The sequence below is a fragment of the Hermetia illucens genome, chromosome 4 (assembly GCF_905115235.1).
Source record: "Hermetia illucens chromosome 4, iHerIll2.2.curated.20191125, whole genome shotgun sequence".
NCBI classification, from domain to species: domain Eukaryota; kingdom Metazoa; phylum Arthropoda; class Insecta; order Diptera; family Stratiomyidae; genus Hermetia; species Hermetia illucens.
Genome location: NC_051852.1, coordinates 139,699,935 through 139,988,292, shown reverse-complemented (window position 1 = coordinate 139,988,292; position 288,358 = coordinate 139,699,935). Strand labels below are relative to the sequence as shown.

At 41.6% G+C, this 288,358-nt stretch overlaps 14 protein-coding genes and 1 long non-coding RNA gene across 28 annotated transcripts; 8 read left to right on the top strand and 7 right to left on the bottom strand.

Annotated features, from left to right (window-relative positions):
• Positions 1-8,965: 8,965 nt before the first annotated feature.
• Positions 8,966-18,995, bottom strand: LOC119654416 (calumenin-B). 2 transcript variants are annotated; one of them, XM_038059804.1, is made up of 5 exons: positions 18,838-18,995; positions 18,138-18,376; positions 10,028-10,187; positions 9,609-9,967; positions 8,966-9,546 (listed from the first exon to the last, which is right to left on the bottom strand). In XM_038059804.1, exons 1-5 carry the CDS (start codon positions 18,838-18,840, stop codon positions 9,321-9,323), a joined length of 987 nt encoding a protein of 328 aa, XP_037915732.1. In that variant the 5' UTR covers positions 18,841-18,995; the 3' UTR covers positions 8,966-9,320. The 2 variants fall into 2 exon arrangements, with proteins under 2 accessions (XP_037915732.1, XP_037915733.1); XM_038059805.1 differs by lacking the exon at positions 18,838-18,995 and adding an exon at positions 18,490-18,646.
• A 179-nt stretch (positions 18,996-19,174) lies between these two features.
• Positions 19,175-24,528, top strand: LOC119654417 (60S ribosomal protein L21). The gene is made up of 3 exons (XM_038059807.1): positions 19,175-19,332; positions 19,556-19,706; positions 24,143-24,528. The coding sequence occupies exons 2-3, from the start codon at positions 19,578-19,580 to the stop codon at positions 24,491-24,493; spliced, it is 480 nt and encodes a 159-aa protein (XP_037915735.1). The 5' UTR covers positions 19,175-19,332; positions 19,556-19,577; the 3' UTR covers positions 24,494-24,528.
• Positions 24,529-26,746: 2,218 nt separating this feature from the next.
• LOC119656025 (UPF0488 protein CG14286) lies at positions 26,747-27,755 on the bottom strand. Its single transcript, XM_038062290.1, has 3 exons — positions 27,525-27,755; positions 27,317-27,451; positions 26,747-27,089 (listed from the first exon to the last, which is right to left on the bottom strand). Exons 1-3 carry the CDS (start codon positions 27,703-27,705, stop codon positions 26,812-26,814), a joined length of 594 nt encoding a protein of 197 aa, XP_037918218.1. The 5' UTR covers positions 27,706-27,755; the 3' UTR covers positions 26,747-26,811.
• A 183-nt stretch (positions 27,756-27,938) lies between these two features.
• On the top strand, positions 27,939-28,954 carry LOC119656026. Its single transcript, XR_005249980.1, has 2 exons — positions 27,939-28,271; positions 28,355-28,954. It is a non-coding gene; the product is annotated as an uncharacterized LOC119656026 (long non-coding RNA).
• Positions 28,955-35,887: 6,933 nt separating this feature from the next.
• On the bottom strand, positions 35,888-56,750 carry LOC119654461. The gene is made up of 3 exons (XM_038059875.1): positions 56,559-56,750; positions 56,342-56,494; positions 35,888-36,874 (listed from the first exon to the last, which is right to left on the bottom strand). The coding sequence occupies exons 2-3, from the start codon at positions 56,354-56,356 to the stop codon at positions 36,041-36,043; spliced, it is 849 nt and encodes a 282-aa protein (XP_037915803.1). The 5' UTR covers positions 56,357-56,494; positions 56,559-56,750; the 3' UTR covers positions 35,888-36,040.
• LOC119654462 lies at positions 40,555-41,882 on the top strand. The gene is made up of 5 exons (XM_038059876.1): positions 40,555-40,849; positions 40,916-41,074; positions 41,278-41,442; positions 41,525-41,695; positions 41,759-41,882. Exons 1-5 carry the CDS (start codon positions 40,813-40,815, stop codon positions 41,788-41,790), a joined length of 564 nt encoding a protein of 187 aa, XP_037915804.1. The 5' UTR covers positions 40,555-40,812; the 3' UTR covers positions 41,791-41,882.
• LOC119654463 lies at positions 46,445-48,661 on the top strand. Its single transcript, XM_038059877.1, has 5 exons — positions 46,445-46,668; positions 46,727-46,885; positions 47,491-47,655; positions 47,727-47,897; positions 47,951-48,661. Exons 1-5 carry the CDS (start codon positions 46,632-46,634, stop codon positions 47,980-47,982), a joined length of 564 nt encoding a protein of 187 aa, XP_037915805.1. The 5' UTR covers positions 46,445-46,631; the 3' UTR covers positions 47,983-48,661.
• A 5-nt stretch (positions 56,751-56,755) lies between the features above and the next one.
• On the top strand, positions 56,756-66,663 carry LOC119654460 (beta-1,4-N-acetylgalactosaminyltransferase bre-4). 2 transcript variants are annotated; one of them, XM_038059874.1, is made up of 7 exons: positions 56,756-56,909; positions 57,195-57,362; positions 57,449-57,813; positions 64,725-65,148; positions 65,223-65,345; positions 65,947-65,954; positions 66,055-66,147. In XM_038059874.1, exons 2-7 carry the CDS (start codon positions 57,232-57,234, stop codon positions 66,057-66,059), a joined length of 1,056 nt encoding a protein of 351 aa, XP_037915802.1. In that variant the 5' UTR covers positions 56,756-56,909; positions 57,195-57,231; the 3' UTR covers positions 66,060-66,147. The 2 variants fall into 2 exon arrangements, with proteins under 2 accessions (XP_037915802.1, XP_037915801.1); XM_038059873.1 differs by lacking the exon at positions 65,947-65,954 and adding an exon at positions 66,220-66,663 and having other exon boundaries at positions 56,757-56,909; positions 66,055-66,150.
• A 6,148-nt stretch (positions 66,664-72,811) lies between these two features.
• On the bottom strand, positions 72,812-95,603 carry LOC119654551 (polyadenylate-binding protein-interacting protein 1). 4 transcript variants are annotated; one of them, XM_038059996.1, is made up of 9 exons: positions 95,031-95,603; positions 75,020-75,402; positions 74,787-74,957; positions 74,512-74,724; positions 74,337-74,444; positions 74,111-74,270; positions 73,916-74,051; positions 73,674-73,823; positions 72,812-73,566 (listed from the first exon to the last, which is right to left on the bottom strand). In XM_038059996.1, the coding sequence occupies exons 1-8, from the start codon at positions 95,122-95,124 to the stop codon at positions 73,706-73,708; spliced, it is 1,383 nt and encodes a 460-aa protein (XP_037915924.1). In that variant the 5' UTR covers positions 95,125-95,603; the 3' UTR covers positions 72,812-73,566; positions 73,674-73,705. The 4 variants fall into 4 exon arrangements, with proteins under 4 accessions (XP_037915924.1, XP_037915925.1, XP_037915926.1 ...); XM_038059997.1 differs by having other exon boundaries at positions 72,812-73,823; positions 74,787-74,954; positions 95,031-95,601; XM_038059998.1 differs by lacking the exon at positions 95,031-95,603 and adding an exon at positions 83,050-83,148 and having other exon boundaries at positions 72,812-73,823.
• A 577-nt stretch (positions 95,604-96,180) lies between these two features.
• LOC119654720 (stAR-related lipid transfer protein 7, mitochondrial) lies at positions 96,181-109,286 on the top strand. Of its 4 annotated transcripts, none has more exons than XR_005249840.1 (8): positions 96,181-96,681; positions 101,996-102,326; positions 102,389-102,555; positions 102,614-102,800; positions 102,858-103,018; positions 103,086-103,164; positions 103,586-103,792; positions 103,862-104,067. XR_005249840.1 is itself a non-coding variant. In XM_038060242.1 (8 exons), the coding sequence occupies exons 1-7, from the start codon at positions 96,448-96,450 to the stop codon at positions 104,461-104,463; spliced, it is 1,185 nt and encodes a 394-aa protein (XP_037916170.1). In that variant the 5' UTR covers positions 96,182-96,447; the 3' UTR covers positions 104,464-104,495; positions 109,061-109,197. The 4 variants fall into 4 exon arrangements, 3 of the variants coding, with proteins under 3 accessions (XP_037916170.1, XP_037916169.1, XP_037916168.1); XM_038060242.1 differs by lacking the exons at positions 103,586-103,792; positions 103,862-104,067 and adding exons at positions 104,438-104,495; positions 109,061-109,197 and having other exon boundaries at positions 96,182-96,681; XM_038060241.1 differs by lacking the exons at positions 103,586-103,792; positions 103,862-104,067 and adding exons at positions 104,435-104,495; positions 109,061-109,197 and having other exon boundaries at positions 96,182-96,681.
• A 4,060-nt stretch (positions 109,287-113,346) lies between these two features.
• Positions 113,347-120,662, bottom strand: LOC119655594 (eukaryotic translation initiation factor 2 subunit 1). The gene is made up of 7 exons (XM_038061549.1): positions 120,494-120,662; positions 120,297-120,357; positions 120,050-120,245; positions 119,696-119,924; positions 113,815-114,047; positions 113,636-113,751; positions 113,347-113,572 (listed from the first exon to the last, which is right to left on the bottom strand). Exons 2-7 carry the CDS (start codon positions 120,336-120,338, stop codon positions 113,390-113,392), a joined length of 999 nt encoding a protein of 332 aa, XP_037917477.1. The 5' UTR covers positions 120,339-120,357; positions 120,494-120,662; the 3' UTR covers positions 113,347-113,389.
• Positions 120,663-132,820: 12,158 nt separating this feature from the next.
• Positions 132,821-170,931, bottom strand: LOC119654228 (histone-lysine N-methyltransferase 2C-like). Of its 3 annotated transcripts, XM_038059450.1 has the most exons (25): positions 170,518-170,931; positions 164,138-164,594; positions 163,860-164,078; positions 163,560-163,803; positions 163,091-163,495; positions 162,843-163,033; positions 160,624-162,782; positions 160,419-160,558; positions 160,052-160,329; positions 159,806-159,987; positions 159,540-159,751; positions 152,169-152,289; positions 147,379-148,381; positions 146,736-147,218; positions 146,482-146,674; positions 146,124-146,408; positions 145,838-146,067; positions 140,874-145,775; positions 135,756-135,964; positions 135,046-135,497; positions 134,498-134,962; positions 133,849-134,438; positions 133,656-133,785; positions 133,399-133,581; positions 132,821-133,289 (listed from the first exon to the last, which is right to left on the bottom strand). In XM_038059450.1, exons 1-25 carry the CDS (start codon positions 170,621-170,623, stop codon positions 133,197-133,199), a joined length of 13,932 nt encoding a protein of 4,643 aa, XP_037915378.1. In that variant the 5' UTR covers positions 170,624-170,931; the 3' UTR covers positions 132,821-133,196. The 3 variants fall into 3 exon arrangements, with proteins under 3 accessions (XP_037915378.1, XP_037915376.1, XP_037915377.1); XM_038059448.1 differs by having other exon boundaries at positions 135,046-135,964; XM_038059449.1 differs by having other exon boundaries at positions 135,046-135,964; positions 159,549-159,751.
• A 128-nt stretch (positions 170,932-171,059) lies between these two features.
• On the top strand, positions 171,060-172,223 carry LOC119654229 (cytosolic Fe-S cluster assembly factor NUBP1 homolog). The gene is made up of 2 exons (XM_038059451.1): positions 171,060-171,530; positions 171,584-172,223. Exons 1-2 carry the CDS (start codon positions 171,173-171,175, stop codon positions 172,168-172,170), a joined length of 945 nt encoding a protein of 314 aa, XP_037915379.1. The 5' UTR covers positions 171,060-171,172; the 3' UTR covers positions 172,171-172,223.
• A 7,144-nt stretch (positions 172,224-179,367) lies between these two features.
• LOC119654232 (protein chiffon) lies at positions 179,368-195,590 on the bottom strand. Of its 3 annotated transcripts, XM_038059455.1 has the most exons (5): positions 194,786-195,590; positions 194,479-194,594; positions 183,802-183,969; positions 181,844-183,737; positions 179,368-181,775 (listed from the first exon to the last, which is right to left on the bottom strand). In XM_038059455.1, the coding sequence occupies exons 1-5, from the start codon at positions 194,835-194,837 to the stop codon at positions 180,073-180,075; spliced, it is 3,933 nt and encodes a 1,310-aa protein (XP_037915383.1). In that variant the 5' UTR covers positions 194,838-195,590; the 3' UTR covers positions 179,368-180,072. The 3 variants fall into 3 exon arrangements, with proteins under 3 accessions (XP_037915383.1, XP_037915384.1, XP_037915385.1); XM_038059456.1 differs by lacking the exon at positions 194,479-194,594 and having other exon boundaries at positions 194,595-195,589; XM_038059457.1 differs by lacking the exons at positions 194,479-194,594; positions 194,786-195,590 and adding an exon at positions 193,474-194,471.
• A 6,881-nt stretch (positions 195,591-202,471) lies between these two features.
• Positions 202,472-254,084, top strand: LOC119654767 (6-phosphofructo-2-kinase/fructose-2,6-bisphosphatase). 2 transcript variants are annotated; one of them, XM_038060307.1, is made up of 9 exons: positions 202,472-202,848; positions 251,575-251,703; positions 251,771-251,934; positions 252,029-252,163; positions 252,226-252,483; positions 252,545-252,763; positions 252,886-253,120; positions 253,182-253,309; positions 253,376-254,084. In XM_038060307.1, the coding sequence occupies exons 1-9, from the start codon at positions 202,659-202,661 to the stop codon at positions 253,421-253,423; spliced, it is 1,506 nt and encodes a 501-aa protein (XP_037916235.1). In that variant the 5' UTR covers positions 202,472-202,658; the 3' UTR covers positions 253,424-254,084. The 2 variants fall into 2 exon arrangements, with proteins under 2 accessions (XP_037916235.1, XP_037916236.1); XM_038060308.1 differs by lacking the exon at positions 202,472-202,848 and adding an exon at positions 237,291-237,435.
• The last annotated feature ends 34,274 nt before the right edge of the window (positions 254,085-288,358 follow it).

The following is a 288,358-nucleotide window of genomic DNA, read 5'->3' as shown; positions in this document are numbered from 1 at the left end:
GTTTTTCGATCTCGTTGCCCCGGGTAAGAATTCGGTTTGGTTATGATGAAAATGAAACTGAAAGTCGGTCAACGAAAATTAAATGTCCTGTACTCCACAAAAGACCCACACATTTCGTAGATATATTTTTGGTTTTGGAAACGACGAATGTCCTTCTTCTCAAGAACCATCTTATGATTTTCTCCAATGAATCCTCTGCTGCCCTTGATCCTTTATCACTCACTAGATAGCTCCCGATAATGGTCTCAAAAATTAGAATCTTTTACGCTGTTTTTTCGGACTTTACGCATTCAGTCATGGCGTTGGGTTGTACCTTGAGGGTCGTATGCAGGAATATCAAGTCCAAGAGAAAATTATTCGCGCCTCCTCACTGAAATTGCATAATTACAATAATTCAATTTTATTAAAATTTCTCCATTCCGGACCCCCGAGGTAACTCTGACCTCGAAGGAATCCCCCCTTTCTCCTCCCGAGGACCTAAGCCCACCTTCGATGTACAATAGTTACGAAAGGAATCCACATATACAGTTCCTAAAATTATCCTAGCGCTACACTTACCGCATATGAGTAGATGCTAAGCGGTCTAGTTTTGAATGAGGAAAGAAATGGCCCGAAAATTATATCGATTGATTCTAACATGCGGGCTTTTGAGTGGGACAGACGAGCCACGCGCCTAATTCTGCTTGAACCATTCACAAAAATGGGCGTAGTACTCTAGCCTATATCAGCACAATCTAATTCTACGTCCTTCATGCTCCGAAGGGACACAAATACTCCCTATAACCACAGTGTATCATAAGGAATTGTGTCAAATGGTAATCCATTTCTCCGTGACGTATACAAGGATGGATTTCACTACCGCTGCGTTAAGTACACCTCTAGTATTGGACATCATCCTTGCTAGAGATGAACTAGCCTTTGCTGCTTTTTCTTACACATGGTCCAAGTTCCCTTTCAAGTTCAATATGGCATCGATCATCACCCTTAGGTAGTAGGCAGGTTTCCCAGGTCTAGTTTAACCATTCGTAACCAAGATTTGATAGCATGAAAAAAATCACTTTCATAAAATGCCATGTATTCGGCGTACTTTGCAACTACAACCGTCGGCAGATCGAAAACCAACCGACGCTGCATCCTCAATTATACATTATGTTCCACAGCAGGAGCGTTAATATGGAACCTTCGCCGCTGTTAATGCGTTGAGTGGCATTCAGTTCGGTGCCACCAGCCAAAAACACAAATATACAAATTTTTCGACGCCTTCGATATTCTGACCCATTAATGCCGATAAGGAGGGGGCGGTGACCCGTTAGTTATTAGTCTTTATCTTCAGTCCAACTTTACTTGCCCCCTTTTTCCGGAATCATTTTGCCAAGGTCCATGACTCGGTAAGAGAGCAAACAGATGCCATAAACGCAGTCGAGGGATATAAGGAATTCCCCCGATCACCAATAGCAAAAAGAAATCATATCGATGACATGATGTAACCCTGGCAGAATTCGCGTTAGACATCAAATTCCTCTAAGATTTTACCTTGGTGCAGCGCCTAACATTTTGCGCCATCACTCTGATAATAGCTACAAGTTTTTCTGGAATGCCTTTCTTGCGTAGGGCACGCCAGATACACTCCCTGCCCGCGTTATCGAAAGCCTTCTTGAAATTGATGAAGAGCAAGTGTAGCAAAGATCTAAACTCCGTGCACTGTTCAAAATGATCCGTAGGGTGTTGATGTGGTCAACGATCCAAAGCAGAAACTAGCCTACTCTCTGTCGGTCAATCTTTCGCGATGTTGTTTGATGAATTCCAAGATTATTTTAGCTATTATCTTTAGAATTGCAGAAAGCACTTAGATACTCTTCCAATTGTCACACTCAAAACGGATGCCCTTCTTTGCAAGCTTGTCGATTATCTCCTTCTTCCACTTCCTGGGAAAGGCCTCGGATTTCTATATAAAAGGAAGTATCCGATTTGCAAAAACCTTAGGTGCAGCAATAAATAACTCTACGGGGAGGCCATCGAAGCCAGCGGCTTTACTCCGTTTGAATGCATTGATTCCCGAGATGATTTTTTTTTCCTAGGATCCAGTCCATATTCGCATGTTACGATGACTAGCCATTTCATCGACAATAGGCGAAAATGCATCGGTTTATAACCGTGTTTCCATCTCTTCAGGTGCTCGTCATCGTGGATGAGAGGTCGACGATTAACGTTCTTCACGTCGACCACCAAAAGATTTGCGACCACAAGCAAGTTTTTTCGTGATGTGGTATCATCATCATCATCATCAACGGCGCAACAACCGGTATCCGGTCTAGGCCTGCCTTAATAAGGAACTCCAGACATCCCGGTTTTGCGCCGAGGTCCACCAATTCGATATCCCTAAAAGCTGTCTGGCGTCCTGGCCCACGCCATCGCTCCATCTTAGGCAGGGTCTGCCTCGTCTTCTTTTCCTACCATAGATATTGCCCTTATAGACTTTCCGGGTGGGATCATCTTCATCCATACGGATTAAGTGACCCGCCCACCGTAACCTATTGAGCCGGATTTTATCCACAACCGGACGGTCATGGTATCGCTCATAGATTTCGTCATTGTGTAGGCTACGGAATCGTCCATCCTCATGTAGGGGGCCAAAAATTCTTCGGAGGATTCTTCTCTCGAACGCGGCCAAGAGTTCGCAATTTTTCTTGCTAAGAACCCAAGTTTCCGAGGAATACATGAGGACTGGCAAGATCATAGTCTTGTACAGTAAGAGCTTTGACCCTATGGTGAGACGTTTCGAGCGGAACAGTCTTTGTAAGCTGAAGTAGGCTCTGTTGGCTGACAACAACCGTGCGCGGATTTCATCATCGTAGTTGTTATCGGTTGTGATTTTCGACCCTAGATAGGAGAAATTGTCAACGGTCTCAAAGTTGTATTCCCCTATCCTTATTCTTGTTCGTGTTTGTGTTTGACCAGTGCGGTTTGATGTTGTTGGTTGATTCGTCTTCGGTGCTGACGTTGCCACCATGTATTTTGTCTTGCCTTCATTGATGTGCAGCCCAAGATCTCGCGCCGCCTGCTCGATCTGGATGAAGGCAGTTTGAACGTCTCGAGTGGTTCTTCCCATGATGTCGATATCGTCAGCATAGGCCAGTAGTTGGGTGGACTTGAAGAGGATCGTACCTCTTGCATTCACCTCAGCATCCCGGATCACCTTCTCGAGGGCCAGGTTAAAGAGGACGCATGATAGCGCATCCCCTTGTCGTAGACCGTTGTTGATGTCGAATGGTCTTGAGAGTGATCCTGCTGCTTTTATCTGGCCTCGCACATTGGTCAGGGTCAGCCTAGTCAGTCTTATTAATTTCGTCGGGATACCGAATTCCCTCATGGCCGTGTACAGTTTTACCCTGGCTATGCTATCATAGGCGGCTTTAAAGTCGATGAACAGATGGTGCAACTGTTGTCCATATTCCAACAGTTTTTCCATCGCCTGCCGCAGAGAGAAAATCTGATCTGTTGCTGATTTGCCTGGAGTGAAGCCTCTTTGGTATGGGCCAATGATGTTCTGGGCGTATGGGGCTATCCGGCCTAGCAAGATAGTGGAGAATATCTTATAGATGGTACTCAGCAACGTGATACCTCTATAATTGCTGCACTGTGTGATATCTCCCTTTTTATGTATGAGACAGATTATGCCTCGCTGCCAATCGTCAGGCATTGATTCGCTGTCCCATACCTTGAGCACAAGTTGATGAACCACTTGGTGTAACTGGTCGCCTCCATATTTAACCAATTCGGCTGTAATTCCATCGGCTCCTGGCGACTTATGATTTTTTAGCCGATGAATTGCACGGACTGTTTCTCCTAAACTTGGTGGTGGCAGTATTTGTCCGTCGTCTTCAGTTGGCGGGACCTCCAACTCGCCGATGTTCTGGTTGTTCAGTAGCTCATCAAAGTACTCAACCCATCGCTCTAATATGCCCATTCTGTCGGAAATCAGATTTCCCTCTTTGTCTCGGCAGGATGAGCATCGAGGTGTATAAGGCTTCATCCTGCTGACTTGTTGGTAAAACTTCCGCGCCTGGTGCGGTTGCTCCCTGTACTTTTCTAGTTCACAGACTTGTTGGTTCTCCCAGGCTTCCTTTTTCCGTCTGTGAAGTCGCTTCTCCGCTCGACGGAGTTCGTGATAAGTCTCTGCGCGTGCCCGCGTTCTTTGAGAATGCAACATTACTCGGTATGCGGCATTCTTCCGTTCCGTTGCTAGCTTACATTCATCGTCAAACCAGCCGTTCCGACTCCTTTTGCGGCTGGGGCCAAGTATATTTGTGGCCGTATCCATGATAACGTTCTTCAGGTGGTTGTGAAGATCATTAGTTGATACTTCATCTCCAGGTCCTCTGTTGACTGCGGTTATTGCGGCATCCATTTCCCTCTTATAGGTGTCGCGGAGGGTTGTGTTGTGGATGGCTTCAGTGTTCACTCTCACCTGATTGTCAGAGGGGATTCTAGGTGGTATTGTTATTCGAGCTCGGAGCACCATGCCAACGAGATAGTGATCCGAGTCTATATTGGCCCCCCTATATGTTCTGACATTCATCAAAGCTGAGAGGTGGCGGCGTTCGATCAACACGTGGTCAATTTGGTTGAAAGTGGTCCCGTCTGGAGAGGCCCACGTATGTTTGTGGACCGCTTTCCGCGCAAACCAGGTACTTCCAACAACCATTTCGTGTGACCCTGCTAATTGAATAGTCCGCAGTCCGTTATCATTTGTTTTTTCGTGTAAGCTATGGGAGCCAACGTATCGCCTGAATACGGGCTCCTTCCCTACTTGGCTGTTAAAATCCCCAAGTATGATTTTGATATCATATCTGGGACAGGCTTCGAGGGTTCTTTCTACTGCCTCGTAGAAGGTATCCTTCTCCGACTCTGCAGTCTCCTCTGTAGGGGCGTGAACGTTTATGAGGCTTATATTTCTAAATTTGCCTCGCAAGCGCAGAGTGCATAGCCGTTCGCTTATACTTTCAAAGCCGATAACAGCAGGTTTCATTTTTTGGCTGACTAAGAAACCTACTCCGAGCACATGGTTTACTGGATGGCCGCTATAATATATGGTGTAGTGGCTCTTCTCCAGGAAACCGGTCCCTGTCCATCGCATCTCTTGCAACGCTGTTACATCAGCCCTATATTGGGACAGGGTATCGGCTAGCTGCTTATCAGCTTCATATCTGTACAGGGAGCGCACGTTCCATGAGAAAATGCGCAAATCGTTGTTCCTTTGTCGTTGCCGGGTCCGTCGTTTTAATATCCGTCCTATCCGAGGCTCCTGTTGTGGCTTCGTAACGGTTGTTTTCCGTGTAGGGTTGTCAGCCCTACCCAACCCCCAACCTGGAGGACCAGTTGGTACAATTTGTCCCGTTTTTAGGCGCGGGAGACTCGCCTTCATCCTTCTCCGTCTGCAGCTTTTCGTCAAGAAAGAGCTCCCAGCGGTCACCACGTGGAGGTGGAGATAGGGTTTGGTAGTAGAGCTGTTGGTGTTGGTTCAGCAGGCATTTCCCAGGTTTTATGCTCCATCGTGGGTACCAATCCACGTTTCGCCCCGGGACCTATACTACCCTTTGACCACCGTGATGTGGTATACACTTCTGAAATCAATCATCAAATATCTTCCGCTTTCCTGGCCAGCGCAATAACAAATTTTCTTTTCTCATGGCGCACGCTACGATGAACCTCTCGAGACTTCGGTATCAGATTTTGAGCGCGCCATGCCCGTCATCACTCGCTGCGGGCAATAAAACTTTCAATCCCTTCTTTTCACAGTTAGCCAGACCTTATGAAGCCCCTTTAGGAAGTAGTCGATGACTCGCGTAACATCCGAGAGCATTTTTGATGGCGGGCCAATGCTCATCGATATTCTCAGGCAGGTTACTCTGCCGCTCGATCAGCAAGATAGCTTTATCACTGTCCAGCGACAGCTGGATCATAAAAGCGGTCGATATTGAACTTGGGGGTCACAGCTTTCTAACCCTGCAAGGCTTGTCGAATGCAACACACAGCGCTTACCAAAAGCCAACGCTTTCCGAGCCAGATCCAAGACCATTGGTATCGCGTCGACCCTAAAATGGGCTCGTCGAAACCCATACTGTCAATCCGATCGACCTGCTAGCTCATTGTAAGTAGTCTGTTGCATACCACTTTCTACATAATCTTCTCCATAGTGCCTGAAAGGCAGATAGGGCGATATAAAAAAGGCGGTGGTTTTAGGGTCTCGTAGATTGTTAGGTACTTTGTCGGCAGGCCGGAGGCTTTTGTGAAGGACAAATTTTCCGCAACAGTCGAAACCAAAATATTCTTGAACTATACGATCACAGGAGAAGACGTTCAGATTACTCAATGGGCTACGGAAGCATAAAATTCTGTAGTGTCCATAAAGCTGCTTCTCCCCAGTATCCAACCCAACCACAGGTGAGCTCAAACGAAGAAAAAAAAGAAACCCCTTCAAACGGATATATGAAGATGCTGATATAGAAGAAGGCAACGAGAGCGATTTTTTTTTATCACAAAAAGCCAAAATACACGCGGCGTTCCAATGCAACGAGCGCGGAATACCTCTAGTTAGCGAAGAATATATGGGAGAATTCTCGGCAATAAGACTCCAGATTTGGATGGTATTCCAAACCTTTGAAGCTGGCAGCAAGAATTAGGCCCGGATTATATCCACAACCAGGTGGTGGCATTGGTCATAGATTTTGTCGTTATGTAGGCTACGGAACCATCCATCCTCATGTAGGGGGCCAAACATTTTCTGACGATTCTTCTCTTGAACGCCGCCAAGAGTTCGCAGTTTTTTGCTAAGATCCCAGGTCCCCGGACAATACATAAGGGTTGGCAAGATCATAGTCTTGTACAGTAAGAGCTTTGACCCTATGGTAAGACATTTCGAGCGAATCAGTTTTTGTAAGCTGAAATAGGATCTGTTGGCTGCCAACAATCGTGTACGGATTTCATCTTATAGATCGTACTCAGCAACATGATACCTCTATAATTGCTATACTGCGTGATATCTCCCTTTTTATGTATGGCTGTCCTCGTTGCCAGATGTCAGGCATTGATTCACTGTCCCACACCTTGAGCATATTTGATGAACCTCTTGGTGTAGTTGATTGCCTCCATATTTAACCAATTCGGCTGTAATTCTATTGGCTACTGGCGATATATTTTATAAGGCGATGAATTGTACGGGCTGTTTATTCTATGCTTGGTGGTGCCAGTATTTGTCCGTCGTCTCAGTTGGCCGGACCTCCAACTGGCCAATATTTTGGTTGTTGAACAGTTCATCAAAATACTCAATCCATCGCTCCAATATAACCATTCTGTTGGAAATCAGATTTCCCTCTTTGTCTCGGCAGGATGATTATCGAGGTGTTTAAGGGTTCATCCTGCTGACTTGTTGGTAAGACTTCCGCGTCTGGTGCGGTTGCTCCCTGTACTATTTGAGTGCACAGACCTATTGGTTCTCCCAGGCTTCCTTTTTCCGTCTGTAAAGTCGCTTCTTCGCTCAACGGAGTTTGTGATAAGTCTCTACGCATGCCCGCGTTCAAAAGTGGAGCCAAGTAGTTGCGGTTGTGAAGATCAATTGTTGAGGCTTCATTTCCAGGACATCTGTTAGCTACGGTTATTGCTGCATCCATTTCCCCCTTATAGGTGTTACGGAGGGCTTTGTTGTGGATGGCTTCAGTATTCACTCTCACCTGATTGTCAGAAGGATTTTAGGTGGTGTAATTAGAGCCCGGGGCACTATGCCAAAAAGATAGTGATCCGAGCCTAGCACGTAGGCATCTGGCACTGAAGAAGGGGACAATTTGTTCCTGAAATATCGGTATTTGTCAAATAAAAACCACTAATAACATGGGAGACGGTGTTCCGTTTCCATTCCTTGACCTTTTCACTAGAAACACCGTGAACACATATTAGCCATAATAGTGTTAACGCAAGACTATTGCATTGCGCTTACACAGCGACAAACACACGTAACATGGACCAACTGACTTAGACTAGAGTCTTTTTTGAGTGATAATGCCTCATAAATGGGAGTAACACGTGGAAACTGTCTTTCGCTGTTATTCGAAAGCTTGAAGCCTTTATGAATATATATCTGTGTCGTGCCAACAGGGTACTCTAGCCCTTTATCGGCGGACGCGCCAGACACCCGCAGACGTGACGATCAGAAGGCGGAAGTGGATAGATCACTCGTTAAAGAAGAACGACAACTCCATTGCTGCCATGCAATAGAATCCGGAGTGGAGGAATGCACGCTTCTCGGGAAACTTAAACACATTTCAGCAAACCGTCAACGATGGCGCACATGTTTCTATTCAGGGGTAACTGGCAACGATATACTTCTTGGTATGAGGTATGTTTCTAGCTATAAGGGCAGGAAAAACTGGGGGCAATGACGATTCTACCAGGAAATTAAGTCTGATATTTGCGAAATTCTACCTCTGCTATAATTCCAGTAGTTTCAAGTTGAATTCTAATTACCTAATCCCGGTCTAGCCCAAGGAGCACTACATTAAAACCATTTTAAACCAATAGTGACTTTCCCAACATTAGTCTCGGAAAACTCAATCATTTGTTGACTACTACAACTTGCCACATGTGCGTACTTCTAGATCCTGCAAAATTCACATTTCCACATTTCCTGAAGCACGATGATGAAAAAGTATAGAGGATAAGACTAAACACTTTTTCCAATAAAAAATCGAGGACGCCATGTTCAAATTCTTGTCAGATTGCTGGAATTCAAAAGATACGGCCAAATTTAGGTACGTGCAGCGGAACTTCTTTTACTTGTTTGATGATCGTGTTCTTTATTTCCCAAAAACAGGCCCACTCAATTTTCTCCCAGGAAGGTCATAACGCCATCTGTTTACCATAAGTAAAAGAAGCAAGAGCAAAACACATTCAAATAATTAAAAAAACACAATTTGCTAATCTTATTATAAGTCATGTTTTAGTAGAAAAAATACAAAAACAAAATTTGTTCATAGCTTTGGCACATTATAATACAAGATAACTCTTTTTTTGCGAATAAAGCAAGTACATTCATGAATTTGAGTATTTATAAAACATTTTTAATGAATTTGCTTATGTGTATCTAAGTAGTTCTAGTGTTTTTTAATAAAACGTTGTTTTGAAGTGAAAAGGAGGAACACATTTGAACATGCTTAAAAGAACAGTGAGAAATTACAATGAGATTCTTAAAAAACATATTATCAATTTATATTAGTAGATTTATGTCATAAGAAACTGGTTTTAGGTTTCCCTCTTAAACTTTAACGTTAAAACTCATCATGTCGTGTCAAAGCTTCCCCAAAGTCAGTAGCTTGGGATCCAACGAACAGATCGTACTTATCTAGAATTTCTTCTTTGGTGAGTTTCTCGTCGGAATTAGAGTCAGCTTCGTAGATCAAATGCCTTGCTTCTGCTTCAGCATGGTCAAAGTCTTTTGGATGAATCCATTCACTGACTTCATCCCGGTCCAGGTATCCGTCGCCGTCTTTATCTCTGCAAAGAGGGGAAATAACCGACATATTAAAAGTATTGGTGCCAAGTTGATTATTATTTACCGATATTGTGCAAATACACCGCGTTCATTCTTCACCCATTCAGGCTCTTCATCTTCTGGGTCGCTACTTCTGTACATGTCACCAATGTATTCATTGACTGACACCTTTCCATCATTATCTTTGTCGATGTCTTCGATAGTTTCAGAAAGCACAACATCTCGCATTTGCGGCATTTCTTCTGGATGTAAAAAGGCAGCGAATTCTTCTTTACTCAAATTATCATCTCCATTCTTGTCAGCCACGCTCCACCGACGTCGATCGCGGGTCAACATTGATTTATATGAGAATCCGTGGTCTTCCTTTTCCAAGTCGCTTGGATCCATCTCATCCATGAAACCGTATACAGCTTTTCGGTAGGTCTGCGGAAGGGAGTGGAAGATAAATTGATTTGCCATTGATTACTAGCTGGAGGTACTCACCTCCCAGTTTATTGTGTCACTATTGTTTGGGTTGTGCTGACGCCACTGGCGATTCACATCATCATCGATGTACCGGCGTTGTGTGAACTGAATCCAGGCTTTTAGCTCACTCATATCGACAAAACCATCTTTATCTGTGTCAATTTTATCAACAATTACACTGTTGAAAAAAAAATAAAGAAAAATTCGTTGTTATTATGATGATCGGTTTCAAATAGCAAACGGGCTACAACAACATTACAAAGCACTTTATGTAATCTGATACATCAACGCTAAAAAAGATTCCATGTCGGAATTTCAGTTCACTAGTCCAGCATACAGAATATTGCACTGTTTTAAATTTATTGGTAGGGACAAAATTTGTGAACAAACTCGTCAAGATCAATGCCAGCATTTTGGGGAAAACAAATTTGTTCTATACAAAAAGTCGGAAACCGGAAGCTCGGCGCATCAGGGATGAAAGTTTTCGTTGATTTTTTATGTAAGCATATTTGACTACACGACGCTTCTAGTGTATATATGTTGATATACTCGGGATTCAATTTGATGTGATACTGGCATTTTCTCTTAAGGAGTAGCCATTTGATGCGACTATAAATTTGTTAATAATAGGATTTCCACCAAGCTTCCCATTAAAGCCTATATTACAGCAAAATGCTACGAGCCTAGGATGAGCATAAGCCCCCTTATGCGCAGTAAATTTTCAAAATATAATAATGCCAATAATGCAACTAATGTCAAAACCAATGTTTGTTTCAAAAAGTACAGGGTGCGGCAGCATAACTTCCTTTTTTCAAAACTCAATAAAAACTATTGTATGCATCGGAAAATATTTATTTATTTTTTATAATGTAGGTACATGTCTAAAGTTTTCATTTACATTGTTTTGAAGATCAAATCTGTTAGGTGACGTCCCCCATTCCAAATCGCCTCTAATTGAGATAAGACGCTCTGGAAAGTGTTCCCTCAAAACAGTCATCGATGCTCTTGAAGTGTGTGCTGTTGCACCGTCTTGTTGGAACCAAGTGTCCCCCAAATCCAAATTTTCTAGCCGTGGGAAAAAAATCTGTAGCATGTTTACATACCGGTCCGAATTCACTGTCACTGTAACCTCATTTTCCTCAAAAAGCCAGGGACCAATAATTCCAGCTGAGGAAATTGCACACCACACTGTGACTTTGGGTGAATGCAAAGGCTTTTGATGCAATTCTCGTGGGTTTGTGTCAGCCCAGTAGCGCATGTTTTGTTTGTCAGCCGACCCACACAAATGAAAATGGGCTTCATCGCTAAAAAAACAATAGCACCCTCGGGAACGACATCAAGAAGAAGCTCACACGCGTTCATCCGAGAATTGAAGTCACGTTCTGAAAGTTCCTGCACTATCGCCATCTTATAGGGATGAAAATGAAGAACATCACGAAGAATTCTTCTCACAGAACGATCGGATAGTTCAAGGGCAGATGCGTGTTTGCACGCAGAACGCCGTGGCGATCGCAACATTGGCACTCTCACTGCTTCAATGTTCTCAGGTGATTTAACGGGCCGAGGGACTCCAGGTCTTCCTTTTGTCGCACTTTCAGTTTGTCTGAATGTAGTGACCCATGTGACAATTGATTTGCGGTCTGGGACGGGAGCTAACGAAGCTAAATTAAAGCGATTCCGAAATGCACGCTGTGTTGCAATAACCGAACATCCGCTTGAAAAGTAAACCTCAACGGCAAAGGCACGCTCCTCACTATTCCAACCCATGATGGCGACTGAACCGTGTCGGGACAAAACTTTACAGTATCCCCTCTTGAACGAGACCACTAGCGCTCCGCTATGACATCAACTAACTGAGTGGCACGCATTTTAAAAAAAGAAGTTATGCTGCCGCACCCTGTACTAATCGAGGCCTTTCGTTTAATACCCCACATAGCTACATTTGGTGCAAACAATTTTTGCATCCCCCTTTTACGTATAATTGGACCCCTCCCCATCAAATGTTGAACGGGCAGTAATATAAAATTGGCAACCAAATTTCGTGAGAATCTGTACAATCATTTGAGAAAAGTGCGTGCGACAGACAGAGTGTGAACCGATTTGAATAAGGTTTTTCAACAAAACCTTAAAAACTGAGGCACATTCAACTTCATCAGTAAATGGCTAATATACAAGCCAAACAATGGCATTCCGATAGACTACCTATTACTTTTAATGGAGGAGATTTTCGAAAAACCCTCTTCACCAAAGCGGGGAGCTGATAACATCGGTTAGCATAGTTTTAGAGAAGATGTTATCACCTCCAATTGACGGGATGATTGCGTTTCATCAAAGTTACATGCAGTTGAATTTAAAAAAGAAGTTCGAGACCTTTTCAGCTACACTCTAAAATGGTGTTGTAAAATTAATGTGAAAAAGCACCATCTTATCACCATCTCCTTTTACTTTCTTTTAACACAGATTTTCAAAAAAAAAAATTGGCAAAACACTTGGACACATTTTGCTGACAACAAAGTTCTAGGGACAAACTTTGTTCTAAATTAAATTTTTTTTAATATGGTCTAGAATCTAAGCGCAGACAACGCTCAAAGGTCACAGAGATCGCAATGGTTTTTTTTTTGGAAAAAAAAACAAAGAGAAGTCTTCGCCGCAACTTATGCGGGCTTGTATCGAATGGGGAATGATCCCTCAATCAAAATTTCTAAAGAATGCGCTCCCTATATTGGAGGAAATTGGAAGCAGTTGGTATCCGAGGGAGGGTATCCTTTGTATTAGTATTGACGTCGGATTTACTAATGTTCTACCATTCTCGAGAGTTGGCTCGGGAAACCGGAGGCTAGACATTTCAGATGTAAAAGGTTTTCGTGTTTCCTTATGTGAGGAATGATGAGTGCATGACAGTTCCGTGTGTACATAGTTAAAAATACAATCGCCCTCTACTTTTTAAAAAGCCATTTACACAAATAATTTGGTCTGGAAAGCACTGTATTGACAGCAATTAACCTCATACGCTTCACAATAGGAGCTCAATATTATTAACAAATGTGAAGAAAACTACCTACAACAGACATAAACAGATCGGCAAACCGGAAACTGGACGCAGGTATGAAAGTTTTTGTGTATTTCTTTTATAAAAACATTTCATTGGACATTTGTAGCACGTTATATATGCATATATTATGTGAGAATATCCACTTTCGCGTTATATTGACATTCAAAGTCTTGAACTGGCACAGAAGTGGCAACTTTGACTTGAACTCTGTTAATGATAGTGCGAGTTCCACCAAACTTGGTAGGATCATACTCTACATTAGAGACTACATTGCTGCATTCTTCTAGGATGAACTTAAAATGGGTTTTACAGTCTTCTTACGTCATTTGAACAGATATCGATATGGGAGCCTAGATACCATATGGTGGCAGATTTTTTGGTGGGGTGATTTCTAAGAATGGGTCTGTAAAAGAAATGGTCATGTCAAAATGTCAAAACTAACATCGTCTCCGGAAAGTACTAGCCGAGACTTTCGTTTGATTCGCCACATGAAAATATTTGGTGAAAGAAAACTGTACGTCCCCCTTTTGTATGTATAGGAACCTCCCCCCCCCCTTAAATTCGACGTAGAATGATGTAACTCATTATATACGTGAGCGTTCACAGTTACAATGGTAGTATGTTTGTAACAATAGGAGGAGTAATAGTTATTTAAATATCCCGGATCGATGCTGCCAATGATGAAATGTTTTATGAAATTACTGCACGTATCAGAGCAACTAGGATGAAAAGACTGCCGGTGTTTTGCTTTGATGCTCCCCTGGCCATATTCGTCAATGCTTCAGACATTGCCGTAGGTGGTGTTCTTCACCAAATCTGGCAGCCGTAGAGTTTCTTCTCCAAACAGCTGAATCCCGCTCAACGGGAATTAGCCGCGTACCTTGCAATTAAATACGTCCGATATTTCCTTAAAGACAGGCCGGTTACAGTGTTCACGGACCATAAGCCACTCACTTTTGCTTTAAAACAAAACCCGAACAAAGCGCCCCCTCGCCAACTTCGGCCCAGACTACAAAGCATGTGAGGAAAGACGTAGGGGTGTTCCCTCGGTCCACCAAGCATTTCCACACAATCCACCTCGACATCATGGGCCCTTAGCGAGACTCGCATGGTTTCAGGTACTGCCCACAATCATCGATAGGTTCAAGCCGTGGCCTGTGGCGATACCTCTAAAAGACATTACTGCACAATCTTGTACTGAGGCCTTCTATCGAGAATGGGTTAAACCCTTTGGTGTACCGGCAATTATAAGCACTATTCAGGGAATGCATTTTGGTAGGTAGGGTAGGAAGGTATCAGTGGCCGCCTGAGGAGCCCAATTAGCGCTGTGGTGCGCCGTTTTGATGCCACAAACTTTTAAGACCGTGAATGGTGTTATGAGAGCAGAGAGGGGGGGGGGGCTCGGATCTTCAGAGCCAGCCCGTAGCATTCACGAAGGAAAGCAGCTCTCTCACCCTGCAGCCAGAGATCTCTCTGAGGACCCCAAAGAATGGTTTGCCCAGTGTCCGTAGCCTGAGTCTAGCTAGAGTTGGACAATCGCAGAGAAAGTGCATCAGAGTTTCACTTCCTTCTTCGCAGCTTCGGCAATGCGAATTGTAGGATATGTCGAGCCTGGGGGCATGGTTCCTTATGAGCCAGTGCCGCGTGCAGACCGCCGTAATCTTGAATGCATTTGCACGCGTCTGGCACAGAAGCTCTCGTGATCGAGTTATATTATAAGCGGGTCAAATCCTCCTTGATTTGGCACAGCTCGTAATTCTTCGCCATTAAGGCCCGCGGCTGCCAGGTAGTGCGAGTAGACTCCGCCAACGAAACACCGACTGAATTCACTCAAGGGCTACCAAGAGCAGAGCCTCGCCTGGCCAATCCGTCAGCCCAGAGGAGAGTGACTTTGAGCGTGTCGCCCAGAAGGTTCAGCGCGTCTCTGCACTGCCCTACCAGCCTGGAAGATGTCGCCGCTGAGTACAAGGCCTTGGTGGCCGCTTGGCTGTCGGTCAGAATGGCTATGTTACGGTTAGGGCTCGAATCTCGCTCCAGCCAACCGACAGACTTCCAATATCGCCAGTACTTCCGTTTGGAATACACTGGCGAAACCTGGCAGATCATATGACTTGGATAAACTGTGTGTATTCGAGAAAACCCCCGCGCCGACTCCACAGGCCATCTTTCATTCATCGGTAAAGAATACTGAGTCATAACCCTGCAACACGCCGCCGGTCTTCCACTTTGCCCTGGTTGGAAAGTCCGCAGCAAAATTTCTCGTGAAGTTCAGCTTGCGTGTGGCATAGTCCGTGGGGAATGCTCAGATTTCCCGAGGTACTTCGTCTAGGATATTACCATGGTCGTAGGACTTCGCTGCCCAGCATCCGGACTCACGTAGTCTAACGGCACTGCACACTACTGTGGAGGTCTAAGGAGGAGGAGATGCAGGAGTTTATTGGGAGCATCTGCCGGACAGGACTGCAGAGCCCCAGTAGCACCTGCACACGCGGTTCTTTGAATGCTATTAAGCGTCATCCTATTGTATTTTTTGCTCGAAGCCTGCCATACAATAGAGCGGTACGTTAGGATCGGACGCACTAGAGCGGTGTACATACAAAGAACCATCCTCGGCCGGAGACCCCATTTCTTTACAAAGGTTCTCTTGCAGGCATAGAAGGCTATACAGGCCTTCTTAACCCTCAGTTCTATGTCCAATCTCCAATTTAGCTTTGGATCCAGTATTGCATCCAGATATTGTACATTAGAGGAAAGAACCAATCTTTGTTCATTTAGGTCTCCTTGCCTTGGTGGTGAATAGCATCAGTTCGGTTTTGGTTGGATTTATGTCGAATCTCCATCTTGCAGCCCACAGGCATACCTTTCGCAACGCTCCTCCTATGATGCCGCTCATGATGGACGCAAACATCCCTGACACTAATATCACCAAGTCGTCGGCATAGGCCACCACCTTCACCCCGCTGCAGTTTGAATTCTCCCTTTTCTCAGAGTTGGGCAAACTCCTTGGGACAACCGCGTAGCACCCACAGCCCAATGAGAAGCTCGAAAGGTAGCACAGGACACTGAAGGTCGCGATGATGACCCAAGACAACCCTTCTTGGTCGCAAGTCCTGCCACTCTTTCTACTTGGCCTCCCGCGGAGCTGGTATACGGAGAGTACCTGACATTTTCCAGGGACCTTCTACTCGGCATCAGGTCGGGTCTCAACACTACCGGTTTGTTGTGTCTGCTCAGGGACGCAATGCCGAAGTTGAAGCCGCCACCATCCGCCAACCACACGAAAATCATGCCTGACATGCCCAGGAATCTCCAATCCTGCACGCATGTCCTAATTACGACGGACGCCTCTCAAAGACCACTGCAGACACCTTCCTTAGGAGGGCCCCTTCGAAGTCCTCGCTATTATGGCATGGCCAAGAGGGTCTCCTTGGCTTGACTAAGCTTTGGTTTTAGCTGGGAGTGGACTGTTGTGGCGGAGCGAGCAACTTGCGTGTTTCAATTTCAAATCGTCCATGTAAATGTTGAAGTTAAAATTCTGAATTCAATTAGAGTCCTCTGAAATAAAGTGAATGATTCGAAGCGAAGGAAGGAAGAGGGTTGCATATGAGTAAGAAAAGAACATAGACAGAAACTTTCACGCAGGTATCTTTAGCGTGTTGAACAATTTTGAATACATCTAGCGATGCTGGATCGTCAATAACTGCGTCCACTCCACCGTCGCTACCACCGGAAGCGAACCAAGATTTCTCGAAATTACTCCGTAGATTCCTCGTCAAATTGTACATATACATACGTGGGCTTTATATTGAAATGCTGGATATAAAAAAAAAGTATTCTAAAATAGAATTAAGCCTACTTTGGATTTTTTGTTGTTGTTATTTTTTAAGCGAATTCAATGTAAACCGATAAGAAAGTGACTATGAGTAAGAAAGTGATAAAAGTCGACACCCTCATAAGCACGTTAGAAAATTCTGGATGCATCAATCGCGTCTTCACCATCAGGAGGGAAGCATTTTCTCTTAAAATTAGTTCATAGATTTTCGCAATTTTACTATTGACGATTACCTAATAAAGAAAAGCAGGAAAGGAAGCATAAAAGAATAAAAAAGGTAAAGGGCAGAAGTCATTTTGAAGATCAGAACTGCTCGGGCTCTTTTCGCTCGACAGCTATGTTAAGATATTCCCTTTCTACGGTTTCAACTACAAAACACTGATGAGCAAATATAGCCTCTAAAGATACTAAATTACGCCTTTAATTATATATTCTTTCAAATGGAATAGATTTTGTTCCTAAAACCGGACCCTCCAGAGGTCATAGTAAAAAATTGATTTGTTTCTCGTTCGTACGATCTCAAATGCGATTGGCCCGATAAACAAAATTAATAGCTCTTAAAATATTCGTATAAGAACTATGTGTACGAGCTCGAAAGCATGTAGATGATACTCCATTATTTTTAAACATCAAAATGCTTTCCTAAGTAACGGAAATACAAATGAATGCATTTCGGCATTTTTGAAATTTTAATCAACCGAGTCACATCAAAATGTAAATAAATGGAATTAGACACCAGAAACAGGTTTATTAGATAATTATCATCGAAAAAAGAATTTAGAATCTTCGAGAAACAAACGATGGATCACGATCTAAATTCAAAACAAAGTAGCATATTTAGCGGGTATTGACCGGTCCCATCGCTGAAATAATGCGCCCAGATATGTTTCAACTCAAAACCGTAACAATTCTTGTGTGATACAAACCCCACGTTGCATTCATCGCGATCCCAATGAATTCATCACTGAACCTCGCAAGATGCGATCATGGAGCCCATAGGAGAAGTGCATGCTGCAACATCATTTAAGAATTTCAAATCGCGCGCATAATTTCCAGTTAATTTCTAATTATTTAATTTAGAACTTCCTCCGTGTTTTGAATTTATGCCACTAAAGCCGAAGCTTGCAATGCAACACTTGCGAATTTATTAAATTCGCTTTGTGCACTGTCAGCATTTCAGAGAAGGCATTGGAGTGGCGGCTGTACGTTTACAGGAATTGAAATTAACAACTTGAAGCACTTACCCCAAACGCCTTCGACTTTCTTCAGGCGGTAACTGATCAAATGTCTTGGACTCGTCCTCCCCCAAAAACGCTTCATGATCGTATTGCACGTTGTGATGGTCGTCGTCATAGTGGCGCACATTTGCACTGTCGTGTTCGGGTGGTCTCTTCTCATCTGGCTTTGGAATGGCAAGAACGGCGGTGGATGAAACCACGAAAAGAAGGAACCAACTCAGGCACTGATTAGACATTGTGGAAATCTGGAAGAAATAATTGGAAACGATGGATGGATCAGACATTAGTTACCACACGCCCGTTTTCTAGAAATTGTTAAGATAAATTAGAACTAGAACACTACACTTGGGACACTCACGTCCTAGCGGGAACACAGACGATAATGAACTGACGTGTCTTGCAGCACTGACTTCAGCTCAACCAGTGACCAGATTCGGAGATTGCTAAGAATACTTTAAAGTCGGAAGTGGAATCATTTCGAATTGGACCCAAGAATAACAATTTGCTGATAAGTTCTGGAGATAAGGAGAGTGGGTCGTTGCTTCTAGCTTTGAAGGACCGTTTATTCTAGATATTTCGCTGCGATAGCGACTATCTGAGTACCTCGAGTACCACAACTCGGACCATATCAGGACTCACTCGTTCAGAAACCTCGCTAGGATGCAAAGTCCATTAAAAGCTAATTAATTACAAGCAAATTACTTACCATACACAACACAATATTGGAAATCTAAGTAAACTTGCACATGTACTGAACAACGCTTAACTGACACCGCCAAAATATTATTTTTAGTTCATGTCTCGCCGAAAACTTCCAACTATCACAATTCCAGCTCACCAATTCACCTCATATAAACAAAATCAAGTGCAGTGTTGTGCTGTCAGATTTTTGAATGCGCACAGAGGCCCTCAAAATGAGACTAAGGAATTATTTAAATGAGTTGAAACGATCAATTTTAAGAAAAAATGAGATATTTTCAAAGAAGTTAATTTAATAATATCGAGGTTGAAATAATAAATCCTTAAAATCGCACAATATTTCGAAAATTACGACTGTGGAAACATTTTGAGACTTCAGAGGGAAATTCAAAATTCCCTTTATTTAATTTGCATCAATTCACGATAGCAAATGTCATTTTTCCATTGTGATCGGCCTTCTATCGGCGACATTTCCTTTTCAAAATCTACTCTTCGCGTGCGTGTACGTATTGTTGGTAATTTTTACAAATTCACTAATGTTAATGATGAGATGAGATCCCAATTTGATTTAAAATGAAATTAGTTGATGTTAGAAAATAATTGAAGTGAAAAATATCAGAATTTTCCGTGCATATTAGTCTCAAAATTACTTTCTTTGCCGCACGTGGAATTGAAGGTTATGCAAAATGTCATCTAATGGAGCTCTTGGTTGTTTCTCATTGCAGGATTACCGAGTAAGAAGCAAAAATGACCAACTCAAAGGGTTATCGTCGCGGTACCAGGGATATGTTCTCGCGCCCATTCAAAAAGCGCGGAACCATCCCATTGTCGACATACATGAAAGTGTACAAAACTGGAGACATTGTTGACATCAAGGTGGGTACAGAATTTGGTTATATACTCAGTGCTGGGAATATTGTAGCTTATTAGTACCTCAAAGTGATTAATTGATTAATGTAACCTGGAGAAGGTGGCTGAAAACTAAAAAGAAGTGAATTTATACAAGTAAAAGGAATAAGCATGGAAAGTGTTTTCCATAGAGATGGGGCTGCTTAAGCCAACCTGGAATAATCTCAACCGGCGGATGTTAACAGGATTTTAATGTAGTAAAAGGAAACTGCTATTCGTAAGAGTTGATTTTTTTGCGAATAATGCTTGCTTAATATTTGTGCAGTTCTAAAGTGTGGATATGGTCTTATGTTGGGAAATTATAGAACGCAAAACCTGTTGGTTCCATGCACTAGGGTCAAACGACGTTATTGTCGTTCTACTTGGGGAAAAAAGAGAATTTTGAGGGGATCATAACTACTTCAGGCTCCGGATCATTCGCATTTCTCATTTGTCGTTGAATATGTAGTGTCCTAGTAAGCAATACGGTTAGAGAAACTGGTGTTGATTAGCAAGGGCAACTATATGGGCAGCTGAGTATGCATTGTTGGGATAAAGAAATAAGACCACAACAAAATCAACATAGAATTGGACGATGGATACAGATCAGCTTTCATCATCAACGGCGCAACAAACGCTATCCAGTCTAAACCTAAATTCGGTATCTCTAAAATCTGTCTCCAATCTGATCCTAAGGTTTATTACCTCTTTTTCTAACATAAATGTTGCCCTTATAAACTTTCGGGGCTGGATCATCTTCACCCATAAGGATTAGGTGACCCGTCCATCGCAACCTATTATTTTTATTCACAACCAGTCGGTTGTGGTATCGCTCATCAAATTCACCCTATGATGAGACGTTTGGAACGGAACAGTTTTTATAAACTCAAATTGATTTTATTATCTGCTAACAACCGTGCGCGGATTTCGTCATCATAGCAGCTATACGGAGAATTGTCCGACATGAATTCAACGCAAATAGACCGAGCACAACACGCAATACTATAAAGTGATTCCGCTTCAAAGACGTTGGATCATCTAATTTCTGGCTGTACAAACAGGTGTAATGCTGTATGTAAGGCGATCCATCAAAACGTTGCATACAGGACTGGGCTGATCACGGGAACATATATACCGGTATAAGTCGCAAGCAGTATTATACATAGTATAGCCATAACTTCTGTCAGATAAACAAATCTTTATTTCTCACGAAGTAATAAACCAAATCAATCGAAAAGTACACAATTAGAAAAGGGAAGCAGAGCTTTCAAACAAAAAAGTTTTTCAAAATGGCCGCCGTTAGCAGCTTTACAGGCCCGAAGTCTGTGAGGCCATGCACGGTATAAGGTGGCATTTCGATGTAATTTCGATCGCAGGCAGTCTCCTCTAACTTAGCCCAAAGGCTGTAGTCCAGAGGATTCAAATCTGCTCTGCCTGAGGCCCATCCATCCGCAGTTATAAAGTCAGGTACATGCGTGCCAATCACTGCTTTATCTTGACTTTGGGAGCGGGGGTCGAGTCCTGCTGGAAGCGCACCACGTTAGGGGAAGATGCCCAAAACTTATATTTTACCTGCTTCATGGTCTTCGCGGCGAAATAAAGGAGTCTTGGCGCGGTAATGGTGATTGCTCCCCATACAGTTCCAGATAGGCAGATGCTCAATGGTTTTTATAATGCATTACTCATCAAACTTCTCACCCATACGTCTTTTCACAAAGCGATTTGTCAGTCAACACTATTTGAGTATTGAGTAGAAAAATTATAATCAATGATTTTAAATTCTATGCCGAATGATGAATATTCGTTAGCGAACGCAAGTCTCAATTTCTTCATTTGGTTTGTTTTTTTAACGCCTGTATTGAAAGCCGACATCCTTCAAGCAACTTCGCTTTATTGAGCTCCCTCAAAGGTGCGCTATGGTTCGCAGTAGCAATTGCCTCAATTTTACGTTCTGTCCTAAACGAGATCTTTTTTTTTCGTCTACAATTTGACCGTCATTTTCTTGGAGATCTGGACTACTACATATGGTGAAACCTCCAGAAGAGAAATTTCTCTTATTGGGTGATATCCCGTCCTTGAAGTGGAGTGGAGTGGAGAAATGCATGTGGGAAACAAAACTTTATTAAAATCGATTCAATTTCTGTCTGTTACACCCGAATTACTCGGAAAAGGCTGGCTGTAATAATTGTCCCAAAGTTTAGTGAGTACATGTGGTCTGGTCTCAATTAGCATGAATATGATCTTATTTCTGACATTGGGGGAAATATGTGCCCCAAAAAGTAAAACAGGTCTCGTTCTCAGAACCTATCCAACCGAACAATCTATACAAAATCTCCATGTGGATTTACTTCTTCCAAGTGCAACATTTGGCACTACAAATGAATTGTGATTGGAATCATTTTCTTGCAAGTGTATCCACTTTTTCATTATCTTCAATACCTTTGTCTTGTTGCTTCAATTTAGTTCTGTTAGGACTTGAGGTTTGGCCGACTTAATCATACCAAGTAATGTAATAGCTTTTAAAGCTGGCTGACAAAGAAAATGTTGATTTTAACACGCATGTGCTTCCTTCGTAGATTCTCCCTGCCTCCCAAAAATTTATCGCACACTTATTCCTAATATACATTGGTGTGTTTGCTTAGTGGTTCCTAGGTACCATGTTTCAAACTCCCTTCATATATCTCTCGATTTGATATGAGCAGTAATATATACCTTGTATGAATTTTATACCCATGACTTACATACGATTCTTCTTGCGGTAGAGTGCTACTAGGTATTCTGGCCCATTTCCTTCAGTCATCCTTCCCACTAAAATCATTAACTCCTTACAGATAAATTATTGGTATATCGCATTTAGTAAGTGTGTACAATCTGATCTTGTTAGATGACGCACCACATATTACTTGACCTCCTACTGCCCCAAGTCAGGTCACATTTCCGTCCAATAGACACATCCAGATATACGGCTCCAATGAGTCGGCTAATTACTGCTGTTGTGACTTGACTAACTTTCTTATCTCTGATTTTTCAATTCTTTGAATGCAATTTATTCCGCCTTCGTCCCATAACGAATAACGCTCAACTCCTCGGTCTTGAGCTCGATATTTCGAGCTTATCTCCGAGTATTCGTTTAGTACAATTGCCATTTTTAGATAGAGGAGCACTTTCCTGAACGTTTCCCTGGACATCATTAGCCCGTATGTTTCGCCTTCAGGGCTCTTGGCCCCGGAGTCTTTTAAAACGAGTTTTTACGTTGGTGTCATTGCATAAAATTTTACTACATTTATCATTTTAAAAACAGAAATGATATTTCCATTGTCAAAAAAAAAACATCTAAGTCATTGTGATCCTCGTACAATTTAGAGAAAGTCGAACAAGAAATTACTTCCATGTCAAACCGACTTTAACGTTAAAAATTTTAACAGAAAACTTCAACCACCTTTTCGTATCTAGGTGAATCCGAACGAAATAAAGTAAAGAAAAGTGAACTGCGTCATCTTTTACAGAGACACGTGCCCGTCAAAGATCTTCCTTAAAGTGCCGAGGATCCGTCCAATGCTCAAATTATGGAAAATTCAGTAATAAGATCATTCCACAATCCGGATAAGACAGGGGACTACACTAAAGAGAAAAATGTGGAGATAGACCAGAAATACTGCACTTAGTCAAGCATAGCAACATTCATTCAGTTCATGTCTACCCCGCAAAAACATTACAGAAGCCAATCAAAAACCAATAGGGAGGAACATTTTTGGGTTTCGAAATGCATTGAACTTCGAAAAACAACTTTGTTATTTTTGTATTTAAATTTTACGACACGAAGCAATCCGATTGCCAGTGTTTCCAAGAGATCTACAAAGATATCGACTTGAACAATTTTAGGACAAGAAAAATATTAACTGAAACACAAACTGGGCAATGTCGTGCTTTGATTTATTAACAAACTAGATATCAGATCCAGTGTTAATCCAATTTGTCAAATATCTACAGTTTATTAAAAGGAATTGGGAAATTAACCTCTAAATCGAACAACTGGCCCAAATCTCAGCAAAATTTCGAATATCCCATGTAATCATTTACTGCTCTGCTGCAAAAAGCATCTATTTGATAGCGAAGAAAGCGCCCACTTTTTGGAATTTGTCGACAAAAGTGGGGCGGCATCTAAAGAGTCCCCTTTGCCCTAAAGTGAAGTCGGATAATTGGATTTAAAACCTTTATAGAAATTAGCTTCTTCGTCTTTTTACACACAGTCATAATTGAGTTATGGAACGTTTTTAGCCACTGTTCAAAGTATGAAAAAGAATGGGAAATATTTAATTTATTTTTCTTCGACTTTAGTGAGTTTATTGTGATTTAAACCCTGAAAGCATTTATAGCAAAACGAAATAGACAGCAATTACTAACATTCATTTCTTCTTTTCCAGGGCAACGGTGCTGTACAAAAGGGTATGCCATACAAGGCCTACCACGGCAAAACTGGTCGCATCTACAATGTTACCCCACATGCTGTTGGTATCATTGTAAACAAACGTGTGCGTGGCCGTATCATTCCCAAGAGAATTAATGTTCGCATTGAACACATTAAACACTCAAAGTGCCGTGAAGATTTCTTGCGACGTGTCAAGGAGAACGAACGCAAACTCAAGGAAGCCAAGGAAAAGGGTATTAGAGTGAACTTGAAACGTGAACCTGCACCACCACGCAAAGAACACTTTGTTCGTAGAATTGGTAATCCAATTGCATTGGCACCAATCCCATACGAGTTCGTCGCTTAAAGTGTTTTAAGATAAATAAAATTTTTATTGTAAAACCATGGTATTTTTGTTTAGTTGTATATTGAGAAAATAAGGGAAGCACAACAATTTCCAACCATGCATCCATTGCGTGGATGATTATGAAATTTTTGGGAAAAGAAGTCTTTTTATTCATTTTTATTTTAAAAAATTGTTAATTTGTGTTAAAAAATCGAGACTTCATGTCACTTAATCCGTATAGATGAGGATGATCCAGTCCAAAATGTCTTGAAGGGAAATATCTATTGTATAAAAAGAAGACGAGGCAGACCCTAGCTGAGATGGAACGATGGCGTAGGCCAGGACGCCAGTCAGCTTTTATGGACATCGAATTGGTGGACCTTGGCGCAAAACCGGGATGTCTGGAGTTCCTTATTAAGGCAGGCCTAGACCGGATACCGGTTGTTCAATGGTAGTAGCAAACTGAGAAAGGGCTACCTTTTACTCGATTTAGACCTGTGCAAGAGCGGCGACCGAAGGCGGGAGGAGTGAAGAGGCTGGGCATGTATTGTGGAGCCTAATTGGTAGAAGGAGGGCCCTTTATTTTGGGGGAGAAGTTAATGATTACAGATATCACATTGTACAGGCTAATTAATGTTGATTGTCTTAATCTAGACTAGGTAAAAAAAAATAATGAAAAGTGATCTACACCTGCGCGGAGATTGACTGCCGGAACATTGGCCCTACGCGGTTAGCCTCTGTGAAAGTCCGGGGAGGAGCTTTGATAAAAGAAGGCGATGATGGAGGGAGGGGAGGTGTGATGAGGTGAGAGCCAGCCCTGAAATGTAGTACCTCTGCTCGGGTAACAATGTATTTTTTATCAGCGGGTTAGGTAGGGACAGCTAGTCACAGTCTGACGCGCGACAGCTTGATCATGAGCAGAATTATGGGGCAAACCCCGGAGAGAGTTTTTGTGAAATTTTAGGTTTGGCCTTCTGTATTTGGTCGTGCATTTCCTGAGTATCGTCGTTTCGAAGCTTTGGAGGGCTTCTGCTACGTTCGGTGACATGGTAGCCCACGCTGGGAAACCATAGGTCAGGATTGGACGAATAAGAGTTTTGTATAAAGGGTTTTGGTGGCAGGGAACAGGGCCCGGGATGAGATTAGGTTTTTTAAGGCAGTTGAGGCCTTAGAAGCATTGGCAAAAGCAGATCTCACGTGAGGGTTGCATTTAGGTTTGTTGTTGAGGGAGATTCTCAGGTATTTAATGTTCGGCTTGAGCGTGTAGTTGACGATGCGTAAATGCAGGTTTTTGCTTTCTGGCACTGTGCCACTGGCGCACGTCCCGCAAATAACCTCAGACTTAAGGGAATTAACAGTGAGTGCCCACGGGTTAAAATAAACGATGACCCTATTGGTTAGGAGTTTGAGAGAGAGAAGCTAGTGAAGGCTTGAGACCGCTCGCATATAGGATGGTGTCATTAGCGAAGAGGATCCCTCCTGATGCGGGAGGACCATTTTCGTTGGGGGAAGAGGGCGGGTGAGGGGCTGCCCGAGTTGCCGTTGGCGTGGGGGATAAGTTTAAGGGAAGCAGGGGAATATTTTGGAGGAAGATGTTAAAAAGTTTGGGCCTAGAATAGATCTCTGAGGGACTGCTGAGTTTACCAGGAAGTCGATGGAGCGACGTCCATCGAATCGCACGTGGCAAGTTCTGTTGGACATGAAGTCTCCGAAGATGCTGAATAACGGGAGGGGACAATTGGACTGAGTTAGTTTGTAGAGCAATCCCTGTTTCGAAACTGAATCAAATGCCTTTTCGAGGTGTAAGGCGCAGGCTACGGTACAATGCCTATTTTCCAGGTGATTGAGGATATGGTCTTGCAGATACAAGATTGCCTGCTCGATGGATCTGAACTTTTCGAAGCCGAATTGATTAAGTGGAATGATAGGGGAGTAGTGTCTAATGAGGTGACTTAGTAGAGAATGAGTTGAAGGCTTGCATGGGAAAATCCAAAATCACATAAGTGATAATCTTCATTCTATGTTTGGATTTTTTAAGCTAAATTCACAAAAGTATTTGTACTGCGGGAACATAGCTGTCTCTTGATTAGTACAATGTGGCTATTACCATCATTCGATGCTTACTGTATTGAATTTCTCAGTCAGTTTGAATAATTTGAATTCAGGAGAATCAGTTAGTGTCTTCCGCCTTTGGCTTGTGATTCTTCAGAAGGGTCTAATCCTTCTTTCTTTTTCGTGATAAAGTATACATTTCCAGAAACAAACAATTTCGAATTACTTTTCATATAAATTTCTTTTGGTATACAAAACAAATCACAAAGTACAATGTCCAAAAAAAACTAACTTAAACCACCTTTTTCTTCTTCATTAATATTAAATGCAAATCGAAAAGTATTTCCCGATGGAACATATTGAAATTTTTCTGCAGGTTCTGCTTGAATGGATTTTCCATTTTCTTCCTCTTTTTTCGAGGTAGAGTCCGTAATATCCAATTTGTCGATCTGATCCACAGCAAAATCGAATTTGAAATCACTTCCAGGCGTTGCAAATGCAGACTTTTTGACGAAATGCGATTTCTTACTAGGTTTGGCCGTAGTAAATTTAAACTGATTGGCAGCTGGAATGAAAGGAGTGGTGAAATACAAAAGTAACGAACAAGATGTATGAATTAGCAGGAAAAATCGGTAATTATTGCAAATATTATTTTTAAAGTGAAGCTTGATGGCTTCTTTTTTGCTAATACAGTTGGTAGCTTAGTGGCTACTATCACTAGTTTAGCAACAATTGCCAAATTTTGAATTTACTGGCGTTGCAACAAAAAAGAAATTAGACTCCTAGCCTTACCTATTGAATGCTTTTTCTCTTCCTTTTTCATTTTCTCCCGATAGTCCCCAAGGAGCTGCTGCATTAGTTGCCGTTTCTTGATGAACACTTCCTTGGGGCTTTTCAAAGTTTTGATTGCCTTATCGATCCTTTCAGCTAATAAAACAGTATCCCAATATTATTGATAAACATTTAAGCAAGAATTTTGTTTTCCTCATATTTTGCATACCTTCGCGTTCACTGAGTTTACCCGACTGCAGCGAATTCTGGAGTTGCTGTATACACCAACAAAGCTCCAAATCGAAATTTGAATTTTCTATAGTGGCCGGCATCGGCTTTACCGGCTTTTTGGCACCACCTTTCATTTTACTCATCACTTTAACTTTTTTCTTTACAACCAGGGAAGACATTCTTCATAGACTGGCATAACCTTGCAAGCCAGACGTGATGTTTATTTGGTGACAGTAATTAAGGGGGGCAATATATATGAGATTGACTGTAAGATGGAATAGTGTTGTCTTTGCTAGGGGCCTAAGCGTAAGCCTAACCCATCCTTGAGCCTAGAGTGAATAGTTCACAATGAATATTTTGGTTGGAAACTTCGGTGATTAGAGAGAATTACTAAGAACTAAGGAGGTGGATTTTTACTCAAATTGAGTTAGTACATTCAGTGATATATCGCAAGGACCCTTGTTACATTTGATGGTAACGAAATAACCATATTCTTGTGACTTTATCTGACATTAAATTGACTTAGCCTGTATCTTGACTTAAAAGTACTTTAAAGGGAACATTTCTTCCATTGCATAGTGGGAAGGGGAAAGAGATTCTGGCGCATTTTTTTTTTGTGATAGCAACTATTGGTGTATTATTGTTTGTTGTTATGAAGGTATCAAATATGTCAAGTTGGTCTTTGGTTAGCTGCAGCCCAGAAAAAATAACTGCGAGAAAAGCTTTATAAGGAGTTATTGTGATGGTAGGCAAAATTAGATTATACCTCGTCAAGTCAACTATTTTCAATTAGAGTCCTAAACCGTTCAAATTTTCTATTTCTCCCAGTGTTACGGTGTCGGGTTACTTCGAAGCGGATTGCGTGAATAATTTACTATCTGTGAAGGGGAATATGGATGCGAATGTGTACATCGATATTTTAACAAAAAATATCTATATCAAACCAGGGATCTGAAACATAAAGCGTGAAAAACACGTATTTGGATATTGTTCAATTGTTCAAAGGTAGATGACACCCCATCACAATCAGCGAATTGCAATATTTTTGAGAATTTGTGGGATTACGCCAACGATAGCCTTCACGAACGTTCCGTTTTGAGTAAAAAGCACTTGATGTAGTAACTTCAGAAAGAATTGAAAAATCCAGCCAAATATGTCCAGTGTCTGATCGAATCGGTGTCACGATGAGTGGAGGCTTAATACGAAGTTAAAGATCTTCATACGAAGTATTAATTAGTCATTTTTTAAGTTTTTACGATTTTTTGGCTATGTTCGGATTTCAAATTTTGCCTACAAAAATACAGTATTATTTTTTGTAATTCGCACTCATTAACTGTTTTGTGTTATCCTTTTTCGTTACTTTTCTTCGAATTGTATCCAACAGGCTGTACGTTACGTTCTTGTAAAATAAAAACTAATTACATACAATTGCTTTTACCATCTTTTCTGGACACTTATGTAGGTATTTCTCATGATAGTGTTCGGATTTCAATTTTGCTGTAGACGTATGAACATTTATTTGAAGTATTATATTTCTTATGTTCGGATAGCTGAGTGGTTAGAACACAAGGTTGTCATACAGTAGGTCATGGTTCAAATCTCACTGATGGCAGTGAGATTTGTATCGTGGTTTGACGTCGGATACCAGTCGACTCAGCTGTGAATGAGTACCTGAGTCAAATCAGGGTAATAATCTCGGGCGAGCGCAATGCTGACCACATTGCCTCCCACAGTGTACTGTGGTGTACCGTTACGGTCTTGAATGAAGTGCTCTAACACACTTCAAGACCCTGATCCAATATGGATTGTTGCGCCAACGATTATTATTATTAACATATTTCCGGTGTTTAAAAAAATGCGCTAACCTTTTGTTACGATAAGACTTCAGTATGGCATCACCTTAGTATCAACAGTCACCAAGGCTGTCAACCAACCAAACTCCCCTAACAGGTTTGCCAGTCGTGAACACTGACTGCCCGAGATAGTATATGGAACCGTACGACACGTGTTGGAGCTTACCCGAATGCTAACAATTCGATGAGATGAGGGCCGCGTTTATTGGTTCTCCAATATTATCTGCCAGGATCCAGAGATTTTGTGATGTGCCTCGACTCAGGAATCAACAAAACTATACCCACCAGGGGTAAACTACTCTAAGAAAGACGTGAAGTTTCAAAGTAGATTGATACCACCAAAGATTTCAATCCCAAAGGAGCTAAACTGTCAATCACCCTAATAAGGGAGCGGATTAAATTATAAAAACAGCTCTGAGCTGACTCTGACATCTACGCGACGAGTGGCTCCCGTGTTCCTTTCCTCTTCATGGGGGACCAGATGATATGGTGGCCCTGCGGCGACGGACTCCAATCTAAACGTTCGCCCCCTGCCGCTTTCAACATAATGGAGGAGGGACCCTGGATAAATAGGAGGACTGGCGCTTTAATGGGAACGTTAAAGCACAAACAACTTAATTTTTACGCGTGGCTATGATTTCTATAATATAATTCATTGATATGTGGAAAAATACACATATAAGATGCAAAAAAGTACCTACAGGAATCTTTTTTTTCATACGCCTTACCTATCTTAATTTAGTTAATTCAAAATACATTATTTAATGTTTATGCGAGCGCGACTAGGTTTTAACAAATTTCGCTCCTTCCTTACGTTGATATATGATAAAATTTTACTTAACTGAATTCATATATAAATGTAGTCGACTGCGACTTTGTTCAGATAATTGTGGCTTATCATAATAAGTGTAGTTTCATGAATAAGTTAGTTTAATTTTACATCATGATAGTGGAATTCTCAAATATGCTATGGCATCGGCGTCTAAACAGCCTATATGCATAAAATTCTTAAATTTATTCTCCTTTCTCCCACTAGAAGATTTCTCAGTTTGTGTTTTCATATTTGTAAATTCTTATATACCTTAAATATAGGCATACATTTCTTACTGGCCTATGCTGACGATATCGACATCATGGGAAGAACGACCCGAGCCGTACAAACTGCCTTCATCCAGATTGAGCAGGCGGCGCGAGATCTTGGGCTGCACATCAATGAAGGCAAGACGAAATATATGGTGGCAATGTCAGCACCAAAAACCAACCAACCAACAACATCAAACCACACTGGTCAAACGGGAAGAATAAAGCTAGGAGACTACAATTTTGAGACCAATTTCTTCTATCTAGGGTCGAAAATCACAACCGATAACACCTACGACGATGAAATCCGCGCACGATTGTTGGCAGCCAACAGAGCCTCTTTCAGCTTACAAAAACTGTTCCGGTCGAAACGTCTCACCATAGGGTCAAAGCTCTTACTGTACAAGACTATGATCTTGCCAGTCCTCATGTATTCCTCGGAAACTTGGGTTCTTAGCAAGAAAAATTGCGAACTCTTGGCCGCGTTCGAGAGAAGAATCCTCGGAAGAATTTTTGGCCCCCTACATGAGGATGGACGATTCTGTAGCCTACATAACGACGAAATCAATGAGCGATACCATGACTGTCCAGTTGTGGATAAAATCCGGCACAATAGGTTGCGGTGGGCGGGTCATTTAATCCGTATGGATGAGGATGATCCAGCCTGGAAAGTCTATAAGGGCAATATCTATGGTAGAAAAAGAAGACGAGGCAGACCCTGCCAGAGATGGAGCGATGGCGTAGGTCAGGACGCCAGACAGCTTTTAGGGATATCGAACTGGTGGACCTCGGTGCAAAACCGGGATGTCTCTTATTAAGGCAGGCCTTGACCGGATACCGGTTGTTGTGCCGTTGATGATGGTGATACATTTCTTAAATCTATTCTTTTTTTCCTGTTAGAAGGTTATAAGATTTCTATTTTTGTATAATTTTTTTATTCTTATGATCATTAAATGTATTAAATGTTAATAAAAAGAAAACATACGCTGAATCTCAAGAAAATAGATGACATTACACTAGAATTCTACGGGCTAATGAATTTTTTTGTGAGACAATCACTATGTAAATTACGTCCAGCGAAATTAATATTCTCTGCGATGTGTTCGTCTAATTGTTATCCGGGATGCGGGAGAAATTTTATATATAAAAAAATTTCACAAATTTATACGTTCTGACATGCGGCCCGTTTTATTCGAAAACAAATTCACATTTACTCAAATTATAAACAGAAACGACACCACACATCATTCAGCACTACATCCGTTTTTTTCTTTTCTCCTCCACTTCCTCCAAGAACTGAATTCAACAGCCATGTAGCGTGGCAAAGCAGAGTAGGGCAGTCACAACGATAAATTTCTCTTCCGTGGCCGAAGCTTGAAAATTGAAATTTCAACTTTGAATTAATGATAATCTATAATTGAATTTCTTTCCTTCACTTTCAAGCTCCAATAAATAATTGCTTATGGTCAACGTAAAATCAAAATAAAAATGCCGGGCATGGAGTAAAATATATTCAGACTTCTTAATTACGGACTTACGAGAAAACAGCTGAGAGAATCGCACATAGAAAATGTTCCGCGGATTCCGCTTCATCATTACAGTAGAGGCACGTATCATCTTGTACAGTTCCTAATCTGAACATATGTCCAGCTAATTATGACCAGTCAAAATGACCACAATATCTCTGTAAGTTTTCTTCTTTGCGACAGGATAAACTTTGCAGTATATTTATTTGGTCTGACAGGAAAAGTTTAGTGTGTTTAGCAGCATTTAGGCTCTGCCATCTGTCATTACGGAAAGGTTGTTCAAAGTCTCTGAAGGCAGGCCTAGCCAACGCTACTGATACTCCAGTTGCTGGTTCCAGCACCGGGATGGGAGAAATTGAACTCTCTGTTGCCAAGGCATCCGAGATTTCATTTCCCTCTACACCACAGTGACCAGCTACCTAGAGTAGTTTCACCGTATTCCATCTAGAAATACATTCTACATTTCTACATTCCTGAATGATTTTCGAAGTGACGCGCCTGCCCTTCAACCGCTCGTCAATCAGGTTGCTGTCCTTAGGATTGGATACACTTCTGATTGAAAAGCCGTTGCATATTGCCCCAAATGTAAAGCCCACTTCTCATTTTTACTCGAGAGGTACGAGTAGACTTCGGCTCGAGAACCCTGTTCTGTATATCCTGCTACGCGTTTATCTGGCACTTCCCAGTTTACTCTACGTTCCAGGATAACTTATATTTTCCATACTCCATAGATCTGGATCCCGAGAATCGATAGGCATTGTAAAAACTTGATTCAGTTCTCCCAATGCTCTGTACTCTCACATCCGTTGTTTCCCCATAGATCTAAGCGAAAAAGTCCTGATTTACTCGCACTGTAGTGCTTTGTATAAATATGTATACACAAAGGCTGCAAATTGGGCAATGCATCTAGAGTTGCGCCATATGTTGTGCTCATGACAATGCAAGTTGCAAATTCCTATATACTGTTCCGTGTATTGCAAAATTTTGATCGATCAGCATATTTAACAGAAGTGGCGATAACATACTTCCTTGGGGTCTGTCATTGACACCATACGCTTTGGCAACATCACAATGTGTTTGGAAATATTTGTGCTTTGTGCTAGGAAAACTCATGAGAACCATATTCCCGGCAATGCGAGAGGTCGATATAAGATAAATCAGGAATCACGATAGCATCTCGTAAGACAAAAAAGCCATCCGCATTCAAAGAGTCAAGGAGCATTAAACAGGAAAATCTATGGAGCTCAATTGATATACAATTCTTCCCAACATCTGCTCAATTGATATACAAATTGAGCAGAAGTTGGGACGATTCAATCGACGCCAGCACTACATAACTTCTACATGTAAAACGCTGAGGAATGTGACTACTGAACTGAAAAGATTTAAAGAGATATATCCGGGAAGAAAGAGAAATTTGGGGTAGAAAACAAAACAAAATGGTATACACATTGGGCATTGGTTTCCTATGTTCCTTTAACAGCAGTAAAAGGTAAAATTTCTGATCCCAAATGAGATTTTATAGAAGCGGTGTAGCTCTCCAAGTTCAAGTCTATTTTTGGTAGTCGCTTTTTAAGGTTTTGTGTAAACACAAAACCTTATTAAAATCGGTTTACCGTCTGTCTGTCTGTCTGTCCGTCTGTCTGTCTGTCTGTCCGTCACACGAATTTTTCTCGGAGACGGTTATAGCGATTGACACCAAATTTGGTAGAAAGGTGGGAACTGTGAACGCTCACGCATAGAGTGAATTACATCCTTTTACGTCGAATTTAAGGGGGGGTCCCCATACATGCAAAAGGGGGGTGTAAATTTTTTTTTCATCAAATATAGTCATGTGGGGTATCAAATTAAAGGTCTCGGTTAGTACTTTTCAAAGCCGATCTTAGTTTTGACATTCGTTGGAAGGGTGGGGAGCGCGGGGGTTGAAATTGATCACTTCTTTAAGGGGGCCATTCTCAGAAACTACCCAACCCAAAAATCTGAAAAAAATCAGGAGGCTGCCACTATATGGTGCCTGGGCTCCGAAATACCTTCCATGCCGATATCTGTTTAAATAAAGTTAATAATAGTATATTCCTACAATTTTTTGTAATTGGTTAGGTACCCCCCTTAAGTTCATCCTAGTACCATGAAATTTTGTAGTGATATAGGCTATAATATAGAGCATGATCTTACCAAGTTTGGTGGAAATTGCACTATTACTAACAAAGTTATAATACCTCAAATTTGTTGCTTCTTTGAAAATTGAAGACTATGAATGTCAATATCATCCGAAAGTGGATCCTCTCACATAATATATGGATATATTATTAGGTTGTTGCAAATGAAATGTCGGATATTTGAGTAAAATTTCAAAAAACTATAACTTTTATGAAAATTAATTTTATTAGTCAAAATAAGAACCAGCAGCTTCAATGCACTTCTCCCAACGAGATACAAGGGCATTTATTCCAGTTTCGTAAAAGTCTGGGTTTCTAGAGCTAAGAAATTCTTCAAAGGCACTTTTGACAGCTACTTCATTGCTGAATTGTTTCCCCACCAAAAAGTGATCCAAATGCTTAAAAAAGTGGTAGTCGGTTGGCGAGAGGTCGGGTGAATATGGTGGATGAGGAAGAGTCTCATATCGTAATTCATTTAATTTTTGGACCGTCATTCTGGAAACATGAGGTCGGGCGTTATCATGGAGCAGTATCACTCCATCTCTGTTGACCAATCTAGGCCGCTGAACACGTAATTTCTCGTGCATTTCATCAAGTTGGGCACAATATTTCTCTGCATTAATTGTTTCACCACGCTCCAAAAACGAATAATGAATAATTCCAGATGCAGACCACCAAACAGTTACCATTACCTTCTTCGGGTGAAGGCTCGGTTTTGGCATGTGTTGTGGAGGCTGATCGGCATCTAGCCATTGCGCTGATCTGCGACGGTTGTCGTACAATATCCACTTTTCATCGCATGTCACTATTCTGCGCAAAAAGGGATTGTTCCTGTTGCGGTTGAGTAGAGAACTGGATATTTCCATTCGCAACGCCATGTTTTGCTCGTTGAGTTCATGCGGAACCCACTTATCAAGCTTCTTCACCTTTCCAAACTGTTGTAAGTGCCGAGATACTGTCGAATAGTGTACGCCTATTTTCTCTGCAATGTCACGAATCGATGATCGGGGATCAGATTCCACTATCAAACGCAACTCGTCGTTGTCGATCGATGGTCCTGGGTGTCCACGAGGTTCACTTTGGAGGGTCATGTCGCCTGATCGGAATTTTTCGAACCACCGCTGTGTCGTTCGTTCGTTTGCTGCGTCAGCTCCAAATGCTCTGCAAATGTTTCTGGTTGCCTCCGCTGCGTTGTGAACAAGTTTAAATTCATATAGAAAAAGTAGACGTTTTTGACTCCCTTCCATGCTTTTTTCTTTGAGTTTTACTTGGAACTTCAATGACGATTGAAACTGAAATGACTCCTTGATCGAACGAACGACTATTTATACTCAATTATCCCATACCACCAGAGTCACCTTGCGGCAGTTTTAAACATTAAAATCATAACTAACTTCACTTCATTGAAAAATCCGACATTTCATTTGCAACAACCTAATACGTGCTACGTACTAAGAAATACACAAAACCTTTCGTACCTGAAGCGTCCAGCTTCCGGTTTCCCGACTTGTTTGGAATTGCCGATAGTGCTGCTTCCTGTGATCCTATATTTGTTGCTTGAGTCCTCTGATGTCTGTAGTTACGATGGATGATTTCGGAATGTATTCCTCCATCTGAAAACATTTCTTGAATAACTCGTTGAATTCAAGGTCCAAACAAAGAGAGCAAAACGGGCAAAGAGTCGTAAACTAGATAAGCCGTATCGAGGAGCATTCATATTCACCGCACAATTAAAAAAAATCCTTGCCAGGAAAAACTGAAATTCTGTATAATTTATTTCATATAATTTATATATCTAAATTCACACACGAACAATGTGTGTTGTGGAAAATTAAAACTTATACGTTATTTACAACTTAAACATATTTCGATACAGACCTAAGAGTTGTATATACATTATTGCAAACTTTGAATCGTTCTTAGAATGTCCAACGGCCGATTCAATACTCTCGGCTTTACAGTCTTCTTTTCATCCACATTTAATATGTTTGTCACTTTTATTTCCTTTTCAACTTTTACCGTCTTGCTCTTCGTCGTTTTCGTTTTTTTATGTTTTGCTGTTATGAAATCGAGGTATCGGGAGATTGTTGCAGTTGTCGTCTCATCCTTAGTATTGTCTTTAGTTGTAGTTTGTGCATTGTGATATTCGAATTTCAATTCTTTGATTGGTTCCTCTTGCTTTATTTGTTTCACGTTCCCGAACTCCCTTTTCACTTCAGTTGTCTTCGGGAGACCAACATAAGTTGGCGGTTGATCTTGAATTACTTTAGTTGGTTTCATATCATCAGGTCCTTTTGAAACCTCTGTAATCTCTAATCCTTTCAGATCAATCGAATTTCCGTTATGTTCTTCGTTTGTATTGAATATTTTAGAAAAGTCAAATTCAATTTCAGGACATGCTTCTGTCTTCGATAATTCTTTGTTTCCAAGGGTTTCATTTAGTAGTAACTCGGATGGAAATGTGTCGTTAAATACTTCGACGCCGGAGTTGCTTTGTGGATTTCCTATGCTCTGATTTTGACTTGGTTCTAAGAATTGGGGAGAATCCTTTTTCAAAAACTTCGGGGTCGATATTGAACCATCTCTAACGTCCTTATATTTGAAATTTTTGAATGGGAAGAGACACGTGGAGCTTTCACATTTCAATACCATTTCATTCATACTTATGTACATGAATTTCAAATGATAGGTTTCGTTCCGTTGTTCACATTTGGGACACACAGCACCTTCCTGCAAAGAAGAATAAGAACCGGTTAGTTAATAATATCAAATGAACCAGTTAGAAAAAGAAGAGTTTTCGCAAATTCGTAATTTTCGTAAAGGAAGAAGTAAACTCCGTCATGTTATTTATATGGAGGGCGGTTTGAGACAATGTACTTTGTGCTATCCTCAGTAAAACAAAAATAAAGTGCTGAGATCAGGGACAGGCCGACCAAGAAAATACATTATTGTGTTGTGATCCTAAGCCTCGACGAAATGCTAGAGCGTTTACCTCACTTGATGCAGCAGAACGGACGCCGGTCTTGTCGAGAAATTGGTAAGGGCTCTTGTCGCATGAACGGCGTCAAGACGTAAGTAAATTAGTCCGAGCAAAATAAATACGTGCTGCACACTAAACATTCGCATGACTCAGAAGAGTCCTTCGGAAAAGACGTATTGATGTCTGCGCTCTATAAGAAATCCAATGGTCTGGTGTCAAAAGCTGAGACAGACGACGGGAACCCGGCAAAAATGGCTATAAATTTCTCTATTTTGGTAGTCCACACACTGAATATGGTGTTTGCATTGCTATCTCTAACGGTTTCCGTGATATCATTACAGAAGTCGATCGATTTGATGACCGGATGATGAAGCTTACCATTATATCGCACCATTCATTTCTTCACTGCATACGCACCCCAGACAGGTCGACCTGATGCCGAGAAAGATGCCTTCTGGCAACTTCTCGATACAAAGATCTATAACATGCCTGGTGATGACTATATGGTCATTGCGGGTGACCTTAATGGACATGTGAATGAAAAGGCAGGCTGCAACAGATGCTATGTGACGAGCGGATAGTCGATTTGCGCACACTCATGGGCTTATACTTGTGAACACATGGTTCATCAACCGATTCTCATTTTCTTACATTTGATAATGGAAACAGTAAAACGCATTTCAACTATTTCCTCATAAGTCGCCGACATTTTACCACCGCCACTGACTGCAAAGCCGTTCTCTATGAGATCATCGCATCTCAACATCGGCCGTTGATTGCTGTCTTGCGAATTAACCCAACGATAAAATAGCGTGAGGAACGCATTGGTCCGCCGCGTATTAAATGACGACAATTTTGTGAGAAAAAGGAAGAACACGATTACCAACCATTATGAATGTAGACAAATCGTGGAAACAAATTAAAAACATGATTCACAAAGCAGCCTATGCAACCGTTGGGATCATTAAGCCAGGCAAGCGGTTCATCAACCGAGATGCGTTAATGACAAGAACGGTACTTTGCTTACCGATCGACAAGCTACGATGGATAGATGGCAAAAATATTTCGAGCAGATTTCAACAGAAGAAATTGTTCATCTTCCACTTCCGGTTGCTGTCCCATACCATGAAGATTTTTGAATCCATTCTTGACAATGCTATCAGCCAATGGAGATATACGTTGTGAAATTGCTTTACGCATTAGCACAACCTGAATGAAGTAGTGTTCCACAACTGATACTTTTTGTGATCGACATATCAACGAACGTCTCAAACCTAAAATTTACCGCAATGTTGTCCGGCCTGTCGCTCTCTATGGTTCTGAGTGTTAACCGACTATAAAAGACAATGAACGGCGTCTCGCAGTAATGGAGACGAATATGTTGCGTTGGACTAGTGGTGTAACATACGTCGAACACATCCGGAATGAGGATATTCGCGATCGATATGGGGTTGCACCATATGTGAGAAAATTGTAAATATCAGTTTCTCGCATTCGATTCCCGAAACTTTCCGAGAAGCTTGCACTATTGCTTAGCTCTAGAGCGACTCACTCGTCGGTTACTCTGGAACAATGGATTTCATTGCATGGCAAGCGGGTCCCTTCTGTTTGCTTTTGTAGGTCGCGCAGCAAGAAAAATTTTTCACTGCTGAACGACGATCGGATTAAGGAAATGGCTCATGTAAAAGTTTCGGGCTTTGCGCTTCGATGAGCAGGCACAGCCGCGACACGAGAACAAAAAGAAAGGTCTATCAAATGATGTCTTTCGAAGCTAATGTCAGCGCGTCTTTTGCTATACACACAACACTCCTAAATCTACTGCTGATCGCGACGTAATCCGCTTTCCGACATTTGGAAGCAAATGGGGTGAGGATCTCAATGCCACACACTATCTCTCATTAATCCAGAGAGTATGATTGTGGTTGGTGCAAGGCAAGGGTCTAAAGCAAAAATCAGCCAAATTCTTGCCGATCAGGTTTTAAAGGGGTTTTTCATCAGTTTCAGGATTATTTTAGCTATTATTTTGCAACTACAGGGAACAAACCAATACACTTCAATTGTCACGCTCAAAACAGAGGCCTTTCTTCCATTCATCCCCAGGATTTTTAGATAAATGAAAGCACTGCAGGGCCTGCAAAGAACAGTTCCGCCGGGGAATCTTTAGGGCCAGCGTTTGATCTGCTTGATTGCGTTGATGGCGGAGATGGTTTAATTTCTGTTTGCAGGAGCAATACGTCTCCGCATGTTAAGGTGATCAATGAGGAGAAATTGTTGGATGAGAATAATAATAATAATAATCGTTGGCGCAACAATCCATATTGGATCAAGGCCTTGAAGTGTGTTAGAGCACTTCATTCAAGACCGTAACGGTACACCACAGTACACTGTGGGAGGCAATGTGGTCAACATTGCGCTCGCCCGAGATTATTACCCTGATTTGACTCAGGTACTCATTCACAGCTGAGTCGACTGGTGTCCGACATCCAATCACGATAACAAATTCCTCTGCCCCCAGCGAGATTTGAACCGCGACCTTCCGCTACGACAGCCCAGCGCTCTAACCACTTGAGCCATCCGGACACTGGATGGTGGTGGATGAGAAGCTTAGCATTAATATCCTGCACAAGGCCCCCGAAAAATTGATAATCACATGCTAGCTTTCGCGATGCCATATAAGAGTATTGTACTGAAATCATTCTTATTGCGGCAGATACTGATTTCTTGATAAACGCAAATGAAATTCTTTTATCTACCCAACACAGCACTACTAGGTACTTTGTGTATAGTATCTATCTAGCATTAGGGCATCACGTTCGCCACACTCGCATCGTCATTCAATTTGTTACGTTCATCATGTTGAACTTAGGGAACCGAGAATTTCCGCCTCTGCGAGCACATGCATGCATGCTTAAGAAGTGCAATAGCACAAGAGGGAGAAGAGGACTCTCCACATCTTACTTCAATTAGAATGCCCAACCCATATCGCTGAAATTATCACTCAATTAGGAGAAAGCGAGCATTCTGAGGGCACTCTATACGTTTATCGAGGAGCGTGGACACATCCCAAAAACCTACAACAACTTTCATATTCTATTTTTTTGAGAATTGCGGGGTCCTAAGTCCGCATCAACTTGATGCCGGACCGGACCAAATGGGGAGCAACTTACTCCCTCTTCTTTTGGTCCCCGGGCCCCTTTTAGGACCCCGCAATTCTCAAAAAAAGTATTTTCAGCTCTGACCAAGCTTTGGTTACTAGTATGGCCGGATTTGAGCTCAATATAATTCGTAGTCATATTGTGTTCTGCGAATTATATAAAGGAGCAATTACCATTTGCGAGCCGCTTCGGTCACGCTGCTCCCAGGGCAGAGGTGAGGCAGCATCTGACGTTTTGCCTCTGCCCTGGTAAGAAACCGTAAAGCTGTCATCGCCTAATATTCCATATTTTGTTTAAGTTATCATCAATTTTCTTGAGTATATTTGTCTTCAACATATATTTTTCATCGAACAAATAACCCATTATACGCCAAACAACTGGCTAAAATTGAGTGCAAATAATCTCACAGTTGGTTTTCGAATGTGAGCATTCTTGTTTAATTTCAACTAATACACGACAGTCGCAGTTCCGCAACAGAAGTATATATAAGTCCAAGCTGACAGCCTTGACTTGGTATTCGTCGTTAATTAAATATGTTAGTCAGGATCGTTTATTTTGGCTTCCTTTTGGGTATACATACAATAGTTCATCTGTAGATTTGGCTAATACAAACTGAATAACTTATTTTCTTTTAAGGGGCCACTTTTGCAAAGAGTTACAATCCTCCCTCATTAAATTGTGGACGTCAGCAATGTCGTGATGACGGTGAAGTTATTTGTGGTAAACTAGAAGATAACTATAAGTTATTTACTGGCAGTTGTGCAGTATTGGCGCATTACTGTGACACAGGAGAACGTGAGTATAACTATATGAATAATAGAGTACACATTCATATATAAAGTGAATTTTATGACACTATAATTGATAATGGTTGGGAGTTAACAGCTCATTGTTAATGAGTCTAAATAACTTGCTAGCTACATATTATAGACATAACTTTCTGTTTTTAAAATTATACTTTTCTAAGTTACCATTCTATCCACCACCAATTATCATAGAATATACGATCATACCTTATGATCAATGCCCACCGCAAGCATTTAACGTCCCACGATCGTGTCCAGAGCAAGAGGATTATGTTTGTGCAACAGCAGATAATCAAACATATCGGGTCTTCAAAAATTATTGCGAGTACAACAATTTTTTGATGGTCTTACGAAGAGGTAATTTCCGTCATATTCTAATTTTTATGCACTCCCTATACTGAAATATAACCAATTTCAAATTCAAATTATTGAAAAACAGTTTATTGGACTGTAACGTTGGATCATTGTATTGGTTTACCGGATATGCCGAGTGGAATTTGTTCCTCTCTCACAGCCACGGGGGGAGAAGTTTGCGCTTTCGATGGAACCATATATACACTTTTCCCTAGCGTGTCGGCTTTAAATCAAGAGAAATGTTTCAACAACGAACGTAAGTTGAAGTTAATACATATATTTTGTAAGCACCTCTGATTTTCCTACTTTTTATTCTTAGGTTGGCAAAGAGTGTCCCTCATCTATTGCTAAAGAGTGTCAATCAAAGAAAATCCAGAAAATGAGAAGATTTGTTATTATTCTTATTACAAATAAAAATTATATTTCTCATTGATTTTAATCAATAAGTTATTTGAATATTTTAATATGTAATCTGCCCGAAAAAAAATTGAAGTTACGTTCATGCTATTCATGCTATAAATCCCAGAGCGACCCTCGGCAGATCTAACAGAGTAATTAGGTTTAATTGTATAGTACAGTCAGCAACGAAGTCATTAATAATAATAATAATAATAACCCTTGGCGCAACAATCCATATTGGATCAGGGCCTTGAAGTGTGTTAGAGCACTTCACTTGCGCTCGCCAGAGATTATTACCCTAATTTGACTCAGGTACTCATTCACAGCTGAGTTAACTAGTATCCAACGACAAATCATGATACAAATCCCACTGCCACCAGTGAGATTTGAACAGCAACCTTCCGTACGATAGTATTGTGCTCTAACCACTCAGCTATCCGGAAGTCATTCCTTTCCCTTAAAGTATAATATTATCGACTGTTTTCAAGAATTCTACACAATTAAGTCATTGGTATCTGACCTAGGCGCTGTGTTCTTCACGAAGAATTATATTGAACTAAAACGCGAAGACGGAAAGTTATAAAAAATTATTTTTGCGTAAATTTCTCAAACAATACATACCACGAAATTGAAATCCTTCAATATTATCGGATAAACTTATTTTCCTCAAAAGTGCGAATATCGAACCGAACTCTACTTAAAAATCTATATTAAATCAAGTTTCTTAAGTTCTGAGGCTGGTATTTTCCTTACAATATATGATGAGAGGGGGTAGATCTCCCTGAGCCTGGATTTTTCTCGGGGCCAGGAGTAGAAATTTCTATCGCAAAAAGAAATATCACGGAGGGCGTCGCATAATTTTCACCCCGGGCCCACATTTTTGCTCAAGCTAGGCTTTTAGGATTCTCAGTCGCCAGAGTCAGTTACCATGTTGAAGATGAGCATATTACAATTTCACAGATCACTTCAACTTCGAGCTAGATCGATATCCGGTACACAGTGTTCAAATTGACAAGATACTATCAAAGGAATTTATTGCGGCTGAGGACCATCGGATGCGAAGATACAAAATTATTTAACTGCACAAGTAAACTTATGGGAAAGTACACTTCGGAAGAAAACCCCCAAAATTGTGTACAATGGATTACCTTATCTGAATAGAAATATTAATTATATGATACAAACAACCGGGGGGATTTGCATGAAGTATATGCAAATTAGAAGTTCTAAATTTATTTACTGTTGGGATAAACATAGGCAATTTCTGGACATCATCAACTCCTGCAATGTTGGTTGGATTTTCACTCGAGTTCATGTAGAATTTCTAGCTCCGATGAGAGTATTCAGATCCGAATTTACTCTAGCATTATTGCATGAAAGTTAGAATGATATAGGAGGTTTCAACTATTAAACCGTCTTACACTAAGTTCCTGTAGTACATGACATTTCAATATTCACATTGTATCTATAAGAAGAAACAAGTCGGAATGTCAAAACTAACACCGAGTTCAGAAAACAATAACCGAGACCTTTCTTTTGATACCCCACATGAATTTATTTGGTGAAAAAAAATTTGCACATCCCTTTTGCATGTATGGGGACCCCTCTTAAATACGACGTAGAATAATGTAACTCACTGTGTGCGTTAGCGTCCACAGTTCCCATTTTTCCAGCAAGTTTGGTGTCGACCGCAATAAAAATACGTGTGAAAAACAAACGGAGAGACAAATAGTAAACCGATTTTAATAAGGTATTGTTTTACACAAAAACCTTTGTTGGCAGCAATAGACTCCCCGTCTTATTTTCATTAATGGCGGAAGTCATTTCTATGGTACCATCTAATAAAACTCTTAAAGACCATTTTTCAACCAAATTCAAACAGATTGGAAAGCCTGCGCTATGGTTTGTGACGTCACAACTCGAGCCAAGAAAATTCAATACCCTGGCAACTGGCAGTTATTCATAAAAATATAAAACTGTCAAAATTAATTTCCCGCTTGAAATGCCAAGGATGTCGATGGAATATTGTTTCTTGCTTTGCTGCACAAATAACTCCACAAAAACCCAGGAGAAAGCTTTTTTGGCTGTTCCAAAAGGAGATTTTCGGAAGAAGTGGATCACCATCGTCGGACAGAATCCAGTTTCTTTGGAATCAAATTTGAATTGTGAGAATCACTTCAATGTGAGTTTAAATTTTTTAAACTATAACTCCAATCTTAATTGATTATATACGATTGCGTTAGAATTTTTTCAATTCAAATCAAGCCCAGTTAAAGATGTCACAATTTGCTATATAGCTTGTTACCATTACTACCGAAACGTAAATTAAAGGATTATCCATTAATGCATCAATTTTCCACTTTCCTGTTAAAAACTGATTATTTGAAAAGTAATAAGTAACAAACACTAAATCGGATACTGTCAAGTAGATAAGATTCAAATTGGTCGCTCGATAACGTCACATGCCAATCACCGCGTTTTCTTTTCTGTCTTGTAAGAATTCAGTTTTCAAACCATTATATAATTATAATGTTAATGTAAATGAGCCTTCCGCATCGGTTTTTTTAACGGATATGATAATTGGGCAGGTCAATAGTAGTTGTAGTTCGGCGTTAAAAAAACATATAGTCATTTTATAACGTGGAAAGTCTATTATCCTTATTGACTAAATACCGTATTTCGGGAATTGGCTGTTCCTTTCCTCAATGTTTTGTCCCACGGAGGAAGGGAAAATTGATTCCGAAATACGGTATCTGTTATTAATTTCTACTGAAGACTAATTTCGGATTCTAGCAAAAAATATAAAGCGCAAACCATAACACTGGATTTTTTTACTCAGCCTCCTTTGACGAATCACTATCCGAGTTGGCTAAACGTCAGCATCTTGACCTCATTACCCCAGCATCAAGTACCGGCTATGCTATAAATATTTGGGTGCACCTTTGTGTTGCTCCCGTTACTGTTGACCATTTCATTGGTACTTTTCCCCTTTTAGCCGAGAATTCGAATTCACTCAAAATATTCCCTGGTTGTCATGAAAGATGACTAAGGAATAGTAATTCGTGGGTTAGCAGCTTGCAAATTCCGAAGCTAACACGCTACCACAATATTGATCACGCCTTAATCAGGTACGAAGTTTGCTCCTAAGACTGTTGACCATCGAACACAGTGAACGATTAATTTTTGAAATGTCACGCCAGGTAGTGGAATCGACTCTCCCAAGATGGCCGACGAGTGGGTCGTCCCAAGAGTACTTGGCGCAGAACAGTAGAGAAGAAATGCCGGCATCTCAGGAAATCGTGGAAGAAGCTGAAACGCATTTCAGGTAACCCAGAACGATAGCGCGTACGTGTGGTTGACGAACTATACCCCAAAAAGGGGCAAATGGCAACCATATATTATCATGAAAGATTACATCAGGTACGAACTTGGCAGCTAAGGGTTTTGGCCGTCAACACGAGGGTATTCAAATGCTTACTTTTTTCAGCTTGAATTAGATAATGAGATTGTAGAGAGTACTCTTCTTTCTCTTTCAGTACTCTGCTTAGCGGTATCAGCTGTGAATCCATAGTTAGACTGACGATGACAGCTACCGCAAGACATGCTTTCGTTACAGGAGAGAGAATTCTGACTGTGAGGTTCCTATCCAGATTAACGAGGATCGCAGTTGTACAGTGCTACACACCAAGAGGATTTTTCTATTAAGAATTCTACGTAGCTGAGTAAAGACTTCTTAAAGGTGACATTGTTACCATGATGGATAATCTGAATGACAACGTGGCTTCTCTACTCATCACTTGCACCCCGTTAAGTGTGATGATAATAGAACTGAAACAATAACAAAAACAATGAATATTAAAGCAGCAAAATTGTTGTTCTAAATGTATATGATGTATATTATATATAAATCACAATATGATTCTCTAATCTAATAGTAGCCATGAATCATTTTAGAGGAATCCATCCCCTGTGCAGGACACTTTAGGTAAATTGTCTGCTTATTAGCCGCATTATTATGCTGAGAAATTTCTTAAAATCTTTCTGCTGATTTCGAGAAATTCCACAGTGATCAAGGGAAGGGTATAGGGGGTCATTGAGGCCAACAGAGTTATTGAAGCCATACTCACGATATAATCTATAAATGTTATTTCACGCTAGAATATATAAAGTTACTGTCCTACTTACAATCCATTATGATTAATTTGCCATTTTCGGAGTGAGTTCAATAGCCAATCTTTTACGGGAAAAAAGAAGAGGTTTCTTTATTTGGGTATAATTAAGAGAATCATTTTTTCTCTTCTTCAGGGAAGCAAGGAAGGAAAACCTGATTCCAGAAATACGACTTTTGTTTCTTTTTTCTTTTCATTTAAACTCTAATGCAAACACGCAAAATTTAGAAGAATGGTGCAAGGAGAAGTAAGTTCTAGTTTGGGCAGAAAGGTTAGAAGTTAAATATTATAACTGAGAGGTTTATTCCAAATATAAGAGGTAATCTAGTGTAATGATTTTTCATTTAATACTACCGAAAATTAGAATCAATGTTATGTAGTCGTAATATGTAACTATGAATTAGCAGAGACAAATATTTGGGTAAATTGACTCAACAAAGTCAACAAGAAAGTTTGTTTAAAATGCTCCTATTCAATGCAACTTATACCAGAATTGTCTGTTAAAGTTTATTAGCTTTGTGGTAAGTACATTATCAATTTCAAATAATCTCAGTCTGTAACTTCCACAAATGTATCGCAAAGCAGTATATAAAAGGCTCAACATTTTTCAACAATTCGTTCAATATGGTGGGCCGAATCATTTATTTAGTCATGTTTTTAAGTATGTGTTTACATTTCAAATTTGGGGCGAATACTTTTAAATAAATTACTTTTTTGAGGCTTTTCATTTGGGAAAAAAAATTGCTCAGTGCCGTGGAATTGCCATCGTCAACAATGCCGTGATGATGGTGAAGTAATTTGTGCCAAAAGTGGAGAAGAATACAAACTATTTACCGGTAGTTGTGCCCTGTTGGCCCATTACTGCGAAACGAAAGAAGGTAAGTATAAGATAGGCATAACATAAATATGTAATTAAGCCGAAATTTTACAGGGGTTTGCACTTATTATAATCACATTCGATAAAGTTTAGTATAAAGAAAACTTTTTTTGTTGGAAATTTATTTCGAAAGTAAGTGCAGTGATTCCGGAGTAACGTGAATTTGTTTGGTCCAAATAATGAAAAAATAGCAAACTGTACTCCAAGTCGTGAGATTACCTTACTAATTGATCGCACAAATTATCGTCCAATAATCCTCATGACGTTTTCATCGAAAAAATTGGCGAATGAAATCGATTTTCCTTGCCAAAAATCCCTTTTTGGAAGTTCAATAAAAATAAAAAATTTGAATAGCTAAAACATATAATCTTTTGTTATATTCAATATCAAAATTATGTCCATATGCATATTATTAAATCATAAATGAGGTTATTAATTTGGAGTTCTTTTTCGCTAGTATAATTTATTTTATTTGCATATACCGATATTTCGGGAACCACTTGTTGTACTAGCGAAAAAACAAAAACCGTCTTCTTATTACAAATAATTTAATCGCTAGAAAGACCATAAGATCACACTTAGACGAGTTATTCATTTCTTTTTCAGTTTATGTGCCTATCCCTTATGAACAATGTCCTCCAGAAGCATTTAATGCGCCGTATCTATGCCCAAGGGAAGACGACTATATTTGCGCAACAGCCGATGATAAAATATATCAAGTTTTTAAAAATCACTGTGCATACCTGAACTTTTTGAAAACATCTAGAAAACGTATAATAATTTCACCCATATTTAGATTATTCTCTGACTGTATTAATAAATTTTTTTTCCTCTTTAAATAGTTTATTGGATCGTTAACTTAGAACACTGCATCGGTTTGCCAGATATGCCGAGCTCAGTTTGTTCATCGATTCATACTATCCCTAAAAGGATTTGTGCTTTCAATGGAATAAAATATCAACTTTTCCACAGTATCTCGGCTTTAAATCAAAAAAAATGTAGAAAGGATGGGAGTAAGTATTCTCTTCTATATTGAAAGTAAGTGTTTCAATTTTCTAATTTCCAGACTGGAGAAGAACATCAATAATATACTGTTAAGATGAAAGTAATAAAAATCAAAATAATCTACGACTTCAGTAAAGAAAATACATTCCATATATATTTTTCTTCAATCTAAATTATTGGCATGTGTTTAGGACTAGTGAAAATGAGTTACTTCTGGTATAACAGTCTCAATATTATTGAAGCTTGTATAAGGGGGATTTTCAGGCGGCGCATCTTTTTGTGGCAAATCTGATTTTAGATTTTCCAGGCCATATTTTTGTTGATGAAAATGTAAGGGATGGAACTCAAGAAAGTGAAAAACACAAAAATATGATTATGAACTGATCAAACTGATACATATGATGTTGGTAACAGCAAAGTTGATAACCTATTCCCGAAGTGCCTTCCTAGTCGAAGAAAAAAATAAATTGAACAAGCCCATATTTTTACAACTTAAATCATATCGCATTTATGTAGAATAGACACAAACAAACAGAACAACATGTAGCGCCTGGGACTAGCTAGCTTCTCATTATATTCTGCATCACGAACAGTTCTTGCAGAGCAAAGAATATAGACCAACAGTTTTTATTTTTCAAAGTAGCCTCACATAATTACGTACCTATAAAAATCCGAGATAGAATTTCTTTACTATACGGAAAGGAAAAAGTTGAAACGGGCGTACTTCAAGGCAATTTAATTATCTAGAAGTCTTTTCATACCGGCCATTGAATATTCATCATCGTCAAGAACTTATGTACCTAAAAATTTTCCAAATCGAATCAAAGGATCTACACCTGCTCAACTTTCATTAATTTTTCATTGTCACATTTGTCTTACTTTATCAAACCACACCTTTGAAGGACAACCTACAATGCCTACGTCTCTTCTAAATGCATGTCTTTGTCAGATCAGTACGAAAAACTTTCGACCTCCTAAGGTCATTAAAACCACCCAGCGTTGAACTGTCGAAATAAAAACTTCGTATGGAGGAAAACTTGTTAGCACTGATGAAGGGAACAAGTGGTTCCCGAAATATCGGTATTTACAAAAATAAAAATATCAACACTAGCGAAAATACAAGGTTTTTATTATTTCAAATAATTAATCGCTGGAAACACCGCGTAATTACACTCAGAAGAATTCAGTTTATACCACGAGCGATGTCATATTGCGATGTTCGACCTAAGGCGATTCGGAGTCTTACAAGCTTGCTCTGGGAAGTTTACCATATCTACGACATTCACTTCACCGTCACCAAAGAATTGTCTCGAAACATTAATCAACTATGACCAAATCGACCGAAACTTTCGCAATCAATCCCATCACAATTGTGCCCGCACATCGGCTTGTCAATCCATGGTACATCAATAACCACAAAAATCGAAATAAATCCATCACAGCGAAACGATCAAGTAACTCCAGATTGAAACAAACCAACAACCATATTTGTTATATACTGCAACTATACAAATTGAGACCTATTTCCCGAAGTGCAACAGAGCGTAAGTTGATGGCTGATGTCTGTCCAGTTAGACTAATTAAAAAGAAAAGGGTATTATGGTATGCCTTTGATTGCCATGTCTAATACCCGGATAGCGTCGGGATCCAGTGGCGACACCTACGGCTCCTCCGAGCCCTCGACAACAGCTATGTTTGTGCTTGCCGCGTGATTATCTCATCGGCCCTCTCGATGTTTTGTCTCTGCCGTTGTTTCAGCTCGCTGAGGTCTAGCTCTGTTTGGCTTCTCGGCTCGACCCGTTTTCCCGGAGCAGATGTAGTATTAGCCGCTCCAGCAACCGCCACAACTTTCGGTCTCTTCTGGATCGCCACTCCTTCTTGCCACTTACCAATGGGATCTGTCCAAATATGGGGTGTCAAGCTTGGCACTAAGTCAAGCTGATCATCGATCTTGGACGAAGTCCGTCCGTCGCCTCTTCGAGAGTTGTAGTCATTGACCGCATAGGCATCGGCCCTGATTTCGAAGTTAATAAAACTGTAGTTTACCTAGAAGATTGCCCGACTCCTATTTGGGGATCGCCCTAGCCGGCTACCCGTCTTCTCCCAGTTGGAACCCATAGTGGCGCTCATGCTGAACGGAATGCTTACAGTACTTAGATCAATAAATCACTAGTTATACTTTTAAAACGAAAGTCTCTTTATGCCTTGACAGACACCACGACAATGTTTAGTGAAAACACTTAGAAGTTCACTTTCGTAGTTTTTTGTAATAATGGACGAAATATAACTATAAGTCCGGCTAATTAAAGCATAAGAGGTCCATCGAACCAAAATGTAATAATAACCCTCGGTTCGGGGCTTTTCCTAATTAATAGGAATGAAGCCAGTAGAGCTCTAATTTTAAACTTAATGATTAAAATACGCTTGAAGCGTGTCTAGCTTCACACTAAGAAAGGTACTCTCTTTATCCTCGACTCGACTCTTATACAATTTTTCTATTTACTAGAATCGGCAAAAATTCATTATTGTCCATTTTGCAAATGTATGAAAAGCCCAGATATCAATCTTTGATATTAATAAAAAAACCATTCTATCAATATGCATGAAGTACATAGAAATATAAAAACATGTGCACAACGATTACTCGAAGTGCATATCACCGCACATGGTAGGCGTGCGAGGTTTTATATCCCGAGCGATGCAGTACAGAAGATTCGTTCTTTCCCTATGATGGCTTGCATCGGGATATTACTTCTTCTATTGCTACTCCTGCTATCCCCAAATACTCGAGAAAGGGGCTAATCTCAAGTCTGCAAGGGGCTCATCTGAATTAGTGCTTGCCACGAAGTTTCTCTGGAGGTTATCTGGCACCGTGAGAATCGCGATGGCCCTTTGAGAGCAAAGCTTACAGGAGAATTCCTGGGGTGTATGTTCTCGACCCAGTGCGGTTGGCACCCTTATGTAAGTTTCATGATGGTGATGATTATTATGCCCACATCGGAGGCAGAATTCCTTGTGGCCTCAAGCGTAAATTTGCGCTATACAACTCGTGTGCCGTACTCCTGAGTTGCGGTAAAGGCTTGTATCCACCAGTATGAGTAGCATTAACATTAGGAGGCGACAGTTCTTTTTGACTCTTTGATTGGCTCAAAGGTCCCGCTGCGAGGAACTTAAACCGAGTTAATCGAGATATGAACTAGCACAAACTCTTCGCTTTTTTGGCATAGCACAGTCCTTGCTGCGTACTAGGTAAACCCTTGAGACGAATGCAAGTGTTCTCTTGTCGACCACTTCAGTGGTCAGGACAGTGCGGTTCGAGTCCCAAGAGCATTCTCTAAAAGGAATTAAATTAGCGGATATAACCTGCATGCATCGATATTTTCCTTAGTGAAAACACATCGCTAGCCCTTTGATTTGGTTGGATTGTTTTTGGCCCTGGCTCTATAGCACCAGCGTCGGTCGCGATGGTTGTATATTAACTTCTCGATGAATGGTTGGGTTCGCCTCTTTGCTGTTTCGCTGCTGTAGGTTTATCGCTTGCATAGTATCAAAGGTGATGATAATGAAACTGAAACAAAGCCCTATTGAAACCGAAATAGGAAAACAATAACAATTCCAAAAAGAAATTGTGTGGAGGGTGTATACTTTATAAAGGAGAAAAAAAACACATATATAGATGTGAGACTTACATCAATAAGCTCGTGTCTACGAGGGCACGCATTTCCACAATAAAGATTTCAGTTCCATTCTGAACAGATGTTCCTAACCTAGGTGATCTAGAAAGCATGTAGCATCATGGGAATGTGAGGCTTTAGGGTCCTCTTCAAAATGAAGGTTCTGATTACTTATTTACGATATTGTGTTGTAGAGATTTGCACGCAATTCCATCTGTTGCACATCATTCTCCGTTTCAAGCAATACCTAGTGATATTATAAGGAGACGTTCAGGTGTCTTGCAAATTTTTATGACAGCTAAGTAGCTCAGTTGCCAGCACATCATTTAACGAGAGCATCCGGGACACCTCTTTCGAATTTACTAACTAACGTCTACCATTTATGACATGGATTTGAATCTGTATAAGGTAGTTCGCGCATTTCAGCGGTGTGCTCTAGACAATACGGAGTACAGGAGTAACCAAGCCAAACGTGAGTCCTTATCCTCTCCTCATTTTATGTTGATGACTTCCCCGTAGTTCTTAAGACAGAGTCGCCAGCAAGGCAGATTTATTGTTCGAACTAACGATGGACCCTGTCAGCATTGGCTTGAGCAAATATGGTTCAATGCTAATGGTAGTTTAGGCAAACTCAACCGTCTTTACAATCAATGATGATCAGGCATGGTTTATGGTCACATCGTAATTACCAACGGCTTCCCCGGACCAGGGAACAGGTATGCTCTGCCGTCACCTAGAGTCGTACCGAAGGCAACGAGGGTTACGATAATTTTTGTTTCATTGCGAAATGTACACAGCGAAAATTCAAGACTTTTCTTGACGAACGTTCTCTGCCTACTATGGTCCGATTTCCAAGTCGGATTTGACTGATTTCAAAGGTGGAGCTGATGCAAAGGCTCATCTCTCTTGCGAATTGGTATTATGTGGGGCGATCGAAAATTGCGCTCTCTCCTTTAAGCGTTGATGGGAAAGCCCAGTTTTGTTTATTTTATTAAAGGGCAAATGTAAGCATAGCAGCAACTTCCCCAGGGAAGCTTGAGGTGAAGGTCCGTCCTTGCAGTATCAACCAATACTATTAGGCTACCAATCATTGCTACCTACCGACCTATGGACATGCTACCATCTACCTAGCGAAACAGTAGTCAGATTTAAGAATTGATTCAAGTTCTCAGTCGTGCTCACCTTGTAGAAGAAAGGACAATGTCTGCAGCAGAGATTCAAGCATTCTCTAACAACATTGCCTGGTTCGAATTTGCTTCTTTTTTTAATCCATATATAGATGAACAAGATTTACTTGCATTGGAGGATGAGTTTCACTCTACCAGATGGGCTGAACTAGTATTAAATCCATATGATTTTTAGCTAACCCTAACCTTCAGAAGACACGTTTACAAATTTGACAGCTGTCGGATGCCTAAAAACGGGACAAATTGTATCAACTGGTCCTCCAAGCGGTTGGATAGAGTTGATAACCCTTACCTCTCAACTTTGATGAATGTCAGAACATATAAGGGGGCCAGTATAGACCCGGATCACTATCTCGTTGGCCTAGTGCTCCGGGCTCGAATTACAACCTTGCCTACAATCCCCTCTGACAATCAGCCGGGACTGAATAGTGAAGCCATTCACAACATAGTCCTGCGTAACACCTATAAAACGGAAATGGATGCCACAATAACCGCAGCTAACAGATGTTCTAGGGATGAAACATCAACAAATGATCTTCACAACCACCTGAAGGGCGTTATCATTGTAATTGCGAATGTAAGTTAGCAACGGAACGGAAGAATGCCGCATACTTAATAATGTTGCATTTTCAAAGAACGCGGGAACGCGCAAAGACTTATCACGAACTAGGTCGAGCGGAGAAGCAACTTCACAGACGGAAAAAGGAAGCCTGGGAGAACCAACAGGTCTGTAAACTCAAAAAGTACAAAGAGCAACCGCACCAAGCACGGAAATTTTACTAACAAGTCAGCAGAATGAAACCTTATAAACCTCCGTACTCATCCTGCCGAGACAAAGAGGGAAATCTGATTTCCGACAGAATTGGCATATTGGAGCGATGGGTTTACACCTTTGATGAGCTACTGAACACCGGTGAGTTAGAGGTCCCGCCAACTGAAGACGACGGACAAATACTACCACCACCAAGTATAGGAGAAACAGTCCGTGGAATTCATTGGCTTAAAAATTATAAGTCGCCAGGAACCAATGGAATTACACCCGAATTATTTAAATATGGAGGCGACCAGTTACACCAAGTGGTTCATTAACTTGTGCTCAAAGTGTGGGACAGCGAATCAATGCCTGACGATTGGCAACGAGGCATTATCTGTCTCATACATAAAAAGGGAGATATCACACAGTGCAGCAATTATAGAGGTATCACGTTGCTGGGTAGCATCTATAAGATATTCTCCGCTATCTTGCTAGGCCGGATAGACTCATACGCCCAGAACATCATTGGCCCATACCAAAGAGGTTTCACTCCAAGCAAATCAACAACAGATCAGATTTTCTCTCTGCGGCAAGCGATGGAAAAACTGTTGAAATATGGACACCAGTTGCACCATCTATTTATTCATCGACTTTAAAGCCGCCTATGATAGCATAGCCAGGGTAAAACTGTACACGGCCATGAGAGAATTCGGTATCCCTTAGGAAATTGATAAGACTGACTAGGCTGACCCTCACCAATGTGCGAGGCCATATAAAAGCAGCAGGATCACTCTCAAAACCATTCGACATCAACAACGGTCTACGACAAGGAGATGCCCTATCATGCGTCTTCTTTAACCTGGCCTTCGAGAAAGTGATCCGTGATGCTAAGGTAAATGCCAGGGGGAAGATCCTCCAAACGTCCACATCATGGGAAAAACCATCCGAGACGTACAAACTGCCTTTATCCAGATCGAGCAGGCGGCGCGAGATCTTGGGCTGCACATCAATGTAGGCAAGACAAAGTATATGGTGGCAATGTTAGCACCGAAAACCAACCAACCAACAACATCAAACCGCACTGGCCAAACGGGAAGAATAAAGATAGGAGAATACAACTTTGAGACCGGTGATATGATAATTTCTCCTATCTAGGGTCGAAAATCACAACCGATAACAGCTACGATGATGAAATCCGCGCACGGTTATTGTCAGCCAACAGAGCCTATTTCAGCTTAGAAAAACTGTTCCGCTCGAAACGTCTCACCAAAGGGTCAAAGGTCTTACGGTACAAGACAATGGTCAACAGATTGCGGTGGGCAGGTCACCTAATCCGTATGGATGAGAATGATCCAGCCCGGAAAGTCTATAAGGGCAATATCTATGGTAGAAAAAGAAGACGAGGCAGACGCTGCCTGAGATGGAGTAGGTCAGGACGTCAGATAGTTTTTAGGGATATCGAATTGGTGGACCTCGGTGCAAAACCGGGGTTCCTTACTAAAGGAGGCCTAGATCGGATACCGGTTGTTGCGCCGTTGGTGATGGTGATGTTGGACTATAAGTTTTGTTAGTTTGAAGAAAATGGATAAAAAGGAATTTCGTGTGTTAATAAAGATTTTTGGCGAAAAAAATACTGTTGAAATTAATCCTTGGATTGATAAAAATTATTCGGACTTTGCATTAGGAAAACCAACCGTTAGGAAGTGGTTTGTTAAATTTAAACGAGGCGAAATGAGCACCGAGGACGATGCATACGATGAATACCCCAAATAGGTTGTTACCCACGAAAACATCAAAAAAGCCCACAAAATAATTTTGGGTGACTGCAAAGTGAACTTGATCGAGATAGCTGAAGCTCTAAAGATATCAAAGGAACGCGTAGTGTTTGAAGCTCTTCCTCCATTAGAAAAACTCGAATTTATGCGTCCATATGTGATAATGGATAAAACATGGTTCCATTATTTCACAACAGATCTAAAACGATCATCATCTGAGTAGATTGAGTGCAGTCCTGTTGGATGAAAAGGCTATGGCATCCATAATTTAGGATGCACTTGGTATAATATTCATCGACTATCTTGAAAAGGGGAAAACCATCAACATCAACAGCGATTATTACATAGCAGTACTGGAGCGTTTGAAGGTTAAAATCGCGGAAAACATTTGAAGAAGAAGGAAGTGCTGTTTCATCAAGACAATGCACCGTGCAATGAAAATGATGGAAAAATTACTTGAATTTGGCTTTGAATTGCTTCCGCATTCGCCGTATTCTCTAGATCTAGTACCCAGCATATTTTTCCTGTTCCTAGGCCTCTTGAGGTCTGCTCGCTAGAAAGAAATCAAATGAAAAGGCAATAGCCGAAACTCGAATCCTATTTTGAGGATAAAATCGTACAGCAAAGAATGGTATCGAAGAATTATTTGACCGTTTATATCTGAGGGTTTTGAGAGGGAACACCAACTTCGGCCTTGCCGGTAATTTTTTCCTTTGGATTCCTTTCGTCCTTTTAGCTAATATATAGTCAGCATTTCTGTACATAGCCGGCTAAAGGATAATTGTCCTTAGAGAGTAAGCAGATCGACGGAGTGTAGTAAAACTACTAGAGCAAATAACATGACCTTGTAAACCACACTATGTTCCGTCCGTTAAAGCAGCTGTTAATATTCTTACAAGGTATCGAGCTGAACTGCGATTATTAAATCCTTTTTTTCCAGATAATTTGCTAATATTGAGCATCTTCCCACCAAAACATACCTAACCTTCAATTACACAAACGGGATCTAAACGTAAATGATTTTTCATATGTTCCTACAAACAATCCGCTTTTTATCATTACCTGATTTCGATCCATTTGGAGAATATGGTCGGGGCTGCTCCATAAATGAATAAATCCGTCAGTATATTCGCATCAAACTCTACCTGAATTCGAAGTAATACCGGAGCCTCTAGAGGTTAACATTCCGCCATGTAGGTAAACACTTCCTATAATCTGTAAAAAGATTAATGTCAGCACTCACAATTTCCCGCTAATCACATAACCACTGATGCCTTACAGTTAAAGTCATTTCTCGCGATAGACAACCACTTTTTCGGGAATCGACTCAAAAGTCCACGAGCAAACAAAAATATTTACAAAACTGAAGTCTCAGACACGACAGTTCCCCTCGCTTTCTATTCACAATCAATAAACAGCTTTTCTTTGCAAATATGCTGCGCATCTTAATAACCATTCGCTACGTGAATATTCAAGGAAGAAGAAGAGGTTTATTAGGGCAAGTGTCAATTTTTGCAAACGAAGGGGAAGAGTTTAGCTTTCCTGTTGTCTTGTAATGTGATCGACCGGATATTATGTTCGAATTTTACTGTGATTTAATTATAGGCAGTTTCACTCTTTCTCAATAAACGTAAGTACACGAAGTGGTAGCAATTTTGGTGCCGAAAGTGCAGTTCGCAAAACTAGAGCAACGAACGACAACGCATCGCAGTTAATCTGCATAGTAAACAACGGGACGGGGGAGCTATTGAGATAAGAAACATCCAGTGGATGCTGTTATCTAATAAGATAGCATCTGATATAGGATGAGTGGGAACTAGAAGTGATTCTATTGCTGGCAATTGACGCATTTTGGGAAATATTTACAGTTTACTTAGCGACCGAAAGCTCTACAAATAGAATTGGATCGTTTCAGACTTGGGCAAAAATACTCGACGACTCTCTATGGACACATGGCAGGTTGCAGTAAGGCGCACGCTTTCAAGGCTGCGCTCTTCGTTTGCTTTTTATTACTCTTGTTGAACATACTGAACTCGCATCTCGATGCTCGCTCCAAAGAATCGTTTTCGTTCTCACATTCGAGGTAAGTTGGAATTTTTCCTTATGCGTTTTTATCGATTGCAATTGCTTTACATAATTAACGACTATCGACATTCCATCTTTTTATAGCCATCACTGGCCGAAAGGAGCGAGGATCGGGTCGGCCTCATCGCCGCAAAGTCACAACAACTCGAACAATATTTATACATTAGTATGGAACGCAGATAATACCTCGTTGAGGAACATTACATTCCATTCGCCACTAATTAGCAGTCAAGCGAACAATGGCATTTTATTGATAGATAGTTCAGATTTTAAGAGAAAATTCCATAATCATAAATTAAACCCACAAAATCAAACGCAGCTAATGAATGCCACAAAACATACAACGACAAGCCCCGAGGCCGTGGAAGTGACCACAAAATCGGGCCTGATTGATATGGTTATGACCACATTAGGATTTAAAATGTGCCCTTTAGTGCCACCAAATCTGGGTAAGTTTTCGTTATATTTCATTTTCTGCTCGGTTCATATACTTATGGCCGTGGGTAGAGACGATGTTGTTCAAATGACTCAATTTTATTTACCGAAACAGTCATTAAGTGGGGTTTATATATTTACACCATTTGTTTAAAAGTGTGATGATTCTTCAAGATGAACGGTTAGCCCGTAGTTATTTATAACGTTCCGTTTATCAGCCGCGATAAATGTGGTGCTCTCCCGTGGAAACTGGATACTTCTGCATTATCTTAAATGTACTCGTAAATGGAATTTGTCAGTGTTTCGAGAGTGCTCAGGTCGTTGGCAATATAATTTAGGGATTTTTTGAATACTGACGAATTTTAAATTCAACTCGGAATGAATCTTGAATTATATCTCAGCCAGGAACGTACAATTTTTATGATTGAGTTCAATTGCACAATTGAGTCGTTGGCTAACTAATTTTTGGGCTTTGTTGTTTTTAATTGGAATTGTCGTTCTCCCTTGCGTTTCGCTTTTAGTTTGGGGACCAAAAAATTTGCTGAAAGGATCAGTCTGCTTATTATCATCATCAACGGCGCAGCAACCGGTATCCGGTGTAGGCCTCCCTTAATAAGGAGCTCCAGACATCTCGGTTTTGCGCCGAGGTTCATCATTTTGATATGCCTAAAAGCTGTCTGGCGTCCTGACCTACGCCATCGCTCCATCTCAGACTTCTTTTTCTACCATAGATATTGCCCTTATAGACTTTCCGGGTGGGATCATCCTCATCCATACGGATTAAGTGACTCGCCCACCGTAACCTATTGAGCCGGATTTAATCCACAACCTGACGGTCATGGTATCGCTCATAGATTTCGTCGTTATGCAGGCTACGGAATCGTCCATCCTCATGTAGGTGCGGGAGCCAAAAATTCTTCGGAGGATTCTTCTCTCGAACGCGGCCAAGAGTTCGCAATTCTTCTTGCTAAGAACCCAAGCCTCCGAAGAATACATGAACACTGGCAAGATCTTGTATAGTAAGAGCTTTGACCCTATGGTGAGCCGTTCGAGCGGAACAGTTTTTGTAAGCTGAAATACGGTTTGTTGGCTGCCAACAACCGTGCGCGGATTTCATCAACGTAGCTGTTATTCGTTGTGATTTTTGACCCAAGATAGGAGAAATTATCAACGGTCTCAAAGTGGTAGTCTCCTATCTTTATTCTTCCCATTTTCGATTTTGGTTGGTTGGTTGGTTTTCGATGCTGACGTTGCCACCATATATTTTGTCTTGCCTTCATTGCATAGGCCAGTAGTTGGGTGGACTTAAAGAGGATCGTACCTCTTGCATTTACCTCAGCATCACGGATCACTTTCTCATGGGTTAAAGAGGACGTATGATAGGGCATTCCCTTGTCGTAGACCGTTTTTGATGTCGAATGGTCTTGAGAGTGATCCTGCTGCTTTTATCTGGCCTCGCACATTGGTCAGGGTCAGCCTAGTCAGTCTTATTAATTTCGTCGGGATACCGAATTCTACCATGGCCGTGTACAGTTTTACCCTGGCTATGCTATCATAGGCGGCTTTGAAGTCGATGAATAGATGGTGCAACTGTTGTCCATATTCCAACAGTTTTTCCATCGCTTGCCGCAGAGAGAAAATCTGATCTGTTGCTGATTTACCTGGAGTGAAGCCTCTTTGGTATGGATCAATGATGTTCTGAACGTATGGGACTATCCGGCCTAGGAAGATAGCGGAGAATATCTTATAGATGGTACTCAGCAACGTGATACCTCTATAATTGCTGAACTGCTTGATATCTTCCTTTTTATGTATGAGACAGATAATGCCTCTTTGCCAATCGTCGGTCATTGATTCGCTGTCCCATACCTTGAGCACAAGTTGATGAACCACTTGGTGTAACTGGTCGCCTCCATATTTAACTAATTCGGCTGTAATTCCACCGGCTCCTGACGACTTATGATTTTTAAGCCGATGAATTGCACGGACAGTTTCTCCTATACTTGGTGTGGTAGTAGCATTTGTCCGTCGTCTTCAATTGGCGGGACCTCCAATTCGCTGATATTCTGGTTGTTCAGTAGCTCATCAAAGCACTCAACCCATCGCTCCAATAAGCCCATTCTGTATAAGGCTTCATCCTGCTGACTTGTTGGTAAATTTTCCGCGCCTGGTGCGGTTGCTCCCTGTACTTTTCTAGTTCACAGACTTGTTGGTTTTCCCAGGTTTCCTTTTTCCGTCTGTGAAATCGCTTCTCCGCTCTACGGATAAGTCTTTGCGCGTGCCCGCGTTCTTTGAGAAAGTAACATTACTCGGTATGCAGCATTCTTCCGTTACGTAGCTAGCTTACATTCGTCGTTAAACCAGCCGTCCCGACTTTTTTTTCCGGCTGGGGCCAAGTATCTTTGTGTCCGTATCAATGATAACGTTCTTCAGGTGATTGTGAAGATCATTTGTTGATGCTTCATCTCCAGGACCTCTATTGACTGCGGTTATTGCGGCATCCATTTCCCTTTTATAAGTGTCGCGGAGGGCTGTGTTGTGGATGGCTTCAGTATTCACTTTCACCTGATTGTCAGAGAGGATTCTGGGTGGTGTTGTTATTCGAGCTTGGAGCTCCACGCCAACGAGATAGTGATCCGAGTCTATATTGGCCCCCCTATATGTTTTGACATTCATCAAGGCAGAGAGGTGGCGGCGTTCAATCAGCACTTGTTCAATTTGGTTGAAAGTGGTCCCGTCTGGAGAGGCCCACGTATGTTTGTGAACCGCTTCCCGCGCAAACCAGGTACTTCCAAAAACCATTTCGTGCAATACTGCTATCTGAATAATGCGCAGTCCGTTATCATTGCTATGGGCTATGGGAGCTGACGTATCGCTTGAATACGGGCTCCTTCCTTACTTGGCTGTTGAAATCTCCAAGTATGGTTTTGATATCATACTTGGGACAGGCTTCGAGGGTCCGCTCAACTGCCTCGTAGAAGGTATCCTTCTCCGACTTTGCAGTCTCCTCTGTAGGGGCGTGAACGTTAATGAAGCTTATATTCCTAAATTTGCCTCGCAAGCGCAAAGTGCATAGCCGTTCGCTTATATTTTCAAAGCCGATAACAGCAGCTTTCATTTTTTGGCTGACTAAGAAGCCTATTCCGAGCACATGGTTTACTGAATGGCCGCTATAATATATGGTGTAGCGGCTTTTCTCCAGGAAACCGATCCCTGTTCGTCGCATCTCTTGCAACGCTGTTACATCAGCCTTATTTTGGGATAGGGTAACGGCTAGCTGCTCAGCAACATTCAGTCTGTACAGGGAGCGCACGTTCCATGAGGAAATGCGCAAATCATTAATCCGTTGTCGGGATCGTCGTTGTAAGATCCATCCTGTCCGAGGCTCCTTTTGTGGCTTCGTAACTTCGGTTTTCCGTGTAGGATTGTCAGTCCTACCCAACCCCCAACCTGGAGGACCAGTTAGTACATTTTGTCCCGTTTTTAGGCTCGGGAGACTCGTCTTCATCCTTCTCCGTCTGCAGTTTTTCATAAAGAAAGAACTTCCAGCGATCACCACGTGGAGGTGGAGATAGGGTTTGGTTCAGCAGATTCAGCGGGCTTTTCCCAGGTTTTATGCTCCATCGTGGGTACCAATCCATGTTTCGCCCTGGAACCTATACTATCCTTTGACCACCTGCCTATGGTAAGAGACAATCCAAAGGGAAGGAAATTTCAAATTTCTCTCGGACAAGAACGGACTCAGCTATCAACACAGACGGGCGCTGATTGGTTTGGCAGGCTCCTCGATAACATGGGTTCCCTGATTGTTGAATTCTTCCAGCCTGAGTACCGGTCGTACATTCCGGGTTTGATATAATGTAAAATGGTGTGACGGCTTGGACTGCTGTTCTCCTTCCCGCGACACTGTGTTTTGTATTCTGGTAACCTTAGCGTCAATAGAAGCAGACAAGATTTTGACTACAATATTCCGGGAAAAAAGTGAAATGCTACGTTTCAGTGGGAACTTTGATATAGAGGTCAATGACACATTTCATAAGCAACTGGCTGCTGTACGGGAAAGACTTCCCTTTTGACGGGATCCTCTATTTTTTTCCGAACAAAAAGGTTCTTTAATAAAAATATCAGTACCAAATTGGTTTTATCTCGGGTACACTTTAAGTTATCAGCCAGATACCTAAAACAGATAAAAGTCGGAAATTTCAGAAATCCAAAGTTTTTTTTTCATAGAGTACAGGATGATTGTGAAGATTTCGTCACGGTAGCCTTATAGGTGGAGTTTTCATTGGTTTTCCTTTTGTATCCTCCTCTACTGAGTACATCGGTTAGTAACTTGCGAATCATGGCAGAACAATTTGCGGAATTTAAATTTCTGACCCACAGCATTCCGCCGTAGTAGCTATAGTCTGAGCCTTATGGCAATGTAAAATGTCGCATGCTCACATCAAAGTGAAACCACTACAAAACGGAGTCTGACAGGGCTACTACTATACAATTTTCCTTGATATCGGTGTCGTTCGTCACGCTGCCTTGGCGAGGTAATAAGAGAGCTTTAATAGTCTATGGGATCTTCTTTCAAACATTGACTTACTAATGAAAACTGCGCCAAGGAAACCCTTGTCGAATTCCTAGGCCCATGTCTACCTACAACCATATGTGCGGATCGCCGCGCGTGAGTTTCAACGATTGCAGTGACAAAATCGAATTCCGGGATATCGGAAGAATCGAAACTTCAGCGCCTTTATCAACCAGGTAGTTGCGCCGGCTGAAGAGGTGGTAAATTATGAGGCGACACGGTGCTGCATTTCCGGTAGCTGCCAGAGGTCTCGACAAGTCTAGTTTTTTTGATGAGAAAGTACAGGGGCTGCTTAATTTCGTGGCACCAGAATGCCCAAGTACTTGTCAAAGGTCCTGATCACTTACTACACAAACGCTATTTTCGGGAGGTGGATCTAGATCGAAATCTGCTCCTACTTACCGAACGCAAACCGACTGCCTCTGTCAATTTAGAAACAGTAGATGCTAACTCTGCCACCTTTCCAACCTGCGCTAAAACGGCGGTGCCCGTATTGCCACGGCAGTTGGTGAGGGATTCGCCTCCATTCTATCAGTGGACGTGTTGAGGGGAAACGAAAATAATAGGTAAAAACCAAACTGAAACGAAACGAAAACGGGTGATATTCTAGGCTGTCGTACGGACGGTAGCGGTTCAAATCTCACTGATGGCGGTGGGATTTATATGTCACCCGACGTCGGATACCTGTCGACTCAGTTGTGAGTACCTGAGTTAAATCCAATTAGGATAATAATTACAGACGAGCGCAATGTTTACCACATTGCCTCCTACTGTAACCCTGAAGTTTACCGTTACGGTATTGAATGAAGTGCTCTAACACATTTCAAGCCTCTGATCCAATTGGATTGTCGCGCCAACGATTTTTTTTTTGTTTTAATAAGTTAGCAGTTGTTATAGTAGCAGTAGTTGTTGTAGTAGCAGTAGTTGAATTGTGTTTGGGTAAATAAAATGTAAAAAAAAATATTCGACGGGTTCTTTCTCTTGTATCCTTTTGTTGTTGGGGAGTCGTATCCGATGTCGTCTACTTGGACCTGGCAGTGGTTCGGCTGTTCCGAGTTTTCTTTTCAATTGGTTTTCGCCATAAATTCGATCAATTTTAATCACTAGAATCGACGAAACATTTGCTGCAGTTCTTTTGCATTATTTATTAACGCCAAAATAAAAACCGACACTTCAGTTGCCCGTTTTGCGTAAAACAAAACCTTATTAAAGTCGATTCACTGTTTGTCACACGCCAAAACCGGGTGTACAAACGAAATTGTGAGTGACATAAATTTACGTGAAGTTTAAAGGGGGCTCCCCATATATGCAACGGGGTATGTAATTTTTTTTTCATATTAGTTTTGACGTAAACTGTAAAGGAGTCGAAATGTTCATACCTAACACGAGACAAGGCTCATTTTCGGAAACTACCCCATCCAAAAATTAAAAAAAAAATAAGTTTATATAAAATCTAGGCCTCAAAACATGTCCCATTTCGATATCTCCTCAAATAAACTTACTCATTGATTGAAAACTCCATTTAAGTTCATACTGCGTGTACTAATTCTGCATAATACTGTCAAGTTTCGTGAAAATCCAGCTATTAGTATCAAAGTTATAGCATTTCGAATTTGTCAATTTCACGCGAATTTACTGCATATTAAGCCAGGCAAATGCTGACGTCATAATTAACGAAAATAATTGACATTCCAGTGTAATATTAAAGTTCCATTCATGAAGAATCCACTTCACCCTGGCGTTTTTTCGTATCATTCTAGCACCACGCAACAATTTAGTCTATAATATAGAGCACAATCCTGCCAAGTTTGGTGGAAATCGCACTATTACTAACAAAGTTATAATAGGTCAAAGTTGCTACTTCTTTGCAAACTCAAGACTTTCAATGTCAATATCACCCGAAAGTGGATATTATCATATCATATATGCATCTATTACGTGTTATGTACTAATGGGACAAATGCACACTCAAATGTCTTTATAAAAGAGATACACAAAACCTTTCATACCTGAAGCTGTTGTAGGTTAAGTTCTTCACATTTGCTAATAATATAAAACTCCGAATGTGAAGCATATAGTATGAGGTTAACTATTATCAGTGCTTTCCACCAAATTATTTATTTAAATGGCTTTCTAAAAAATAGCGCGCAATGGAATTTTTAACTATGTACGTATCGCTCCTCACATAAGGAAACAGAAAACCTTTTATACCTGAAGCGTCAAGCTACCGGTTTCCCGACTTGTTTATATAGTAATATTCTTGCAGATTCATTATCGTAAATGCAGCTGCAGCTATGCTTTCTACTCATACCATTGTTCCAAAATATATATTTTTTGTCATCGTTCCAGATGGACCAATTGAAGTCAATACAACATCAGAACAAATGGAAATAATCGAACAACGCTACCAAAATATTCTTCTTCCTGGCGGCTGGTATCGTCCCAAAGAGTGTAGGGCACGCGATCGTGTCGCCATAATTGTGCCATTTCGTGATCGTTACGCACACTTGCCAATATTTTTGAAAAACCTCCATCCGTTTTTAATGAAACAGCAAATTGAATATGGCATTTTCATAGTTGAGCAAACCAATGGTAAACTGTTCAATCGTGCTGCTTTGATGAACGTTGGCTTCCTGGAGGCTTCAAAGCTCTTCGCCTGGGATTGCTTTGTATTCCATGATGTCGACTTATTACCTTTAGATGATCGAAATTTATATACATGCCCGGATCAACCGCGTCATATGTCAGTTGCGATTGATATATTTGGGTATAAGTAAGTAAAATTCTTTGGATAGTGTGCTACTGTGATTTTGCAATAAATTTAATTGAAAAAATGGCTTCTTGCAGGCTTCCATATAGTTCTATATTTGGTGGGGTTTCAGCTATGACAAAAAGCCAATTTAATGCTGTGAATGGCTTTTCGAATTCGTTTTGGGGTTGGGGAGGTGAAGATGACGATATGTCGAACAGGTAAATGGAAATACAGTTTAACTTCAAATATACGGCTATAGGTTCATTAAGAGACAATCGATAATGTCTAAATTTTACAAGTAATATTATTTTGCTTTATTGCCAGAACTGGTGATATTTGAAAAGGCTATAAATTATAGATTATTATTGCCTCTTTGTAGTATTTTTTCTTTATTTTTAATTTTGTTCGCTGTAATATCCCTATTACACATAGTTTGATATGAAAATCGTATTTGAACTTTCAACCTTTTAAGGCAAAAAATTTAAATGTAATGCACTGTTTTAGAGCAAAATATTGGTTTTACTAGTGGTTCTTGATTCAACACACGATGTCATCGAAGTTAATCGTATGTTCTTGGGTTTAGTTTCCATTTGCATTCAACTTTTATTAACATTGCTTAATTTTAAAGTTGTGTAGGTAATTTTCCGTAGCATACAAAATTATGCCGCAACAATGAGCAAGCGGTCATTAACATACATGTTTCAAAAATATCCTCTGATAATAACAAGTTTTGTTTCGTTAACCCTATTTCTCTGTTTTTGCTGGTGTCCCTACTAACATATATTTTCATGTATTCCTTTTTTGTTTCTTTTTTCGTAGCTCTGCATGTAGGTAGTCCTCCATTTTGGTTCCACAATTGGTTTCCTTACTAACAGACAATGCAACCAAAATTCCTTCCACATTTACTGAAAACTGTTTGAATTCTAGATTAAAACATGCTGGCTTCCATATATCACGATATCCAGTAAATATAGCGAGATACATGATGTTGAATCATCAAAAAGAGAAAGCCAATCCAAAACGGTTAGTTGTTAACTGAAATTCATCAATGACTTTATAATCTCTACTTTGGCAAACTTTTTACTATTGCAGATATGAAAATCTTGCCAATGGTTCAAAAAAATTTAGGACTGATGGCTTAAATTCCGTTAAATACGACGTTTATAGTTCGAAAAAGTATAAACTTTTCACCTGGTTCCTTGTAGAATTAAAAATGCCCGAACATAGATGATGATATGATGATGGCGATGATATTATGAACAATTCTTATTGCAATGTATGAATCTCTATAAATCTCCAATATACAATAGATTATGCTTTCCATTTTTTGTCTTGAGTTCTTTCAATATTTGATTGAACTTCGTGTTTCTGGAATTACTATAGTTAATTTTATTGTATTTATCTGATATTCCATTGTCGATTAGACAAGTTAAAAAACAGTTAGTAGTGGAGTCTACGAGCAAATATTTTAAAACCATGAGTTTTAGATATGATATTGTTAAAATAATAATTTGATTTTCTAGATTTTTACTAAAATTGGTATTTTATTTATCGGAGTCATATTATAAGCTTAGATTGTTTCAGGATTCGGCACTTACAATTTAGGATTTGCGTTCAACAAGTCAGATGCCCACATTTACATACATACTCGCTGCTACACCTGCAAATTCGTCTTGATTAAAATTTTAAATTTACATTTCTCAGAGATAAAAATGTAAGTTTTCGCCAAGAAACCGATGCTTTGATATTCAAAAACGGATTGCAAACCAACAAAGTGTGGGCGGGGGGTGACAAAGTGAAATCAGTTTGTGCATGCGCTTACGAATGAATTGTATGCAAGGCGACATGCGCATTTATTTTTATTACAGAAGATACCGATGGATTGTTGTGTACGTCTATATTTTTCCGGTGCCTACTTGTGTGTGTGTGGTGGGGGAGAAGCTACAACTTCTGAGCACTCAGGCCGTGTTGGCCCATTGTACTCGCCACCTCCGTCCAACGGAATATTCCGAACTCGTTAACGTATCGCAGGATTTCCGTTAGTCGTATCAAAAATCTGATGTCTAATGCGTCCATAGGCGGGGCATGCACATAGGAAATGCTCCGTGGATTTCGCTTCCTCATTACAAGAAGGACACATATCATCTTGAATAATTCCTATTCTGAACATATGCCCAGCTAGTGAATTATGGCCTGCATGGAAAATTTGGTGTGTTGAGCAGCATTTAGGCTCTGCCACCTGTCATTGTGGGAAGCTTGTTCCCGGTTTTTGAAAACAGACTTAGCCAATGCTACTGATACTCCAATTGCTGGTTTTGATCCCGGCGTATGGGGGATTGACCCCTCTTTCGCTAAAGCATTCGAGATTTCATTTTCCTCTACGCCACAGTGACCAGGTACCCAGAGTAGTTCCACCGTATTGAATCTAGAGATAGAATTCAAACGGTTTCTGCATTCCTGAACGATTTTCGAGGTGATCAAAGGACTACTCAACGCCCTCAATGCAGATTGTGGTGCGCCTGCCCTTCAATCGCGGGTCAATCACCCAGTTTGCCGCCTTCGGCTTGAGAAACCGTTGCATATTGTACCAAAGGAAAAGCCCACTTCTCGTTTTTATTCCCACTTCTGTTTTTGAGCCATCGGTGTAGAAGACTTCAGGGTAACTTCATATCTTCTACCAAACAGATGTATGGGGACACGAGAATCAGAAGGCATTGTAAGAACTGTATTCAGTCCTCCCAGTAACTCTTCCAATGCTCTGTGCCCCCACATCCGTTGTTTCCCCATAGATATAATCGAATTAGTCTATGGGCTGCTCTCATTGCGGTGCTTTGAATAAATATATCCAGGAGCTGCAAATGTAGTAGTGCATTCAAAGCTGTGCCGCATGTCGTGCTCATGGCACCAGTGATACCCAGACACACAGTTCTTTGCAGTGCGGCTAGTCTACGATGAAAACCTTTTTATCTCACCTTAACCCACCACACTACGGATGCATAAACGAACATCGGCCTACCATATGAGGGCTGACTCCCCATGTCGAGGCAAAGGTCCGTCGGCACAGCCCATAAGCTGTGAGAGCTCGTTTCATCTTTACCTCTACAAGTTGGTTCCAAAGAGGTTTTTTATCTAGAGTGACTCTCAGATATTTCACTTCTTCAGAGAGTTGAAGGTTAGTACCCCTCATCTCAAGGAGGCAAAGTCCATCCAGTTTTCTCCTTGTTGTGAATAATACCATTGTGGTTTTATTTGGATTACCTGAAAGACCATGTCTGAGGCACCAACTGTCTATCACATCAACGGCACGTTGTATATTCCTACACACCGTTCCAAAATCCCGATCAACAGCAAGCATAGCAACGTCATCAGCATAAACTTGAGCTTGTATTGGAAAATTTTGCAGTTCGCATAGTAGTGAATCGATCAGCATACTCCACAGAAGTGGCGAAAGCACACCTCCTTGGGGGCAGCCCTTCGATGCTTCTGCAGTCAGATAGCGATTGACACCCACCTCAGCGCACAGTAATCTTTCTGAGAAAGCCTACTTACTAATATAAACTACGACACAACGTAATTAATAAGAATATAGTGAATAGTCAACCGACTATCGAATTGACTATTAACAACCACGAGAGCAGAACTATAACTCTCTTCTAATAAAGTTGGCAACTCTCGAACATACCAGTCCGCCCGCCCCTAAAGACGACAACTTTGGCGTTTCAATCCCACATAAGTCATTTTACAAAATATAAGATTTGCAACGGAATGCGCCTTGAAAAAGTACATTTGCAAGGAGTTAAAATTCGAGGCAAGAGGAAAACCATGACTGATTGAGTCTTCATTTGGTATCCTCTCTAAAGGGAAATTGAATTAGAAAGCTTACTTTCACTCTACTATTATTTAGGATATGTTTTGGTGGAAAGGAGTAATTGCAATTCAATCAAATTTGGACATCACATTAGTCATAGTTCGAACGACCTTTGAGAATAATTTAAGCCAAAGTTACGCAACATCAGTTCGCTAAAGGTCGTAATTAGAGTTCTCCTAACTTTTTTTCTAAAGATGGGATCCACCACGTATGGAGAAGTTCAAGTTAGCGATTCAGTGAGGAGTGTATACAGATCGCAGTGCGCTAGCCGGTGAGCAGGATTATCTGGGGCTGCTTTTAGTTTTATGATGTGAAAGGATTTTCATTAATTGATGGAAGAGTCAATGGTCCAGCCTATAAAAGAATCTTGGAGGAGCATCTGATACCTTACATTTACGAGCAATATCAGCATTCAAGTGGGGTCACTTTTCAGGACGGTTTTGTGCCCTGTCACAGGTCCCACATTGTGAGTAATAATTTTTTTCCCTTACTCTAGTTGTTTTATAAGAAACATTGAAGGTTTTTCAATTATTTGCCTTTTTTTGCTTTGCAGGTGCGCAACTTTCCGGGCGAAAAGTCAGTAAAGCAGCTGACTTGGCCCGGGAACAGCCCGAATTTAAACCTCATAGAAAAGTTGTAAGCACTAATGAAGAAAAAGGTAGCAAAACAGAAGCCAACAAGCCAACATGAGCTGGATTTAATCCTCTTAAGAACGTGGAATAACGAAATTGACCTGCAGATTCTGCAGAATCTCATTTCACCTATGCCAGCGAGGATAGAGCAAACGAAGGTGCAACGAAATTCTAATTAAGCATTTATGAATTTATTGTTTAGTTATTAAGTAAACGAGAAAAAAAATTATTGTGATACGCCGAGTTTTGTGATTGTTATGGAATATAAACCAAATTTACTTATTTTTTTCCCAAAAACTATATTTAGTGCAAAATATCAATCCAAAAAAATTATATTTTTTCTCAAAAATCAGATTTTCTTACTGAACGGATTTTTTTGCCCAGCACTGTATATTATGACCGATTTTAGCCCATTTTTTTCGTAAACTAACGCCATTTTGTTACAAATCGACATTTTCAAAAAATCGTACGTACGTCATTATGTTTTTATGCTTACTTTAGGAAACTTTTTGCTCTAGATAAAAATTTACGACCTGCAGACTTTCGCCCATGGAGATCATTCAAAAAGGAGGTTTCATTTAATCAACTATTGTGCCATTTTTTTCGTATGCATTAAGCCTAAAGGTACAACCCACAAACTGCGCTGCAATATCTTTGTATGGTTTTGTAGATAGCAAGAAGACTATACACAGGAGGTGAAATTGTCTAGGCAAACCTTGAAGTTTTGCGAGACAAAAAATATAGCGTCCGATGGGCGGGGCTTCTCAGTTAGGATCACAGTTGCGCTCTGCGCATCATCATTGGTATTGGTTCCCAGTTTTGTGATGATGTTTGTGCATCTGGCCGCGTTTGATATAGTAATTTTCCAGCTTGGTGCCAAAACCAATCGTAGAAGGCAGCGATGCGAATAATATTCCAATGGCACTTTATCAATTTCTTATTATATTTATCTATGTATGTATTGATTGTTTATAGCTGGTTGCTTGGTTACATAGATTCGCACACTCAGAAGTGCTATAGAAACACGATACACAATACATTAATGTTTACGCAGAACGCACTACGATCTTGATTCGGCCTCGAACCAGATAGTTTATTTTTTGTCCTGCTTTTTTTGACAAGTTTCACCTGCTGGGTATAGTCTTCTTGGTACAAACCATTGAAGACGACTTGCATTCGTATCATACGCAGTCAAACGAAAAATACCAAGTGATCCTAAATTTTATTAACGCTTTCTCATTGGTTTGTACATTACCAAATAGGAAAAATTAGCCTTAAATTGAGGATAGGCTCACCAATTTGCCTAGCATCGTTCGTACTCAAAACGGTGGAGAAGGTCATAGACAACTACATTAGAACTAACGTTCTAAAGCGTAATCCCCTAGGCAAATAGAAGTACCGACAGGTACAAATTCTATGGTGAACACTACTCAAGGCTGTCGACAGGGCGGGGTACTATCGCCGCTGATGTGGAGTATGGTAGTGGACGAACTCCTGGACGTGCTAACCAACACTGGAATACAAGTCCAGGGTTACGCGGACGAAATTGTTTTAATCTGTAGGGGCAAATGTGAAGACACCCTATGTGATAGAATCCAAAGTGGACTAAGGGTTATTAATGCCTGGTGCAAAAACCACCATAATACCATTCACTAGGAGACGTAAGCTTGATCATCTGAGAGCCATAAGATTACATGATATGGAGAGAAACAGAGGTCAATATTCGGAATACACATGTCGGAAAGATGTCTTGTAGGCCCACAGCAGGAGAAAATGGGGTTGCAGTCCGAAGATACTATTATACTTTGGATATATACTGCTATAGTAAGGCCAATGATTACCTATGGAGCGGTAATCTGGGCAGAAAGAACCGAACTCAGCACACAAGCTAGGAAATTACACAAACTCCAAAGACTGGCTTGCGTGTGTATCAGTGGGACAATGAGGACATGCCCAACGGCATCCCTGGAGGTCCTTCTGGGATTAACCCATTTTCATCTGCACATACAGATGCAGGCAAGGGGGCAATATTCAGGATTGCCGGGAGTATCAGTGAGGCGGGGAGCTGCCTCAACCGAAGCAAGATTGATATTCTTTTTAGGCGGTACCCCGAAATACTAATACCAAGGGATAACATGACAACGAGGTTTCACTTCCATAAGAAGTTTGAAACACGTTGGAGTAACATGGCAAACTGGGAGAGCGTGGCTACGACATACAGCTTAAACCAGCAACTGATTACTTGGTGCACTGACGGATCCCTCACAGCAGAGGGAGCGGGTGCCGGTCTCATTGGTCCAAGGAAAATGTACTTCGACCCAATGGGCAGGTACAGCAGCATTTTCCAGGTGGAAATATACGCCATAGACAGATGTGACTTCTTTAATCTCCAAAGGAACTGCAGGGGGCAGAACATTGCTATTCTCACCGATAGCCAAGCAGCGAACAAGGCAATTAGGTCCAACCAGGTGAACTTTAAACCGGTATGGGAATACCTTGAGAGACTGAATGCACTCGGCTCATCCAACAGGGCCTGGATACTCTGGGTTCAAGGCCATGCTAGGTTGGGAACTAGCCAAGAAGGGAGCGGGACACCTTTACACGGGCCAGAACCCTTCTGTCGAATCGGGAACAGTTTCATGGCTATGACGCTAAGAAATGAAGAGGAACGGTTAAGGAAACTATACTTGGCGGCCAGAGATGGAGCGGTCCAGGGTGCTTATTGGGGGATACGAACCCATGCGCACAAAGGATTGCTTAAACCTCACCAAAAAGAGGGAATTCTCACTGATCACTGTCGGTTAAACTATCATCTAGGGAAGCTAGGGATATCTACGGACACTGTCTGCAGGTTTTGTGCGGGGGATGATGAAACCTCTATACACGTCCTGGGACAGTGTGACTTGTGCAAAGTAGGTCGATGCATCTGGGAGAATACTTAATACCAGATGCAAAGTTGAAAGATCTGTAAGTAAAGTAGGGAATATACTAAAGTTCCTGACGGTTATAGGCTTGCTTGAGATGCTATAATTAATAAGTACCCTATAATCAGTAAAAGGGGGACAATAGTTCTTTTAGAACCGGTGTGGTGTCGGTTCAATTGATGGCCGATCCAGATCAATTAACAGCATGGCGTAGCAAAATATTTTTGTTGATCCAAACAAAATGCCTTCGAAACCACAAGTAAAGGAATAAAACTCCCATTTATTGATATTTTATTTATCCTAAACAACAAATATGTAAAATCACTTTTACGGTGGATTTATGTAATGAATAGCATTTTAAACGACTTTATTTGACTTTCTCTAAACAAAATAGAGTACAGTACACGCTCATAACTATTGGCAAACTACTTTAAAAAGTTAAAAAAGGATAATGATACTATATAAATACGGATTTACAGCCTTTTACCACCGGTTTTCTATATAATCAAATCATCACAAACATGAAATGCTTTACATTGTGCCGCACTACTTGTCTAGATACACGATATCTCTTCTATACTTTAATCAGAAAGTACTCGTTACAGAGAATAGTCGGTTCGGACTAATTACCATAACATGAAGGACCAACTAATCGTGAACAAATGCATTTTTTTTTTAATGGGAATTCGAAAAATTTAAACTAATACATTACAATTTTGGAAAAATTAGAACAAATTCTAAAATCTAAGTAATTTAATCGCTAATATTTCCTATTGAATAAGATCGATAGTTACAGACTGTAGCAGAAGCACTTGTTCCAATGATGAACGACTGAAAACGACTTTGATGACCTTGCAAAACAAGGAATTAAGTATTTTTCTCGTTTTCCAGAAAACAGCGCGTTCTTATTACACAAAAAAACAATGTATGCATGCGAATGCGCGCAACGAGTTTTGAGCATTAATTATTACATTATTAAGATTTCATTTTGCTTTTGACTCCTTCAGCTTCTCTACTACATACGAAAATACGGAATAATTAAAATCTTTACTTGTAAAGAATTTATTACAACTAACAAAATATAGTTTTTTTTTTATTAAAAAAAATCGTAGGTGTTCATACCTGCTGACAATGTATCTACTTATTGCCAGAAGTTAACAAGACTTGTTTATGTGTTTTGGTTTCTGCTTTAAGAAGTCTTCGTAAGCACTTTCGATTTCAGGATCCATTTCCAAGTCGGGGTCCAAAATATCACAATCATCGCAATCGTTTCTGGAAAGAAGTTGAATAGTAAAGTATCGATAACATGACTTTCACACAATATTATGATTAATTGCGTATTTAATTAGCAAAGAACAACTCACTCAGTATCAACATCGTGAGGAATATGTGACTGCAGAAATGAATTCTCTTCTTCGGTCATTACTTCCCCATCGGGTCCATAAAAGACCGGTAAACCGCTATAGCTGGCTGGACTTTCGTTAACAGGAGATGACTGATCTGTAACATAGTTCAATGTCAATGCCATTTTAATTGAGTAAAGAAGAGTTTTCACTTACTGGCTGCTTCAGTGTGACCCCAATTATTCTTTTGTAAAAGCAGAACGGTTTCGAGAATACGACTCGTTCCAACGTCAACGTTGTTAACCTTTTGGTTTAGCTTGGCCATTATTTCGCGTACATCGTCTGGGAAATCCATTTCCAGTTCGTAACCACAGAGCTGAATTGACAAAAAGGGAATTCATTGAAATGATTGAGCCAAAAGCGATAAGAAATCATCTCTCACCTTCAAGGTTAAGCAAATGCATTTGATATTTTCCGGAGATGAAGTACGCAATAATTGGTTAATGGTGTATATAATATTGTGTGCGATTTCCTTTATCCTAAATGTTTCCTGTAAAGAGCAGCCAATGTAGGAATCAGATAATTTCTAGCAAACATTCACCCGTAAATACACTTACACTTTTTAACTGCATATAGAGTTCCGCAAGAAATAGGGTGGTTGCCCTAACTTTTGCTTGTTCGTGAGTCATATAATTAAGCACTTCCTCTTGGTGATATGTTAGCTTGCAATTCAATAATCTCCTGAATACGCTGCTTGGTTGGGGATTAATCAAATCTAATAAGCGGTATAATTTCGCTCCCATGTATCGGAAATTCTGTTCTTCAATTGACTGCAAACATACGAAGGGATCATTAGCTTACCTCGCCACAACCATAATTACTCAAGTTTTACCTGAACAAATATAATTTCCATAGCATTGCTGAGAATAAATTCACTATCGCCGAACTTTGCAAAAGCTTTACACAAGTGAGATTCTAAGGAGTCAAAAAGGCCGGGATCTTCGTTCAGGAATTTTACAGCTTCCGTGATGTAAGTCAGAGCGACGCTCTCCTCATCTGTCTGCTTGGGGTGGAATCATTTTTAAACTGCTGAACTTTTACTGTACAACTAGTTTGAGCACTCACCATTTGATTCGCTTGACTAGATTCCGAATTCGCGTTATTCGTGGAATTCTGATAGTTTTGATTGTTCGTATTTTTCAGGCGATTTTGAACTGAATGATGATTGGAGTGATGGTGATGTGAGTTCGATGATGCGTTAGATCTTGAATACTCATATTGTTGATGCTGGTGGTGCGCACCGTTATTAGGAAATTGTTGCATTAACAAACGGTCATGTAGACCTGATCCTCGATGCGATGGGGCCTGTGGCGAATTACGATAGTCGGCGTATTGTCCGCCATGATTCTGGTGTGGTAACTGTTGTGGCATTTGGGCATCCGTTTGAGGCTTAGATCTTGGTATAAATTCTTTAGCGTCCGGCGATAAAGTGTGGTTAGATGTCTGTGCTGTTGGTAGAAAAAAAATTCAAAGTTAATAGAAATATTGTGTAAATGAATCGATTAAAAAATCGAACTTTCTTCTCTTCTTTAATGCCGGTAAAAAATATTCGGAAAAAATCACAAATCAATGTAATTGCAATTACGACCAATATAATATATATATTATAGAATATACAACCTAAAAACACGCCTAAAAGCGGAACAAATTGTACCAACTGGTCTTCCAGATTGGGGGTTGGGTAGGGCTGACAACTCTACACGGAAAACAACTTGTTATGAAGCCATAACAGGAGCCTCGAACTGGATGGATTACACAAGGGCGAACCCGGCAACGAGACAGGCAATATAGACTCGGATCACTATCTCGTTTGCATGGTGCTCCGAGCTCGAATAACAACACCACTCAGAATCCGCTCTGACAATCAAGTGAGAGTTTACACTGAAGCCATCCAACACCTATAAGAGGGAAATGTATGCCGTAATAACCGCAGTCAACAGAGATCCTTGAGGTGAAGCATCAACAAATGGTCTTCACAATCACCTGCAGAACGTTATCATAAATACGGCCAAAACATACTTGGCCCCAGCCGCAAAAAGAGTCGGAACGGCTGGTTTGACGATGAATGTAAACTAACAACGGAACGGAAGAGAATGCTGCATACCGAGTAATGTTGCATTATTAAAGGACGTGGGCACGCGCGGAGACTTTTCACGAACTCCGGGGAGCAGAGAAATGACTTCACAGACGGAAAAAGGAAGCCTGGGAGAACCAACAGATCTGTGAACTCGAAAAGTACAGAGAACAACCGCACCAGGGGCGGAAGTTTTACCAACAAGTCAGCAGGATGAAGCCTTACACACCTCGATGTTCATCCTGCCGAGACAAAAAGGGAAATTATGCGGATTTGTTAGCACTGATAAAGGGAACAAGTGGTACCCGAAATATCGGTATTTGCAAGAATAAATATCTACATCAACGAAAAAGGCACAAGTTTTTTATTATTTCAAAAAAAGGGAAATCTGATTTCCGACAGTATGGGCATATTGGAGCGATGGGTTGAGTACTTTGATGAACTACTGAACAACCAGGATATTGGCGAGTTGGAGGTCCCGTCAACTGAAGACGACGGACAAATACTGCCACCTTCAAATATCGAAGAAACAATCCGTGCAATTCATCGGCTTAAAAATCATAAGTCGCCAGGAGCCGATGGAATTACAGCCGAATTGGTTCGTTCTTCGCAATATACACTAGTATACGTCATTTCCATAATTACTCGAGGATGCTTAGTTTGGCATCAGGACGGATCACAAACCGCTTGTGTTTGCTTTTACTCAGAAGTGGAATAAAGCGCACCAGACTCACCACCTTACGTACATATCGCAGTTTTCGATGCGAATCAAACACATAGCGGAACACACTAACATTGTTGCAGATGCCCTATCTCGTGTGGAAGAGATTTATATGGCAACGGATTTCGACCCCCAAGACCTATCCGGCGAGCAATCCCGCAATTTGGAGTTGCAGCAGTTGGTGAATACTGGCACAACGTCGTTGGATCTGACAGCTGTTCCTATCCAAGATTCAACTATGATATTTGGTGCGACATTTCCCTGCAGGCGCCTAGGCCCGTCGTTTCGAAGCCGGGTTTTCGATCTTTTAAATTGTCATACACACTCCGGCGTTCATTCCACCTTGCGGGCAGCATCGAAGAAATTCGTCTGGCCTAGAATGCATAGCGACATTCGGCAATGATCACGCGAATGCTTACAGTGCTAGCGTTCTAAGGTGGCGAGGCATACCAAGAACGTCATCCAACCTTTTGCAATGCCAGACCAACGTTTCCAGCAGGGGCATATTGACATCATTGCACCATTTGCGCCATCGGGCAATTTCCGATACTGCCTCACCATGCTGGACAGGTTGGCGTTGGCCCTTAAGGACCAGTCGGCAAAGTCGATGGCTAACGCGTTCCATGCAACGTGGATATCTCGTTACGGCGCCCCAGCAGTCGTTACCACGGATCAAGGCGTTAGAATCCGTTCTGTTCAAGTCACTGGCGAAATTGACCGGTTGTAAACGAACCCGCACCACCCCGTACCATCCAACGTGGCATCGGCCATTAAAGCCACCTGTGATGTGCCACGTATCCGGATAGCTGAGTGGTTAGAGCACAAGGTTATCGTACGGAAGGTCGCCGTTCAAATCTCATTGGTGGCAGTGGAATTTGTATCGTGATGATACCTGAGTCAAATCAGGGTAATAATCTCGGTCAAGCGCAATGCTGACCACACTGCCTCCTACAGGCTATTCTGTAGTGTACCGTTACGGTCTTGAATGAAGTGCTCTAACACACTTCAAGACCCTGATCCAATATGGATTGTTGCACCAACGATCATATTATTACAATGTTCCACGAAGAAAAAGCCAATTGGATCCAGCTATTGCCGACTGTATTAATCGGGCTTCCACATAGTATCAAGGAAGACCTCGGGGCATCGTCTGCAGAGTTGGTATTCGAAACCACCCTCCGGTTACGCGGCGAATGGTTCGTCGACGGAAACGACAACGTCAACCAGTGTGATTTCGTCAACAAGCTGAGGAAGCACATTCGAGAAATGTGTCCACTCTCAATCGTTTACCGCAACAACAGAACGCCTTTCGTATACAAAGACTTGAACTCTTGTTGACACGTTTTCGTGCGAGTAGATGCCGTGAGCAAATCGTTGACCCAGCCTTACACAGTTCCGCACCGCGTTCTCAAAAGGCTAACCCCCGCGGTCTATTTAGTTGAAATAAACGGCAAGCAAGTCAACGTCTCAACCGAGCGATTAAAACAACCGTTTCTCCCGGCTGCACAGATTCCCCCGTCTTCGTCACCTTATGAGGCCTTTTTCAGCGGTGCAATCAGCCGGTTTAGCTCAAACTCGCGTTTCGACATCGCTTTTCACCAGACCATGATACGGTCGCGTTACCAGCCACTTCTCGCGCGCAGCTGCCTTCTACGCCAGCCCAGCCTGTGCAGCAACAAAACTCGCCAGCTGACCCGTGTCGAGCAAGGCATCGTGCACCAGCGAAACGGCGCGTAACATTTTCTTCAGCAGCGGATATGCAACATTTCCACTCAGCCGAGCCGTCGAATGCAGTCCGGCGTACGAGCGCTACACTGTCACCAGCGTTGTCCGTGCCCGTGCGTAGCCGGTCACAGGTAGCAGCCGACATACGCTCACGTGATATGTCGCCTCCTATTAGGTCACACCAGCCAAACTTGCGGGTATATCCCCTTCGTACCGCCGAAGTCATGGTGTGTTTAAAACATCACTGCGGAGGGAGTGATGTAGGGGTGCGCAGTTATCCGCCAGAGACGCGTTGATCGAGTCGCAGAAGGGAAATCGAAAGGAGTCAAAACGTAACCTCCAGACAACACGCATGCGTTCGTACTGGCCTATTTTGACGATATCGACATTATGGGAAGAACAACCCGAGACGTACAAACTGCCTTCATCCAGATCGAGCAGGCGATAATCGGCGCGAGATCTTGGGCAGCACATCAATGAAGGCAAGACAAAATATATGGTGACAACGTCAGCACCGAAAAACAAACAACAACAACAACAAACCGCACTGGTCGAACGGGAAGAATAAAGATAGGAGACTACAACTTTGAGACAGTTGATAATCTCTCCTATCTAGGGTCGAAAATCACAACCGATAACAGCTACGATGATGAAATCCGCGCACGGTTGTTGGCAGCCAACAGAGCCTATTTCAGCTTACAAAACTGTTTCGCTCGAAACGTCTCACCATAGGGTCAAACCTGTTACTTTACAAGACAGCATTTTAAATTTCAACCCAATTCAAACGGATTGAAAACTGCGCGTCATGATTTGTGTCACGCCACAAGTCGTGCCAAGAAACTTCTGTAGAGCGGCAACTGGTATCAAAATTAATTTCACACGTGAAATATCAAGGAGGACGGTGAAATATTGTTTCGGGCATTGCTGCAGAAATAACTCCATAAAACTCCTGCTGGAAGCTTTTCTAGGTGTTCCGTAAAGAAGATATTCAAAAGAAGTGGATCGCCACTGCCGGACGGAATCCGGTTTCTTTGCGGTCAGCTTTATATTGTTGTGAAGATAATTTCAATGTGAGTTTACCTTTATTAAACGATCTTAATTAATAATATATGAGTGAATTTTAGAATTAGAATTTTGTGTCACTATTATTCATGTTTCTGTTGAAAGAATATCTTGTTAGCAATTCTCATTAGACCCCACTTCCAAGAGCTTGGAACGGGTTATCCTGAGAAAATTCGAATGCGACATGTGTCAAAAGGGTCACCAGATACACCAATGCAGCAAGTTTAAGTCCTCAACCCTCCAGCAGCGAAGGGACACGTACGGAAAAGAGGTTTGTGTTACAACTTTCTTAAGAAGGGGCATCACGTAAATAAATGCCCATACAAAAGTCGATGTCCACTGTGCTTTAAGAAAAACCATACCCTAGTTATGGAACCGTCCGCACCGTCGGCATCTTTTAACGACCAGCATAAATCCTGGCTCTAAATAATAATAAACGAAGATGCATCTGCGCATTTTCTTTCCTCCGTATGACCCTTATAAATATTTCGGTCTTTATCATTTTCCATATCTCGACTCAGGTCAAATGTTTTCTTTCGCAACATGTCCTGTTGTTGAATAATAAACGAAGATGCATTTGCGCATCTTCGCTGCTCAGAATGACTCTAATAAAAGGATAGGATTTTACGTAGATAAGAACCATATGTTAATATGTGTTATGTATTAGATAGTTTCATAGAAGGTAAGGAACATATGTATATTATGTAAACAATTTTAAGGAAATATAAATACGAGGTGACCGAGAAGGAACCTCAGTCTTGTTTCGATATTACAATATTCTTGTTTCTATATCACAGTACGGAAGTACTAAAAGAAACAACTGTGTAGCAAATACACACTAAGTGTAGTTACTTAACTCCCTGCGATATACCGACGCGATAAACGCATTAGAGTTTTCGGTTGAGGCGAAGCCGTTTGTTCCCGATACGAACACCTTGATAGCCAAAAAGGACACCGAGCCAACCATTCTGCTGGCTACATCAAGAATTCAACAACGGGACGCAACCGGACAATTTATCTTTCTCAGAGCATTGATTGGTTCCGGGTCCCAACGAAGCTTTATCACGGAGGCAGCTGCGCAATTGCTTAACATCAAACGTCATAGTGCTAAAGTCAGCATATTTGGTTTGGATGCTAAATCGTCAATACAAACGAGAGGTCGAGTTTCCTCGTGCATCAAAGCAAGGAAGGGTGATCCGAACCTCAATGTATCCACAATCATCATACCGAGCATCACCAATGTCTGCCCTCCTATGGAGATTAAGTCTCAGCTACGCAAAGGAATGAACTTGGAAGATCTGGCTGATCCTGCTTACGGCACTAGGGGCAGATGTGTACCATTCGTTACTACTACCTGGATTTAAGAAGGGATCTCCATGTGCCATTAACACCAAAATTGGATGGTTACTGCCAGTCCTCATTTATTCCTCGGAGACTTGGGTTCTTAGCAAGAGCGTTCGAGAGAAGAATCCTCCGAAGAATTTTTGGCCTCCTACATGAGGATGGAATATTCCGTAGTCTACATAACGACGAAATCTATTAGCGATACCATGAACGTCAGGTTGTAGATAAAATCCGGCGCAATAGGTTACGATGGGCGGGTCACTTAATCCGCGTGGATGAGGATGATCCAGCCCGGAAAGTCTATAAGGGCAATATCTATGGTAGAAAAAGAAGACAAGGTAGACCCTGCCTGAGATGGAGAGACGGCGTAAGTCAGATGGCTTTTAGGGATATTGAATTGGTGGACCTCGGCGCAAAACCGGGATGTCTGGAGTTCTTTATTAAGGCAGGCCTAGACCGGATACCGGTTGTTGCGCCGTTGATGATGATGATGGATATTCAATCAAACAATTGATTCAACAATGGTCAGGGATAAACCTGGTGACCTTCAGCAAAGTGAAATCAGCTAGTCTCAACTCCATTCTATTAAGTTTCTATCAATCTATTCTAGTGGTGCCTACTTATTAGTCATTTATAGCCTTCTGTTTTTCGTTGGCCTTCATTATTAGTACTCCCGTATTAAAGAATTAGAATTATCATACATGCCGCAACTAATTTGGTTTCGTAGAATTATCTCATTTTTAAAAGTGTAATTTGATCCTTCAAAGAATGAATCAGTAATGCAGTTCGCCTTCGGAAACATACTCATGGTGCTTGCTCAAAGTTTATATGTACAATTTTTTTTTTTTCAATGAAACAGTCTTACCGAATTATAATAATTGGAAATACCAACTTTGTTCTCAGTATTCGTCCCTCAGACTTGTCTTAGAACCACTAAATTTATCATTTTAGTTGCGGAGGTCACTTTAATGATAAGATTGAAATTGAGACTTTTAGAATTTCTCTCGACAGGCGACTGGTAAATTTCTTTTTTGCTTAATGGATAAAATGCTTACTCTTCCTTACCTAAACCAAAACAGAATGTTATTTCTGTAAAGTTTAATAGTGATTCAGAGAACTTTTGAGAAGACACGTTTTGCTCCGATGGAGGAAAAAATGGTTTTTCACTTGTGACTGATGAAGAAATGTTTATCCATTGCCAAATGTATGAACTCAAGTACCGCCACCAGCCAAGCTGCTACCTGAAACTTTCTCTTAAAGCGGGCGCAGAAAATATTGTCAGCCGCGTTTTTGTTATATTTTTGTGGTAGTGATAATGTTAGTAAACTTTTACTGAATATTTTTATGAAACAAAACTGGAGTGGATGGTTACAAAACAGATGAGGAAAGTTGTAGGCTATATAATTTTTCGAATGGAAACAAGCTAAATTCGAACCTAAATGGCATTTTATAGAAAGAACTGTATCGGTGATTCCTACGGACAATGAATAACTAATTTCTTCCAATAATAAACAATCACAAAGTACGAACTAGAGGCATTGGGCCATTAGTGTTGCTCATGCTGCGAGCGCCACTTGAGAAGAGGTTCCATGCTTTGCATTCACCATGGCTTCATGTTACCAACCGTAAAACCTTGCAACGTCTGCAACCACATGAAATTTTCTGTTATCGTTTAGCTTTATTTCTTACAAATTGGATCACCGATATTTCCTCCATTTAACTCTTTTGCATTTAGTATTATTCACGATTATTTCAAGGCACAAAGAAAAAGCGAAGAGTGAAAATCCACCAAGTACATTCACGGCCCCGACACATACACCTCCCCCTCGAGCAAATCACCCACAACAGACACTAACCTCGTCAAATATGCAGTACAGCGGCAGCGATGCGATAAAATTATTAAAATAAATATCATAAACACAAATCAAATTTTGACTGTCGAATTTTAATATTGAAGATCCAACCCAGACAGATTCAGCAAAAAATTATTTTGCCACGCATAAGACGTAAGAGCAATTGCTAACTTGATATGACCCGTTCGAATGCAACTTGCACAGTAGAAAACTAGAAAACTTCACAAACTTGAGAGTGAACTTCACATAAATGTATCTTGTACGAGCAGATATATATCTTCGTGGACAGAGATATATTCGCGCTATGGGAACTCACCTGAAACGAACCTACCAGCCAGCATTCAGCGTCGACAGAACGATACAGGTCACATAGAGGAACCAACTCATTACGTGCTCGGATATTCGGATTCATATGGAAGTGGTGGAGTATCTGTTGCTTGCGAACTATTTATTGTGCTTTCATTTTTTGTTGGATTTCGGTTTTCAGAAAATCATTTTTTTTTTCGCAAAACGGCGAAGTTTAGAAAAAACAAGTCGGAAAACCGGAAGCTAGACGCTTCAGGTATGAAAGGTTTCTTTTATTTGTCCTATTAGCATGTAGAACGTAATATATGCATATATTATGTGGAAATATCCACTTTCAAGTGATGTTGATATTCATAGTCTTGAATTTGCAGAGAAGCGACCTAGTATAACTTTGTTATTAATAGTGCGATTTTCAGCAAATTTGGCAGGATCATGGCATCAGAAATGTACTGTTACTAACTTTATTTGAGCAGGTATCGGTATGGAGGGTATTTCGGAGCCTAGACACCATATAGTGGCAGCCCCCTTATTTTTTCTGAGAATAGGTTCGTTAAAGAAATGATCACTTTCAACCCCCTTTACTCCCCACCTTTCCATCAACTATCAAAACTAAGACCGGCTTTGAAAAGTACTAACTGAGACCTTTAATTTGATACCTCACATGACTATATTTGATGAAAAAAAAATTACACCCCGCTTTTGCATGTGTAAGGAGCCCCAAACCCCTTAAATTCGACGTAAAGGATGTAACTCACTATATGCGTGAGTGTTCACAGTTCCCACCTTTCTATCAGATTTGGTGTCAATCGCTACAACCGTCTCCGAGAAAAATGTGAGGGACGGACAGACAGATAGACAGTAAACCGATTTTAATAAGGTTTTGTGTTTACAGGGATATCGCTATGGAAGGTATTTCGAAGCCTAGCCACCATATAGTGGCAGCCTCTCGATTATTTTCCGATTTTTCGGTTGGGCTAAGAAGAGAATGATCCCGTTAAATAAATGATCATTTTCGACCCCCCGCGCTCCCTGGCTTTCCAACAAATGTCAAAACTAACACCAGCTTCAGAAAGTACTAACTGAGACCTTTTATTTGATACCCCACATGACTATATTTGATGAAAAAAAATGTACACCCCAAGTCGATGATAAGCGACCAAAAGAATGGCCGAAACAACGGTGGCTTGATATGTTGGATGGGGATTTGATTGTATCCAAATCATGTTCTACCAAAATGGTGCAACCGATCACGAACCGGCCCCGTTTGTGACGTTAGTGAAGACAGTAAAATTTTTATGTTCTTCTTCTTTTTCTTCAGCCTTTGTCCCGTTCACAAGCGGGGTCGGCTCGTCGTGATCGGCTTCGCCATTTGGCTCTATCGAATGCCTGATCTGGGTGCAATCTCGAGGCTTTCAAATCCCCATCCAGCGTATCAAGCCACCGTTGCTTAGGTCTGCCTTTTAGTCGTTTACCATCGACTTCGATGTTCAGACCAATCTTGGCAAGTGAATTCTCGTTTGCACGAATTGCGTGACCATACCATCGAAGACGCCTCTCTCGCAACTTCTCCACGATCGGTGCAACCCCATAACGATCGCGGATATCCTCATTTCGGATGTGATCTAAACGTGTGACGCCACTAGTCCAACGTAGCATCTTCGTCTCCATTACCGCAAGACGCCGTTCATTGTCTTTTATGGTCGGCCAACACTCCGAACCATAGAGAGCGACTGGACGGACGACATTGCGGTAAATTTTAGATTTGAGACGTTCGTTGATACGTCGATCACAAAGGACACCAGTTGTGGAACGCCGCTTCATCCAGGTTGCGTTAATGCGTGAAGCAATTTCATAACGCAGCTCTCCATTAGCTGATAGCGTTGACGAGGTATTTAAATCGCTCAGTTCTGGGCAGATCACTGCCGCTGACAGTGATTGTGCCTGTTTCATGGGGATCGGTCGTCAAAAATTCAGTTTTGTTTAAATTCAATCTGAGACCGTGTTGCATGAGGCGATCATTCCATTTTTGAACAAGTTGCTCGAGATCATTTTTGCTATCAGATGCTAGGAAAACATCATCTGCATAAAGCAGTGTGTAGGGCGCTGGACGTTGGATATCCCGTGTGACGGTGTCCATAACAAGGACAAAGAGGAATGGTGAGAGAGGGCACTTTTGATACACCCGCCATACTTCGAACTTTACTTTTCGGATCGTGGTAGAGCAATTGAACCCAGCGCACGAGTTCTTCTGGCACGAAGTGTTGTCGTAAAGCATACCAGATGAGTTCGTGTGGTACACGGTCAAACGCTTTCTCTAGATCCAGAAAGGCAATGTAAAGAGGGCGATGCTTCTCATGGTGTTTCTCCATGAGTAACCGCGCAGCGTGTATTGCGTCAGTAGTTCCGCAGTTCTTGACAAATCCGGCTTGATTCACGGCTATTTCAACGATTTCGCGAATACGGTTGTCAAGAATGCGTTCAAAAATCTTCATGGTATGGGAAAGTAACCGGATCGGACGGTAATTTGAACATTCTGCTGGGCTACCTTTCTTTTTCCATATTGGAACAGTGGTACTTTCTTGCCAGTCAGATGGTGTTCTTCCTTCCTGAATAACCCGGTTAAAGAATTCACTGAGCCACAGTGTTGGGTCCCAGCTCTTCGCTTTCCAGAGCTCAGATGCGATGCCGTCAGGTCCTGTTGCTTTCCCCGATTTCATTTGTTTTATTGCCTCCTCGACTTCAGTTGCGCTGACTGGTGGAACTGCTCCAAATGTCGGCAATGATTGTGGAAGTGGAGGATGAGCAAATTCTTCAGTTGAAATCTGCTCGAAGTATTCTCGCCATCTATCCGTTGCGGCTCGACGGTTGGTAAGCAAAGTGCCGTTGTTGTCATTAACACAACAGAAGTGTTCGATATCCTGTGTGCGTTCATCACGGCTTTTAGCAAGTCGATACAGATCTCTCTCGCCATCCCGAGTGTCCAGTTTATCGTAAAGATTTTTGAAATGGTTCGCTCGGGTGACAGCGACCGCTTTCTTTGCTTCCCGGTTGGCATTCTTATAAATTTGCCAATTAGCAGGCGTTTTATCGTCGAGAAATTTGTGGTAGAGGCGTTTCTTTTCACGGACCTTCATTTCAACATCATCATTCCAAAGCCAAGTATCTCGGTTGATGTACCGCTTACCGGGCTTGGTGACCCCGAGGGTTGCAGAGGCCGCTTTGTGGATCGTGTCTTTCATTTGGTTCCATGATTCTTCCACATTCGTAATGGTTGGCAATCGTATGAGTGAGACCGTTTCTTCTTTCTCCTCACCAAACCGTCACCATTTAATGCGCGGCGGGCCAGTGCGTTCCTCACGCTGTTTTATCGGTGGCTTAATTCGCAGGACGGCAATCAACTGCCGATGTTGAGGTGCGATGGTCTCATAGGGAACGACTTTGCAATCAGTGACAGTGGTAAAATGTTGGCGTCTTATGAGAATATAGTCGATTTGCGTTTTATTGTTCCCACTATAAAATGTGGGAAGGTGAGACAATCGTTTGATGAACCATGTATTCATAAGTACAAGGTCATGGGTGTCCGCAAAATCGATTATACGCTCGCCACCTTCATTGCGCGCTCCGAACCCCTTTCCCCCATGGCACCTGTTACCGTCTGCCTTTTCACCCACATGATCATTAAGGTCGCCGGCAATGATTATGTAATCGTCAGCAGGCACGTGACAAGTCTTTTCATCGAGAAGTTGCCAGAAGGCATCTTTCTCGGCATCAGGTCGACCTGGTTGTGGTGCATACGCAGTGAAGAAGTGAATAGTGCGATCAGCTGATATAATGGTGAGCTTCATCAGCCGATCATCAAATCGTTCGACTTCTTTAATGGCATCACGGAAACCCTCTGAGATGGCAATGCCAACACCATATTGAGTGTGTGGGTTACCAAAATAGAGAAGTTTGTAGCCATTTTTACCGCGTTCGCGTTCAATGTCGCAGCTTGTGGCACCAGACCATCGGGTTTCTTGCAGAGCGCAGATGTCAATGCACCTTTTCCGAAGGGCTCTTGCGAGTTCCTCCGTCTTTCCAGTTAGGGTACCAACATTTAGCGTGCAGACACGTATTTGTTTTGTTCGTTGTGTGCGGACTAACTTGCTTACGTCCTGACGCCGTCCATGCGTCAAGAACCCTTGCCCATTTCTCGACAGGACCGGGCCCGTCCTGCCGCGTCGACTGAGGTGGACGCCCTAGCATTTCTCCGAGGCTTGTGACTCAATCCGATCATCATGTTTATAACGACATTCTATGCATTTTCTTGGTCGACCTGTCGCGGGGCCTGTCACCAAGAGAGATCAGGTAGGATTTAGCGTAGTAGAATAACTCCAACTGTACTCTATTTATATCTTTCCCTAATGTCAGCATTTTATTTTTGTTTTACTGAGGATAGTACAGAGTACGTTGCCTCAAACCCTCCTCCTTTACCTGGGCTTGGGACCAGCATACTATGTTAATAGCATGGCAGAGTTGATCGAATAAAAGCTCTTCGTCCCTTTTGAAATGGTTTCGAGAAGGACGTATTTGAAATTTAAAAACACCATTACCTTTGGAAATCATAAAAATATTGTTCATAAATTTCTTAACTTAACTCTGCTATTACAGCAACATACAATTGCCCTTCCACCGTCACAGTCTGCTCTTCTAACTCTTTTCTGGTTGCCGGAATGCTGCGCCGAGTTTCTTTCATCGTCGTCAGCAACGGCGCAACAACCGGTATCTGGTCTAGGCCTGCGTTAGTAACAAACTCCAGATATCCACCAATTCAATATCCCTAAAAGCTGTCTGACGTCCTGACCTACGCCATTGTTCCTTCCCAGGCAGGGTCTGCCTCATCTTCTTTTTCTACAATAGATATTGCCCTTAAACTTTCTGGGCTGGATCTTTGTCATTCATACGGATTAGGTCACCCACCCACCGCAACCCGTTGAGCCGGATTTTATCCACAACCAGACGCTCGTGATATCGCTCATAGATTTCGTCGTTATGTAAGCTACGGAATTTCTTTGCCATATTGGAAAATTAATATTTAGCGCCACTAACTTATTCTAAGGTTATACATCTAGAAATTTAATATTTCACATGTGTTAATCGGTGTTGTGCGGCATTCGGAGAGAGGATGACTAAAAATCTCCAATCGCTGTTTTGTGTGTTAACAGAGGAGACGAGTTGGAAGAGGGATGAAAGGGACGGGGTAGGCCGATTTGTTTGGGTAAAAAAAAGTTCTGGGCATGGGAATGAAAATCTGTGCAAAGGACTAGGCTACTTTCTCTGTCGAAAAGGCGATTATCACTTCTATATGGACTGAAAATTGTGGGAATGGGTTAGAGCGGAGTAAACTTCCCCCGCTGATTTCAACTATTTGATAACTAAATGGGTGGGATGGCGGTAAGACAAAGAACTTTAGCCACAGGGTATCAATGCGTGGTGTTCCGGAGCTTTCGTCAAAAATGTAGTTGAATTTGTACTTCGTAGTAATATCGTTTTTGAATATGCCGATACAGTAGCGAAGGATCTACCTTTCCTGGAGATGGATCCTCTCCATGTGATGAGGGGAGATCAATACCAAAGATAAATTAACTTCTTACAGCAGAAAACATTGACCTTTGATGAAGTGGGCTTATTGAAGCAGAGGTTCAGTGTCATCTTGATGTTTCCTCTATGGACAATTGTTGGGCATTTTTGCTGATTGAGGGACTAGTTTCGACTGTATGAAGTATTAGTAGAATCATCTAAATATGAATTTAAATGAACCTGGTTGCGTAGTATGTTCCTTGGCTTGGTGCAGCGATGAAGTCATAGGTATATTATAGAATCGTCATTGGAATGGGAATGGAAATGTATTCCAGGATTCCACTTACAAAAATGAGAAAGGATTGTGAAGAAACTTCGTGTAATTTCAGTTTAATTGATGTGAGGAGGAGAAGACTTGCTTTTGAACATTTTTTTCTAAAAAACAAAAGGAGCTAGGAGTAGGCCCATCGTACTATACGTCCATGACCGCTGCTAGGATTCGAACCCGGACACTACACCGAGACCGCCGCGAAACTCATGGCTATACCGAGGTGGAAGCATTCCTTATGATAAGGAGATAGAATAATATAACTGAAACGTCGGTTTTCAGTACTATGATGGCATGTTCAATCGATTGACCTGATCGGCTGACTAATTGGAAGTGTGGAATAATGTTATTGCTATTGCAATGCACATTTAGCATTGACTTGATGATCGACTCGAAACCTTAATCGGAAGTTGAAAGATGAGGATAGGCTTGTAGCTATCCGGAAGGAGAAGATTTTCATCCTTGTTAGAAATTAGTGTGACCTGAGCGTATCCCCTACTCGTAGGGAAGGCGGTATTCAACGAAAAGTGGTTAAATAATGTGAATGGGGAGGAACTGATTAATACAGGAGAATTCTTAAAGACTGTTTGACGAAAATGATTTGCGGGTTTGGACCAGTGAGTCTGTTCAGGAACAGGGGATGCTGACTATTATAGTGATTTCGGTATAGCGCAGTGAGGATTGAATAATGTCATTGATGTATTTACTTTAGCGTTAGTCGAGCAAGTGTAGAATAAAGTAATGTACCTTCATGAAATGATTGGCAAGGATGTTTCCATTTTCGAGAAGGAGTGTGTTTTTTGGAAGGATGTCGTTACGAGTCGTTATCTGAGCTACCCTGACATGTTTACGTTAAGCTTGATACTGGAAAAGCGGTCATGATTATTATTAAGGTGTCGAACTGGTGGATTTCGCTTCTCAAAAAGCAGTACTACTGGGAGTGTCTACTGCGAAATAAGTCTCCGCCGTAGTGTTTCCTTTCCTTGGGTGTCTTGGAGGCTATTCTCTGGATGGCATTTTAAGTTATAGAAGTTAGACGTGCGTGTCGACATGAGTTCATCATAGACTTGTTGAATTGCTTCGGTAAGTGACGAGCCGTGCGGTCGGTTATATTGTTTGTTACTCTGTGGTTGGTTGACAGGGCAGTTTGAATTGAGGCATTGGTTTATAAGTCACCAGCTGAAAAGCCCGCACTATTATCGCTAGTGGGCAATTAGCATGATCTGGGGGTTGGCCGTCTAGAGTGTCGCTGATGCCAAGTTCCAAGGAAAGGGATTGTTTTTGCATTAGAATTTATACTGATCAAGGTATAAATGACTATTTCCTACATCATTATTATGAACTAGAATTTAGAGTTTACCATATTAGCACCTTATTGGTCTATTGCTGAGAAAACAGATTTACAATGTCTGCATTGGTTTGGAAGCGACTTTGCACAACGCTCAATCCAGGTTACCCGTTTAGCCTTTAGCGAGTTGGTTGGCGGGGTTTCGCCACTTGCTTCAGTCGTAAGTAAGCTTGATCCGAAATAAATTGAGAATTTTCAAATCACCGTCTAACGTATCTAACCATCTTCACTTCAATTCAGTCGACCTTTAGGTCATTTCCCATCGGTTGCTCTCCCAAGGTTATCATTACCGAAGCTACAGGAAATGGCGAAATATGTGACGAACTTAGAGCGTGATGAATTTTCGTAGCAATGCCAAAGTGAAATGGGGACAGGAAGTAGTCCGTCAGCGATGAATCTGTTTCACTCAAAAGGCAAGCAGAAATCCAAATACAAAAGAAATTTCTTTCATCCCGCAGCTGCCCTTTGGGAGTTGTGAACTTTCAGTAGGTATTTGTGAAATTGTAAAAATTAGACAATGAATCGATCTGAAAAGAGCTTTCAGGAAAACCCAGGTTTGGCTCATTATCACGCTTGCCACTATTACCTACTTTCAAGCAAACAATAACCAAAACACGAAGTGTTTTCTTATCTAACTTTTTCTACTGCTAATTACTTAGCATTTGGAGTGCTGCATAAAAATATAAGTAGTTCCCCCTAAAAATCACAGGACAACAACCGCTGTTTCAAAATACTGAATCATCTACACATCAACGTGGTATTTGATCAAATCTTCGATGCGAAACAAACTTATAAACATCAACAAACATGATATTAACAGTTGTTTATCGATGAAGCCGTCGTCAAATCTAAACACATCTCAACGCCGTGGAATCGGGGAAGCCCATATTCTTATTAATGACTGGCAGAGTATATTATGAAATCTGAATCCGCCAAGCGATAGGAATGTTTGTTGTTCTTTGGAATGATAACATTAAGGGGATAACATCTAGTTATTATACTTTTTATTAATATTCAAAACCTTAACTAGAATCGAGGATAAAAAATGTTTAGTACGAAATAGAAACATATTTTCTAATTTCAAATGTGTTGGCGATTAGAAGTTATAGGCTCATTGTATTCATCAATCAGATGCCAAAAGAATGGCAAGTAGTAATTTAGATTTAAGGCTTGCGATTTGTAATTTTCTGGATTTTCGGCCACGTATTTTGTTTCTAATTCCAACGTTTCGTGAGCAGTCCGATTCATGTCTTCGGGGTAGACCTGAGACCGATGCTCAGCGTCTGTGCGTCTAAGCCTATATGCGATGCGTTTTCTAGTTAATTAACTTATAATATCTCATAATGAATTTATGGAATAATTCTGGCCCCTGTTGATATTGTTTGGGTGTTTTTTTATTTCAATGGCCTCATGCTGTTTTCGGGGGTAATGTGAGGCAGTTTTTGACAGTACCTCGCCCCTGTCGAAGGACAATTGATTGCTCGATACCAATTTGTGCTCCAGTAGAGCTGACTCTTTGAAGTGGCTGTATTTTACATTGCTTTCGTGCTCCTTAATCTGTTGTTGTATCATCTTACCGGTCTCCCCTATATAGACTTTTCCGCAGGAGCACCCCTGTTTTGTGAAGTGGCAGCTTTTTGTCCTTCGGGGTTTTTAGCATTTACCCTATTTTGGTTGAGGGCTTCGAGATGGTGCGGATTTTGTGTTTTCTCCATGCAAAATCTGATATTTATTTACGTATATACCAAGAATCCATGAAGTTTCTCATGTCCATGTACAGATTTGTGTGTGGCCTTGCTTAGCGCTGTGGACTCAAAGTGTTCCAAGAAGATATTTGCAATGAGATGGGGGATCCCATAGCAGTTCGGAATATTTGTTCATAGAATTCGTGGTTGATCGAGAAGCACGTACTGGTAAGCCAATGTCCTAGAGGGGGTTGAGAGTACCAGGAAGTTGGATATCTTTTTGATAATCTCCGTGGTTTCCGGGGTGGGCACCTTCGTAAATAAGGATTTGACATCAAAACTGACTAGTATATCCGTTGGTTGAATCGTTGAACTTTTTATTTTGTGTGTCGGTATGCCACTGAATGGTGTTAATCGTTCTGTTAAATAGCGTGCCAGTTTATATATTGGAGAGACGATGGCGCTTACAATCGGTCCGAGTGGGACGTTTTATTTATTGATTTTTGGCAGGCTATGTAATCGTGGGGTTGTCGGATTCCTTGGGATGAGATTCTTAATGGTATTTTCTAGTAATTGTAACTTGTTCTGTAAGATTTTCATTGTAGTTGATATTTTGTTTTTGGGGTCCTGCCTAAGTTTACTGGAGCCATCGATTAGGAGTTCTGAGATACCGCAGTCGGTATCGGATAGTTTAGATACAATGGATAATAGCAACATCCTTTGAAGACCTAGCAACGATAATTCAGTGTAAGCTATGTCGATAACACTTGCTTGCTTCTCCCCCAACTCACGTTTTTAAATCCGGTACCCGTCATAACTCCTAAAATTACAGTACAAATCCTTTGGAAATTTTAACCTAATATTTACGAAGTAACGCTCGAGAGCTTTTTTAAATTTGTTAATATTTTTTATTTTATTATTCTCGTTAATTATGAGATCAGCGTCTTATTTGTATGAATTGAAATAATAAAACTTGTTGTTTCTTTTTCGTTGGTGTGGGTATTTATTCTTGCAAATACCAATATTTCGGGAACCACTTGTTCCCTTCATCAGTGCAAACAAGTTTGCTCATCTGCATGCACTGATGAAGGGAACAAGTGGTTCCCGAAATATCGGTATTTGCATGAATAAATACCCACACCAACGAAAAAGAAACAACAAGTTTTATTATTTCAATTAATTAATCGTTGGAAACACCGCATAATTTCACTCTGATTATTTGTATGGCTTAGGATTCGGTAAATTCGCAGGAAATCGATAAGTTTGAACTGCTATAACTTTGACACTAATAGTCGAATTTCCATAAGATGTGGCGTGTGCATGCAAGAGACCGTCCTCTATGTCGGTGCAAAATTTAGTACTCATAGGATGACTCTAAAAGGGGGTTTTCAGTCAATTTCTCAAAGTTGGTAATATACTATTAGTAAGTTTATTTGAGGCCTAGATTTCATCTAAGTGCACACAAATGAATTTTTTTCGAATTTTTGGGTTGGGTAGTGTCCGAAAATGAGTCCTGTCTCACTTTAACTCCGTGCTCGCGCACTTTGCAATTCACGCCAAAACTAATGTCAATTTCGGAAAGTACAACAATATCCAGTAATTTTTAAAAATCCACCCTTTCCACGCATGGGGAGCCTCCTTTAAACTCCACCTAAATTCATGTTACTCGCTGCGTGGGATTTCTAGGTCCTATTTATCCACCTAATCTCGTTCGGATCGGTTTAGCCGTTTTGCAGAAAAGTGCGTGTGACAGACAAACAGACAGTGAATCGTTTTGTTTTACACAACACCTTAAAAAACGGCTTTCACACGGGATGATCCTCTTAAATTTGGCGTAGAATGATGTGAGTTAGCGTATGCGTGAGCGTCCACGGTTCTCACCTTTCCACTTATCCAGTCCAAACGGCATGTTTCCGAGAAAAATGTATGTGACAGACAGTAAACCGATTTTAAAAAGATTTTCACCAAACCATAAAAGGAGGCGTTCTTAGTGGTAAACCCTGTTTATTTGGTTGAGCTCTCAAGGGCCTCTCAGTAAACAACGAAATTTCGCTTCATATCCGGCAAACGCAAGTAGCCACAATACTGCCCGTCGAACGGAAGTAATCAATCGCATTTGCTTTCACTTCTAGATTTATATTTATTCGGCATTTTGCCTACTTTCGTTAAGTTAGGGTCAGACTCATTTATTTTGATGAGGTTCACTTTCCCCTCACTTCACATAGATGGCTTGTCCACTTTTCAAGAAATTACAGTTTATTGGGACCATAAGGGGCGTTAAATCGCATTCAATATTTTAACCAACCCGCCTCCTTCCATTGTCATTATCAGCATCGTAGTAACCAGATCTTTAACCCCGAAAAATCTATACAGGAGCATTTGAGAACTTGAATGAATTCAAGAACCATTATTTAATCCACGCAAATTATGACAACTTCCCATTGAATTGTCAAATTTTTTTTCAAAACATTCCCCAGAAAATATATTAAGTCTGTTATGGAAGGAAAATACATTTTATCTGCCAGAAGACACAAGGAACAAAGCCTCCACTAGGTCCTTACATTTTCGGGGCCGTTCTAGGTCGATCCGCGATGATTATAAGCTTCAGGTTCGCCTTGTTGAAAGGTACACAACATCTGCCTACAGATAGTGAGCCCAAGCGGGCCACAGGGGCCAGAATGAGATACAAAATTGAAGCGATCGAAAAACGAGCCTCATCTTGATATCGAGCATCGTCTAAATTGTGAAAGTAAACCGGTTCTAACCCTTTCTGCGCTCTCCATTCCCAGCACGCTTTCCGCAGTATTTCGTCCCGCACAAAAGCGCAACGCAAATGCACGGGTCGTGATCGGCCGTTCGCCCGCAACTAGCTGTGAAGGAAGGACAACAGCTAGTCCGGGTCGCACAAAGAGAAAGCAATTTCCACACTGCCCCAAATAAACAGTTAGCCACACTCGGAAATTTGCAAGTGCAACTTACCGGGGGCGCGCTCGCATTTTGCGAATATTTTTCCGATTACAAAGCACCACATCACTCATGATGGCCCCGCAGAGATACATTCGAACACTTACCTCCACCGCCGCCGCCGCCTCCTCTTCCGTGTGGTTTTCGCATGTCCGAGTACTCCATGTCCCTGTCCCAAATTGCACGCCCTGGATTATCCATTTTTCGATCCTTTCGATCCTCGCGTTCCGTTCTACGGGAACTGTTCGCAATCCTGTTAAAAACTGTAAAATTGCGCGATCGCGGCGGTATGCACTCCCTCCGATCTAGACTTAAACCGCATAAAAAGGGACCAACGTAATCGAGCCTGCGAAAATTCTATCCTTCAATTCGCGCTTGGGTTCCTCGGCCTCTTGCACCCCGTTCTCAGCTTCTAACAATCAACTTGAAAACGTCCAATTGGCAAATCTTTCGTTTCACGTCGGTGCAGCGAAATACGTTTCCACGCTAAACCGAGTTTCGCGACTGTACGTGGGAATCGGTGAGGGAGTTAGAAAAAAATATAGGAACTTTTCACACCAAAATCACCACCAACCGATTCGAGATCCGGCCGACAATTAGACTTTTCTTCTTTTCCTTCCGTGCGACTCCCAAAAATTACCATTGAAATTCCAATTTTCTATGTATTGACATATGACCGCGAGAATGACAGTTGCATGCGGCACATGGGCACACAGAGCAGCCGAAAATGTGGTGGTAGCGCGCGAGTATGAGTTGAAAAGTTGAAAACAAATGCGGCGCCCTTGCTATCATCGCTACCAGTGGTCGTCAAAGTGTGTGGAAGGGACTCCTGGAGGGTGTCAGTTGAATGCACTCCGTGCAATTTGGGGAAAATATAGAATTTAGAAAAGATGAATCTTTACGAAAGAAAATTGGATTGATTTCTTTGAGCAACATTCATTTGCATACGTGACTAATATCTCATGAGAAACGTGGCCAATCCTAGGGCACAGGTTGTTCAATGTGTCTTCCCAAATTCAAACTTCCAAAAGTGTATTAAAAGGAATTTTATCGACAGGAGCGATAATAAATGAAGATACAGACAAATAAAGCTTAGCATCATGCGAAACGAAAACATTAAATAAAGTCCTCTCCAACCATTCCGTAGGTACCAACAAAATTACATTCCACACCTACTAGCATTTCTCATCCGAGCAGCGCTTTATAAACATCCCCTCCTCGCGATCAGGCAAAAACACTGAAGAAGATGATTCGCCGAATGTCAAAAAAATTTCCGTGTGACTGATAGTAGTGTGCGGAGATAGGTCGGGGAGTAGACGATAAAAATTTATTGGAATACGTTTCGTCTCTCCGTTTTTTTTTACCAAATTAAATTCAAAACAACAAAGAGGTGATGTGAACATGGCAAGTCGGGTCGTCGCATTCGAGAAATTATTCCATAGCTAGACCGAAGGCAACAAATCAAAAATCCAAAGTTTCTGAAAACCATCACAACAACATCGCAGCGTAATCACAGCCGGACAAATGATGAGATTGAAACCGCCTTCATACCAGCTGTCGGCATGTCTGCATCGGATGCGGGATGCTTTTGTAAAGAACCTGAAAGAACGTTCCAATATAACCTTGCGACTCTGGGCCGATCATTGCGAATATATTCTGGCGCAACGGTTCCGTCGCGGTCAACAGATTTTTACTTTCTACCACCGAATTTGGGGAGAACACGCGCTGATACAATTGCTGTACGGATTTCGCAGGCAGGTTAGTAAATAGCCGGACGTGTTTCGTATTTGGATGGGGTGCGGAATGGTAGGACGTTGGGGAAGGCCGGGTCAAATGCTATCGTTACATAAATTGGCTTTGAATTGTGTCAGTCTCTGACCGTTTTGATTACGAAATGTATGTCTATCGTCTCGACTGTGTGTCGTTCCTAATTATTGAGCGACGTTCAATTAATGAGACAATGAAGCGGTAACATGTAAGGAACGCAAGTGCAATAGAAGTATGTGCATTGCTGTCAACATTCGCCTGCTTTCCACGGTATCAAAAAGTTTTCCACTTCAAAAATCAGTATAAATTGATATATAATCTTTGGACTGAATAAAATGCTTTCTTTGCTCTGACTTGCGGCAAAAGTGCAGATAAACAACTCTGCTATTTTTAGTGCATTATTTTTGTTTGTGATATATTTTTGGAAAAGGGGTTAGCAACGGTGCAAGTTGCTTCAACGAAAGTTTAAAATTCTTCTGAGGTGTATATCTCATGAACTAAAAATTAATTATGCAATGACGGGATCGATATTTAACTTTCATTATTTTCATCGTATTTCTGGGGAAACTATCAAAATGAAAATTGATATTTTGGCCACTTTATGTCTTTTATATTATAGAATTTAATGGCCTACGCTTGCCGTTAAAATGAGCAATGAAAAACTATTTTGCTCGCTGGATATAAAGTATCATTTTAACTGAAAACTCATTCCCTTAATCAAAAGTGATATGTAAGTGATCATATCATGAAGAGAAAGAAGCAGGGCCTCTTCACTGAATACCACGCCATTTGCCGTAAGGTATGCCTTTTTCCAAAGGTACTGTTTAGTCTCCACTTTGTTAGGCGATTGAACAATAGCTCTCCATTCCATAACAGCCACGCAAGACTCAAGAAAAAACTCATCTTTGAGTTTGATCTCTGCAACAACATATCTTTGCTTTGTTTTATGAGGATATTTTACCAAGCATTGCACATAGATTCTGTAAACTATTGCGTGTCATTGAGAAACTTATCTTTTCCCTGATACTCCCAATTCGCTCCCACCTGACACAGTCAAAATCTTACGAAGGTGTTAGATATTCTGAAACCATTCCTTGGCAAATTCAAAACATAGGCATTGATCGGGAACGAACAAGAGGGGGGATGAAGATGGCGAAATTGACGGTGAGGGTCCGCCCGCAAATATTGAAGCTCCACCAAAGCGCCGCTCCGTCGACAAGTGCTTGCACGCTGCTTTGCTAGCCAGCCTGAGAAATGTGCGGAGGGTCCATTGACCACTTCGATCCCTCACGTGTCAGCTACGTGGGTCCGCACCGGATCGCGAAAAGAAAACAAGCACAGGGATTCGCGTGCACATATCGAAATAACAACACGTGAGCTAAACCTGAAAATAAAAATAAACAAGTCGGAATACCGGAGCTCGCGCTTCGGGTATAAAGGTTTTGGGACCATTTAATGTAAGAAACTTCAACACACATTTTTCTATCCATATATAGCTACAAATCCAACATATTAATTCATATTTTTCCAAACTACAAGAGTTTTTCTTCAAACTTGACCAAATTGTGCATTATGTTATCCCTTACACCCATGCCATGCGATTTTGTACTTCTGGGATGGACATAAGGGGGGTTGCCGGGTAAATTTCTAAAATGTGGAAATACCAGGTGTACTCCTAATTAATTTCCGTTTTTTTTTTGTGAAGGGGACCGTAGTATTTATTTTATTCGAAATATTTTTCATTGCTTTCTACCCATTTTTTCCACCTTTCTGGTAATTTGTGAATACCACGCCAGTAGAATTGACTGTTTTTGGAGGTGAACCACTCAGTGAGCCATTTCCGCAAATTTTCGTACGAGTCGAAGCGCTTCTCAGAAAGTGCGTGGCCCAACGAGGCAAAGAGGTGGTAATTCGATGGGGCCAGGTGTGGTGAGTAAGCCACATGGTTAAGCATCTCCCACTTGAGTTTTTCCAGCGTGTCGCAAACGACTTTCGACTTCGCACGTCACTTTTCGGTTCTCCATTTGGCTATCGGTCAGTTCATGCCGCACCCACTTTTCACACTTCCGAATTTTTGCCATGGCTCGCAGACGTTTCGAAATTGCTTGCTGTTAAACTCCCAACGTATCTGCAAGCTGTCGTTACGTTTGCCAATAATGCTTGCAATTCGGCGTTATCAGATACATAGTTGCGTCCCATAAGTTTTGAGACTACGCTTCGAAAACAATTTGAGGGGGTAATTTTTATTCGTCTCTGTTAACACAAATACACTTATTGGCGCGTTATTGTAGCTTATCCATCGCTTTTCTAAACTCGGAAATTGGACACACTTTGAACTAGACCGTCACAGATTTTTAGATGTCCTCAATCGTTGCATAATGGGTACCCTTCATCTCCGATTTCAACTTTGGCAAGGCAAAGTAGGGGGAATGGCTCAACTGAGTTATATTTTTTTTTGCCAGAAACTGTTGACGAACGGTTGCTATATGCGGCCTTACATTATCGTGGTGGAGGAACAAGTTACGGTCTTTTCATAATTTTGGCCTCACACGTGCGATACGTTTTCACAAACGGTTCAAAACTTGTTTATAAAACCGGCGTTGACAGTCTGATCCTTCGGAACAAATTCTTGGTGAATGATCCCTTTGCTATCGAAAAAAAGAATGAGCATTTTCTTCATTTTCAACTTTTGTAATCGAATTTTGTTTGACGCTTTGTTTCCGGATCATAGGCCAAGCACCAGCTCTCGTCACCCGTTATTACCGAATCCACAAAAATTTGGATCATTTGCGACCATTTCGAATAGATCCTGTTGTGTGAGCGGGGCGCTGTTCCATTTGTTCGGCAGTTAACTCATGCACATTTTTCTCTTCTCCAAATTTTTTTTTATCCTCTATCAAGCTTCATGAACATCGACGATCGGCTTTCAATATATCGGCTACACATTGGTAAACACGGCATACCAACGAAATGTTGTTGCACGAGACACAGCTGATTCACCATACACTTTCCGTATCACTTCGTAAGTTTTGGTACGGCTAAACTCGGCTTCACGACAAAATTTAATCGCGGCACGTTGCTATACATTTTTTCCATTTTTAATGACACAATAGAACATCATACATTATAGTAACATGCACTTACTAATGCTAAAGTGATCGGATTGAGCAAAAGCTTGGCATGTGGGAAGGGGAAGATTCATCAAAAAACTTCCATTAAAATCGTACCATTGTATCGTTTTTTTGAAGCGTAGTCTTAAAACTTATGGGACGCACGTTGTATAATTCATAATAAAAGATATATATATTTTTTTAATAATCATGCTGAAGTTACTCAATTCAACGAAAAAAAGAATCGTAGAGAACAAAAAAAATATAATCACCAGCATGCCACATCCAAGCTATGACCAAGAGACCTGGGAATTCTGCCAGGAACCCATGCTCGAGTTGGTGATCTGCTGGCTGGCTGATCTGCTCTGCGGTCCGAATTCCTGCGACGCCCTGATACTGAAATCATATCACTGGCCTAGGCATTCAGAACATTGTCGTGGACGCAAATCGATCTAGAAAACGTCCAGCAGAGGATACAGGCTACTATGTCCAAATTCCGTATGCATCATCCAAACTCTGCCGTGGAGCGCATGAACTTGTCTTGTGACATCGGAGGTAGGGGTATGGTTGACGTGTCGGCATAGCAAGTCGCCAAGTCGACTCGCTACGCGCTCATTTTTACAGCAAAGAACAGGCGAGTCCCTTGCATGCAGCTGTATGTAAGGCAGACTGTGGGCTGTTTCTACTTAACGTGAAGGATGAATCTTTCAATCTTATGAGTGGAGTGAAGTCGGAGCAAGTGAAAGGCAATGCACAGTAAACACGTGAATTGCCTTAGGCAGCCATTTGTCGAACAGATGGCTATGCGTTGGGGAGGTCTTTGTGATTTTTCCTCAATAACCGCGGTTGAATAGTCAACGGAATCTAGAAAGCGAATTTGATGCTGATCTGCTATCATCAATAGAATACAAATACTACTCACAACATCTTCCGAGACGGGTCGATTGCAGTCAGATTAATCAGTAAAACAAATAAACAAAGCACAATTAAAACTCTAGAATTGACTTGCGTGTTCGGAGCAATCTATCCTTAGACGTTTAGGCAGCAAAGCCGAGCAACTCTGTAAACGTTAGAATGCTATCAGCACGTCCTGGGACGGAACAAAGTGGCGGTCGGCAGCTGGAGCCCTACCGGTCGACGCAGGCGTTGAGTTAGAGGTGTTCCGAAATTAATGATGCAGTGAGCACCAGATGAGGATGACCAATTTCCTCAACAATTTTTGACTTTACGAGAAAGTTGGTCGCCTAAAGAATCTGACTGTGATTGACCACACTGCCCATCCGCTCAACACCCTCTGTATTCCTCCGATTCAGTGCCACTTGGAATACTGAAGCTCATGCCACGTCCGGCACTCCTGATACAACGATCCGAATGTCGCCAATGTCGGTAGCCGTCAGAAACAACCCAGCGTTGGATTCCCGTTTGCTACCACTCGGCTTTCCAGAGTACAAAAGCGCATTGCCGCAAGAGAGAAAGGAGTACTTTCCAGAGTCCCAACATATTACTTGGCTTAGGCTGAGGATATCGTTGGGATTCTCGCTCGAGTGAATCGGAACATTCTAGGAATCCTCGGTACCGTTGTGAAGGAGTGTGTATAAATGCGGAGAAACCAATCATAGTCCGCTTGTGATAGCCACAGGTCTTCGACGTGAGGTGAGTCCTTATCCGAGGCGTTATTGACGTTTCGATAGCAGTTTTGAAATTTTCGGGTTACTAGTCCACAAATTTCTATCCTCAAACGGTTGAATTGTTTTTGTTCAAATCGACAATGGCTCTATGACCATGGCCGGAGAACGAGGCTGACACTCCAACACTATCTCGTTTGTCGCCCTATCTTGATTTTTTTATTGGCTTTTGTATCAGGATGCTAATAGTATTTATAAACTGATTCATATTGTTCGAAGCAAGGTATTGTTGCGATCTGTCAAACAATATGGACAACGCTCTCATTCTCGATAAATTCTGTATTTGAACGCGAATCAAGAGGTGTTGAATATTGTAGAAGTTTTTCAAATTTTTCATGGTTGCTATTACTTCCGAACAACATTAACATCTGAAGAGGATACATTCGGACTTAGAAATAAAAATGATCATTGTTCATTCATTGATTATGAGTTTAATATTGATTTTAATTTCTAGCCTGCAAAAGTATATTGAGTATAATAAGTTATATTTTCCATCCTGTTCTGTATTAGATTCAACGAAATCTAAAGGGTATTTTGCTCTCTTCTGTGGGTCTTTACGCTTTCGATTGGGAAAAGGAGCGTATCAGCTATGATACAGTTAAACCACATTTCGATGATGTCGACTTCGTTAAAAAATTACAAAAAGAAACATTGATTTGTTCGAATTGTGAAAAACGCATTGCAATCGGCGAAAAAGTTGAAGGTACACCATATTGTGTCTGCAAGGGAATATCCCAGGATTCGGTTAAGAGGAGCTCATCTGGCTGGGAACCATACCTTGAGGGTAAAAATATGTTAATATGGCGAAGAGAAGAGAAACCTTCACGATATTCCTATAAAGGTAAGTAGACGATGGAAATAGTCTTCAAGGGATATAAACGAGAAACTGTCTCGAAATTGCAGTTTATTGCGTTTATGATGACATAACTGCTAGTGATTTTATACAAGTTCAAACCGATCTTGAATACCGGAAAATATGGGATGATACTGCCATTGTACTGAATGTAGTGGATACTGATCCTATAGATACGAGCCGAAGCCAAATAGTTTATTGGGAAATGCGATGGCCGGTATGTGAAATAAGATATATTTTTGTAGTCCTAGTGTTGCGTATGGACACACTTTCAGGCATTGTTTGCTAACCGTGATTACGTGTACAGTCGTCGATATTTCATCAATAACGTCAAAAATGTGGTCGTCCTCTGCAGTAGGAGTACAAAACATCCAAAATGTCCGGTGAAATCGGATAAACATCGAGTTGTTGATTATTGGAGTTTTATGACAGTGAAGCCATTCACAACAATCAACGAACCAGGTATTTATAGTGATGATCATGAATTTGAGTGTTCATCTCTAATTGTATAACTTCTAGGACTGGAATTCGTTTTGACATATTACGATGATCCGGGAGTGTCACTTCCTGCATATATAACGAATTGGGTTGCTCAAAAGCAAATGCCAGATTTTTTAAATAAATTATACAATGCCACGAAAGAATTTTACTATCGTAAAAAATATAATAAGAAAATGACCGTAAGTATTGCAGACTTTACGCTCTAATTGTGTTGGTCGTAACATTTCTAATATGTATGGTCTTTAGTATTCATGGGAACAGTTGAAAACATCCGAAGATGCAAAATATCGAAGACCCACCGAAGTCAACACAGCTGATAGTGAAGGTATAGAAAAAATTTAGATTTGGTTTTTTAGTGTTCTTTATGTGAATGTGTGAATGATTTAGATTTTAAAATAAGTTAAGGTGATGATTAAAATTAACAAACATATCCTTGAGTGTTGTGATGTTTTTTAAAATTAAGTAAAGATTCTGGATGTTCTCTTATGAATGCAAGTACACAACGGGCGGTTGCCTAAAAATGATTGAGGGGATCATCATTTGACGACAAAATTGTGGATTGAAGGCCGAAGTTTTCTTTGTTAACAGGATTGTTTCATAGTCTATGTAGTCAATTCCCCAGAACATATTTGACTTGGTTTTCAAATCCTGTGAACAAATTATAACAATGGCACATAATTTGTCAAAATCTTTATTATCGTTTTCATTTTATTTGGCTTTCATATCTAAATCAATTTAAATTGAAGGATTGAACATAATCGACTGTACGAGCCTTGTAAGAAAGTTAAGAAGGAAATGTTTATTGAAGTCATCATCACTGGGTCGCTATATCGTTTAAAAGTGCGAAGGGAGAGATATCAGAGAAAGAAATGTGGCATGAAATATTTGAATGGGTTTATTGCTTATTAAGTTATATTATTATTCTGAGGAGCTTACGGACTATTAGCAGAAAGGTTTGATAACATTTCAATTTGTTAACTGAATTAAAATTCTAACTTGGATTGAACTTTGCACCGTTCTAGGGGAACTAATTCTCTCAAGATCCAATGCTGGCATTGTTGTTTCAAGATCGTAATGAAATTTTCTTTCAACTGAAGGCAACAGGCTGAAAGCATGCGATTTTAAAGCAAAATCCTCATAGATCCACCTCAAAGTAAAATCAAATCTATCCTGGAAAAATGAAATTATGCGTATTAATAAAAATTGAATGTATCGGTAGAAAAATAAACCTGACTTTTCACGGGGGCCATTTTCAAACCTTTCTGCTGTAAGAGTCAGCAGCTTTTGAAGATCATTAGTATTTCAAACCAAACTGAACGCTGTGAGTTGTCGCACTGTTCGATTAATATATACCTTAAAGGTTATAGAGCAAGGGAAACATGTAGCTAATTAGCTAAAACCACTCACGATTTAATCTGAAGATAATTTAGAAATAAGGAATCAAAATCAGAGTCACAGAGAAAAAAAAATCGTTTTAAAAATTGCTCACAAATCTCCAGCGCCAATATTGTGACTTTGTACCTTCAATGAAAAAATCAGTAATAGGTTTACACAAATGTTGATTTAATTTGTTTTTTTATTTTCTCGTTCGAAAGCAGACATGCCGGCAAATGGTTTCCTTTAGCAGGATTTGTTTCCCACTTTATTGTTTCCAAGGTAAATGTTTCGAGGGATATCCATTTTAATAAAAAATTATTAAGATTTATTTATTAATTGATAAAAGTAGGAGTGTTTATATTTCAGAGCAGAAAGATTTGAATCTTATTATTAGATGAGAGCATTAAGTGTGATTTCTAAATGTATGAAGTTGAGTTAAGTAGCGTCTGTAGGTTTGTAAGCCAAATGTTGAAAGTTGGTTGATAAAGTTGTTGCTAAGTTAAATTAGAAGACGATTTGGAAATGCTTAGTTTCGGGGTATTCTCCCGGTTTGAAATACAAATTTTCGGACCAATCCATTCCTTCTGTCTTTGCACAGAAACTGTGAGTTTATATCTGCTAAATTTTTAAAATGATGGTAAACAGCCCAAGAACAATGAGGTTTTTTGATGGTTGACGGTTCTGTTCGCGGCGAAGGTAAACTCGCTAGCCGCTTACTCCCCTGTGAGGCAGTGTGACAGATGTCACGTAAACGAGCACAGACGAACTAGGCTAGCACAGCAGCTTCGCATTGAAGAGAAAGTTCCCATCTATCTTGTGGTCACCCTGTCCATATGAAAGTTTGTGTAATTGACTATCAGGACATTGTTCATTATATTCCACAATGTTTGCGTCTTCTGTCCTGTTGTAATCAGGGGACTTGATGCCATTCATCATAAGAATATATTTTCTTACTTATTCCAAATTAATCGAATTAAATTCAAATTGTACATTGATGGTAACTCCTGTAAAATATTTAATGAAATTTCCTTTTCCATGAACCGCTGTGTGATGAGCATGCCAATACATTTAGCTCTACAACAAAAATACAGTGAACCTAATCACTTCGTCGCCACTTAATTACTCGCTATAATGATGACTGATACCCTCAAGCACTAGCTACGCGCATTAGTGATATTTGTCTCACTAAAATCACTCCCAAGTCCTATGGAAACATCATGAGCTATTACATCACAAAGCGGATCTTTCCTCGAGATTAATGTTAGATAGATTTGATCTTGGCATTGATCGTCTTTTGGTCCATTTGTATTGTAAGGATTCCGTTTATTTGATTTTTCAGCTTCGGTCTTCTTCCGTCAATAAGTCTTGGATAGTGAAAGAATATGTATTCTAGGTCCCTTCAAGGCCGCTAAACTGCCCCAATTTAAAGTTGTGCAACTACTTGCAGTTGTCAACTTCCTCCATCAGGGTTTGGATGAGTGTATAATTAATATTTGCTACAGTATTTGGCTCATTAAGAGGTATTTGGTAAGATGTTATCGAAGTTACCACCACTTAATGGACAAAATATTACCTTCTCAGGAACATGAGGAGTCTCGAAAGGCATACCCAAATATCTATAAGCGAACCTCTTGAGGATAAGTTCAAGGCATAAGGTACTTAATTAATGAAAAGTCTGATTTTATATTCTATTTTTAAGGTTTTCTATAAAAGAAATCTTATTAAAATCGGTTTAGTGTCTGTTTGCCTGTCACACGCACTTTTCGCGGAAATGGTTATAGCGCTTGGTACCAAATTTGGGAGAAAGATGAGAACTGTAAACGCTCCCGCATACAGTGAATTACGTCATTCCACGTCAAATTTAAAGGGGGAGGGGGTCCCCATACTTGCAAAAGGGAGGTGTACAATTTTTCATCAAATATAGTCATGTGGGGTATCAAATGAAAGTCAAGTTGGGTCGGTCAGTAGTTTCCGAAGCCGGTTGAAGTTTCGATATTTGTTGGAAAAATGGGGAGTGCGGGAGGCCGAAAGTGATCATTTCTTTCACGGACCCATTCTAAGAAACTACCCAACGGAAAAATCTTAAAAAAATTAAAAGTGCCACTATATGGTGCCTAAGCTCCGAAATACCCTCCATACCGATATCTGTTCAAAGAAAGTTAATAATAGTATATTATTCTCATTTTTGGTAATTGACTGCAAAACCCGCCTTAAGTTCATCCTAAAATCACACATTTGCAGCAATGTAGGCTATAGCATAGAACATGATCTTACCAAGGTGTTGAAAATGGCGCTATTACCAACAAAGTTATAATAGGTCAAAGTTGTCGCTTCTGTGCAGATTCAAGAATTTGAATGACAGTATTGCGCGAAAGTGGATATTCTCACATAATATATGCATATATTACGTGCTAATGGGATACTAATGGGATAAATGTCCATTCAAATGTTTTTATAAAAGAAATACACAAAACCTTGTTGACTTGTATGATGCCTTTGTACCAGTTAAAAAATTCTATACATTTCTCTCCAGAATGGTTTCCTACGGCCGTCCTTTTTTCAGTGTCATCCGAAAATCTTCGATCTTTTAATCAGTCAACTTCTTCTTTTTCTTTAGCCTTTATCCCGTTCACAACCAAGAATTCACAAAAAAAGATAAGTATAATAACTAGGATTCAGACCCGGACTGCAAGGTTGATGGTCATTTTTTGAGAATTTCGTGAATTTTAAGGCATTCCTTGCAGCCTGAGTGGCATTAACGGGCACGTTGTCTCGCAGAAACAATGTTCCGCGTGCCAACTCGCTACTTCTCTTGTATACCACTGCTCAATTTGACTTACCGTTGCCGTACTTTTAGACAAGTAATTGATTAATAAAATCCCTCTTTATCCCAGAAAATAGTAGCCATAATCTTCGACATTGACATGCTTGCTTTTGCTTCAATTTGCATCTGTTCTGAATCGGTCGCATTATCTGAAAAGCTTGCCTGGCGTTCAATGTCTCCTACTACTTATAATGGGGAGCATATTTTTCACTTACCCACCAGCTCCCCCCAGCCCCACCAAGGCAGCTACTTTTGTTGGTCTTGATATAGAGGAAGCTTGATTGCATGAATTCGTTTATTTTTTTCTGCAAAAATTACTTAGTCATTCTTTATAATTCCAGCCATTCTTTATTGTTCCTTCGCCTAATGTCGTTCCTTTACTATGATTGTGATTGCCATGCAATTGTTCAAGGAAGGTTTACTCGTCCCTTAAATTTTAAAATCAATCTTCCCTACTCTAGTTATCCTGATCGTCTGGCTTTCCTGCGACCTCTAAAACATTGTAGATCCTTGATTGACGCATATGGTCTCCAAAAAAGAATAGCAAGACACATCATACAATATTCGCGAACTTAATAGTTGTGAGGTGTCATTCGTGGAGCTCATTTGCTACTTCAACTCTCCCGTGTCCACAATATCGCGTGAATATAATCGTTTGCAACTTGGTCTCCTCGAGTCAATATGTTTATAACAAATGCTATGTGGCACATATCGTGTCCACCATGTCTACGTGCCATCCTTGCGAGTTTCTGGTAATGTCCTTCAGCTTGCGGAAGGCTTTTTGAGGAGCTTGTGCCAATCATTAGTCATTCTGAGGTAGTGGATTGCATGGGTGAATAGAAGTGGTCCTTTTTTTTCTACACAAATTCAGACAACTTCCAAATCTACAGCGAGTCGTCAGTTTGATTAGATGTTTTTTACCGGTCAGTCGAAATCGTGCGCTCGAACAACGAGCCGCCAATAATGAGGCGAGAAAAGTAGCAGAAATTTGAATCTGGTTCCGAGGGCTTGAGAATGCAACTTGCGAAATTTATGTCGTGGTTTTTCCTTTGACCAAAATAAATAAAGGAAAAAGGAATGCAAACAGAACTTTGGTTTGCTCTAGGAGCATATGGAGCATATCTTCTGTACACAGTTTTTATGAAGTTCCCTCTCGGTCCTTTTTATTTTCAGTTCTCCAGCGAGGATTTCGCGCTGGCCATTCTGAAATCGCAGAAAAGAGTTTTTCAGGTTCAGATCAATATGAAGTTGCGCCTTCTCCCTACCGATGGTGGGTTACCCAAAAATGACAGTAGTATGGAATGAACTTTTGATCTGCGAGGGTGAACAGTTTACATGATTTGTTTAGGCAGGGAAGTTATGCTTTTAGAGGAGTTTACCAAAATCATTTTCTATTTTCCCGTCTATTGGCGTCCGTAAGTTATTCAGAAATGTTTGCACCTATTAGAATGACGAGAATATGTAGTGTTATTTCATGTAGCTGCTGCATTTACTCAAATACTGAAAAATTGGACGATGTTTGGCTTCTTGAATGGATGGACTCAAGTCTAACAACTGGAAAAACTCTCCGTTGCGAAGATAGTAGGTTAAATAATTAAGCAGCTAACGAAATAGAATCTGGGAATGTTCAATTTAATTTAAATGCCTGTATACATCGCAGTTAAATGTTCCAGTGGTTTCATACTGATGATTCTCGTTAATCTCAACATTACAAGGCATAGTAGAATATAAAGAAAAATAGCTTAAAATTACTTTGCAGCATGTTTCTTCCTAGGTTATAGTTTGAATGGGCGTGGACTTTTTAATTTGAGTTGCCTTATCAACCTTATATATTCTTTTGCAGATGGTGATGTGAAGAATTTGATTTTGTTTGTTTCGTTTCAAAAAGCACGCTTACTATCTCCCTTTTATAATTTTCAAGTATTGTCCTAGTTCTCATAGTCTTAGAAATTATTAATAAACCCTTGATTCCAGTAAGTTTTTCAATGGTCTTTTTGTGGTCTCTTTTTTTTTTAACTAGGTGAACGTGGTGCTCCTACATCGTCATTGCCGGTAACCGATGATAATGCCAATAATGCGGAAAACGAATCGACAAGAAGATCCTGGTGGTCGTATCTATATCCCAATCATTTATTCGCCTGATAAGTTAAAGTTTTACTCAAATATTTGTTTAGATGATGCGGATGATTATGGTAGAGATATTATTGTTTTTAATAAAAACACAGTTGTTAGCATTTATACTTGAATTATGACTTATGATTTTGGTCGAATGAATTATGACGGGGAAAGTCGCATTGACTGCTTGTTATGCCCGCTTGATATTAATAGATGCAGTTGTGTCGTATGGGAGGCTATACTTCCGTCAACCAAGCAAAAGTTGACGAGGTTGCATTATTATTTCAAAAACAGAAACGAGTAAATCCATAGGAGAATGTCGGAAACTTTATTGCGATGCTTCCTATCCTATCAGGTATTCATCAGGTAACGATGGATGGCATGCGGCCTGGTTGAATAGCATTCCCATTCTTATGAAGGTACCTAAAATCACTAGGGAAATACAATGCTTTTAATTAAATCATTTACAATTTTCTAAAAATAAACAACTACAAGTTTTCTGGCTTGAGAATTTGTTTTGAGTAAAATTTTTGAAATTCAAAAGCGACGTTTTGTCGCCAGCGCAGAGGCAACTCTTCAGGCGCTATCTCGGGTCTGCTTTGCAGAAAAGCACGACTGAAAGTAATAATTTTTTAAATAAAAAAGTCCAAATTTATTCAATTTTTTAATAATAAATAATTCAATTCAAAATAGAGTATTCTCTAAATCAAAGAAGTGCTGACGCTACGCTACAGATTACGTACGCACGCTACACCTACTAAAAGGAAAAATCAAAAAGCAAAGATTTAGGAGGACCTTCTATTATGGCAGTTGTTCTTAAAAGTCCGTTACATTTTTAATGAAGAGAAGTAGCATACGCTAATCATATCAAAATAAAAATGTAGTAGTTCTTTCATCTAAAGTAAGATTGGAAAAGTTTGATAAAGGCGAGATGATCAGACGCCGGAGACACAACAACAAAATATCGAAATTTATGTGTAAAGTGGCAACAAACTACCTAGCTAGGAAGCAAGCTATCAAAGAGATCTCTTTTGGAGACAGAAAATAAAAAATTGATGCATGCATAATGTATCATTCCTAGTTGAAACGTTGGAGGATGAAGTATATCTCTGAATACAAATATGATTAACCTCGGTTTAGAACTACAAACGCACGAGGCGATGGCAGGGAGTTTTTTTAATAAAAAAACTGCAGACGAGAAACTATGAAGGTGAGTCTCCCACCCTTAAAAACGGGGAAAATTCTGTCAGTTAGTCATCCAGGTTAGCGGCTGGTGTAAGGAAAACCTGTCACGAATTGGGCTTCAGACTGGATTCGACACACAGCGATGAACCCATGCAATGTACACTTCCTATACAAACTAGAAGCTGCTCAGCAGCCAATCCACTCCCTGTACCCCAATATGTCTGACCGGTCTCACCGGTTTCCCGGAAATTCCATCCAAGAAATGAGAATATGATATAGGGTTTTCTTGGCAATTGAAATCTGCTGCTTTTGGTTTTAAAAACAGGCAAACGTCTATCCACTGAAGTACATTTTCAAACCGCTTGGTGAACGTTTATGTCCCTACTACCCACTGCAGCGAACCCTAGAGATTTCGACAAGCTAAGGGGAAGCGCGTATTTAAGTGTCAATTAGCTTGCATAAATGCGCCAATCACAAAGGACTGTGTACAATTCAACTAGTAGTTTCGCACAAAATGGTCTTGGAAGTACCTAATTTCCGGGAAAGATTCATAACAAACATGGTTTTCTCCAGACGAGATCACTTTCAATTAAATTAACCATGTGTTAACTGAACGTCACCGCCCTTCGGTGCAACGCGTGGCATTTTGCGAAATCATATGTCGCTCTGATAATAGCTATTAGTTCCTTCGCAAAGCCTAACCCCCGTGTGTAGGACAGATGCATTTCATGTTCATGCTGTTGAAAGCCTTCTCTAAATCGATCCAGAATGATCCGTAGGGTGTTGATGTGGTCAATGTAGGAGGATCCGGAACGGAAACCAGTCTACTCTCTGTCGATGAAGCTTTCGAGATGTTCTTTGATGCTATTATTTTTACAATAGCGGGAGCACGCAGCTAACCCTCCAATCGTCACATTCAGAACGGATACCGTTCTTTGGAATCTTAATAACCATCCCCTACTTCCACTTTCTAGGAGAGGTCTCGGATTCCCAAGATTTCGGTACGAGTGGAAGTAACAGATCTGCAGTAACTGCAGATGCGGCTATAAATAAATCTCTGAGGAGACCTTGAAGCCGTGGCTTTATTCGGTTTGAATGCATTGATGGCCGCTTGGAGAAACAGTCCCTATCTGCATGTTACGGTGACTAGCCATTTCATCCACAAGAGGAGGAAGTTCACCGGATGTGGTACGGTTAAGAACGGCGGTGAAATGTTCTTTACACCTCTTCAGTTACTCGTCATTGTGGATGAGAAGTCGACCCTTAACGTCCTTCACAGAACTATCGAAAGGTTTACGATCGCATGCAAGCTACACTACACTACGGTACACTCGATATTATGGTGAACTTTCCGAGATTTCGCTCTGTATCGTTTCCACCATTCCGCAGTCAGCCATATCTTATGACGCCCCTGCGGGACGTAGATGACGACCTGCAAGCACCCGAGAAAAGAGCATTTTTAAAAATGAATTTTTTTTTGGGACGAGTTTGTCCTTAGCCCACCATCTACTTGATGGCGGGCTGCACATGTTTGAGAAGCAACTTACTTCTGCTATTCAGTGCGCGGACTACTCTTTCGTGGGCGAGCGCCCAGTACTTTTAAAAATTTTAAATATTGGCTATACGGTTTCGATCGCAGGGCAGAGGCGATCTCATCAGACGCTGCCTCAGCGCCTCTACCCTGCGATCGAAACCGTATAGCCAATATTTAAAATTTTTAAAAGTACTGGGCGCTCCCCCACGAAAGAGTAGTCCGCGCACTGAAAAGCAGAAGTAAGTTGCTTCTCAAACATATGCAGCAAGTCATCAAGTAGATGGTGGGCTAAGGACAAGCTCATCCCAAAACAAAATTCATTTTTATTAGCTCTAACCGGTTGTAGGTTCAAACAAATGCGATTTCGGTCGTTGCAATTCATACCCTTGGCGGGTTTTGAATTGAATATAAACGAGCCAATTGCCACATGTTGCCGCTTTCGGTCACGCTGCTCCGGGGCAGAGGCACTGAGGCAACGTCTGATGAGATCGCCTCTGCCCTGCGATCGAAACCGTATAGCCAATATTTAAAAAATTTTTAAGTGCATTTTTGTTGGGGGCCCATTGCTCATCAATATTCTCAGGGAGTTTACTCAGTGCATCTGACGACCGATCAGCAAGATAGCTTTTCCATTGTCGAGTGACAGTTCGATCATACAAGTGGTCGATGTTGAACTGAAGGGATCGCAGCTCTCCAACTATACAAGAAATGACAAACGCAACACGCAAGCGATCATCAGAAGGTCACATACATAAGAAAGGAAATACCACTAAGTGTAGCAATAATAGTAGTATCACGTTAATGAGTACTATCTATAGCATATTCGCCCCTATTTTGTCAGACGGAACAACCCCATACGCCCAGAACATCATCGGTCCTTATCAAAGAGGCTTCACTCCAGGCAAATCAGAAGCAGATCAGATTCTCTACTCTGCGTCAGTGGAAGTGCAACTTTGGAATATGACCATCATTTTCACTATTTTTTCATCGACCCTAAAGCTCCGCTAGCATAGCCAGGATAAACTTTACACGGTCATGACAGAATTCCGCATTTCGACGAAATTGATATTGATCAATTTGTGAAGCCAGATAAAAACAGCAGAATCACAACGGTTTAAGACAAGGGGATCTATCATGCATTAATATTAAAGTTTACTGTATCATCAGCATAATTCGCGAGCTTATGAAGAAGTTACTCATTACCCCATTTCAAGTAGGCCGCATCAGCTAGGGCTCCTACTGACAAAATTATGAAGCGCATTTGCAATTAATTGGGTTCTGCTTCACGAATAGTTAAATCAATATTATGCTCATGTATCAAGGTCCGCAAATGGAAAAAAGCGTTCGCTGGAAGGCAGTAGCTGAAGATTATATCGTGTAAGCCTAATACGATACGAACAATTCAGGAAGACAGATATTTCCGGAATATGAATGGTTTATTAAATAGTAGGACAAATACAAAACCAATGGAATTTATATTTAAAAAAAAATTTATTTATGCGTAAGAAAGTACATTTACTCGTCAGCATCATCATCATTCTCATTTACTTCATCATCCATTTCACCTTCGCCATCGAATTTCATGCCTTCCTCATCTTCCTCTTCTTCGTCATCGCCAGCAACTTCAGCGTTTTCAATTTCAGCTCGTTCCATTCGCCGGACAAGATCAGCTTCATCCATGGCAGTAACGACTTTTGGCTGCAGAATATATAAAAACATCATAACAAACATCCAAAACCTCCTAGGGCACAGCATACTCACCGCCATTTGAATTTTAAATTCACCATTGAAAGACTGTATAGTTTTCTTGATTTTTTCAATTGCAATTTCTAGTGCTTTCAGTCCATCAGCTTTTTCTGGTGTGGACGTAGTCATGACTGTGGGTACGGAAAGAGAAATGTTTAGTGGAATTTATTATTAGGAAAGGAGAAAAATATTACCGTATAGTGGAGGAGCAATTAAATTAATTTTAATAGGCAATTCTTCCGTTGAGACTTCAAGACCTGATTTCAATGCAGCTTTTACAGCATCAATTCCTTCGTACCCATAACACGAGCATTCGATGTCAGCACGAATTTTAACCGCTTGTGAGGTTAATTTTCTCTTAATGTTGTTCAATAAAACATCACGTGTTGATTCGTCGAGACCGCATTCATCAAGCAACGATGGATCACTAAAATGTAACGTTTATTGAACATTGTTTTATGATATCGTAGTAGGAATATGATTTATAAAAAATAATGAAATTTGACAAGTTGCAAAGAGATTAAAATATTTTCTGACTTATTTGTAGGTTTATTTATATGAAGCAGATCCTGTTTACCCTAAAGTGAGAATTTTTTTTTTTGAATAATTTAAGCAGAAAATAACAAAGTTAGGCGGCATGTATTCGCTTAAGGTCATAACCATTTTTTCACTAATTATACAGAAGGAACTAATGCCAAGTAATTATAAATACATTCGCGTTCGAGCGTGAGCCTGTACCTGATAATCGTTCGATTCTAGCTCATAAAATCTAAAGCAATGCCAATTTGGCTTTGAAACTTTTGCGGCGTATTCTGAGCTAGTTAACGATCTATATAATAGAATTCGATTCTGAGAACCTTCTAATGTGGTTTCATCTTTGATGGAAGCTTGGAGATTGCAAGTAACAGTGGTGTTCATTTTTTATGCATACATATTACTCTCATATAACAGAGCGAATTTCGTGTTGTTAATACGTCAACCGACATCAAATTCGGTATCGCCACATGGAAAGATCTATTTCCCAGGATTTACCAATAGGTGGAAGTAGCAACTCTGCAGAAACAAGCTTCACAGGGAAACCGTCCATGTCGACAGGCTCCGTTTGAGCGCGTTGATGGCAACATTTAGTTCACTTCTACTAAGAGAAGCAGTCCGTATCTGCATGCCATATCCAGAAGGTAGAACTTCACCTGATTTTATATAATTCAGGATCATGCTTAAGCGGTCCTTTCATTTTTTCAGTTATTCATCATCGTTGATGAGATGCATACCGTTAAAGTTCCTTACAGGATCATAGAAAGGCATAGCAAGCTCTTTCGTGATGCGGTATACGATGGTGAATTCATTACAATTTCTCTCCTCAGTTCCGCAGTCAGCCAGTTCTCCTAATGTTTTTGAGACTTGGCCCGCAATTTCGCCCTCATCAGAGATTTTCCATGACGGCCAAGTGCTTATCAATGAGCAAGCTATTGTCAGGCCCTACGTTGGCATTTAGAGAACAATCACATTGTCGTTGTTGGGAAACCACTCCTATACTACGTGTAATTGTTCATAGAAAACATCTTTCTGCTCTGTATCAGAAATACTACAGAATCTTAATGCTTCTTAACCGCAGGCGGAATTTTCCTGCCAAACACCGGCACCCAGGTCCCAGCGGCTTTAGTTGGCCGTCGAATTCATGCTCTTTAGAATCCAGTCATCTCCTTTCGCTTAGGCCAAAAAAGCGCAGCTTACATCGTCGGAATTCCCGCTTGAATTGGAGAAAGCAAACATTTTGAAGCCCTCAATACCGTTATCGAGGAGGGGGCGCACACATTCCATAAACCAAACAAAAGCAGCAAAGGTCGTATCAGTGACCATCCGAGCAGCAGCTTGTAAGCGGTAAAATAACCGATAAATAACGAAATGCACTAGAATTTCGCCACAGCCTTCAACACATTGACAAACTGGAAATATTATTTGAAGTAATTAAGTCTTGCTTTTTCTATTCGCGGGTGATATTTATTAAGCTTGCAAATACCGATTTTTCGGGAACCACTTATAACAAGTCTTAGCACTGATAAAGGCAAGTGGTTCCCGAAATATCGGTTTTTGCAAGTTTAATAAATACCACTAGATAGAAGAAAAAGAACAAGCCTTAATTACTTCAACTAATTTAAACGTTAGAAACACCGCGAGATTACACTTAGACAAACTGGAAATGTTCTCAGAAACTGTTCAACGAACATTGCGAAATACTGTTCTTGGAGGGCGCGAAGAAGTTAAGAAAAACTTGCTAGCAGAGAGACACCAGAAATTGCAATAGGCGTTCGTACAAAAATATAAAACCTGTCCTGAAAATAATTGAGCGAACGCTATTTGATCAGTTGGGATCAAAATAAAACATTTTAGAGGGGATGACCGCGAATGGGTGTAGAGGAATCGTGGAGGAAAAATACAACGTAGAACCTACACTGCATGTTTGCATGTTTGCTCAATTAAGGATGGAAGATGGAAGGCAAAATGACAGCGGGTTCTTATATAAAGTTTTTACAAGATTATTTGTTTGGGACCATGGAAGATTTAAGGGTTAATACTGTCACATTTCATTATGATTAATGGTCCACAGCGCACAGCAAAACCGAACACCAAATGGCCCCAGGAGTGAGGAGCAAAAACGTTAAAATTGGCCTCTCCAATATCCAGATCTAACCTTGCCTCTGGACTGCTTTAAAAAGGCCCGTCACAGGGGAGTCGGGGAGACTAACCGGATCGTGGCCAATTATGCAGGATATATTGAACGCAATATTACAGGGAATTTTTGAAAACATAGCTTATAGTATGACTACCAAAATCCAGGACGTACTGAATGGCAGAGGAGTGTATACAAAATATTAGCTTTATTTTTTCCACAAAGTCGTGTAACGTCACAAAAACAACATTATTTCTAAAACTTTCAAGCTCAGTAGGTTGATAAATTTTTTGACGGGTTTCTTTGGGGGTCTCCCACCCCACAAAGGCATTAATCTCTATAGATCCCTAATAAAGCCTATTATTGAATACACTACCACTTCCACTATGAGCCCTCCTAAGTAATTTAAAAACAAACTCAATTCAATATCTGTCTGCATTTTGAGGAGATGCCTTGGGCTCACCAGAACCACCTTCTTACATCGAGTTTCAACTGCTCTGTTAAGACCTATACTGGTCGTCAAAGAACTTCTTAAAGGAAAAGAATCCTAGAACCTAATATGGTGGCACACAATCCTAATGCGGACAATGTTCTATCCAAGATCTGCAGGTCTTTCCAAAGCATATTTGATGCTGTAATTCCTAATTCAACCCCAATAACCTCTAAAAAACTGCATGTTATCCTATCCTTTGCTATGGGTAGCACTTGCGGCAAAACCCAGATGGCGGTTGCATGTGGAAAGGCCGCGGAAGACCTTAAGTCAAGGAGTTTCTTGATTTTGGCGTCTGATGCTGCAGTCACGCGGGATGGATCTGCATATGCCGTAGTTGGTCCCGAAGAGACGCAGATCTCACACTTTTCCTTAAAGATCAGAACGGTTTCAGCTACTGAACTCTTTGCCGTATAGTAGGCCATGGGTGGCCCTTACGATGTGTGCGGCGAAAGTAGTTATCATTAGATTCTCTCCATACCTGTAAGTTACTCAAACAAGCACCATCGCATCACCTGGTTAGCAAAATACACTCCCTTGTCTCCGCCGATCCTGTTTTCATTTACCTTAAAAGTCTATGTGGTTCGATGCATGCAGAACGCCCGGCTAATAAATTGGCCTGTGTCAAGGCCGGAAAAGCTCTGGAGTCGAGATTCACTAGGGTGGTTGAACCCTGCCCTGGGGGATGAACTGGTTTTTTGTAAAATAGATTTATTTTGGCGGTAGAATCGAAAAATCCAGTCACTAGATGTCGTCCATGTTTGGTATTGCCTGAACAGCTTTAGTTACGAATCGGTACCATTGTATGCGCGCACATTCACATACATCTGCCGTTCGGCTATTTGTGTACATCGCCATATGTTAAGCGCTGTTTTTCGTTCCATTGGCGTTAGTTTGTCGTACGAGCAAAATGCTGAAAATGGGTGAAGCGAGCATGAAGATGAAGAAGACATTGCGCCGATAGAAGAAAATATTGCCGAAGAAAATGTAGCAAATCCCGAAAATAAATATTGGTCAAAAAATAGAAAGATCCAATATTCATCAAATCTATGAGCGATACCATGACCGTCCGGTTGTGAATAAAATCCGGCTCAATAGGTTACGATGGGCGGGTCACTTAATCCGCATGAATGAGGATGATCCAGCCCGGAAAGTCTGCCTAAGATGGAGCGATGGCGTAGGTCAAGACGCCAGACAGCTTTTAGGGATATGGAATTGGTGGACCTCGGAGCAAGACCGGGATGTCTAGAGTTCCTTATTAAGGCAGGCCTAGACCGGATACCGGATGTTGCGCCGTGTACCAAATTCGTTTATGCTGATCATCGTTATATTTGCGAAACATGTGCAAAAAAAATGAAAAGCTGACCGAAAAATGTACTTTTTTGCGATTTTTCGAATATTTGTCAAAAATGGCGATGTTTTGTTTTTAATTTTTTTAATATTTTTTGGAGTAAATCTTCATAAATATTATTCATTTTGATGGAGAACATTCCAATAAAGATAAAAACTCACAAAACATACATCGTTTTTTTAGAAGCTCTTTTTACAGGTGAAAAGACAGGTGTGTGTATGCGCACGCATACACAGGAACCGATTCGTCGTAGTTTTCGGGGGACCGATGAGGGTTAATTTGTATTTTAGCGGAGCAGCATTTCCTACGGGTTTGGTTCCCCTTTTGACGTGGGTTTATTTTTTACTGTCTTACGCTCCAACGATCTGTTTTTGTTTGTCAGTTTTGTTTTTGATAACGCTTAGTCCATAACGCACCCAAACATCGCTGATAATGAGGAATCTGACAAAGTTTTAGATCCACAATGATGGGGCTAGAACCAGCTTTTGGCATTGGGCCATCTACTGTCAAGTCTTCTTTGAAGGGAAAAATTGCAAGGATTCACACAGTCGAACGTAGAAAAAGTGAACTTCTGCCAGCAGGCGAAAAACATTTAGAAGGAAAGGTAATATTTTCTTCAACGAAGGGTCGGCGCATTGTCTCCGGAGAATGTTCTCAGATTCGCGAAAGCGTGCGAGCGCCGTAGGCCGATGAAGAGGTGATCTCGGGGGGATAGTACAATGGGACAAACGAAGATCTGAGTGCTTGGAGATGCGGCTCCCCTCACTAAAACTAAACTATAGTCCATATCGCGTCATCATCATCATCATCAACGGCGCAACAACCGGTATCCGGTCTAGGCCTGCCTTAATAAGGAGCTCCAGACATCCCGGTTTTGCACCGAGGTCCACCAGTTCGATATCCCTAAAAGCTGTCTGGCGTCCTGACCTACGCCATCGCTCCATCTCTGGCAGGGTCTGCCTCGTCTTCTTTTTCTACCATAAATATTGCCCTTATAGACTTTCCGGGTGGGATCATCCTCATCCATACGGATTAAGTGACCCGCCCACCGTAACCTATTGAGCCGGATTTTATCCACAACCGGACGGTCATGGTATCGCTCATAGATTTCGTCATTGTATAGGCTACGGAATCGTCGCGTCAGCTCAACTTATTTGTTACAGAGCAACTTTTAAATTTTTCTTCGAGCGTCAACTACGGAACACCTAATCACAGTTAATGAAAACCTAAACATCTAATACACAAATAACGACTAAACAAATTGAACCCATAAGAATATCTACTAAAAAAGGTCAGCTTTACAACAAAGCTCTGACACTGCAAATGTTTCTATTCTAATCGATAAAGAATCTAAACATAATGACTGTTTTTGCCCCCTGTCTAAAAACGACAGTGCGATTTGCGGCAACATAGGCCAAGTGCCTGCCATTGATCCTGTTGGTGTACTTCATGGGTAGTATCGGACTTTGACCTATTGGCCTTCGGGGCCCATAGGTCAAACAAAAATCACCAACAACAACAGTTTTAGCCTAGAATTGGGTTCATATAAACAATTGTACTTACACCACAGCCTGCTTGAAAATATCGTAGGCGGAAGCTTTGTTCTTGTATTTCTCCTCAAAATGCCACGCCGTCTTTTGGTATAGTTCCTCCAATTGACTATTCGACTTATACATAAGTATATCGGCGACATGACGCAGGATTGAATTTACAGCCTTCGCCTTAGCGAACCTCTCCGTGCACTTTTCAACGTCCTCAGCGGAAACACGTCGTTTCGACAAATCAATGTAGCCTAGCCGGTAAACAAATTCGGAAAGTTATTTCGAGCCTTATCTGTCCTTTGAAACCTCGCAGTTCTGCTCTGGATCAGCCAGAAACGTGACGTCAAGGAACTCGGTTTCTAGTAGTTCCACTTACCTTTCTCCTTGTCAACTCGAATGACGACAACCGGTTCCGTCCGGCCGACACGAATCAGTTTGTTTATGGAGCGGATTCGTCGACGTGACAATTCTGATAATAGAATCATCCCTTCTATGTTGTCGTATTCCAATAAATGGACATAAGCGCCCATTTCGGCAATTGATCGTACGTTAACCATAACAACATCCTCCACCTAAAACCAGCCTTTGTAAACATGAAAACACCAAATACATCACCAATTTACCTCAGGATATTTCTCCTTATAAAATCTACAAGTCAACACCATGTTTCCCTTCTAATTTTTACTGCAACGAGAACAAGTCAAATGCTAATTTCACCAATTTTAGGTTAATTTCTGGGGATGTGTCAGTTTTTCACTTGCACTCGTCAGGGGAATTTCATTACTCGAAGAGCCGCACTTTCCCCGAAACCAATACTTACCGCTGAATATTATGGAATTTTATATATGCAAAAAAGCCGGTTAAGTGAATTGAATCCTTTACACTTCCTGATTTTCATATAAAACAACTAATTCTTCTTAAAGTCGGGCGAAACGTTCCCACATGTCGCTCTCACCGGATCTTCTTCTTGACCTCAACAAATTTGCAAAGTTCATTCTGTACTTTTTAGCTTCTTTTGAGAGGCGGTATATAGAAAGTGACATTTCTGGCAAGGCCAATTGTAAACAACTACATGATGTTGTTGTGAATATCCATTTGAAACGATAGAGGTCTCGTAGGGAACATGACGTCATCAGATACGAATACGGGGTTGGTGACCAGTGTTGTCTTCCCTAATTACGTTATTACTTTTTAAAGGTCATCAGTTCTTCATTAACTTTTCTCATTTTTCATGTGTTCTGTAATTTTCATTACTTTTTAACATCTCCTTATTGGAAGACGTCGGTGGAATGGGCGGGCGGTTGAAACAACCAAAATCAAGTAAGAGAGGAAAGGCATGGGGTGAAGGTTTACTGTCTTTTACGGAAATACCTGCACGCAATGGGGACCCGTAATGAAGATTCAATATATTCACTTTACAATGAAACAGTCCCAGAACATATCGAAATACGCATCAATCAAACCAATGGAACTACCAAATGCTTTGAGTTCAAAACAACATCATTAAAAATGTTAACGGAAATGGAAAAGCTGAGGAAACATCAGGGAATCCATTGGACCATTTTTAACGCTGATATTTCGGTTAATATTTGATAATTACGAAAAAAGGGGGTAAATTCGTGGTCACTAATTCAAACAAGGGGAAGGCGCACAGAATGGGATATAATTTAAGAAGTCGGAAAGGAATAAATTTTGGATAAGAATAAAAGAGTGTTTAAATGCCGTTGTTACCTTTAATATTCAGAAGTTATATGTTCCTAAGACTTTTGTTTTATTAACCCTTTAAGACATAGATCTTTCACCTGGGGCATGTCCAGTGGTCTTCAGGATTGGCGTTGAATGTGCAAATGGCCGCCAAAGGATAACAACTGTACGCCTAGTAAAACACAAATTTCGTAAATAGCCCGGCACGATATCCCCAAAAGCATCTGATCATTGATTTGGTGACTAATATACATTTACTAAAGTTATGTTATAGGCCCTTTGCTGATTGATAGACCAGTAGCTTACTCCAAACTACAATTTTATTTTATTATATATATATTTCGTGAGCAACTTACTCCCTTCATCAGTACAAAACTACTGAAAGTTCCCGAAATATATATATACATAATAAAATAAAACTGTAGTTTGAAGTAAGCTACTGGTCTATCAATTTTAGACTTAACTACAAATAGAAGACAATATCTAATCCATTTGCTGATTGTTCCGGGATTCTTACGAAGATGAAGATCAACAATGGCTGTAAAAAGGCGAATAACATATGTATTCGTCAGTCCATAAGTAGACAAATCAGCAAAGAAAAATTTCAACTGCTTTGACAAAACAGGCATTATTTTCGCCAGAAAACTAGCTGACGATATTGCTCGGCGAGACCAAAAAGGTTTGAAACAAGTTAATTAATAATAGAAGTGATGAATTTTCCTCTTTTATGCTTACATGTGGATATGATACCGAAAATTCTCTATTTATTGTTTCTCTATTGTTGAAAGCAAATTCTTAAAGTCAATAAGATCTTTATTCCTCTTGGAAATAGGAAAAATTTTTAGTGTGATCATTTGGTGTACAAACATAAAGGTTAGTGCAATTACCTCAATTACCTTCCAGCATGACAAAGCCTCTTTCTTTGTACTGGCAACAAAGTTAGCAACGTTTCAGGTTTGCACTTTATTTTTTGGTACAAAAGCCATGGGATCGATGCAACTAAATCTGTGGTATTTAGTCTGTAAAGGAGTTTATCACCGTCTGCGATGAGAGATCCCCAAGACTGAAAGTCTGTGTCCTTATATCAAATTGTTAGAAGCAAATATGCTGAGACAATTTTGTATCCTGAATCTAGTTGTGGCCATCTTACATCATCTCTGATATCTTCCAAGTTAATGGTAATAGAGAAAGCTCATATTTGCCTGTATGTACCCTATGATTCTGTGCCCGCTACCGATGCAATAACTAAGCAATCTAGTAGCGTATGCGAAGTGAAAAAGGAGAGTTAGCATCTTCTGTAAACTTTAAAACAAAAAAATTTTCCGGAAGAAACTAGAACACTGCGAGAGCGATCGCTACCAATGAAAAAGCAAAAGTTGCTGCACTATCCTTTGAGAATTTCAAAATACCTACCATGGATGGCATCTATGCACCAATGCTAAAGGAGATTAGTACATAGGACGACCTTTCCTAGTAAGTCCCGCTCCGAGTTTCGTGTCTTTCTTTCGGCAAAAAATTAAGGTAATCTTTAAACCGAACCTGGCAAAGACGACTATTTACAGCTAAAGAGTTTCAAAGAAATTAACATCATTCCCGCTGAAATGTTTGGAGAGATTAGTTGAATATCATATTTGCGGAAAGGCGCTAAGGTCACATCCACTAAATATCATAAAAACCAACATGCTTATCAACGTGGAAATTCTTGTTAGTCTAGTTAGAAACCAATCCCTGGTTTCTAATATAGAGGCTGTAACTTCGAAAGGCACCCAATGGGTTCGTGGACATTAAAGGGGTCTTTCACTGTGCGCCTTTTCAAAAATTTGGCGATGTTAGTTAGCTAGAACTGTCTTATACTATCGCAGTTTTACGGTGGGCTGTAGTAGATGTTGATCGCTTCCTGACAACAGATGCAACAAAAGGCTGCCTCCAAGTAGGCGTGCTATCGGCAATTCTGTGGAGTATATTGATATGTTGAATTACAAAATCTGCCAACACACGCTCAAGATTGTGCAGGTGACATGGCTACAGGTTAGCAGTTGATCGATACCTCAGGACGAAGTGTAGACATATAAAATGCGCCGTTGAATTGATTAACAGTTGGTGATTAGGAAGGGACTTTCAGTAAATCCAAATAAAACACAACGGTATTACTTACAAATAGGAATAGTTTTCTTTCTTTAAAAATGAAGGGAATAACCATTTAACTTTTCGAAGAAATTAAATATCTGGGAGTTATTCTACATAAGAAGCTTCTTTTGAATAAACATGTAGAAGGGTTGATGAAGCTACGGTCTGTGCAGCTAGATCTTTGCCTCGATATGAAGACTCAGGCTTGATGTGCTAATATGGATATAAACGAGTTGTTATCATTAATTTGGTTGTTTAAGTGAAAGAGTCTATACTGTAAGCTATCCTACCACCACGAGCATGGCTTCCGATGCAGCTCTGGACTCTGCACTACTTAATTTGCAACCCTTGACTATGAATATACAGTATTGTGATACACTCGGCGCTTTTGCATTGACTGAATTCATGTCCAAAAAATAAACAAAAAAAATCCAATTTCCTTTTAGCTCAATGAGGTTCTTATAATTCTCCACATACGTATTTCAGTAGCCACTTGCTGCCTTCTTCAGTAGCAAGTGTTCCGCTGAATAAGGTAGCAAGTGGTTGCCGAAAAATGTTTTCGGGGAATTATAAGTACCTTATTGACTGAAGTGCGGATTTTTTTTTTTTTTTTTTTTTTGGGAGTAGGGTAGGTGAATGCGTTTACGCACAGAGTGTTGGACTCCCGCAACAGCACGCTGGCGGACTACCAACTAAACACCTCCCTGTCATCAGAGAACTAGCCTGGAACCGTTTGACACATTACTTCGGGCTAGCCCTCCCGCTCTCCCGGCTTTGGGAGCCTTCAAGTCAGGGAATTCCCTTCACCAACGGGAGGGGAGGGGAGGAAGGGAGTTGTTAGCTCAGGGAACCCCTTACCGTCCGATCCCTCTGCCGGTCGAGTTCAATCTTCTTCGTAATAAGAAGAGCCCGAACATAATGCGCAATACGATTCCAGCTGCCAGCGCTCTTCAGCATCTCTCGCACAATGTTATCTGGAGAGAGCTCCCCCGTGTCTGCATAAAGCTGCTGGCGGAGGCCGTCCCACCTCTCGCAAGAGAAAAAGGTGTGTTCAGCGTCATCCGCCACTCTATTGCAGAACACACAGTCAGGAGATCGCGCCTTCCCAACCCTGTGCAGGTAAGACTGAAAACCTCCATGCCCACTTAGAAGTTGGGTAAGGAAGTAATCAATCTCACCGTGCTTTCTGTTCAACCACGGGTCTAATTTGTCGATAAGCCGCGCAGTCCACTTGCCCCTTGGCTCATTTTGCCAAGAAAGTTGCCACTCGTTAAGGGTGCGTTGACGTTCTTCACGGGCAACCACTTCTCTTAAGTTTTCGCCCTTACGGCGATAGATAGCTTTGCGCTCCTTGGCAAGGAGGGCAACGGGGATCACTCCCGCAATCACCATCACAGCCGGTTCGGAGACCGTGCGATAAGCAGACGCCACTCGCAAAGCTCCCCGCCTCTGCACTTGAGCGAGGCGTTTACGATGCACCTCCTTGTCAAGGGCATCAGCCCATACCTCCGCACCATAGAGAAGGACGGACTGCGTTGCTCCCATGAGGAGACGTCTCCTAGTTGATATAGGGCCCCCGACATTCGCCATTAGCCGACTCAAGGCCGCGACTCCTGCTGCAGCCCTGTCCGCTGCTGCTTTGATTTGCTCGAAGAAGCTCATCTTCGAGTCGAGCATTAAACCAAGGTATTTAATCACTGGTTTTGACTCTATAGTCAACTCGCCGATCGATATGGGACGCAAGGTCGGGATTCTCCTTCTGGTCAGGATGACTACTTCGGTTTTTTCCAGCGCAAGGTTGAAACCGCGAGCAGTCATCCATCCGCTTACCCGTCGCATCAATATGCCAAGTCTGCTTTGCGCCTGTTCAACAGTGCGTCCGGCAACAAGTGCCGCAACGTCGTCTGCATAACCGACCAGGCGCGACTCTTCAGGCATATCGAGTCTCAGCAGACTATCGTAGGAAGCGTTCCAGAGGTCCGGCCCTAGGATGGATCCCTGCGCTACTCCCGACGTGATTTCCATCCTCCTCTGGCCCTCTAGCGTCTCATAGAACAGGGAGCGGTCTTTCAGATAATCCCTCAATATCCGCAAGAGATAGCTTGGCACGTGAAAGGAGTTCTCTAGTGTGCCCAGCATATCTGTCCATCTTACGGAATTGAAGGCATTTCTGACATCAAGCGTTATGAGGAGCACTATCCGTCGAGATCGGCGGCTGTGTGCCCCGGCTCGATTAAACGCATCTACGACCTCCATAACAGCATCCACTGTAGATTTCCCTGTTCTAAACCCGAACTGCCTTGCGGATAAGTCCCCGGCAGCACGGATCGCTTCAGCGAGTCTACTCCTGATGAGCTTCTCGAGCACTTTTCCGGCCGTGTCAAGCATACACAGCGGTCGGTATGCAGACGGGAGCTCCGGGTCTCCTTTACCCTTACTGATCAACGCGAGTCTGGCCACTTTCCAGCGACAAGGAAAAATGCCCTCCTTCAAGCACGCGTTGAACGCTTCGAGCAGCAATTCTGGCCGTTGGCGGAACACCAGTTTGTAAACTTCCGCCGGGATGCCATCAGGACCTGGCGCCTTCCTGTTTTTCATAGTGAGAACCGCTTCTTCGAGTTCTCCCATTGTGAAAAGGGGGCAATCCACGACGCTTTCCGCGCTGTTTACATCAACCCGTACAGGGTGTCTGGGGAACAATGCCCGCACAATGCGGTCCATCTGGTCGGTGCTCAATATGCAGGGCTTCCGCAGAGCCCCGATTTTCAGAGTGACAAGCTTATAGCCAAGTCCCCACGGGTCATCATTCACCTCATTTACAAGATTTTGCCAGCCGCGAGCTTTGCTTTTATTTATAGCGCTGCGGAGTCTCCTTTTTGCTGATCTATATTGTTCCTTTATGGCACATGCCTCCTCGTTGGCGTACAAACGTTGTGCCAAACGGCGGAGCTTATGACACTCCTTCCGTAGGTCGGCAATTTCCGCCGTCCACCAGTACATAGAAGGCTTGTCGCGCCTGGGGCCTCTCCGGGGCATGGAAGCCTCACACGCCGTCGTTATCAGGTTCATCATTGAATTTACGACGGTGTCAGCTGCGACACCACCACCCCCCGGAGTGCCCCCCAGCGCGGCCCTACCTGCTCCAAGAGCTTCGACGAACCTTCCGATGTTCACCTTCGCGACATTCCACACGCAGGGGGAACGTCGTGTTGGTGCTCGCCGGCAAGTAGCGTCAAACACTTCGAACGCAATGTACTGATGATCACTTGCCGAGAAGTCTTCTAGGACTCGCCACCCGTCCACCGATGATGCCAGAGATTCCGACGCAAAAGTGATGTCGGGAATGCTTCCTTCACAACCTGGGCGCCGAAACGTTGGCGTGGATCCGGTGTTTAAAATTACGAGCCTTGTTCTCGCCGCCATTTCCAGAATCCGTTTCCCCCTGGAGTTTGACTGAGGCATGCCCCATTCAAGAGCCCTGGCGTTAAAATCACCGCCAACCAGGATTCGTCCCTCCGTGCTCGAAACGGCGTCCTCCAGAGCATCAAGCCGGCGCCGAAAGTCCGGAATCGCCTCATTCGGCGTCAGGTAAACGCTAAAAAACGTTATCCCTAAACACCGGATCCAGACAAATCCGTCCCCCCGGCCTTCGGCAAGAACACGAAGTCGAACGTCGTCCCGAACCCAGATGGCAGCGGTGCCCGATAAGTCGAGATACCATGAGGACGGGTCCTTGTTTCGGTATTGCTCGCTAATCAGCACTAGATCAGCATTTACTTCCGCAGCGAACTGTGCTAGCAACTGGTGAGCGGTTGCACTCCGGTGCATATTAAGTTGCAAAATGCGGATCATGGCGATCGCACCCTAGCCCTCTCTAATTCCGCCCTGAAGATTGGACACCGTCCCGAGCCCGCAGTGTGTGCGACGCTTTCGCCAGACGCGCCACGATCCCTGCAGAGAACACAACTCTCGCTTTCCTTGCAAGTCTTCGCTTGATGACCCGCTTGGCCGCATCTCCGGCATGCTGTCCTCCTGTCCGGACCCTTGCAAGCTGCTGACGTGTGTCCATAGACCAGACACCTGTAGCACTTGGTGGGGACTATCCGCATTCGTACCCTGCATACTACCCATCCGATTTTGATTCTCCCGCTGTTAAGGAGTTTCCTCGCATATTGCTCGGGGACATCCACCACGGCAAGTTTTTGGCCTCGAGCATTTACAGAGGTAATACCTACCCGGGCATTGGTTACCTCTGGACATTCACGCTTTAGCGCCTCCTCTACTTCGACCTTTTCTGTGAGGCAGTCAAGATCCCGTATTTCTAGAGAGCACATGGGTTCTAGGCTGGAAACAAGAGCCTTCTCCCCCAATAGCCCCTTGACCGCTTCGCAGAACGTGCTCTTGCTGGTCGTCTTTGGGCCCAGTTCGACGAGAACTCCACCACTCCTCGTTTTCCGTATCGAAGACACCTCTGCTCCGTTCTCCTCGGGTTTCATCCTGTAGCGGATTTCACTAAGGACTTCCGCAAATGTCTTGCCTTCCGTCGGCTTAATGAGCAGAGCCGACGGTCTAGTCCTTCTTCGTTTCCTCGTTTTTTCCGCTACTGGCTTTAGGTTGGCAGCCTCCTTGTTTTTGGACAGAGGTGTCTCTGGCGACGGAGTCCGTTGTTTCTTTTTATCCTTTTTCGCCTTCTTTTTTTGTGCCTTGGAGACTACTTCGACAAAGTCTCCTTCAGGCACGTCGTCCTCTTTCCGCTTTTTCCCCTGTTCACTTTGCAGAGGGCTATCTGCAGTCCGTTTGACGCAAGCAGCATTCTCAGCGGGGAGTGCGACTGTTTCTGCTCTACAATCGTCTTCCGCTGCTCTCCACGTGCGTCTATAAAAGGAAATGCGATCCAGTAGTTCCTCCAGTTCCATCAGCCCGTTTTTGACGCCTTTGCTGACGTTTCTCTGAAGGAACGTTGCTGACCGCATACGTTTCACCACTGCTGCGCACTTTCTGATGAGCCTTTCCTCTTCGGCTCTAGCGAGGACAGTCGAATGCACTTCCACTCGATTTGTGTCCAAATCCATCTGCTCAGGACTAGCGTTTCTCACTGAGCTTACTTCCAAAACAGGGGCACTGCAAGGTAATGCCATCTCCGCACGATCAGTCACGCCACTTGATGAGGCTTCCTCTTTATTTGGGCGCCCCGGTGTCTCATCGGGTATATCAGCCCTCATTGCCTCTTTCACTGATCGCTGCGGTGAACGACGCATTTTTGTGCTCCGCCCAAACGCACCCAGCTCTTCCTCCTTGTCTGTTGCTTCGTCGTTTTTTTTTATAATTTTTAGAATATTCTCCATGAAAAAGGTACCAGCGCATCGTGTGCAAGGGAGCGGGCCGCAATAGTCAAGAACGGGTATACCCTCGGGGACACAGCCCCTACCCCAGTTCCCTGAGGCCTGACCTACGCTTAGCCGATCCCGGAATTCACGGACGGATCAGCGCTCGCTCGGGGCAACGCGGTCTACTAACACCGGTTCAATGCACACTTCCCGACCAGGGTCCCGAAGGGGCTGGCTCCTGATACACGTCGCAACTACCACCTTGGCAGAGCTACGCTCACATCACCCCGTCGACGCCGACAGAGAGTTGTCGACGGCTCCGGAGACTCCCAGTGTGTCCCGACGTGTACCGGTCATTCGCGGTTCGCTCTTCACCGAGAAGCTTACTCGAGGCTACTACCTAGGACGCAGGTATGCTGCCAGCTAGGGGGCAGAACTACTTACTCGGGCACCTCGGGGACGTCACACCCCGTATCGTAAGCGACCTGTTTAAAAATCGCTAACGACCCCTGAGGGCGCTTTTGCATTGACTGAATTCATGTCCAAAAAATAAACAAAAAAAATCCAATTTCCTTTTAGCTCAATGAGGTTCTTATAATTCTCCACATACGTATTTCAGTAGCCACTTGCTGCCTTCTTCAGTAGCAAGTGTTCCGCTGAATAAGGTAGCAAGTGGTTGCCGAAAAATGTTTTCGGGGAATTATAAGTACCTTATTGACTGAAGTGCGGATGGCTGAGTGGTTAAAGCACAAGGTTGTCGTACGGAAGGTCGCGGTTCGAATCACACTGGTGGCAGTGGGATTTGTATCGTGATTTGAAGTCGGATACCAGACGACTCAGCTGTGAATGAGTACCTGAGTCCAAGCAGAGTAATAATCTCGGAATATAGGGTACTGTAATCCTGAAGTGTACCGTTACGGTCTTGAATGAAGTGCTCTAACACACTTCAAGTGCCTGATCCAATATTATTATTATTATTGACTGAAACGGAAATTGAAATTTGTTTGTTTATTTTTTGGGGTATAAATGTATATTTAGAAAACTGGAATGAGAGCAGCTCATTGAAAGCACTAGAAGAGATACTCGGTGAACTGAATCTATTTTTTGTAACGCTTGCTGATTTTCGGAACCCTATACATGTGTTTGCCAAAAGATATAAAGTTATCAACAAACGTAGAGAAAATTGGAACGAATCACAAAAATGCGTGGCGGGATATACTGTATAAAAACGAGAAGTGGTATTTTTCCTTGAGACAATATACAACGGTCTTTCAGGCTAATATGCGATCTTGATTGATTGAGGAGCTAAGGACAAGTGCAACGCAATCTGCATTGTAGTCAAATATCATGTGCAGTGAATGGTGATTGATTCATTTCCAACCGATATTTTGAGCAATTTCAGCTGTCAGCGCTACTGAAATCGAGGAAGCAATAGAAAGAATGAAATCGGGGAAGGCAACAGGACCTGACGACATCATATCTGAACTCTGGAAAGCGAAGAACTGGAACCCAAAACTGTGACTCAGTGAATTTTTCAATCGGGTTCGTTCTTGTTATGGGTATTGCCACATGGGACATCCAAGGCCCAGCGCCCTATACACCGCTTTATACAGGTGATGTTTTCCTAGAGTCCCATACCAAAAATGATGTCGAGCAACTTGCACAAAACGGAATGATCGTCTAATGCAACACTATCTCAGATTGAATCTGAATAAAACTGAATTTTTGATAACCGATCCCCATGAAACAGGCACTATCACTGCCAGTGACAGTGACTTGCCCAGAACTGAGCGATTTGAATATCTCAATCAATGCAATCAACAAATGGAGAACTGCGTTATGAAATTACTTCACGCATTAGCGTACCCTGGATGAGCTGGTGTTAACGGAAAGTCATGAAGAAACTTCAAATCATTTACTTGAAGTGCACTTCCCTGGCAACATTTAAAATCTCAACTCAAGGTCGACAGCTGCATGCAGCCCTCAACAGAGAGACTGAACTTTGGCGGATGGCATCATCCCTGCTCTAGTGATAGATATAATGATTGCCTGGGGTCCATATATTCGGAATATATACCGCAGGTGCCTAGCACATTCAACGATGTGAAGGTGATATTTATTCCCAAACCCACCTACAGGGATGTAAAAAGCTTCCGATCGATCAGTATAAGTGGCCACTTCACTGTAGGCAACATGCTAACTAGCAAAGCAAATCTACGGAAGACAGCACCCATGAGCTCATGGCAAAAGTTGAAAAGGCGATATCCGATCAGATGGTTGTACGTCAAATTGACTCGTCAAGGTCCTGGAACCACAATGGTGAGATCAGAGCTAACAATTGAAATGCATCACCGCTTGCAAAAGGATGAAATTTCAAGGATTCACGCAGCCGAATGGAGGAATTTGAATTCTTGCCGACATATTTCTGAGAAACTCGGGACCTCTAGGGCGGCATTTTTACTGTCCCTTTAGAGTCCTTTAACGGGATACTGCTCCTTAAACTACCACATGGAAAAAATGAGCGTGGTGGTTTCGCAAAAGTCTGCGAACACCGCAGGCCGGAGGTCATTGGATAAGCGATTTTCGGCTTAAAGAAATTCTTGAGTACATGGAGCTGGAACTCCCCTATCAACCTAAAGAGATGATTGTTGAAATCCCCAAAAAAGGCACACGTCCTTAGTTCGATAATTGGAGTGATATTCACGTGCTTCCTGGTGTCGGGAAGATATTTTCTAAAATTATCCTGGGACCCATCAAGGAACACGCCATAAGCTTGATCGACAGAGAACAACCTTTTCATCGATTTCGAGAAGGGTTTCTATGCAGGAGGGGCATTCCGAAGAAACTAAAAGCTATTTTCATAGCGACGTGCTGTCTCATGTTATATCGAGGTAAAATTTCTGAGGAATCTGAAAAGTCCAATTCCGCCAAGATTGCATTCTGTCACCGATATTATTTCTTTTCGTTATTGGTGGGGTGGGGTTTATGCTACCTTGGCTGGAGGGCATGATCCAATAGCCCATGACATCTTTTCTCAAATAATGTGACTACACTGGCGACATTTGTTTGTTGTCTCATTAGGCCATTGACATGGGCCACATCGCTCTGGATTTGAAAAGAGAGGTAAATACGATTTGAACTGAAGATAAACACCAACAAACCCAAGATTTTCAATCTGACTGGCCATCGAACTCTTCCTATTTGCATTAGTGGGCAAAATATCGGGGGCGTCGATCAATTTGTATATCTAGGAAGTGTGGTTTCTACCGATGGTGGGACCAAACTGGATCTCGCTCGATGCATTAACAACACTAGATTTGCTTTCGCTGCCTTGGCTAAAATTTGGAAATACAATCACTTTAACAACGGGATCAAATTGAGACTGTTCTGTGCTAGTGTTCTTTTTGTATTATACATTGGAGTAGCACATAGCATAGCCTCTGTCCCCTATCCCAACTTCCAAGCCTTCGTGCTGACCTATCTGCGACGTATCATCGGAGTACGCAGGCCTGATACTTTTAATAAAAAATATCCTTGTATGGCAGATATCCTTTTATAGATCTAAACCGGGTAAAAAGTCAGGAACTTCAATTCTTTATTTCAATCAGAAGTATATTAAATATTGAATTTAAATCGGAAGAAGTCTGGCTGGACTCATGGGCCAAACAGAGCGTTAAACGCAAAAAGCATACAAATTGAAAAGACGATTATCCAGGACAAAAAGATCGGAAACCGACTCATGTTTCATTTCAAGTGACTGCGCCAACTTTGAAATGGTTACATACGCAAAAAAAACACTCAAGAGGGTGAAGAAACATATGGCTTGAACAACCATTTACGTCGGCAGTCAAGAGTGAAGTGAATTTCAAAGTAGTGCATATCGCATATGAAAAGGCAGCGCATCAAGGTGGTGTTATCCCTCAATACTTACCTAAAACTCTCAAATCTATAAAATCCGAACGCTACATGAATTGATTTTCAAACGCCAATTTCATAAGAATAATTCGATTATTAATTTCCTAATATAATACACATTAATGACAAAATAATATTTTTACTCTCTCTTCTGCTGAAAACTACATAATAATTTAATTACAACTAACAAGAAAATTGGAGAATCTGTACAAAATATACTAAACGTAATTTTTGTTTTGCATTTAAATAGCTTTATCTCATGAATAAAAACAAATTCCTGTAATTTTAATTACAATTCATCATAATAATATATATGTTTTCTCTCTGTCGTATCTTCATTTAGCTTATTTGATCCTTCTTGAAGGTTTCTCCTTTCATTATGTGTTTGTGTTGCTTTGTGTTTTGTGTATAGTCAAAAATAAAATACAGTAATAATGTTACCCTTAAGAACTAATTCATCCATTTTCTACAATTTGGAGCTCCACACATGCACGATATCTTATGCGCATCATCTTCAATATCAAACTTATAATCATATGAAAGCTGGAAAGATGGAAAAAGAGAGGAAAAATGAATGTAAGTAAGATTGCACTGAGGGTGAATGTGATAAGTAAGTGGGGCTGGAAATTTGGATGGTTCTTGGGCTACTCACCTCTTCACCGCGATTTATTCGCCGCTTTGCAAAAATAATTATTCTATATTCTCTATCAACTTCTACTATTTCTGTTACACAGTTGGGATTGCATGAATGATTAATGTAACGTGCAAGACCGCCACTAAGTGTCGCATCAACAACACGATCCTCATCCAAACGAAACATGTAAATTCCACGATTCTGAGGAAAAATATCATAAAATTAATGTGATTTCCTTGAATATTGGTTTCGCTTCAAAGGGACTATTAACTCACCCTAGCTTCGTATTGTTTCTCTCTTAATTCTGATACCTCCACACGAATCACCTCCCCGATGTACTCTATGACCATTGTGTGTTTTTCTAGATCTCGCGCCGCGTATAACCCTAGACCTTGGATCTTAGATCTGTGCAGAAATCAGCTCTTGTTAATTGGAACACAACTCAAATGACCACGCTGAATATCTTACCTAGCCAGGAAAACATTGTTTCGCCATTCCTGTTTCATTTTCTTATACTGCGAACTCTTTGAATGTACAAATTGTTTACTATAAGGACATGCCACTTCGCCCGCCATCGATGTTGTCGGCGCCAAAGGTATTCGCTGGTTTGTCGACCCAGTACGTTGTGTATGAGGCTTTCGCCAGCCGACCGCTTGTTTTTGTTTTGGCTCTGTTCGAGCAGCACCTGAGGGATTTATTGCGAGCGGCAACTCCAGCAGCGGGTTCCGCCCATATTTGAACCGATAATCGGTAAGGGTTTCAATACCTGGCAAGCTTTCCAATATTCGAACTACAGCTGGTTCTGTCAAACCGAAGAGATCTTCACCCGTCACATATTTCGGGAACAATTGAACTAGACTGTGATCTTTGCGTAGAGTTGCAAGCGACTCGAGTATTCGCTGCCAAACTGCTTTCGGTGATAAGTCCCGAAGCTCGATATCGTCTTCTGATGGTTCTTGAACTACAACTCGAAATTCTGGTCTCCCTGCGACATCGGCTATCGAGCAGATATATCGGCAACGTTTATTAGGTTTACGCATTGACCAGTAGAAGCGGATCTGTAAATAAAACGCCGTAAGTGAATGTGACTCAAAGCATAAACAATTTTGTTGCATACAATTTTATAGCCAATTGGGTAGATGTAGTTGGGTGTGTGGAAGTTTTGCAGCTGATGTGGTAGCAATTGTCCCACATTCAAGAATGTTAAGCTTCCAACTCGCAGAAGATTACTCAACTCGGAATGATGCATCACCGCAGCTACCTGTCTGCTTTCGTCCCGATCCACATACACTCGTCGCTGCACACTCAGCGTGGTCAATTCATTTTCTTTTTCGTTCTTAAGGACATGCGCCATGCAATGTGTTGTTTTATTTTTATAGAATGTACAATTGTCCTTGATAGCACACGAAAGATGATAGACGTTGCTGCATCGATTCTTAAAGCATTTTATTGTTGCGCCCAGAGTATGACATAGAGTACACGTTTGATTTAAGCTAACTTGTAAGGCAGCTTCTAGATTCATTAAGGCCCCATTTTCGGTTTCATATACTCCGTCCGACCACAAAGCGCAGTTAAGGTGTACCTGAAATTCGAATTAGATAAATTAGATTTCTCAATTCGTTTGGTTTTGCAAGGGCTTTGCAATCCCATCACTGGATCACTTACCCATTTATCAACGTCGAAATTAAGTAGTCTCGATGGTCCGTCCGCAACTCCGTCCCCGATCTGGTTGCAGAATATGCATTGTCGCGTATCGTCAGGCATCTTGTTGACAGGCGCCACAGTTATATTCATCCGGAACAGCATGTCGGTTATTTCCTTTTCAGTCGGCTTTTTACACTTCGACGGGGTGAACACGTTTGCCGAATAGTAGCGATATCTAGACGCTTTCTGCGGCTTCTCACTATCCGTTTTCACTAACTCGTCTAATCGCTGTCGATTATTATTGTTACTATTCGTGTCATGCGACAATTTCATCATTTTGCTTTTATGGTAATTATCGTCGAGACCAGCTACCGAGACTTTTCGCGCGTTTTTACCACCGCCGGCGGGATGTTCAACTTTTATTGATTTCACATCTGGATACCCGTCCGTCCCGAATCGATTGTTATCCAATGCTATATTTAATTTTGAATTTAAATTATAATTATCGTCGATTATATTAGTTGGTCGCCATTTAAATTGTTTATAACAACTCTTACTACAAAAGTATAAATCATCGGTATTATTTAAGAGTTCATTATTGGACGCTAGCAGTGGAAATTCACTGGCTTTCGCTCGTATGATAGTATTTAGTATAACTACATCACAATGTCGACAGAACTTTGCAGCACCATTAAGTATAGTCTGTATGTCGATCGGATCACCTTCCTTACCGTCTTTTCCTTTTGTTCGATATAAGCCCAACTTCTGACTAGGTGGCGTCGTGGTACGTTCAACGATTTGATATGAGGTCGGTGCGGGTATGTGAAGAATGTTGGCTAAATCACGGAGTACGCCCATTATGTCTTCGGCCGCAGACGATGTTAATGTTAGGGTCACTGTTACATTCGGATCTTTCGCTGGCGTTGCTGGTTGTCCAAGTCTGAAAGTAAAGGTTAAACGATTTCAATTGGGCTTGTTTTCTATGAAATACAGTGGGGTGATATCGGGTCATGCGGATGGATCTTATCAATAAATTGTTGTTACACAATATAAAATTTGGCTTGAATATGATTTTTATGAGATTATTCCAGGAGGAAGCAAGGAAACCGCCCAGTACTCCCTTTTTCTCAAAGTTAATGTCGGCAATCATTTCCCGTAACTGTGCAATGCCATTAAGAAATACGCCATACAGTAATACAGCACAGGATACATCTGGAGATGTGATAGCATCAAAGAAATCCAATGTGATTTAGAACACTTCAAAAAAAACTGATGGGGATTTTCGTCGCAGAATCGAACATAAGCTGATGGGAGGGATTTTTGAGAGGGTTGTAAAAATCTTCTATTCAATTCTAAGGAACCTTAAGTTAAATTCGGTGTTGATTTTAGCCACTAGTCAGTGCAGTTAGCAGCATCGATTAGTATTTTTAGTCATCGTACATCTCTTGTTAGGGCTATAAGCTACTACCCTCCCTCATTGGGCCGGCGAAATGTACACAGAAAGTTTCTTGCGGGAAAAATAGTAAGGGCTATCATTTTCAGTTTTTCAGTGATCCCCTTTTTTTGAAGAATATGTGTGCTTAACAAAAAAAAGTAGAAGAAATGTGGCGCAGCAGGGTTAGCAACATTCGAAATTTATTTCGAATTTTCGAACAATCTTTCCGTGCTTTTGGAGGACATTACAGACTCTCGTGTTCGGGCACTCCTCCGAAAATTCAGCCAGATTACTACCGAATGTAGTCTCTCTAAACCAGTGAAGCACAAAGTGCAGCACCACATTAACACTACTGGTTCCTCTATCTTCTCGAAGGTGCGTCCCCACCAACCCAGAAGCTGGCTATTGCACGGAAAGAATTCGAACAACTTATCTGCAGTCCTTCGGACAGCAGTTGGTCTTCCCCACTCCATATGGTCCCTAAGTTAAATAGTGAATAGCGCCCATGTGGGGATTATAGAAGGCTAAATGCACAGACTGTTCAGATATCCCATTCCACTCATCCACGACTTTGCGCATCATCTCACACATTGCCGCATCTTTTCGACCTTGGATTTAACCAAGGCGTATCACTCAATCCCTACAGCTCCAGAAGACATTCCAAAGATGGCAATATGCACACCCTTTGGACTTTTCGAGTTCACGCGGATGACTATTGGGTTGTGCAATGCGGCGCAAACCTTTCAAAGGTCCATTCACTCGATCTTGCGAAACCTTGACTTCTGTTTCGTATATTTGGATGATGTTTTGGTCACTACTTCCTCAGAGTCTGAGCACTTAGCCCATCTCGATTGAATTTTTCAACGTCTCCTTGAGGCCGGTTTAGTCCTAAACGTTGATAAATGCAAGTTTCTCTCTACACAGGTCTCTACAGGTGAGATTCCTCGGCCAATTCATTTCCCCTGACGGAATACAGCCCGACCCACACAAGGTGCAAACGATCACAAGCTTCCCGCGTCCGAAAACTGTGAAGGATTTGCGGAGGTTCTTGGGCATGCTAAACTTCTAACGTCGTTTCCTGCCCAAAGCCGCCCAACACCACTCCGTTTTGAACACGTACTTGTTTGGCCCCAAAACAAAAGATACACGATCGATTGTGTGGTCTGAAGAGGCTGTCCGTGCGTTTGACAAATCCCGACAACAACTGGCTGATGCTACACTCTTGGCATTTCCTCGACACGAGATGCACCCTAGCCGTTTTTGTTTATGCCTCCGACATCGCAGTAGGTGATGCTCGTCACCAAAATGTGAATCAAGTCTGGCAGCCGTTGAGCTTCTTCTCTAGACAATTAAACCCCGCTCAACGACATTAAGTATTTCCGCTTCTCCCTAGAAGGTAGGCCGTTCACAGTTTTCACGGACCATAAGCCTCTAACGTATGCTTTGAAACAGAAGCCCAATAAAACGTCCTCTCGGCAGCTTCGACACCTGAACTTTATAAGCCAGTTCACATCCGACATACAGCACGTGTCCGGCAAGGACAACATAGTTGCTGACGCTTTGTCACGTGTCTCCGAGATTAATATCCCCGCCTCACTCGACTTCAAAGCCTCAAATCCGATGTGGCGCAGCAGGCTTAACAGCATTCGAAATTTATTTCGCATGTTGTTAATTCGACTGACCGATGCCACCACCGGTGTTCTCCGTGGCGGAGTAGGCTTTGAAATGTAAAAAAATAATAATTGAAGTTAAAAAGTGAGTTGAAATAAGATTTTCAATAAAGCAAAACTAATTATTGAAGTTGTTAAATTTTTCTACTGAGAGAGTCTCGCTAATTATTCCTTAACTTTCCTTTATATCAATAAAATTATTTAAGCAGTGGTTTCTACGTTTATTTTAAAATGTCAAAGCTCCGAATCGAAAACAGTTGCTAACGATATTCATATCTAATATCTAGAAAAATCTTACAATCAAGTTGTGTCAAGACTAAAGAAAGTTTCTCTCTAATTTGTTCTGTCTGTCGTCGAGTGGATGCCGACTCACGATTCCCTTAGCCTTGAACCAATAAAACGGTTTATAGGATACAGATAGCGTGACTTAGGCGCCTATTGCTTAGGTGGCATAAACCAACCTCTTTTTTCTGAATATCAACTTTATTATTGATTTTTGTGTTGATTTTCTTTATGCTTCAGCGAACTAACAATCAAAAATGCACTGAAACGGTTTACGATCCGTTCTGAGAAAACAAATTGTAGCAACGTATATAACAGTAGCGTTTATCATATCCATATCATTCATAGACAAGGAACCATTGAAATTAAGATTAGTTATCCGCCAAGAAATGAAATTCTCGAGCTTCTTTGGTGTTAAAAATTTCTAAAATGACAAGGTAATCTGGGCACCTCCTGTCGCAAAGGTGGGTTACGAGACACTTGCTAAAAAATGGATCGCAGACTATATTTTGGACACCAGCCGACTCAGCTGTAAATGAATACATCATACATATCATCATTCCGAAGATACTGATAGCTATTATCAGAGGGACATATGATTGCGTAAAATGTCACGTACTGCACCCAAGTGAAATCTTAGAGAAATTTGAGGTTCAAAGCAGAGTTCGCCAGGGCTGCATCATGTCACCGATATTATTTTTTTCTGGTTATCGGTGAGATTCTTTACATTGTCTTGTTCGGAGGACGTGGAGGACTTCAATGGAACATCTGTCTCATGAATTAAGAGAGGCAAGCAAAGTTTGATTAAAGGTAAAGACCAGCAAAATCAATCAAGCAAATCTTTGTGTCTATTTCAACGGTCAGTACATCTAGAATGTCGACCAATTTGTCTAGTTTGGTAGCGTTGTTTCTGTCGACGATCGCGTCGAGCTTGATGTAATCCAATGCATTAAAAGCGCTTGAGTCACCTTCGCTAATTTGTTTAAAATTTGGAAATACAGGTACTTCCACATCAACATAAATTGAAGTTGTTCCGCACCAATGTCCTCTCCGAGCTGTATTATGGGACCAGTATATGGAAAGTGCCCCTAACTATTACAGAAAACAAATGTCTCCATCGTGTCATCAGGGTAATCTGACCTGGCAAAATCTAGAATGATGACCCAAGTCGGCGTACAGGCTAGTTACTGGTGGATGTGCTGATTAGAGTGCGGAAGTGGCAGTGGATAGGTCATACCTTAAGAAAGGCTATGACATGCAATGGACCACACTTTCCCGAAGTGGCCGACGAGTGGGTCGCCCTAGAATCACATGCTGCAGAACAGTAGAGGAATGTGTAGGTTTCTCGGAAAGTCCTGGGTGCGTAGATTTGGAAGACGCGCTATGCTCCATTTAAGAAATATTAGCCACAAAATTAAATTGGTCGCACAATTATATAGTTTTCCGATCTAGATCTACTGAAATGGTGCATTTGTCCTTTGGTCAGACTGTGCAATCTTCAGACATTTTTACTTACTGATAGGAGAATTTATGAATTATGTCTTATGCTAACGAAATCTTCGCCCCTTTCTCCTAATGTTTGTAAAGATCTGAAACAATACGGAAGCGCATCGTTTAAATCGGAGGGTCGAGACATCAAGGTGCTAAGAAGAGCTTATTTTGAATAATTTCTTCTACAGAGATTTCAGATAGAAATGTTAATCAACATATAGGTCAGATGCCAATTTGATTGAAAAAATAATATTGCAATGGAAAGAACAGGCCACATTTTAAGATAGAGTGGGGATCAGCACAGCGCTAGGTAGAATTTAGCAATATAAAAGGGAAGTGAAGTTCTTGGGAAGTTTAGTGTGCATAGCCAAATACCGACGAAGATACTATATAGTAATGATAACTGACGATTTTTTTAGGGACTGGGGAGTCCTAAGTTCGCATCCACTAGATGCCGGATTGGACCAAATGAAGATCAACTTCTCCCATTCTCGATGGCCGACGGACTCCTCTTTTTGGGTTTAACACTCAAGTGGATGCGCACTAGGACTCTCCAATCCCTAAAAAAATTGTCTAGCTCCGGTCAAGCTTTGGTCTGAACTGTGAGCGGATTTGCGTATAACATCTGCGAGCCGCTTCGGTCACGCTCTGCTCTCAGGGCAGAGGTGAGGCAACGTCTGAAGAGTTGCCTCTGCCCTGGTGAGAAACCGAAGCCGTCTTCGTCCCTCTTTTAATTTTGATAACTGACGCACTACACCACACCAGGGGAAAACTTAATTAACTCTCCATTGTCCTGCATTCTCTATCACTGTTTTGTAGTTTACAGTTCCAATAGATCGTAAACGACAGACAAATAACGCATTCATTAACGCGATTTGATGAACTTTGAAAATTTTTTTAGGAAACAGGAGAGTCCCAAATCTAACATTTCCAAATACTTTAAAGAAATAATTTAAATTAAATTCACTTACCTATTCTTCCATTCATTGTACATGCTATTCTCCTTATTATTATTGTCATGAAGTTTCCGATCAATTGACAAATCAATACCCGTTTTCAATTTAATCGGAATTGGAGCAATAACCGGCACAATTGGAGACATCCTACTATACGGCTGCTCATCATCGTCATCCTCATTAATAACACGCAATCCCGGAAATGGTAAAATCGGCTCCCACATCACACATTCCGGACTAGAACTAGTCACTATACTTTCCGGAGTATCAACATCCCATTCACGCGAATTATAATCCATTCGTTCATCATTGTCCGTTTCAAATCTAATTGGTGAAAATTCTTGATCGTAGAAACCGTTTTGAATGGCGGTATTTTGTTGTTCGGGCGGCATTTCAAATGGTCCAAATGGTTTTGTATTGTAAAAATCTATAATATTTGTACTTGTTACATTGCCATAGTCGCCCTGAAGAATATCAGCCGATTGGGTGCCATCTTTAGCATTGCTTAGTTTCGTTAGATCTCCAGCACCATAGGGTGGACAAATTCCATAGTTTCGACTTAAAAGAGGTTCGAGAACTTGCAGTGGAGGCATTTGACGAAGCTGGGTCATCAAATTATCAATGAACATATCATAATCGCCATCAACTTTAGATATTTTCCTCGCACGCTTCTTGGAGAATGATAGCTCCTTGTTTAACAACTGCATCTGTCGCCTGTTTTTCTGGTACTCACGCTTCTTTTTCTTCTTCAACTCAATCGTGCTTTCGATGTCAGCCGATTTCGATTTGTCATCCTTTGTAGTTGGTTCGGTATCCTCGGTGGGTGTTTCACCAGCAGTCGAACAAGGCAGAGAGGTTGAGTTCGGTCGTTTCAATGACGGAGATTCATTGGAATCAGATTTCGAAGTGTCAAAACTATCGGTCAACGATGGCGTTTTCCTCATCTCTTCGTCCAGCTTCGGCGTTCTTCGTTCAACTGGAAGTGGATCTGAATTCATTCGATGCATCATCGTTGGTTTTGATTCCGATGGTTTTGCAGGTGCCGACGTTCTCGTTGGTAACTCAAAACTAGTTTGTTGTTGACCCATAAATTTCTCTTGAACTGGAACGGGTTCCGGTGTTTTTGCTGGAGGTTTTGCTACTGGATTTGAAACAAAGGAAGTTTCTCGCGAAATTACTTGCACAGATTTCTTGTTATTCTCCTCAGACATTTCTTTTTGTTGCATATCCATATTAGCCTTGATATTTGGATGCGCTAATGTAGCAGTTAAGATGCTTGGAGGAGTAGTTGGAACTGGTGGAATTACAGGACGAGCTAGTTGTGCTTGTAATGAACTAACCAACCCAAGACTTGGTGCTCGTAAGCCCGGCCCTTTACGTGTAGCCAACACTTGTGGCGCTGAAGGAGTGTTGGCTGAGCTTGTGCTGTTTTGCAATAATTGTTTTAGCAGCACATTTTGAGAATCGTCTGACTTAGTGGGTTGTGTGGTTACATTTGATATTTTGCATCCATTAATTGACTGATCAGCGGGTCCCGTTGTTTGGATTTGAATATTTGTTTTGGTTTGATTATTCTGACTTTGGCTTGTTAGTGAATTATCAGCAGTTGGTTCTGAACCTTCCCCTTTCGACGGGACTACTTCAAGGCTGTATCTCTTCGCACCAGTTATTTGTGCCGGGATTTCCTTTTCTCGCTCAATGCCGTCATCCGTTGATTTTGACCGTTTCAAATGTGTGGATGTGATATGTGCCTGTAGAGGCTTTATAAGTTTTTTCGACGCGTCTTGATTGTTCTGAGTGGTTATTACCGAATCCGAAGAGGGGTGCGTAATGTTCGTGGATGCCGTGGATGGTATTGTAGTCATCACAATAGCAGAAGGAAGTCGTGTAGCCAGCATGGATGTGGGCACTACAACTTTCGATTTTTTCGCCTGTAAGTCTGCCGCGTTCACTATCGTTTGGAACTGCGTCGTTGTTCCCGAAGTGTTTGTCAACAGGAAAGTGACCTTGTTTGAGGCGGAGGAGATTGATTTTGCTATTGTGACTGGCATATCGTTCATCTGACTAGCTGGTTTTGCTTCCTTCTGATCGTCGGTTTGTTGCGATTGTTGTAGTTGTTGCTGTTGCAATTGGTGTTGTTGCTGTGACTGATGCTGCTGCTGCGATTGGTGCTGCTGTTGTGATTGGTGCTGCTGCTGTGACTGATGCTGTTGCTGTGATTGGTGCTGCTGCTGTGATTGGTGCTGCTGCTGCGATTGGTGCTGTTGCTGTGATTGATGCTGCTGCTGTGATTGGTGTTGCTGTTGTAATTGGTGCTGCTGCTGTGATTGATGTTGGTGTTGCGACTGATGCTGGATTGTTTGCAGTGGTTTCTCCACTTTGTTTTCTATCGTCATTCTCGGAGATTCCTTCTTCACTTCGTTTTCACATTGAGCCTTTTGATCATGTTGATTTGAATTTATACTTGACATTATTGTTCGAAGCTGCTGTGAAACATTAGCCATATTCGTAGTCATTTCCGTGGGTTGAGATAGAGGCGAAAGTTGAGGCACTACCGAAATCAATCGAGTTTGTAGCTTTTGCGGATCTTTGTTGCAATTTGTTTCCTGTTTCAGTGATCCTTCTTCTTTTTGTGTCGATTCTATTCGATTGGTTGCAGAAACCTTTGCATCTTCTGCTCTACTCACAGGAGATTCTCTTTGTTTTGAATTGCTTTCCACGATTTTATTCACAACGATATTTTGTGGTAGATCAGAGTCTGATTTTTTACCCAGAGCTGTATCTGCGTCGTCTTGTTCTGAAGGATTTTCTGGTGAGGTAGGTTCATTTTCCAAAATTTTCGTGGGGAGGGTCATGTCTTGCAACAGTGCTATCTGGGAAAATTTAGAAAAATTTAAGGTGTTGATCAAAGTTTGTTTCGCCGCATTGTCCACAGACGTTGTTTGAGGGATTTGTAATTTTTTCCCGACCACCGTCGCCTGGACGAATTTCGCATTTGGTGCTGACTTTAAATGAAGTGGCGAAAGTGAAACGATTGTTCCATGATTCAGTTTTGTCCCACGGACATTTAAAATAGTGGGTTGTTTACCCAGGGTTATACTTGGTTGGATTTTGCCCTGTTTGTCCGTAGTGAGAATGTGCGGCGAGGTGATAGTCATGTTTTTTATGAGAGGAACCGCTATTGTTGTGTTCCCGAAAGAAACTTTTGTTGTGGTGGTGGCAACGTCACTTACTTTCTTCGGGGTCACCTTCAATGTTGTACAATTTGTGGTTTGTGTTAAGTTCCCTGACAATAACCCGCATTGAACTGTAGTGAAGGGTATCCTGTTGATTGTCATCAAACCCGAACTGGCTACGTGAGCGATATGGGATGTTCGGCTCGTGATCGCGTTCGCAGTACTGAGACTGGAACTGAGGGTTTCGGTTGAAGTGGACTTCGACAGGATTATTCCTTCTTTCAGAACTTTACTATCAATCAAAGCTTCGAAATCTTGAGAAGTCGTGAGATTATTTGAGTGTTGAGAAGTTATAACAGCTGTGCTATGTATGATTTGATTGGGCTTGTTGTTGGGCATAGAGTTAACCTCTGTCACCTTATTAAGTTGTAAATTATTTTCCGGAGCATCCGACCTGCTCTCTTGTTTCGATCTCTCGAAATCTTTCTCGAAACTATTTTCACCCCTCTTTGTCATCTCATCTTGGTGCGATATCATGTTTTGCTTTAACGAATCGTCACCGGTATAATCTACAACATCCGATGAAAACAGTTCATATTGCTCAGGTCCTTCAGATGGTTCTAGTGGGCTAGAAACTATTCCTGTAAGTTCTAAATCAGAAGGTGTAAAGCGCTCAATCACTGTTATGTCATCATTGTCGCCGATGTTTTGAGCAACAGAACTCAACGACACTTCCGCCGCAACGACTGCTTTATCTTGGTAGTCGTCGTAGTCCATCATCTGTTGCTTCTCATCAGGACTACTGTCAATGATCACAACTTCTTCACTATTTTTGGTCAATTGGGTGGAATTAGTTGCATTACTGGACAACGACGCCGAACCATCCATTGTATGTTCTTTTCCATTCGACTTTTCTATGACAATTGATGAACTGTCTCCACTACACTTTGCTCTTTCCAAATTGATCTTCTGGTTTATGTTGTTAGAAAGATTCCACATTGGAGATCCTCCGAACAATCCTAATCGAATTCGTCCATACCTAGCAGATGGCCCGCCACCAGTGTAAGGTAGAAAACCGCTATTTAAACTTGACAACCCACCGCCACCTCCATTATTTCCTCCGCCACTAGCATCTTGATTGTTTCGATTGAAATTGCCGTCCCCGCACTGTTGCATATACTGTGCATCAGGTGAATTAAGTACAAAGTTATTCGGACTCTGTTGAATCGAACACTGAAGCAGCGGTGAAGACGGAGACGGGCTTATATGACTTGGGCTGGGAGATGAAACTTGACCCTGCTGCTGATTTTTCGGCTTATTCATTACTTGGCCAATCAAATTCTGACTAACTTGACGATTTATGATTGGCCGTTGCTGTAAGAAATGAATTCGCTGCGTTTGCATCATGTCAGAAGACTGCTGTTGGTAATTTTGCATCTGAAGTGATGTAATGATATGTTGCTGTTGTTGGTGTGGCGACTGCTGTTGATTATCCAAAGTCATTTGAGTTTGATGAAGAAGTTGATGTTGTTGCTGCTGCCCAATTTGAACTCTTATACGATCGTGGTGTGGATGAGGTGCACTGAATTTTGAATTTTGCGATGGGATTATCGTGCTATATGAATGGCCTGGACTAGTGGCGATTCTGTTAGGTAGTTGTTGAACATTTATCCTATGCTGAGGGGATGTTATCCGTGGTGCAGGAGATGCGTGGCGCCCAGGCAATGACGAGGGAGATGACCTTGAAATTCAAAAAAACTTCTTAATAACCAAACACAACTTAAATCATTAGACAACACTTACATAGTGGCAGAAGGGCTAAATGAATTTTCATCAATTTGTGAATGTGGTGTTCCTATCCTTGGTGATGTCTGCACCGTATTGAAAGGCGAAGGATTTGAGTTCGACTGATGCACTGGACTTTGCGATATGCCAATTGGACTCTGTGAGAGAAGGGGACTTGGAGATTGTATTGGACTTCTAGTTGATTGCAGCATGGAGCATGCCCCCAATGATGGAGAAGGTGATGTCCTCTGAAATTGGGCGATTGTACACATCAAGAAAAAATAATGAACTACTACGAACATACCATGATGAGAGACGATTGCGAATTTGTCGACGGTGATAACATGGGCGAATGTGGTGTCATCTGAGCAGGAGAGGGTATATTCGGTGAAGGCATTTGAATCTTCGACAAATGTTTGCTTTTATAATCTTGCATTAAGAGTTTATGCTGTTTGCACTGTTTCTTCGCATTATCAAGCTGTTTCTGGATACCAGGTTGCTCCGCTATTATTTTTGCTAGTTCTTTGGCATCGTGCGGTAGCAACTCACCACCAGATTTCTTAACAAGGCGTTGCTTGCTGTTGAGTGACTACAGGAGCAAATCAAAGAAAAATATTACAATCTTTCATATCAACACAATTTGCAGCTACGAGAATGCTTACCTTGCGAACTTTGCGAATTTTCGTTATTTTATCCTCAAAATGCTTCAGCTGGTTCTCCAGAGCGACGTTTTGATTGTTCAGCCACTGTTCATAGTTAACCTGTAACATTCGGTCTTGTTCGGTGACGATATTTTCTGGAGGTTGCGGTGGGGCTGGTTGAAAATTGAAGCTTATGGGAGGCGCAACGTTTGGACTGAAAATAAAAAATTAAAATCCAATATCCCAAAAGAAAACAATATTCATAAAATATTTACATTTCTTTCTTCTGTTTAGGGTCAATATTCATCATCATATTATTGGAGTTCTGTAGAATTTCACTGGGATTCTTCCGCCATGTATTCATAACCGGCGCTACATTTCGATGAACATTATCGGCCTTAGTAATGAACACTTTCTTCTCCGTAAGTTGTCCCGCAACTATTGATGATGTTAGCTGCTGTTGTTGTTGTTCGCGCTTTTCCTGTTCCACTAGATCTTCTAGAAGCAAAGGTTGATCCTGTTGACGAACAATTTTTGTGTTGGCTGGATAAGGAGGTGGTGGACCAGGATATGGTGGCGGAGGTGGTGGAAGTGCCGTTCGCGAAGGCATTTGGCACATTGAATTTTGCTGAGTGATAGTGTTATTGTATCGTGGTGGGGCCTGACTGATAATTTGGCTTTGCATGGTGGACTGTGCCATTGTTTGCCGTTCAACCTGCACCGTGGGGGCTTCAGATCGTTGCTGCATAACAAATTTGCTGTGGAGAAGTTGAATTAATTTAGTTGTACTACAAGCTTCACGGATTAACGAATTCCGCGGAAAGAAAATTCTATGGTTTTGCAGAAATATGTCCTTAGAATAATTCCCTAACTACAAAAAGAAATTGTTGGTTCTCCAAAATAACATATAAAACATACTTCTCTGTCGTGGACTTCTTCATTTCTGGATCGCCTTCGTCAAAGTCCAATTTATCCAAAAGATTTTGATTATCACCTCCAGCCAACGCGTCCAGTTCCGGATCCGCATATTCCAGAATATTAAAGTCCATTTCCGCTGTCAATGATTTTATCAACTCATCATCATCTTCCCCTAATCCACCTAGAATATCACCAACACCTTCTACTTCTCCGATTGCCACATTCTCCTCCTGTTCCAATTTCTCCAGTTCTGCCGTCACATTATCAGGTATTTCTGTTCCAACGTTACCCATCCCTTTCGGCATATTGTCTTTGACTTTCATTTTGTGTTGTAGATTGCCCTGTGATGTGGCAGTTACTTGCATTTTCTGATTCACTAAGTTCGTAGCTGTCGGGTCCATTTTCTTTTCTGCATCGCACTGGTTGTCAAGGGTGATGTTCATTTTTGTATGATGGAATTGTTGGTTGGTTCCTGCCATTTCAGCACCAGTTGTAACGGGCATACGAATTGTATTTGGATTACTATTGATCACTTTCGGATTTCTACCTTGCAATGTAACTGGGAACGGTTCTCTAAACGTGCTACTGCTGAATTGTGGAGTTTGATTGGTATTCAAGCTGCTTTCATCGGGATTATTCCAGCGACCAGGAATTTGCTGCGTTCCTGGTGTAGTGACGTTAAGTACCGTGTTTGGATTGCTCATAAGACCACCAATGCTCTCCTGCCTCTGTAATAAGTCCCTTAGTTGCTTGTTATTTTCTTGTGGTTTCGCAGGCCCGATTTTATCCTGTGCTGATGTATTCAACTGCATGCTAGGTGGTTGATATGCATCCAAACGGGTAGCGTAAACAGTTGGTTGTATAATATCAGTATTAAACTGCGGACGGGGGGTCCCTTGTATAGGATTGTATGGAGAACGTTTTTCCATGGGAATATTTTGATCAAGAACAAAGTTTGGTGGATTGTTGTTGGGCATAATAGACGGCGATGTTTGTCCTGAAACTAAAATGAATACATTTTTTTCTTAGTACACACAATATTGCAATTTCAATAGGGTCAACAATAGTCAACAAAGCTTTTATACGTATACGTTTGAGAGCTTATTGAAGAAGTTTAGAGAAAACAACAAAACGTGGTATAATCAAATGCTTTATTTGAAAGGCCTAAATCCACTTCAGATAAAATGGATTGAACACTGAAAGACTCTTCTCCCTTATACTCAACACTCAAACAAATGGGGTTCTGAATCTAAAAACGGTCGCAAGAGCACTGAGCACGCCAAATTACTCTCCTCTTTCGTATGTCGACTTAATAGCGATTTAGTCGAGGCCAAACTCAGTCTTCAAAGTATGTCAGAAATATCAGTCTGGGGCAATGTCTACACTGAATATGTTAAACATCCTAGTGTCGCCATATTTTTCTGGACAGTGGTATGGAATATTGATGAAAGATGATGATTTACCCGAATGGAATCATGTGTTGATAATGTGTATCACCCCTTCTAATGATAAGGTAAATTGTGAGCGGGAGGGCGGCCTCTTCTTTATGGGGGGCAATTGGGCCATGAGATATCCAGTGGAGGTGTGCATTTCTCCCTTTGGGGAGTCAAAACGGTCGGGAAAATCAAGTCCCGCAGCAATCCCTCCTTCACAAAGGTCTTCATGTATGTTACCGCAGATTCTTGTTACAGGGACGCATGCGGATTTAGAGAAGTTTGTAGTGAATTCCGTCAGTTCTTTCCACGTGGAAAAAGCATCGACCACCTCGACAGACAGTGGATGGGGGTGGAATTTTGAAAAAGCCGTTGCTGTGCCAGGTTGCAGTAGTTTGTGGGATTCTCATCCACTAAACCCAAACCCACTTCTCTGCGCATATCCCCGCGAGATCATCAAGGAAGACTCTGATCTTCACCAGTTCCTAAAACATGTTATGCATTGCGGATATTGTTGCGTTTACTGCGAGCCTCCCCATCAAGGTGGAATCGAGCCATTAGAATTCTCGCACACTCCTTGCTTATGAAGGAAGCACATATCTTCCCTCTACGTCCATTGCTGCGCGCAAATTCATATGGTCTCGTAAGTGTGGAGATACAGCTTAAAGAGAGTGAATGATAGATAGACTAGAGTACTTTGTGTAGGAGTGAATGTTGTTGAATTATATTGCAGTTGTAAAGCTCATTTAAGCAAAAGAAAAAAAAAATCAAAGCTCGAAAAAACGCATCCTTCTTTGTTTGGAATACGAAAAAAAGAAAAGAATGGCTATTGAAATTGTAGAGCATTAGCCTATCCACAATGTGCCGTCTCAAACCTCAGCAGTTGTCATTGCGAAAATTTAAATTTACGAACTACGATTTGCATTGCTTGATCGCTCTCTTTACTTGCCCATCTAGGCTCAAGTAACTTTTTTTCTTCCCTAAGTTCAAAGTTGCACTCGGAAGTCAGAGATTTTGCTCGAATAAGAACATCACTTTTGTAGATAACATTTTTGCGAAAAAAAGACGACAAATATGGGACCAGGGGATGGGAAAGCTGCTACATCTATGTAAACTCTCAGTACAGAACAAAAGAAATTTAAGATTTGCGATTAATTTCTTCAATACATTGCAGCGGATAGTCGAGGTAATCATCACTAGATGTGAAAATTGTACATCCTCCTGATCAGATAAAGAGAGGAAATGGATCCTAGTTATCATAACTACCTCTAAGTCAGGCTTGCGCAATAGGTAGTACGCATTGTAATTCTAGACGATTTGCCAGCAAGGCGCATATATATTTTTGCTACCAACCTGGCAGATAGCCTGACGTCGAGCAATTGCCACCACAAAGCAGAGGAAGTGGACTGAGATCAAAAATCTCTTCATCAGCGGTTCTAATCCATAATTATAAGGTAAGGATGAGGATGAGCACCGTATTTTGACTTTCAGCAACAACTACTATGTATTATGCAATGAATGAGAGTGGCTTGACCACCACCACGGAAAAGTCGCTGTTCAAGATAGGCGTGGGAGTTTTATCGAGATTTAAATCAAATGTTATATGCATGGAAATCTTGGAAATAGTCCCCCAGCATAGTACAAATATGTTCGCACATGTTGATATTATCAGTCCCGGAGGATTCAGTGCGGAAATTAGCTCTCTCTTTGTCGATGAAGCTTTTGAGTTGTTCTTTAATACGTGCCAGGATTAGCTTGGATATTATCTTTGCAACTGTAAAAAATAGATTAATTAGAGCTCTTCAATAATGGAAGGAGACTTAAACCTTCCCCGCAATTGCTAAAGATGAGCTGACCCCACTTCTGAACGGGACAAAGACTAAAGAAGAAGTGTTTATGGGTTTGGAATAAGCATGCGACAGTACAGCATAATCAGTACTGCTGCTACATGCTATTTGATTATTAACAAACAGAAACAGTCAGCTTAAAACTCTTCTGGGACTAACTAAGGAGCCAATCGACCAAATAGTCAAGTGTGGTATATACAGAATTTCCAGCGCCCATTACAACAAAATTCACAGACAGGAAGAAAATTGGAAAGAGGTTTTGGAGAGCACCTGAAGGAAATATGCCTATTTGCAGAAAGAATAAATTTTTAACAACGAAAAATGGAGGGAATTCGAATTTTTTAATTTTAGTTATACTGTCCGTCAATAATTCAATCTATATCTATATCAATAATGAAATAGTTACCCTCAGTGCAAATTTCGTATCAAGTAGGACACTACTCCGCCCTGCAACATTCAATGCAATGAACTCTAAACTAGTGTGGGAATGCCTTGAGAGAGTGAATACACTCGGCTCGTCCAACAAAGTCTGGATACTTTGGGTTCCAGATCATGCTGGGTTGGAAGGCAACGAGGCAGCGGACGAACCAGCCAAGAAGGGAGCAGGGACGCCTTTACACGGTCCAGAACCTTCTGTGGAATCGGAAACGATTTCATGGCTATGAATCTAAGAAATGATGAGGAACGGTTGAGGGAACTATACTGGGCGGGCCTACCAGGGATGGACCAATCCAGGGTGCTTATTGGGGGATACGAACCGATGTGCACAAAGGATTGCTTAAACCTCACCAAAAAGAACCTCCGAATCATAGTGGGAATTCTCACTGGTCATTGTCGACTGAACTATCACCTAGGGAAGCTAGGAATATCTACGGGCATTGCCTGCAGGTTTTGTGAGGAGTATGACGAAACCTTTATACACGTCTTGGGACAGTGTGCGGCAATTTTGCAAAGTAGGTCGAGGAATCTGGGAGAACACTTAATACCAGATACAAAGCTGAAAGATCTGGAAGTAGGAAGCATACTAAAGTTCCTGACGGTTATAGACCTGCTTGAGATACTATGATCAATAGGTACACTATAACCAGTAAAAGGGTCACAATAGTTCTTTAACGACGCAATGCGACTTTCCCTTAACAAAATAATAACATTCAATGCAGGAATTGCCAGCAGACTCTAGTGGCAAACTACCTTATAAATCATCCCGAGCCATCGTCTAGGAGCACAACATAAATTAGTACTAAAATTTCAATATATGGAAGTTACGGGATAACAAATTTGTTTCCTTTTGGGATATTGGATTTCTATCTGACAGCCACAAATGAAGCCATTTACAAAGTTAGTTGAATAATAGTAATCGTTGGCGCAACAATCCATATTGGATCAGGGCCTTGAAGTGTGTTAGAGCACTTTATTCAAGACAGTACAGTACACTGCAGGAGGCAGGAGGAGGAATATTACTCTGATCTGACTCAAAAAGTTGGGATGAACATTCAAACGCTATTCTTACCTTGTGTAGTAAATTGCTGTAATTGTTGTTCTTTGGCTCGCATAGCTTGGAGTTGTTTCCATTGTCTTTCTTGTTCTTGTTCTTTCAACGATTTTTGTTGGGTTGTCATCTTCTCTTGATCCTGTAAAGACAAAAATCATTCGAATCACATAAATAAAAAGCTTACAAAAAGCTAATCATGCAATACAAGAAAAGCATTTTTCAATAAAGCCACAACTGTTTATTCTTGATTCCATTTCATTCAAATAGGCATTATATATGTAAATACTTTGTACTAACTGAAAACATGTACGAGAATATGCACAAAATCAAATGTTGAGGAATACACCTGCTAAAATTGTGATAATAAAAAAAAGTTCAAATTGTCTACAAACGGCTTAAAAAAGCAAAATACCAATATTTCAATGAATAAAGCAGCAGAAAATTTGGGAGGTTTTTAACGAAATGACAACATTTAGATTTGCAAAGAACACATAGATGTCTTGCTTCAAAAATTCTTTATTAAATAAGGTTCTAAAATGAAGAATAAATCAATGCGCTTGGCTCATGGGAATTATTTCCTAAGATCAGAAATATATTGAATTCGCTGTACTATTTTTATAAAATACGAATATGCTCAATTTAAGGAGAATTTCACTTTTCAAATAAAACAAGGCGAACACTGATGAGGTTTAAGCTTTCTTTGCCCTTTGAAAAGGAATATTCTTTTATTCTGTATTGCGAAAGAATTTATGTTGGAATTTCAGAGTAAAAATTTACCATCAAAGAATGCGTTCACTCCGGAAATCATAGGATAAGAAGTCCTAGAAATCCAATCATAACTGGGTAAGGACTCAGTGAAAAAGGAGCGTTCACATATTGAATCAGCTCAGCGCCTTTCATGTGAACACATTGTGAGAAGTTCCGCGAAAACAAACCCATCTCTCCGAATATAATAAAGAAACTGAATTATAACTTCAAAACTTTTCAAGATCATGCAACTCTTAAATAAATAATAACGAAAGTAATTGTCACAACTGATCAATTTAATAACGAAGACAACATCCTCATATACAGCTTCCGTCAAGTAAATAGTAAAATTAACCAAGATCTCAAAAAGACAAAACTCACAGCACCTAGCACAATCGAATATTTCATATGTATTACAACTTCAAAAAAGAAGCGCAAATAGATTTCAATATTTCAACGTTCATCAAAAACCAAAGGAACCAATAAAAAAAACTATGTTCCAATAGATATTCACGTATACCAATAACAATCTAAGCCATAATATCATTTTCGTCCATTTTCTTTGTTGAAAAAAAAGTAAGAGATGCAACAATTTCATATCAAAATCCTCACCAAAGGGCAACCACTGCCTGTTACAATACGATTGGTAAAGTTATTAGCAACCGTTGTGATGGACGAGGATGCTGATGATGATGAAGCGGCAGAAGAGGTGGAATCTTGGCCAGGTATTATTGGCAACGTTTTCATAATTTCAGATGGTGTTAGCACACGGATATTCTGATCCAAGTAAATTGAACTGATTGCCGCCGTTGCTGCGCTATTTCCACTTGTTGTACTCAATTTTTTGCCATTTATATCAACGAATTCGGTTGTTGTTGGATTAATGTGAAGAATTTTCTTATTGCCAACTTGAACTTGTTTTGTTCGGGAGTCATCGTGCAGAGGATCATTTATGACACCTCTTATCAACACTTGTTTATTATCTTTTTGTATACAGTTGGTGATATTTGGTACTTCGACGGATAAACGTTGGACTGGCGCTTTGTTCATCACAAGAAAGTGATTTGCAATTGGTCGAGTGGCACAGTAAGTATGCAAAACACTTTTAGATCCCGTATTGAATGCTCCATTGGCATTAACTGTTACATTTGGTGCAGGACCGTTCATATTTGTACTTATATAAAACTTGGGGAAAGTATTTCGCTTCACTGGATTCGTTTCTTTGATTATTTCAACATTTCTTCGTTGTGGTTGCATTGTATTTTCCTTAATAACATTTAATTTATAACGAATAGCAACGCTTGTCGGTGGTGTTGATGTTGACGTTGACTGGCACGTTTTACTCACGGCCACGTCCTTAGGTAACTCTAATTTGAATTCTTGCTTATTATTTGGAGCGATGATAACAGCACTTTCATCGTGATTATCTTTCAAATCGTAAGTCGATGATGATCTATTGTTAGTTTCCATATCAACGCTTGACGAACACGAGCTTAATCTCGATGTACTATCATCTTCATCATTTTGATCAACCGATAAATCCAGATCACCGGAGTCGCCCAATGAATCCGTATTCGGATTTTTATCCTTGTCAATATCAGCAGCCTGTTCGTAATAATTCGACTTTTTTAGTTAGGTGAAATAATTAAACCAACGCAGATTTCTGTGTTCTTGTCGTAACAACGATATTTGCTTTTTTTTTTCATAAAAACGCTTCGTAAGGCAGAAATAAATACATGTGATTTCATACAAAGAGAAAAGCTGCCAATGTTTTATTACCCTAGAGAATAACTGTTACCCTATATCAGCAAAAGGTAGCACATTTTTTTTAAATATTCATAGAATCAAAAACAAAATAGAGAAACATGCTAAATGCCACGACAAATTCCCAGACAAAAGAAGTTAATTGCTGGAAAATGAAATGGGTAAAACAGAGTAGTTTGTGGCACTGAGTATATGTTGCTGACTGACTCAACGAGTAATCAAGATGTGTGAGATTACCCAAGGCCAGAGGGCCACCAAAAAAGGGATAGAAACAAGAAATTGGAGCACTAAAGTAAGTTCTACGGAGAAGCTTCTTTTTCTATACCTTTGTTTATCAAATGCATACAAAAGGACAGAATCGTGAAAAAAACTTTTCAATTTGCTAATTAAATGTGGCCCAATTAAGTATCAGCACTTTTTAATTACCTAACATATTGTGGAAGAAGTATTTCTCATCCAATAGAAAAGGCAGAAATTAGCGAAGCCTACGATCGTGAGAATGATGAGCCCGACCCGGACAAGTGGACTCCGCTACCGAACGGAAGAAAAGTTAAATAAGAAGTTAGTTTGGTGTTGAAACTTCAAAACCCAGAAGGAAAATTCTCGTCATATTGACCTGTCTGCCTCTAAGATATCATGAGAAAGGTATTGAGAATGAAGGGTGTGTCAGAGCAGCAATGTAGGTTTTGACGAGTCAATTCCATGGAATATATCCGGAATGTAATGGCCTGCTAAATGTTTCAAATTCTGCAGCTAAGAACGTTAAGAACATTTAGCCAAAATTAGCTCGGCTGATTGAAATAATTTCTCAAGTTAAATTATATGACAAAAGATGGAAGACAATGAACATTGTTATGGCAACAGTTCTTCATTGACACCCGCTTTCTAATTGCTGAATAGGTGTTCGATCCTGGCTTGCTAAAGATGGTAATGACTGAGCTACCCAACCTACAACCACAGATCTCTTTGAGGACCCCAAAGAATGGTTTACATAATGTCCGCTGCCTGGCTAGCAAAAGAAGTGCCTGAAGGTCTCTCCCTCCTCCCCATTACTTTGACAATGCAACATAGTTTTATATGGGCCAGTGCCCCATGCAAACCATCGTAATCATAACCGCACTTGGACAGAAAACTTTCGTAACCAACTTTTATTGGAGGTCCTCCTTGATTTGGCGAAGTTGGTGAGCCATCTGCAGACAGGGGCTGTCAAGCGGTCCGAGTAGATTCTAAACTTGACAATCTACATCGGAAGGCAGACTGCATCCACCGAGGAATTGTTAAGAGCGGAGCTCAGCCCGGTCGGCTCATCGATCCACATATTCGCTTCTATGTTCCTTTGGCCCGGAACCCAAAGGAGAGTGGCTTTGAGCGTATCGCACAGACGGTTTAGCACGTTTCTGCTGCTGTCCCCCAGACTGGAGGATGTCACCGCTGAATAAAACGCCTCAATGGCGGCTTGGCTGTCGATCAGAATAAGTAAGTAATACATGGGACTCGTTTCATGCTCCAGTCAACGGCCAGTACCCCCCCTTGGAATACACCGGCGTATTCTGGAAGACAGTACGGCAGTACTATTTCTTGTGCAGCGCCGGCTACCACACAATAGCACTGTTGTAGGACATCACATTTACGTCATTTTGAAAATGTCGATACAAAACATAGTTTACTTTCGAACACAATCTCACATAAAAACCTACCATCAACAACCTCAATATCAGCTCTGTTTTGAAATCGACTACAATGGTCTTCACCATAAAAGTTCAGCCTTCTTCAGAAGACATTGTATTTCAATTGCAAACATACAAGAGACAAAACTGAATGCCCCACTTGTTCCTTAACGCTCTTGGTAGCTACCACGTACTCTGAAGAGATCGAATTTGTAACGGCGGTGAATGACTCGTAGTTATAAATGACCAAATGCTGCATTATCGTAAGTCAACGAAGCACAAAGTATAAAAATTAGACCGGGAATAATGAGGTTGAAATTTTTAACTTGTACATTCCACCGGTATATAAGTCGAATATCAAACCAATATTGCGTGAGTTCAGGACAAGTTAATATCGTCTACTGAAGGGCATAGACAGCCTTATCAAATGCCGTTGCAAAATACACCCCAGTAAGGCCAATTCCCAAAATCTAATCAAATTTTCGCATTTCAGCTGTTAATTTGATGAACGAAAGAACCACATCACGAACATCAATGCTAACCCAATAACGATGAAATTGAACTGTGATCTTTCTGAATAAGCAGCTAAGCCCAAAAGATCATAATGAAATACGCACCTGAGCAGCTGTAATCGCACATCTAACATCAGTAAACCTTGGTCCAAATTGGAAATTAACTGAATATTCCGTTTATAATAGACGAATTGCGCTAGTCTGTCAGTGAAAACCATAGGGTCAAGTTTATACTATACAAGACAATGATTTTGTCGGTCTTCATGTATTCCCAGCAGACTTAATTCAAGAAAAACTGCGACCTATTGGCCGCATTCGAAAGAAGGATCTTTCCAAGAATTTTTGGCCCCCTACATGAATATCGATGATTCCGTACCCTATATAACGACGAAATTTATGAGCGATATTGTAACCTAATTGTGGATCAAATCAGGCTCAACAGGTTGCGATGGGCGGCTTACTTTATCTATAAGGGCAATATCTATGGTAACAAATAAGACGTTGCAGACCCTGCCTCAGATGGAGCGATGACGACAGCCAGTAACACAGCCGTTTATGTAGAAGATGCTATCGCTGAAGATGTTTTCATGTTTCAAGGAGGGAAATTTTGACTTAAACGACATGTCACCGAACGATCACCAAACTTGGATAACCACCATCCACCATAATCCATGATGACCTCGTCTAACAACAAGAGAACTAGCCAATATAATGAGTTGCGACTATTCAACTATCGTTCGACATTTGAAATCCAAGGGCAATGAAGTAATAAAAACTTGTTGTTTCTTTTTCTTTGGTGTGGGTATTTATTCTTGCAAATACCGATATTTCGGGAACCACTTAGCACACATCAGTGCTAACAACTTGTTAGCACTGATGAAGGGAACCACTTAGCACACATCAGTGCTAACAACTTGTTAGCACTGATGAAGGGAACAAGTGGTTCCCGAAATATCGGTATGTATATCGGAAAAAGAAACAACAAGTTTTTATTACTTCATTTAATTAATCGTTGGAAACACCGCATAATTTCACTCTGATCCAAGAGCAAGGTTCAAAAGCTAAGAGTAAGTGTACCACATGTTCTGAGAAAGAATAGAAGCATAAAGTGATTTTAGAGTACGCCAGTGCGCGGGCTCATGTAACCAAATGGTTTATTCCTGAGGTCGATTGGGAGGTTCTTTCACATCCGGCATATTCACGAATCGCCTATCATACGAGTTTCACCTATCTTGATGTTGAACCCCAAAATTGGCTTCAAGAATTCTTTAACTCCAAACCAGCCAAATTTTTCCTGCAAGGGATCGAATAGTTGCCGAAACTTTAAGAGAAAGGAAAATATATTATTGACTAATTATATGTTCTCTTTTTGCGAAAATTATACACCAGCCTACTATAGTTATTAAAACCAGTCCCCGTCGAAAACTTTTTCGTTTTCCGAGCGGTCCTTGACAAAGTAACTGAAGTGGAAATGTCAGATTCTGTAGAGATTAAGCATACCAAGACTTGGACTTGATAGCGTCCTAATTAAAGTCCTCTAACTGGCTTCAAAGATGCCAAATATGTTTGTCCAAAGTGATGAACCTTGCGCTTACAGGCCGATATGCTTCCTAAACGAAGAGATAAACTTAGTCTACAATTGACTACTCCCAATCATGAAAAAGGAGGGTGGTTTACCAATCATACGTTGAATTCGTCAAGATGGAATCAATAATAGATCTCTTGTGAATAGACGGCTATGCTGCAACTCAGACGAAGGACCAAAAGCATATCGAGCAATACGCAATCAACCAAAAGGTCCTGTCCTTGGTTCCTTGCTATGAATAACCACGTACAATAGTGCTTTGTGAATCCCTGAAGAGGTGATTGCTATTTAACTCGCAGATGACAGCACAGTAACAACTATAGTATGCGGTCTCGACGAAATCGAAATGTACGTCCTTGAAGCAATGTGGGAAATAAAATCGTGGATGGAGGACCTTGGCAGAGGCAATGCTGATCAGTAAGCGAAGGAATAATGCATCCATCAAGATCGAAGATCGCAAGCTTATCATCAGCTCACAAACTGCACCCATAGGCTTTACGCCGCAGGTAATAAACGAACAAAGGGAATGATAGATAACTGATCGGCTGATATTATTAATAATTAAACTGTCGTGGCGTTTAGTATGTTAATGAAAGCATAATCACATAATTGACCAAGTCAGAGTTATTATTATTTGATAATGGCCATACTGGAGGCGAACGAGGTGTTGTGTGTCCGTGCCCTGTTTATTACGATAATATTTATGTGAAATACTCAAAGTCACAGTCCCAAAATTAAAATATGTGAACAAGAACTTACAACAAAATAAACAATTGAACGTTTACTGACATTTTCAAAAATGAAAAGGAAAAATAAGATAAGAAACTTGTTTATTCCCTACAGAGTTTTAAAACTCTACTCTGAAAAATCTTATTGAAAAAATATCAAAAACAAATCGATTCGATGAATGCAAAAAATATACTGGAACATACCTAATTCGGTTACATAATATAATACTAAAAACAAATGGGGTGTGTATTTTTCTACTAACGAGTGTTCAATTTCTTCCTACAGACAAGGGAATAAAGGAGATTAAGAGTGTCCCTTAAGTGCCCTCTCGTCGAGGGAATATCTTTTCACAAAAAGTGCTTTTTTAAATAAAAACGTAACTTACAATTATTACCTGTTGATTCTTCCTCATCCTTAACGCCGTGCGATTATCACGTGCTTGCTGCAGGAAAGGTGCTTTCTTCTCGTTTGACAAGGCCCGCCATTTCTTATAGATCTGTTTCTGGCGATCAGACCAGTTTGGATAGTCAAGCTTGAGCTCCGGATGATTGGTATTCGCATAAAGAACGGCCGATATGGTTGCCATTTCGCCAAGCTCTGAAAAAGGTGATTCGAGCGGTGATTCGAGTGCTAAAAAACAAACAATTTTACCTTCATCACGACGCATTCTCTCCGTTGACTTCATAGTACAACTTTGGGTTGCAGATGCTGAGGCCACTGGCTCTTCAGTTTGGCTGGTAACGAAGTCAATACTTTGTCGTGGACTCTGTGAATTTGACGACCAAACATTTGGAACTGATGACGTGGATGTGAAGCTCATCGATGAGTTCGAACTGAGTAAACAAATGATTCGTAAGATATTTGTTTCGAAAGAAGGGATAAAAATGTTTTTATTACCTGGTATTCTGGCTGTTTTGACTGATGTAGTTGGGAGTCGGTGTCGAAGATGTTGAATGTACTTGAACTTGGTCGATGTTCTTAATATCATTGTTGTTCGGAAATGATTGCTGTACAGGAAGGAAGTTATTCATAACCAGAGGCGGTTTGACGTCCTCCATGACACCACTGGAAACAAACTGAATGTCTGTTGGTGGAGTGGTTTTAGGAAATTGATTATTCGCTAGAGAAATGACTGGATTTTCTTGCTTGATAATGCTTGAATATTGCTTTGGTTCCTGTGGATAACAAACATGTTAGATTCAAAGTGCCCCGACCTAGCTGCGGATGGTAAACTGCGAAGAAAAATTCAAGCGCATCTACTTACTGGATTTATGACACCTTGGAATATTTCTTCAACATCTTGACTATTGATTCCAATTGAATCTAAATTAAAGTTCGGACCGAGTACCGGGAGATCATCTTCACGAGAGCCTACATTCGAGTCATATTGCACTCCTAAATCGCCTGGAAAGGGTTCAGAAAAAAATATTCATGAGTACATCCAAATATTTATAAGATGCGAATCTTACTATTTTTCACTAGATCATCGTCATCATTGATGATGGAATTAACTAAATCGGCATCTAGCAAATCTTGCGGCAGGAAATCTTTCAGTGTATCCGCATCGGCATCGTTATCCTCGTCGCCTGTTTGCGTTGCTGTCACAGGCGGCACGAGAGGTGATTGCAAGGGGAGCTCACTGGAGGCTGATTTAACCATAATGTTCTTCACATCAGCGAAACTATTATTTTCCATTGTAGGTGTCATTGTTGGCGCAGCTGTACTACTTTTGTCCTCAGTTTTCATACTTTCCAACATCTTCAGCTCTTCAGGCGAAAGCGTAATGATCTTGTCATCCGAAACATTGCTCTTAGCATCATCGTCGCTACTTTCTGATTCGAATTTGGCTTTTGATGTGTCCAGCAGAGGTTTTCCGAAGAATGCTTCCTGCAAGTAGACTGGATATGTCTCAGCCAGTTTATTTTTCTGACGCTTTCGTATTGGTTTTTTCTTCTTATCTGTTGGTGTATTTTCATTTGATCCCGTAGTTGTGTTGTCCCCATGATCTTCGAAGTCGTCCTTATCTTTCTTCATTGTTCGGTTGCGTACATTAAAGCCTCCAATTCCAACCTTTTGCAGGTTTCGTTGCCGTTTCTTTCTGAGAACAACAACTCCTTGTTCATTGGTGCATAGAGCGAAACCTTCGGGAGGGCTTCCATCAGACCTTTCCCAAACCATGCCGTCCTTGTAAATTTCCGCCTCCTCCTTTGGATCCAGAAGCTCGACTTTTGTGTCGTCATTTAAAGCATCCACCCCACTTCCAGCAACGACTGATTCTATCGATGCCAGAATGCCAGCGTCTTTATTATTTAAAGATGAGTCCGGAGTTATTTTTTGTTTACGCTTTTTTCGACTATACTCCAGCTGAAGCGATTTAATTGAACCTAAACCATGTTCACTTAGGAATACTCCATCAATAAAGTGTGAACCTTCCAGCCCATGGTAGACAACCGTATCGACAGGGTCTTCTACTTTTGGGGGGTTCTCCACTGGCTTTGGAGTGGGTGCCTCACTTTTTACTGGAAGCAAGTGTAATGGAGGTACATCTTTCGGTCGACAGAGGATACAGTGGTAATTGTCATCGTCACACCTTTCTGCTTCATCTTCATTCTTAATCGAATCGCACTTACAATGTAACCATCGTTCGCAGTTCGCACATTGAATGATCAACTCACCCTCATTATACGATTCTGAACAAACAGCACATGCAGCTTGACTTGCACATGGACCGCATTCCGAATAACTATTTTTCCAGGTGCAATTCTTTCCTGGAGATTCACGACCACACTTCTGACAAACTGCACACCACTTACACTTCCAGTTACCCTGAGGGACAAATTCTAACGGAGGATCCATACAATAAATATGAAATGAAATATCACATTCGTCGCAAAGAATCAGGCGCGCTTCGTCGTTTTTCTGACCGCAACCCTCGCACACCGTACAATCTAGGCACCGCCAACCCTTCTTAAGTATAACTTTCGTCACTTTCACGTTAACGCAGTAGGGATGATAGCATTGGCCACATTGAGTACATGATATAAGGCATCCTTCATAGTCGGTACCAATAGCGCCACACATCACACATATATCTTGCGTCAAAATGAATTTGTCTTTTGCCGAGCACAAGACAAGTCGATTTTCAATTCCTGGCTCGTCTTCCATTTTGTTTGCCTCAGCCGTAGGACGCTGCAAGCTTAATCCTGGAACGCCGAATATTCCTCTCATTTTCGCTTTAGGCCCACGCTTTCGTCCAAAATCTGAGAACCTTGACCGCTTTCCAAAACCTAACTTTCCCCGAGCCTTAGTCATTTGACCAAACGGAAGGCCAATTCGTTTTTTAGATATTTTCATGGCATATGGCTTCCCTTTCCCAAGCCCAAAATCAGCATTCTTTTCCAAAGCATCTGGACTCTCCAAGTCGTCAAGGCACAACGAGCTGTCTTGCGAGTTGGTCATCATTTCATCATCGAAATGACTATTACGACGTACGAGAGCTTGGTTCAGGCGTCCACTTTGTATTAGTTGCTTACATGGCGGACACACATAATCGTAATCAGGATTGTTTTCTTTTCGTGCGTGATAAACAGCTAAATCGGCTTCCGAATCGCAAGTGCTATGTACGAACCTGAAAGTAAAATTCTCTGTTAGTGAGTCTGCATGTGGAGAGAGAGAATTCCCGACATACTTATTGCACAGATTACATTTCACCATCTCCCTATACGCAGCAGCTCGATACGCTCTATGGCAAATAGGACACGAGAATCCTTTGTTTCTTTGTTGATAACACGAATCACAGACTGTATAATGATTATGCCATCTCGAGGATGCACCTGCTCCCGGAGTTCGTGACCCACAATCCGAGCATACTCGACAGCGCTTAAAATAAAACAATTATTACTCTAAATCTAAACATAACACACATCGTCCACTTACTCTACACTTCCATCCATATTTTGGTATGGACGTCATAATCGGTCGTAAGCAATTTGCATGATAGACTTTATGACATTGTTCGCAGCTCAACGACCGACCCTCGTTGGTGTCAGGTACTCTGCAGATCTGGCACTTATGACACGATACACATTGCCAACCAGTTCGAACTCCTGGTAACTGTGGCAAACCTATACATGTCCCATGGTAATGATCGCCACATATTGAACACATTACTAAATTGGACACATCGCCCAGTCCGCAACATGATCGACAATTTATATCATCTGTACATATGATGGGAACCTGACCTAAATGTTCTTTACAAAATGAAACGTATGTTTGAATGGTTTGAAATCCGCCTGATGCCGCTACACAAGGAAAATGAAAGAATTTTGGACAAGCCATCTGGAAAAGTACAAAGCATTCTGTGCAGAGATTCCATTTGATATACACAACGCGTGAAAATTACCTTGCATGCAACACTCGCGCCAAAATGATTACAATATGCACATTTTCTTCTCAAACTTTGTGAAACCACATATGCTACCTTGCCCAATGCTCCAGAAGGATCTCTAGAAATTCCAGACGACCATGTCGCACACGATCTATGTATGTAATAAAAATTGCCATCCATTATTTGCGACATCTCCATCGAATCAAAATGCCCGATTTTATCTAATTCATCTACATATTCTGATGTGTTCACAGGATTTCTAAAAGCACTACGAGTTAATAGAGGGATTTTTCCATTGATAAATCGATCTCTTACTTGCACTTGTTTAGCCCCTTTTGCCTTCTATTACTAAATTGAGGGAATGTACTCGAATTGGTATTCATATCATTCGAAAATGCTTCTTTATCTTCTGAATTTGGTGAGTCTGTACGAAATAGCTCGCGATCCTCTTCACTGATTTCCATTCGAAGCATTTCACCCTGGCCCAATTGACTTCTCTCGCCTAGATTGCAAAGAACGCAAACTTTCCCAGGCCTGCAATTGAATTTTTACTTAGGTTCCCATATCAAGATGGTCTTCCAACTTCGCCTTACCATTTTTCTGGAAAATACGGTGGTTCCTCTACAACTTGCATCGCTTTATCACCTACCTCCGTCGATGCAATTGATTCTGTGCTGTTATTCAAAAACTCAGTGGGTGGAGATTTTGAAGATGTTGATAGAAAACTGCCTTCTTGTGATTGTGAGCCATTATTGTTTAATATAAATGATTGCCGCTCTTCTTTGCCTGGGAATTTCCGTTTTGCCGGTACTCCTTTGAAAATGCCACCACGGCATCTTTTCATGATAGCACGCGCGTCACGCATAGCCCCACGCATACCAGGGTACTCTTTTCGCGGTCGACCAGGGCCACGCTTGGTTCCGTAGACTGGTTTACCGCCGCTGAATACCAGGGTATTCCCGTTTTGCGAATAGAAAGTAGATACGGGCGATTCATCACTGTGGTTGATAGGCGGCGAGGACGTGCATGAATTTGGTGTTGATGGTGGGCCTGGATTGAGAAGGAAAATGAGTTAGCTAGACGTTTTATAAATGTAAAAATTCGGGAGGATACTTTAATATTGGTGAATAAAAAATATTTTTTTTTATGTTACGGCTTTCAAATTGAAACCATTCAGTGTGGATCTTAAGTCGGCAGTTCATATGGAATGCCAATGTGGACATCATCCCCCAACATCCCTATAAACTGCAGACAGTTCCAACAGGTGAGGTCCCGGTACAGAATATGGTCCACTGTCCAACGTCCGTGACGAAGAGAACCAAACAGATATTAGGCCCCAAAATATCATAGAGGAAATGCTGAGGCCAGATGCAAATTGGATTGAAGTCACCACTACAATAGCTGCGATACAAAAGTCGGAAGGGACTCGATCGAGCCCGAAGCGCGAAAGTGTGAAATGAACGTGGTGGTGTAGACCCTCCATTATCCGCGAAGTAATTCATGAAATTTTCTGCTAAGATAGGAGGAGACAAGTCGGGCTAGTTTTAATGGGTATGCATCTGATGACTTCCACCTAAATTAGTAGGACCATGCTTTATATTATAGCCTATATTACTGATTCTAGGATGAAGGGAGGGCATGCAGTCAATTACTAAAAATTATAGTAATATAATATTATTAACTTTACTTGAACAGATATCAGTATGGAGCCTAGACATCGTAGGTTCATAATGTTTTTCAGATTTTTCGGTTGAGTAGGATCAGTGAAAGAAATGATTATTTCTCGGCCCTCGCACTCCCCCTTGTCCATTAAATACCAAAACTAAAACGAGGTTTGAAAAGAACTAGTCGAGACCTTTTATTTGATACCCCACATGACTATATTCGGTAAAAAGTTACACCCCCCCCCCCCCCCCCCTTAAATTGCACTTAGAACGATGTAGCTCACTGTTTGAGTGGACGTTCACAGTTCGCACCTCCTTACCAAGTTTGGTGTCAATCAGTATAACCGTTCCTGAGAAAAATGCGGGTGACAGACAGTAAACCTATGTGTCTATTAGACGGTGGGTGGGAGGGTGATCTCTCAGATAGGCAGTTCGAATTCCAAAAGGCAAAATCTACTATCAATGCGATCAGTACAGTGGCGAAAATTGCGGAGGAAGCAATGGAAGCCAATAAATCTTGGGCGGTAGTTGCTCTCGATGTGAACGCCGCCTTCAATACTGCAGAATGAAGCAAAATAATTGCGGCTTTAGCTAAATTAGGCGCTCTTAAATATCTAGTACGCATAGTCATAGAATTTCTCCGTTAGAGGCTACGATTGTTACGATTCGGACGATGGACCTAAGACGTATAGAATAACCTCCGGGGTTCCAGAAGGATCAGTCCTCGGTCCTCTACTGTGGACGACGGAGTTTTGAATTTGCAACTGCCCAAAGGACTCATTGGCTTCGCAGCCGACATCGGAGTGACTATCGTGGCACAAGAATTGAGAAGATCGAGGTCCTCACAAACAATTCAATTTTTGAAATCAGATCTTGGCTAGAAGATGCTGGGTCTGACGCTCACAGTGCCTAAAACCAGTTTTGATTACCAAGTAAAGGAAGCAAACGTTGATTAAGATCAGAATTGGCGAACACATCATACACTCGCAATCAACGCTTAAATACCTAAGAGCCATGGTTTACCCAAGACTGAAATGCAAGCCTCACCTTGAGAATTTAGCAATAAAGGCTTCCACGGCAGCTAAATTGTGGGCAAGAATGTTACCAAATAATAATAACAATGCTTTATGCAGCTTTAGTCTGGACATAATCATTGAAGCTAGAACCAAACAGATGAAAAATCGCAGACCCATACCGATTAAGTGCGATCAGCGATTGCTGTACCTATTGTCGGCAATTGGCACGAAGTGGAGCTATTTTGGAGTGGCAAAAAGATGGGATGATACACCTAAAGGACACTGAACTCGCAGGATTATTCGAGATGTCTCAAAATGGATCAAACGAAGACACAGTGAAGTTAGCTACGATCTAACTCAAAGTTTCGGGCATGACGACTCCCCCCAACATGCGATGTGATTTCGAAGGTTGCGGAGTATGTTGTTTTAAACGGAAATGGACAACGAAGCGTGGTTGTCAACCGAGGATATCGGGGACCATATACTAGTTTCTCAAACAGCTTGCAGGGCGGTGGAAAAATTAATGAAGACGATCCACAATCTGTCGAGGAAGGAGATTCGAAGAAAAGTAGCAAATAACGACACGAGTAATTACATAACAAACGAAGAGGAAGGCGGCGGATTGAGGTAAAATTCGAAGAGAAATACTGGATATTTTTGGAAGACTCTGTCCCAGTCCATGTTTCAAGCGAATGGATTTCCGTAGTGGACAGATACTCTTGGAAGAAGGGACCTAATTGGATAGGAAATTAGAAAAGATATTGCTGAGAGTTCGATCGAACATTTAGTTAGATGCGATTTCAGTTTATTGATGCTAAAACCAAGGAGTGTTTAAGTTGGCTTTGCGCAAATTGAACGTAGCTGATTTTCGCGCAGTGCCAGAGAGTGCGAATTCAAAGCCTCGGCATCGACTTTAGCATGGGAAGATGCACAGACATCTCTGGCCTCTGAAACAGAAGCCTGAATGGCCATCGGAAGCTAAAATATCCAAATGATGATACAGTAGGTGTATCGAAACGATAAATAACGTTTGATGTAAACTTCACAATGATGTCCAGAAAATTTGAAGCAATCTCAATACATTTTATGTGAAATGATTTCCCACAGTAACCATCGCATTCGATGATGTGATTCCCAATTGTAATTCTCTTATTGGGCTTTATGAATAGATCCGATTCTGTTCTTCCGCAACTATCAGTTCAGAATTCTTTAACCATTTGTTTTGGGTGACGATAGTAATCTATAGTGAAACGGTGCAATGTAGACCTGGGCCTTGATGTGTTTTAGAGCACTCTATTTCTGGACGTAATAATACACTAGGAGACAATGTGATGAACATTTCGCTCGTTGAGTTAACTCAGGACACCATACAGTGATTTTTTTTCGGATTTTTGTGCTGCATAGTTTCTGAAAATGGATCCTTGAAAGAAATGATCAATTTCGACCCCCGGCATTCACCAACTTTCCAAGAAATGTCAAAACTAAGACCGGCTTCGAAAAGTAGACCCAACATGAGTATATTTGATGAAAAAAAATTTACACCCAGTTTTGCATGTATTTTTTACACAAAACCTTAAAAATGGGTCTTTGATCGTGCATCCCATATTTACGTGGGACCTCCAAATCATAACCCATATTGACCAAGAGCCACAGGAAGCACAGTTGAACACAGGAAGACTGATCTCCGTTCTCGATCCTTTTGGAAAAACTATATTAACTCCCTTCCGATCATTTAGAACTCGGAGCTTAGATCACCGTCCCACCTGCTTTCCGTCGATTTCGCGACTACGGTGATGACAGAACATGGGAGGACGCTGATCAATTTATAGGTCTAAGAAGCGTCATTTCTGCCGAAGGCGGGACTGAACTGGACGCATTAACAGTGCTAGATGCGTCTACCTGCTTTCTTCAAAATCTAGAAATGGCCGGCCAGAAAGCCGTAGACGTGTTGATCAATAACCGGAAGTGGCAATATATAGATCACACATTGAGGGACGGTGATAATGCCATTGCGGGTTATGCCACTATCCTAGTTGCTCTAGAAATACGTTACGTGAACAGTGAGGGAGTGTAGATTTCCTGGAAATTCATGGGAGTTGGTGCACATCACCAGGAACCGATAGTGATAGGATATCGTTGTGGTTTACGTGGTGTCCGGATGGCTCAAGTGATTAGAGCGCTGGGCTGCCGTAGCGGAAGGTCGCGGTTCAAATCTCACTGGGGGCAGAGGAATTTGTTATCGTGACTGGATGTCGGACACCAATCGACTCAGCTGTGAATGAGTACCTGAGTCAAATCAGGGTAATAATCTCGGGCGAGCGCAATGCTGACCACATTGCCTCCCACAGTGTACTGTGGTGTACCGTTACGGTCTTAAATGAGGTGCTCTAACACACTTCAAGGCATTGATTCAATATGGTTTGTTGCGGCAACGATTATTATTATTATTATGTGGTTTCGCTTTGTTGTTCCGTCAAAGGCCTCCTTTAGTTGGAATCGCGAACTTTTCAACCATCATATAGGGTAGTAGGCCATCGCTGCTTCGACTGTTTCCCATTGTTTCTGATGTTCAGACCAATCCTGGCAATTGTGGCCACCATCGAAGACGCCTCTCTCGCAATTTTTCCACACTCGGTGATCATGGCGCGTTTTGCCACTGGTGCAGCGTAACATTTTTGCCCCCATTACCACGTAGCGCCGCTCATTGTATTTGATAGTCATGCAGGACACAGAACCATAGAAGGCGACACAACCCTAGTAAACCTAACCAAGCTACGATAATGGAAAAGCATCTAAATGAATCAGTTTCCCTTTAGATCCCAGAAGTAAAAACAAATAATGAAATGTGTAAATGCTTGAATGGTGAGGAGCTTCCTTCTAATGGCACTTTTTCAAAAATGCTAATCTTCTGTTTGATGCCCTTCACGCAGTGCTAGTTTTTACACCGTTCAACTAAAAACAGTTAATCCTTAAAGCCGCCACAACCAAGCGACGTTTCAAAGCATAACCTATGACCTTATCTATACCGAAGTATATAGGCTTTCGATTGAGGTTCTGTGTCCATCAATACTCTCTGCGCACCGTTCCCTATCCAAATTCCAGTCATTTCGCTTTACTGATCACTAAAACGTCTTGTAGACATGGACGCAACAGACAATCAAAAGTATTTAATTACCAACTACGAGGGTAGACTATTGTCATCGGTTGGATAAAATTCATCTGGAACCAAAGTATCTAATACGAGACTTCATCGAAGACGAGTGCATATAGACCGATATTCGTGCAATAGTGCGTCAACTACTTTGAAGACCTTGACCCATTATGGCTTGCAATTGCAATTAAATGGAAATACCGGAAATGAATCGCGCAAAAACGAAATTTATTTTCGAAGCCGATTCCTACCAGAATTCTATGCTCTTGGATGCTGTAATCGCTATGATCGCAATTTACATTGAATCAAGCCATTTTTTAGAGAAAATCACAAAAAAATTGTGGTAAGTCCCCGTGTCAAGACAAAGTATTTCTCAGGACATGCACCAATGTATTCATTTGGAGGACCTTTTGAATAACATGAAGGCGATGCGCGTAAAGCAAAGGTACATGTGAATTCCCCTTTTGATTCACTATTCTCCGTAATCCACACATTGTACAATGCAATTTCCGCAATAAAGGGCAGTCACAGCAGGAGACATCAACTTCTCGACAGCTGTGGCTTCCTAGGATTGTGCAACAACATTCTCGCGGTTTTTTGCATCACGGAACTGTAGACCAGCTTGGTTTTCGACTAGTGAGCTAAGTTCCCTGCATGCTATTGCTAGATAGACGTCAAATAAGTTCTTATGGAAGCCATCATGGAAGTCTGACAGACAACCCCACATTTGACGTAAACTATCATGCGGCCACCGATTGCGATGTCGAGGGCTTGTGTTCACGTCAAACTCAACTCAATTCCGTTCTCGAATGATGTGCATACGACGGAATTCACTTGAGAATCGGGATGCAGCCGAATGCCAAATTCGGTCACACCGTCCAGTAACTACGGACGCCTAGCTATCGCTCACGCCTGGGCATCCAATTTCCCACCGAGGTGCCACCCAATTATCCAAATCGTTGGCGAGTAACATAAACACATCTTCGCCGGATTGCATTCAGTTTTCGGGATTTCACCCTGTTAGCAATCCAACCTAGAACACTGGGGAACGCTAGAATTGTTTGACATGTGTCGCATTCTCGTGGGTTTTCACTAGGCAGCTACTTGCGCCTCGGCCGCTCGTTCTGTCTTTGCTTCCTTACCAGATGAAGGCTGCGTTGACGACGGGTCATTCAGATACTGGAACTCGTTGTCGGCATCGTCGGATCCTTCCTCGAACTCCTCATCCAATATCTCATCCGCGTTCATTATTTTATGCTCACTAGCAACAAACACGAAAATTTTCTTCTCTTCACTCACACTTTTTTCTTAATTATGTTAAAATATCCGCCATTTTAGTACAAAGTAAAACGTCAACTCATTTCATAAACAATTTATATGTTTCACACCAGAATTTCGGCATTATGTGATAGAACTGTTACACGAAAATGCATGGAAATCAACGTATTGTATTTGAATATTGGAAAAACCGAGGAAAACTACACAAAACAACCGAGATTAACCACCATATTTTTTTTACTTTCGTTCTACTGCGCTCGGGTGGTACAATTCGCTTTCAGACGAGCCACAATCTACTCCGTTTCCGAGTTCTAGTCTGTTGACGGGGGAAATGTCATGGCTGACAGTACATGTGTTTTGGGAGGCTTGACGTTGAATTGGAAATTGGCATTAATATTCTGTGGGTGGTTTAGTACTTATATTGGTGCTGTCACTGATCAGATGAGTTGATTAGGTCCCACGGGTAGTTGTGGGGTTTATGTTTTCCTTTCCTTCGAAGTTCCGGGTTTGATATAAGTTATGGCAACAGTACCTGAGAATGCTTCTCACGGCTGTCCAGGACTAGAGAGTACAGATGCTGGTCGTGCTAGTGCGTGTGCTGGATGCCCCAATCAATCGATATGCTCCTCCGGCGCGGTCGGGAGTCAAGAGGACGCAGCGGCTCAGCTGGTTGCAGAGAGGTTGAAAGAGGTTCACACAAAAATATTGGTTCTGTCCGGCAAAGGTGGCGTTGGTAAAAGCACATTCACAGCAATGCTTGCCAGGACACTGGCGGATAAATACAGCGAACAGAATTTCGGTGTCCTAGATCTGGACATATGCGGACCATCGCAGCCAAGAATGCTTGGTGTTCAAGACGAACAGGTCCATCAGTCAGGTAGGAAACTGTGTTCCCAACATAGTTTGTCATTTTCTGCATTCCTTTTCCAGGTTCTGGCTGGTCCCCAGTTTACATAGAAGACAACCTCAGTCTGATGTCGATCGGCTTTCTGCTATCGAGTCCAGATGATGCCATCATATGGCGTGGACCAAAGAAAAACGGCATGATCCGGCAGTTCCTCAGCGAGGTTGATTGGGGTACTTTGGATGTTCTCCTCATGGATACTCCGCCTGGAACTTCAGACGAACATCTGTCGTCAGTGTCGTATCTGAAGCCGACCACTGGCAAGGTGGGCGCAATAATCGTAACCACACCTCAAGAAGTTTCTCTGCTGGACGTGCGAAAGGAAATCTCCTTTTGCAAGAAGATGAAAATCCCAATACTGGGCGTTGTAGAGAATATGGCAATATTTGAGTGCGGAAAATGTAAGAAGTCGTCGGAAATATTTCCGGCGAAAACTGGAGGAGCGAAAGCTATGTGCAAGGAAATGGAAGTTGAATTCTTGGGCAGTTTGCCCTTGGATCCGTTGATAACACAGAAATGTGATAGCGGATCTACTTTTGCTGGGATCAAAGAATCGGCACTTGTTGTACTGAGCCAGATCTGCGAGAAGATAGAAAGTTATAAGAACAATTGAATGTGAAATATTTTATTTTGAAATAAACCGTTATTTTTATTGCGTTCTTTTTATATCTAATTTTTATTATATAAAGTAAAACTTCATTTTGAGGGGGATGCACGACACGACTCCTACTTCCAACTGAGAACTGTAATTGCCATGCAGAACCAGGTAAGCTTTAGCTACCGAAACTAGGTTATGTTCTTCAGCTCCCACTAGAATATTACGAAAAGTTGACCATGGCAAATGGGTTACGCCGGTTTTACGGGTTTGTAAAACCTCAACAAGCCATCACAAATTCAATCATTTGGCTTGGTTTTTGTTGGGGTACAAGCACTCGTAGCGGATTTATCCAATTGAGTGTCAGATTCTTAGCACAAATCGAAAGGCATTTACCGCAAGTGCTAGCGACGCATTCACACGTTTGCCGATGCATGGAATCGTCATTTGTGCGGGTTTAGAGTTTGCGGCAACTGAATTCGGCATTATGATGTGACTCCAAATAGTGACAAAGCCTTATGCCGAGTCGGCACGCTTGGCACTTGCGTTCCCCACATTCCGAGTCTGGCAAGCAAGTGCGTATCGGCGGAACACTTCGATGGAGTTTCACGGTCAATTTCGCCAACTTTTTGTTAGGTTTTGGGATAGGTTTCTCCTATTGGTAATCCCCGGCCACTGGTCGTTTGGCCATCGCTAGATCTCATAAGGTCATAACAAGGTGTTTTCACATACGAGGAATAGGGAATCATGATTCTTGCGGACGAGTAATCGTCATAGGGGTGAAACGAGTAACAGAGGTCAAGTACGAGGGCTATTCAAAAAGTAATAATAAATATGCTGTACAGGAAAACGTTTTATTTAATCTACTAAATCAACATGTTCCTTTACAAAGTGACTACCTCAGTCTTATATACTTTCACCACCGGTCCTGCCACTTTTGAAATCAAATATTAGGCTCCTTACGTCTCCACATCTTTTCCAACCTCCTTATTTGTTTTAAATTTTCATCCGCTTGGGAGAATTTTACTTCTAGTAATAGCCAAAAATCACACGGAACTGGGTCTGAACTGAAGGGTGGGTGGCGTATAATATTGATGCCGTGTCTATCCAAAAACTCGACTACAGTATGAGCGACGTGGGTAGTGAAATTTCGTTAATGTATCTTTGCGACCATCCCTTTCCTCTTGAAATGACGCAACATGGTGGTCAAAACAGATTTGTAGCAGTTTGCCGTGACTCTATAGCTTTAAGAGACTTCATGTTGATGAATCGAAAAAGGTTATCATCATTACCTCGTCGGTACTGTGCCTTCAATTCATTTTAACTCTAGGAGGCGAGTACTAAACACATATTACGAAAACTGTCAAACACGTCCAACCTGTGCGCCGATCGTCTTGAAACTGCAGTTGTACAGCCCCTGTTCATTAAATTAGGACCACAGCGACTTTTTCACATTTCTTCGAAATTTTTGTCGCTGACATTATAATATTACGGGATTTTCTAATAACGGTAATTTTATCTTATTTGGGTGACGATTGTAAGCAGTAGAAAATTATCAAGTGTCTCTAATATCGTTTTTCCTTTTTTCGAAGAGTCTTTTTTTCATCCAACTTCCTTTTTGCTTGTCATCCAAAATGTTCACAAATATATTTAAACTTATTTATACGACGTAAATTCCCCATTACTTTATCAGATATTTAAAAGTTTATTACCAGTCAACCACAGAAGAGTGTGTTAAAAGTGAAAAAGAGTAAGTTAAGTGAATTAAAAGAAAAGAAAGTGGTTTTAGTCGGATAAGAATAAACATTTAGAAGTGCTTTGGATTATATATATAAATTCGAAAATGGGTAAACGTAAAGACATTAATTCTGAAAAAATAAGTTCAATAACTTCATTATTGGAGATGAAAATGTTTAGCTTTCGAGATATCGCTAGAAGGGAGAAAGTTTCTCACCAAACTGTTAGCAGAATCAATTAGGCGAATTTGGCTAACAAAGGACAAGTCGAAAACAAACGACAAAATTGCGGTCGTAAAAGGAAAACAACGCCTCGAACGGACCGCAGAATTGTTAATCAAGCTTGCGAAAAGCGTTTTTCTTCCTTGAGGAGCTTACATCAGGATCTCCAAGAGGAAGGGATACATGCTTCGCAAATGACTTTAAGGAGAAGACATTACGAAGCCAATCTTCGGTCGAGAAGGCCTGCAAAGAAGCCTAAGCTGACCGCTGGAATGAAGAAAGCCAGGCTAGAGTTTGCAAAGCGTTATCGGCACTATTCCGTTGATGACTGGAAAAAAGTGAATAAGATATAATTTTAATATATATAATCGCCTAATCCCCCAAAAGCATATTTTTAAAAAACAAAACATATTTTTCTCCCCATTTAGGTAGCTTTTAGCGACGAATGCAGGCTGGAAGCTGTTACAGAAAGGCTGCAGTATGTTCGCAGAAGACCATCGGAGCGATATCAGGAAGACTGCGTCGTAAGAACTATCAAACACCCTCCAGCAGCGATGATATGGTCCCTTATCTCAGCCGATGGACCAGGACCGCTATATTTTGTAGAGGGAACAATGGATGCCTGCCAATACCAGTTTTTGATTGACGACATTTTGTGCCCTCATTTTAATTACCTGCGATGCTGCCAACATTCAACAACCTTTATGCAAGATGGTGCACCTTGTCATCGTGCTAAATCTACAATTAATATGCTGAAAAGATGTGACATTCCGATTCTAGCGTGGCCTGGTAATTCCCCGGACCTCAACCCCATCGAGAACGTTTGGAGCCTATTAAAAGCTAAGGTTTACGCCTCTCCTAATTCAAGTTTAGATGTTTTAAAATTAAAAATTGCCGATTTCTGGGAAAATGACGATGAAATCAAGCAAATGATAGATCGATGCTATGAAAGTATGCCTGACAGAATAAGGGCAGTTATTGACACTAGAGGTAGTTTCACAAAGTATTAATGTTTAAGTCAGATTCCTTTTGATTAAATGAATTATATATAAGATAGGGAATCTAAAAATAGCATTTTCTATTTTATCTCTATTTTCTGTAATAAGCTTTGGAAGAAAGAAAACCAAATTTCGGAAAAAAGTAGTGCGGTCCTAATTTAATGAACAGGGTCTGTAGATGGCTAAAAAATGCTGAAGAAGATTATGTATAGTGTTACCACTTTACGCAATCCAATTTACCTCGATTTATATCATTACTTTTTGAACAGCCTCCGTGTTGGGAACAATGTTAGAGAAAAAGCAAAAAGTTGACTGACGGTTTCGTCCAGGAAAGAGGCAACTCATCAGACGCTGTCTCACCTCTGCCCTTGGTCTAGACTGATGACGGATTTCACTTAAATATAATTCGTACCGATTACCTGTTTGCGATTATATTTAAGGGGAGCAATTACCATCTGTCGTTACTTTCAGTTACGCTGCTCTCAGGGCAGAGGTGAGGCAGCGTCTGATGAGTTGCCTCTACCCTGGACGAAACCGTTAGTCAACTTTTTGCTTTTTTGTAAACTTGGGTTTAGCACAAAAAAGAGGAGTCCATGAACTACAAAAGAGGGAGTAAGTTGCTCCCTAATTGGTTCGGTCCGTCACTAAGTGGGTGCGGACTCAGGACTCTCAGCATCCTCAAAAAAAATAATGTTAGAGAAAAAACTACTTTGAAAACATATGTCGGAAAGTTAAGAGTCTATAGCAAAGAAAAAGGGAGTTTGCACCCCGAAAATACTGCACTGCATATACACTAGAATAGTAATGGCTATAAAAATCGGGGTATCGTATATATACTGGAAAAGCGTGACAGTAACTTATGGCTTAACCAATTACCGGGTACATTGACCGAACCCTCACAGCAGAGGGAGCGGGCGCCGACATCAATCGTCCAAGGAAAACGTACTTCACACCACTAGGGAAGAGTTTTTATCGGTTATAGGCACGGCAGACAGGTCGACCTGATGCCGAGAAAGATGCTTCTCGATGAAAAGACTTGTCACGTGCCTGGTGGTGACTATATTATCATTGCCGGCGACCTTAATGGTCATGTGGGTGAAAAGGCAGACGGTAACAGGTGCCATGGGGCAAAGGGGTTCGGAGCGCGCAATGAAGGTGGCGAGCGTATAATCGATTTTGCGGACACCTTGACCTTGTACTTATGAATACATAGTTCATCAAACGATCGTCTCATCTTCCTACATTTTATAGTGGGAGCATAAAACGCAAATCGACTATATTCTCATCAGACACCAACATTTTACCACTGTCACTGATTGCAAAGTCGTTCCCTATGAGACCATTGCACCTCAACATCGGCCGTTAATTGCCGTCCTGCGAATTAAATCACCGATAAAACAGCGTGAGGAACGCACTGGCCCGCGACGCATTAAATGGTGGCGATTTGGTGAGAAGAAAGAAGAAACGATCTCACTCATACGATTGCCGACCATTACGAATGTGGAAGAATCATATAGCCAAATGAAAGACACGATCCACAAAGTGGGCTCTGCAACCCTCGGGGTCACCAAGCCGGGTAAGCGGTACATCAATTGAGATACTTGGCTTCGGAATGATGATGTTGAAATGAAGGTCCGTGAAAAGAAACCCCTCTACCACAAATTTCTCGACGATAAAACGCCTGCTAATTGGTAAATTTATAAGAATGTCAAGTAGGAAGCAAAGAAAGCGGTCGCTGTCACCCGAGCGAACCATTACAAAAATCTTTATGATAAACTGAAAACTCGGGATGACGAGAGAGATCTGTATCGACTGGCTAAAAGCCGTAACGAACGTACACAGGATATCGAACACTTCTGTTGCGTTAATGACAACAACGGTACTTTGCTTACCAACCGTCGAAAATCTAAAATTTACCGCAATGTCGTCCGTCCTGTCGCTCTCTATGGTTCTGAGTGTTGGCCGACTATAAAAGACAATGAACGGCGTCTTGCGATAATGGAGACGAAGGTGTTCCGTTGGACTAGTGGCGTGACACGTTTTGATCATATCCGAAATGAGGATATATAATAATAATATAATTTAGCATTAATATTATGAAAATAAACATTCTGTGGAATATATTTTTCGCGTAACAGAAAGCGGACAATTCTGTCTGAGCATCCAACATGCAGAGATACTCCCGTGCGATAGTCTAAACCAAAACAGAACCGGCGCTGGGAAGAATCCGCTGCTGAGTGACCGGTCGGTAAAGTGCTAAGAAATCCAGAAAAACTGCCAAACCATTCTTCATACAGGTAGGAGTGGCAAGAACAAGGGAAGTACACACAATAAGCGATAAATCATGAGGCAAACCAGAGGAGAAAAAGATGGGTTCCACCGCCAGTGAAGTTATGTATGTGATACAGCCTCTTCGGGAAACTCGGAGTTTAGTATTTTTTCATCAAGTTTAATAAGCTTAACAGAACTTGCAAAAATTTTCATAGTAAAAATTTCTGACACTTTGTGTTTATACTGTTGTTGTAACCTACCTGCAAAATCGGAGAGATAATGATAATGATAGCTATAGCGTCCCGCATAACCGGCTAATCGATGTCCAATATCTGCATCGCATTGATCCGAAACTAATAAAGTTTTTGGCGATAGTCACGGAGGGGTGGCCTACCTTATCAGTGTGTACATCAGATGGTTGGAGTTTGGATTAGACAAGTGTCGAATCCAAGCCATCCGCGAAGGTAATCATGAGCCACATGTCGGACATAGCATTGGTGAACTCCACATTGGAGCTATGACCGAGACTTCTACAAGTACCTAGGAATTCTGCAAGGAACCCATGCTCGAGTTGGTGATCTGAAGGATGCTCTGCTTTCCGAATTCCTGCGACATGTAAAGCTGGTACTGAACTCGAATCTAAATAAGCGCGTTGAATGTATTCGCTATCCCTTCACTGGCTTATGCATTCGGAATATTGCCGTAGACGAAGATCGATTTGGAAAACATCCAGCGGCGGATACGGACAAATATGTTCAAATTCCGAATGTATCATCCAACCTGCTCCGTGACACCGGAGATAGGGACGTGGTTGACGTGACGGCACAACATCATCGCCAAGTCGACTCGCTGCGCGCTTATTTTTACAGCAAAGAGTAGGCGAGTCCCTTGCATGCGGCTGTCTATAAGGCAGATTGTGGGCTGACTCCACTTAACTTGAAGGATCGATCTTTCAATTCTCTGAGTGGGGTGAAGTCGGGCCAAGAGCGGACCGATGAATGGAAGTCGAAGGCAATGCACGGTAAACACGTGAATTATCTTTTGTCGATTTGCATTTGTGGAACAGATGACTGGGGAGCTCTTTGCAGAGACGGAGGTGTCCACGTGTGCCATTCAGGACGTCGTGGGCGCCACCCCAGCTTATAAAAAGCTCATCATAAAAGAACGGGTGGAGAATGTGTGATTCGGCATTAGAGACGTTAGACCATCTCGTTTCTGGCTGTACTGGTATGGCACCGGTGCAATGCATTACCAAGAATAATGCTTTATGTAAGGTTATCCATCAAAACCTTGCATACAAGCATGGGCTGATCACGGGGACATGTCCGGTTTACCGATATGAGCCCCAAGCAGTACTCGATAGTTCTGCTTAGAACATGTATTGGGACCGGCAAGTTTCGACTGATCGCCATACTCTACATAACAAGCCTGACGTATATAATTGATGTTGCTATCCCCCATAATAGCAACATCGAACGGAAATACGTGGAGAAGGTGAACTATAAGCCACTTACCTAGAAATTTGGCTTCTCGAGCGGGTGATTGTAGTTCCCATAATATGGTCAGCTACAGGTATTGTACCTAAGTCCCTCACGGCTTGCCACCGACGCCCCTTGAGTTTTTAAGTAGGTAAGAGTGTAAAGAAGGCAAGGTAAAGTCGAAAGATAACAAGAATTCGGATAATGGAAGATTTACCTTAATTTTTCTTGTACTTGTTGATCTTTGCTCGATACATGCGAAACATTTTCGGGTTTGACTGTCCCACCGCGCATTTGTGTTCCAGTGGGCCTTCTGACTGTCGGGCTGTTGCTTCACCTTTACCGACAATAGTTCAACTAAGCGTAGGTAAAACATTTCCTGCATCGAATCATGCTGACCGGGTGATAATGGAGCAGAGTACTATCACCGTCTGTATTTGTGGATATCTAACAAAGCACCTAGGAAACATCTCTCAACGAAAACTACGTTAATAAACCAAATACGAAGCATTCAGCAAAAATGTTTAATTTTTTATTATATTCTAAATTTTAACTACATACAGATACAAAATATAGTTTAAAACAAGAAGAAAACAATGGTATCAATAATCGTAGAGAATTGCAATAAATAATGTAATGAAAAATATAATCTATGATTTTTTTTAGTATTTAAACATAATTTCTCATCGAAATTGTTTCTTCTCGCTATCGAGAAATTCATATTAGATATTCTATTACATTTTTAGTTGTCTTATTTACGCTTTTTTCGAAAATTTACAGTTTTTCTCCTTTTCCTTCATTTGATTAGGATACGCAACTTCGCTGATCGCCTACTTATTCTCTTTTTTCGGGTTTTCTTATAGATTATATATTATGAATTACATTATTTTTATACACATTACAAACTAAAAACTTAAAACTTAGCACAATTTCACAATGGGCTTTCATTATAGTAGGTTTTCTTGCAAATAGAACGTTTAAATAATATTTAATGGTGGTAATAAGGTGTCATACTGGATAACCAAGTCAGAATAGTCGATAGCGGTATTCAATCCCAGCACACGGTGCTATCGAGTAGTGAGGGTAGCGCATTGCGGCGTTTAGCTTCTGGCAGTTTATGCAAATATAGTAACTTTTTGTTGTAGATAAATTTGAATAACGTGTCGACTATAACGAAGTGGGCGCTGATATACTGACTTAGGCAAGGTATGACGACTATCTTTCACGGTACCATCGGCCCCGAGGTTTTCGTAATCGTCTCGGTGAAATTGGGCACACAAGCGCGGGGCTGGATTTGATCGGTCTTTGCTGAGACGGCGTTGGGGATGACGATGTCTTCATTGTGATGTCAGTGGGTGTTACAGAATGTGGCGTACATGGTTCGCTTTCCTCTTCGACATCAGGCCGCTCGGTTTTCACATTATGCACACTACGGCTCAGGTAAAGGTGCTTTCCACGTCGGAAACTTATTCGAGATGATTTACGAATTTTCACATCCGGCGGTAGTTTATTGCAGATGTTGACTTTGCATTTGCGACTTGCAATTATCTCCTTTTGAATTTCAGTTTTGATTTGGCTTCCTACATCTAAAACGGTGTCCAGACTATCCGATGAAACTGTAAACATGTCTGAGTTTTCGGCCCGATCACTTGCGAATGTAAGGTTTGTATTCTCATCGCGTAAGGCCGTGGTGACAGAGTTGCAATCGCATTCGTTTTTATCTTCCACGTCCGTCTCCGGAGGTGTGATTGGTGACTGCGTCGGAATTTCTACTTCATTGTTGAGTTTCTCCACGGTTTGGTTTGGAGTATCAACAGTAGTAGCCAGGCCGTTCAGCACTGGCATTTTTACAGTATTCTGCTGTCGGGTAATTACTCGTCTTTTCTTCGGCCAACCCGTCCTATTCACTTTCACCTTCTTGTTCATTGTGAAGAGCTTGTAGAAACGCAGTCTGCTCGTGATCGCCTTTGGTGGATTCGCACTAGAAGCGTTCGTCGCATCGTTAGCATGGGCATTGTTCAACACCAATTCGCTAAGATTCGTTTCATACCGGAAATTATCAACGATCTCGTTTTTATCCTCTGATATTGGAAGGCCTTCGTCTTCATCAAAATCCAAATGGCTTGGCGTTAGCGAGAGGAAGAGATCGATTTTTCTCTGTAATCTATTCACATCTACAAATTCTTGCTGACGCGCCTTTCGTTTTTCATTCGGATTGGTTTCTGTGGGTTTCAGAAGAGTGAATTGCTTTCGCGGTCGTCCCACTGCTCGCTTGATTTTTGGAGGAATTTTATCTGGAATTGGTTCGCACTTGATTCTTTTGTTTTCTAGCAGTTTTTCACCACGACGCAATCGTTTCACGCTTTCACCTATTTGCGGTGAAATTTGCATCGTAGTTTGCTCTTTAGGTGTTTCTACACGAATTTCAACTTCGTTTGGTTTTGGTGTATCTTCTTCTGACTTTTCGTCTTTTTGGGCGGTAGCTGGCTTTTCCTCCTGCACTTTTTCGATCTTTTTAGGAGCCGTTGACGATTTCTCCTCTTCCGTCTTCTCAGTTTTTCGAACGTTGGACGATTTGTCTTCTCGGCGATTGATCAGACAACTAAGAATGGCTAATGTCGAAGGATGTTCACGAGGTGATTTCCTAGGCATTTCCATGTTAAGTATCGCAGCCGTTGGTCTTTTATATTTTTTCTTCTTTTTATTCGGCGACTTTGATTTTCTTGGGTTCTCCATTTTGATACTGGCGGTTTCTGACTCATTCTGTTCAGTGCTACTGGGTGAACTGTCTTCTTGTTCGGCGTTAATAGGCAAATCGGGATTTGATGGTTTATCACCTTCGCTTTTGCTTTGCAGACAACTACAATTCGCAGGTAAAGGTGGAAGCGGACCCATTTCATATGGAAGTTTGCGATAAACTGGAATTACGGAGGAAAATTCAAAGTTTCAGATGTGAAATCACAACCGCTTTATATTTTAGACTCACCTGTATTTCCATAATATTCGAAAGTTTCTTCCTTGCACTCATCCTGTCGATGAAAGACGTTATACCACGGTTCACTATAAGGTACTCGCTCAAAAGCGAATTTGTACTTTCCAAGCTCATTCTGCAATATACTCGCTAAATTACATACTTCCTTCTTCTCCCCCATCCTATCCTCCGGTGGACTTGTAACGATTTGGGTCACAGCTTGCTCCTCTTCAGGTTCGGCTGGTTCCTGTTTTATTCTTCGTCGTCCACGCGGCTGGATGGGGGCCCTTCGAAATCGCCGTTTCCGATTCCGCTTCACTCTCCTATCGCATCCGGAATCCTCTAGTTTTTCCTGATCAGCAATTACATTATTACTTGCGGGCTCAGTAAAAGAATTGTTCACTTTTTTACGTTTCCCACTACTACTGTCGCGACTGTCCTCCGTGCCTTGGCTCACGATCGACGATTTGCGTTTCGAAGTACCACAGATTTTTTCACTTGAAGAAAAGTCACTAGAGTGGGTTGTTCGCGACTCAGATGTAGTGTGGCGATCAACATCAGTCGGGATATCACTGGACATTTTTGGCGGAAACATGAAATTCACGGCTTCGCCGTTTAATATCGCTAATTCGGTTTGACGAACCTTTCGGAATTTCACAATGAGTGGGGCGGGCTGTTCGGAATTCTTCTCCGCCAAGGGTTCTTTCTTATCTAATGCATTGTCCGTTTTTGCATCCACTACTTTGTACATGACTGTCGATATTGGCCGTTTTGACTTCACGTCTGGCGACTCCTCGATTTTCACGATCGCTGGTTTGGCAACTTTCGTGCGTTTACTCTGCAGGTTAGAGAATATGGCGTCATTTGAGTTCTCCTCATCCTCTTCACCTGCCTCGGCGTAGTTGATTTTCTTTACCGATTCCCTCCTGGCTCTAACCACGGCGCCCATTATTTCACTCTGTGACTTCTTATCGCCCTCGTTCCGATTCACCAGTGATTGTGGTGGCAAATTTATTGATTGCCGCGAGAATGATTGTCGCGTGTACCGTGAATAGTTATTCGGTTCCGATAAAGATTTCTTACCCAGTTCCACGATGGCAGTCTTCACCGGTTCCACTTCTGATTGACTATTATTGTGCACATATCGATTATTTGTGGCCGTGTGTCTCCTTGATCTCTTTGGAAATATTTCGCAATCACTACCGTTGAACAGAGTCTTGTTAATACTTAGGAATTTGTTAACATTGGCACTAGATTTTATCAGTGAATCTAATTCCAGAAAATTGCGATCGTTCTTCACATAGTTCACATGTTCGTCAGTTTTTAAATGGACAGTTAGGACGTCGTACTCGACGCGGCATATCTCACAGAAACCACACTGTTTTTCGGAAGTTATTCTGCTACTGGGCTGCACCCGGATGTGTTTCGTTGACCGGTTCTTTCGTGTCATGGTGCTGTCTTGTGATTTTTTTGATTCTTGCAAGTTCCCTTGCGTTGCCTTTACACTTCGACTGTGTCTAGAGGATCGATCATTTGCGTAAGCAAATGCTCCAATGTTCTCATCTGATTGCAGATTAATCTCTGGCCATTTGCCTTTCAGCAGGTTGTAGTATGGCCGATATTGTTTATGAAATGACTCGATTTTTATGAAATTTCCTTTTAAGACTTTTGCGTTTCCAGCCTTTTCTTTTGACTTTGGCGGAAACTCTCCTTTATAGTGTTCCTTGATGGCGTTGTAAACTTTATCGAAATATTTAAGAGCGTGCTCTGTATCCCAAATAGGCGTGCCCCACCTACGGGCTACTTGCGATGGGCTTCGACTTAGCAAAGGTGGACGTTCTGATTCAGTTGTCACTTTGCGGGCTCGCTGCAGCATTGCATCTGCCCGGCTTTTTATTTTACCCCCTCTCTGAAATCAAGGACAGAATTTAGAAAGGGTTTTGCATGCGAATCTACAGAAAACCTTAACTTACCTTGGAGTCATTGCCGGCGGATGCATTGCTCCCGGTTTCTGAATAGTTTGATAGCGAAGTTCTAGGCGAGGCCGGCGCTGAAGGGGAATTTACAAAAGGATCCTTATTTTCGAGTACTCTATCAGTTATAAAATGTGTAACGTCCTTGGTGAGTAGAAATTCAATCGACTGAAAGTTAAATATAATTACTTTTTAGGGGCTGTTTATAAAAAATCGTTGGATGGAAGTGCAGTTGAGTCAGAATGAGGACTTCACAATGCAAACGTTAGGGATCACGAAATTCTATTCGACGAAGTGTTAATTTAAATACACGCTTAATTATGGTTAAATCAATTTCTAATATCTTAATGAATAGCCCGTTGCTCCTGCTATAGACGCAATGTTTATCTAGAGTGGATAGAGTCAATATTTCAAATCAAAAGAACTTTTTATGATGAAATAGACCAAAAAATAGGAGTAGAGAATAAGAAGGGTAGGAAGCCTAGCAGTTAGCTCTGCTTACATTTGCAAAGAAATAAAGGGCATGTAAAGTAGTTCGAGCGCAATGCTGACCACATTGCCTCCTACAGGGTACTGTAGTGTAGTGTGAATGAAGTGCTCTAAACACTTCAAGGCCCTGATCCAATGGGATTGTTGCGCCAACGATTATTATTATTATTAAAGTAGTTGCAATTAGTGGACTTTTAGGGTTTAATTATCATATCCCGCGTCTTATGTAAATTTGAATAAATAAACGTTCGCACTTTACATAAACAAAGGCAGCAATTGTCCCCTTTGAGAAAGGAGGAAAAATCCAATATAGCTTGAATGGCTGTACAAAACTAGACGCTCCAAGAAGTAGATGGGGTAAATCGGATAGTACCCACTATTATTCGATTTGTTAAATCCCAAAATGAGATAAGGACTTTCCATTTAAGCTGAGAATTACAAATTCGCTCAATGTATTCCCTGCTTGTCGTAAAAGGAGACTAAAGAGGATCGAAATTTGTATGCTAACAATTGATAAAACTCCAAATTACACATCCATGATCAAGCTTTATCTACACTGCGAAAAGGTGGTCACTACACCACCAGCAGTTGGGTCTTCTACTGAGGAATGAGTATCTTCTAAGCATCGATGTGTCACACGTTTTGACGATGCATCCTGTTATACATATATAGCGCTCTAACTAGGCAAATGCTTCTCATAAACTGCATCCCCTTACTGTAGTCTCCTTGGTCCCCTTCTCGACGACCCACTCATTAAAATCATCGGCAATGAGCTTTGGACTTCGTCCCCTTGTATCGAGAACAAAATTGTCCAACAAACTATCACAAAAATTCAGACAATGCAAAGTTTGGTGAGGAGTAGCAGCTGTATACGTATACACCGCTTATTTTTGCCCTTACACAGCCACTATTCTCCTGACTCATCGCATATTATATGTCTTGGCGACCGCACGCCCATATCGCCAACCATCGAATTTGCGATCCACAGACCACCATCAAAATGTTCGTAGGGTTCGCTTACGATGACAACCCCCATCTTGGACTGGTAGGTGGTCTGAACAAGCAAATCATATACGACTCTGCAATAATTGAGGTTTGAGATCCCTATTTTACTCCTCGGCAATATGTCCTTTCTCCCCCACGATCGGCGCGATCAATGCCGACAAACAACCCATATAATTCGAACAACTTCTGCGCTGTCTCCACTGGCAGTTGCATCATGGCCATTTAAGTATCGCTATAGGCTCCTCCAACTTGAATTGTTGTTTCGAGGCAGATACTTTAGATGTTATTTCGTCGAGATCCTTCTACTATACATAGACCTCATATTTGTGGACCCATACGATTCCATTCTCCCCAAACAGATCCTAGATCTTTTAGATCGAGATCAACTTTTCAATGTCTCAATGTATGACAGATTGCCCTTGCTGGAGATCATAATTGTCTCTGGCAAATTCGTGATTAATTTTTGGATTGATATTTAATAATGCTATCGAGATCACTAGAATGCTCGCTTTTTTAACTGATGCCTCTGAATTTCGACAATTTTAGCCCCATATTTTGAGTCTGAGTGCGCACAAGAAAAGGAGGCAGGACATATTTGTTTTGGTACTGATATTATATGGGATGGCGGGTACTCGTATTTTAAACAATTCGTCAGAAAATATCGAAGGTCTTTACCTCTAGCGCAAATTAAGTTCTCAGTCACATCCCAAAAATTTATTTTAAAACCTAGTTGACTGGGAAAAAAAATTGGCGAATATGAGGAGCTCATAGCCAGCCTTTAACGCTTTCATATGGTATTAAGATAGAATTGCAGTGATACCCACGTCGTAATAAAATAACCAGGTTAACTACTAGGGAAATGGAATTAGAAGCAATTGGTTGATAGGCTCTCATTCCATGTTGAGCAACTTAAGAAGAAGGTACATTTCAGCACGAATTTCAGTCGTAAAACATTGAGGGTTTCGTTTATCAGCGGAAACAACAACCAGTATCCGGTCTAGGCGTGGATTAATAAGGAACTACAGACATCGCGGTTCTGTGCCGAGGTCCACCAATTCGATATCCCTGAAAGCTGTCTGTCGTCCTGACCTACGCCATTGCTCTTTTTGAGGCAGGGTGCATCTCAGCTTCTTTTTTTTACCATAAATATTCATGTCCGTCTAGCTGAGTGGTTAGAGCACAAGGCTGTCGTACGGAAGGTCGCGGTTCAAATCTCACTGGTGACAGTGGAATTTGTATCGTGATTTGACGTCGGATACCAGTCGACTTAGCTGTGAATGAGTACCTGAGTCAAATCAGGGTAATAATCTTGGGCGAGTGCAATGCTGACCACATTGCCTCCTACAGTATACTGTAGTGTACCGTTACGGTCTTGAATGAAGTGCTCTAACATACTTCAAAGCCTAGATCCAATATGGATTGTTGCGCCGACGATTGTTATTATTATTATTCATATGTCCGTCTATAGAAGAGATGGATATTGCCACCAAAAGCCTGAAATCAAACAAAGCAGTGGACTTTGTCATCATATCGGCGGAAATACTAAAAGCTGGGGGGTTACCGAGCGGTAAAGTATATTCACATATCGATCCAACAACTATGGAACGAGGAGAAACTTCTGGGTGTATAAGCATCATTCATTCTATCCACAAAAAAGATACAAACTGGTATATGAAAACTATAGAGGGGTCTCATTGCCGTGCACTTCTTACAAAGTATTCACCAAAATTTCGGAGACGAGATTTAGCCCGTACACTAGAAACCTAATTGGTAAATATTAAGGTGGTACATAGAACTGAGGGTAAAGATTCAGAAGGCCGGTAAAGCCTTCTACTTCTGCGAGAGGGTCTTTGTAAGGAAATGGGATTTTCGGCCGAACATACTTTCCTGGATATTCACAGCAGCGGTTCATCCCGTTTTAACGTACGGTTCTATCATGTGGTGGTAAGCGCTGAGCAAGGGCTACAATAGAACAAAACTTAATAGGATTCAAAAAACCACGTAGGCAGATGCTCCTCCTTCATTTGGAACTCCGCATTAAATACGTTGCAACGTTCAGTGCTGTCAGACTACGTGAGTCCGACTATTGAACAGCAAAGCTCTACGCCTATAGTAATATCCTAGATGAAGAACTTCGACAACTCTCATCATTTCCAGCGGACCACCTGCAAGGTGAGCTTTACACGGAGCCTTGCTGAGAGCTTTCTAATCAGACCATCGCAACGTGTTGCAAGGTTATGACATAATATTCTTCACCGACTGAATCAATATGGTCGGTGTGTAGCTGTTATACGATCTCGTAAGGCGGCTATCAAGGCTTTTTACGACATCCTCCAGAATTGTAGGCAAAGCAGGGACGCATTCAATTACCTAGGCGGCACACTCAAAGTCTCTCTCTCATTTTGATTCCCGGTGATAGGAACATAGAGAAGAATGAGCGGGATGATGGAGATGACCAAGAGGGGCTGTCGACGGTCAAAGATGAAATCTACTCACACTTCTTAACAGCCGCTGATTTCAAATGGCAAAGGTTCACCAGACACGCAAAGTCAAATAAGATTTCACCCGCTTATAACGAGACCCGATCGCTAACACTAGTCTATAGGGGACCATGACAACAGACTTAGCATAGCCTACAACTCTCAACCCTGAGACATTTTCCGATTGTCCAGGTTTAGTTAGAGCCAGGCTTCGGGCGTTAGGTAAACAAACGTTTGTGGACAAATAGGGCGGAGCTGCTTGCCTTTGTGAATGCTGCGGACCATAAAATCGGCGATAACGGGCACGATAGCTCAAGTGTAGGTTCAGAATACGCTGATTTATTAATCATCCAAGTAGTTTTAAACAAGAATGCGCGCTTGTCCTTTCCTTTCCAATTTAGCGCTTGAACTGACTATAAATTCCCGTCAACACCAGGAGGCTACTGTTGAATTCCGATCAGATAGTGGTAAGCGCTGAAGAAACTAACAGAAGCGTATTGAAGGACAAAAGTGATGTGAGTCGGAAAACCGAAGAAAAGAAGATGTAGTCGACGACGATGATGAAATGCTATTAGGTGCTAGAGTAGTTGGCAGTTGGAGCAAATATTGAAGGAAGCTAAAGGTCGAAATGGCTGCGAAGAACATCCAGTGCAATTCCATCTTTAATACATGAAATGATAAGTGAGTCAGCTTACGGATGCTGAACGCTTCTCCAAATAGAACACATTCAAGTGCTGGAAGTCATTGGGCTTGAGGGTTTCCCGCAGAACTAGCCCTAGCAACTCCCATATGCCCATCAATACAGAGAATAACTAAGGATCAGAAGTTCACGGTTCGCTAAAATGCTCTTCTTGTTTTGTTTTCAATTGAAGGAGTTAGATGTGACCAGTGCTGATGGGTTGCCATTGCCTCAGATGGAATTACAAGTTATCTTTTTAAAAAAAAGTCAGATGCTTAGTCCAAAATGAGAGGTCCGTTGACCAAAAAACAATTGGAGAAAATTTCTTTCTAATTGGTCATCAAATGGATGGTGGAATCATGACACCTTCAATCCTTAAATAAACAAAAAGTAGTTCTACACCGGTCGGCTTGAGTTTGAAGCAATATTCGTCTTCAATATGATTCACACCTATGTTGGGTTCATGGATACATATAAGGGAATGAATAACATCAGGGGACCGATAAGATGTAGAGTCTAATAAGCTACATCTACCCGGGACGAAACCGGATTGAGGGTTGTACATACTACTGGCTCGGATAGTGCCGCAAGGGGGAAAGGAGAACTCTCCAGACCTCCATCATCTCACTCCGCAATGTACAGCTTCATCACCGGCCAGGCTGTGGAAAGTGAGCATTCTGGGGGTCCTCATTGCCGTTTACAAGGAGCGTGCGGACATTTCAGATACAATCCAATCTTAAATCGCTTTCAGAAGATAAAGCTTGTACTCATCAGGTTAGTCCCTATCCGAGATGTCGGCAGCAAGAAAATTTCGAAATTTGCAAGTTGCTGTTCCACAAATTTTCACCCTTTTTAGTCGCCTTCTACGAGGTAATGTTTTGAATAAGTTCAAGGTTGGAGGGCAAAAGAGCAAAATCCAGCGGAGAGGAAAGGCAAATAATTTAGGGTCGTCAACGTACAGCAAATATAAAACAGGAAAAATAGGGGCCAAGTATGGAATTTTAAGAATCACCAGAAGAGAGAGAGGAGGATCGGAATGAGTGTTTATGAAAAGAAACTCCTTGAACGGTATGAGAGCTAGAGCAGAAAGAGATGGTTGAGGGGGAGGTTGAGTAGAGAGAATTTGGAAAGGAGAACATAGTGGTCAACGATATGTATCAAAGGCTTTGGCGAAATCGATATAAATAGCGTGCACATCCTGTTATGGATAAAGACATTTAGCAACGTAGTTGGTAAAGACAAAAAGGTTTGAAGCAGTAGATCGATGTTTCACGACACCATGCTGCTCTTTCACAATGAGGTGACCGAAGTGCGCGGTCAGCCAGTCGTAGAAGTATCTCTCGGGGATTTTGGAGCAAGACGAAGGAAGAGAGGTGGCACAGTTTTTCACAACTAGTGGGGGATCTTCGGTCTTGAGGGATAGGCATGAATTGGGCCGCTTTCCAAATTAGGAAAGTAGCATTCTTCTAAACTTTTGTTGAAGATAACACATAGAGGGAGACAAATGTGTTATTTACAGTTAACAAGGAATAGGTTACGAAGCCTGTCGGGTCCAAATCTGACATTTGTGTCAAGATTATCAATGAGATTCAACTAAGGAAAAGAGGGGTAGAGGGCGCAGTGGATGATGGAGTAAACACGGAAGAGAAGTAAGAATAAAGATGATCGTAGGATTGTTGTGGGGAGTTGGCAGTGGAATCAGCAAAGTTCATGGAAGAAGGTAAAGATTGGGTCGGGTTACGGGAATGGCGAACGTGTGACCAAAACGGTTTCAAGTTGCCGCGGACAAGGGAGGCCTTGACGATCAGCAAGTACTCTTATGCGCTATTTTAATCATGGACTTTACAGTGGAGTACACTTGGAATGGGCATGGTCGACGTCATTCTTTGAAGTCCGAAACTTTTTTCGCAATGCATGTTTCAGGTGGTTGTTTTTAAGAATCTTCATAGTGAACAAAGTTAAGTAACAACAAGAAGAAAAGTAAGAGAAGAATAGGTATAACAGGAGGGGAGACCGGATAAAATATTATAGAAGATGCAAAAAGCTTGATCACGCGTAGGGTTTGATAATATATGATCCCAATTAATTGACGGGTTTTGGGGCCTGAGCGGGGGAGCCCTGCTTCAAATTCAAGTGGGGGTTGTTCAATTTTGACATACGGGGATGAGCGAGAAAATAGACAGGCGCTCGGGAAGGTTGGAAAGGAAGAGATCGAGAGTGTGGCCTAAGAAATTTTTGGACGTGTTTAAATTCAGATCCAAAGTGTTCAAAAATAATAGACGAGCTTATAAGACAGAAACGACAGCTGAGGTGTGAATGGCAACAGTTTAGATCGCCGAATTCGAAAAAGAATCTTGTAGCGGCTAGAAAGGAACTAAAAAAAAAGCATTGAAAAAAGAGAAACCTAAAATCTGAAATGTTTCCTTGAAAATCTAAAACCTTTTCCGACCACGAATTTGGAGGGCGCTGAAGAAACTCAATAAGTCAATTCTGCACGAATCAGCAATCCGATTGTCGCACGGCAGTTGGGCGAGGACTGATGCCAAAAAAAGGTCCAATCTTTGCTCAACACGCCTCTCAAGTTTTCCATCCAAACCCACATATAACGGATTAATAATTATCACTTTCGATTCCCAAAGGTGGACATCAACCGGTTCATTTGAAAGCTTCCGAAGTTTTAAGATTCTCGCAAGATCACATTGATCCCAAAAAGGCACAGTTCAAAGAACTGCCGTGACCTGCATTCACTCAACTGACGCACACATATTTAATGATGTCTTACGGCCTTGGCTACTTTCCGAAATGTTGGAAATTGTCGCAAATTACGATGATCCCGAAAGAAGCTAAAAATCCTACGCTTGTCACCACGTCCTATAGACCAATGAGCCTGCCTCCCTCACCATAGAAGCTATTTGAGAAACTTCTTTTATCTAAGCTACAACAACACTTGGACCAAAAAGGGGTTATTTCTTCTCACTGGCTCGGACTCAGGAGAAAACATGAAACTGTTGAGCAAGTTTATCGACTAGTCTCCGAAATAAGCTGTGCTTTGGAAGGTAGAAAGTACTGCTCGACCGTATTCCTTGATGTTGCACAAGCATTTGACAAGGTCTGACATGAAGTTCTCATCTACAAAATCAAAGAAGAAATACATCAACATCAAACCGGGAGTACCCCAGTAGTGCTCTGCTTTATTTGATATGTACTGTAGATTTGCCCACAAACGAGCGCCTATTTACTTCTACTTTCGCTGACGATACGGCGATATTCTGCATACATTCAAATCCTAGTGTTGCATCTCGAGACCTCGAGAATCACATGAAAGAGGATGAGCAATGTTTGGCTCGCTGGAGAATCAAAGTAAATGAAACAAAATGTAATCATGTCATTTTCACATTGAAGAAACGAACATTTCCCCCAGTTAAGTTTAACGGCGTATCCATTCCTCAGTCTAAGGTAAAATACCTAGAAATACACCTAGACACAAGGCTTACTTGGAAAAAAATATTTTGAGGCCAAAAAACTAAGATTCCATACCCTGCACACAAACTTTCTAAGCTGCCTTTGGAATTCAAAGTGCTGATATATAAACCAGCGATAAAACCAATCTTTAAAATCTCAGCAGAGGAAGGAAGGGAAGAAAGGAAATTTGGCAGTACGGAGTTGCGACAAGCTGTCAAACAATTCTTCGTACAAGTGGAAAGGGTTACCACAGGGGACGTGCCTATAAGATACAATAAACGTGAGGGAGTTAAGGAGACACGCAGGACAACACAATCATATGATGAGCCAAAGGAGGAAATTAAATTAAGAACTCCATCACCAGTGGACTTACACAGCGGAATATAAAATATCCTTTGGGGAGCTCCGAGCTCAGTATATTGTCGTCACGCCAGGTTTCAGAAATAAAAATTACATGATGTCGCTGAGCCAGCGCGGGTAGATTGAAGGCCACCAGTTTGGTTTTTAAACCCTTTAGATTATGATAAAACAGATGAATAGTGAACACAGAACCAGTTCCGCTGATCGGCAAGGCAGGCGGGGTGCCCTGGAATTAACTCCTGAGTTGTTACGCCGGTACATCTTAATGAACACACCTTCAGGTCAAAAAGAAGGATTGCCGATTGTGTCGCATTCGAACGGATGTGACTTTAGACGAAACTATCAGTTGGCTTTCTACTACCCACATAATACATCTAGATAACGCGTCTTTTCAAAAATATATGAGAGAAATCAACACTTGTAAAATGTAGATTTTGAGATATAGTGGCGGATCAAATACTGTAGAGGTAGACTCCTTTTGGAGGAACCACAAATCATTGCCCGAAATTCTTGTAAGCAGACAATGTAGATCAAACAGACAATCTAAGAATTTCCAGACACCTACTCCAAGTTAAGGAGGAATCTAAAAGACCACCTAGGACAGATGGAAGTAATGCGAATTGCATTCAATTGGATTTTACTTAGTAAAACATTTTCTGGCCTTTGAAAAAAATAGAAGCGAAGATTCATGAAAGTAAAGGCTCATTGGACTACTTACTGTAGACGAACCAGAGGGGAACATCTACTCGGGAAGTTGCTTTTACTGGCTTCAGTTCAAAGCTGGGAATTGGATTTGTAACTGATAAATTATAGTGAGGTTCAATGTTTTGGGTGAAATGAATATTCTTTCCGAGACAAAGGTGGTGGAGTTGAGTTCAAATAAGGGGCAATGACTTCAAACGTATCACCAATTGAAAATATTACTATAGAAAAGGTTTTGCTATTTATAAAAATTGGTCAATGCCGATTTTTGGAAAATTGCGAACGGTGAAACGCAACAAAATGCGTGCAAATCGCTAGGAACTCTAAAATTCATGATTACGAAATAGTAACACCAAGGGAAGGGCTAGATAAGCAAGCGAAGTGCACTTGTATGGCGGCCACATCGCCCGGAAATTATCTCTAGACAAAATGTGAGCTTTAGAACCGTCCAACTGCGTGTTGTTGGGAAAGATAAGAGAAATTATGGCTTCTTACATTATCTTGTTGGCTTTCCCATCAGCACACTGAATTGAGGTTATTTTCAGAGGGCACTACACCAGGTACTGTGCATATTCGATTGCAGCGGCCATTAGACCCCCGAGATGGTGACGATAAATTCTCTCCGCGAGCCACACATTCGAGCATATCGCCTGCCGTACGGGCAACCATTTATTTTAACATTCTACCATCGGAAACTGAGCCGGTCGAGAGTCACAGAGGCTACATGACTACATGCATCTGTACGACGCCTTGCCTCGCACCAGAAGAATTGTGTGTACAGCATAAAATGGAATCCACTTCGAGCATGAGCTCTACGCCATTACAGCGCAAGAAAAAATAGTTGACACGTCGTTCGCCAGCACGAAATGGGCTCTTTCTTTTCGACCACCGGAACACGGCTCTGAACGCCCGCAGCCATGGCAAACGCACATTTCACATCATCCATTTGGCGGCACGGCGACCGAGGCCAACAAAACCACGACGACGGCCGAGTGTCATGCGCGCCAATGGAACTTGACATATCTCCGGTCGTCGGCACACGTCGACAGGCCTCGGCGGCGAGTTTTCATGCGCCCTCTCGCTCCGCCGCCCGTCTCGTCTACTTCCCCGAAGCATTGTGTACGGGAAAATTCAATTGGAAGTAAACAATCAAAACAAATGGAACACCACACAAAACGTTCTCGGCTCGGGCCTGCAGCTCGACAGCAACAAGGCAGACGTTCGAACGTGGAACGGGCGGGCGCATTTTCTGCCTTGTCTGGCCTGGCCTGGCGTAATTCCTCGCGCTCAACGTTGCTCGGCGGCCCATCGAAAATCGAAAAGGTAGACACGGCGGCCTGGCCGCGGTCGCGGCACCATTGCCGCCAGCAGCACAGCGCAATCATTCGAAGGCACGGCAAATGTGGCGCGGGGCACAACTGAAAGAGCAGCGAACGAATCAACGGGCAAAGCACAAAATATGAAAAAGATGAACAACAAAAAATACAACTCAAAACTTACGCCGCCAAGTTCTTTGATTTTCGACTCGATTTTCAGTGAGACGTTGTGTTTTTCGATGTCTAGGTAAAACCGAAAATTGACCAGAGGTTTTAAGCTTTTCACAACTTTACATTTACCTGAAACGAAACGGAGGAAAGAAATTAGAGCGCGTTACTAGCGAGCGTTCGTGTGATTGTCAGATTCACGGAAAACTCCAACGCATTGGCGAGACGGGGCTCTGGCGATGCGACCTCCTCGAAAACGAGATTCTTCTGGAGGAAATTTCGGCTGCCTCGCATCAGGCGCCGACGTTTGCGTCTTGGCTTACTTGTTTTCACGTTGGCGACTCTTGAACATTTCACTTCTGATTGAGGTTTCATGCCTTCGACCAGCCACCAAATAGCAAATTCGAACTTTCCGTCGGACCACTCGCAGCCGTCGTAGCAACTAGCGACATTTTTTATGTAATGCGACGACGAGGCACAACACTCGGAATTTATCAGAAAATGGCGTTGATTGCGAACGTTTCACATATCACTCGATGGTCACGTCTCTAGCGAACGAGTTCCACAGTCAATGGCAGAGCCGCGCGGATGGGATTTTCTGTACGGCACACGCGAATCCAAAGAAGTCGCCGAGTGACATAGGTAATGTTGCGGCCATTAAATGCACTCGCGCTCGTCCGCTATCTGGGGGGCGCTCGTCGTGGTTGCGAGGGAGCGAAAACAGGCGGCGTGAACACCCAGCCGTAGGCTTTCCGGCTTTTCCGATTGCGCGACGCGACCAAGGGACTCCTCGAGGGAAGAACTAAGCACAGTTAGGGAGTTTTTGTTGATTACTTCACACTTTTCACAGCGAAATTTCGCAGCTCCGACGTAAATTGTGTCGACCGACCGAATCGCGTTCCACATACATTGACAGTTGGTCGTGTTGGAATTGCCGTCACACGCACACAGTTGCGTTGGATAGAATCTGTCCAGGTGCGGAGCGGAGGCGCGAGGCGCGCTCAATATGCATTTTGGCTGCTTGAAAACAAGCGAAAATGAGCGCCATTTGACAGTGTATGTGACTCGGGTGACACCTAGCCGTGGCTGTCTATCTTAATGAACAAAGGAATATATTTTCTACAATGTTACAGAAAAAGGACATCATTTGTAATAAAGCAGATTATCATAGCAATTATAGAAGCAAAATAAATTTTGCACGGATGCTGGTCTCCAAATTAGTCGGTTTATACCTGAAGCTATGCTAGCAAACAATGGATAGATAAAAAGGCGGGAAAGGATAAAACTAGAGACTGGGCCCTATTTCAAGTGTTATGTACCAGTTAAGGAGGTATTGGTGAAAACCGGATTTTCAAGCTACTGCTCTCTTCGCCTCTCTCATTGGAGTGTCGTCTAAATCAAAGACTTTTCTAATTACTATATTTGATTGGATTTGATTCAATTTTTTTAATAGTACCTTACTTCTAACAGATACTTATATTTAGCTAAATTTATTTTAACTAGCTTAACTTTATCACAATGTGTGGCTATTACAACTGTTTGGCCTACCCGACCTTCTTAACGCAGTATTTTAGAAAACTGTGCTCGCACTGTAAGCACTCTTCTTCTTTTTCTTCAGCCTTTGTCCCGTTCACAAGCAGGGTCGGCTCGACGTGATCGGTTTCGTCACTTGGCTCTATCGAATTCCTGATTTGGGTGCAATCTCGAGGCTTTTAAATCCCCATCCAGCGTATCAAGCCATCGTTGTTTCGGTCTGCCTTTTGGTCGTTTACCATCGACTTCGATGTTCAGATCAATCTTGGTAAGTGAATTCTCATTAGCACGAATTGCGTGACCATACCATCGAAGACGCCTCTCTCACAATTTTTCCCCGACCGGTGCAACCCCATAACGATCGCGGATATCCTCATTTCGGATGTGATCAAAACGTGTCACGCCACTAGTCCAACGGAACATCTTCGTCTCCATTACCGCAAGACGCTGTTCATTGTCTTTTATAGTTGGCCAACACTCAGAACCATAGAGAGCGACAGGACGGACGACATTGCAGGAAATCTTAGATTTGAGACGTTCGTTGATACGTCGATCACAAAGAACACCAGTAGTGGAGCGCCACTTCAACTAGGTTGCGTTAATGCGTGAAGCAATTTCATAATGCAGTTCTCCATGGGCTGATAGCGTTGACCCGAGGTATTTAAATCGCTCAGTTCTGGGCAGATCACTGCCGCTGACAGTGATTGTGCCTGTTTCATGGGGAATTGGACAAGTTGCTCGAGATCATTTTTTTCGCATTGTTCGGACTAACTTGCTTATTTATTTAAAACTACCTAGAACTAAGTTACAACTTAATCTAACTTAATACTACTATTTGCGGCAGCACGTTACAATTTACTGTGCTTAACCTCGGTGTACCCCTACCAGGCAGGGTATATCAAAAGGGAGAGAATGGTAGGTATTATGCTGGTGCCCACAATTTGGCCGGGCCTTAAGGATGTGGTCAATCGAGTTGCGCTATCCTGTTGGTTGCCTTACGAGTGGGTTTGGTTAATTCTCCAGATGAGTTTGTTTGGCACACGGTCAGGATTGATTAAAGAAGTATTTTTCACATTCATTTTTCAGGTTTTGTGTGAAACAAAACCTTATTAAAATCGATTTAATGTCTGTCTGTCTGTCACACCCGATTTACTCCGAAACTGCTGGCCAGATTGTTACGAAATTTGGTGAGAACATGTGGTCTGCGTTTTCCTCCGCATGCAGCGAGTGGTGCCATTCTGTGTTGAAGTTCAAGGAAGGCTCTCCATACATGCGAAAGAGGGGTGTAATTTTTTTTTACAAGATATAGTCATTTGGGATAATAAATAAAAGGGCTCGATTAGTACTTTTCGACATTAGGTGAAACATAGTGGAGTGAGAGCTCAAAACGTGTGCCCCGAAAAAAGAAACAAACAATTCTGAAAAAAATCACAGTGATGCATATCTACAAAATCTAGGCCTCAAAATACCTTTCGTTACAAGATCTCCACAAATAAAGTTAATAATAGTATATTGCCATATTTTGTAAATTTACCCGAAAACTCCCTTTAACTTTGCCCTAGAAATACAAAATTTGGCATCAACATAGGGGATGTGTGTGTGTGTGTGTGTGTTTGATGTGTGGGAGAGGCATAGCCTCTGAGCACTTAGACCTTAGTGGTCATTGTACTCGGAATATCCCGAACTCATTTATGTATCGCAGGATTTCCGTTAGTGGATGTGATGCTACCCGCTGCAGTTGGAGCACATCGGCACCAAAAATCTGATGTTTTAAGCGTCCACAAGCGGGGTACTGACATAGAAAATTCCGTGGATTCCGCTTCCTCTTGGATAATTCCTATTCTGAATATATGCCCAGCTAGTGAATTATGCCCAGTCAGAATGCAATATGTTTATTTGATTTGGAAAAGTTTGGTGTGTCTAGCAGCATTAAGGTTTCGCCACCTGTCATTATGGGAAGCTTGTTTCCTGTGCTTGAATGTTTGGGCAAGTTGAAGCCTCTTTTGCTAAGGCATCCGAGATTTAATTTCCCTATACACCACAATGACAGGTACCTAGAATAATTCCACCGTATTGAATCTAGAAACAAAGTTCAATCGGTTTCTATATTCCTGAACGATTTTTGAAGTGAACAAAGTACTACTCAATGCCCTCAATGCAGCTGGACGCTACATTGCTAATTGCAATGCGCCTGCCATTCAACCGCTTGTCAATCATCAGCCCTTAGGATCGCATACACTTCAGCATGGAAGACCGTTATGTATTGTCCCAAGGAAAAGCCCACTTCTCGTTTCTATTCTAGTTGACGCATCGGTGTAGAAGACGTCAGGATTTCAAGATAACACCATTTCTTCTACCAATTAGAGGTATGGGGATTCGAGAATCGGAAGGCATTGCGAAAACTAGATTCAGTTCTCCCAATGACTCTTCCAATGCTCTGTGCTTCTCTATTTTGGTAGCCCACACACTCAATATGGTGTTGGCATTGCCATCTCAGAGGCTTTCCGTGATGCCACTAAAGGAGTCGAACGATTTGATGATCGGCTGATAAAGCTCACCATTATATCAGCTGATCGCACTATTCACTTCTTCACCGCGTACGCACCATAGACAGGTCGACCTGATGCCGAGAAAGATGCCTTCTGGCAACTTCTCGATGAAAGTCACGCGCCTGCTGACGACTATATTATCATTCCCGGCGATCTTAATGGTCATGTGGATGAAACGCAGACAATAATAGATGTTGGAAAGGGGTTTAGAGCGCGCAATGAGTGTGGCGAGCGTATAATCGATTTTGCGGACACCCATGACCTTGTACTTATGAATACATGGTTCATCAAACGATTGTCTCATCTTTCTACATTTTATAGTGGGAATAGTAAAACGCAAATCCACTATATTCACATAAGACGCCGACATTTTACCACTGTCACTTATTGTAAAGCCGTTCCCTATGAGACCATCGCACCTCAACATCGGCTGTTGATTGCCATCCTGCGAATTAAGCCACCGATAAAACAGCGTGAGGAACGCACTGGCTCGCGGCATATTAAATAGTGGCGATTTGGTAAGAAGAAAGAAGAAATTATCTCACTCACACGATTACCAACCATTACGGGTGTGGAAGAATCGTGGAACCAAATGAAAGACACGATTCGCAAAGTGGTCTCTGCAACCCTCGGTGCCACCAAGTCAGATAAGTGGTACATCAACCTAGATACTTGGCTTTCGAATGATGCCGTGGTGGTTGAAATTAAGGTCCGTGAAAAGAAACCCATCTACCACAAATTTCTCGACGATAAAACGCTAGCCAGTTGGAAAATTCATAAGAATGCCAACCGGGAAGCAAAGAAAGCAATCGCTGTCACCCGAGCGACCATTACAAAAATCTTTACAATAAATTGGAACTCGGGATAGCGAGAGAGATCTGTATCGACTTGCTAAAAGCCGTAATGAACGTACACAGGATATCTAACACTTCTGTTGCGTTAATAAACAGAACGGTACTTTGCTTACCAACCGTCGAGCCGCAATGGATAGATGGCGAGAATACTTCAAGCAGATTTCAACTGAAGAATTTGCCCATCCTCCACTTCCACAATCATTGCCGACATTTGGACCAGTTCCACATATCAGCGCAACTGAAGTCGAGGAGGCAATAAAACGAATGAAATCGGGGAAAACCACAAGATCTGACGACATCGCATCTGAGCTCTGGAAAGCGAAGAGCTGGGACCCAACACTGTGGCTCAGTGAATTCTTTAATCGGGTTATTCAGGAAGGAAGAAAACCATCCGACTGCCAAGAAAGCACCACTGTTCCAATATGGGAAAAGAAAGGTAGTCCAGCAGAATGTTCAAATTACCGTCCGATCCGGTTACTTTCACATACCATGAAGGTTTTGGAGCGTATTCTTGACAACCGCATTCACGAAATCGTTAAAATAACCGCGAATCAAGCCGGATTTGTCAAAAACTGCGGAACTACTGACGCAATAGACGCTGCGCGATTACTCATGGAGAAACACCGTGAGAAGCATCGCCCTCTTTACATTGCATTTTTGGATATGGAGAAAACATTTGACCGTAATTATTCTCGTTAATTATGACGTGATCATATTATTGGTATGGCTTAGGATGCTGATAATTCGCACGAAATTGATAAGTTGGAACTGCTATAACTTTGACACTAATAGTCGGATTTTCATGAAAAGGCACACGTGCACGTGTGTGTGCCTCTATGTTGGTGCATTTACACAATTTAGTACACTTAAGAAGGAGTTTTTTTAGTCAATTTCTAAAAGTTGATAATATACTATTAGTAAATTTATTTGAGGTTTACTTTTCAAGCGGATGTTCGGTTATTGCAACACGGCGTGCATTTCGGAATCGCTTTAATTTAGCCCAGACCGCAAATCAATTGTTACATGGGCCACTACATTCAGACAAACTGCAAGTGCGACAAAAGGAAGAACTGGAGTCCCTCGGCCCGTTAGATCACCTGAGAACATTGAAGCAGTGAGAGCGTCAATGTTGCGATCGCCACGGCGTTCTGCGCGCAAACACGCATCTGCCCTTGGACTATCCGATCGTTCTGTGAGAAGAATTCTCCCTGATGATCTTCATTTTCATCCCTATAAGATGGCGAACTTTCAGAACGTGACTTCAATTCTCGGATGAACGCGTGTGAGCTTCTTCTTGATGTCGTTCCCGAGGGTGCTATTGTTTTTTTAGCGATGAAGCCCATTTTCATTTGTGTGGGTCGGTTAACAAACAAAACATGCGCTACTGGGCTGACACCAACCTTCGAGAATTGCATCAAAAGCCTTTGTATTCACCCAAAGTCACAGTGTGGTGTGCAATTTCCTCAGCTGGAATTATTGGTCCCTGGTTTTTTGAGGAAAATGAGGTTACAGTGACAGTGAATTCGGACCGGTATGTAAACATGCTACAGAATTTTTTTTTCCCACGGCTAGAAAATTTGGATTTGGGGGACACTTGGTTCCAACAAGACGGTGCAACAGCACACACTTCAAGAGCATCGATGACTGTTTTGAGGGAACACTTTCCAGAGCGCCTTATCTCAATTAGAGGCGATTTGGAATGGCCGGCACGCTCTCCCGATCTGTCTCCTTGTGATTTTTTTCTATGGGGTTTTTTGAAATCCCGTGTTTATGTGAACCGTCCAAGAACCCTACAAGATTCGAAGACCAACATCCAAGAAGAAATTGCCAACATAACACCTGCTATGCTAACAAGTGTCATGACAAACGCCAGAAATCGGTTTACGCAATGTATGGAGAATGGGGGACGTCACCTAACAGATTTGATCTTCAAAACAATGTAAATAAAAACTTTAGACATGTACCTACATTATAAAAAATAAATAAATATTTTCCGATGCATACAATAGTTTTTATTGAGTTTTGAAAAAAGGAAGTTATGCTGCCGCACCCTGTAGATTCTTCATAAATGCGACTTTAATATTTCATGCGAATGTCAATTATTCCCGTTGATTATGACGTTAGCATCTTATTTGTGTGACTTTGGGAGCGAAATTACTAAGTTCGAACTGCTATACTTTTGGCGATGAAATTTAGCACGTATATACGAAATATTGTCCCCTATGCTGGTACAAAATTCGGAAGTCCTAGGATGAATTTAAAGGGGGTTTTCAGTAAATTTCTAAAAGTTAGTAATATACTATTAGTAAGTTTATTTGAGCAGATATCGGAATGGGACATATTTTGAGGCCTAGATTTTATCTAAGCGCACCACCCTGATTTTTTTCGGATTTTTAGGTTAGGTAGCTTCCGGAAATGAGTCCTGTCTCACTTTAAGTGCGTACATTTTGACTCTTTACTCACGCATTTTGCAATTCACGCCAAAACTAATGTCAGTTTTGGAAAGTACAAACCGATACCTTTCATTTGATACCCTTCACGACTACCGGTGAAAAAAATTTTGAATCCCCCCTTTGCATGTATGGGGAACCCCCTTTTAAACTCCATCTAAATGTATGCCACTCGCTTGGAAAAAGTGCGTATGACAGACAGACCGTGAATCGATTTTAATAAGGTTTTGTTTTACACAAAGCCTTAATAAAAACGGTAGGAAACACACATGAAATATTATTGTTTTCTCTTTCATAACTCGTTTAGAAATATCAGTTGGGTTTCCATATATTTGACTTCAAAGTATATTGTCGAAATTGTCCAACTTTTTAGTTGGTTGGTATATTTAAATAATGCTAAATCAGAAAGCTTGATTTTGCATTTACGTATGAAAATAAAATAACTAGAATTACCGCCACACATCATCAGTTCTGTCAGGACCCAAACGTGCTTTTCATTTTCGTCAAGTTCCCAGTCTTGCTTACGAACTGAATCAAAACAAAACGTCAAACAACTGCCTGATAAGATGACAGCCAAACGTCTCACAAACAAATACCTCAAGAGTATCAGAGGAAGTGAGTTGCGGGCGGAGGAGGTTTCATTTGAGATTTGGATTTTGCGCTGTAGTCGTCGCATAGAAGGAAAAAAAACTGAAGAAGTTTGCATTTTTCGCTGTCTCGCGCGCGTGTGAAAGCAACAGCGACGTACGGTTTATATTTGTGAACGGCTGACCAGAGCCAGTGCAGTTCGTAGGAGAGTTTCGGAGGAAAATGAGCGTGATTAGTAACAGCGGGAATAATTCACCGTCGCTACGCTTGCGTACGACAACGGTCGGTAACACGAAAGTGAAAGAAATTTCTAATGAAATACAATTATGTCCGAGTGTCATGTCCGAAGAAGTGAAGAAAATGTTGCCTCCGACCTCGGAAACTGTGATGACCAAACCATTTCCAATCCGGGGTATGTTTTAGAATGTAAATAAGTGTTGAGAACGGTCGACTCCCCATTGGTGCATGGGTCATGCCGGGGAGCCACTATCAGATATTCGGGATTTTGTGAATTTCCACTTCCGCGTGTCAACTGGCCACGGTCCCATATGTTTACCGCGAACCCAATTCAGTTTGCTCCTATTTTCACCAGTTCCCGTACCCAATTACGCAGTTTTTTGACCCACTCAGCTTTGCAAACTTTCCGTAAATCCGTGAAGCAGAGTCAGCTCCACACAATCCGCTCTGCAAGATCACGCCACTCGGCGCTGTCAGACAGTCCCCGGGGGAGCCTCAAACTAGTCCGCAGTCCTCGTCGCAACGCTGGTAGTGCCGCGTCTTCTCGAGCATCAGCTTTGCAAAGCGATTTGGCATTGAACGAGAGGGTACCTGTGCATCGCCTGAAGGCCACACAAAAGCATCGCGCTTGGCGATTATCGCAGAGCCAGCGAAATTGTTATGTATCGAGAAATGTGCGAAATTACGTACGAATTTCCGTCGTCATTTATTTTTGCTGAAATCTCATATTCTAACGAGCGGCGCGAGCTTAACGATTTTATTTTGGCGCCTGATTTGTGGGAGTTGTCTTGGCGACAGTGGCAAAAATATTGCCAGCAAAATGAGGAACATCGGAAAATATGTTTATTTAAAACGGGCCGCATGCACGGTCAATGTCAATGCGGTAAGCGAAGCAGCGGTCGAGGTGGTAGAATGCCCGACGGTGGATCTACGCAAACAATTGACCATGACAATATTTTGTTATTTTTGATCGACTGCGGAATATTTCCTCCTTGTCAGCGGTAGTCCGAAGCGGCTAAATCAATGGATGCCTGTGCTGGGAAATCCCAATGCGGATGAGCGGTCCATTTAGTTGACGAGAGCAGATCCAAGTTCACCCAATTATTTTAGTTGACAAACAGAATACGAGGCCAGCACGTGAAATAATTAACCGATTTCACGACCAGTCGCCAGGTGCAAGGGGAGGGAGTCATGTTAATTGCAGCCTCGAGACGAGTCTGCTGTTTTGGTTCGGTTACTCGCCTTTTTCGCATGTGGTGCATTGGATTTCGACGTGAGGAACAAGCAACTTGGATCTGAATGGCACAGCATTCCACATGCCCGTCTAGTTTGCACAAGTTTGCGTCGTATAAAATTAGATAAAAACGTGTAAACTCTGCGCTTTTGAACAAACCCCACGAACAATATTTGACGTCGACTATTGGAAAGATAAAACTAATCAGCGATTAGAGTCCTGGAATGCGAGACAAAGTTGAAACTTCGTTGTTCGTTTGTAAGACTTTTGCCCCTGTCGCAAGGTGTTGAAATATCTGATAATCCACATCTTATCTTTAATTGATTCTTGGACCTAGATTGATGACGAGTTATCAGATTACCGGTGGCATATCAATTACGCGGAACAATGCCTCACGTTGTTCGTTGAACTCGAATTGACATTTAAAGGTATTGATTTGCATGGATTCCCACGAATGCGAAGGTCAAACATCTCCGATATGGTGAACCGGTATCACGTGAACATGAAAGTTGTAAAAGTCGCCTTGCATCACGTGGTGATCGATTCTTGTTTTTCTGCTCATGTCTGTCTCTTCGTTTTGTGTTGCGAACATTGGCTCGTCTTGAAGGCATGTGATTAGGGCAGACAGGTTGCTTTTGAGCGAGAATAGATGGATGCCAGTTCAATTTCTTTGTCTGTCGTTCGTTTCCACTTGTTTTGAGAGAGGTAAGCCATTGAATCTAATCTGGTATGCATACACCTGTGTATTGAGCTCAATTTGTGGATATTAGCGCAGCATTTGTGGTGCAGGCGCTTTCCCGTTGAATCATTTTCACTGAACAGGTGAAAAAGCAATTTTATTTTGGGGAAGGATAGATAGCTTGGATAGCATCGGGTTTTGTCGGTCCATACTACATCTTGTGGCTTATTATATCTCCTACCAAAGTTCAAACGTTCGAAGGGCAACACTGCGGCCATAAGTAGATTTTGTAGTCACCCGCGAAGCTACTCTACAACATTTTTAAATTTTGCTGCCCTTTGACAGGGCGGGCGTTGTTTGTTGATAAGCTAGTGTTGGTTCGACTATACATTCCCTTCTCAGCTTTGAAAGTGTTGTAAATATCTCTTCAGGTTTGGTGCGAATCGAACTTTTTTCTACAAATCTTTTGATGGCTTGGTTGGTATCGAACTGAGCTTCTGCTATTTGTTCTAGCTCCGATGGGACTGACACCGACATGCGATGGAAATACTATGACCTTCCTTTCTTCGTTTTGTGACACTTGATCACTGCCTTTAACGTTCTATGCCAATTGTCCTAGTCGACCCATGTTGATATGATACTTTATATTATTCTACTGTTTTCTGTCTTATTTTAACGATAAGATTGTTGGTTAAAGTCGGTATCCGATCATTAGGCTAAGGTATCAACAGTTGTGGATCGAACTGCGGTCCGCGATTGGACCGTATCATCGTATTCATGCCAAAGGGTGCCAACTGATTTCCAGGGAATGGTTGCTTGAGTACCATTTACAAGGGCGTATCAAATATAAACTTGACTGATTTTTAAAGTTTTGTTTCCAAAACGAAACCTTATTAAAATTGCTTCAATGTCTGTCTCTCTGTCTGTCACAGGCATTTTTCTCAGAAACGGCTATACCAATTGACACGAAATTTGGTGAGAAGGTGGGACCTGTGGACCCCCAGTCATGCAGTGAGTGATATCCTCCTACATTGTAAATTTCTATCGTGTAAATTTACAACCAGAAGTACTAAATCTGATTTTTGGGAAAATTGAGTAAAACCCCCCTTAAGTTTATCTCACAGCTATAAAAGTTGGTAGTAGTATAAAATATAATATGTAGCATATTACCTCCAAGTACGATTAAAATCATACTATTACTAACAAAGTTACAGTAGCTTAAAGTTGTCTTTACCTTGTAAATATACAACCCGAAGTACTACATCTGACATGCTAAATGCATATTCTTAACGGGCTACGTACAAATGGGATAGTTCTACACCCTAATATACTCACACAAGAAACAAACAAAACCTTTCATACCTGAAGCGCCTAGCTTCCGGTTTCCCGACTTGTTCTACATACAAACACGACTTGTTCTACATACTACATTTTTATCACCGAGTTGGCAGTTATACTACATTTTTACCACCAAGTTGGCAGTTATCGAGCCGCTCTTCCTCCACTCCATACTGGTCTGTTTCGACTCAGATGTGTAATGGTGAACCCAAGTTTCACCTTAGGTGCCAATTCCATCCAAAAACGCGTCTCCTTGCTGGAATCGTCCTAACAGCCGCTGCAATCGATGCAGCTTCTGGTATTATAATTGGAAAAGTAGCACTCTTCTAACTTGTTGACTTCCTCAACGATTTCGAATAGGGATATTCTAAGGTTTCGAGAGAACTACGGTCGGTTCGCGCTTTTCGATAAAGGTACCGGTTCCCTGCATGTGAGTTTTTTCGAGGAATAAGGTCCTTTGGGAAGTTGAAAAAAATCAGTCTCGTTTATATTTGATACACCCCCGTGTTTGAGCCATCTTCGACCAGCACGTGAGGCAATATTTGTGCTCTTCGTTCTCTATCGTAAGCTCGATGGTAAAGGTTGGATTTCCAACTCCATTCGCGTAGATATCTGCCCTCTTCAACTCTGATAAAAATCCGTTGTGATCACACTTTGGTAAAAGGTTATGGCGCCCCAAAGTGACATGTCATGTCATAACCTCATTCTTGGAGGGGACGAAGAAGCTATGAAGAAAGAAGCGTTGATAGTATGCGGCGATTAGCACCCCGTAAACATTATGGTGCTTCAAATCAAAGGTATTTTGATATCATCATGGTAAACCTTGAGTTCCTATTGGGCAGGTAATTATCGAATTGCGAGGAAGGATTTGGGTTTGTTGTTCCATTCGCACTCAGTTTATTATAATAATAATAATCGTTGGCGCAACAATCCATATTGGATCAGGGCCTTGAAGTGTGTTAGAGCACTTCATTCAAGACCGTAACGGTACACCACAGTACACTGTGGGAGGCAATGTGGTCAGCATTGCGCTCGCCCGAGATTATTACCCTGATTTGACTCAGGTACTCATTCACAGCTGAGTCGACTGGTGTCCGACATCCAATCACGATAACAAATTCCTCTGCCCCCAGCGAGATTTGAACCGCGACCTTCCGCTCCGACAGCCCAGCGCTCTAACCTCAGTTTATTGATGATAGAAAATAGACTCTTTTTGCGGCGCTGTAATTTTTCAAGGGGGTTGACTGCCGCATTTTCTCACCCTCCGGCGGATGTAGATAATATCAAAATGAAACTCTTTTGAAGCGCAATGACATTCTAAGGGGGACTGTGGCTATTTTTCCAAGGGGGTTGGAGAAAATCCCGCTTCTTCCTTTACGCCCTGCTTGCTCAAAATCAAACCCTATCATTATAACATGAAAATAACGCTACTTTGAGGTGCTGCACTTTTGTAAGGGAGTATGGCCGCCGCAATCTCTCATCTCGCCGTGTAATACAAAAAAAATCCCCATTAAGGCGACAAAGCTTTTTAAGGGAGCGTGGTCGCTACGAGTTGAATCGGGGATAAAGAGGGCGGACCTCTCCCTTCTTCGTCTATAACCTCCTCAACAGGTCCGAGTATGGGGTTGAAAGTTTAATCTTTACCAACTCGACGCTTATTCATGGAGGATTCGTTCATTATGGCGTCTAATTTTTGAGCCTTAGCAGTGAATCTAGTGCGGGCCCATCTTCATCTTTGGCTATATGTCCAGGTTAGAGATTTGTTTCAGCATTTACTTAGCTTCGGTGTATGCAGTTCCATGTACTGAATTGGAACGCTTTGAAATGGGGATATATGGTCGAATTTCGCCAAATGCCGCCTCTCATTGGTGGTTTTGTGATCCTACGAAGTTGTTTCAGGATTTTGGAAAGGTTCTTTTAAGTCACAATTCCTGTTTTGAGCTGTCCGTCAGAGAAAATTATTGGCATGGTTATAATATTTTTGAGTGAGAAAGCATTTCCTATGCAGTTATGAGCACCAGAAATATGCAGGGTTCTTATTAAGAACTGATTGATAAAATCAAGTTTTCTTGTCTTTTTCAGGGTTTCTGGTCAGTGTACGCAGTGTTGTTCCCACTTTTGATAATGAACGAAAAATTTCACTGCATAATAAATTGCTATTAGCTTTCTGTTGAATGCCCAGCAACTTGAGTTTTTTTAAATAAGGAAAGAAAACTGAATGGTTGACGTTGTGCATCAACTAACATAGCTGCTCCAGTACAGTATCTGTTGTATTGTCAGAGGCACTTATAGCTGCAGTGAGATCTGCCAGTTCCGCGGGGGTGTTGTGTCTACGTTTGCTTGGTTTCTTTGCTGCTGTCGTTGTTTTGGTTTTGCGTATGCAGAGATTGTCTTCTTTTATGGTGAGACCATATATGCAGAGCCTTCCAGTGCCAGATTGAAAAGGTCCTTATGTTCTTCTGAAGTACGGGATACTATTAAGATGTCACCCACGTAACAAAACGTAAAATTTAATCCAGGTTGCTTATCAGGCATTGCCATAGCGTTCAGTTGCCGAACGTTTCACAATTCAAAATTTACATTGCGTTGCCGTTCGAGACTTTGCGCTTGGTTGTCTTAATGAGTTCGTGAATAATCTCTTCACGATTGAGGTGTCTCTCAAGGTTAACATTCCAGTTGTTGAAAATGTTTTTATGCTGTCAATTAATTTTCGGCCTCTGATATTTCGTGTAAGGCTGTATGCCGATAGGAAATCTTTGCCTAGTATGGGCTGACCGGGGATGAATCTTCATCGAAATTCTCGTTTGAGGGTTAGATTTAAATATAATCTCACCGTTCTGCTTTTCTTGGATGGATGGATCCAATATTTCTTCCTTTCCTCCGGGGGTACAAATAGATAGCGTTAGCTAACGCAACGACGTTCATTTCGTTTGTGAAGAGAATTTCCACTGTTTGGTAGCCCAATCTATTTATACGGTAGGACAACCGCCAGTCATTTCAACCGCATCTCGTGGCTAGCCGCGACACCCAATCCCCTAAACAATAATCGCCTCAAGGTTTTTGAATTCATCATGGCAAAGTTTGAATTTTCAACCCTATCTCAGAAAGGAAAGAAGATGAGAGGGGATATGAAGAAGAAAGGAGGCCCTCCTTTCTAAAATCTTTGAAGAATTGAGCTGAATTGTTTGATATGCTTATATATCACTTATCAATGTAACACAAAACACACCTGCTCTTTAACAGTGAGCATTTTTGATATGGTGACGGTATGTATATGACTGTTGCATCCACTTTATTTGTCAATCGATTGTGGATTGTTCGGCAATCTAACGACTATATTATGCGGCTGGACAAACGTCAGTCATTCTAACTGGCGATATCTCAGCGGAAACCGCCACGGCTTGTTTCCTAACGGTTTGACCCCTCAAGTCTGTAGACCTTTCCTCTGCACCTGTTTTGATATAAACAAATTTAGCGGTTTTCTTCCTTTTCCTTAATGCAGAAGTTGCGCATCCTCGTTAGACTGACATGCCTTGTTTCATATTCACTCTGTGTATCGCTGCTCCCTCTCATCTTTCATTTTTGACCCATATCTTTGTTATAGAATTTGCGTTCCTATCCTCTTACCATCGCCAATCTCGGGTTGAATTGAATTGGATTGGATTTTCAACCATAGATATAGATCTGTCTTTCCTTTTCATATCTGGACCTTCCAGCTCCCGGTTCTCTGAGTAGTTTTTCTCGTAGTTGATAGCTAATGCTTGGGTTTGGTTACGAAACGCATCTCTTATTTTTCATTATTATTTTACTTTGCTATTTCATGAACATTTATTTTCTTCAGTTGATTTTCAAATTAATTAAAGCTAACAAGCTACATTTCTCTTTTCCCTTTTTACAACCGGCTTTTCAGAATACGAACAGCTAATTTTCGGACCAAAGATTGCCGGAAAAGATGTGGTCATAAAGCATTTGCTTTGCAGTACATTCAGAAAAAGTCAGTAGGTCAACATTAAATCAAGTCGAAACTTTTTTGTGGTGATGTTTTTGTGTCGACAGTAGCCTCTTTTATTTATCATAGAAGTTCTATGTTTGTGTCGATTAGTCTATTGCGCAGGCATTATACGACTAGAGCCACTCAACTCGATTAGAACCAGTCAATCCATGCTATGTCTACACAAGAAAATGATTTATAATTGAGAGACAAAATAACACTTGAGAGGTAACATCTGATGCAAAATGACACTGACCCATCAAATTTGGGTAAAGAACTATGTTTCTATTGCTATACTTAGTGTGGAATGTAATCAATTTTCTCCAAAAAACCAATAAATGAGTCATTTGAGAATGATTGAAGCGTTAGAAAATTTATGAGGAGAGCTGAGTCACATTTGAGAAACCGTCAGCAGTGTTGCCTTACTACGCCATTTGGAGTTTTTTTTTCCAGCTATTTCTAGACCCATTTGATGAAGCTTTGAAGTGATAATAATAGAAAATCCTTGAAGGAGCTACTTTTCCTTAGGTTACCATGAAATGACATAGTGTCGACAATATTATTTAGTCTATGGGTTATATGAGACCTTGAAAAAAGGGTCTGTGTGGATGTCTCAAACTCTACAAAGAAGTGAGGCATATATAAGGTTATCCAAACATCATGATACAGAATACAATTTGAAGGGATTCCTGCAAATATTGTGTGCATTTGCGCATGTGTCTAGTGGAAAAGTAGCAGCATATGAAACTAGAATAACTTATAAGAGCACAAGTAGAGCTAAACTTGAATAGAGAACATTCGGGATACCTTTTACTTAATACAAGTGTTAATGTAACTTTACTCCAAAACATGAATCCAATCCAAGAACCTAATTTAAGTAGAACTGCAAAAGTTGGTTTCGCATTGTTATGCGTGAAAACGTTACCAAAGAAAACCCTCGTCAGTAAATTTTTCGACATTTACAATGTTATTGCCATCAAGGTCGATAAACACTATGCAATAACATGCCAGACTGCACTTGAATTCTTTGGGTACTTACTTAGCGACGCCCACTGCGAAGTAAGCGGTCTCTATCGACCAAAACAGTGTTTAGGGATGCGCCGTAACATATACGGCGTCAGTGTCTGAAAAGAGAGTTAAAGCGCCGTAACATATACGACACTTATCCACTGTCACTTCTGCCTTCCGATCACAACGCACATGGGTGACAGTAAATTCGGTGTCGTCGTCGGCAGAAACGACGCTTGCTAGATATGTATATATATATATTAACGCCTTCGATGCTCCTCTCACTACTGCAAATAGGGAGAGTGTGATGATCCGCGAGACTGAGAACCTTGATATTGTTGGTGTTTATTTTCAGTGCAACCCTACTTACCTCTCTTTCGAAATCCAGAGCCATTTGGCTAAGGTACATGTGATCGAGTAGACAGATGTCAGATGAGCGTAGTCGAAGTGTTTGAGAAAAAATGTCAATGTTCCTCCTGCGTAGAGCACGCCAGATACACACCCTGTAGGTACTGTTGAAAGCTCCCTAGAAATCGATGAAGAGCAGATATGTGGTGAATGCAGGAGGATTCGGAGCGGAAACCAGCCCGCTATCTGTCGATCAAATTTTCGAGATGTTCTTTGATGCGTTCCAGAATTATTTTAGTAATTATCTTTGGGACGACAGGGAGCACGCAGATACCGTTCTCATTTTCACACTTCAAACAGGTGCCCTTCTTTGCAATTTAAACGATTATCCCCTTCTACTATCTCGTTTCCGAGTGGAAGTAGCAAATCTACAGAAACTGCAAGTGTAGCGATGAATAACTCTGCGGGAAGCCAATCATACCCAGTGATTTTACTCCGTTTGAGTGCAATGATGACCGAGATGATTTCTCTTCTGCTTGGAAGAACATTCCACATCTGCATGTTACGGTGACTAACCATTTCATCCACAAGAGGGGGAATTTTGCCGGGTGGGATGCGGTTAAAAACCGCGGTGAAGTATTCTTCCCACCTCTTCAGCTACTGGTCATGGTGCATCTTCCGGTTCCCTGGCCAGTGCAATTACAAATTCTCGTTTGTTATGGCGCACACTACGCTGAATTTTCCGGGATTTCGCATGGAACGAGCGAGTTACTTAGTATATCTGCCGTCCGATCAGCAAGATAGCTCTCCCAGTGTTGAGCGACAGTCGGATTATACAAGCGGTCGACGTTGAACTTGAGGGGATCGCAGCTTTCGAACCCTGCGAGAGATGACGAATGCAACACACAACGAACGTAAGCGTCCATCAGATAGTGATCCTTTTCGATGTCAGCGCTTCTCTTGTTACGTTCATCTAGCAGACAACTAAATCTACTTCTGATCAAAAAGGGATCAATCTAATTGCTCGTACGGTGTCGGTAAGTTGGAATCTAATTAACGTTATGACAAGCTCTGTGCTCGAAAAATGTGCCACCAATCAGATCACCCATCATGGTCACAATGTCATATTTGGGGAGCCAGTCCTGGACTGTATGCAATTTCTCGTAAAAAGCCTTCTTCTCCACAATATCCTTTGGAGGAAGCCAGCACTCTCGGGACCCTCGATACCCAAGGAGTGCGCGCACAGTTTGGAAACCTATCCGAGCCGTGTTTGTCGTTTCGGTAGTAGTCAAGTTTCGAAATTTGCAGGTGGCTAGCGCATAAATTTTTATCCCTTTTAGTTGTCTTTTACGATAAGCAAGGAAGATTAGTATTCTTAAACTCCAACTCACAGGGCAAAATATTACTAGAGTTAGGACCTCAACACTTGTCGTGAAACTTTCGTGTGCAGTTTCGTCTGCTGCTGTTTTAATTTGCTCAAAAAAAATCACTTCCGAGTCGACCGTCGTTAGCTTCGACTCTATAATTGTCTGCTCGACCACTACGGGACTCAGGGGTTTTCTTGTCTTTTTAGTCAATATAACTACTGTGGTTGTTTTCAGCGTAAGTGTTGTAAGTGTGTCTAGCTTATCTGCCCGTCTTGTGAAATTGAAGGCATTTCTACCCGTCAAGACCGATAGTTGAACGCCTCAGCTCAGTGTGTTGCATTCGTAGTCTCCATAACAGCAGCCACTGTGATTTTTCCTGCTCTGAAACCTAGGATAAGTCCCCGACTTATGTGCAATTAGCTGAACTGAGAGTGGTCGGTATGCAAACGGAAGGTCTGGATCCCCTTTGCCTTTGCTGATGACTTTCCTTCAGTAAGCGTTGAATGATTCGAGCAGTATAGTGCCGATAGTGAAGCACCAGTTTGTGCACCTCTTCCAGGATATCGTCGGGTCCTGGAATCTTTCTCTTTTTTTTTTATAGATAAGACTGCCTCTTGTAGTCCGTTTCATGATGAAGAGTGAACAATTCTTGGCGCCATTCACGCTTTTGATATCAACCTGTATGGAATGGGCAGGGAATAATGCCGGTACGATGCGGTCTATCTGTTTCGTGTGACAAGGATTTGCATAGGGTCTCGATTTTTCGGCTGACCAGTTTATAACCAAGTCTCTATGGTTTTCCATTTACCTCGCCGACAAGCTCATGTCAAAACAACCATTTGCGAAAAACAACCATTTTTTTATTTTCTAAGTAGATGAATATAAACTTATAACCAACTACGGGACTACCTTAACAGTTAAACTTAATCTAAGGTGTATAATGACGCCTAACCTAACTTATCACTAAAGAAATATATGTGAAAACTATTCGTAAGCCATTTTGGAGGAGGAAGAGGTTCTGTGATTGGAGGGATAAGAGGATCTGGGGAAACATATGAGTTCGAAGAAGGTTATCTTCAACGATCTCGATCTGCATTGCTTTGGAGACAATAGGATTGGGATGGGATTGACACTTGACCAGGAAGTTGAGAGCATGACGGGCAAGGAAGGCATCGATACGTGGGGTTTGCAGAACTCGTGGAGGATAAGTCGGAAATGTATTTGGAGCTGTCTTCGCTTTTAAAAATATTGGGGCAGTGGCGAAGGATTCTGCGCTCTTTAAGGCGGAGTCATTCCATTTGCGATGGGGAGCAATCGCACCAGAAAATGAAGCGGAAAATGAGGATTGGTGGGATAAGTTGTTTATAACCAAACAGCTTAATCTTTTTCGAAGTAGGGATATTGTATTTAAGGATAGGATTCATGGACCTGAAGGCACCAGTTGCACGGCCTAGTGTCTTCGTTATATGAGGGACGTGGGAGAGGTGGGAATTCATTGTCACTCCGAGGTATGTGACTTCTTTTACAGTAGGGATGGGATCGTCGTGGATTGTGAGTGACAAGGATCTTATTCGTTTTAGGAATGATGGGGTCCTAAGTCCGCATCAACTTAATGCAGGACCGGACCAAATGGGAAGCAACTTACTCCCTCTTTCCTGGTCCACGGACCCCCCGCTTAGGGCTTGCACCCAAACTTCTCAAAAAAGTGAAGCGATGGCGGCTTTACTGTTTCTTACCAGGGCAGAGGCAAATCGTCAGACGCTGCCTTTAGTCCGGTCCTGCATTAAGTTGATGCGGACTTAGGACCCCATCATTCCTAAAACGAATATTTCAGCTCTGGCCAAGAAGGATATCATTCTTGAGGACAAGAAGTGCGTGCTCAATCGAATGTTTACTTCGGTTGGCGAATTGGAACTCAGGAAGAGTATTGTTGGAAATACAGTGCTTTGGTGGAGGATGATAGGATAGAGATAGGCCTGTAACTATCAGGAGTAAGTGGGTTAAGGTTTTTTGGGATGGGTACAATGCGAGCACTTTTCCAATCGGTGGGGAAGTGGGCGTTGAGGAGGCAGTGATTAATGATAGAGGAAAGTGTGGTGGAAATGTTGAGAGCGCACTTTTTCAAAACTTGGAAGCGATTTTGTCGAGACCCACGTTGCAATTATAGCTTCCACTGAACTTGGGCTGACAAGGTGGATGGGAGAAACATCATCATGTTCATCGGGATGAATAAGGGGCTGAGAGAAAAAGTTTAGGTTAGGACTTGGTGAGCATTGGAGTTATCCTATGGATTCGCTCCCAACACTTTCGAAGTGTTGATCACGAATGTGGAGGGTGTAATGGTGCGCTTGTAGGAAGTGGTTTGCTAGGATGGTCATCTTTTCGGGAGTTGAAATATTTCGCGGAAGGATAGTGGTTTGTTGGGTGGATTTGCCTAGATGAGGGCAAGTTTTTCTGAGTTCCCTGAAGGTATCAGGGTTCAGTTCTATGTTGGAGAGGCGTTTGTGGAGGTAGTTGGTGTAAAAGGTTAAAATTCTGTCGCGGATTTCGTCACGGAGAGGATTGTGAAGAGTATCTATTTCTAAATAGCACATTTGCGTCTATTTGTGTGTTTGCCTGATATTGCACCAAGATCTTCAGAGAAAAAACCTAAGTGCTATTATGAAAAAGGAACTTTAAGGGCGTTGTTCCTGTTAGTCTTATAAGCAGAAATAAAGTTCTGGGATACTTTCCTGGCAGTTCTAGGCTATTTCGTTTTCACAAAAACTATGACACATTGAAACTTGCGTCCTTCATAATCTCTTGTTTTTAAGGGTCCAGAAAATGGAAACCATTTCGTTTTCTCCCTTACCATTATCTTTGTTTGGAGCAGCTTTCAGAAAATTTGTCTACTTGAATGGCATTTTCAGCGATAGAAATGAAAAATGAAAGGCTGAAAAACGTTTCCCTTTGCTATTGTGATATTTATTCAACAAATGCTGATATTTCAGGAACAAGTTGTTTCTTTCGTTCGTGAGATATTTTTTTTTCGAAAATATCAATTTTCGGGAACAGCTTTAACAAATAACGATATTTTGGAAGGATTTGTTAAATAAATAACACACTGGCGAATAAGTTGTTCCCGAAATATCGATATTTGCCAAAGTTGTTCCTGGTTCGTTTCGAAGGAGAACGTCTCATATTTTATTTTTGATAACGTAGTGTCCCATTTAACAGATGGTTTTGCTTTATTATTAAAAACAAACATGTTTACAAAAAGTATAAATTTTATGAAAAAAACTACTGAAATGCTCGGTATAAATAAATATGTATATAAACAACAACCATACACCATGAAGTCACAGCGGGAATAGTTGTGCGGACTCATTGATGTAAAAAAAACGCTAGGCGACATCTCTCTTTTTTATCAATTTGAAATTATTTTGGATGTATAGATACCATTTGGTATTTTTTTTTAAATGTTTCTTACTCATTTTCGAACGATGACGGGCGACAAGTTGCGAATCAAGGGCGATGGAGGCAGGACCATCACAAATTAAATCTGATTTGTGATTCAAGGAGGTGTTGTCTTTTGAATGAAGTGGATTGAGTGCTGACTCCTAAAACTAAATGGGAGTCCAACTTAACCATTTAATGGATGAACGACGAATATATTTAGCGAAGGAAGTTCAGGATCGTCAGCTGGGAGACGTTGGTCTAGGGCTGAGACGGGTGGAATGAGATATTGTCGATAGAAAGAGTTCAATTTTGGTTGTCCCTTAATTGAAGAACTAGAAATGTCTGGCGAAATCTTTTTTGGGTCACTTATGTTATTATAATCTAGAATCTACCCATTGCAATGCGCTTAAACTCAAAGGGGCTTGTCATTCAAGTCAACCACTGACTCTTCTTTGATTCCAACCACTCCATTATATTGATGACAAGGTCATGTGGTTGACAAGGTCACTGCCTACGCATCAATAGGAAATTTTGCATCGAATTATGGAAAGCTGGGACTCTTTTTGTGGCTCGATTTTATGTGTGGGATTTTTTATACAATACTTAAATATCGGAAATAACTTTCCGGAATAATATCTGGATTTTTAGCTGCTCTCAGAATTATAATTAATACATAATTCTCTTGAAAATGTTATTCATTGCTCCATAATCTAAGCGCATCAAGAAGCAAATTTTTTTCTTTGAAATTGGAATGCGGCGGTTAGTATTCTCTTACGTAAATGCTCACGTCATATTTGTGTGTACGGTTTAAAAAAATCCCACGATATCTTCAGAAATAATTATAGAATTAGGAAATGTTGCTTCACGAAAATAGAACAAATCAGTGAACTGTCCTGAAATCTTGACCTATTCATGAGCAGATAACTGACGTCATATTTGCTATTCACTTCTTGAATGTTATCACGGGACTTATCTCTGATTTCAGTACACCTTACACTACCTTACCCTTCTTTACTTGTTCACCTGATAAGAAACGAATAGAGTCTCCTACTCCATTCGATTCAGTCAGGTGGGCGAAATGTGAATGTTATTTTAATAAATTTGCGTAGATTCGCCGTTCTAACCAACTACGTAGTCTTCGCATCCATCACTCGTGTGAACTTCTTTCGATATTGTTTGCTTCCCCAATAAAACAGTTTCGTTAACATTACAGTTTGATTGAAAGTATATTAAATAACCACGAGAACAAGTGGTGATACTTAATGCGCGCTACATACATGGAAGTCGTGATAGGCATGAAACATGTCTAGAGGCCGATTACAACATTGAGATTAGGTCACTAATTAATTACTATGCTTGACTGTTTTCTTTATGAACAAAAGTCTGATAAGGGTTTATAGCTGAATGGTTGCTGCATGACGAGGGGGGCCCCCGATAACCTAGTCCGGTTAGAAAGAAATTAGAAAAAAAATGTGATTATTCCAGAAGAGCTCCGGAAAGATGGGGTTGTTGTTTTTATAAGGAATTCGATTTGTTATTGTTTTCGATTATTCAGCAATGCTTCCCATTGTTGTGAATGTTTTGCTTAAGTAAGGGGAAGCCATAGAAGTATAAACAGTTATTCAATCAATCGAAAAGACAGCGAGGTCGTTGATATAAGGCTCGTTCTACCGATTGTCGCAAAGCTCCTTCAAGATGGAATGCAACAACTGACAGGCAGTTCATAGATGATACTCTAAAAGAAACGTCATTATCAATGAAACTATTTAAAGAGGGCCGGTAATCTGTTTTTTTAAAGAATTATGTATATTCCTGTTATTTATAGTAATCACCAATCTAAGTGTCATTACTCAGACCTACCTCAAGAGGTAAGAGTTAGAGTAAAAAAAAACCAAAGCCAGTTCCTTTCATTGTCCAGATGAAAGCATTTTTTAGATTGACCGATATCAAAAATTTGTGTAGATATTTTTATTTTTTAATCAGCACTAAGTTAAGAAGCTTAAGATATCGTCAAAAGAAATGGAGAGTGGAAAATTTCACTCTCAAAATGCGCCAAGGCTTTGTAGCTGGATCATATGCATAAAATCAGACGACGAATAGCTTTGGTGTTCACTCTTTCTTGATTGGTGATTTTGAGGCTCATTTTTAATATTTATATTCAATATAATATTTCAGCCATGTAGCTCAGGACATTTCCTTAGTTGTTCCGTCAATCAGTTTGTATCGAAGACATTCTGTGTTGATCAGCTATAAGAAGAAATATTTTGTCTCTCCGAACTGGCATTTTTCATTCTAAAATCGAGATTTTTTTTTGGGGAGTAGGGTATGTGAATGCGTTTACGCACACAGTGTTGGACTCCCACAACAGTACGTTGCCGGACTACCAACTAAACACCTCCCTGTCATCGGAGAACCAGCCTGGAACCGTTTGACAGATCACTTGGGGCTAGCCCTCCCGCTCTCCCGGCTTTGGGAGTCGTCAAGTCAGGGAACCCCTTTCACCAATTGGAGGGGAGGGGAGGGGAGGAAGGGAGTTGTTAGTTCAGGGAACCTCTTCCCATCCGATCCCTCCGCTGGTCGAGTTCAATTTTCTTCGCAATAAGAAGGGCCCGAACATAATGCCCAACACGATTCTAGGTGCCAGCGCTCTTCAGTATCTCTCTGACAATATTGTCTGGAGAGAGCTTTCCTGTGTTTGCATAAAGCCGCTGACGAAAGCCGTCCCATCTCTCGCAAGAGAAAAAGGTGTGTTCAGCGTCGGCCGCCACTCCATTGCAGAACACATAATCAGGAGATCGCATCTTCCCAATCCTGTGCAAGTAAGACTGAAAACCTCCATGCCCGTTTAGAAGTTGGGTAAGGAAGTAATCAATCTAAATTGTCGATGAGCCGCGCAGTCCATCTGCTTCTCGGTCACTTGGTAAGGGTGCGTTGACGTTCTTCACGGGCAACCACCTCTCTTAGGTTCTCGCCTTTACGGCGGTAGATAGTTTTGCGCTACTTGGAGGGCAATGGGGATCACTCCCGCGATTATCATCACGGCCGGTTCGGAGACGGTGCGATAAGCAGACGTCACTCGCACTTGAACAAGGCGCTTACGATGCACCTCGTTGTCAAGGGCATCAGCCCATACCTCCGCGCCATACAATCGAGATTAGGTTGCCGTTCTAAAAATTTTTCTGTCTTGAACAAAATCGGTGACAAGTGTATGGCTGAGTGAGTGGCTTTTTGCCAACAGTGTCAGTAGTTGGTTTTGAAAGTTTTGTGTCAAATAAACTCTTATTCAAATTGACTAAATGTCTGCCTATGTCCGTTTGTTTGTCACGTCTAATTTATTCGAAAAAGGCTTCCGTTCAATAGCGGGTCGGTTCGTCTAGATCGAATTCGGTTCTTTTCTCGCTCATAAATTTGGTCCGGGACAGTGAAACAGTGAATCAATACTTGACAACTAACAACGAGGCATCATCTATCCCATATATAACAAGAGATATCGCGCAGTGCAACAATTGTAGAGGTATCACGTTGCTGAGTACTACCTATAAGATGTTTTCCGCTATCTTGCCAGGCCGGATAGCCCCATATGGCGAAAGAGCATTCACTCCAGGCAAATTAACAACAGATCACATTCTCTTCCGTCGGTAAGCGAAGGAAAGACTGTTGGAATATGGCCATCAGTTGGATAATCTTTTTATCTACTTCAAGGCCGCCTAGGATAGTCTAGCCAGGGTAAAACTTATGAGAGAATTCGGTATCCTGACAAAATTTATATGACTGAGTAAGTTGACCCTAACCAATGTGTGAGGCCAGAAAAACAGTAGGATCACTTTCGAGACTATTCCACATCAACAACGGTCAAAGACGAGGAGATACGCTATCATGCGTCCTCTTTAATTAGCCCTGGAGAAAGTGATTCGCGATGCAGATGTCAATGCAAGAGGTACCATACTCTTCAAGTCCACACAACTACTGGCCTAGGCTGACGATATTGATATCGGATGAATAACCAGGGATGTATAATCTACCTTCATCTAGATCGAGCAGGTGGTGTGAGATCCTGGACTGCACTTTAATATTTACATGGTGACAAAGTCAGTATTAAAAATCGAAGAATCAACAGCATCAAATGTCAATGGTTTAACCAGAGAGGGAGAACACTAAAAAGTACAACTTTGAGACTGTTGATAATTTCTTCTATCTAGGGTCGAAAATTACAATCGATAACAGCTACGAGGACGGAATCAACGCTATTTCAGCTTACAAAAACTTTTCTACTCGAAACGGCTCACCATAGGGTCAAAATTCTTGCCAGTCCTCATATATTCCTCGGAGATTTGGGTTTTCAGCAAGAAAAGTGCTGAACTTTTAGCTATGTTCGAGAGAAGAATCCTCCAAAGGATTCCGATTCTGTAGCCTAAATAACGACGAAATTTATTAGTGATATCACGATCGTCTGATTGTAGATAAAATCCGACTCAACAGCAGCCGCTATTTCAGATGGAGCGATGGCATAGGAGAAGGTGCCAGACAGCTTTTAGGGATGCCGAATTGGTGGTTGTCGGCGCAGAACTGGGATCTCCGGAGTTCCTTACTAAGGCAGGCTTAGATTGGATACCGATTGTTGTGTTGTTGATAATGGATGGTCCGGGCGGAGTTGAAATCACCATCTAGCGTATCAGGCCATCTCTGTTTCAGTTTGCCTTTTGGACGTTTCCCATCGATGATTAGGCCAATCTTAGCTAGTGATCCAACTCAATATCCTTGTTTTCATTATCGCAAAGCATCGTCCAATGTCTTCCGTAGTTGGCCAGCATTCAGAATCATAGAGGGCAACGGGGCGAAGGACGTTGTGGTAGATTTGGGATTTGATACGTTTCTTGATGCGCCGATCATAAAGAACGCTACTTGTGGAATGCCATTTCATTTAAGTTGTGCTGATCTGTGAAGCAATCTCATTGCACAGTTACAACGTTGGTTGAAAGGATTCATCCGAGATACTTTAATCGACTAGGTTTGGACAGATGTGCTTGTTTCATTGAGTTAGTCGTCAAAAACTGCATCGTTCAGATTCAGTCGAGACCGTGCTGTATGAGGCGATCATTCCACTTATGGATAGATTGCTCCAGTTTAGGTTGTAAGACGTTAGAAAAACATCTTTTGCATAGAGCGGTGGGTACGGTGCTGGACGTTGGATGCCACGCGTGGCGATGCCTACAACATGAAGAAAGGGGGTTGATGAGAGGGCCTTTCATTGAAGAATACCTTTCACATTTCATACTAAAGGGGATACCATTCTGCAGCGATACAGATTTTTATGGGGTCTCCTGGGTCTGTTGAAATGTCTAGCAACCACGGATTATGGTGATGGCCAATATTCCGGGAACCTAATTCGGTCGTTTTGGTGTTTGTATGCATGCTCCATGTTGAAAAGTTTCTCGTCTATGAAGACGATCCTGATCATGAGGGGATATGCTGAAACTTCCTCCATATAGTTTGGGCATATCGCTTTGTGACTTCCATAATTTTGAATTCTCGAAGAAATGCAACGAATACCTCCTAAGTTGGCGACGTTCATGCTTCAATAGTAGTAATAGGGTTAATACTGGTAACCTACCTACATGGTTAATTTATTGAGAGCTGCGTCATCGTATTAGCCAGGTACCGGTAGAAGTGTTGATTTAAGAAAAGGCGACAACCTCATTGCTAGCTATGCCATGCAATGGAATTCAAAATGGCAGGGTGATCGACAACTGCGTCGCCCCAGAAACAAATGGCGTAGAATAGTAGAGCGGGAGTGTAGGTTTCAGGGATTTTTTTAATTTCAGTCGATGTTTCTGCTTCTGATATGTGATTGCTGGACCTAGTAGAAGAGTAATAATAATAATCGTTGGTGTTACATTGAATCTGGGCCTTGAACCGTGTTAGAGCACTTCATTGAAGACCGTAACGATATACTAGGAAACAATGTGGTCAGCTTTGCGCTCCAACCTCGATTTTTAGCCTGATTTGATTCAGGCAATCATTCACAGCTGAGTTGACTAGTATGGTGGGGGGTTCAGTCACGATATAAATATCTATGCCATCGGTGAGATTTGAACCAAGACCTTCTGCTGTAGCAGCCTCGCGCTCTATCCACTAAGCTAATCGAACAGTATAAGTGTGTTCCTCCTAGGAGATGTCCTGCATCGCCCTTTGCAGTTTTGGGTGACAAGGCCTTCTCGTAAATTCACGTTGAAGATCACGATATCCAAGGTTTAAAAAATCTACGATTGCTTTCTCTATTTATAGAGTTTCCGGGATTCTAAACCCTTGCAAGACATTAATCTCTTCTTTCAGGCTAGTGGTTGTTGGAGGTGTAGAGTGCAAGCTCAAATACGAACAGGTAGAAAGAACGTTTAGAGAGGTATTTTCCTTCCACAGTTTCTTTTTTCTCATTGTTTTTTTTTCCATTTCATTCTGAATGAGTCTGTCTGACGTTATCACACTTAATGTTGGTCAACTGATAAGCCTATAGTACCGAGGCAAGCACGAAGCCGCCCAAACAGTCATGACGCAACTAAGGTTTCAACCCGACGTTCAACCAACTCGGTCATCGTATCATTGTTTCATCTGCAACGAGTATATTTCGATATATTGGAAAAATCGTTAATCAAGCTGTCTTAGTCACTCGAAGTTAATGCGTAGGATTTAATTGTTTAAAATCAATATCAACAGACTTAGCTTCATCATATTTGTTTGAGTCTTATGAACTTCAGTTGATTTACATTTCGGATTATATTTAGTTTTCTCAAACGAATATAATCTCTGCCTGAACATTTGCTTTAATCACGTTTAATTATATTCCAATAAAACCTAATTGCTTATGAGAACAATTCATTTGTTCAGATATCAAACCTATTGACGAGTATTTGTATATTAAATGCATTGGCACGTGATGAAGTGATTTCGTATCGGATGTTAATTCACATAGCAATTTTATTCAAGTTCAATAAATAGTAAAAAGACCTAGTTATTGACAGAGTGAGCTCAATTTAGTTACATAGTTTGATTGCATCGTGTTAATTGTTATCAGCAATTCATGTTATCATCCGCTTCATTGGCTATTGGGGTCATCGATAAAGGGTTAATAAACGATGACAAACATTAAAGACTGATGATTTTCTCTTGCAGGACAGTATAGTGTTCCGGAACAGATTTTGCCACGTGCTAATCATTAGCACTCTCTATACAGTTTTGAAGGGAATTCTTCTATTAGTGATTGTTTTTGCCTTCATTTTTAAGGGAACTTTGCTTGTATTCAACATCTTCACAAATAAAGCGGTACTTATTAACCACATTCGCCTGTAGTTTCAAGACGAACAGCGAGATCCATTTCGATACTCATGCTCTCAACTAGAATTTAGAAAGGAAAGATTCTAAGTGGTTCTACTCAAACAAAAGGTGATTTCAATTGACTTCGACCTCTGGTATCATTCTCCTTCCCAGCACTTGACCCAGATTCCCTTTATCGTCAACGTTGGGCGGTGAAACATCACATGCTCTACATTCTCCGGTATGCCACCGCATCCAGAATAATTCGGGGAATCATCAGGAATAAGATGGTGTAGAACCAGTCAACCAGGACCTTTCCAACCAAGGCTTTACTGCTTTCACTGTTTCACTTTGTGCGCTTTGCTGAAATAACTACATTCAGGTGGCCAAGGCCGACAATCGTACCCTCTTCTGGGACGGGAAACATAAGCACTCCATTAGCCATTATTCCACAACAGGGGACCCAGTACTGAGCCATCTGGTACCCCTGCTGTGACGATATAGTCTTTAGAACCCTCATCCTTTCTGTACCAGAGAGTCCTCTCTGAGGGGTAGTTTTCGGTCAGATTAGCCGAATATCCAGTAGCACTTAGGTCAGCCAATGCGCCTTCAGTTCTACTTCAATTGGTGGAGTTGAATCCGTTTTGGACATCCAATGTCGACACGGCTCTGCAGCCACCCAAATCCAGTGCATCTTATATCTCGTGGGGTTTCAGCACGATCGGGATCTCACAAACACGCAAAAGTGGAATGTTGGTACTGTTCTGCTTAATCAGTAGGGTTCCTGTTGATTGACCGATCAGACTGCGATTAGGCGCATTCATTTGGAATATGGCTCTTATTGGATTTGTTTTTGTCTTCTGCATACTTGAGGACCTGAAGTTGTTTCGAACCAGAAAAATCAGTCATGAATTTTTTCTGTAGACAACGATATTTACGGAGCAGGATGCATCTCTTAGCGACACGTAGTCACAAGCTTAGAATTTTCTACAGAATTACCTTCCTTTTTGAATACAATGGGTCCTACCGTAGGCTGAAAAAGCTACTGAATCTTCCTTCAAACAGATGGTTTCAATGCTTTCACGTGAATGTAGGCGGATTTTAATTTTTAACTTTAAAGCTAACACCAGCTAAACTCACCTTGATATTGGCTATTTCTGGGCAAATCTGCTCAATCGACTGCTCCATCTCTGAAAGAAATTTTTCAGGAGTTTTTGTATAGTAGGTCCCCGTCTATTCCCGCTTTTCTGCTTAAATTATTCCCGGTTCTCTTTTCAGAAGGTTAAACGACTATATGGTCTGCAAATGTAGACGTAGACGATTCAAATGAGAATTCCAATGATATACGCTGCAAATTCTGTGCCTAAGCGAAGTAAAGGACTCTGGAAGGTACTCCTCCCCCTCTTATAGCATCGTGTTTCGGCACTCTGGAAAGCCAAGTGGTAGTAGGCACAAATTTGGTGTCAGATTATTACTGAGGGCTACCGTAATGTGCGCTTTCTTGACCTGGGAGCCGGTTTATGACAGGATTCTGACCGCAAGATTCCAGCCCGGATTTCGGGACACCTCAATTGTACAGTGTTACGCACAAACGGATACTTTCGATATAGTGGAGAAGGATGCTTTCCTGGGAGACATCCGAAAGGTGATATTGTGATGGTAATGGGCGATCTGAATCCCAGGAGGTTTATGGATACTGCAGCTATCACCGTCTCGTGATTGGTGGCTCATTGTTCGAGTACAAAGCTTGCCATAAGTTCAGTTGGGTTTCAGGTGAGTCGCTGGAGTACTGGGTCCGCTGGAGAGCAGCAACCCTTCAATTTCAGCATCGATCACTTATATGATCCAGCTGTTATTGGACAATGGATGAGCTACCTTCCTGCTCGGGCGCCAGATGCCCTGAGTAACCCGCCTGAGAATATTGATAAGCATTGGGCAACCATCAAAAACGCTCTTTTCTCGGATTCTACTCAGATCGTATGTCATATTCCAAAGAGGGTTACAAGATCTCGATGAATGCGGCGATGGCGAGTGTAGAGAACTTGTAACTGCGTTGCAATGATGTCAAAAGTGTTATATCGTATCACGAAAGAACGTGCATGTGGTCGCAAATCTTTCAATGGTGCTGTGGGAATGTCCACGGTCGATTCCTCATCCAAAATGGCGAGCGACTGAAGAGATGGAAGGAACACTTCACCACTGTTCTTAACTGTGTGACATTCAGTGAAGTTCCACCTTTTGTGGATGCAATAGGTAGTCATCATAACAAGCGGATATAGACTGACTAGGGAAAAAAGGTCATTACGGCCATCAATGCACTCAAACAGAGTTAAGCGGCAGGATCTGATGGTTTCCCGCAGAGTTATTCGTCGCTGCATCTGCAGACCTGCTACTTCTACTCGTATGGAACTCTCAGACTTTTCCCAGCGAGTGCAAGACGGGGATGGTCGTTAAGGTTCCAAAGAAGGGCAGGCGTCTTGAGGGCGGCAATTGAAGAGGTTTCTTTGCCTTCGCAAACATAATTACTAGAATTACCCTGGAACATATCGAAAGCTTAATCAACAGTAGACAACTTCTGCATTGGCACATCACCACCCTACGGTGCTCTAATCAAGAGGTGCATTCCGGAGAAACTAATAGTTATTATGATAGCGACATATGATGGCGCAAAATGTTGTCACCGAAATTATTTCTCCATATTATCGATAACATTCTCCATGCTGCCTGGTCCGGAGGACGTGAAGGAGTTCTATGGATTATGAAATCCTTCCTCAAAAACTTCGTTTACATTGATGAAATTTGGTTACTCTTTCATCGGGTCGTGGATATTAGCCAAATGACTCTGGATTTAGAAAGAATGGCAAGTAGAGTTGGACTGAAGATAAACATCAATAAAACTAAGGTTCTCAGTCTGACTGGTCATCGCACTCTCTTTATCAGAAATAATGAGCAGATCATGGAAAGCGTTGATTAATTTGTATATCTAAGAAGCGTTGTTTCTGCCGACGGTGATACCTCACTGGATGTGGCTCGATGCATGAACGATAGATCCGCCTTTGCTGCTTTTTCAAAAACCTGGAAATGCAGTTATTTCAACACCAAAGATATGATCAGAAGGCAGAAGTGGCAATGGATAGGTTCCAGATTAAAGAGGGGCGACAATTGCATTGCTGGCTATGCCATGCAGTGAAATCCACCATCAAAAGACGTCCGATAAATGGGTCGCCTCAAGAGCACTTGGCGCAGAACAGTAGAGGAGAGTGCAGGCGTCTCGGGGAGTCCTGGCGGAGTAGAGGCGCATTTCAGTGGACCATGTACGCTGGCACGTATATCGCAATCATTTACGAGCTCCATAACTATAGCGGATTTCGCTATCGTTTTTTCTGAACATTTTTGTATATTTTTATATTTGCGTGAACGTTCACAGTTCCCATTTCAATCAAATAAAATAATACAAATAGATGTCCTACATGTGTATCGCATTGATCCCAAACTAACAATAATAGTTTTTGACGACAGTCATAGAAGGGTGGCATACCACCTTATCAGTGCGTACATCTGAGGGTGTTAATATCTCAGAGTCCATCCGTATACGCAGGGGCATCTTCCAGGGGGATTCGTTGTGTCCCCTTTGGTTTTGTATGGCACTGAACCCCCTTTCATGGCTACTGAATGATGCTAGAGGGCATGGTGTTGCAATAAAGTATGGCCTTCGTGCTAAGTGCGAACTGACCCACTTGATGTACTTAGATGACAAGCTGTATGCTGGTACTGACGACCATCTTAGAAGTCTGTTGCGAATAATAGATATGTTCAGCCGTGATATTCGGATGAAATTTGGATTAGACAAGTATCGAATCCAAGCCATCCGCAAAGGTCATCATGCTCGAGTTGGTGATCGGAAGGACGCTCTGCTGTCCGAATTCCTGCGACGTGTAAAGCTGGTACTGAAAATAAGCGCGTTGAATGTATTCGCTGACCCTTCATTGGCTTATACATTCGGAATATTGCCATGGACGAAGACCGATTTGGAAAACGTTCAGCGGCGGATACGGACAACTATGTTCAAATTCCGAATGCATCATCCAAAGTCTGCCGTGGACCGGATGAACCTGGCTCATGACATCGGATGTAGAGGCGTGGTTGACGTGGCGGCTGAACATCATCGCCAAGTCGACTCGCTGCGCGCTTATTTTTACAGCAAAGGGCAGGCGAGTCCCTTGCATGTGGCTGTCTGTAAGACTGATTGGACTGACTCTACTTAACTTGGAGGATCGATCTTTCAATCCTCTGACGAATGGAAGTCGAACGTAATGCACGGTAAACACGTGAATTGTCTTTGGCAGCCATTTGTCGAACAGATGGCTGTGTACTGGGGATCTCTCTGCTGAGACGGAGGGGTTCATGTGTGCCATTTAGGACGGCGTGGTCCGATGGAGAACGACCAGTGCAGAATGTGTGGTTTGGTGTTAGAGACCTTGGATCATCTCATTTCTGGCTGTACTGTTATGGCACCGGTGCAATACATCACCAGGCATAATGTTGTATGTAAAGTTATCCATCAAAACCTTGCATACAAGCATGGGCTGATCACAGGAACATGTCCGGTTTACCGATATGAACCGCAAGCAGTAATTGATAGTTCTGCTTACAGCATGCATTGGGACCGGTAAGTTCTGACTAATCGCCATACTCTACATAACAAGCCTGACGGACTGTTAGTTGAAAAGACGGGTCGCTCCGCGTATATAGTTGATGTTGCTATCCCCCATGACAACAACATCGAACGGAAATACGTGGAGAAGAAGGTGAACTGAGCCACTGGCTCCGGAAATCAAAGAAATTTGGCATCTCGAGCGGGTGATTGTAGTTCCCATAATATTGTCAGCTACAGGTATTGTACCCAAATCCCTCACGGCTTTCCTTGATGTCCTGGGACTTTCGCACAGTCTGGTTCAAACCTTGCAGAAGTACACCATTCTGCATACGTGCTCGATGTTTGGGGAGTTCTCGACGGATTCTCCCATTGACCTATCGCCGGCCACAACCACCAACGCCCCTTTAGTTTTTAAGTAGGTAGGATCGTCCGAGCCTAAATGCTTGGCACTTAGTGCTAGTATTAGGTAAAATCCGGCATCTGCCGAGATTGTGATAAATCGTTAGCGCAATAATCCAATTGGATCAGGGTCTTGAAGTGTGTTAGAGCACTTCATTCAAAATCGTAACGGTACAGTACAGGATTATAGTGTCCTATGAGAGGCAATGTAGTCAGCATTGCGCTCGCCCGAGATTATTACTCCGATTTGACTCATGCACTCATTCACCGTTGAGACGATTGGTATTCGATGTCAAATCACGATACAAATTCCACTGCCACCAGTGAGATTTGAACCGCGACTTTCCGTACGATAGCCTTGTTGTTAGCTGCCACTATATGGTGCTTAGGCTCCGAAATACCTTCCATACCGATATCTGTTCAAATAAAGTAAATAATCGTATATAATTTTTAGTAATTAATTGAACAAAACCTGAAGTTCATCCTAGAATCACACATTTTGTAGCAATGGGGACTATAATATAGAGCACGATCCTATCAAGTTTGGTGGAAATCGCAGTATTACTAACAAATTTATAATAGGTCAAATTTGTCGCTTCTGCAGCATCTTTCAGTCCAATGGAAAAAAATGAATTTCTTAGATTCTTAGATAGATACTTGTGCCTTTATTAATTTTACTTGGACTTTATTTGTAGCTATTAAGTGTAAACATGGAACTTTGGCAATCTTTCAAGTGCATGCTCATAAATTTACAAATAGTTTCGGTTTCAATTGGTAGACCGGAATCTCCTGCTACGAAAGTACTTCGTTTGTTGATTTGAGTTCTAACTATATTATTGTATGCTAACATTACGTTCTTAGTAGCTGTGCAAAGGCAAAAGTATGATGTTTCAGATATTTTTTAAAATATTCCTTCATATTTTCATCTATTTTGAAAATAGATTGCAAGACAAAAACTTTCTTATATTTACGTTGTTACGGTTTAATGGACTGCTAGGTTGTGTGCCTATTTTTCGTTGTTTACGTGGCATTTGTCGAGCCAATTGTGACTCTAGAACAATATACTCGTACGTAAGGTAGAAAGTATGAATATTCGTTCATAGATATTTCAAGGTTTCAGAAAATTGAATAGTTTTTATTTTTGGAAGAGTTTCAAATGAGAGTAGTCTTCGAGGGCAATATACTCGTACTCAATGGATTAATACCAATATTCTGCGATTGATCCATAAGTTCTGGCGGTAGAAAGACTAACCTGGCCTTTTGCGTACCTCATTTTTCCAAGCCCGATAAAGATAGTTATGTTATTATGAACCGGGTCACTTAGCAATTGACCAGCTCCATCGTCCATATTTCCGCATCTCTGTGAGGCGAAATCGATTCTCTTGGAATAATATAATGGACTAGACAGATTGGCTGAAAACCTGGCGCCTACATTAAATCTTCATGAATGGCGACGGTAATGTGATATTGCCGGAGATTGAGGGAAGTACGTACAATAATCGCAAATGAATGATTCTAGTTTGAGTGGATGATGATGCTTGAGCGGTCGCAAATAATACCCCAATTAGGTTGCTTTCACATGCTGTCTAATATGCCGAGTGCAAATTGCACAATTACTGTATTCTGTATTCTGTCCCGGTAGCGATTTTAAAAATAGAATGGCGCGAATTCAATGTCACGCAATTCAGTCAACATGTTTAGAATGTATTTTTGCGTATTACATATGTGGGTATGGTTAAATGATTCATTGAAGTACATGTGGATAGTGTTTACTCGGTACTTATGAATGGGCCAAGGAATGCTGGAATTTTATCGTGAGATATGATAAACAGTCGTGATTGATTGTTTACGCTTCTTTTTTGGAAGTTTTATAATACTCTTCTGAGCCAAAGTCTGTGGGAAAGGTTTGGCGGTGCACTCGTGATAAACAGGAGCAAAAACATAAATTCTATTCCTGGATTATATACGCTGACGTAATATCTATTTCGGATGGCACCTATCATAATTTTAGCTGATAAGAAGTTCACTCTTCTGTTGCAAAACAATTTTGTGTAAAACAAAATCTTTGCTGTCTCTCTGTTTGTCTGTCACACCCATTTTTCTTGGAGGCGGTTATAGCAATTGACACCAAATTTGGCGGAAAGGTGGAAACTGTGCACGCTCGCGCATACAGTGACCGAAAAATTTGAAAAAAAAACAAGAGGATGCCACTATATTGTGCCTAGGCTCCGAAATACCCTCCATATCTATATCCCCCCCCCCCTCCCCGGAAGTTCATTCTAGTACGACAAAATGTAGCAATGTAGGCTATGATATAGAGCATGATCCTACCAAGTTTGGTGGATATCGCACTGTTACTAACAAAGTTATAATAGGTCAAAATTCTCACATAATATACGCATATATTACGTGCTACGTACTAATGGGACAAATGCACACTCAAATATCTTCATGAAAAAAATACACAAAACCTTTCATACCTGAAGCGTCCAGCTTTCAGCTTCCTGACTTGTTATATAGGTACTTTGTTCAAGGCAGTTTCTATAGTGTAATCTGTTTAAGGCCAGTTAGATGCTCTTAACATAACTTAGCTAAACAATATTGTATCCTATCTAGAGGAATTTGTCCTGCGTATTTTTCTACATTTGGTTTGAACGTCCCGCTAAGTTGAATTTTTGAATTTTGCATCTCCACCAGGACACACTCTGCTATATATGGCCTCCTCTTCACTTGTTTTTTTAAAATATAGGCTATCCAATTTTTTTTGGAATTTTTCCCTTTTTTAAGGGAACCCCAAAACCTTATTAAAATCGGTTTAGGGTCTGTCTCTCTGTCTGTCTGTCACACGCATTTTTCTCGGAGATGGTTATAGCGATTGACACCAAATTTGGTAGAAAAGTGGAAACTGTGAACACTCACGTATATAGTGAATTACATCCTTTTACGTCGAATTTCACGGGGGGTCCCCATACATGCAAAAGGGGGGTGTAAATTTTTCTTTCATCAAATGTAGTCATGTAGGGTATCAAATTAAAGGTCTCGGTTAGTACTTTTCGAAGCCGGTCTTAGTTTTGACATTTGTTCGAAAGGTGGAGAGTGCGTGGGGTTGAAAGTGATCATTTAACGGACCCATTCTCAGAAATTACTTAACGGAAAAATCTGAAAAAAATCAGGAGGCTTTCACTGCATGATGCCTAGGCTCCGAAATACCCTCCATGCCGATAGCTGTTCAAATAAAGTTAATAATAGTACGTTACTATAATTTTCAGTAATTTGTAGGAAAACCTCCCTTAAGTTCATCCTAGAATCACGCAGTGATATAGGATACAGCATAGAGCATGATCCTACCAAATTTGGTGAAAATCTCACTATTACTAACAAAATTATAATAGGTCAAAATGGTCGCTTCTGTGCAAATTCAAGACTTAGAATGGCAATATCACTTGAAAGTGGATATTTTCACATAATATATGCATATATTACGTATGTAGCACGTAATGGGACAAATGCACACTCAAATCTCTTTATTAAAGAAATACACAAAACCTTTCGTACCTGAAGCGTCTAGCTTCCGGTTTCTTGACTTGTCTATTTGATATAATTGGACTTTTCAGCTTCATTATCATAACATTTAATGCAGTGTAAGTGATAAATCTGTAGCAACAGAAAGACAAATACAAACATCCATGATGATCTCGGGCAGTGAGATTGAGAGCGTGATGCTTAGGCAACTCGGCCATCATACCATTATCATCCGGAAGCGTTGGTACTTGGTGATAAGCTCTGTTCATATAGGGCAGGTACCAGTTAAATTCAAAAAGAGATCTTGAATGAGCAGTCGGTTGGTGTTGAAATCTTACTGAAGGCTTGGGGGATATGTATCGTGACTGACATGCGTCGAATGTCAGTCGACTCAGCTGTGAATGCATACCTGAGTCAAATCCTACATTCTACCGTTACGGCCTTGAATGAAATGCTCTAACACGATTCAAGGCTCCGGTCCAGTTAGATTGTCGTGCCAACGAATATTATCATTACGGGCTGCTTGATGATCTGATAATGTCCATGTCGGAGTTTTGAGTCATTACGGCTGGGAAAGGGGTGAAACTTTACAGGGCTTTGTGCTTTTTGTTGTCAAAAAAGGGGATACCGAAAGTATTTAGTTGCGAGATATGCGGCTAGTAACTCACGATCGTCAGTGCTGTAGTTCCATTGAGCCAGGTTCAGCTGCTCGGAAAAGAAGCTCAATCGCTGCCAAATTTGGTTCATTTTTTTATGAGGCATCGCTAAATACGGCTAGCGGTGCATCTTGTTGAGTTTGGCCGAGGAATCTGACCTGTGATTAGAAGAATTTGCATTTCTGAATATTGAGTACTAGATTGGCCTTAAGGAGACGTTGAAAAACACACGCGCGGCATTGCGCAGTCCACATATAGTGCTAGTGAATTCGAAGAGTCCGAAAGTTGTTAGGAGAGTGTGATGGAAAGTGACATAAGACTCTGGCTGTATTTTGATTGTCATTATTATTTACCGTGAAGTCTTCCTCAATTCATTTAAGATCGTAAACGGTACACTATAGTACACTATAAGAGGCAATGTGTTCAGCATTGCGTTCACCCGAGATTATTACCCTGATTTGACTCAGATACTCATTCACAGTTAAGTCCACTGGTATCCGACATTCAGTCACGATAATAGATCCTTCTGACACCAGTAAGATTTGAATCGTGACCTTCCCCTACGGCAGTTCGCTCTAACTACTTGAGCTATCCGAACACGATCAAACAGGAGGGTAGAGCTATACCAAGAACAGAGAAAGTGTCGAAATTACATTTAAACCACAGAACAATCTAAAATATTCACTTGGGGAAATTGCGAGAATAGAATTCACAAAAAACGCACGCGATATTAAATTGGAGAAGAAAACGAAAAAATATCGGCTCGATTGGCCGAATTGAAACGGAAAACTCATTAGTTCCGCGATCATCGAGAGAAGACCCTGTCGATTCTCCCCCGATTTCAACGAGGCGTGGCCTTTGGGGTCTTCTTCCTCTCTTGGTATCTACCATCCCCCTTTTGTGTGGAATTTACGGGGAGCTAGGAGGATTGTCCGGATAGCTGAGTAGTTAAAGCACAAGGGTCTTATACGAAAGGTCGCGGTTCAAATTTCAGCAGTGGGATTTGTATTGTGATTTGAAGTCGGATACCAGTCGACTCAGCTGTGAATGAGTACCTGAGTCAAATTAGGGTATTAATCTCGGGCGTTCGCCTCCTATAGGGTACTATAAGCCTGTAATGTACCGTTACGGTCATGAATGAAGTGCTCTAACACACTTCAAGGCCCTGACACAATTGGATTGTTGCCCCAACGATTATTGTTATTATTTCGAAAGATTACCAATCCCTCGCATTATTTTCAAAATATGTGAGGTCATGAACTTGAAAACAGTTCTCTTCATTCGAACCTATGCCGGTAACTTGGTATCGTCCGCACATACAGGGTGCATTATGAAAGTAATGCGCATTGTTTTGTGATGGCGCAACTATACATCGCAGCGGGATCAGACTGGTCGAAGATTGTCCGGGGGCTTCTCCCCTTTCAAATGCGCCTTGTCTCAATTTGCTCTGAGCAGTAGGAGTGTTCGGCCGTGTGTTTGCGCGAAGTTTTTTTTTTTTTTGATTGTGTCGCTGGGCAATGGAGTGCTCACTGGAACAGCGGTACGCGATCAAGTTTTGTGGGCAACTTGAGAAGAATGGAACGGAAACTTGTCAAGTACTTGAAGAGGCCTTTCAGCATTTCAATCCAGAATCCAAAAGCATCTTGCAATCTCGCAAACACAAAAAAGCGCGTATGAGCAAGTCTCGCATCAAAACAATGCTGATTGTCTTCGACGTCAGAGGAATCGTCCATTTTGAGTTTGTACCTCAAGGACAAACTGTTAACGCAGCCTTTTACTTGAAGGTGCTCAAGAGACTGAAACGACGGGTCGCACGCGTCAGGCCTGATATCGAAGACGTTTTCAAGCTACACCACTACAATGCCCCCAGCCACACGGCCTTCGTCGTTACCAACTTCCTGACCCGGAATAAGACCTCCGTGGTGCCCCAGTCTCCTTATAGCTCTGACTTGGCTTCAAGTGACTTCTTTTTGTTCCCCCGACTGAAAAAAGAGCTGAAAGGAAAGCACTGGGAGTCGGTGGAGAACATTCAAGCTCAAGTTACAAAGTTCCTGAGAGGCAGCCGAGGAGTTTCAGGGTGTTGTATAGGCGTGGCGGAGTCATCTCCGCAGGAAAAGACTATTTTGAAGAATTTTACCCGTCTATACTAATACCTATTTCTCCTGCTAAATGCGCATTAGTTTTATAATGCACCCTGTAGGTGGTGAGAGTTTTATTGAAGCTACGCGGCTGTGATCTACTTAACCAGATATTCACTACTGAATACCGAACTCCGGGATAAGAATCGAAAGAACCGTGTGAAAAAGAGCGAAATTAGTGAGTTGGTGACGTCCAGATGGAATTGGCCCAGAAAAACTTGTACTGGTCGATTCTTTCTTTATATTGACCAAATTCGACTCAACGCTGATAATCATTAAACGTTTTCCCTTTTTATTTTTTGCAGAAAACTTGATAAAACGATACTAGACTTTCCTAAGCTGAGAAAAACAATCGATCTTACGAACTGTTCAGCATCGGTCCGTTTGTCTTCCTCCTCAAATCTCTGCCCAGGTGATCTAATGACCTCCATGAAAAGAAAGCATCCGCTTCTTTTTCTTGCAGTACCGGTCGTTCCACCGTTGCACCTGACTCGTCGGAATAATGACCCAAATTAACATTTATGTATTCGTTTCATACACCGAATATTTCTATATTACCTGAGGTGACCCGCTATGCAAAATGCACCTAATTATGTGCTTGTATAAAAATGTGCATAGCATTGCAATACTAAATATAAGAAAAAGGATCAATGTTTATTTTTGTTTCCAAATGGCTACATTTATATAGGTAATTATTAACTAGGATTCAGGGTTACGGCAGAGTTTAAGGTTTTGATAAAAATCATTCAAAAAGAATATTTAAAGAATGATAATTTTGCTATTCTGAAGTCGGGATGGAATACAGGGAATTGGAAGTGAAGTGATGAAAAAGATAAAAAACGCTATGTAGAAACAAAAAGGAGGAATTTTACTTACAATCTAATGAACCTTTTCGCCAGTCTGCCTCAAGAAAATGAAGAAAGCCAAATGATTTGCATGTGGTGGAACTGACGGATGCCATAAGGACGTTTAGGTCTCTCACTTTGTTCAGTCTATCGATGAATTCTTGGCTGTTCTTCATGGACCTTTTCCCTATTTGCATACCGAGCCTTGTTACTCCGGAGCCAGTTCGCAACCTTTTGCGTGAATGAGTTCTTTGTTGCTATAATTCCCTAAATTCATTCCCTTTTTTATGGATTCTGAACATGGTAGGATTTGGCCATCTTAGATTCGAAATTTTCCCTATAGTAGGTGTATCTTTATTGAGCACGATTCCGGGAGAGGGTCCTTATTTCAAAGAACTTGCCATTTTTAGCTTCTTTGTTACTTCATCATCGTATTTCTGCTTGTGCATGATGACAATAGCAGATTATGTTTCACGGATTTCCTGTTTTTTGTAAATAAATTTGTATTTTTTCCATAGACATAAAAATTCTGCCAATTTCTTTTCAATAAGCATACCTGATGCCGTTCCAGCTACTTCACATAAAAAAGATACTCACCTCGCTTTTAATTCACTATCTTAATGAAGTTAATGCTTAAATAAATTAAAAATTAGTAAACATAGGAGATACAGTTTTGAGTGAAGGCTTGAAATATTTTTTGTGATCGGAGATTTTTTCTCAAAGTAAATAATTATGTTGCAGTGATGAAGGGCACACGTACATATATTGGCAAGTTATATGACTTAGAAAGATAATAATTTTTAAGGTTGTCAATCGTCCAAATCCCTGGTGTAGTACTATAATCTCGTGTTAACACACGCATTAAGCATGATTTTGGCAAATGTTCCAATTTTCTGAAAAGTTAATTAACAAAATAACACATGATACATAAAAAAATATTTACAGCCGGCGTCATTTTTATTATTTTTGAACTCAATCTCTTTCTCTCTTATTAATTCGAGCTTATCTACGCTTGCTTCATTACAATATATTAAAAATGATGCGCAAATATATAAACAATAACAAAACTTCTCATGAACCTCCTTTGTGGCTTGGGTTATCAACGAAGATACTCTGCTGCTTCGTTGGATTGCGTTATCAACAGACAAAATTAGTTTTACTGTCCTAATGAAATGATGAACATTCGCATGATTTTTGCTCTTTATTGAAAACATTAACATCAGCAATAAGGAATTAATATTTACATCACACGAGCAAGTACACATGAATCTACAATTAGCTGAAGCCGATACTGATATTGTGATCAAGGGTGGGTGATACTGACGCAATATTACATAAATTAAAGGCCCCGCGATTATAACTATTATGCAAACGTAATAAAACAATAACTCTCCACGTAATGTGTAGTGTGTGCAAGAAAAAATTATGAAGGTAATAATGGAATTAATTACGTATCCCTTAGAGTCGATTAGACCCAATTCTATGTTGGCTGTCACATGATCTAACTTTTAATGAAGAAATTTAAAGCGACCTACTATCAACTCCCAGAACATGCCCTGACAGTGCGAGTAGCAACAACTCATGTATTTTATCACGAAATTATGAAAATCATGCATTTGCATTTTCTTCCGAACTAGCTTGAGTTACTTTTTTCGTGTTCAGCGAAATATGGGTCCGGTTATGCCGGTTTCTCCAATAGCAGAGGCTTTCGAAACAGCTTTTCATTTTTCCAGTTCAATTTTGATAGTTAGTTATTGAATTTATTCAGGTCTGTGTCTCAGTTTATTGTACGTTTTAGTTGGGTTCAAAACAAAGTCGTTCCAAATGTCTTCTGGTAGGTTGACTTTAGATTTTAATAGCAATTTGTTCGGGCATTTCATGGTATTGTATAACTTATTCGCTAAAATTGGTTGCTTAGTGCTAAATATGTGGTTATGTATTTTTGTTATATAATGTGTGATAATTCTAATTCATTCGGATAATATGAGCACAATTAAACTGATGCTTTGAGGTTCAATATGAATGTTCAGAGAAAAAAATGTGATATAAGTCGAATCTAAAGAATGGTCATCTGTTTCTCAACTGAACGGCTGAAAAGAGTCATTCTCCTCTGAACTAGGCGGTTTTAACTATCGCAATCACATCTTTTGTCGCCTATAAGTGTTCACTAGAATTCATTTTGTTCATTAGAGAAGTAAGAATGATCTATGATTGGAGTTACAGTTGAATCAATTCATTGCGGTGCGTTCTACCCTCTTCTATGCATTCTAAATTAGCCACAAGCTTCGCACGTGAACCACGACTATCTGGCGAATACTGTAACTAATTTTTTGTCCCAGATTTTTATATAATCTCAAGATACATCGATTATGATTTTAATTTGATTAATTAGAAGTTTCCCCTCTTACATGTGGTGCACCCCCCTATAATACATTATGCTACAGCATATGGTTGTCTTAATGTTGCCTTTTTTCAGTCGACACTTTTGGTTACTTTACTTTCCTAGTTGGCTACGCTTTATTTGATTTTATATTCGAAAACTAGCGCATTCTAGAAGTCTTCTGAAAGGTTTTTACACTTTGCCCAACTGTAATAACTACTATTAACGGTAAAGTACACCCACTGCCAAAAAATTTCATGCATTTGCTTATTTGCATATTTATTTGCATTCTTCGGCATCATTTCATAAAAACCAAAGAGAATGATTGGAATGGATTAAAAAAAAACTGACGATAAAGGGCATTGTTTGAATTGTATGCATTTTTTTTAAAGAAAAATTGGCTTAGTAAATCAAGAAGGAAATGCACTTCTGAATCTGCTTAATTTTGGGGATGTTTCCACAAATATTGACATAATTTGCATTTATCGAAATAAAACATAAGAAAATTAAAATCGATCGGAAATAATAAAAAAAAGTTTGCCTCTTGTTAGCACTGATGAAGGGAAATATTGGTATTGGCAAGACCAACAAATAACACTAGCGAGTATAAAAAATTATTATATTAATTATTTCAAACACTGCATGGTTACCTCCCCTATGCAATGAGGATCGAGGTCAATACGTTGACTATTGTTGTCAAACCAATCCTACACCAAGTGTGCAATACGCGGCGTCATCCGTTATCTCGCTTAGAAAGGAAAAACTTCGGTTGAGGTGAAAACTGCATATGGCGATAAAGCTATAAATGGTACGAGTGTGCATAAGTAGTGTCGTGAGTTTAGGAGGAGCGGAAGACCTTCAATTATGTCAAAACTGTGGAAGAAAGCGAAAGTACGCTTCGTAAAGATCGGAGATTGTGTGTGGATGAACTTCCTGCGATGTTTCGCAAATCTCCAGGTCTCTACTACACGAAATCCTCATGGAATCCCTCAGATATCGGAAACTGTCCGCGAGGTGGGTTCCAAAATAATTGGCATACCAACACAAGGTGAATCAGGTGGAGACCGCACAAGAATTTTTGAAGCGCTACAGACTTCATGGAGACGAATTTTTCAGAAATGAAACGTGGTTTACACAATAGACGCCTGAAATCCAAAGGCTGTCTCAATAGTGGTATCAAGTCTTTTCACTCTCCGCCAAAATCATGGCATCTGAGTTTTGGGACTATCAAGGCATAATTTTAATTGAATATATGACTAAAGAGAACATCAACACTGCGATATAGTTTCAGACCCTAAAAAAGTTGCGGAAGCATGCTGACAACGGGAGTCTGCATGTTGCATGACAACGCCAGACCACACAGTCAATGCCACCAAAGAACTGCTAACCTCGTTTAAATAGGATGTCCTGCACCATTCTACGCATTTCCCTAACCCAGCACCTTCAGATTAATATCTCCCAGGCCGAGCGGATACTGAACGTTCGCAGTCAATAGACGCACATTCGCAAGAATAAATATTCATACCAACGAAAAAGAAATAACAAGTTTTTATTATTTCAGATAATTAATCGTTGGAAACACCGAATAATTTCATTCAGATTAAAATCGAGTTTCGCGTCATCATCATCAACGGCGCAACAACCGGTATCCGGTCTAGGCCTGCCTTAATAAGGAACTCCAAACATCCCAGTTTTCCGCCGACATCCACCAATTCGATATCCCTAAAAGCTGTCTGGCGTCCTGAGCTACGCTATCGCTCCATCTTAGGCAGGGTCTGCCTCGTCTTCTTTTTTTACCATAGATATTGCCCTTATAGACTTTCCGGGCTGGATTATCCTCATCCATACGGATTAAGTGACCCGCCCACCGTAACCTATTGAGCCGGATTTTATCCACAACCTCACGGTCATGGTATCGCTCATAGATTTCGTCGTTATGTAGGCTCTGTTGGCTGCCAACAACCGTGCGTGGATTTCATAGTTGTAGCTTTTATCGGTTGTGATTTTCAACCCTAGATAGGAGAAACTATCAACGGTCTCAAAGTTGTATTCTCCTATCTTTATTCTTCCCGTTTGACCAGTGCGGTTTGATGTTGTTGGTTGGTTGGTTTTCGGTGCTGACATTGCCACGCCTGCTCAACCAACACCGACAGCTCTACTACCAAACCCTATCTCCACCTCCACGTGGTGACCGCTGGGAGCTCTTTCTTAACGAAAAGCTGCAGACGGAGAAGGATGAAAGCGAGTCTCCGACGCCTAAAATCGGAACAAGTTGTACCAACTGGTCCTCCGGGTTGGGGGTTGGTTAGGGCTGACAACCCTACACGGAAAATAACTTGTTACGAAGCCACAACAGGAGTTTCGCATCGGTTAGCCTTAATCACAGCTACGAACTGTTCTGACACCGATTCGTAAAGCACTAGATTCGTTTCGGACGAGAAGTCTTCATTCTAGACTTTTCCTATAACAATTCTTCAATCCTGTAAGAGTTTCTAGGAAATTATTCTCCAGACGTTTAAGATCTGAGTTGTTTGCAGACGAGCTAACGGATTCTAAGCTAGAAATTGCCTTTAAAAGTCACCATCTTGGAAAATAAAAATAGTCGGTTATTCTTAATAAACCAAGTATTTGAAATAATCATTAATACTTACAGTTTGGGCGCAATGCATAGTGGCTGAGTCGTCTTGAAAAATGATATCAACCTTCACTCAAGGCTTCAGTGGGGTCTTGCATAAATTCCTTTTATTTAGACGTGTTCACACGGTCATCCACTATCAGTGAATTCCAATTTCCGTGTCCTGTTATGCATCCTCAGACCATGATATCAGGGGAATGTTATACGGGTTGATATAGTGTATTCCTCGCAATGCCGCTCACCCTTTCTCCGGCGGACTACCGCTGCACTATTTAGTTCAATCAAATTAAATAAGGACTCATCATGTTTGTTCATTGTATGATGTATTTCATAAGGACAGGTATGGTTAATCTCAAAACCAATCAGGTTTCATTTATGCAACATTGACAAGTATTAATTTTTCCTCACAGGTTTTTCGTACATTTGTTTTATTTATTTCTTTAAACATACAACTTTAAACTACATTTCTTTAAACATAAGCACAAACTAACTTAAACTGCATTTCATTTTATTTTTATCCACTGGGGACAAAAAATTACATGAAATTATAAAAAAAAAAATATCGTGATCAGTTCTGTGACTTTAACCATTTGGCAGCTTATTCGCCATCAATACTTTCTGTATCCACTTTTTCGTCCCCTACAGCCTTAATTCCTCCTGGCATACTATCAAGAAGATACCCGCACACATTTGTGGGAAGGTCCTGCCATGCAGGATGCACTTTTTGCTCATAGTTCTTCCTTACTTCCCGCTTCTTCAGTAACCGACCTATTCAAAGCCCACCGTATGTGTTTTATGGGGTTGCGGTTTGGAGATTGTCGGGCCACTCATTATCATTATTTTTTTAAGTCAATGTAATATCATTATTTTTAAACTACGATTTTATTGATTTGGGAGTATGTTTTTAATGTCAGAAGCATTCATATCAAGGTTTTCTGCAGATTAAGTGAGTTCGCCGCTTAAAATATCAATATACGATGTGCCAGTTCTCTTTTCGAGAATTCTGTGAAGTGTTCCAATGCCCCTGGCCGTCATACATCCCCACTTAATTATGAATCCTCCGAGAAATTTAAGGGTGGGCTTTACATGTCATGACTGCAATTTCTTAATGAAAGTCTTCCACACCCACTCGGGACCATTTGGCCTCAAACATTTGATTTTGGACTTATCGGACAGTCCACTGCGAATATTTTCTCGCGAAATCTAGAGGTTGCTTCATATGCCTTGTCATAAATAAGGGTTTTTTGCTTTGGCTCTTCCTCATAAGCAAATGCTTTGCAGCGTTCGGCGAATTCTTTCACCTGATATGGTCATATTTAAGTCAGAATTGATAGAGCGTTTAATGCTAGCTACATTTTTAATCTTTAGGCTTCGCAGATTACGCAAAATTTTTCTTCTGTATGTAAATCGTTAAAACTTCAATTGCGCTCTACTTTTTAAAGAGACATTTACACAAATTATTTGATCTGGAAAGCACTGTATTGATAATAGTCAACATTATTAGCAAATGTGAAGAAGTTCACCTCCAACAAATACAAACAAGTTGGAATACCGGAAGCTAGATGCTTCGGGTATAACGATTTTGTCTTTATCTTGTGTGGCAAATTTCAAATGCACGTTTTCCATTCGTACATACCTAAAAATTCTAAATTTTCGTCGATATGTCTCCAAATTGCAACTCTCCCGTTCATATGACTTCATTTTATATGATACATGGCTTAAAGTGCGATAATTTTTTCAAACTTTCAAAAATTATATTATTATTATTTATAAGGGTACCCAATTTCGTACTTCTAGGATGAAATTAAGGGGGGTTTTCATGGTAAATTTCTAAAATATGGTAATGTGCTATTATTAACTTTATTTGAGCAGATATAGGAATGAGCTATATTTTGAGGCCTAGATTTCGCATGGATGCACCATTGTGATTTTTTTTTCAGATTTTTCGATTCGATGTTTCCCTGTTTGGGACAGACGTTTTTAGCCCACACTTCCCTATGGTTTATCCAACATCAAAAATAGGATTAGCTTCGAAAAGTTCCAATTGAGCCCACATGACCATATTTTGTGAAAAAAATATACATCCCATCCTTTCATATGTATGTGGAGCCCCCTCCCCCTTAATACAGTGCAAAATGATGTCTCCCATTGTGTGTAAAGGGATTCACAAATCACACATTTTCACCAAATTTCCTGAAGGACTATTTATACATGGAACTTTATTATTTCATTCGAATGTCATTTATCCTCGTTAATTATGACGTCAGCATCTTTAACCGTTTTGGAGCAAAGTGCGTGTGTCAAATAGACGAGCCGTCACGATTTTAATAAGGTTTTGTTTTACGTAAAATCTCCTTTGACCACTTCGATCCCTCAAGTGTCATTGGGCTCTTCCGGTACGTGGGTCTGCACCGGATCAAAATAAACAAACCGCGAGCTAAACCTGAAAATAAAAAAAAAATTGAAAAGAAAAGTCGGCTCGACCATGATCGTGGAGCCATAAAACCCCGGACCCGAGTGCCGCTATCGAAAAGGAGGATCCACGTCTGATCATATACTCGATCATTGTTTCCCCTGCCTCAAATATATTGTGAGGTTGAAATAAAAATGTATCCCATGATTGCCTCAATAATTTAAACAAGAGATCTTAATTAGCTAATAAGACTCTCCATTAATAAATCCACACATAATAGCGCGGTTTAACACAAAATTGAGCGTCTTCTGACATGCATCTATGGCAGTCAGATTAATCAGTAAAACAGTTATATACAACACCACCAGGCGTTGAGTTAGAGGTGTCTCGGAAATTGGCGACGCAGCGAACGCCAGACGCGGATGACCTCATTGACCTTTACAACCGCTTTCGATTTTACGGGAATGTTGTCGTCTTCTAAAGTTCCGATTTGTAGGGAATCTGATTGCGATTGCTCGCATTGCGCTATCCTTTTAACACCCGCTGCACTCCTCTGATTCGATGCCACTCCGAACACTGAAACTCCTGCCGCATCCAGTGTTCCTGGTATAAGGGTCCCAATACCGCTGATATCGGAGGAATAAAAACTCTCGCGAAGAAAAAGAGAGTGTCCTTTAACTCATCAATCCTCGCTTTCTGGTAAAAATGTGGGAATTCTTTGCCTACTTTTGAAGCAAACAGACAACTTCACAACTTATCCTTTATAAAAATCCTTGTCAACGTCTGACTTATTTCAAGACACACAATCAATTATCCGGTCCAGGGCCTTGAATTTAAAAATCCATGCCGGACTCAACGCCAACAACAACATACACTGTTGTGTTGAAGTGTGCGGCAAGCCATTCCCCCAGCCAAGATCAATCGCCTTCCTTCCTACTCTAGATTATCTGATCTCAGAAGAATTTTAAGTCGGTCTTTCCTGCTACTGAAAACGACTTCCAAACCATGTTTCCACAGGTTTCACTTCAGCAAAAGGGAAACCTGGTTAAACTCCAATGTTATTCTCCTTCTGGATTGTTGATTTGGATTGAGCTATCGGAGGTGAGCGCTTGTCCTCGAAGAGTCCTTTTACGTATTGTCGGTGAATTTTATACTTTTATGCAGTCTATTGTAGTACCACGTCTGCGGAAACAATTTCCCTCATCCATTTGTCAAGTCTATGTTACCCATTTTTCCCTGCCCCAAAGGTAGGACTTCGGAAAGTCTTCAAAATAGCCTGTTTAAGTGATATTTTCTTCATGTAATATGCACTGATTCATTCTCTTTCGTCTACAAATAAAAGGAATCGCTGTAGCGAATAATAGAACAGATCAAATTTGAAATACAATCATTATTTTCGTCACAGAAACTGCACAGATATGTATATGTTCATTGTTTTGATTGCAAAGATTTTCTTTATGGAAATCAAGCATTTTTCTTTACCTTTTCGGTCAACCGTATAACAACTTCGCATAATTCTCTCCATTTATTGTTTATGTAACCGATAAAGGTCATTGCAAAGCCCTGGTGCCGGCTATTACCTTATCAGATTTCATCATCTTTATGAGATCGCCCTGAAAAACATACTGTTTCAGTTGCGTCCTTGGCGATACTTTGTAATGCAGTAGATTATCAATGCGATTGGGGACAATGATGTTTCGAAGTCTGGAGGTAAAGGACCGATTCGGTACTTGTAGGTATTTTCAACGGAAACCTTGTGCAGGTTGCGACGGAAAAGCTTGTGAATCGATCGTAAGATTGTATTTACTGGTCATTGATAGCAAACGTTTATTTATTGCGCAAAACTGAAATCAATGACGGTCATTTTCATTGATAATAATAAAGTAATACTTTATCCACTCACATAAAGTTGCTATTTTCGCAATTGTACTGTAATCAAGATCAGATTCCCTCTGGATATTATCTTTTCCTTAATTCTAACTGTAACTCCATCCCATTCTCCCAGGGTCATTTAACGGATGGGGTGGGTTTCAGGAAATCATACTATTAATACGGTCTTTCCGGTGAAGAAAGTACAAAAATGCAATTAGATATGCCATTTTCGTCGCTAGCCGAGTTTTTATTATTGTATATTCTGATATTTCGGGAACAATTTGCTCCCTTTGTCAGTACAAGGACTTAGGCCCCGGTGTGTGCACTAATAAAAATTTTTAATAGTGATTGAAACGGCGTCTTTTAATTGGTTTTCTTAACAAATTATACCTCCGGCACTCAAAAAAAATTATTAGTCTAAAAAATATCTTAAAGTAGGGATTTTTATCACATATTCGATTTTAAACGTTACGCCAAGAACAGGAGGACCGTTTGTGTGAATAGAACTATCCAATCTTTTGGTGGAGCTTTCTCATTGCGCTGCGCTATATCTCCAGCAGAATATGGTTGGTCTCTACAGTGGTAACTTTCTACAAATGACCGAATGTTCTTGGTTTTTCTCGGTACACTCTTCCACGGAGTTAGATGAGGTGATCGAAAAGGCCAGGGGATGGGACTACAGTGAGAAATCCGACGGACCGGACATTTTTGACAGAAAAAACTCAGTGTGAAGTATTGTCATAACGCCAAATCGATTCACGGAAAAACGTATTTTTTCCTTTGATTAACACGCGGTCACAACTGGTCTAGAAATAACTACCCCATGTTGAGAACAAAATGACACTCCCGACCTCTTTTTATAGTCCCGATGATAAATACTATCTTTCTCTGTTGAAGGGGTAACACCACCCTAAAGGCCTAAAAAAGGGGGCTTTTTTGAGATTTTTTTTGGAGTGGAAAAAAAGGCCATAGAGGAATACAAGTGGGGGTGATTATTACGCATATTTTTAAGTGTATTGCAGTAAATTTTTGTAAAGTTCTATTTAAAGATGGCGCTACTGCAGCAATTCTCCTCAAGCCTGTCGATTTCGAAGTGCTCTGTGGCACAAGTATAGCTAGAAAATGACGTACGGAATTTTAGATAAATTAGAAGAATTAGATAAATTAAAGGATCTTTTTTTCTCGTGGATGTGCATTTCGAGCACCAGTTGTACTATTTGGATAGATAAATAGATATCCGGATAGTTGAATGGTTGGAGCACATGGCTATCGTACGGATGGTCACGGTTCAAATCTAATTGGTGGCAGTGGAATTTGTACCATGATTTGACTTCGGATATCAGTCGACGATTCAGCTGTGAATGAGTACCTGAGTCAAATCAGAGTAATAATCTCGGGCGAGCGCAATACTAACTACATTGTCTCCTACAGGGTACTGAAATATCCTGTGTTGTGCCGTTATGGTCTTAAATGAATTCCTCTAACACACTTCAAGGCCCTGATCCAATTGGATTGTTGCGCTAACGATTATTATTATTATAGTTGCACTATTCTTCAATACAGTGCCTACTCTGGTAGGGGAGTAGTACCGACATTTCGGGAATAACTTGTTCCCTTCTTGAGTGCCAACACGTATGGAAGAAATTATCCCCGAAATATCGGTGCTAATTTTTAAAATAAAATCCCATGATTGTGATTCATTGCTTAGTTACTGTTCCATATATCAAATCTTCCAACCTAAACACTGATGAAAGTTTAAGCAATTCAAATCGTGTTCATTTTCCGCCAGCCTGTATATATTTTGATCATTTTCTTTCATGTCTATGGCTTCATTCCGGTAATTATTGGAGCAAGTTATATAGTTTATTGGCGCTCTCGAGGCTTCGCAGTCCACTTCGGGCTTCAGCCCGATTGTTTCGACCCTTCGATCGCGTTTTCCAATTTTTAATCCCAGCACTACTGCGCCATCTCTATCGACGGAATTTGAACAGTGCTTTCTGAATTTTTCTACTGGTTTTCGTCTATTCACTTTCAAATCGAATAATAATATATTTTGCCCGCGACCGGCCCATTCAAGCTTTCGCAGCTTGGCCACCCAGGTTATTCAAGATGCTTCGAATATTTCATACAGCTCCTGATTTTACCAGGTTCGCCGTTGGTCCCCGTCCCGTTGGTCCATATTGCACAACCGTAGCATACATAGCAGCCGTCTTATCTTTCATTTATACACAAGCAATTTTGTTAACTTTTGCATGCAGCAGGTTTTTAAAATCAGTAGGAGCGAGTAGAAAGCTAATTTGCAGGCCCGGTTCGTCCTTTGGCTTTATCCGTTATGTTTACGACTTTGTAATGACTAAATGGATTGGGCGATGGTGAAACAAACACCCTGAGCGCGGCTGGCGACGATCAGGCCGGGGGGTCTAGCTAGCCCAAAAACCCCGACGTAGTTGCCAAAATTTACGGTGAAGATTCACTCGCAAATATTGAAGCTTCTCCGCAGTGTCCCGTCGATACGCCTTTGCTTGCCTCTTTGCTAGCCTGACTCGGGAATGTGGGGGGGTGGGTCCTTAGAACACTTCAGTTCCTCATGTGTCATTCAATAAAACTGCTCAGGTTCTTATACCGATCTGTGGTTTCCCACCGGAAGCTGAAAAACGAGCAAATATTGGAACGTTCCGCATACCTATGAAAAGATGACCTGCAAACTCAAGGTGGATTTGAAAACAAAAATAACGCTCGAACACACACGTGGGGGAGGAGGAAGTCTTCAACTAAAAAATAAAGAATTAGTTCTGACTCATTTTATTATAATTCATATCAATACAAGAAAAATATAAAAAAATAATTATTTCTAAGAAACTAAAATTAAAAGAAAAAAATATAAGAAGCGTAAGAATAAATTTAGGCGAATAAAAAGGTTTATGAAAATGTTAGAGATGAGTAGATCCTGCCACAATGTCTATGGAAACTTACATAACAACATACATTTTTTACACGTTCGTAACTTTCGTTTCCGCTTTTAAGTATCAAGCGTAATCGCAGGACTCCGTTGTGGACTTTAAATTCCTCTGAGATTTTACTTCGATGATATTTTGATATTTTGGTCCGTTATATATGCTCGGAAACTGACTGTTATTTTCTCCTTGGATATATTTCCGGATATATTTCCTGTTGACGCTCTCGAAGGGTTTCTCTAAATCGATGATGTGGAGTGGAGATCTAAGCTCCACTCGACATTGACCCGAAGTGTTGTGAGTGCCCGTTGCATTCCAAAGTTTAAGCAGCTGGCTCCCCTTGAATTAAGTTTTCAAGGTGTTTCTTAGTTTGTTCCAGAATGATTTTAGCTAATTTTCCTCAGAGCAGGAAGTACGCAAATACTCTTGCAGTTTTCTCACTCAAGATGGATGCTCTTCTTCAGAATCTTAACGATAACCCCTTTCTTCCACTCATTGGGAAAAACTTCGGATTCCTAAAATTTTCGGATGAGTGGAAGTAAAAAGTAAGCACTGCATTGACTACACTGTCTATAAGGAACAGTGCCACGAAATCGTTAAGGCCGGAACTGATACTCCTCTTGAACGGATTCTTCTTCTTTTTTTCAGTCTTTGTCCTGTTCACAAACGGGGTCGGTTCGTTGTGATTGGTTTCGCCATCATTGCATTTCTTCAAGACAGTAACACGCGTTGATTAATCGTCTCCTTCTACCCTTGTCTTCCGGGTACGGTATATCCTCTCCGGTGAGAACTTACAGCACCAACTGCTTGACGGCATCATCATTGTTGTTCCCTGCAGGGGTATAGCAAGCAGCTCAGACCTTTAGGCCACCAGGGCTATTACTCTCGCGGTGCTACTGACTTTCTCATTGCACGGGTTTTCACTGGGATAATGAGTTTAGTTACGTGAGTGATAGCTGTAACTGAAGGGATTGAACCAACCACAAAAGCATCCACGCTATGCAAGACTATAGGCAAGAAGAGGATAATAACTTTCTGCCCAAGAGAAGAAGTAAAAGGAAAAACTGGAGAGTAGCAAAATTGGTATATTCGAAAGCTGGAGTAAAGTGGGCAGTAGGAACTTTGAAACCACTGAAATCAGTCGTGGCCAATGGTATCTTTCCAGCACTACTTGAGAAGAGCCTAGAAACCATTCTAGTATCCTCCTTAGGGTGGGGCAATGTAGTCTTAAAATACGTACATACATTAGAGCTAAAGTTCCTATGCGAAATTGCATACACCCATAACAACATGACCAAAATCGAAGCTGTTCTATATCACCTGATAGATGTATTATGCAGGGAAACAGATATCAAGGAGATCTTCTTTTTCTTCAGTCTTTGTCCCGTTCACAAGCTGGGTCGGTTGGTCGTGATGGGTTTCGCCATTTGGTTCTATCAAAAGTCTGATCTGAATGCAATCGCGAAGCTTTCAAATCCCCATTCAGTGTATCAAGCCACCATTGTTTCGGCCGACCTTTTGGTCGCTTGCCGTTGACTTTGTTCTTCAGATCAATTTTGGCAAGTGAATTTTCGTTAGCGGAAATTACGTGATCATACCATCGAGGACCCCTATCTCACAATTCGATCGCGGATATCCTCATTTCGGATGTGATCAAAACGTGTCACGCCACTAGTACAACGCAGCATCTTCGTCTCCATTACCTCAAGATGCTATTCATTGTTCTTTATAGTCGGTTAACACTCAGAACCGTAGTGAGCGACAGAGCGGACGACATTGCGGTAAATTTTAGATTGGAAACGTTCGTTGTTACGTCGATCATAAAGAACTTCATCGGATATTATACGATTCAGGACGGTAACGAAATGCTCCTTCCCCTCTTCAGTACTTATTATCGTGGATGCGAAACCTATCTACATTCCTCATAGAATCATTGAAACGCTTGCGACCGCCTACAAGGCCTTCAGTGATGTGGTATACGTTGATATTTGCGGCAGCTTCTCCTGCTCTGACTAACGAAATGGAGTAACTCTTTTTGTTATGGCGTACGCTATACTGAACTTCAACGTTCGCAAGCACCAACATACGAGGTCTGATCAAAAAGTTCCAGGACTTCGAATTGCACGTCTTCACGTTAACGTTGATAGCTGATTCGGCGCTTATTTTTTAGCGGGAACTTTTCTGAGCAATCTCCACTTTGTTTTTTTGCTCTAATCTTCTCCAAACCGATTGTGCAGCTGTTTTAATGAAGTCTGTTTCCGTGTTCCGCGTTTTTTGTCATGGACATGAAGGAGGAGCAACATGTTTGCTTGAAATTTTGCGTTAAATTGGCAAATGGTTCACGGAAACTTTTCAAATGCTGCAGCAAGCTTTTGATGATGAAGTGATGAGTCTCGGTGTCACGAGTAGTTTAAATGGTTCAAGGAAGGCAGAGTATCAACGGAAGATGACCCTGGGTCAGGAGGGCCTCAACCTCAATTGACGACTTTCATGTGGCTAAAGTGAATGCCCTTGTGTGTTCCAATCATCGTTTGATGATTTGAGAGATGGCAGAGGAGTGCGAGATCTCATTTGGATCATGTCGGGAGATTTTGACCCAAAAATTGAAGATGAGAAGGGTTGCAGCCAAGTTCTTTTCACGATTGATGCCAGAGGATCAAAAAGCGCATCGCCTGGAGGTTTGTCAGAGGCTCTTGGGAATGGCCAATTCTAATGGAAACTTATTGCAAATCTTCATTACATGTGATAAGTCTTGGGTTTATCGCTACGACGTGGAAACCAAGGTGCAGTTGTCCGAGTGGAAGTCGAAAAATTCATTAAGACCAAAAAAAGCTCGCCAGTTTAGATCAACCGTTAAAGTGATGCCCACTGTTTTCTTCGATTCAAAGGGTATCAACTATCATGAATCATCCTCATCACAAAGTGAGACAATCACTCGTTATCGATACTTCCAAACCCTGAGAACCTTACGCCAAAAGATTCGTCGGGACAGGCCAGAATTATGAACCACAGACGAGTGGTTTTTTCACCACGACAACGCGCTCATCATTCGTGAGTTTTTTCCCAAAAATTCGATGACAACCCTTCCCCATCCCCCTATTCTCGTGCGACTTCTGGTTGTTCCCAAACTCAAGTACCCAAAGAAAGGACTGCGGACTCAGACGATAGAGGAGATCAAGGAAAAACGCTGGAATAGCTGAACAGCATTCATGAAACAGAGTTTTCCAGATGCATGGAACAGTGGAGACACCGGTGGGAGAAGTGTATTCGCTGCCAGGGGGAGTATTTTGAAGGGGATAAACTAGACCAATTATAAATATTTATAATAAAGGGTGATTGAGAAAGTCCTGGAACTTTTTGATCAGACATCGTACCTCTCAGTTTTCTACGTTCATCGATTCGTCTGCACCTTTCCCCAGTCGACGAAGTGTTGTAGCTTTCACTACCACGATTTCATCAAGAACATATCAGAGTCCATCTTGGTATTCAGATCATCCATCACAATTATATTGTCACCTTTAGAGAGCCTTTCCCGAACCATGTGTAATTGCTCATTGAAAATAACATGCTGAACTTTATCGGAAATCTCCATTGTTGTGCATTGCGTGGTTGTGATGCTCCTTGACCTGGACCGAAATTTTTCCTCCCCTTTACTATTTCACAATATGTACATATTTGGAAAATATTCCACTAAAGAGCTCCTCTAATTTACCTTTCAGGTGAGCGAACAATAAATGAAGTTACGGCACCACATGTTGTGGCAATGGTTGGTCTGCCGGCGCGAGGGAAAACCTACATTTCAAAGAAATTATCACGTTATCTGAACTGGATTGGAATCAACACAAGAGGTATATTTTTAAATGAAATATATTTTTTCAATACAATTTCTATTTCTATAATTTCATTATTATTTAGTTTTTAATTTGGGAGAGTATCGTCGACATGCGACGAGTGCATATAAAAGTCATGAATTTTTTAGGCCTGATAACGAAGAGGCAATGGCCATCCGAAATAAATGTGCTGTGAAAGCACTAGAGGATGCCTGTGATTGGCTGCGACGCGGCGATGGAGATGTTGCAGTAAGTCATTGGGTCTTTCTCTTCTATATTTGATTAATTTCAAGTTGTCAGCCTTATCGCATTCTGGACGTTTATGATATTTATTTTCCTGCAGGTTTTCGATGCCACAAATTCGACTCGTGATCGACGAGAGCTTCTATATAACATTGTTGTAAAGAAAATGGGATTCCGTCTATTTTTCGTAGAATCAATTTGTGATGATCCTCAAATTATTGAACAAAATATTATGGTGGGTTGTTTGGCAATATGCTGGAATGGGAGGGTCCGCCTTACGTTGCTGTTTCTTTCCAGGAAGTAAAAGTTAGCAGCCCAGATTACTTAAATATGAACACAGAAGTAGCTTTAAAGGATTTCCTCCAGCGTATCGAACACTACCAAGAAAAATACCAACTTCTAGAGGAAGACCGCGAAAGTCATCTATCGTTCATGAAAATATTCAATACAGGGAAGAAAGTCGTTGTGTACAACAGCGAAGGTCATGTGCAGTCACGTATTGTATATTATCTTATGAACATCCACATAACACCAAGGACAATTTACTTGACAAGGGTGAGACGCTTTAGACTCTTTTCATATTTTTATCACACGAAACTAATCGCTCTGCCAACAGCATGGGGAAAGTGAACACAACTTAAAAGGATTAATCGGCGGCGATGCTAGCTTAAGTGAACGGGGTCGGCAGTATGCGAAGTGCTTAGAGAATTACATAAGTCAACAAAATATTGAAGGTTTGAGAGTATGGACGTCGTGGCTTCGCAGATCAATACAAACAGTTGCGGATATAAAGGCCCCACAGGAAAGGTGGAAGGCACTTAATGAAATCGATGCGGTAAGTGATTGGCTCTTTCTTTTTTGTAGTCTTTTGTTCTAAAAAGGTGCACTTAGAAATTGGATTATTGAATATTGCACTTGTGTTCGCATTGAACTTGAATGGAAATCGATCCATTACAGGGCACATGCGAGGAGATGACGTACGAAGAAATTAAAGCCAAGTTCCCGGAAGAATTCAAGGCCAGAGATCAAAATAAGTTCGCCTATCGTTACCCGCGAGGTGAAAGTTACGAAGATCTAGTAGCGCGACTGGAACCGGTCATAATGGAACTAGAACGACAAGGCAACGTGTTGGTGGTATCTCATCAAGCTGTTCTGCGATGTCTTCTAGCATACTTTCTCGACAAACCTGCAGGTTGGTGTTGAAATTCAATTTTTCCTTGAGTAGAGCTACATAATCTTTCGGGACTTTGCAGAGGAACTTCCTTATTTGCATGTGCCTCTTCACACTGTGATAAAGTTGACACCAGTGGCCTATGGATGTCGCGTTGAACACATAAAACTTCCAGTGGACGCGGTCAACACACATCGGCCGAAACCAAAGGTATAACATTCATAAATCACCACCGAATCCTTGTCCAAATTCTGACTTACGCAATACTCCCTCTAGATACCTGGTGAAGTTTACTCTGAAGAAACACAAAATGGTGCTGCATGATTTTCTAATTTTCTAGTTTTAGTTATGTCATTTCATTTAATATTTCCAAAATCAAACTATGGACGTGTCTATTTTTAACGAAAGTGCATTTTTTAGTAAAATTAAATTTCAATGGTAAAGACAATTTTATTTTCATTCGTTTCACTTGTTCATAACTCATTGTTTCTCTCTCAATGTCGATATGTGTATACAGTAATCTTATATTTAATGAATAGATAGTAAAACTTAAGAGAAATCAAATCAACACGAACGAAATCGAACCCTGCTATAAACAAATTCTGTGTGTGCGTGCTTAGGAAAGCAATGAATTCATATTTTTTGTACTTCAGAGTATGCCATTTATTTATGTACTACATACATACATAGCTTAGTTATGGTAATAGATAATCTTTTTTAATTAGATGGAGGCAAAAGATATTCAAGGGATTTTATAGTATGATTACGATAATTTTTGAATGTTTTAGAAACAAACACTTAGAATACTTGCGGACAGCTTTCTTTCGAGGAACATGAGGAAATTGTGTCTTAGCGACTGATTTTTCGTAATGTTAATCTTATTCGATGGATTTTCATTTTATTAGGTATATTATGGCATTGTTTTATGGATACTGGTGAATCCACAACAACAAAAAAATATGGAATAAATATTTTTACAAAATTAGGACTGCCATTTATCATTGAAGCAAGTGATGTGAATAGGGATTTCTCGTGTTGGTGGATATTTATGAAAAGGGATGTGGCAAACTCCATTATAGTTTGGTTGACTAAGAAACTGTTGAGAAAATATGAATATATAATACATTTATAGTGCATGTAAGTATGTGTATAGGGGGGTAGAGACTCGGTGAGTCTATGCTTTTCAAGCTATGCAGCGCAGTTATTCTCGAGCCATGCAGCGTGCCGCACACGCTATAGTAGTAGCATATATAATTAAGAAACGCAGATTATTTAATATCTACCTCCTTTTCTTAACAAAAACATTAAAAGAATGCGACCTGGTTGTGTCCAATCCCTCTCTACTACGCATGCCTAATCCTTCCTTGGCAAGAATTAGATTAGTCCCCAAGGACGGGGAGAGTCATGTACCATAATGATGGAGTACAAATCAACCAAAAGGAGACTCCGCAGCGCAATAAACAAGAGCAAAGCTCGCTGCTGGCAAGATCTGATCGACGAGGTGAATGGGGATCCGTGGGGACTCGGTTACAAACTGGTAACCCGAAAAATCGGGGCTCTGTGGAAACCCTGTTCACTTAAGGCCGAGCAGATGGACCGCATTGTAAGGGCACTCTTCTCTGCGCACCCCGTATGGGATGGTGACGTCGGCGCGGAGAGCGCAGAGGACTGTCCACTTTTCTCTATAAAAGAGTTGGAACAGGCAGCCCTCTCTATGAAAAACAAGAAGACGCCAGGACCCGGTGGTATTCCAACACTGGCCAGACCTACTGCTCGGCGCATTCAACGCTTGCCTGAAAGAGGGCATTTTTCCTGCTCGTTGAAAAGTTGCGAGGCTTGCGCTGATCCATAAAGGGAAAGGCGACCCCGAATTGCCGTCTTCATACCGCCCACTATGTATACTTGACACTGCTGGGAAAGTGCTCGAAAAGCTCATCAGAAGTAGACTTGCTGAAGCGATACGCACTGCCGGAGATTTATCTCCCCAGCAGTTTGGTTTTAGGGCAGGGAGATCGACAATTGATGCTGTCATGCAGGTCGTGGACGCCGTTCGACGAGCAGAGGCACATAGCCGCCGAACTCGACGGGTGGTGCTCCTCGTAACGCTTGACGTCAGAAACGCCTTCAATTCCGTAAGATGGAAAGACATTCTAGGCACACTAGACAATACCTTCAACGTGCCGAACTATCTCTTACGGATTTTGAGGGACTATCTGAGGAACCGCTCCCTGCTCTATGAAACACTAGAAACACTAGACATGCCAGAAGAGTCGCGCCTGGTCGGCTACGCAGATGATGTCGCAGCGCTTGTTGCTGGGCGCACTGTCGAACAGGCGCAAAGCAGACTCGGCATATTGATACGACGGGTAAGCGGATGGATGACTACTCATGGTTTCAACCTTGCACTGGAAAAAATCGAAGTAGTCATCCTGACTAAAAAGAGAATTCCGGCCATGCGTCCCATATCGTTCGGCGAGTCGATCATCGAGTCAAAATCAGCGGTAAACTACCTCGGGTTGACTCTTGACTCAAAGATGAGCTTTTTTGAGCAAATCCAAACAGCAGCGAACAAGGCTGCGGCTGGAGTTTCGGCGTTAAGTAGGCTAATGGCAAACATTGGGAGTCCTACGTCTAGTAGGCGACGTCTCCTGATGAGCTCAACGCAGTCTGTCCTGGTTTACGGCGCAGAGGTATCGGCTGGCGCTCTTAAGAAGGAGGCATATCGTAAACGCCTCGTGCAAGTACAGAGACGGGGAGCTTTATATGTCGTCTGCGTACCGCACTGTCTCTGAACCGGCCGTGATGGTGATCGCGGGAGTTATCCCCGTTGCCCTTCTTGTTAGGGAGCGTCAGGCCATATACAAACGCAAGGGAGATGAGCCAAGGGAGGTGGTTGCTCGCGAAGAACGGCAACACACTCTAGACGATTGGCAGCTCTCTTGGCAAAATGAAACTAGAGGCAGATGGACTGCGCGGCTCATCGGCAACTTAGGTGCGTGGCTGAATCGGAAGCATGGTGAGACTGACTATTTCCTTACCCAATTTTTAAGTGGGCATGGAGGTTTTCAGTCTTACCTGCACAAGATTGGAAAGGCGCGTTCTCCGGATTGTGTGTTTTGCAATGGAGTTGTGGACGACGCCCACCACACTTTTTTTTCTTGTGGAAGGTGGGATGGGGTTCGTCAGCAGCTCTATTTAAACACAGGGGATCTCTCTCCAGACAACATTGTCGAAGAGATGCTGAGGACTGCTGACAGGTGGAACCGTGTTGCCCATTACGTTCGGTCCCTTCTCGTTGCTAAGAAGATAGAACTCGACCGGTGGAGAAGCCGGATTGCAGGGGGTTCCTTGAACTGACAGTTCCCTTTCTCCTCTCCCCTCCCGTTGGTGAAAGGAATTCCCTGATTTGAAGTCTCCGCAGGGAGAGTTCGGGGACTAGCCCGAAGTAATGTGACAAACGGCTAGCTCTCTGACGATGGGGAGGTGTTTAATTGGTAGTCCGACGACGTACCGAATGGGGAGTCCAACACTGTGTAAATGCATTCACCTACCCTAATCAAAAAAAAAAGATCCCAAGGAGGACAACGAAATATGGTTATAGCAGACTCTAATTGCCCCACGTATAACATTGCAAAGTGGCTGATTAATGAATGTCAAAAACTAGGATCCACCAACGGAAAATATGCGGTTTTAAATTCTCAAGAAGTTATTAATAGACTGCAGGATATACGCCCCTATCAGAACACGATTGCCTAGTATCCTACGATGTGAAGATTCTGTTTCCGAACACACCCGTGAAAGAAGCCCTAGCAAAATTCGAAGAATAACTCTTACAATTTAGCAATACTATTGGAAAAAGAAAGCTAGGCAGTACACAAAATTGGCAGGGAATGCAATTTGAGTCCACCCTTTTTTTGGAGTTAGGCAAACTCCTGGGTTCGCCAGCGGACTACTGCTTACCACCTGCAATCCAATGGGATGCTATAACGTTGGCATCGGATGTTGAAAGCCGCCATTATGGCCCGCGACGATCCGTCCTTGACTCAAGTTTTGCCTCTTGTCCTACTTGGCCTCCGAACAACCAGCCGAGAAAAATTTGCTGCCAGCCCCGCGGAGCTGATATACGGGGAGAACCCAAGGCTCCCAAGTGACCCGGTCTTCGACGACAAGAAATCGGGTCTCACAAATTGGAGATTGCTGCGCCTGCTGAGAGATAATCTCCATCGCCTTAAAACTACACCTCCCACCCGACACACATCCGCAACTGCCTGCGCTCCCAAGGAGCTGGACACGTGCACGCACGTCTTGGTCAGGACGGATGCTGTCCGGAAGCCGCTGCAGCCTCCATTCGAAGGCCCGTACCATGTTCTCGAGCGGGGAGAGCATTTCTTCCAGCTCGAGATCGGGGGACACAAAACCACTGTCTCCTTATCCAGACTGAAGCCCGTTTGCGCCCCAAATCAACGTCGCGTTCGTTTCGCCGAATGATGGAAAACGCAGTTCCGGGTTCAGTCGCTGAAACCCATAGGTTCCACCTGGGGGCGGAGTGATGTGGTTCAGACTCTTCCATAATGAAAGTCCTTCCAGACCACAAAACGAAAAGCAGCCCCAGATCATCCTGCTCACCAGCTGGCGTACTGTGGTTTAAACTGGTGGCACGTGGTGGATCCCATCCGACCCAAATATATCAAATTGGGATTCATTGGAGAATATTACAGTTTGCCACTGTTCCAAGGTCCACTTTATTGTGGTCCTTTGCCCATAAATAGTGTTGCTTCCGCATTCTTCTATTTAAAATTCTTCTTAAAATAACGAACTTACACGAGATCAAGTAGGGCGCACCTAACTGACCGGATTTCTTTGCCCAGTACTGTACCTAATGATATGTTAGTGGTATTAATGCTAAAAGGTCTGCCGCCGAGCTTTGAAAATTTTAGATGCGCAATTAGGTCCAAGGAAAAAAATACAGAGACGCTAACGGGAAAAATTCTAGACGAGCGAAAAAGTAGACAGTCTACGGAACCGGAAGAAGATAGCAAGGAACTCTATGCCGGCAATCACTACCACAGAGTATGACAGACAAAAACAAATAAAGCAAAACCCGGAAAACGCACCCATGCCACATTTGCGGTGGTACAAATCATAGAGCAGCGCAATGTCAAAATCGTAATCGAAATACAGCGAAGAAGGTCAATTCAGCGGTTGAGACGAACGAGAACCGCTACAATGAGCACGACCAGAGGAAGCCAAGAACGTGACAGCCATGACGAGATGGTGTTTGGATAGTGGATGCACCACACACATGTGTTCCAACGAGGAGATGCTGACCGACATCCAGAAATGTGCGGCGACATTGAACATGGGGAACACGTCATCGACAACAGCGAGAGCTAAGGGCATCGCACACATTAACGCGGCTAAAAATAACGGTAATGTACAGCACCTTACTTGTCAAGGATCTTAAGACAAACTTCATTCCTGTGTCGAAAATCACTCGAAACGATCGAGAAATTTTGTTTAGAAAATATGACGCGATCATCAAGGACCTAAATGGAGAAGTCAAGATGATTGCAGATCAGATTGGAGATCTGTACTACCTACGGGAAGCTGGAGAACAAGTGAAGACAGCGACGAGTATCAAGTATCAAATCAGGAGGTGGAAATAAATTCTTCATAACGTTTATAGACGATTGCAGTAGATGGTGTGAACTGTACTTGCTCAAGAGCAAGGAAGCTGTATTTGAGACATTTAAAACGTACAAAAATTATGTTGAAAAACAAACTGGAAGAAAAATTGAGGCGTTACAATCTGACAATGATCGTGAATTTTGTAACAAACGATTTGATGCTTACCTGAAACGTGAGGGTATCAAGAGGAGGCTAGCAGTGCCGTATACACCAAAACAACATGGCGTCGCCGAACGCATGAACAGAACGATCGTCGATATGGCAAGATGTCTGCTAATTCAGGCTGGATTTACGACGAAATATTGGGGAGAACCCATCATAACTGCAAATTACCTGAGAAATAGATGTCCCAGTAGAAGCCATGGAAGGTCAACTCCATTCGAATTATGGTTTGAAAAAAAACCAGGCTTGAAACAGTTACGAGTGTTTGGTGCGAAGGCGTTTGTCCTGGAAAAGGGTCATAGAAAACTGGACAAAAAATCAAAAGAAGGAAAGCTTGTGAGATACAGCGAAACAGCCAAGGCCTACAGAGTCAAATTAAACGACACAGGAAAAATTGTCGTTACAAGAGATGTTTCAATAAAAGAAGAGTACACCATGAAAAGTCATGGATCTACACAGATGGATGTATTTACCCACCCGGCAGAGGACTAAATGATAAAAGAAGATGTTCAACAAGAGCGTCAAAAGAATCAACAGCTAAAATGAACAAGCGGAAGACCCAGAAAACTAAAGACTGGGAAACCCGGACGACCAAAAACGGTGAGTGTTGCTTCAAGTCGCGAAGGTTTGTCGCAGTATGAAAATGAACATTCAGAGCATGATGGCGAAGTCGATAATGTTTTTGACAAAGAAAGTGGAGAAGAAACTCCAGGAGCAAAACGACAGCCTGAGACGTCGTTTGTGGGAAATAGATGTTGAAACAGCACATCTCCTTAGGGAAATCGACGAGAAGTTCCAGCGACACTGAAAGAAGCTCTGCAGGATAACTATAATACACAGCGAGCGAAGAGACTAGTCGATTCTACCGAACGCAGCGAAAATGCAGAAGAACTTTGCAGAAGGAAATCAAGCGTGCAGACTACGCAAGGCGGTTTAGGGATTAAAGCAATCCGCGAAAAAATGGTACGAGTACTCAGAAAATTGGAATTAAAACCCATAATATCAGACCCGTGTTTATACCAACGTCGACATGGAAGAGGAATTTTATTGCTCGCAGTCTACGTGGATGATTTATTAGTAATGTCGAACAACGAAGAATTGATCGAGGATTTGAAGAAGGAACTAAAACGAGAGTTCTAGATAAAGGACTTTGGTGAGGCAAAAGATTGCCCAAAAGAGAAACATTGGGGCGCGGCAAAGAGAGTGCTCAGATATCTAAAAGGAACACCGGATCTAGCACTTATTTACGAAGGACCAGTGAACAAGTTAGTCGGATATGCCGACGCAGACTGGGGATATTATTCCACAAATTTGAAGTCGTACACAGGATACGTATTCACACTGAGAGGAGCCGCCATCAGTTGGAAGTCTAGGAAACAGAGAACTGTGGCGTTATCAATGTCAGAGGCAGAATGCAAGGCACTGAGGCGATGAAGGAGTCGATGTACTTGAGAGTTCTCCTCAACGAATTGGAATTCCCAGGATTATCAGATGGGATGATTTATTGCAATAATCAAGGCGCAATAAAATTATCGACGGCCAATGAATTTTACAATCGAACAAAACATGCCAGAATACACTTCAATTTCATCAAGGAAGCTGTTAAAAATAAAGACATACAAGCTTGAACCTGTGTCGACGGGCAAAATGGTCGCCAACATATTCACGAAGTCGCTACCTCGAAAAAGACACATGGAACTCATGCATGCAGTGGGCATGAGCAAGAGGGAACTCTTGGCCGCGTTCGAGAGAAGAATCCTCCGAAGAATTTTTGGCCCCCTACATGAGGATGGACGATTCCGTAGCCTACACAATGACGAAATCTATGAGCGATACCATGACCGTCCGGTTGTGGATAAAATCCGGGTGAATAGGTTACGGTAGGCGGGTCACTTAATCCGTATGGATGAGGATGATCCCACCCGGAAACTCTATAAAGGCAATATCTATGGTAGAAAAAGAAAACGAGGCAGACCCTACTACTCGAAATTGAAGGGCACCATCATCAAGCGACTGTCAGTAACCGCTCCCCAAGTCAACTGTTGCGTGAGATGAAGCAGTTGGGCGGTAATAAGGCCGAGCTCGGGCTTCTAAAGTCGTTGTGGCCTCCTTGCGGCCACCGTCTCTAAGCTCACGACCACAGTTCGGCTTTTAAGGACACCGGACAAGCGCTTACCATCCTCCTCTTGGTCGCAGGTCCTGCCACTCGTTCTTCTTGACTTCCGAAGCCAATCGTGAAGAGTTTGCTGAAGCCCCGCGGAGCTAGTATATGGGGAGAATCTGAGACTCCCCAGCGACCTTGTTCCCGACATCAGGTCGGGACTCAACGTTACCGGTCTGTTGCGTCTGCTCAAGGACGCAGTGCCAAAACTGAAGCTGCCGAAGTTGCCCGCCAACCACGCAAAAACCGTGACTGACGTACCCAGGGATCCTGTCCGTACGTCCTAATTAGGACGGACGCTCCTCGGAAGCCGCTGCAGCCACATTATGAGGGCCCCTTCGAGGTCCTCGAGCGAGGCCGACATTATTATAGCTTCAAGATTGGAGGCACGACCAAACGTATCAACAGAGATCCAACTAAACTTCATAATCTCCTGTCGAGATGAAGTCCTGACTGATCAATTGTGGACATAGTCTCGGGAAGATTGACCGCTGTAGAACGTCTAATATCGTGTCACCTTTTTGATGGAGAATATTCAGAAAATTATAAAAAAAAAACGACGAAACAACAGACAAGGAGGAACAGTTGGGTGCGTTTGGGCGGAGCACAAAAATGCGTCGTTCACCGCAGCGATCAGTGAAAGAGGCAACGAGGGCTGATATACCCGATGAGACACCGGGGCGCCCAAATAAAGAGGAAGCCTCATCAAGTGGCGCAACTGACAGTGCGGAGATGGCAACTCCATTACCTTGCAGTGCTCCTGTTTTGGAAGTAAGCTCAGTGAGAAACGCTAGTCCTGAGCAGATGGACTTGGACACAAATCGAGTGGAAGTGCATTCGACCGTCCTCGCTAGAGCCGAAGAGGAAAGGCTCATCAGAAAGTGCGCAGCAGTGGTGAAACGTATGCGGTCGGCAACGTTCCTTCAGAGGAACGTCAGCAAAGGCGTCAAAAACGGGCTGACGGAACTGGAGGAACTACTGGACCGCATTTCCTTTTATAGATGAACGTGGAGAGCAACGGAAGACGATTGTAGAGCAGAAACAGTCGCACTCCCCGCTGAGAAATCTGCTTGCGTCAAACGGACCGCAGATAGCCCTCTGCAAAGTGAACAGGGGAAAAAGCGGAAAGAGGACGACGTGCCTGAAGGAGACTTTATCGAAGTAGTCTTCAAGGCCCAAAAAAAGAAGGCGAAAAAGGAAAAAAAGAAACAACGGACTCCGTCGCCAGAGACACGTCTGTCCAAAAACAAGGAGGCTGCCAACCCAAAGCCAGTAGCGGAAAAAACGAGGAAACGAAGAAGGACTAGACCGTCGGCCCTGCTCATTAAGCCGACGGAAGGCAAGACATTTGCGGAAGTTCTTAGTGAAATCCGCTACAGGATGAAACCCGAGGAGAACGGAGCAGAGGTGTCTTCGATACGGAAAACGAGGAGTGGTGGAGTTCTCGTCGAACTGGGCCCAAAGACGACCAACAAGAGCATGTTCTACGAAGCGGTCAAGGGGCTATTGGGGGAGAAGGCTCTTGTTTCCAGCCTAGAACCCATGTGCTCTCTAGAAATACGGGATCTTGACTGCCTCACAGAAAAGGCCGAAGTAGAGGAGGCGCTAAAGCGTGAATGTCCAGAGGTGACCAATGCCCGGGTAGGTATTACCTCTGTAAATGCTCGAGGTCAAACGCTCGCCGTGGTGGAAGTCTACGCGGGAGAATCGGATAGTCGGATAGTCCCCACCAAGTGCTACAGGTGCCTGGGCTATGGACACACGTCAGCAGCTTGCAAGGATCCGGACAGGAGGACAGCATGCCGGAGATGCGGCCAAGCGGGTCATCAAGCGAAGACTTGCAAGGAAAGCGAGAGTTGTGTTCTCTGCAGGGATCGTGGCGCGTCTGGCGAAAGCGTCGCACACACAGCGGGCTCGGGACGGTGTCCGATCTTCAGGGCGGAATTAGAGAGGGCTAGGGTGCGAACGACACGATCCGCATTTTGCAAATTAACATGCACCGGAGTGCAACCGCTCACCAGTTGTTAGCACAGTTCGCTGCGGAAGTAAATGCTGATCTAGTGCTGATTAGCGAGCAATACCGAAACAAGGACCCGTCCTCATGGTATCTCGACTTATCGGGCACCGCCGCCATCTGGGTTCGGGACGACGTTCGACTTCGTGTTCTTGCCAAAGGCCGGGGGGACGGATTTGTCTGGATCCGGTGTTTAGGGATAACATTTTTTAGCGTTTACCTGACGCCGAATGAGTCGATTTCGGACTTTCAGCGTCGACTTGATGCTCTGGAGGATGCCGTTTCGAGCACGGAGGGACGAATCTTGGTTGGCGGTGATTTTAATGCCAGGGCTCTTGAATGGGGCATGCCTCAATCAGACTCCAGAGGGAAACGGATTCTGGAAATGGCGGCGAGAACCGGGCTCGTAAATTTAAACACCGGATCCACGCCAACGTTTCGGCGCCCAGAGCAAGCAAATTCAACCTCACCAGCCCACCACTCTCCTATAAGTCTCACCCAACTCATCATCCTCGGCCACCAATAACTCCAACCCACTCCGACTGACCATAATATAAGGATAGGAAAGATTACCCCAAACAATATTAAAAAACTATACTAGTGGACAATTAGCCAGTGAGTGCGGCTATGAGATGAAGCCCAGTTCGGGGAGAATCGATCCATCATTTTTTTATTTCGTTGATACAATTCCAATCACAAGGAAAAGAATCGTAAAGGCTTGTTGTGTAGAATGGGCTCTGCTCAGCTCAAACATCCAAAAGAACACCCTTTACTACATTCACAATTCCTCTCTCTCTCCGCATGGAGACACTTGATGAAAAAGGCTGTCTACAGGAAAAGCAGCCTACACCAAAATTCCAATCACGTCTTAGCTCTGGATCCATACTGGTAAGCACTTCTCCCTAGTGAAGAGTGCCTAGGATAGTGAACTGCCTCTTACATAACCTGACTAACAATTACAAAATACCACTGCCCATAGCATTAATGCCAATTCACATATAATTTCAAGAATTTCTATATATATATATAGCTTTTTCACACGGTATTTCATGTCCACTAATCTATAAACCCCCACAATCCCCTCCCACCAGACGACAGTCGGTATCTCCCCAAAACAAAAAAAAGCAAACTACTAACCACACACACACACAATATGACTAGAACACACAACCAAACACAACATCCCTCAACTACATCCAATAGAATAATCAGTAACAATAATAAAAGAAATAGATATAGGACGCCAAACCGCGTAGGAAGTCACAACTCCATGGAATTTCCCAACGCCTTTATAAATCTCACGAACTACAGCATACCTAAAACCCATGGCCATACTCCTTAGTAGAGGTTTCAAACTTAGAGTCCAACAAAACAAAATACATCTGTTCTTCTCAAATGGTTTTAACGAAATCTTCAGCCACTTCTCTACTCATGATGAAGGCCTCTGACTGTCCCCCATAGACTTTCACGAATCCAATGCCAACATGCCAAGCCAATTACATGTCCTTTTCAAAAAATCCTCACACAAATCCATCTTAGCAGGCTTCAACCCAAATCCCCAAACAAAATTCTGGACAGACGCAGGAAAAATCGAAAGGAAATTCCTCGAGGAACACCCCAATACACTTATAATGACGGCTGACAAAGGCAATGTCACGATCCTCATAAGTAAAGAGGAATACGAACAAAAAATGGTCCCTTTTATAGATTCCGTCAAAATAATATTTGTCATTAAAAATAATACGGGCGCTCTTAAACTATGAGCCAAACTCCTACACAGATTAACTGTACTAGTCAACAACACCCAAAAACTCCATGGGAAAGCATATATGCAAAGACTAGAAACATTGGAATCCGAAAGCTCAAACTAGCCATAAAAAAAACAGACAACCTCCAAACTGCAGCCAAGAAAGTCCTCAACATAGAAGGTCTTCTCCTACTCAGACTATATGGAATTATTAAAATCCACAAGGAGAACAACCCCATTCGTCCCATAGTAGACACTCGAAACACTATTGGAGGCTCAGCGGCAGAAATGTTAGCCACTATATATATTGGGTGTATACAAAAATAAAGAATACAAGATCACAGGAGACTTAGTACATAAGCTAAAAAGCAACCAAACTATCTCTAAAGAAAACATAATACTTGCATCCCTGGATGTCAAGGACATGTTTACGAACATTCCTACCAGAGCAGCCACCCACCACATTACTAAAAAATTCGGCTGAGATATCCTAGAAGTATGAAAGACCAAAACGGAAGAGCTTGAAACTATACTTAAATATCGACTAAAAATAAACAGGAGGACTAGCAATGGGCAACCCCCTAGCACCGATCCTGACAGACTGCAGGTATGGATCACCTCTTCAAGGTCAATGAACATAGTTAAAGTATTCAAATATGTTGATGATATCCTTATCATAGGCAAGAAAGAGTCCATAGGTTCATACAGGACATCCATAGAATACACAGTCTCTCTAGAGAAATTAAAATTTAGGAACTCAGGCACACTAGAACTCACTTCCAAATACGAAGTCATCCATAAGTCTCTGAGCTATCTCGAAATAACTATCAACAGATCCTCCCACAACTCCCAATACACAAATTGGTACACTCCATTCACCCCAAACAAATGATAAAAGAAATAGTGAAAGAATACATATCTGCCACAATAAGAACCACCTCCCCTCTCTTCCTAGAATGGACCCTCACTAAGCTCGACAGACTTCTGAGTAACAATAATAACCCAAAATGGCTCATCATCTGACAGATGAAGGAAACCATATCCAAAACACTTACCCTAGAATATACCATCAAACTTCTAGGCTACGTAAACACAATTACATCATGTAAACCGATGAGAAGACAACCAAACGAAGGAGAGAACATTAATCTACAATAAGGTTCTAACCACTAAACAACCCACACCTACTGAACCCAACCACGCAAAAATACCCCCTCAACAATACTATTAGTCCCGAGACACTACGCCATACCCCTACAGACTCTAACAATTCATTAAAAAACACAGATTATCCAGTAAGGACACACAAAAATGGCGATGCATACCTTATATAGGGAATATCAGCACTAAAATCAAGACGCTGATTTCCAAAACAAAAAAGAACAGCAGCGTCAACTTCTACATCCCTAAGAATAGTACAAATCTTTTCTACAGGTGCCCTAGGGACAAACTCCACCCCATGGAAAAATGACAACCGACAGTTTCTATCACATGTAATGAATGCCCCATTATTTTCTTAGTAGTCAGCACGAGCGGCAGAAACCTCAAAACAGATATTGAAAACCCAACATCCCCAATAAAGCAGCATGTTGGAAAATTGGGTCACTCAATTAATATCAATAAATGTTCAACTAAGAAAATCAAAGCAGGCTACACCACCTCCTCCTCAAGGTCATGACCAACAGATATGCTACCATACAACCAAGCTGCCTCATCATTAGCATACTCAATAACAAAACCCTAAATAACAACTCTATGGAACTCCAAACCAATCTTCCCCACCTAGGACCTCACATATCAAGGTTATACAAAGGAAGAAATGAGGAGCAGACTCAAACTTTGGGATTACCCTCAGAACCCCTAAGACATCACACAACGGCCCCATCTCATCCACAAATAAAGAATAAGCCTAAAGATGAGAGGCACCAACATGGAATTATTAGGCAAAACCATTACTAATAGGTTGAAAACAACCGAGATAACTAAAATAACTCTCGCGAGCATAAATACGAGAGAAACAACCGCATATGACAACATATAGGCAATACTAGATCATCTGCCCTGGATGAAACCGTTAGTCCTTCTGGTTTTTGAATGTTTGGGTGCTATGCTCCAAACTAGGGATCCGTGGACCAAAAAACGTGGGAGTAAGTTGCTCCCCATTTGGTCCGGTCCAACATCATGTGGACGTGGACTTAGGATCCCCCATATCCTGAAAACTAAATCATCTGTTGGTCGCTCATAGATATGGTACGAAAAGGCCACTGGGTACTAAGTACATATTTCTTTCCAAAATCACCCTGGCACACCTAGAGAGGAACACACCAACAAACGGGGTCCTCAATTTCTTCATCGACAATAACAAACATGAAAAAAGAAAGAGCTTACTAACCCATGATAACGACATCGTCACCACAAGGATCAGTGATAGCGAAATCATCAATCTAACGAAAAATCTACAAAGCCAAAAACACCTCGGGAATAGATCCTAAACTTTCTCGGACAGGAAAATGAGTGACATCACAAGCACAGCAATGTTGGCATACATAAGAGCTGTATTTGCGCCTTTCAGAACGTTAAATAATCACCAGGAAACCCACTAGGTGAATTCCTGACAAACGCATACATGGAACAGAACACAACAGCATCCCAAAAAGCATTCAGATATTTGGAACCCTTTATGTCATTCAAAAGAAGGCAAATACTCTACTGATTACCAAAAGAAATTGTGAGAGAAGCTTCTTCGATGGTATGGTCACGTAATTCGAGCCAAAGAGAATTCACTTGCCAAGATTGATCTGAACATCGAAGTCGATGGTAAACGACCAAAAGGCCGTCCGAAACAACGGTGGTTTGATTCGCTGGATGAGGATTTAAAAGCATACAGATTGCATCCAGATCGGGCATTTGATGGGGTCAAATGGCGAGGCCGATCACGACAAACCGACCCAGCTTGTGAACGAAACAAAGCCTGAAGAAGAAGAAGAGAAAGCACTCCCAACAGCAACTTTTCTAGATAAATACGGTGAAGGCAAGATAAATAATAAGGCAAACTCATATACTTTCCAAATCACAAAAATGGCTGACCCCAACGACACCCTTTATTTCCATGAGGAGCGCATTTTAGTAGAAGCAGGCAACAAACACAGTATTGATGATATGGAAAAACCATGCCTACATCTCATCAAGAGACCCAACAGCCTCGCTGCCAGGATATTTAGACGACAAAAGGAAGAGGAGCTCCACCATCGAAAACATCAAATTACCCACACATGGCCTAAATGTAAGGGATGCAACTATACACCTAGAACCGTCCCTTAAAGAAATCAAATACTCATATCCACGAACCTCGCACTTCACTCCCTCACGCATTAATAACATTAGATGTAAGCAAATGACAACCAGACAAAAAATACCTATACCCTTATCTCATACAAAACCTCCAAATGGAAAAATAAACATATCTTTTTGCAAAAATCCACATAAATAAAGATTATTTACATTGACTTCTCTTCCATCCTACCCTCACCACACCTAGAATCCCATATCCTTTGTAGTCCTACTCTGGACCGACATATAGGCGACAATAGCACCCAGACTATACCGATAAGAATAACCCTTCAGCATAGCTGAGGCCCCATGATTTACTAATTCCTGCAATAAACCATAAAATATGCAAATGAAAGACTTCACAAATCCCAACAGGACCCACCACCCAAAGACCTGAATAATGACTCAAGCCACAGATAGAGTAAAAGACTCACCCTTACCTCGAGAACCAAACCCACCCACCTCCAAACTTGAGAAAACCCCAGTCACCACCTCAAAATGGAGAGACAGACCACAATGGTAACCAGACTTTCCCTGATTAAAAATCAGGCCCTTCACATCCAGACCATGAAATATACGAAGGCAGGTTTTCCCAAGCATTACAAGCAATAACCTATGCTATAGACACTTAAGGAAAATCCCCTCTGAAACAAGAAAGAGGTAGAAAACCGAACATATAAAAGACCGAAACATATCAGGACCCCTTTCAGGCACATGGAGTCTGTCGTTAGGCCGTATCCCCTCCCTTGCGGGATGGCTTGCTTTCCAGATGGTAGATTTCTTTCAAAGATGCGTCCGTACAAGTTCCTCACCGGAGGACGCGACTCTAGCTTGTCGACTTATGTAACACCACAACCACCTCGAGTGCAACTCCAAAGCTGAGCTTCGCACAATGTTGCGAATGAACCACAGTCAACCCCGAGGTTTGCATGCGCTCCAGATTCCTCTGAGACGGGTGCGATCATCTGTTCGACAGCCTTTGGGGCTTATCTTGTAGATTGAGGAAACGCATCTCCGAGCTCTACATGGGCTCATTGCCGCCAACTTTGCTGTTGTATCAACAGTCGAGCCTTTGGCAATGCTCGTTTCGTGTCGCTGACCTTGTCAGTGGGCTCTCCGAGTCTTCGTGTCTCCCTTTCCTCATTCTATCCTCTTATCCCCTATTTCATATCTCATACAGTTTTTGTTCTCTTTAGCTCTATTTTCTTCCGCTAAGCATTTCTGGTTCAGAATTTAATCCTGTACCATTTGCCCAGTGTTGCGCCATTGTGCTGGCCTGTTTTGTGGTCCACAGGCACAAAAAAAACCCCTTGGTCGCATTAGTCGGATTTAATCACCCGTGTTTTCCCTATACTAAAATTAGGCTCAGGCTATTTGCCTGCAATCGGATTCCCCGCAAAATCGTCTTAATTGTTTTGGCTTAGGCCAGAGGCATTTCTGGATATAAAGATTTTAGCCCGAGTATTCCTAAAAAGTTGACCTTGGGGCCACGTTTTATAATTCGCCTTGTCGTCAATGACGGTAATTTTTACATTCCCAGAAATAATTACCTTGCCTGTTATCTCTCGGGCAATTGACAAATTCAAATAAAATTTCCCTAAATCTCCTTAAAAGTTTAGCATGAAAATCTCCTTAAAGGTTTAACATGAAACTCTCCTTAAGAGTTTAACATTATGTTCCCCAGGGCCAGGAAATTATATTATCACAGCATCCAATTTCCCAAGTATAGGCGGAATATCGAAAACCTCATGGGATAAAGACACTAGCCCCCCCCCCCCCATTCCCTTTGCCATTGTCTAATCATAGTTGCCCTCAGCTTGGTCTTCATGCTTATGGAGTAGTCTCCATTGAAAACCTCGTCTTCCACCGAGAAGTTGATCCCCTTCCTCAGCATGTACGAATAATGCTTCTCTATTACTGCCAGCCTTATCGGCAGCTGCCCCGCTAGGACGCAAAGCGCGTCAGCCGAAGTAGTCCGATATGCTCACGCCTACACTTTCAGCTGTGGCTTCCTGGACAATTTCCCTTTAAGAAGGATTGCCTGCGTTTTCCTCACAGATAGTGTAAGTTTGACATCGCTACACCACGAGGTGAAATCGTCTGTGACTTTTCGGGCGAGGTCTTCAATTTCGCTTCGACTTCTGCCCTCGAAGAGGATGAGAATGTCTGCGTAAGCAACCGGAGTAATTTGTTCCGATATACTGGACAGCTTGATGACTAGTTGGTCAAAGACAAGATTCCACAAACCTGGCCTGAGTATGGAACCCTGCGGGCAGCCTTTGGCAACTCTTTTTACTTCTCTCTCGAAATTGTCTTCCATAGCTATCCTTCGGTACCGTAGAAAGCTGAAGATGAACCCATATAGCGCCGGCGCGCACTCCCTTCTTTTCAGTTCTTTAAGTACTGCTGGTCATCAAAGATGGTCGAAGGCTCGTTCAATGTCAAAGGTGATTGCAAGCACGTAGGGCTTTCGACTGTTCCTAACAATACTCTCTACTTCGTAGATTGTATCTTCGGTGCCTTCCCCTGGACGGAACCCAAACTGCCGCTTCGCAACACTAGGTCCGTCGTCAAGGAAAGGTTTCCCTGCTGAGGATAAGCCTTTCCAGCAATTTGCCAGCCATAGTGGCCGGTATGACTTCACCCTTCCCTCCCCCTTATAAACCGCTCGAATTGATCCCACCTTTCATATTGCAGGGAAAACTTTCTCCTGCAGACACTGGTTATACATTCCCAGCATTTGGTGTGGAATCGCATCGATCGCTCTTTTAAGGATTTCCACCTCGATTTAGTCAGCCCCTGGCGCCTTACCGTTCCGAAATCGGTTGGCTGCAGCTTCCAGTTCTGCAATTTCGAACGGCCTATCAGCTTCCGCGCTTTATCTTCACTGCGATCTTCTATCGTGGTCCTGATCGAGTTCCTAAGAGTACGTTGATTCGCCGTGTCCTCTTGTGGATTGTCATCAGGAGAGACGCCTGCCAGCATGGCTTTCGCTGTGTCCCTCCAGTTTTCCGTCGTTCCCTCCCCAACTTTAATGGATGTGAGCGGTTCCTCCCAGCAGCCTTCCCAGAGCAGATTTGTATGGAATCCCCCACGGATTTTCGTTTTCTACTTCAGTAACGAACTTCCTCCAGCTTTCCAGTCTGGTTTTCTTCAGTTCGGCTTTACAGGCTTTACGACGGAGCCTGAAATCTCTGACTGTCATCCCAGTTGGCCGAAGTTTTCTTCTGGCCTTGTTGAATCCTTTCTTCAGCTTTGAAATTTCCTCATTCCAGCCTGGTATTTTGCTATTTCTCATTTGTTTCCGAGGGATGACTTTTTCGCTTGTATTTATTATGCGCGTTTGCATAATTTCTGCCAGCGCTTCTGCGCTCGTAGAAACGTTTTTATTGCGAGCGCGATCCTCTGCACTTCTCAGTTCGCGTTTGAACATTTCTCACTTTGCCTTCTTGGTGTTGAACCGAAGCTTCCTGTTGGGTTGTGCGGGTTCGGTTACATTTCAGCGAGAGTGATTTCAATCGCTTTATGGGCGCTGGATGTCAGGCTATTTACCACCCTCCAATTTTTCACCAGCTTGGTAGCAAAACCTGGTGTGGCCAGCGTGATGTCAATATAGGACTCATTTCTCGGTATGTTCCCCTTGTAGGTGGAAGCTCATTTGTTTCATTGAGAACAACTAAGCTTCTGTTCGCAATAGCTTCTTCCGTTTTCCTCCCTCTAGCAATTCTTCGATCGTTCTGTGTTCTCCTGGCGCAAATCGGGTCCCAAATGGGTGAGCTAGCATTGGCATCGATGCCGATAATAGTTGGCCTGTCGCCAATTGCGTCCAATTCCTCCTGCTATATTGAAAGTGTACTAAAAGTACAAACTTATCAAGTATATACTCCCGAATTCCCCAGTCGCGTGCGCCACTACGCAGTGCGAGTCGCTTATGTGACTCAGTTTGAGGGCTGTAATGCGATCTTTTTTGTACAGTATGGCAGCTGTGGGCTTTCGTTGTCTTCGATTGCAACAACCGATGTGGTGCTGCCTAAGCAGCAAACTTTCCCCTCATATTCATACGGCTATTGGGCCAGTATTATATCGATTTTGTTCCCCCGTATCAGATTTTGCCACCTCGTTTGACACAGTTCTCGACCTTTGCATGTTGATTTGATGGATTCTCAACATTTGTAGTTGGTTCTTGAAATCTTCCATTTCATCGACGCTTTGTCTCCACTGTTTGCCCTATTGGCCCGTTTGCAGTTTATGCAACTTGCTGCCCCTCTTGCCCCAATGAGGATATGCTTCCTTTTCCCCAGTTTTTCGACGAGTGCCCATACTTTTGGCATTTATAGCACCTTGACGTACCTAACATGGGTAGTCCTCGACTTTATGTGAGGTCCAGCCAAGATATACCCTTGCTTTTTCCAAAAGTGCCCTCCTTGCCTCGGGGCTAGCCTCTAGCACCCAGTGTACGTTATTTGAATCAAATCTCCGTTTTGAAGAGTACCTTCACTTCAAACCCTCTTGCCCCTCTGAGAAATTTTACTCAAGGAGAGCCTCTTGCACCTCGTTTTGCGCCATCTCTCTGGGAATGTGCCGTATATCATCCTGGGATTCGCTCGTTGATCTTTCACGGCTCTGAGACCTGCCTTATCAATCTCCTTGTTATTTAGAATGGCCTTCAAGTCGCCTTCACTGGCAGCTTAGATTAGCACGCCATTTGAGCCAGAGTTCCTAACATTTTTGATGTTTATCTTCGCCCTGGTTGTGTTGACGGCCTTGAATAACGCCCTCTTTGCGTTGACATCCTCGCTGGTTGCCGTGATCCGTACAGCATACAACGCCGGGGTTTTCTTATTCACTCTCTCGATCACTTTCGCCTTCTGGTTGTTTCTTGACGCTGCCGGCCCAACCTCTGCGAATGTCGCTGGTCGTTGTGCTTCCACAATAGTAACTTTCCTGGCTTCTTGTCGCTGTCCTTTCTGTTTCTTTGCAGCTGGTTGCGGGTTACTTATTTCGCTTTTTCGGTATAATTCGAGCTGTGCCTTGCTCCGGCTGACATCTGAAATTTGCTCTACCATAATTTTCTGCATGCTCTCAACTTCTGAGAGAATTGTCGCAGTGGCAATTTTACTCACTTTGTGGCGCTCGTCCAGGCACACCTCCCTGATGTTTTTTACCGCATCAAACACAATTTTAGCGGCATTTCCTTTGTCTCCCTTCTTTCTTTCCCCCACATTTTCCTTTTCTCGCTCCGTTTTTGTTTCCCTCTGGACCTTTTCCGGCGTTGACTCCTTCACTGGCCCCTTGTGCGCCTCCTTCTCTGGCTCGCCCTCACTCATACTTTCTGTAAATATATCTATGACGCGTAGCGCCGGTGTAACGCTACGGCCTCTTCCTCCCAAACCTAACCTTGCTAAGAAGACTTCATCCATCTCGGCTTCAGGCGCAGTCCAGTGTGACGGTTCAGTCACGACCAGATGTGAATTGTTAAAACGGAAGGCGTGAACCCTGTTTCCTGCCACATCTACGGCACTTAGTCAACACTTTGTCTCCTCGGCCTGGAGAATCGCCTGAAAGAAAAATCTAGGCCAGCGCCTTGGCCAAACGTTCGTTTCTAATATTTCATTCTGTTTCCACAAGCACCTCGATATCCTCCCTTTCACTATGACCGAATGGGTGAAAGTCAAACACGCGGCGCAGCATCCGCTCCATCACCCGACGAAGTGCTATCCTCGTCGTCATTGGACTCAGCAGCAGAAGAAGAACAAATCGCCGCAGAACTCCGCCGGAATAATCCCGCCGACAGGATTGCCAGCTTGAATAACATAATTCACCGGCAAAATATCACGATCCTCGAACTCAGGAGGAAGATCGAGCGGATAGAGAACGTCCACGCCGCAACTCAACAATCGTCCGTCGCCTCAACATCAGCGATGCACCCTTCGACTTCAAACAGCACACCGAACGACGCCAAAGTACACACCAGAGAGAAGATCCCTCCAATCATTATCATGGAGGAAGATTCAGTCATCCCAGAAATCACCTTGGCGCACCTGGAGAAACTGCCGAATAAATTCACTATGAAGAAGGGTACAAAGTATACCAAAGTCCTCGTCAACTCTATTAAAGGGTTCGACGAAACCAAACGTTTCTTGTCATCGAACGCCAAGAAATTTTATTCATATATGCCGAAGTGTGAAAACCTGTGAACATAATCCTCCGCGGTCTCCACAGCTTCTATCCGAGGAACAAGGAAAATATTCGATTTTTAAAGAAATGCATCAAATCCCGCGTAATACCGAAGTCCAATCGTATTAAGCTGAAATCGTGTCGCGTTAATAGCAAATTACTTCTGAAGTTGGAGCTCCAACACGTCACCGTGACTCTTAATTCTCTGTAGGTTAACGCGCATATTGATAATTACTTAATAAACAAAACGGCTATTGAACTGGCCAATAACGAAATGAAGTTGTTAAATAACGGTGTTGCGTTCGCGGTACCACCAACTAAGGTGGTCGACGATATCGAGGCAGATATAAAATTCTTGGATAACGACACTGAGGGTGAAATTCGTTCGGGTATAAGTAAGATCATTTGGAATAACGCGCCGCTAAACATTTGTAAACGCGCTATACCGCTCTTTGCTCCCCATGTTCGGGAACAATGTCGTCGTTATGGACAAAGATAAGTATCACCAGGATGTTTTTCGAAAACTGGAGAATTCTTCGAATTACGAAACAACCCGCTTCTCGAATCGAGCGTTGAAGGAAGCTAGTGCGATTTTCCCGAGCATTTGATGACTCCGACTGCCTAATCCTGTGTTTCCAAGAATCAGATGTCAATCAAAAATCCACAAGGAGGGAATGAGATGCGAGAGATCATTGCCGACTCGAACTCACCAACGTACAACATCGCCAAGTTGTTGATCAATGAGTGCCAGGCCCTTGGGACGACGAATAGTAAAGTTTTATAAAAATAGTTCCTTCGTTTACTATAGTTCCGTTTAAAAGAAAACTGTTATTATGTAATCTCAAAATACAAAATAAGCACTGAAGAAGAACACATGTTGTGTCCGAAACACGTGTTTGCTACCTCAACATAAATCCAATTCTATAGTTTAATCGGAAACCTTTTCTTTTAATAGTTTTCTTTTAAACGAATAGTAAGTATTCAGTGGCTAACCCTCATAAACTAATACAGAAGCTACAACACATTGAGAGGATGGGTGAGGACGAGGTGATGGTGTCGTTCGACGTGAAGGCATTTTTTCCCTACACAACAGTAAAATGGTCAATTTTCAGACTCAAAAGATGGCTGAGCTAGTTTGGATCTGGCCCCGAATGGAGAAGAAAACTCTGAATCTATGCAAACCTTGCCAGGCTCTGCAGGAATGAAAACTATTTTACGTTTCGGGATAGATTCTACAAAACTACTTCGGGAATAGCGTGGGGAACCCCCTCTCGCCGTTACTCACCGAAAGGTTCATGTCATCGATCGAAGAAGAAATTGAGTCGAGGGGAATAATGTCTAAAGTATGGTTTAGGAATTTAGACGACGTATTTGCGATTGTTAGAAAGGACGATATCGACGTGGTTATCTCCTCTATAAAGAAAATTCATCATAAAATCGAGTGTACACTAGAAATAGAAAAGGATGGGGCTCTACCCTTCCTAGATCTGAATATCGTCAACTTTAGCGGGAAGCTTAAGTTCGAGATATACCGTAAGCCTACAGCAACGCAGAGAAGGATACCAGCAACTTCACACCATACATTTTCCCAAATATAGCTGCCTATAATTGCATGAGTCACTGACTGATCACATACCCTCTTTCGGAATACGGTTTCAATAAGGAATGACAATATATTATTGACACCGCTATTAAGAATGGGTATAATCCTCAGACTATTGAGAAGCTGATCGTAAGGAAAATCAAGCAACACAGTAGGCGTGCCTTTACAACACTGTTTTCGCAGCAGAAGGAGGTAACCACCAGACGAATAAGTATCCCATATTCCTACCTATCTAACAACATCAATAATTTGATAAAAATGTTTCAACTGGAAGTCGTAGGTTCGAGTCGATCGTCCACCCTCCAGAATTTATGGGGAAGTGTCAGGAACCTTTGGTAGCGGAGGAAAAAAGCGTGATCTACCGAATAACATGCAGCGATTGCATGATAATAAGATATACATGGGACAGACTAAACGCCTAATAACGACTAGATTTATTGAACACATCAAGGAAGCGGTAAGTAGTGTTCCGAAACAAAAATAGTTGCAGCGCACATAGTCGAAGAAGGCCATACCATTTAACGGGTCTTGCGTCATGCAAACCGAACGACAACCTTGGACCCTTAGTAAAGTTTAGAAATTTTGAGAAAAGGAGCGAGGCGATTATTAAACACAGATTCGGGTAACTGCCCCTCGAAATTAAGAAGACTGGCCGCGGTAATTAGTAAGTCATTAGGTTGATAGTCTAAAAAAATTTAAAATTAATTAGCGAATAAGTATAAAAGAATCTTATAATCGCAATTGTTTTGAGGAGCTTTGTATTGATGAAGGGGGTAAGTCGCTCCCGAAATATATATTTACGGAGGGGTAGCTTACCCTTTGTCTATTAATTTTTGAAGAATATTAGTAGTTCGGAAGACGGAGTAATTATCCATGTGGATAGCTTTCATAGTACAATTAGCTCTGGGGAAAAGGGCAATAACACGTGCAGTAGGTTTACAGTATATTTGAGGGAAGAATCGATGCAAATGGTTAGTTTTGAAAAAAGCTTCTAATTTAGAAAAACCTATGAAATGCAATCAATATTAATATCTACATAGATTTGCTGGTACCATTTCTCCGGTGCAATATACTAGCAGGCATAATGCTGAATGTAAGGTGATCCATCAAAACCTTGCATACAAGCATGGGCTGATCACGAGAACATGTCCGGTTTACCGATATGAGCCGCAAGCAGCATTAGGTAAAATCCGACATCTGCTGAGGTTGTGACAACTCGGAAATAGTAAAAAAATGTAATATAATAATTACTCTATACACACATGCTCAAAGCCTCATATCTACCAAGGGGCAATGGCAACTGCACATAGAACGCGACTGAGCGGTCGCACGTTCGATATAATCTGCCGGCGGTCAATGGATCATAGAGGCCATTTATAATTTATGTGTCTAAAAGCAAAAATAATCTCGAGCAACTTGTCCAAAAATGGAATGATCGCCTCATGTAACACGGTTTCAGATTGAATGTGAATAAAACTGAGTTTCTAACGACCGATCGCCATGAAATAGGCACAATCCCTTTCAGCGGCAGTGACCTGCCCAGAACTGAACGATTTAAATATCTCGGGTCAATGCTATCAACCAACGGAGAACTGCATTATGAAATTGCTTCACGCATTAACACAATCTGGATGAAGTGGCTTTCCACAAAATTTACCGCATTGTCGTTCGTTCTTTCGCTCTCTACGGTTCTTAGTGTTAATAATAATAATAATCGTTGGCGCAACAATCCAGATTGGATCAGGGCCTTGAAGTGTGTTAGAACACTTCATTCAAGACCGTAACGGTACACTACAATACACTGTAGGAGGCAATGTGGTCAGCATTGCCCTCGCCCGAGATTATTACCCCGATTTGACTAAGGTACTCATCACAGCTGAGTCGACTGATATCCGACATCTATTCACGATAATAAATCCCTCTGCCACCAGTGAGATTTGAACCGCGACCTTCCGCTATGACAAACACAGCGCTCTAACCAGCTGAGCCATCCGGACACGGTCTTAGTGTTTGCCGACTTTAAAAGACAATGAACGGCGTCTTGCGGTAATGGAGACGAAGATGTTGCGTTAGACTAGTGGCGTGACACGTTTTGATCACATCCGAAATGAGGATATCCGCGATCGTTATGGGGTTGCATCGACCGTGGAAAAATTGCGAGAGAGGCGTTTTCAATGGTATGGTCACGCAATTCGCGCTAACGAGAATTCACTTGTCAAGATTGGTCTGAACATCGAAGTCGATGGCAAACAACCAAAAGGCAGGCCGAAACAACACTGGCCTGATACGCTGGATGGGGATTTAAAACCCTCGAGATTGCACCCAGATCAGACATTTGATAGAGCCAAATTGCGAAATCGATCACGACGAGCCGACCCCGCTTGTGAATAGAATAAAGGCTGAAGAAAATAATCACTACTAGCGACGGAGACAGTGTTACGTTTTAATTCGTTAAACCGTTTCGCTAGAAACACCGCGAATCACACATTGATTAGGTAATAACCCTTCATAACTGCTTAATCTAAATCAGTAATGGCAAATGCACAATGAACGCAACTGAGCGGACGCATGTTCGATATAATCTGGCGGCGGTCAATGGAAGATAAAAACCATTTTTAATTTATGCAAGAGCGGTTAGAAAGTGTGATCTGTCCTCGTCACAAAAAAAAGAAACAAATTGCTATTGTCACTATTTGGAAAGGCTCCTGGACGGGATCTTCTAGCGAAACCTTGGAGCTGCTGGTTCAAACGCACTTTTCCGCCAGCGAGGAGGACTGTGAGTCAGAACCTTGTTTGGAGGGTTTGCAGCCACCCCAGTTGTGCGAAACTATCAAATCAGTAATTACCGAGGATAACATCGGCTGGGCTATAAACAGCAGCACTTATCCTAAACAATTAATTTAGCTTTAGCCAGCTCAGGCTCAAACTATTGGTTTCGATTGGATATAATTCGCACCCTTGGCGTGTTTTTCTGAATTTATAAAGGAGCGTTTTCCATCTGATGCCACTCACGGTGACGCTGCTCCCAGGGCAGAGGTGAGGCAGCGTCTTAAGAGTTGCCTCTGAACCGTTTGTCCTATAATTTTTGTAATGCTTGGGTGCCATGCCCCAAACGAGGGATCCGCGGACCAAAGAGACGTGGGAGTAAGTTGCTCTCCATTTGGTCCGGTCCAACAACAAGTGGTTGTGGACTTAGGATCCCTCACTTATCCTAAACAATTATAAACAGCTTTTCCGCATATAAATCTTCAGGCCCAGATGGCATAATACCAGTCATGCTACAGAAGCAGCAGCAAAGGGTTGTGCTGTGGTTTGTTGAGATTTACCGGAGCTGCATCTCTTTAGGATACGCACCACAGTCCTGGAGGCAAGTGGTTTTCATACCGAAAGCGGGCAGCCGTCATGAGTCCGCGGACATTCAGATGATTATGGAGAGAACGCCTTTCTCCAAGTCCCAGCATGCCTACTTCGAAGGAAAATCCACAGAAACCGCATTCCACGAGGTAACTGGCACGGTTGAACGGTCGCTGCAGTACAAGCAGTATACCCTAGCTGCCTTCTTGGATATAGAGGGAGCCGTTAGTAGTGGATTGGAGGGGCATCTGACGCATTGGATTATATCCATGCTAAGTACCAGGATAATGCAGTCGGATCTGGGAGGCAACCACTTCACCAGAGCTGTGAACAGAGGTACGTCCCAGGGTGACGCCATTTCACCGGTGTAATAGTAATGGACAAAATTTTACGTACATTGGACAGCAGCGGGGTGAAGGTGGTGGCGTATGTCGACGACTTGGTGATATTAGTATCAGGGATGTTTCTGTCCATTATGAGCGACATCATGGAACGAGCGTTGCGAAAGGTGTGCCTGTGGGCCGCAAGATGCGGACTCAGCATAAACCCAACCAAAACGCAACTGATGCTATTTACCACCAAGGCAAGGAATTCCATCTACCACGGTTGAATGAACAAAGATTGGTTCTTTCCTCTAATGTAAAGTGTCTGGGTGTAATCCTGGATCCTAAGCTAAATTAGAGGTTGAACATAGAACTGAGGGTTAAGAAGGCCTGTATAGCCTTCTATGCCTGCAAGAGAACTTTTGCAAAGAAATGGGGTCTCCGCCCGAGGATGGTTCTTTGGATGTACACCGCTGTAGTGTCCGATCCTAACGTATGGCTCTATTGTATGGTGGCAGGCTTCGAGCAAAAAATAGAATAGGATGAAGCTTAATAGGATTCAAAGAACCGCGTGTGCAAATGCTACTGGGGCTCTGCAGTCCTGCCCGGCAGATGCTCTCAATGTACTCTTGCATCTCCTCCCCCTAGACCTTCACATTAAATACGTGGCAGCGTGCAATGCCGTCAGACTACGTGAGTCCGGATGCTGGGCAGCGAAGTCCTATGGCCACAGCAACATCCTGGACGAAGTACCTTGGGGAATCTGGGCATTTCCCACGGACTATGCCACACGCAAGCTGAACTTCACGAGAAACTTTGCGGTGGAGTTTCCAACCAGGGCAAAGTGGAAGATCGGCGGCGTGTTGCAAGGTTCTGACTCAGCATTCTTTACCGACGGATTAAAGATGGCTTGTGGAGTCGGCGCGGCTGTTTTTTCGAATACACACAGTGTATATAAGTCGTATGATCTCCCAAGTTTCGCCAGTGTATTCCAGGCGCAAGTACTGGTGATATTGGAAGTCTGTCGATGGCTGGAGCGAGATTCGAGCCCCAAGCGTAACATAGCCATTCTGACCGACAGCCCAGCGGCCATCAAGGCCTTGTACTCAGCGACGACATCTTCCAGGATGGTGGGGCAGTGTAGAGACGCGCTGAACCGTCTGGGCGGCACGCTCAAGGTCATCCTCCTCTGAGTTCCCGGGCAGAGAAGCATAAAGGGGAATGAGCGGGCTGACGGATTGGCCAGGCGAGGCTCTGCTGTTGGCAGTTCTTCGACGAATACAGTTGGTGTTCCGCTGGCGGTGGCCGAGTCTACCCGCACTCTACCCTACAATTCGCATTGCCGAAGCTGCGGAGAAGAAAGGGAAACCCTCATGCACTTTCTCTGCGATTCCCCAGCTCTAGTTAGAGTCAGGCTACGGACACTGGGTAAACCATTCTTTGAGGACCTCAGAGAGATTTCTAGCTGAGAGCTGCTTTCTTTCGTGAATGCTATGGGCTAGCTCTGAACATCCGAGCCGGCTAGACTCCGCCTCCGTGCTCCTATAACAGCAGTCACGGTCTTAGGAGTTTGTGGCATCAAAACGGCGCACCAAAGCGCTAATTGGACTCCTGATACCTACCTACCTACATACCCCTGTCACTATTTTTGTCCTATAAAATGAATTACCATGTCATTAACCTACAAGCGATCAACGCAAGTGAACCACTCCTGAAGACGAAGCAATTTGTAAACAACAGAACATAATTTTTAAACATCAACATTTATATAAATTGTTTCTCAATATCTTCATAATTTAGATATTTATTATTACGCTAATATGACTTGACTAACTTAGAGAAAGAATGAAATAAAAAGTGAACTCATATATTTCGACATAAAATTGTACATTCAATAAATCTCGTTACCCATCAGTTTCCTTCCAATTTTTCATGATAATTGTTTCTCTCGTTTAGTTTTGAATTGTTTCTTTGCATTTATCTTTTTTTCATTATCTCTATTAGATATAAATATTGACGATTAGAAACTTTCTGCATATTATAAACTAGTTCCTAGTTCATATGATGATCATATATATTTGTTAGTTTCTTCTATATTATTCATGTTTTCTTCACAGAACTACTAATATTTATTACTTTATTTATATATATCGATTTTTCGTTTTCAGTTTTGTGTTTAGTACTCACATTTTGCTATTTTAATCTTTCAGTTTAGTTTTTTCTCTTTGTATTTTACCCAATTACATTACTTTATATCTTTTTCTCATTATTACTTTTATTATAAACTAAACAACAAGAGACTATTAATTGATTATGACAATACCGTACTAATTTTGGAATTTTACATATTAGATACTTGTCCACTAATTTTAAAATTGGATTTCGGGGATGGGAGGAAATCTTGAATTTTCCATTTCGTAAAGATTTAATTAAATATTCACATGAATTATGCATTATTGAATGGGGAAAAAGGAAAGGATAAGGTTCGGAGGAGATTTTTCCACATACATATAAATTTAGAGAGATTTTAGTGTTTTATAAACGTGGGTATGTGTAAAGCCTCTTAGCTTACGAGCATAATGACTTGTATTTTGCAGGTTTTTGTTTGTGCATCGAAATTCATCATGTTTAGTTTTTACATTCTCTTCTACGACACGAATTTTATCATTATTATTACATATTGCTATATTTCATCGGGAAGTTCTTCTCTTTCAATCCAATTGGCAGAGTTTTGCTTTATTCTCGGATTGACGCCATTCGCCATTATAATAATAATTGTTAAAATTGTTCTTTTCCTTAATTTTCGTACTTTAAAAAAAGTTGTTTTAAGGTAACAAGTTGTTAGTTTAATGTTTTTTTTCGTATAGGAGAGGAACTAAGTGTATAAAAAATTGGTTAGGCGTTTACTTTTTAAATACTTAGAGGGTACACAACAATAACGTAGTAGTAGTTATAGTAGACATTAAATATATTATCTAAGAGTTAAGTTTTTATTATTTTTTCTTTTTATTTGCTAAATTATTTCCGTTTTCACAATGTATATATATATTTTTTTGGTTCAGTGACTATATTACGAGTTACGATTTCATTTTCTTAAGACTCTCTATGTTTACACTTCTTTTTTTTTCTTGTTTTCTTTTATACATATAATTATGTTTGTTTTTTGCTTTTTTTATTTTTTATAAATTTCATAAGTAGACTACTTAAAGCCATATTGTTATTTCTCTCATATTTATATTATGTATGTATAATTGTTTATTCTAAATTCATCTTCATTCTTTGAAATCTAAAATGGTTAATTACTTTTTTTCTTTTTTGCTAACGTCAACGTCTATTATCTCTAATTCTGTTGCTTTGCATATTTATATAAAAATCAAATAACAAAATAATTGCTCAGTATCAAAAAATAATAAAAAAAATTATAAATAAATAACACTAGCAATAATAAATTATAAAAGGGATGTTATTATCGCATGTAGAAAAGTCGAGATGCTTTGACTTAAGCGGATGGTATGTGTATGTATAGATGTGGGATTGAGCCTTGTATGTATGAATAATTGACAAGAATTTCCATTGTCTTGTCGTCTTTGGATGATTTAGTGGTAGAGTGTGCTAATAACATAGAAAATACTGTTCTTCAATAACACATCTTTTTGAAACTGTGCAGAAGATTCACTTATTACATACAAACATTATATGCATAGCTCTGGTTTGAAATTGTTTACATCAGTCAGTATTGGGGATGAAAGAAAATGTTGGAAAATATGGGTTTTGTATTGTGCATAGACGATTGTTTCGATAAGTCTTAGTGTACATTTATTCAAAAATGCATTATTTGTCAACTATTTGAGGAGTTCAGACAAAATAGTTTTACGTGGGAACTCAATAAATTATAGTGTATGTATAGTTACCGACGCTTTTTTCTTCTCGTGGGCTCATGCTTTCGATACACTTTTATAATTTAGATGATAAGAATCCATGTCGAAAATCATATTTATATTTGTCATATTCTGCTCTATTATTTCGAGAGAGAGTGGGCAAGAAATGTGTACATAGTATAGCCATAAGTTCTGACAGTTGATGCCTATAGCGAGAAATGTTAGGTCGCCGAAACTGGTAACACTGCGCAAGGAGAGTACCTAACCATACCCCACTTCCGGCTTTCAGGTTGCAAAGGTCAATAACGCGCGAACGACAACACGATGAAAATGATTCATAGTTTGTTAAAAAAGCTGCTGGTAAATGAACGAATCGTTTTTAAGACATTAGCTCGATACCGCGAAACAACTGAACCGGTTGACAGGCCGAGGGAGGAGTGCCCGCGCTCCATGCGTCGCCCGAATGTCGTACATGCTGTGTGTGAGCCTCTCCGCAAGCAGAAACGAATCTCCCCGGAAATGGGCGTTCTTATTCGAAGTATGAGTCGTATTTTATGAGAGGTTCTCGGTCTTGGTGCGTTAGCCATATGTGAACGCCAAAATTGAAGGAAATACGGCGAGCTCAGTGTGATGCTTTTCTGCAACGATTTCCCGGTGAAAAATGTCGCAAAATTCTATTTTCTGATGAAATAATTTTTACCATCGAGGAAAAATTCAACCGACAAAATGATGGAGTATATGCTCACAATTGTTATGAAGCCAAAGAAAATACTGCGCGCAAAGAAAGTACTCCATGTAAACGGAGTCGCAGGCTGCATATTTTACAGCGAATAAATGGGGGTGTCGCAGACAGACAGACATTGAATAGACACTAATACGATTTTGTTTTCATTTATATTTTTGTGAAAAGGGTGTTAAGACAGCAGCATAAAACTATCACTGAGACATTTCAAGGAATTTAATGGAGTCTTTAAAACTAACTCCGTTCCAAAAACACCAACGATATTCCAACAAGATTCTATGCTCGTTTACGAGGACGGTCTGATAACTACTTAGCTTTACCGCCCGTTGCCGCCACTATCGCAAGAGCAATTCACTATCAGTGTAGTACATTCTCGTAGACCCTAATTGCCGAAATTCCAGCCGAAACGGAGTCGTGGTTTTGTTTTAACCACGCATAGGGGCGAGTGTTTCCGTGGATTTTATAAAAATGGAAAAAGAACAATATCGGGAAATCGCGCAGCGAAATCAAAGAGCGTTGGGATTTTGTGTACGATGATTCTGCTCCTTCGATAGCGACCATAAAAAATTGGTTTAATGAATTGCAACATTGTCGCGCGTCGGTTTTTAATGAGCCATGCCTAGGTGTCCCGAAAACGGCTACCACAGAGGATAACATGACAAAAATTCAGAAGACAGACGGGCGATTGAAGGTGGGCTAGATAGCTGAGACTAAACATGTGTCCACTGGTACATCAGAGGCCAAAGAGCAGTGGAAACAGTGGACTTCACCCGGTGAATGTGCTCTGAAGAATGCGAAGACTGCCATATCGGCCAGAAAGGCGACGATCATTGTTTTCTGGGATTCACAAGGTATGATCTCCCAGAGCTCTACTATGCCGAATTATTGCACCGATTCGACGCCGAATTGCAAAAAAGGCCCTATTTGCCGAAGAAAAATGTGCTTTTTCACCATGACAACGCAAATTGGTCGAATCGGGTTACGAATTGCTACCCCATCCACCGTATTCTCCAGAATTGGCCCCGTGCGATTTTTTTTGTTTCCAAACTTTCCAAATTCACTCGCCGGGCAGAAATTTGAGTTGAATGAAATGATCGTTGCCATGGAGACTTATTTTGCAGACCTCGAGAAAACATATTTTTCAGACGGGTTAAAGAAGTTGGAGCATCGCTGCGTCAAGTGTATCGAGCTAAGAGGAGACTACGTTGAGAAATAAATCGCCATTTTTCGTTTTTCTTTTGTAGGCTAAGAACTTATCGGACCGCTCTCTTACATGGTAAAAAAACAGTCATTTGGGGAATTATATATCTGAATTTATTAGCGATATTGACGGCCAGCTAGCTCAGACCTTAAACTGCTCGGCTACAAATTCTGGTTAGTGTAAGAAAACATGTTCAGCCTGGAGTCAATGAAACAGGCGTTGGAGCCAATGAAACAGGCGTTGATACCAGTTGTGTATCATTTTTACATGGAGATTAGATGTCCGGCATAGTATTAGGATAAATGGCAACCATTTCGAATAATGTTTTTTGCCTACTTTATAGTTTACTATTCCCACAATAAACTAACAATATTCTAATCAAATAGGAACTATGAAAATGTAGAAATCTCCGAGAAAGGAGTGGACAAGTTCCGAGGATGGAAGGAGGATATCTGCGATTGGTATGGGGTTGCATCGACCCTGAAAAAATTGCGAGAGAGTCGTCTTCAATGGTATGGTCATGTAATTCGCGCTATCGAAAATTCACTCGCCAAGATTGGTCTGAACATCGAAGTCGATGGTAAACGACTAAAAGGCCGGCCGAAACAACGGTGACTTGATACGCTGGATGGGGATTTAAAAGCCTCGAGATTGCATCCAGATCAGGCATTCGATAGAGCCAAATGGCGAAACCGATCACGACGAGCCGACCCCGCGTGTGAATGGGACAGAGGCTAAAAGAAAAGAAGAAGATTTTGTGAATAAGTAAGATATGATTTTTGTGTTCAGAAAATTCATCAATGTGTTCAGGTGGTTGCTGAAACACTTTTTTCATCGGCTGCAAAACAAGAAAAGATTGTGGCGACAGATCGGAAGTATGGACCATGACCGCATTGCAGTGGTAGATTCACCTCCATCGACGCACTGCACGATTGCGCGGCTGGCAGTACAGTGCGTCTGCGGAGGCAAATTGACCACTGCAACGCGGTAGTGGTTCATTCCTCCGATGTGTCGCCAGAAGATCACCTCCACACATTGCTGCCAACACAGCTGGCGGCCTGGCATGAGGCCAACACAGCTGGCGGCCTGGCATGAGGCCAGCGCCGCGCTTCTTCTACTTTCTTTTTTTATGACTATGGTGGTCGGTGGCCTTCAATGTGCCGCCACACTATCATCACAGCAATATATTATATTCATTGAAGGATGTCAAGTTGACTACTTAACTAAGGTTTATGTTAATCTCCACAAGGAAGTGCGTATTTTACGATTCGAATAACGCTCAACTGACTTTGCTAAAAGAGTGAAAATTGACGCCAACGAGCAATAATCGACTTCGTAGGGCTTTTCGAGAAAATCGATGTTCAGTTTATGGAGCAGGTATAGTAGATTGACTTTTAGTCAACATTTTTTTGATGATAATTACATTTCAACTTTTAAACGCGTTTTTCTCAAAACTATGTATTGAAAACCGGGTGTCCCGATATCTCGAAATGTATCCAACGAATTCCATATTTCGCAAATTAGGATAATTGTAATCTGTTGAAAAACATTAAAATTGACGACAAAAAGTTTAACAAATACAAGGACTATTTTATACTCCACAGATTAAAGCTCAGTTGAATTTTTATGTTTTAGATGAGCAGGAGGCCCGCTATCATGGCGGCTTAAAAACACTTTTTAAGGTTTAATGTAAAAAAAGGGGGGGGGGGGCGAGTATAAGTTTTTTCCCACCAAATACAGTTATGAAGGAAATTAAATGGAAAGTCTCGATTTTTAAATCTGTCCCCAGTTCTGCCATTTAATACAAAGACGGGGGACAGGAGCTGGAAAGTGGTCATTTTTTTCATAGACTCATTCCCAGAACCTATCCAATCAAAAATCTCAAAAACACCCACGAAGCTGCCACTTTACGATGCCTACGCTACGAAATACCCTCCATACATCTCTTCAGATAAAATAAATTTTTAGTAATTAACAGTAAAAGCCCCCCTAAGTTCATTAAATTATGAAAGTAATGTAGGCCATAATAAAGAGAATGCTCCTACCAAGTCTGGTGAAAATCGCACTATTATTAACAAAGTTATAGTAAGTCAAGATGTCGCTCCAGTGTAAAACCTAAGGCTTTGAATGTCAGTATCACGCTAAAGTGAGTATTCTGACATAAAATATGCAGATACATTAGGTGCTAGATACAAATGGAACGAATGTTCACTCAACTATTTTTATATAAGAAATACACAAAACCTTTCACACCTGAAGAGTCCGGCTTCTGGTTTCCCGATTTGTTTTTTGATGATGTTCTCATGTATCATATAACGATTTCGGGTTGAAAAGTTATAAAATGTACCCAGAAAAAGAGAATGATTGTCGTCCAAAGTAGAAAATGTTGATTTATTAAAAAAACAAGCCATTTCGAGGCCTTTTAAGCGGAATCGAAAAATGCTTTAACAACTGATTTGAACGCACTTTTCTCAGAAACAGTCAAACCTCCTGGAGGTTAGAACTATGAACTTCCACGCATTTAACGAATCACATCTTTCAATGTTGAGAGGAAAGAGGAGTGCAAAATTGTTTTCCTCATCAAACATAGCCTTGTGGGATATCAAATAAAAGTTCTTGATTAGGACTTTCTGGAGCAAGTAATAGTCTTGGTCTTACTTGTAAAGGAAGAAGGTACGGAAGTTACAAAGTGGTCACTTATTTGAAGGGGCCATTCCCAGAAATTGCCCAACCTCATCTATATTCTTGAAGTTTACTGCAAAGCCACGCTCCCTTCACGACAATATATGGAACATCATACTGGAAAGTTTGGTGGAAATCCCAGTAACATTCACAAAATTTTAATAGTTCAACTTGCCTTTTATGCATGAAATTACAGC

What these genes read in the sequence shown, in the direction of transcription:
- LOC119654416 (XM_038059804.1), bottom strand. An exon ending in GAAAGTCGAAGGCGTTTGGG is followed by an intron (nt 10,188 to 18,137) that starts GTAAGTGCTTCA and finishes TTTTTTCAACAG; the next exon opens with TGTAATTGTTGATAAAATTG. An exon ending in GGTGTATTTGCACAATATCG is followed by an intron (nt 9,547 to 9,608) that starts GTAAATAATAAT and finishes CCCTCTTTGCAG; the next exon opens with AGATAAAGACGGCGACGGAT.
- LOC119654417 (XM_038059807.1), top strand. Translation starts at nt 19,578, where the DNA reads ATGACCAACTCAAAGGGTTATCGTCGCGGTACCAGGGATATGTTCTCG. An exon ending in GAGACATTGTTGACATCAAG is followed by an intron (nt 19,707 to 24,142) that starts GTGGGTACAGAA and finishes CTTCTTTTCCAG; the next exon opens with GGCAACGGTGCTGTACAAAA.
- LOC119656025 (XM_038062290.1), bottom strand. Translation starts at nt 27,705, where the DNA reads ATGTCTTCCCTGGTTGTAAAGAAAAAAGTTAAAGTGATGAGTAAAATG. An exon ending in TAAACTCAGTGAACGCGAAG is followed by an intron (nt 27,452 to 27,524) that starts GTATGCAAAATA and finishes CTGTTTTATTAG; the next exon opens with CTGAAAGGATCGATAAGGCA. An exon ending in AGAGAAAAAGCATTCAATAG is followed by an intron (nt 27,090 to 27,316) that starts GTAAGGCTAGGA and finishes CTTTCATTCCAG; the next exon opens with CTGCCAATCAGTTTAAATTT.
- LOC119654462 (XM_038059876.1), top strand. Translation starts at nt 40,813, where the DNA reads ATGTTAGTCAGGATCGTTTATTTTGGCTTCCTTTTGG. An exon ending in TTATTTTGGCTTCCTTTTGG is followed by an intron (nt 40,850 to 40,915) that starts GTATACATACAA and finishes TTTTCTTTTAAG; the next exon opens with GGGCCACTTTTGCAAAGAGT. An exon ending in TTACTGTGACACAGGAGAAC is followed by an intron (nt 41,075 to 41,277) that starts GTGAGTATAACT and finishes CAATTATCATAG; the next exon opens with AATATACGATCATACCTTAT.
- LOC119654463 (XM_038059877.1), top strand. Translation starts at nt 46,632, where the DNA reads ATGGTGGGCCGAATCATTTATTTAGTCATGTTTTTAA. An exon ending in TTACTGCGAAACGAAAGAAG is followed by an intron (nt 46,886 to 47,490) that starts GTAAGTATAAGA and finishes TTTCTTTTTCAG; the next exon opens with TTTATGTGCCTATCCCTTAT. An exon ending in TTTGAAAACATCTAGAAAAC is followed by an intron (nt 47,656 to 47,726) that starts GTATAATAATTT and finishes CTCTTTAAATAG; the next exon opens with TTTATTGGATCGTTAACTTA.
- LOC119654460 (XM_038059873.1), top strand. Translation starts at nt 57,232, where the DNA reads ATGGCAGGTTGCAGTAAGGCGCACGCTTTCAAGGCTGCGCTCTTCGTT. An exon ending in TTTAGTGCCACCAAATCTGG is followed by an intron (nt 57,814 to 64,724) that starts GTAAGTTTTCGT and finishes TCATCGTTCCAG; the next exon opens with ATGGACCAATTGAAGTCAAT. An exon ending in GATGACGATATGTCGAACAG is followed by an intron (nt 65,346 to 66,054) that starts GTAAATGGAAAT and finishes TTTGAATTCTAG; the next exon opens with ATTAAAACATGCTGGCTTCC.
- LOC119654551 (XM_038059996.1), bottom strand. Translation starts at nt 95,124, where the DNA reads ATGGATAATCCAGGGCGTGCAATTTGGGACAGGGACATGGAGTACTCG. An exon ending in AGGCGGCGGCGGCGGTGGAG is followed by an intron (nt 75,403 to 95,030) that starts GTAAGTGTTCGA and finishes TTCTACCAACAG; the next exon opens with CACAGACATCTAACCACACT. An exon ending in GCATTTGCTTAACCTTGAAG is followed by an intron (nt 74,271 to 74,336) that starts GTGAGAGATGAT and finishes TTGTCAATTCAG; the next exon opens with CTCTGTGGTTACGAACTGGA.
- LOC119654720 (XM_038060240.1), top strand. Translation starts at nt 96,448, where the DNA reads ATGATGAGATTGAAACCGCCTTCATACCAGCTGTCGGCATGTCTGCAT. An exon ending in TTCACGATATTCCTATAAAG is followed by an intron (nt 102,327 to 102,388) that starts GTAAGTAGACGA and finishes TCGAAATTGCAG; the next exon opens with TTTATTGCGTTTATGATGAC. An exon ending in AATATAATAAGAAAATGACC is followed by an intron (nt 103,019 to 103,085) that starts GTAAGTATTGCA and finishes TATGGTCTTTAG; the next exon opens with TATTCATGGGAACAGTTGAA.
- LOC119655594 (XM_038061549.1), bottom strand. Translation starts at nt 120,338, where the DNA reads ATGGTGTTGACTTGTAGATTTTATAAGGAGAAATATCCTGAG. An exon ending in ATAAGGAGAAATATCCTGAG is followed by an intron (nt 120,246 to 120,296) that starts GTAAATTGGTGA and finishes GGCTGGTTTTAG; the next exon opens with GTGGAGGATGTTGTTATGGT. An exon ending in AATTTAAAATTCAAATGGCG is followed by an intron (nt 113,573 to 113,635) that starts GTGAGTATGCTG and finishes TATATTCTGCAG; the next exon opens with CCAAAAGTCGTTACTGCCAT.
- LOC119654228 (XM_038059448.1), bottom strand. Translation starts at nt 170,623, where the DNA reads ATGAACGCGGATGAGATATTGGATGAGGAGTTCGAGGAAGGATCCGAC. An exon ending in GTCAACGCAGCCTTCATCTG is followed by an intron (nt 164,595 to 170,517) that starts GTAAGGAAGCAA and finishes TTCTCAATCCAG; the next exon opens with GCCCACCATCAACACCAAAT. An exon ending in AAGGGGCTAAACAAGTGCAA is followed by an intron (nt 163,804 to 163,859) that starts GTAAGAGATCGA and finishes TAGTGCTTTTAG; the next exon opens with AAATCCTGTGAACACATCAG.
- LOC119654229 (XM_038059451.1), top strand. Translation starts at nt 171,173, where the DNA reads ATGGCAACAGTACCTGAGAATGCTTCTCACGGCTGTCCAGGACTAGAG. An exon ending in CGAACAGGTCCATCAGTCAG is followed by an intron (nt 171,531 to 171,583) that starts GTAGGAAACTGT and finishes TTCCTTTTCCAG; the next exon opens with GTTCTGGCTGGTCCCCAGTT.
- LOC119654232 (XM_038059455.1), bottom strand. Translation starts at nt 194,837, where the DNA reads ATGAAACCTCAATCAGAAGTGAAATGTTCAAGAGTCGCCAACGTGAAA. An exon ending in AGTCGCCAACGTGAAAACAA is followed by an intron (nt 194,595 to 194,785) that starts GTAAGCCAAGAC and finishes GTTTCGTTTCAG; the next exon opens with GTAAATGTAAAGTTGTGAAA. An exon ending in CGAATATTATGGAAATACAG is followed by an intron (nt 181,776 to 181,843) that starts GTGAGTCTAAAA and finishes CCGTAATTCCAG; the next exon opens with TTTATCGCAAACTTCCATAT.
- LOC119654767 (XM_038060307.1), top strand. Translation starts at nt 202,659, where the DNA reads ATGAGCGTGATTAGTAACAGCGGGAATAATTCACCGTCGCTACGCTTG. An exon ending in GCGGCGATGGAGATGTTGCA is followed by an intron (nt 251,935 to 252,028) that starts GTAAGTCATTGG and finishes ATTTTCCTGCAG; the next exon opens with GTTTTCGATGCCACAAATTC. An exon ending in TTATTGAACAAAATATTATG is followed by an intron (nt 252,164 to 252,225) that starts GTGGGTTGTTTG and finishes GTTTCTTTCCAG; the next exon opens with GAAGTAAAAGTTAGCAGCCC.